The sequence below is a fragment of the Schistocerca americana genome, chromosome 5 (assembly GCF_021461395.2).
Source record: "Schistocerca americana isolate TAMUIC-IGC-003095 chromosome 5, iqSchAmer2.1, whole genome shotgun sequence".
In the NCBI taxonomy this organism is placed as follows: domain Eukaryota; kingdom Metazoa; phylum Arthropoda; class Insecta; order Orthoptera; family Acrididae; genus Schistocerca; species Schistocerca americana.
The window spans coordinates 585,663,435-585,872,156 of NC_060123.1; the positions used below are offsets into that span (position 1 = coordinate 585,663,435).

General features: G+C 41.7%; 2 protein-coding genes across 2 annotated transcripts; both read left to right on the top strand.

The window, feature by feature from the left end:
• Positions 1–10,497: 10,497 nt before the first annotated feature.
• LOC124616696 lies at positions 10,498–70,483 on the top strand. The gene is made up of 4 exons (XM_047145034.1): positions 10,498–10,931; positions 22,121–22,432; positions 30,628–30,819; positions 70,085–70,483. Exons 1-4 carry the CDS (start codon positions 10,538–10,540, stop codon positions 70,207–70,209), a joined length of 1,023 nt encoding a protein of 340 aa, XP_047000990.1. The 5' UTR covers positions 10,498–10,537; the 3' UTR covers positions 70,210–70,483.
• A 16,599-nt stretch (positions 70,484–87,082) lies between these two features.
• On the top strand, positions 87,083–166,176 carry LOC124616560 (monocarboxylate transporter 1-like). The gene is made up of 6 exons (XM_047144879.1): positions 87,083–87,236; positions 129,559–129,656; positions 131,609–131,735; positions 144,345–144,488; positions 151,932–152,399; positions 165,836–166,176. The coding sequence occupies exons 2-6, from the start codon at positions 129,567–129,569 to the stop codon at positions 166,174–166,176; spliced, it is 1,170 nt and encodes a 389-aa protein (XP_047000835.1). The 5' UTR covers positions 87,083–87,236; positions 129,559–129,566.
• The last annotated feature ends 42,546 nt before the right edge of the window (positions 166,177–208,722 follow it).

A 208,722-nucleotide genomic window follows, 5' to 3' on the forward strand; every position in this document is an offset into this window, starting at 1 on the left:
TAAGAGTTGTTTAGAACAAGTACTTGAAATGAATGTGTCTTGATAACTCTAAAGCCTTGCATTTCTGTTATTTTACATTTTCATTATTTTACGTGTAAAGTGCAGTAGTATCATGTTCGACGTGTCCTGGTGTCATAACACCACGAAAGCACAGAGTAGAACATGGATCACCATTAGCTCTATTACAACAGATAATCCGATTTTACATACAATTCATATGTTCTGAAAGCTTACAAGGACACTTGGACGCAAAAATATTCATTGTTTACATTAGGTATCAGATATGAGGTGAAAGATATCTGATTAACAAGGATATGTTTTCGCTAAGGTAAATAACCGCTATGCAGCAGAAAAATTTAACATAGTTGTCTTTTAGAACACATATGAAATAATCCTTTATAATGAAAATAGTTCCAACACTTACCTTTTATCACGTAGAAATCATGTTAGAAGTATGTGAGGTACATTTCTGTGTTACCAATTCGCGAAATTTATTTTTGTGTCCTATGAGAGAGTATTGTTTTGGAAGTATTTTATAAAAGGATTGTTAACCAGTTTAGTTTGTTCATTGAGGATGTTTGTGCTAACATGCTTTTATTTGGAAATATTTCTGTTTCTTCAAGATACTCATAATACTGTCCTTGTCTGCATAGTGAAGAATCTGTAGGTTGTTTTCAGTACTTTGCACAGAACATTCAGCAATGCGAACAGCCAAGGTGTTTTTACTTAAACTGTTTAGCCAAACTGCATTGACTTACTTCCTAAACCTTATGCTGAAGCTTCTGCCTATCCGATAAATGTAGTATTTTGGGCAGGATTCACATAGTAGTTTGCATATGCCTGCTTCCTTATGGGAATAAATGGAAGTACATTTCAGGAATAGCTTGGTGCTGCAGCTTATTGTTAATGAAAAAACGTATTCTGTTATTTATACTTTTGAAGAGATTGACTAACTTATAGAACAATCTTTCCGAGAAAGGACATAGAGCATGTTTTGTGGTGGATTTGGCATATTGTAGTGGCAACAATACTGCAATAGATGTGTTGTGTTTGGTTTTCATTATATCCAAAAATTTGTCCAAAAAGTGGAGGGCTGTAACCATTGTTCCTCGGTACTGGTTTAATAATATTAATTTCCTTTAGTTCCTCTTTTCTGTCATGCGGTATCTTAAGGATCTGCTTCAGCATTGTTCTATAATATGATGTTTCATGTTGATATGGCTGACAAGAACTATTGTTAATACTTACATCAGGGCTGTTGATTCCCTGAATATACCGAACTGGTATTTCTGATTTTTATTCATAATTGTAATGCTTTTATTATTTTCATTTTCTTTGGCGAAGGTGATGTTTTCATACACGTTGCTCAGTTGATTCGCAGGAAAGTCTATTTCACCACATATATCGTCATTCAACTGAACATTTTTTTATACCTGGTAATTTATGACTCAGACTTTTCTAAATGAAACTCTATAGTTTTTCCGTGGCACTTGAATGTTCTTCAAGAGGAATTGTGTGGAATATGATCAAATAATAATAGGATAACAACATTGCAAACCACTGTTCTGTCGTTGCGTTAGAAGGTACCTTGCCATCTGTCTCACTGTAGTAAATGTCAGCAAACATATAATTCAGGCAAGATCAAAGCTAAACTCAGAAGAGAATAAAACAAAACTAGTTTTAATAGCCCATGAAACAGCACCACTAATAAGACACAAAAAGCACTGAAGCGAAATGAACACTGTGAAGATGCAGCACCGCTTAGAAAACGGTCTGGCACTCCGCCAGAAACCAGTGTGGAATGTATTAGCTTCAGACAGCAAAGGTGTCAAAAATCAAACAAGATAAGGACACATAAAAGGAGGTTTGAAGGGAACCAGGTATCACTGACTGAGGAAGACTTCTAAAAGAACAATATCAGGAACTTCTACAAAACTTTTAAACAAACCCTCCAAATGACCATATACTTTCAGCTTCAAAAATAAAGATGGAAAATTAGCCCTAAGGACCCAAGAAAACTGCGAAATACTAACAAATTATTTCAACAAGTAGTTAAATAGTAAACAAAAAAATTCTCGAATAAAATCTGGACTGTATTTACAGAAAATAATAACCACCAAGCATGACTGAAACACAAAGTAACATTAAAGAAAAAAGGCACCAAGGAAGGGAAAGTAGAAAACTGCAGATTTTGGGACAATAAAGAAGCTACATGGTGTCTTTCAAAATATCTGGCAAGCAGAAGCTACACCAGAAGACTGGGAAAAGTCATTAAGTCATTCTATTGACCCTGGAAACTTATCAGTAACAAGCAAATTTCTTTCAAATGAATTACAAAAGGGACTGGAAAGCTAACAGAGTCAGCAATTGGGAGAGTACCAACTTTGATTTAGAAAAGGACAATCCTGCGCGGTACAAATTTTAAATCTGAAATTTACAGTCATTTACAGAAGAATTAGAATGAAAATCATTAATAAATTGTGTAGTACTCAAACGTTGTAGGAGTGGTAGGAGTGATAACAAGTCATCTGCAATAATAAAAGGCACACTTATAAATATAAAATGTTAACTTAAATTTTTAGGTGAAATCTTCAAACATTTTGAGCTCAAAAATGGTGTAAAATGGTTCGTGGCCCTACAAGTTCAGTTGTGTGCCAGAAAAGGTGGCCAGACGGTGAGTAAATGAACAGAAGAAGAAAGAATTCAAAAAATCATAACCGGGAGAGAGGGTGGTAATCTGAGGATTATTGATTGTTTGTATTCTGCAGACGATCATTCCATCTTAGCGGAATCTATAGAAGAAGCAACAATACACATAAATGTCCTACAAGCGACATTTTCTCAAGCGGGCTATGGATATCTTTGTGAGAACAAAGTATGTGACAGACGGGATGGAAGCACCGAAATATAAGGAAACGTAATATGAAAGAGTGAAAAAGGCTACATAAATTAAATATCTATATGGTCAATGCAGTCTAATACCCTGGAACAGAATTTAATACAGGCAATAAAAACTGAAGTTTCTTTCCAACCCTGGCTGAAGCACATTCGTTTAGTACTGCCTAACGGGTGACAGAAACAATGGAACATCAATGATGTGGATCAAAGAAGTTAAAGCAGACCCGATGAAAATGGAAATAACGGAGAAAAAAATTTAAAAAAGAGAAAAATTTACAATAAAACTAAAATCTTTAAAGCGTTCCTGGCGAAAACGGAGAAAAATGCAAGTGCAATATGGTCAGAAGAAACCAGATAACAAAATAGGGAAAGGGAAAAAACTGCTGGAAAGAAAATACGAAGATGTAAGTCATTTCGTGTGGTCCTCAGTAGGGTAAACTAATAAAAATAAATCAGCTTCATAATTCGGCAACTACAAAAGTGGAAACTTACGGGCGACACGTTTTCCTGAAAATTCGACGCATTGAGCAACCGCAGTTTCATATTGTTGCAGAAACAGTGGCATAGTGGTTATGATAGTAGACTGTTACATGGAAAGTCGTGAGTTCAACGCTCTCCTGAACTGAAAAATTTTTATTTTCTATATTCGGTTCGAATACATTCTAGAAGTATCCACAAATCTCAAGGATCATTGTATTGTAACGTTCTGTAACTGTATATATACCGTATGTGTTCTAGCCGGAGGCAGTTCGCTCCGCGCTCTTGTATGTACATGTGCTGGATGAACCTTCGTTAGGTGAAGTTAGTGTACGTCATTCATTTATTTACACCTTCTTCTACGTGGCATTATTCTGGTGGAGACGCTGGGTATTGGAACTTGTGATAGCTCACTATATCGACGACACAGTGGCTCCCATCAGGCCACGACAGAGCCGCCACTTACGTGGCGAGAATCCCGAGTTCGAGCCATATTCAATAAATCGCAATCTATCGGAGACAGAAGAAGAAGAGGACGTTACGATGACAGTAACTGTGTACCACCACATGGGACATCCTTCCAGGTTCTCTGGTGACGATGGCCAAGATCCAAACAAGTGGCTGAAGGTATATGAGCGTATAGCCAAATTTAACAAATGAGATGACACCGTGTGATTGGTTAAAGTATTTTTCTACATGGAGGGCACTGCCAAGCAATGCTAAGAGAACAGCGAGGAGAAGTTCACAGGCTGGGAAGTATTCGAGGCGGAACTGCGCAAGTATTTCAGCGACACACAACGACAGAAGTGCAAGGCTGAAGATAAATTAAAGTGCAGGGCACAGCGTCCAGGAAAAACTACAGCATCCTGCATTCAAGACATCTTGGAGCTGTGTAAAATAGTGGATCCTAGAATGAAAGAGGAAGATAAGGTTGCAAATCTCATGAAGGGTGCTGAGGACATGTATCACGCCCTACTTCTGAAGGAAGTTTCGACACAGACGACTTCATAAAATGGCGCCAGTATATCGAGACAGAGCATCAAAAAAAGAATTACACGCAAGAAGTTAGAGCGGCTTCCAAACGTCATATCGATGTCTTTGATGGAGGAAGGAAATGATTTGACAAGTGTTCTTCGTCAGATGGTGTGAGAGGAAGTTCAGAAGGCACTTGGATTGCACAGCGAGCAAAAAACCGAGACGCTTCAAGAAGGTCATAAGGGAGGAAGTGGGTCAGACATTGAATCCAATCTCTCGCCCTTCATTACCCTCTAAAACGGTGAAAAAGTCAAGACCCAGGGGACGTTACGTTCCTACAATGCCGCATGAGGAACCTATTTGACCTCCAAGGAAGACTGAAGTCTGGAGGACACAGGATGACCAACCAGTATGTTTCCACTGCGGACGACCGGGACATGTGATGCGCTGTTGTCGAGAAAGGCGGCGGATATTTGATGACGCCCGCGCCAGAAAACAGCATACCGATCTTTGCCGATCCCAACTGCGGGGCGACGGAGATGAACGAGAAGATGTGGGTGTAGGATGACGTAGGTCACCATCGCTGCAAGGTAGCCGCTGGAGAGGACGCTCCCCAATACGCCGATCAAGGTCTCCGTTGCCTTTTAGAAGCTCCAGCCGATCACTTAGCCGCCCCAACCTGGAAATCAAATGGTGTGACCTTCCTTAGAGGTGAAGCCGCCGAAGAGAAATATCCTCTGCCACCGATAACGACAAAAATGATAGGAAACTGCGTCGATATCCTCATGGATGGACATCGAACCCAAGCTCTTGTGGACTCGGGAGCATCATATTGAATCATTTCGGAGAAGTACCGTCGCCCGTTGCAGAAAACCGTATTCGTCGACAGCAAAATCTCGCTGCTGAAGGTGGTTAATGGGAAATATTTAAAAACTACTGGAAGATGTACCATTCGTGAGGGTATAAGTGGTCATACACAACCCTTAGAATTCATCGTCTTACAAGAGTGTAATCATTACGTCATTCTTGGATGAGACTTTTTCAAAGCTTCTCAAGCAATGATAGATTGTGATAGCTCAAAGATTATGCTAGACGAGATGAGATACTGTGGGCAGGAAGATGGGCATCAGAGTGTGTGAAGACTATGTGTGCTGGATGAAGTGGTCATTCCTGCTGTCAGCTCTAGAAAGGTAACTGTCATGTGTCATGCATCAACCATTGATCTTGTAGTAGAATGTAAGAGAAGCATACCACTGAAGAATAACTTGGTCATCCCAGCCTCTGTCATCCCTTTTAAGAACGGATTCGGTGAATTGTGTAGTTAACTGTCGCCGAGAACCGCAGACCCTTCCAAGACGTACGTGCGTAGCAAACGCTCAGCCGTTAATTGCAGAACAGCTGAGCGTCACAGAAACCTCCCATGCCAAGTCTGTGGGCGAAATTAGCGCTACCACTACGAGACAAGATCTTCTAGCTCGACTATCACCAAATCTCACAAAGAAAGAACTGAAGAAGCTACTTGCCATTCTTCAAGAGTCCTCTGAATGCTTCAATCCATAGGTGAAGAGCAAATTAGACAAATCGACGGTGAAACACCGGATTAGCACTGGAGACCATCAACCAATAGGCCAGAGACCATACTGTGTGTCAGCGACGGAACGTCGAATAATTCGCGACGAGGTAGAGAAAATGATGAAGAATGACATCATTCAGCCTTTGCAGAGCCCATGGTCGTCACCAGGGATCCTCGTCAGGAAGAAGGATGACAGTTGGTGCATTTGTGTTGATTACAGGAAGCTTACTAAGATAAATAAAAAGGACGTTTACCCTCTTCCACGAATTGACGATACACTAGATTGTCTGAAGGGGGCTAAGTTTTTCTCGACCATGGACATGTACTCGGGATACTGGCAAATCAAAGTAGATGAGGCTGATCGTGAGAAAACTGCATTCATCACCCCTGAAGGCCTGTATGAGTTTAAGGTAATGCCGATTGGTTTGTATAATGCACCAGCAACTTTTGAACGGATGATGGATAGTCTTCTAAGTCACAAGAAATGGAAGATGTGTCTTTGTTATTTGGATGACATTATAGTGTTCTCAGAAACATTTTATGAACACATAAAAAGACTGAGGGCCGTTATTAAGTGTCTCCAAAAAGGCGGACTGAAACTTAATCCGAGAAAGTGTCTCTTTGGAGCAAAAGAAATCAAAATGCTTTGACACCTTGTGGCAAACGGAGGCGTGCGGTCAGACCCAGAAAAGGTGCGATCTATAACGGAATTTCCTATTTCTAAACGCATTAGAGATGTGAGAAGCTTCCTCGGATTATATTCTTATAAACGTCGTTTTATCTAAGACTGATGTATCAAAGCCAGGCCACTCCAAGAGTTGTTAAAAGGCGATGCTAAATTTATCTGGGGTGGTACTCAACAAGATTCTTTCGAAGTGCTCCGAAAAGCTCTGACGACTGACCCTGTACTTGGTCTGTATGATGAGATAGCACCTACACAACTACACACAGATGCCAGTGGGTATGGGATCGGTGCTGTTCTGGGGCAAATTTCAGATGGAAAAGAGAAGCCTATGCTTCTAAGACACTTACAAAAGCCGAGAGAAACTACTCAACTACAGAAACAGAATGTCTTCGTGTGATCTGGGCCATGTGCAAATTTCGGCACTGTCTCTATGGAAGGTCATTCACAGTTGTTACAGACCATCATTCACTTTGTTGGTTGACAGGTCTTGAGGATCCAACAGGACGACTCGCCAGGTGGGCACTACGTCTTCAAGAGTATGACATTACAATAGTGTACAAAAGAACACATCAAGATGCGGTCTCTCTCTCAAGAAACCCTATGCAAGACCATCAAGACTTTGATGAAGTTAGTGACTGTCTCTGCTGAGCAGCAGAAGGACGCCAAGATATCTCAAATTATGCTTGCCTTAAATCAGTCAGAGGATGTGAAATGACAATTTAAGGTAGTTAGTGAATTCCCTACACCTTTTCCATTATATAATCCTACTTTTCTAAGTATGAACCAGTATTAAAAGTACAATTTCTCTTTTACCAGCATACATATTTTATAAAGTTTCACTAGTTTTAAACATTATTAAGTTTTTGCAATATATACTTCATAGACTTCCACTTTCCCTCAGACAATTCAAAAATCTTAACTAGTACAGAACAATCACTTCATACAGGGTGTTTCAAAAATGACCGGTATATTTGAAACAGCAATAAAAACTAAACGAGCAGCGATAGAAATACACCGTTTGTTGCAATATGCTTGGGACAACAGTACATTTTCAGGCAGACAAACTTTCGAAATTACAGTAGTTACAATTTTCAACAACAGATGGCGCTGCTGTGTGGGAAACTCTATAGTACGATATTTTCCACATATCCACCATGCGTAGCAATAATATGGCGTAGTCTCTGAATGAAATTACCCGAAACCTCTGACAACGTGTCTGGCGGAATGGCTTCACATGCAGATGAGATGTACTGCTTCAGCTGTTCAATTGTTTCTGGATTCTGGAGGTACACCTGGTCTTTCAAGTGTCCCCACAGAAAGAAGTCACAGGGGTTCATGTCTGGCGAATAGGGAGGCCAATCCACGCCGCCTCCTGTATGTTTCGGATAGCCCAAAGCAATCACACGATCATCGAAATATTCATTCAGGAAATTAAAGACGTCGGCCGTGCGATGTGGCCATCTTGCATAAACCACGAGGTGTTCGCAGTGTCGTCTAAGGCAGTTTGTACCGCCACAAATTCACGAAGAATGTCCAGATAGCGTGATGCAGTAATCGTTTCGGATCTGAAAAATGGGCCAATGATTCCTTTGGAAGAAATGGCGGCCCAGACCAGTACTTTTTGAGGATGCAGGGACGATGGGACTGCAACATGGGGTTTTCGGTTCCCCATATGCGCCAGTTCTGTTTATTGACGAAGCCGTCCAGGTAAAAATAAGCTTCGTCAGTAAACCAAATGCTGCCCACATGCATATCGCCGTCATCAATCCTGTGCACTATATCGTTAGCGAATGTCTCTCGTGCAGCAATGGTAGCGGCGCTGAGGGGTTGCTGCGTTTGAATTTTGTATGGATAGAGGTGTAAACTCTGGCGCATGAGACGATACGTGGACGTTGGCGTCATTTGGACCGCAGCTGCAACACGGCGAATGGAAACCCGAGGCCACTGTTGGATCACCTGCTGCACTAGCTGCGCGTTGCCCTCTGTGGTTGCCGTACGCGGTGGCCTACCTTTCCAGCACGTTCATCCGTCACGTTCCCAGTCCATTGAAATTTTTCAAACAGATCCTTTATTGTATCGCTTTTCGGTCCTTTGGTTACATTAAACCTCCGTTGAAAACTTCGTCTTGTTGCAACAACACTGTGTTCTAGGCTGTGGAATTCCAACACCAGAAACATCCTCTGTTCTAAGGAATAAACCACGTTGTCTACAGCACACTTGCACGTTGTGAACAGCACATGCTTACAGCAGAAAGACGACGTACAGAATGGCACACCCACAGACTGCGTTGTCTTCTATATCTTTCACATCACTTGCAGCGCCATCTGTTGTTGAAAATTGTAACTACTGTAATTTCGAAAGTTTGTCCGCCTGAAAATGTACTGTTGTCCCAAGCATATTGCAACAAATGGTGTATTTCTAACGCTGCTCGTTTAGTTTTTATTGCCGTTTCAAATATACCGGTCATTTTTGAAACACCCTGTAGTTACATACACATAATTACACTGTATAGACGTCTTACAATCGATAATGGAGTTACAAGCGTAGCGGCAAAGGAAGTTATAAGAAGATCGGAGTACGCAAGACCAATGACTTGTTCCCGGACTTGGAGGACGTAAAACGGAGACACTTTCCTATTAAGGAGGAAGCAACGTCGCAGTCACCGTGGTGTAGTGGTTGTGATACTAGACTATTGTATCGAAGGTTGCGAGTCCAACGTCCACCTCAACTGTAAAGTTTTAATTTCTATATTCGGTTCGAATACATTCTAGAAGTATCCACAAATCTCAAGAATCATTGTACTGGAATGTTCTGTAACTCTATATATACTGTATGTGTTCTGGCCATAGGCTGTTCGCTCCGCGCCCTTGTATGTCCAAGTGCTGAATAAATCTTCGTTAAGTGAAGTTAGTGTTCGTCATTCACCTAATCACACCTTCTTCTACGAGACAACATTTTTACTCTGCTCCTTGACTGATAACGCACTACACCCCGCTTTCATCTTCTTCTGGATGTATTTCGGATGGCCTTAGTTGCCCCAACCCGCAGAATACAGGAGTCCTGACCAACAAAGGCACTTCTGCTCACTGTAGGTCGAATTGCAGAGACACGGGCATGGGATGTTGGGAGCACATTGGAAAACGCCCTTGTACTGGTGAGTCACGGTACACGTTCGTTCACACCCGTAGCTACGGTTACCTCGAGAACCACACTGAACGATGCAGTCGACGTGCCAATAGGCCAACTTTCAGACAGATAGGGGAGTGTCCTCGTGTGGGGGTCGTTAACATGGGATGAAATGGAGCTCATGCTACATGTACCATCTGCTCTCACCAGCCCATGATACGTGAATCTACTGTCCAATAATGTATATCTATTGGTTCACCTATAGCACATCTAAGGTGTCCTGTACCTTCAACAAGACAATCTAGCCCGCTATCGCTCCAGAGGTGTTCTAGAGCATGCTATTGCTCCTGAGATGATTCATAGTGGTATGAGAAATACTCCACTGTCAGGAGTGTGATGATGTATCCTCACAGATCACATGAGCCCCGTCCCATTGAAGTATTTTTTACGTTACAGAGGAAGAAGTGCGTACCTTTGACCGAGATTCGGTCAATCTATGTGAGTTATTGGTACCATCCTTTTAGTGAGGAATGTCCTCTTTGTCTATGCTAGTATGTTTCTTATATCGTCCTTACTCCTTGCAAGCAGTTGAAAATGTATCTTGAATAATTAACCTAATTACTAGCTTTTAATCTTAAAAACAACGTAATTATCTTCATAGTTGTAGCCTCTCAACAGACGTTTTCAAGCGAATAAAATGCTACAGCTATCGTTGCACAGGTCTCGGCAGTGGGTTGGTGGCGCCCTCTAGCTTCATAGCAGTCAAATCGTACTTCTTGAAAGCACGAGGGCGTGCCGTCGGCATGTCTACGGCTGGCAGCAACGTGGGGCAGATGATGATGCCACACCTGGTGCGTTTCCTGCTGGAGAACTACGGCTTCAGCGGCGCCATGCTGGTGCTGGGAGGCGTGGCGATGCACCTTCCGGCATGCAGCCTCCTCTACCAGCCGCTGGAGTGGCACGCCGAGCGCCGACCAGTCGCCAGCGAGCTGAAGCCGCTGAAGGGCGAGCCAGACAGTTCCACAGATCGCACTGCAGTGGACAAGGAGTCGCCCAAGGTCCGACAACCGAGGCGTTTCGCGTCCGTGACGTCACTAGCCACATCCGAGCTGGGCGACATGAGCGAAGCCATACCTGTCGATAACAAGAAGTGCCTACCTCCCACTAGCGAAGAAGACCCAGGCCCTGTCCAGCAGAGTGAGTACCGACGAATATGTTTCAACATCTTGTCGCTCTACTAGCTGTGACCTTAGTGATTGTCAGTCCATTAGCGAATAGAGCAATACGTACATAATGCATCCACTGGGACAGCCCCACAAGGGCCAGCTGGTATGTTGAACTGAAACTTGCTGTCCTTATTAAGGGTGAATTCAAGTTACTGCTTTTGTTACGCTGTATCGCTGTTCATGTAATCGTCTAATGCAATTATTTGTCGATTTTTGGAAACATGATCCACGTCAACTGTTTTCTCGGAATAAGCTAGATACAGGTACCTCTCGTGTTCTATCCGATGTTGCTGTATAGCACGCTCTGTCTGCCTGAAATAATAGAAAGTGCTTAGACAAAGGATCCAACATGTGTTACACATTTTAGTCCTGTGCCATTATTAACTGGCCTCATCAGTTATCACTTTGACGGTGGCTTGTCAAGTATCCTTGTAAAAGTCAGTTAACCTTTCCTCACAAAAAAAAAAAAACAAAAAAAAACAGAGGCAAAAACGCAATCAATTAGAATAATTTGCAGTTTGGGTAACAGCTTTCATTAATTGCTACCAGAAACGTTATATCATTACAGGCAATGCCTGAGTACGATTTCCCAAATAAATTACCATGTAGTTGGTTATCATCTCTGTAAACGGCAGATTCATCTCACATACTATGCTGGAAACGAATTTTGTAATTATTAGTTTATAACCATGGAATCTTCCATGCAGCCACTTGTCACAATCAATGGCAACTTTACTGAAATAGGTATACAATAGGAACTATAACATATGTCGGAAGTTTCGGCATCTGATTTTGACATAACCGATATCTAATTATCTTTTGGATTTATATTGTATGTCTGTCGTTGTTACTCTTTACTTCTCATATTTTATTAATCGCAAAAGAACCAAAAACACTTTTTAGAGTTCGTATGAATTTGGTATGTATGTTAATCTACAAGTGGTATTATGGTAAGTGACTTCTCATATTTAATCCACCTTACCCAATAGTTGAAATCATGTTTCTACTGGGTCTTTGTTCCTTTCGTTACTCATATCACCTACATTACAAAGCCAATCTCTAATGACCTCATTGGTGATGGGATAATAAGTACCAATCTTCCTTCCTTGTTGGAAACGTTCCCCCCCAGTAACTAAATGATAAGGCAGCTGTGTATTATGAAGAATATTGTATGCGATTTATCAAACTGAAACCACCTTACAAAATTATAACTTATGGCCTTAACATCTGAAAATTTATACTAAAATAGTGTGCTACATAGACTTCTTCCATGCTCATTATAGATCTGATGATGGTTCCTGCACCGTGAACCTGCTAATATTCATCAGAATGTTGTTGCATTTGTAAATAATACAAATTATTGAACTAACTATTTATCAGTTGTTATTTGTCTCTGAAACAGTTTGTGTATCCTGATGATACAGATAATTTCTTGCAATGTCACATGTTAACGGATCTGAGTAATACGTCCATATGGCCTTCCTACGACTATGTAAGTCTCATAATATGTCATATAATAATGGTCTATTTATTGTGAGATATTACATTAAAAGTGGTACGATTATCACCTTACCAAGTAATGTTGTAATGATCTAAGCTTACATTCAATAAAAGAAACTGTTTGAACGAGGCACTCCAACTACATCTACATGATAATTCTGCAGATCACAACTAGATGGTTCATAGAACCACTTACACTTCATTTTTGTACCATTCCATTCTCGAACGGAGAGTGGGAGAAAGGAGCATGTAAATGTTTCTGTGCGAGTTCTGATTTCTATTATTTCTTCATGAAGATCATTTCTTTCTATGTAAGTGGACGCCAACAGAATATTTTCGAGTTGAAGCAGAAACTCTCATGTTTGAACCCAAGTTAAAACTGGAACTTAAAATTCAGAATACTGACTGCCTTTTAAGCTCTTCTCTAAAACCTACAGACACTTCATTCTGCGAAATTACTTACCTCTTCGCAGTCCAATGATATTTCAGTCACTGTGAAACGCATCAGTCAATTGATGGATCGCCATACCTCATATATAGTGGCAATTGATTCAATTAATTGTGATCCATGTCATATTTCGGCCAGTTGATGAATATTGGATGCTGATAACATTGGTGATGTCAGTGACACGCAAAGAGTGAACGACTAACAATTGTCTTTATTTTCTCCTATCTGTGTAGTTACTTATATGTTCGATATGCGTTGTGTAATAGGAATCTGATGGAGTCTGAGATAGGCTTCACGAAGGTGACCAGCCCCAAGAGCTCCCTTGGAGAGGTCAGCTTCCAAACATTAGGCTACTTGGAGCAGGGAACAGCGACCTGGTAACTTAGCGTCACATAGACGTTTACGGGTCCTGTACTGTCTGCCTCGGCGCTAGTATGACACAAGCGGACAACATTTCAAAACTTAGGCAGTGCGCTGGGTGGTCTCCTTTCTCGTGGGAAGCTTGGTAGCTGTTTATTGCTAAAAGTTTTTCTTCTCCCCTGTGGGAAGTACGGCAGACAGGCACAACTCTACACGCTGTCAGAATTTCTATGCCTCGCAAGGCGGGAAGGAAGCTCATTGGGTGATATAAAAAAAATCAGTAAGTGATAGTTTCTCTCGAAATTTCAAATGCAGGAAAACAATTCACTGGGGACACAAAAAGATATATATGAGGAGTTTGAAGCTTAGTTTTCTCACAGTTGTCTAATTCTGAGGACAGCTCATTGGTTACCTTATAAAACATTCGCTAGATTTTAAGACACATTATGATTAGTAATTCTTAGTGTACGCTTCTGATTTCGAAATATGTTTTGTGTGGGTTCAGTGCTGGGTAAAGAGGAAAGAGAAACTTTTTTCGACGTTCTGAGGGGAGAAATGGAAGCTGTTTTTTTGGATTTTGAGACATAGAGAAGCGGGCACTGTGATTACACTGACTTTGGAGACACAGCAAAATTCAGACTTACTTTCCTGGGGGGGCAGTCCATCACACTGCGGCTAATGAATAGCACTTATCAGCAGGCCCGACTGTATGCATGACTCGACTCTCCAGCTCGTCAGCTGTGGTGGGAACATCTGGCAATCCAGGCTACTCAGGAAGGAGAGCAGTTGGCTAGGTCCCTTTATTTAGCTCTCGGTTAGACATTCGAGGGTTCATCCATGACCAAGCAGGGTTTTCAATTTGTGTGTGGGTTTGATACAACTTTCTGACATGATCAGGGCAATCACTGCACATTCATCCATGATTATACTTTTTCGAGAATGTGTAGCTATAACGATAGTTACTCACATCACACTTGTTCTTTGTGGACATTGACAAATCAGCCTAGTTCTGGCTTAAACTTGGTTTAATGTGAACACTGGTTCCTGTCAGATCACCGATGTTAAGCGTTGTCGGGCTGGGCTAGCACTTGGATGGGTGACCATCCGGTCTACCGAGCGCTGTTGGCAAGTGGGGTACACACAGCCCTTGTGAGGCAGACTGAGGAGGTACTTGATTGAGAAGAAGCGGATCCGGCCTCGGAAAGTGACATACGGCTGGGAGAGCGGTGTGCTGACCACATGCCCATCCATATCCGCATCCAGTGACGCCTATAAGCTGAAGATGACACGGCAGCCGGTCATTACCGTAGGGTCTTCATGGCCTGTTCGGGAAGAGTTCAGTTTAGTTTACTTTTAGTCCTGAATTGGCCCCTTCTCTCACTCTGTCTTTTATTAATGACTTTATTGTGACATTTATTGTTTTCTTGATTATGCATGTGCTGGTGAGGAGTAATTGTAATAAACTGAGACCAATTTGAGCCAAGGCTTTTAATTCATTTGGTAGAGGAACCCTTTCTAGATAATTAAACTTGCAAAGAATTTTGTAAGAACCAAGACCCGGTACTAACGTATGAAGGCCTCTCTGTTAAATTATTCAGTCCACTGCTTGTCAGATTTATTTTCGTGTCTGGGTTCATGTGGAAGGATCTGTCTCTTGACCCAACCAGTGCAGGTCATTATAGCAGCCTAAACGCTTGTTAGCTCTATTGTCAGCTTACTTTTGCAGTTGTAATCAAAGGATCGATATCAAATACTTCGCAGTTGCCAAGGGAGGTGCATTTGTTTTTCTTGAAATAATCGAACTTTTTACAAATTCATACTGAACAGAATGTAATACCATAAGCTTCTATATTTCAAATAATGTTTCAAACTGACTGGTATGCATTAATTTTCAATACCATACAGAACTTCTCAAAAAAGGTATATTCGCTGTTCCTAAAAAAACTTAAACTGTGTGGAAGTTGCTGCTGGAAAGACAGTACGTAATACCAAAGCAATTCAATTAAATACCAAAGGTTAAACATTGTTGTACTATATGTACTTATTAGATTAGCTGTTGTTGTTGTTGCTGCTGTGGCTGTTGTTGTTCCTGCTATAGCACTCTTCAGTCTGAAGACTGGTTCGATGAAGCTCTGTAGGTCACACAGTAGAGCTGCTATCCCCAGGAAGTAAGAAGTCCCTAGTTTTCCCTTCCTTCAACTTTTTGCAGCACCAACATGGTAGGTGACTGAGCAGAGTGGTGCCTCTGCAACAACTGAAAGGACTGCTGCCACTCTTCAAAAACCATTTCCTTGTCTCTCCACACACATATCCCTCCTATGTGGTTGCAGCTGTGATCGATTATCAGTAACACAGAGGTATGCAAATCACCTATCCTTCACAAGATTCATGGTTTTTGTGGGTCACCTAAATCATTAAATTTTGTTATGTTTATTGTCAAACTTATTCAGCTACATACATTACGCTATAGATGAAGACTAGGAATGATCAACATCTTCACAGACTTGCCTATTAATGTATTCTTGAGAGACCCTAGAAACATACAACAATCACTGTAAAATACAAAAATTATCCATTACGAAATACATACATATGTATAATATTTTTCAATGGTGTAATATAAAATGGATTTCTTCACATAAATGAATAGAATATGGTGTAGTACTAAACATCTCAGTACACAATTTAAAAAATATTTGCTTCAAATTTTAGAATCACATGCCTTGACATCTGCCACATCTAAAGTTAAAAGCAATATGCGGTAGCACATAAAGTAATGTCTATAGCATCTCGATTTCTCCGGTTCAGCCTAAATCATACAAAAAGAGAGCACATTAAATTTTGATCTGGATCTGTGAAGCTGTGTTGCTGTGTGGCTGTTGAAGAGTTTGACTTTCAAAGCGTTACAAAAAGATGTTCTGTACTGGTTTACGATACCTTACAATTAAATTATACTCTATACGTGAAGAGCTTAATTTTACTGTAGTGCAGAATTACACTCAACAGTTCTAGAGAAAACCTTGTATTAAGGCGCATTGCCATGTGTAACACATTACACATCCCAAAGCAATTGCAAAATCTACAGGTTGTGTCCATCATGATGACACAATTATTTGGGGACTATCAAGAACGTGATGTGTATCAGTTTCAGTTAACAAATCCTATGACTAAAGGCGACTGAGCCAACAACTCTTAAAGAAACTACTTTTTGAGGTACTGGAGAACCTACAAATAGTTGTTTGTAAGAGGTAATGAGTTGATATGCTTTTGATGTAGTTTATATAAGGAAGACTAACTTGACGAACATCTATGTCATCACTATGTGGATTAAACACAGGAAACTCCATTAATTTGTTGAAAGTATAGTAATAGATACACCACCATTATCACTGATTTTGTAAAGGTCTTTAAAACTTCAGCCTATGTTTACAAGTTGAAGTGTACAGTAAATCTGTCTTGAAGAACTTGTGATTTACGGTAACTTGTGATTTACGGCGTTCAGTAGCAGTAAATATATCTTCAGTGTTCATTAATGCTAATAAGAACTATAGAGAAGCTGTCATATTAAATCGAACCGTGTAGGCGACATCCGATCTAAACCATATGTCCAAAACATATGTCTTTTGGTTAGTTGTACCATCGTAAAAACCTACAGCAGAGCGATATCAGGCATCGTTGTTCCGGTTGGATACATGATTTGGGGTGCAGATTTAACATGAGGCACTGGGAGGTATTGACAACTGCAATGTGGGACGACAGGAAGTGTTGCCAATTATAATGTGGGTCTGCATTAGCGTTGTGTAGACCACGATGCCGTACGCTCAGGTTCAGAAAAAAGAGAACACCTTGAACGACTAGAGACAGGACTTTCATATTCATAGAACATGTACATTACAATGTTCTTCAAAAATGATTAGCATTTCAGTCACCTTAGTTCGGCATATGTCTTCTAGTCTAGTAGGCACATGATAAGCCATGGGCACTGATAAATTCTTCCGTGCATGTTGGCACCGGTGCGTATAAGGCGCGAATGGCGTCCTGTTGTGCAGCCATTCATGCTGCATTCACCTGGTATTAAAGTTCATCATAGGTGCTTGGCATTGGGTCGCAGTGCTGCACCTGTTGTTTCATCGTATCCACCACAAATTCGATTGGCGACAAGCCTGGTGATCAGGCAGACCAGGACAGAAAGCTGATATCCTGGACACCAAGAAGGTACGTGTTTATGCAGCAAGATCTGGTCGTGCATTGTCTTGCTGAAAAATGGCGTCTGGGGTTTTGTGCAGAGAGGGTATGGCTGTGGGTTGCAAATGTCATTCACGTAGGTCACACTGGTCACAGTACCCACCCAATAGCACTCCACACTGCAGGGTCACGAGTTGCATTGCATGTCCTTTACGAATGTAATGACTGTGATGCCACTCCCCCTGTCTGTGGGGCACCAAAATGCGGCCATCATTTTTAAACAATAAGAACCCGGATTTGTGCAAAAACACTGTCAATGCCATTCCTGCCCCCAGTGAAATCGTCCCGCCTTTTATATTCGACCTTAATATTATCTTTTCACACATGGTTCACGATATTATTCCAATCTTCTGGCGTTGTGTTACACCTCATTCACCAGCCTCTTTGTGACTCGCAACATAAAGGTTTTATATCGCTCCCCGACATCTGCTTTTATTTGAGCTCAGATAACTTCGGTGGCACACCGTGGAAGACGTATAACTTTGTGGCTGTGGTTCTCTGCTATCGTATCACTTACATACTACATCTTCTGTGTCTTATATCGCTTCACTAATACTAGAAGTCCCGCTTTTCACATATTGTGTTCTAAGCATATTTTACTATCTTTCAACCAGCTGCCTATTCCGTCTCTCCTTGCAGCAGCATTCGTTGTACCGAATGGTAAGGTGCATTTACCATTACGAAACCCTACCATAATTGACTTTTAGAAGTAGACGAATGATGAAATGGTCTTTAAATGTATCTGCATTCATTTCGTCTTGGAAATAGACAGGTTTTTTTTTCACTGAAATGACACCATAGCACTGGGCACAGCAGTTAATACATTTGTCATTAATTTTATTACACTCTCCAGATGCACTGCTAGGAACTCAGGCAGAAAACGGTTAGTGTCCCCGCGTTCCATTAATACCGTTCTTCCAGAGAATTTTGTCGACCGGAAGCCAGTTTTTTTTCGTTTTTAACAATGGAGAGACTTGTCGTTCTGCCGATAAAGTAATCACCGTTCTACAGTGAAGCCATTAACTTTTTAGGTGTTGGGAACTTTTTCGTGCTGTAACACGTGTTTGTATGTTGTCTCATAGCACTTTCGTCCAACGTGCCTGTTTCAGCCACACGACGCGATCTCTTCCTTGACTTTGCAGGCGTGACGATAACAAGGCCACCAGCTGAACTGGCACCCTCTTTATCATTTATCACTCTCTTCACGTTGCTGTAGAGATGATGTTCAATACTTCCACTACCTAGTCAATCATTTTATTCATTGGCGTCAAGGGCCCTCCATTGCCCCTTTCCCTTTCACACTAAACAGACAGACTGTATATAAATTCGTGTGCATGAAAATTCAGCGTTGCATCTTTCCCAAAAGTCATCGTCTCTTCACAATAGGAAGCCATTTTCCACACACATGACCGAGAGAGGTGACGCAGTGGTTAGCACAATGGACTCGCATTCGGGAGGACGACGGTTCAGTCCCTCGTCAAGCCATCCTGATTTAGGTTTTCCTCTAAATCGCTCCAGGGAAATGCTACGGTGGTTCTTTCGAAAGGGCTCGGCCGACTTCCTTCCCCGTCCCTCGCTCATCCGATGAGACCGATGACCTCGCTGTTTGGCCTCTTCCCCCAAACAACACAACCCACACACATGTCAAGAAACCCACATAGTCAGTGGAATGCACACACAAACGTGAACGAAGCACGCAGCACCCTTGATTGAAAGCAGGGGTTCGTCTAGCAGTCTAGCACTACGGCAACACTGGGGCGTTGCCTCAGTAACGTAAGAAAAATCTCAGAATCTGACTGGCCATCGTAGACGCGCGAAGCACGTGCGCCAAGACCACTTCACCTGTCAGAGCTCTTCTCTCGGCCCAGGGAGTGTATGTAGTAGATGTGCGCCGTCTAAAACGTGCCAAGATTGCGTGGACCGCACTGTCTCAAACAGCTAAGCAGGCCGCGAATTGTGAAGTGCTGTGTAATTTTTAATTAATGGTACAGGACTTAGACGTAGCTCTCGGTGTGTACTGTTCAGCGTTTCCACAAAAAATGCAGTGCCAGTGGTAGCAAAGAGATCACTGGTTGGAACGACAAACTATAGACGCATGTCACTTGCTACCAATAAGACTGATTTCCAATCCTACAGGAATGTTAATGAATACAGATTTATTTCATGCAGTTTTGGTACAAACAGTATGACGGGAATTGCATACGATGGGCGTATGGAGACGGGTGTCTCATAAAAGGATTTTGCTCACACAGGCAGATAAAGCTGCACGTCTTCAGAAACTCGACCGCAGATGACTGGAAGCGTGTTGTGTGGTCGCAATTTACTGAGTTTCTAAATGAGAAAATTATGGTCGTGCTTCCTCACCTTGTTAATTTTAGCTGTTGAGTTGCAAGTTTTTTTCAGGTGACGTTACAGTGGGCGACTTGCGTGTTGGTGATGAGGAGGACAACACAACACCCAGTGCCGAAAATCTCCAAACCGGCAGGGAATCGGACTTAGGTGCATTGTGTGGCAATCAGACGAGCTGACCACTCAGTCAAGGACGCGGACTTTCTAAGTGATCCAAGTTGTCGACTACATTGTTGGCCTAATTAGACATTTAACTTGTGGAGTTTAGAGGATGTACTTCACGCCAGAGGTGGTTCTGTGGTGTTTTGATGGTGGGCTTCCTAGCATGACTTCACTCCACTCATTAAGGTTACCATGTTAATGACTGAGATGTTTATTTCAACACCTGCCGGGGCCAAGCAATGCACTTTTTCCTACATCTCCCAATGCAGGTGCTATGGATACTCCCGTCTTTCAAGTTGGAGTCACAAAGGGCTGTTCATATACGTTTCCTGTTTCACAGAAGCATTCTGTTGCGTCTCGACTGGCCAACTAAATCACCAAATCCCATGCCCCAAGCGAAAATATCTGTGATTTTCTGGAAAAGCAAGTAAAATGTAACAGCTAACATCTCCACAATTTAGTAATCCAATATGGCCTAATTAGCTATGTGTGGATTCAACTGGATATGACATATGTGAAGAAAGTTTTGAACTCTCTTCTTCACACTATTTAGGCCATTGTAATGCTAGAGGTGTTGCTAAGAGGTCTGATATCTTTTGGGGGAGTGACTAATACTTTGTGCAGTAAAATGAGCCGGCCGGAGTGGCCGTGCGGTTCTAGGCGCTACGATCTGGAACCGAGCGAATCCTGCCTCGGGCATGGATGGGTGTGATGTCCTTAGGTTCGTTAGGTTTAATTGGTTCTAAGTTCTAGGCGACTCAGAAGTTAAGTTGCATAGTTCTCAGAGCCATTTGAGCCAGTAAAATGAAATATTGTATGGCATTATTGGCTGGGATACCTGATCTGGAATTGTTCAGCAACCTGCTGCAAGTCTTTTTATATGATGCCACTTTGGCAGCTTCCACGTTGATGAAAACGAGATGTAATGATTACGACAACGCCAATACATAGTCTCTGAAGAAAATGTCTGATCCGACCGAGAAACAAACCTGTAACCATAAGGTCTAGAGGTGACAATATTGACCACTAGACCACAAGTTGCAGTACTTTTTTTTCAGTGTGCTTACTTTTATATTATCCATAACCTCCAACGAGCCTCTATCTCAAATAACATATCTCATATACTGTATTTTGTTTAATTTAAGCACCACGTCAGTATATTACTCAGTCATTACTTTTATCTTGTCATTCTTCTACTTGTGAACCTAGAGAACCACAATTATGAAGTTACTGAAATGCCCATTTGTTGAGATACGCTGTGCAACGTTCCTTGAGATATGTATGCATGGCCGAAGAATCAAGCACTCCTGCGACTACAGGCGTCATGCAATAAGTCAGTTGTGAATGCCGGCAACCATCAGCTGTGCAATGGATTACGTCAACGGAAATTTGTGCCAATCCAGTACTAGAACCCGGATTTCCAGCTTTACATGAGTGGTCGAATTAACTGCTTTGGAATTGGCGCACGACTCACTGCCAGACCCAAACATCCAAGTGCCATTGTTTATGCGTTAGAACCTTCATGTGTACCTCTTATGAAATTCCCGCATGGAGGGGTGGGGGGATTTTTGATTCTTAGTCGCTGCCTGGTATCGTCGAGTCAGTACGATATTGCAGTACCTGTGGCGTTACGAGGCACGAGACAGGAAGTGCATGCAATTCTGAAGAAACATCATACCTTACTTAAGAACACAGGTACTGCTATATCGAACTAATCCAGTGATACAAGGCAGAGACTTTCAATCAAAATGCCTCCCCCACCCCAACCTCCTGTACGAGAATTACATGATGTGAATGACAACATATGAACGTTTATGTCTGGTTGTAAGTCGTGCACGGATAGTTAAGGCGACCACTCGTGTAAATCGGGAAGTATCGGCTCAAGTCTCGGTCCGGTAAGTTTCCGTTGTCGTCATTCCATTACACAGCTGATGGTTGTGCGTATTCGCAGCTCCGAAAACATTTTATCAACAACAGTCATATTTTCAACTCTTGTGAAGACTGAACAGAACCTTTGTCCATTCCAAAAAATGAGTGTATTCTCTTTTCATAGAATAAACTGCAGCAAAATTTACGTTAATTGTTCGACTTCGCAGAGACTCAGCCAGTGTGGCGTCGAGTGATGGCTTTCATGGACCTGGACCTGCTGCGGAACTGGGTGTACCTCAACGTGATGTTCGGCTCGGCGTGCATGACCGTGGCGGCCATCAACTTCTCGCTGCTGCTGCCCTTGTACCTGCAGCGCCACCTCCACCTCTCGCTGTCGGAGACGGCGCTCTGCCTCACCGTGACGGCCGCCGGGGACTTCGTGTCCAGGATCACGGTGCCTTCTTTCACGGACCGCTTCAAGATCAGGCCGCGCCTTACGTTCTTGGTGGGCGCCATCTTCTGTACAATCACTCGCTCAGGTCAGGACCCTAGTCTCTGCAAAACCAAAACTAACATCAAATTCTCTTTTTTTCGTTGTTTCAGATAGGAAAGATTCATCAACAGACTGGTCTGGTTAAATGTAGCAATGTATCTGGTAAGATCGAACTATCTTTATAGACCCAACAGTTACTACTGAGGATGAAAGCAGCATCTTCCTTATTTCAAAAACCTGTATTTCAGCAAATCAACCATTTAACTATGGGGAACTGTATGACTGTACATACATGAAGGCTAAATCATATTTTATTTTGTGAATGAGTCAGTATATCCTAACCAGGTTTTGTACAAATGATGTTAACCGAAATACAAAATCAGGTACAACTGTTTTCATCGAGAAATGTAATTTCCTCAATAGCTTTGAACGGCTATGGAAACATCAGTAGAATGGTTTAACTGTTGTTAATGTTTGTCAAGTGGGGCTGTCAGGCCATGAGGAAGATTCCAAAGAGAGGACGAGTCAGATATCAATTTTGTGTCAAACTGTCCACAGCATTACTTACATAAACTAATGGAAAAAACTGCACGCCGTTAAATAATTATTGTGGTATAATGAAATTTTGGGAATGCGTTGTCTATTTAAGTTATGAATACTGTAAGATCAACGGTTAATGTCAGAGTGAAATAAGCCACTGCAAAAGTGGAATGCTGGTATACGAATAACAGGTGTAATCACCAAAATGTTGAATGCGAGCAAGCAAACGGCATTGCGTTGTGTTGTACAGGTGCTGGATCACAGTTTGTGGGACGAAGTTCCAGGTCTGTTTCACTTGGTCGGTCAGTACAGGGACGGTTAATGTTATTTGTTGATGACGCTGGCGATGTAGATCGATGACGTCTAATACGTACTCTACTGGGGCAAATCTGGAGGTAGGCGGCTAAAGGGAGAGGTTCGACACTCTACAGAGCATGTTTTACAACAGAGGTATGTGTAAGAGTGTTATCCTGTTGGAAGACACCGCTGGAATACTGTTCATGAATACAGTTCAGAAGGTCGAATCATCAGATCGACGTACACATTTGCACTCATCGTGAGTACGATAACGACGACAGTGCTCCTGATATCATACGAAATCGCACCCCATACCATAACTTCAGGTGCAGGTCCTGTGTGTCAAGCACGCAGACAGTCTGGTAGCAGGCCTCCTTCTAACCAATACACGGCTATCACTGGCACTAAGGCAGAACTAGCTTTGATTGTGAATCACAACAAACCTCCATCCTGCCCTGCAATGAGATCTTGCTAGGTACCTCTAAAGTCAGGTTGGTTGGCTGTTTTGGGGAAGGAGACCAGACAGCGAGGTCATCGGTCTCATCGGATTAGGGAAGGACGGGGAAGGAAGTCGGCCGTGCCCTTTGAAAGGAACCATCCCGGCATTTGCCTGGAGCGATTTAGGGAAATCACGGAAAACCTAAATCAGGATGGCCGGACGCGGGATTGAACCGTCGTCCTCCCGAATGCGAGTCCAGTGTCTAACCACTCGGTCCTAAAGTCAGGAATGACTGTGGTTTGGGGTCAGTGAAATACGCAGCAGCAGTACGTCTTGCTCTCAGCTGTCTCTGAAGTAACCGATTTGTATCAGTTTGTTGTGTCACAGGGGAGCCAACTGCTGTTTACATTGCTGCTGCAGATACTGTAAGATTCTCCAAGCTATATGCCGAACACGATGGTCTTTCTTCTTGCTACTGGCAAGTGGCGATCTAGTGCCTGGTCTTGTTTCGACTGTACATTCTCATGACCATCGCTCCCAGCAATTATGAACAGTGGCTACCTTCCTACCAGCTCTTTCTGAAATATCGCAGAAGGAGCATCCAACCCCTCATAGCCCTTTTATACGACCTGTTTCAAAGTCATTGACCTATTGATAATTGTTTTTATTTTACCTTAAAGTCAAGGAGTTGTGCAACATAAACGAAAGTTGGTAGGTGTCTTTCTACATCTGGAAGACGATGTCTTTTCAAATTTCGCACCACTATGAGGATATGAATCAGGTATGCAATAAACACCTACTGTAATAGTTGTGAGCGTTAGTTACCTTTGGGTACTAGACGTGGTGAGTTGGTGTTATCAAGAATGGCTTACAGACAACGAAAACGCCTTTGGCAACGCTTCAATAAGTTTGAACAAGGTCGTGAAATGCCGTAGGGCTACGAGAAGCAGGACGTTCCTTCTGCGACACTGCAGTGTAGTTCTTCATGTCAGAAATTTCCTGTCATTTTAATATACTACTTTAATTCCCTTAGACAGATAGGAAATTTGATGTCTAGTTACACCTTTTTCGTACTTCTTTCGTGTAACCATATATAGGGTGTTAGGGGTATAAGTGCTGATATTTTTCTAAAGACTGAGAGAAGTATACTGAACGACGTTACAACAGTGTTTATCTCAACTACAGAATAATAATGATAGCCATGAGTGTAGTGTGTTTTTATGTGGGTAGCTACTTCCAAGTATATGCGGCAAGAAGAAGCCATTAACGCATGTTTTCAGCTGAGCAGCAGGTCAGGTGTCGATGTATGGATGCATGGACGCAAAATGATTAGCCTACACCGTTTTCGTACAATTAGTGGTGCACTTACAAACACACAGAAAACATCAGACAGCGCATAATGTGATGTGTTTGCTAGAAAAATGTTAGATGCAGAGAAAAAAACAACTAACGCACTCATTAATGTACCAATGATAATAATGTACTGCACTTATACCCATAACACCCTGCATAACGGTGTATACAATAATATTTTATAATTTTCCTAATGTGCACAAAAAACTGCCGGTTGCTGTATACTGAATAGAGAATCGTAAGAATCAAGGAAGTTATTCATGTTCTCTTTCCTTAGATTTCTGGTGTTCACATCGCTTTCACTGTCAAACTGATTCAGTGACAACAGTGTTTTTCTTAGTTACACAACATACAGAACTGTGTTCTCTACTTAAGCTAACGATCTAATTTGCTGTCCTTTTATCGGGTTTTATTTTGTTTGTATCTCTAGCCAAGAGTCCTCACGTTCTGTCAATTATTACAAATATATTCTCCATTCTAACTATTTCTGAAGTGATTTATATAGTGTTCGAACTACACTTGTGCCAACACGAAATGTCAACGAACTAATGTGATTCGTCTGAAGCGTTAATTACCTATCATAGATATAAAAATGTTCCTGTGATGTTCTCACCTTCTTCAAGTGCATCGTCCCATTTCTATACTCTCTCATGTAACTTATGCAGTAATGGTGCCAATTTGAAAACTAAACTGTGTCATTTTTCTTTATTATTACTACATCTAGTGTCCACCCCTGGGAGCTGAGTGTTCAGCGCGACGGTATGTCATACCTAACGGCTTGGGTTCGATTCGCTGCTGGGTCGTAGATTTTCTCCTCTCAGGGACTGGGTCTTGTGTCGTCTTTATCATCATTATTTCATCCCCATCGACACGCAAGTCGCCGAAGTGGCGTCAACTCGAAAGACTTGCACCAGGCGAACGGTCTACCCGACGGGAGGCCCTATACACACGGCATTTACTACATGTAGTATAACTGAAATATTTCCTGGCAAGGGATAACAGCAGAGAAAACTGGCCTGTAGCTTTCTGCGTATTTTCGATTTTGCTTCTTTCTCTAGTCATAGAAGATCTCTGTCCGTGTTAGACATTCTGGATAGGTTCAAAATGGTTCAAATGGCTCTGAGCACTATGGGACTCAACTGCTGAGGTCATTAGTCCCCTAGAACTTAGAACTAGTTAAACCTAACTAACCTAAGGACATCACAAACATCCATGCCCGAGGCAGGATTCGAACCTGCGACCGTAGCGGTCTTGCGGTTCCAGACTGCAGCGCCTTTAACCGCACGGCCACTTCGGCCGGCGTCTGGATAGGTAGTTGATCACAATGACTCAGTCATTTTGTTTGCTAAAGGAACCTTGGGTAGGGGAGACACTGTATCAAGCACGACACAATTAGTGCTGAAAAGGTAGGACTATCTGCTTACTTGAAACTCTCTATGAGTCATATCGTTTAAATATCTGGGAGTAAAGTTGCCAAGCGATGTGAAACGGAACGTGCATGCCAGGATTGCGGTAGGGAAGCCGAATGGTGGACTTCGGTTTATTGGGGGAATTTTAAGAAGGTGTGATTCATTTGTAAAGAAGATCGCGTATAGGACGTTAGTGTGACTTATTCTTGAGTACTGGTCGAGTGTTTGGGATCCTCACCAGATCGTATTAACAGAGGACATCGAAGCAATTCAGAGGTAGACTGCTAGATTAGCTACTGGTACGTTCGATCAACACACAGTTTTTACTAGGATACTTTGAAAACTCAAATGGGAATCCCTGGAGGAAAGGCGACATTCTTTTTGAAGAACAGTATTGAGAAAATTGAGAGCACGATCCTACTGCCGCCAACATATACTGATCAGCCAGAACGAGTCATTGCATGGTAACAATGAGGCCTTGGTAGGTCGCTGGAAGGAGCTGGCACCACATATACACACACGAGTTACCTTATTCCCGTAAATTCTTGGAAGGGGGGTGATGAGGTCCGACATCACAATGAATCACATTCCGTATGTGCTCATTCGGGTACATATCTGGCGAGTTGTGCGGCCAGCACATCAACTGGAATTCGCCACTGTGTTCCTCGAACCACTCGTTACACTCTTGACCTTTTGACATGGCGCATTGTCTTGCTGAAAAATGCCACTGCCGTCGGTAAATATGATCGTCATGAAGGGGTGTGCGTGGTCTGAAACCCATGTGTGATACCCCTTGGCCGTCATGGTGCCTTGCACGAGCCCCACTGAACTCGTGGATTCCCATTTGAATGCTCCCCAGAGCATAATGGAGCCGCCGCCAGCTCGTCTCCGTTCCGCAGTATAGGTGTCAAGGAGCTCTTCCTCCGGAAGACGACAGATTCCGTCCCTTCCGTCTGCATTATGAAGAAGGTATCGGGATTCATCAGACCATGCAACGCTCTGCCACTTCGCCAACATCTGGTGCCGATGGACACGTGCCCACTTCACTCGTAGTTGCTGGTGTCGTGATGTTAACATTGGCACTTGCATGGGTCGTTGACTGCGAAAGCCTATCGTTAAGCGGTTCGGTGCAGTGTGTGGTCAGACACACTTGTACTCTGCGCAGCATTATAGTCTGATGTTTGTTCCGCCACAGTTCGCCTCTTGTCTTGTTTTACCAGTCTACACAGCCTACTACGTCTGACATCTGTAATGAAGGGTGGCTGCCAAACCTCACGGCGTGTGAATGTGGTTTCACCTTGCTTTCCCCACCTGTTGAAGACACTCACCACAGCACTCCTCGAACATCCGAGAAGTCTTGCAGTTTCCGAGATGCTCGTGCCGAGCCTCCAGCCTACCCTCGATCGAACTCAGATATATCACACGCCTCCCCCATTCTACTCACGGACAGCACGCTCATTGACACTACATGCCCCCTGTGTGTGTGTCTGCCTAGCACTCATTCCTCGCCAGGTAACGCTGCTATCGTCTGGATGGGTTTATATCGGTAGTAGGTCGTTGGTCGTAATGTTCTGGCTGATCAAGGTACATTTGTCATGTGGACAACGAAGCTAAGATTCGAGAAATTAGGGCTCGTACAGAGGCATATAGAGAGTCGTTTTTCCATCGCTCTGTCTACGAGTGGGAGAGAAAGGAAACGATTGTACTGCTACAGGGTACCCTCCACCACACGTAGTATGATGAATTTCCGAGTACGTATGTGGATTTAAGTGTACCTTTCTGCCCTGCAACGCTTCCAGCTGTGTGTCCGCGCGGGCGCCCCCTAGTTACACCTTGCTGGCTGTTTCCCCCTTCGCCCGCCGATGTAACTCACCTCTCTCCATCGCCACTGCTTCACCCTGATGGTAGCAGTGGTCTATACGGAACCGCGCTGGCTCCAGAAGGCGACAGCAGAAAAAGATAAATTAAAGCAGTAGAAAAACAGTAGAATTTTCAAAACCATAAGAAACGAAATTGGAACACAAATATTCCCCAAAGGTCGATAAGTGTCATATGGAAGAGTGCATGTACTCATTTTATCTTATGATGCAGCAATATGGACACTGAAGTTAACTTTCTTCACGGAATAGAAGCATAGGAAATTTAATTAGAGGGATGAAAGAGCGTTATTGACACAGGAGATGAATTTAAGGATACCAAAAATATGAAAAACATTAGGAGACCACGAGAAAGACCTCCAAAGGCTGAAGGAAATATACGAAAGTGTCCAAGGTTAGGGAAACAATTAGAATATGGTAGAGGAGGCAAAAGACGTCAGAAAATGTTGGAGAAGCTTCTCTTTAAATTAGACATATTCCATGTCTGCGCCTGTTCTATATATTGATAACGATAATAATTCCTTCAGCGCAAACTGACACTTCATGGATGTACTATTTTTTGTTTACAGTATTTCCTTTCTTACTTCATTCAATGTTATGGACAACAGTATAATTATACTTAGTGCACTATGTTTTGCATTTACTATGTTCTGACAGACATAAAAATACACTCCTGGAAATTGAAATGAGAACACCGTGAATTCATTGTCCCAGGAAGGGGAAACTTTATTGACACATTCCTGGGGTCAGATACATCACATGATCACACTGACAGAACCACAGGCACATAGACACAGGCAACAGAGCATGCACAATGTCGGCACTAGTACAGTGTATATCCACCTTTCGCAGCAATGCAGGCTGCTATTCTCCCATGGAGACGATCGTAGAGATGCTGGATGTAGTCCTGTGGAACGGCTTGCCATGCCATTTCCACCTGGCGCCTCAGTTGGACCAGCGTTCGTGCTGGACGTGCAGATCGCGTGAGACGACGCTTCATCCAGTCCCAAACATGCTCATTGGGGGACAGATCCGGAGATCTTGCTGGCCAGGGTAGTTGACTTACACCTTCTAGAGCACGTTGGGTGGCACGGGATACATGCGGACGTGCATTGTCCTGTTGGAACAGCAAGTTCCCTTGCCGGTCTAGGAACGGTAGAACGATGGGTTCGATGACGGTTTGGATGTACCGTGCACTATTCAGTGTCCCCTCGACGATCACCAGTGGTGTACGGCCAGTGTAGGAGATCGCTCCCCACACCATGATGCCGGGTGTTGGCCCTGTGTGCCTCGGTCGTATGCAGTCCTGATTGTGGCGCTCACCTGCACGGCGCCAAACACGCATACGACCATCATTGGCACCAAGGCAGAAGCGACTCTCATCGCTGAAGACGACACGTCTCCATTCGTCCCTCCATTTACGCCTGTCGCGACACCACTGGAGGCGGGCTGCACGATGTTGGGGCGTGAGCGGAAGACGGCCTAACGGTGTGCGGGACCGTAGCCCAGCTTCATGGAGACGGTTGCGAATGGTCCTCGCCGATACCCCAGGAGCAACAGTGTCCCTAATTTGCTGGGAAGTGGCGGTGCGGTCCCCTACGGCACTGCGTAGGATCCTACGGTCTTGGCGTGCATCCGTGCGTCGCTGCGGTCCGGTCCCAGGTCGACGGGCACGTGCACCTTCCGCCGACCACTGGCGACAACATCGATGTACTGTGGAGACCTCACGCCCCACGTGTTGAGCAATTCGGTGGTACGTCCACCCGGCCTCCCGCATGCCCACTATACGCCCTCGCTCAAAGTCCGTCAACTGCACATACGGTTCACGTCCACGCTGTCGCGGCATGCTACCAGTGTTAAAGACTGCGATGGAGCTCCGTATGCCACGGCAAACTGGCTGACACTGACGGCGGCGGTGCACAAATGCTGCGCAACTAGCGCCATTCGACGGCCAACACCGCGGTTCCTGGTGTGTCCGCTGTGCCGTGCGTGTGATCATTGCTTGTACAGCCCTCTCGCAGTGTCCGGAGCAAGTATGGTGGGTCTGACACACCGGTGTCAATGTGTTCTTTTTTCCATTTCCAGGTGTGTATGTTGCTGAACTGAATAACTTCCATCCGTGATCTAAGTGCTGGTTTGTTTGTATTTTCTTTTTTAAATGTTCAATACTGTATATCACGCTGCGAACGATTTGACATTTCTATTTTGTATTACATGTGGTTCAGTTGGTCGTTAGTTAAGTGATACTGTATCACTCAAAATGTAGCTTTGAATGCGCTACCGCCGTTTACTTCGCTTCGCTACTGGTCACTATACCTCTCTGCAGTGATAGCCACGTCCTCTAGCACGGTGGCGCTGTATGTGTGGAACACTCTGGCTGGATTCTCTCGAGGCGCCGCCATCATCAACATTAACCTGTGCGTTGCCGAAGTGTGCCCCGACCACAAGCTTCCAGCCGCCGTAGGCCTTAACATGGTGACAAGCGGCGTTTTCCTCTTCACCCTTGGACCCGCTATAGGTAAGGAAATCCGCGTCATATACTCACAAAATTACACATACTAAGTGTAGGACTAGTGCATAATTTTCTTTTTCATACGTCTGTAAACTCACACTGTTTACAGAAGTATTTATGGGAGTGTGCAATGGCCATTTTAGACAATTTTGACTTAATACTCAGTTCCATATGTTAGAAATTGCGAAATCGGCATAAGGTTTTGCTACTAAAGTTTGATTATTTATGTGATTTATCAGTATTTTTCTCCTGCATTATAAAACGAAACACTGACACGCTTCATACACACATTTGTTTATGACTATTATGATTGCCCTTATCTTCCAATTGCCTAAAAGGTCTGTCTAACAATAAGAAAGCAACCCCCGCCCCCCCTCCCCCCAAATGACCGTCACCTTCTGAAACAGTCACTCATAAGTTCATTTTTCTTAAATTATTTATTTGTACTCACTTTTAGACAGTAGAAATGCCAATTTTTGTCAGTAAATTTAATAACTGATGTTTAATATTTATTCCCAGAGCCATGTGATTTTCTATTGATAACTTATTATGAAAGAACACTTAATCTTTTTCATAAGGTTAATGTTATGCATTTGCTTAGAAATGTCATTAGATAATCTTATGATGTTATCTTTAGAATAGTTATTTTATTATTTCATAATTTTATTTTATAATGTCTTCATCTTTACGGTTTCATGTGCTTGGTTTACTTATTTCATAACCACATAAGATTTTATCTCTCAGGGAAGATTTTTCATTTGACATTTCGTGGTACTATCGAACTGGTGAGCTATAATTTTTTTTTCTAAAATTTAAGATCTCCAAAGTTTAGAACCAAGGGTATCAGTAGTATGTGTACAGCGACATTGACTCACTATGCACTTAAACACAGTACTGAACTATGTGATACAACTGTCATAATGCAAGATGGTGAGCACTTTGCTCTTTAAACCCATATTGCCCCATGCAATATCACTAAGGTCAAAAGCCATTACCTATGATCACCCCTTATCATTGATGTGACAATCATGATGTCAGAGAGGCGGGAAATTAAAAAAAAAAAAAAAAAATCAGCCATGGGCACAGAAACAGTATGTATACAGCTTGTTTAATCAATATCAGTAGAATTTTCTTTTTTTAATATCTTCGTTCCAAACTGCGTAAAGTGGTGCCATTTAAAAAATGTGTTGCTAATATTGCAGAATTTCCAAAAATTGGCTAGGGGCTTAACCTAAATTACGTCTCTCTCTATATCTCTCTGCCACACACACACACACACACACACACAGACATATATAGGGTGAGTCACCTAACATTACCGCTGGATATATTTCGTAAACCACATCAAATACTGACGAATCGATTCCACAGACCGAACGTGAGGAGAGGGGCTAGTGTAATTGGTTAATACAAACCATAAAAAATTTTCACAGAAGTATGTTTTTTAACACAAACCTACGTTTTTTTTAAATGGAGCCCCGTTAGTTTTGTTAGCACATCTGAACGTATAAACAAACACGTAATCAGTGCCGATTGTTGCATTGTAAAATATTAATTACATCCGGAGATATTGTAACCTAAAGTTGACGCTTGAGTACCACTCCTCCGCTGTTCGATCGTGTTTATCGGAGAGCACCGAATTACGTAGGGATCCAAAGGGAATGGTGATGGACCTTAGGTACAGAAGAGACTGGAACAGCACATTACGTCCACATGCTAACACCTTTTTATTGGTCTTTTTCACTGACGCACATGTACATTACCATGAGGGGTGAGGTACACGTACACACGTGGTTTCCGTTTTCAATTACGGAGTGGAATTGAGTGTGTTCCGACATGTCAGGCCAATAGATGTTCAATGTGGTGGCCATCATTTGCTGCACACAATTGCAATCTCTGGCGTAATGAATGTCGTACACGCTGCAGTACATCTGGTGTAATGTCGCCGCAGGCTGCCACAATACGTTGTTTTATATCCTCTGCGGTTGTAGGCACATCACGGTACACATTCTCCTTTAACGTACCCCACAGAAAGAAGTCCAGAGGTGTAAGATCAGGAGAACGGGCTGGCCAATTTATGCGTTCTCCACGTCCTATGAAACGCCCGTCGAACATCCTGTCAAGGGTCAGCCTAGTGTTAACTGCGGAATGTGCAGGTGCACCATCATGCTGATACCACATACGTCGACGCGTTTCCAGTGGGAAATTTTCGAGCAACGTTGGCAGATGATTCTGTAGAAACGCGATGTATGTTGCAGCTGTTTGGGCCCCTGCAATGAAGTGAGGACCAATGAGATGGTCGCCCATGATTCCGCACCATACATTTAGAGTCCACGGTCGCTGTCGCTCTACCTGTCTGAGCCAGCGAGGATTGTCCACGGACCAGTAAGGCATGTTCCGTAGATTCACTGCCCCGTGGTTTGTGAAACCCGCTTCATCGGTAAACAGGTAGAAATGCAACGCATCCTCCGTTAATGCCCATTGACAGAATTGCACTCGATGATTAAAGTCATCACCATGTATTTGCTGATGTAGCGACACATGAAACGGGTAAAACCGGTGACGATGCAGTATGCGCATGACACTACTTTGACTCAGTCCACCGGCTCTCGCAATGTCCCGTGTACTCATGTGTGAGTTCATGGCAACAGCAGCTAACACACCAACTGCACCCGCTTCTCCTTTGACGGGCCTGTTACGGACCCGTTTGCGTGCTACGACCATACCTGTTGCATACAGTTGGCGGTAGATGTTTTGCAATGTGCGGCACGTTGGATGCTCTCTGTCCGGGTACCGTTCTGCATACACCCTGCAAGCTTCAGCTGCATTTCGTCGACACTCGTCATAGATGAGTATCATCTCCGCCTTTTCAGAGTTCGAATACACCATGGTCACAGTTCCTACAACACTACACTATACAGACGTCTGGTAACACGGTGTACTACAGTTGGTCTGCGTGCGGAGACGAATGCAGAATAACAATAGCAGCAAGCGCTACATGCGGACACTGCGACAGCTAGACCAAACCACAACAGTGCACTACAGCCACACTCGTAAACACGGTCGTCATCGTAAACATGTCGCTGCAGATGCTGCTCGCCGACCGTGGCCCGTGTTTGTTACAACACGTAACTGAACGTCGGAGGTTTCAAGCGTCAACTTTAGGTTACAATATCTTCGGATGTAATTAACATTTTACAATGCAACAAAAGGCACTGATTACGTATTTGTTTATATGTTCAGATGTGCTAACAAAACTAACGTGGTTCCATATAAAAAAACGTAGATTTGTGTTAAAAAACATACTTCCGTGCATTTTTGTATGGTTTGTATTAAACAATTACACTAGCCCCTCTCCTCACGTTCGGTCTGTGGAATCGGTTCGTCAGTACTTCATGTGGTTTACGAAATATATCCAGCGGTAACGTTAGGTGACTCACCCTGTGTGTATATATATATATATATATATATATATATTGCAGTATCTTACGCACATATCTCTAGACTTCAGTGCATCTACTAGCTGGATGAATGAGAGAGCAGTCCATCGCTATCGGTAACTGACATCTCTGCTAAATACCTTGTCAATACAGCTATGGAGTGTGGTTTCATTGCTCAGCTGTAGGAGATGTAGACAAGACGCACCTCTCGTTAGACACGGCAGAGAGATGTTGAAAAATTACGTCTATGATGATCAATGATTTCTGTTACAGATCCTTCTCCAAGTTGCTAAAATACCTCTTAAAGTTAGTATTTTATCATGTTGCAAAAAATAGTTGGAAAGTTATTAATAATTCATCGTTCTTAAAATGAAATTGAGTTTCGATATTTGATTAAAGTTAGAGGCACCAAATTTCGCATGAGGTTTTAATTATACATTAGGCTGGTGGACATAGATGTATGTTGTGTAGTTTTTGAAGCTTTGTACTAGTGAAATTTCACTTTGAATTACACTGAGTGTACACTTAAAGTAACTTTCATAGGTGTCGATTGCTATAATTACGAGTAGAACACGTTAGTTTACATATTTCGAGAAAAGTATTAAAAATCTTAATAGGGATAACATGATAGCTATATAGATGTCTTAAATTACATTCGGCTTGTTTTTGAAAATAATGAAGTCGTAGATGAAAGCTTTCTATAACGCAATGACGACGCATGCCAGTACCGCAGAGGCAGTTCAACGTAGTGCCACTTTGCCACTCTCTGCGTTCAGTGCACCTGTGTAGAAGATGAATTTCGATTAACTCTTCAGTAGTAGACCTATCCCTGTTGCTGTGTGTCTCTGTTAATGTACAACTAACACTCCTGGGAAAGCTAGCCCGAGAGGTACTCAATGTAAGCTTGAAGGTGATGAGTAAAGTAAAGTATGTGCTATTCTTGTCAACAAGGCTTACAGAGCATATCCTCATCATTTTCAGGTATTATCAGTGTATGAAATCAAACGAAATGCTACGAGTTATCGGAAGCCATGGGTACCTTATACCGAAATATAAATAACTGTGAAAATAGGTCGATAGAGTTTGCGTTTATTATCTGTAGAGAAATTACAGTGACAACACGAAAAGTTGGAAATTTGCAATCGTATTTCTACTTGGAGGAAAGCTGCGAGGCTTTTAGAGAATGAATTATAAGTTTTACTATAAGAACGTCTTCATTTCCTTATTAAATATTTCCATGAAGTTTTAAATCTAAAAACGGCAAATAATGTATTCCACGACACCCACTGAGTACAGCTTGTAGAAATGTTAAGCACATCTGGATCTATAAATAAAATGAGAAATAAATCTTTATAAGCATAAAAATGATAAAAAATAGCTGTATTTGTTTTTAAGGGGACGTGGCATCCCTTGCAAAAATTGGATATTGACAAATTCTTGCTACACTCACTCGTGTTGTAATAAAGAACTTTGGATTTTTGTATTGCACTGCGAGAGATCTGCGACTGTTCTCTCATGAAAAAGGTCAAAATTGTGACAGCGAAAAAGATTTAGGTTTTACAGTACTTGGGGAACGAAAAGTCTACACTACTCATAACTTTATAACTATGTAATTTGAACAAGCTAACTCTATTGGATGTATAAAGTTATGTGCAGGAATCTGTTAACGTCCCGCCTCTGGCAACGACTCAGAACGATCTGCGGAACCGGATGACTGCTGTTGTGCACTCAGTAACAGCAGATACATTTCTCGTGTGTGTCGCAAGTTTGGCTACCGTGTCGACATTCACTGTGTAGCCAACCATAGCCACATTGATCAGTTATAACATCTAATTCTTAAATAATTATTAAAAACTAATTAATTACAAATTATTAAATTTATTAAAAATCTTTTTAACTTTCTCTTTTCATTGGTATGAAGCTTGTTCAATTCGAATTTGTACTTGAATAAGTATGAAGTTTTGAAAATGGGTCCATCATTTAGAATAATCCTATATTTTGATCTAGTTCCATCCCTCTCTCCCACATTGCAGGGACCATTACACAAACAGAGGGAGAGATGATGTTTAACATAAACATTTTTTAGTAAAGTACAAAATAAAGAGAGAGGGCGAGAAAGTTACAATTTATGGATGAGACAATACAGTGCTGATCATAGATATTTTGGAAATCAAACGCTCCACTGCTGACTTGACAAAGACTTTTACAGAAGCCTTCCAACTGCACTCAAGCCAAGAGGGCTAGGAGCAAATTATCTTTTTCAGATGTGTGTATATGTGTATGTGTGTGTGAGTGTGTGTGTGTGTGTGTGTGTGAGAGAGAGAGAGAGAGAGAGAGAGAGAGAGAGATGAATAGCATCAATTTAAACAATTCAGTTGAAGTTTCCATTTTTTTCTGAGAGTGCTGAGGTATTGGGAGTACTTCCTTTTTGAATATGACGGCAATTTACGAAATTCACATTATAGTTTAAGTATTTTTAAAGAAAATAATACCAGTCATTTGTACTGGCAATGTGATATCATAATTATGAGGTCGTAGATAAGGTGGCAAAGCTTGTGACTTTAGTGGTATTGCACTGTTCAGTAGTGTATTTAATTGCAAACTGGCTGCATGCTGGATTGTGATGCCAGTGTTATCACACAATTTAATGCTGTATTTAAGTGTGAAGTGAGCCAGTGTCACCATAGCCATACTACTGATACAGCGTTGGTTACTCAGAATGTGTCCAGGTTTTGAATACATGCATATAATCTTACTCGACAAGCTAATAAGCTGATAAACTATTCCAACTATTTAATGAATGGAATGATTCATAGATACAACTGACTAGAACCGTGGAAGGAAAAGATGCTTTTGTGTAAATGATATCTGATGTCTTAGGTGTAACTTACTGAGAAACATACCAATAGACAAAAAAAAAACGAGGATATGACTTAAATATAGTTTCACTGTCACAACTGATAACCAACTTCCATTGCTGATGTAGATCAAAAACTAAAACGGAAGGGAGAAAGATCAGTGAAGGCCATTCCTATGTCAACAGTACGACATCTCTGCTCTGTAAATACCATGGTTGGGTGGTTGGTTGTAACAAGCTATTGGTATGTGTGGGGACTGTAGTTGGAAACGTACAGTTTTTCTATAGAACTCGCCTCTCGTCTTCTAAATATATTCCTTTCGTTTTAGAAGGTAATGTTCGGAGGTGGCTTGGTGTATGAAGATATGCTGCAACTGTGATGATGTGGATCTACCTTTCCTCAAAAGAGTACAAAAATTTTCATCCAGACTTTTTTACTGAGTGCTGTACTTCCTAAAAGTTATACACCGAGTTCTAGACAATCTTATGTAAATCGGTACTGGGAATTCATGAATAATAATAAAGTTGAACACAGATTACAATCACATATTCATTATCAATGTTTAAGATAGCTTTGAACACAAAATCTCAGAAACATTAATGCAGTCATATTATGACTCAACATATGGGACTGCTCTTGGCTATGAATGCTGGCCAAGTGCAGTGAATCATATTCTCAACAATGGCTATTAATAATACATGTTTAGAGCAGTGAACAGATTGCTACCCAGACGATCGGCTTACATACCGCGCTCAGCTATGGACCTCAGTAGACTGTGCATAACAGTACAGGACAATTCTTGTCTTGAGTGCCTTACCCAATTACAACCCAATAAAATCGTGCCATCTCAAATGGCCATGGTTTGCTCATCTAAAAGGAAGCAAGGTCATTGTGTAGGTTGTGAAGCTATAACCCATCACCAAGCCGCCACCGCTGTTTTCTACCTATATAGTATATCTTGTGACATATAGAACTATAACACCAATTCCTGAATAAAATTTGATATCGGTGTAACAACTACCAAGAATAATGTGATCCAGTTTTCTCATACACAACTTTTGTGCATAACGAACATATAAAATCCAAGCTGTTAGTTACAACAGTAAAAAAGTCCTTTTGTCGCCATTCAATAAGATCGGTAGTTTATTTAAGGTACATTTACGACAAAATCCATGTGATGAAAATTCAAAAATGTTATTAAAATGAATAATGAAGAAAAATCTACATCTACAATAAATAATGAAGAACTTTTAATTGAAGAAACATCTAAATCTACAAAGATTTGCAAAAGTTGTCAAGAGATTAATGACTCTAATTGTTTTTATATAAATCCTTCACATAAAGATAAACATAATAATAAATATAAGAATTGTACTTTAGAATGCATTAGGAATAAGACAGCGTAAACTTTATGATTTATCATTTATTAAATAATATTTCTTTATGTTTAATTAAATAAATTATTAAAACTAATTGATTGTTAAACTAAATAATATACTAAATGTCTTAAAAGCTAATTCCTTAGAAACTAATTGATAGTTAAACTAAATAGTAAACTAATTTCTTTAAAAGACTAACTGTCTAAAAACTGATTGATTGTTAAACTAAACAATAAACTAATTATCTTTTTGATTAATTATGTATTAACTAATAATCCTTATCCATGTAATAAGTAATTATCATTTTGTTAAATTTTTGTTACAAATTTAAAGACTTCTCTTATAATTAAAAGATCAAAATGGCAACATACATTGCTTATACACTGCAACAACTTACTGTTGCTAGCCTTTGTTAATTTTGTAGAATAAATAATCGATGAGGATATTCAAATTTGTGTAAAACTGATTTAATAAGATTTATTAGTAGGAATAGTTCAGTTATTGCTAGAAATTATAGATGTTACCAAATTTTATTAGAAATTATACATCAGATGTATGTGAAATCATACAAATATTGTCACAAATTATACACCTGAATTAAATGATAATGTTTGGAAATAGATACCAAAACTGTTAGAAATTGTACACCTGATGTAAGTGAAAATCAAACAAATATTATTAAAAATTATGCACCTGAATGCAGTTCTAAGACCGCTGCAGCTGTTGTTGAAGAAAGTGAAACTTTTTGGAAAAAGTTACCATATTATAATATTGATGATGTTTTTATAACTAATGAAGATAAATCATTAAAAATATTTCCATTTCTTTTAAACATATTTGTAATACTGAAACCAAGAGATAGAAACATAATTAAAGATTACTTGAATAAACTATTGAAAACAGATGACAAGCTATAAATTATGAAAATAGTATGGATATGCTTGATCCTAACCATTTTTAATTGCAGTAAAAACAAATTTTTTTTAAATTAATGAAAATGTTCAAGAATTTGGAGAACAAACATGAAACTATACTATTTAACAGAAAAAGATTGTAGTAAAAAATTTTTACAAGGTAAAAGAGAAATTTTCGAAAAAAAAATTCAAACTCAAGGATCAGGATGGACATTAATTAGAATTATAGGTTTGCAACTAGATGTTAATAAATATATTCGACTAAAAGGATCTTGTATTGATTTACCTAAAATAATAAGAAAGAGAAAAGCTTGCATTAAAGTAAAAAAATAATGATGAAAAATGTTTTTATAGTCTATAAAAGCAGCTTTTTTCCTGTAGATAAAGATGCTGAAATAATAACAAAATATAAAAATGTTGTCCTTGATCTTGATAAAAAATTTGAAATTATTGAATTTCCAGTATTAGTTGATAACATTCCAAAAACAGAAAATAGATTTAATGTATCTATTAATGTTTATCCATTTGATGATGAAAAATATCAAGTGTATCCATTAAAAATTACTAAATCTAAAAAGGAATAACATATAAATAACTTTATTTCAAGTACCATAATAATTCACACAATGCTTGTATAAAAAAATTATCTTAACTTGTATCCAGTCAAATCAATAAACATGATATAGTGGGAATTAGTGAAGTTCAGTGCCGGGAGTTACAAGACTTCTGGTCAGGTGACTACAGGATTGTAAACACAAAATCAAATAGGGGTAACGCAGGAGTAGGTTTAATAATGAATAGGAAAATAGGAATGTGGGTAAGCTACTACAAAGAGCATAGTGAATGCATTATTGTGACAAAGATAGATATGAAGCCCACGCCTACTACAGTAGTACAAGTTTATATGCCAACTAGCTCTGCAGATGATGAAGAAATTGATGACATATATGATGAGATGAAAGAAATTATTCAGGTAGTGAAGGGAGACGAAAATTTAATAGTCATGGGTGACTGAAATTTGAGAGTAGGAAAAGGGAGAGAAGGAAACATAGTAGGTGAATATGGATTGGGGGTAAGGAATGTAAGAGGAAGCAGTCTGGTAGAATTTTGCACAGAGCATAACTTAATCATAGGTAACACTTGGTTCAAGAATCATAAAAGAAGGTTGTATACATGGAAGAACCCTGGAGATACTAGAAGGTATCAGATAGATTATATAATGCTAAGACAGAGATTTAGGAACCAGGTTTTAAATTATAAGACATTTCCAGGGGCCGATGTGGACTCTGACCACAATCTATTGGTTATGATCTGTAGATTAAAACTGAAGAAACTGCAAAAAGGTGGGAATTTAAGGAGATGGGACCTGGATAAACTGACTATAACAGAGGTTGTAAAGAGTTTCAGGGAGAGCATGATGGAACAATTGACAGGAATGGGGGAAAGAAACACAGTAGAAGAAGAATGGGTAGCTTTGAGGCATGAAGTAGTGAAGGCAGCAGAAAATCAAGTAGGTAAAAATACGAGGGCTAATAGAACTCCTTGGGTAACAGAAGATATATTGAGTTTAATCGATGAAAGGAGAAAATATAAAAATGCAGTAAATGAAGCAGGCAAAAAGGAATACAAACGTCTCAAAATGAGATCGACAGGAAGTGCAAAATGGCTAAGCAGGGATGGCTAGAGGACAAATGTAAGGGTGTAGAGGCTTATCTCACTAGGGGTAAGATAGATACTGAATACAGGAAAATTAAAGAGACCTTTGGAGATAAGAGAACCACTTGCATGAACATCAAGAGCTCACATGGAAACCCAGTTCTAAGCAAAGAAGGGATAGCAGAAAGGTGGAAGGAGTATATAGAGGGTCTATACAAGGGCGATGTACTTGAGGACAATATTATGGAAATGGAAGAGGATGTAGATGAAGATCAAATGGGAGATACGATACTGGGTGAAGAGTTTGACAGAGTACTGAAAGACCTGAGACGAAACAAGGCCCCCAGAGTAGACAACATTCCATTAGAACTACTGACGGCCTTGGGAGAGCCAGTCCTGACAAAACTCTACCATCTGGTGAGCAAGATGTACGAAACAGGCGAAATACCCTCAGAGTTCAAGAAGAATATAATAATTCCAATCCCAAAGAAAGAAGGTGTTGAGAGATGAGAAAATTACCGAACTATCAGTTTAATAAGTCACAGCTGGAAATACTAACGCAAACTCTTTACAGACGAAGGGAAAAACTAGTAGAAGCCGACCTAGGGGAAGATCAGTTTGGATTCCACAGAAATGTTGGAAGACGTTAGGCAATACTGACCCTACTACTTATCTTAGAAGCTAGATTAAGGAAGGGCAAACCTACGTTTCTAATATTTGTAGACATAGAGAAAGCTTTTGACAATGTTGACTGGAATACTCTCTTACAAATTCTAAAGGTGGTAGGGGTAAAATACAGGGAGCGAAGGCTATTTACAATTTGTACAGAAACCAGATGGCAGTTATAAGAGTCGAGGGGCATGAAAGGGAAGCAGTGGTTAAGAAGGGAGTGAGACAGGGTTGAAGTCTCTCCCCAATGTTATTCAATCTGTATATTGAGCAAGCAATGAAGCAAACCAAAGAAAAATTAGGAGCAGGTATTAAAATCCATGGAGAAGAAATAAAAACTTTGAGGTTCGCCATTGACATTGTAATTCTGTCAGAGACAGCAAAGGACTTGGAAGAGCAGTTGAACGGAATAGATAGTGTCTTGAAAGGAGGATATAAGATGAACATCAACAAAAGCAAAACGAGGATAATGGAATGTAGTCGAATTAAGTCGGGGGATGCTAAGGGAACTAGATTGGGAAATGAGACGCTTAAAATAGTAAAGGAGCTTCGCTATTTGGGGAGCAAAATAATTGATGATGGTCGAAGTAGAGAGGATATAAAATGTAGAATGGCAATGGCAAGGGAAGCGTTTCTGAAGAAAAGAAATTTGTTAACATCGAGTACAGATTTAAGCGTCAGGAAGTCATTTCTGAAAGTATTTGTATGGAGTGTAGCCATGTATGGAAGTGAAACATTGATGATACATAGTTTGGACAAGAAGAGAATAGAAGCTTTTGAAATGTGGTGCTACAGAAGAATGCTGAAGATGAGATGGGTAGATCACATAACTAATGAGGAAGTATAGAATAGAATTGGGGAGAAGAGAGGAGTGTGGTACAACTTGACTAGAAGAAGGGATCAGTTGGTAGGGCATGTTCTGAGGCATCAAGGGATCACCAATTTAGTATTGGAGGGCAGCGTGGTGGGTAAAAATCGTAGAGGGAGACCAAGAGATGAATACACTAAGCAGATTCAGAAGGATGTAGGTTGTGGTAGGTACTGGGAGATGAAGAAGCTTGCATGGGATAAAGTAGCATGGAGAGCTGCATCAAACCAGTCTTAGGACTGAAGACCACAACAACACCTTTGAAATATGCACAATTGTGAACCAAATCCAGAAAAATCATATACAATGGAATATCAAAATATGTACCAAATTGATCGTGTTTTTTTATAGAGGATCAAATTGTTATAAAAATGTATTGAATGTATAAAACAAGAAGTTGAAGTAATTGGAAAAAATTATTCTGAAATTGAAGAAATGAAACCACCTACATTCGACGAAAACGTAATACATAATAATTCTAAATTTTTCACATTGTATAAATTTATTTATAAAAAAATAATAAAAAAGTTCGTCATCGAGATCGTTTTGCTTCATTGGGCAATAATTGTAATTTAAACTGACAACAACCGGATTTTGTACTTATTTATTTACATTATTTTTTCTGGTTATGATTCTCATCTTTTTGTAAAAGAGCTGGTAATGATAGTAAAGAAATATAACTGTTACCGAACAATGAAAATAAACACATTAGTTTTAGTAAATGTACAAAAAAAAATCAAAAACGACATTTGTGGATACTTTTAGATTTGTGGCTTCTTTACTTGATATACTTTCAACAAATTTAAAGAAAAATCATTAAAAAATATAAAATATTTAATTTAGTATCAAGAAAAGATGTTTATCCAAATGATTATATGGAGTCTTTGAAAAAATTTGATGAAACATAATTACCAATAAAAGAAAATTTTACCACTAAATTAATGATTGTAATATAACTGATGAAAATTATGAACATATAAAATTAGTTTGTCAACCTGACCTGATATGGATCCCACACTGATGAGCAATACTCAAGTATAAGTCAAACACGTGTTTCGTGAGCCACCTCCTTTGTTGATGGACTACATTTTCCAAGGATATGTAGCAGCAAATAATAAATATTTAAAAGATTTTGATATTAAACAAATATCAAATTATATAACATATCTAGCTGCAATTAACTTATATGTTTATGCTATGAACCAATATTAACAATGGTGGATTAAATGGGATGAACCAAATAAATTGAATTGTACAATAATACATGAAATTTCAATCAATTGTGAAAATGGTTATATATTTAAAGTAGATTTAAAATATATAAAAAATTACATGATTTGCACAAATATTTACCCTTAGCTTATGAATCAAAAATTGTTCCAGGTACATTCATAACTACTTAAGATAAAAAATATAATTATGTAGTATATTATAGAAATCTTAAACAATACTCATCCCTATGAACGCAAATTACAAAAGTAAACAAAGTTTTAAAATTTAAGCAAACTAATTGGTTAAACAAGTATATAGATTTTAACACACAGTTAAGAACTAAAGTTATAAAGGATTTTGAAAAAGGTTTCTATAAATTAATGAATAATTTTGTATTAGGAAAAACAATGGAAAATGTAAGAAATAGATAAGGTGTAAACTTAGTTTAATGTAGTAAAATATATGATAATCTTGTAGCTAAACCAAACTTTAAATGTAGAACTATATTTAATGAAAATCTTATTGCAATTCATATGAATAAAACTAAAATCACATTTGATACACCTATTTATGTTGGATTAATTACTCTTCATTTATCTAAATAATTAATGTATGATTATTACTATAGACTTATGAATTCTAAGTATGGAGAATATATTGAATTATGTTATCAAGATACATATAATAATATTTATAATATAAAAACTGAAAATTTCTATGAAGATATGAAATCAAAGATGGATTAATTTGATACAAATGATTATCCAACAGATAATATATATAATATTGGACAAATAAAGAGAAAAGTTATTTGCAAAATGAAAGATGAATGTAGTGGAAAAGTAACTGAAGAATTTCGTGGGTTAAGAGCAAAAATGTATGCTTATAAGGTTGCTCATAATATAAAAAAGGTTAATTGAGAAATGTGTCGTAAAAAACAAAATAAGTTTACAAGATTATAAAGATTGTTTGTTTAACAATATAGCACAAATGGAAAAATTAATTTCATTAAAAGTGAGAAACATAAATTTTATACAATTCAAGTATGTAAAAAAAGCACTAAATCCTCACAATAATAAAAGATATGCATTGGAAAATTAAATATATACAATACCATATGCTCATTACATGTTATTAAAAATCTAATAAAATGTTTTATATATGACATTAATAAAATTGAATGTAAATAAAATTAATAAAATATTTTGAATGTATAAAATCTTTTCTTTATGAATGGAAACATATTACAAGTTAAAGTAATCATAAATATTTTTGTGTAAGAAACTACAAACCCTGAATAAAATATACAACAGAATAAAGGAAATAAAAGAAGGAATAATTAAAATAAACAATGAAATAAGTAAAATAAAAGATGAAATAATTAAAGTAAAAGATAAAATGAATTAAGTCTAAAATGTGCAAATTCAAAATTTGATGGAAATAGTTGATACTTATTTAAAAACAAATTGATTGTTAAACTAAAAAGTAAACTGATTCTTTTAAAATTCCAGTTGTTAAAAACTAATGGATTCCAGAATGAGATTTTAACTCTGCAGCAGAGTGTGCGCTGATATGAAACTTCCTGGCAGATTAAACTGTGTGCCCGACCGAGACTCGAACTCGGGACCTTTGTCTTTCGCGGACAAGCGCTCTAACATCTGAGCTACCCAAGTACGACTCACGCCCCGTCCCCACAGCTTTACTTCTGCCAGTACCTCGCCTCCTACATTCCAAACTTTACAGAAGCTCTCCTGCGACCTTGCAGAACTAGCAGTCCTGAAAGAAAGGATATTGCGGAGACATGGCTTAGCCACAGCCTGGGGGATGTTTCCAGAATGAGATTTTCACTCTGCAGCGGAGTGTGTGCTGAATTGAAACTTCCTGGCAGATTAAAACTGCAGAGTGAAAATCTCATTCTAGAATCTTTTATTTCTGACAAAGTTGAATAATGATAAATGTTATATTTCCCTTTAAACCCATAAACTCTTTGTTACAGAATTCTTTACCATTATCTGATTGTAAATTATTTGGATTTCTAAGTTTTTTGAAATGCATCAACTATAATATCAGCTATTTTATCTTTAATAGGAACACCAAATACAAATTCTGAGAAAACATAAATTATTGTAAATAAATATTTATAACCTTTGTTTATCTTTAAGATTCCTTTTAAACTACCAGAATCCATTTCAATTAGTGCAGCTTGCCATACATAATCTATATTAAAAGAATAATATTCTTCCTTTAAATTTTTTTCTAATTAGTTTATGTAGTTCATTAATTATATTTTCACGATTATTATTTTCATGAATATTATTTAAACCTTCACTGTCTACAAAATTTTGTTAATTAATTGCTCTTTTTAGATTTAAAAATTGTACTAATACCTTCAAGTCTTGCTCTTCCATTTGTAGTTATTACTCGATGTGGGTTATGTGGTTTCTGTAAATTTTTTACATTTGTGCACTGCTTGATAATGTCTTTTTTGTTCCTCTAATTCTTTATCATTTTTCCTTTTGCTTAATAATACATTTGCAATTGCTGCAGATCCTCCAGCTAATGAACCAATAATTGTTAAATATGGTAAAGCAGCTAATAATAATGGAAGAAATCCACCTTCATGTTGTGTCAAACTTTTACCACCTTTCTTTTTCGTTAAATATTCTATAATTTTTTAACAGAAGGAGTCCCTAATATGATAATTAATTTTCCATCAGTTTTGTTTATCTTTCTGACGTTTTCAGGTACAGTTCAAAATGGTTCAATTAAATTTAATTGTTCATTATTTGACTGTAATTAAATTGATTTTGGCAACTAATAACAAAGTGGGTTATAACTGACAAAATTCTCGCATTTCATAGTGATATGGCAGCAAGAAACATAGGTTGACTAAATAACACCTGTACAAAATCAGAAACCAATTATTTAACTGTAACCCATTGTCCCTCCCTTTCCATGGACACATGTCTAAGCTGCTTTGGCTTATTGATAGCAATATGTCAGGTACAGACTGGATGATTTCCGAAAGATTTAGAGAAATATGGATAAAATTTATCAAGAAGTCTGATGACTGGGTTCTATTATTAAGTAAAAATTTTTAAGATAACTATTTTTTATATCCTCTTTCTTTTATCTGTTACTTCGCTGTTGGCAGCTACTGACATAAATTGTGTACTCAAAAAGGCTAGTAAAGTTAAATATTGACACTATTGGTGATTACCTTTACTGACAAAGTAAATGATTGGGAATTTACCTCTGTAGTATCAATTTCTTGGAGAAGTTAATCATGTTATGACATCTGTTCAAACAATGCCTGGGGCCATCGTTATTATCCAAAGTGTTTAGTGGACATTATTGAGGCTGTTTATAAATAAACAATCACTTTTCATTTATACTTCACTTCTCACCCAATTTGTCTTTTAGATAGCTTTGCATTAGTCATTAAACACCAGTACTAAAGAAACCACAACAATCTTACCTGATGTATTTTCCCTCTGAAAGTTTATATTCATACAAGGAAAAATTCACACGAAATTCTAAGCAAACACACAGTTTTTAAACATAAATACTATCTCGAAAACCTTATTGACATAATAGCATAAAAAAGAAGTAGTCTTATGGTGAGCAAAATTTACACTGGCAATAGGTGAAATTTAAAGGAAAATAGGAACAACGAAATGTAACATCATCTCTGATGATCTGTGTAGACATGTCAGTACTAGGTATCAGATACCCACTTACAGTGAACTCCTGGGCCCAACCAACACGCAAGGCGCCAGCTGCAGGCATGAGTCTTCGGATTCACAACTCAGTCTTCATTTCCTCGTTATGAAAAGGGGTCCACAAACCTTCCATGGTTATTATTTTCGATATGTATAAGACTTGCTTGTATTTGTTACTTCTTGATAACACCATAGGCCACCACCCATAGAACTGTGTACATCTCCGCAACACAGAAACAGAGCTTGCTCACAGAAAATTTAATCTTCATGACAATAGCTTCTCAAAATAATAGATTCAGTTGAATGTTGCAGATCCTTTTACATTGTAACCTCCCCACAAAAATTTAAAAAAAAAAAGACAATATTATTTAGAAATGCAAATGGACATTGCGCTAAGTGTAACCTCCCCACAATGGAATCTACTGACAAAAATTAGCAATCTGACTCAAATATAAGTTCTTCACAAAAAAATTAAAGTCTATTCAGTGATAAGAAAATTCAATTAAACCGAAATATCGGTCTTTGGCCCTGTATAAAACAATCAGAATTAAATTCTTACCTCAGTATAACTGGATGTCAAATTTCTGCTCTTATTCGTGCGCACGGCTTGGAGGAACTGCATTGCAAATAATAATATTCCTTTTTTTCTGTGATTTTACTGAAATTTTTCTTTAACGGAAGTGGAATGAAAAGGGAAGTGCAATTAAATAAATTTTGTTTTGTAAAAACTGCTTTGGAATAAAAATTATTATTGGGAGACTTGTTGGAGATTAATTACAATAAATAAACTTTACATTATCTGTTGATCACCTTAATTTACAATATACCTCATTTATCCTCTTAACCAGAATGCCATGTCGACGCTCCCCGACTGCTCACACACACACAACTCCGCTCGACTGCTATTGCCGACATACTCCACGCAACTGAACAGAGCTACTGCTCGCAACGACTACTGACAGAGTACTGCACTGCACGACTACTACTAGCGAACTGCTCGCAACACTCGCGCGGTCAAGCGCAGACTAACTACGATAAAATGGCTCTCTGGTCAGAGACACTGCAATGCCTCGCCATCGCTGCTGCGTTACATACGTGTTTCATAACCCTCCACTGGGGGGGCAAAAATTTGCCAGCGATGGTGAGTCATTTGGACTTGCCAATCGCGGCAAAATTTTTTTTTTAATTAATTAACTTCTACAATTTACAAAATATTTAGATGTAGTACATAAATTAAATGTTGTGCACACGCACTAAGTACAAAATATATACGACAAAGACAAAATGTGAGTACAAAACATAGTAGCTAATCAGAAAAATGTATATACAAATTATTTGACAGATAACAAAGTGCACACGCACTGAAAAAATTCTTTGGCATATTCAGAACAAATAAACAGACTGGCAAAAAATATTATGTTGACAAGTGACATGAGTGCAGATGCACTGCAGTTGAGAACATATCAGTAAATGATGAAACGTATATACAATGAGTAACAAATGACATAAGTGCATATGCATTGAAGTATTGAATATACAGAATGAGTACAAATCATATTGAAAAATGAGAAAAGTGCACAGGCACTGAAGTTCAGTGGAAAACATATTAACACCTAACATAAGTGCACATGCACTGTAATTCAGAACATATCATTAAAATAAAAATGTATATACAATATGAAAGACAAGAGTGTACATATACTGTACTTCATAACAAATCGAAAAATGTCTTTAGCATTTTCGCAATAAATAAACATAATGGCAAAAAATCATGTCCAAAGTGCACACGCACTGAAAAAATGTCTTTAGCATTTTCACAACAAATAAACATAATGGCAAAACATCATGTCGACCAGTGACATAAGTGTACTCGCACTGGAGTTCAGCGAATCGAAAAAAAAATGTATAACCCACGAACATAAATGATGTTACCAAAAAATGATTTTCCTTATGTGACAAGAATTTGGATAGGAAAGGGAAGGATCGCATCATGGTTGTAGCACTTTAGATTGCACACAGCTGTTCTGAAAGTCCATATCTTTCCACAGAAGTACAACACCAAGTGACACAACTTGAAGTTCTTTTCCCATCAGAATTTATCAGCGTAGCCAAGACACTGAATTGTCGTAGTAATATTCCATGTTTTCATTTTGGCAGTACATTAGGCACACCAAACAGTGGGACCATAATAACGTCTTCACCCTCACGGTGGTGGACAGCATGTCGTGTCAACACCACGCTCTTACAAGGCACACCAACGTAGCATTAGTGCAAAACCAAATATAGTGCTCCATGATCACTAGGATAAACAGGACAAATGGACATTGCAGTAATTCAGGGTAGTTAGCTTATGAGGAGAAGGACATTATGTCACATAATATTGACAATTACAGTCTTCATTAGTAGTTTGTGGCATTCATAGCCCAGTTATTGAACATTTCTGTACCAAGTATGTAGTATTACAGAAAAATGTTCATGAATTGTTTTACATACAATCAGTAGCCTTCTTTTCCTAGATACAAAGCATTATGAAATAATCGCATTCTTTTCCAGTTACAAAGCATAATTAAGAATCATTAACCTTCTCCTAATTACAAAGCATTATTAAACAGTCACATTCCTTTCCAGTTATAAAGCGTAATTAATCATTTGTCATTCCAATATGGAAAGAATCATTAGCCTTCTCCTAATTACAAAGCATTATGAAACAATCGCATTCTTTTCCAATTATAAAGAATAGCATGATTAATTAATCATTTGTCTTCCAATAGTAATAATCATTAGCTTTTTCCTAATTACAAAGCATTATGAAACAATAGCATAGTTAATTAATTATGTGTCATTCCAATCTAGTAAGAATCATTAGCCTTCTTCTAATTACAAAGCATTATTAAACAGTCACATTCATTTCCAATTACAAAGTATGAACATTGAAAACAAGAGCTAATTAATGGCATAATTAATAACAATTCATCGAGTGACATTAATTATTGGCACTCAGTGGCCAGCAAGTATTGAATGGAATAAAACATAGTTCATCATTCAGTATTACTCAGATCATTATGAAGTCATTATTAAAAAACAGCTAATTACAATCAAAGCATTAATAATCACGAGCATTATAAGTAGTCTCATTACAATAAACAGTGGCAGTTATTAGCTAGTGACAAAGCATTATTTTATATATATACTTTTTTTTTGTCTCATTAAGAAGTCATTACTGAAGTGACATACTATTCAGAGCTAATCAGTATTACTCAGAACTTTCTCAAACTGGTATCACTACTTGGGACTGGTAATACATTTTTTTTTGTTAGCAATGCATTGCGTTGGGATCGATAATTAATTGCTGAGGTATAACACTATTTGCTTTTGACCTATTGCTGCAAATGAGGATAGGTAACGTCATTCGTCATGAGTCAGCTGTAGCAAGGTTATGTGACAAAGCAGTATATGTGATCACGTTTATAAATGATAAACACAAATGGGTAAAAAATAAAAATGCAAGTACTAGAACAGGTATAATAAGTAACAGGTTTAGTAAGTATCATGAAAAGCTTCTCCTGAAAAAAAAATACAAAATGGATTATTGACCTGAAAGAAGAAACGCACACTATGCTGAAAAGTAGTGAACTTCGAATTAACAGGTAGTGAAATGTGTATAAAAATGTGTTCCATAGCTGTCCTTTCCAAAACTTTCCGTCATCCTACTATGCAATATAACATCTGCTGTCAAAACAAACTGCAACAAATACTTAAATAACTACATAGCCTAAATATAACTTCACCATTATCCTCATCTGTAAAGAAAAAACTTCATTATTCATTATCCATATTATCATAACTTCATTATTATCATCACCTGTAAAGAAAAACTTCATTATTCATAATACCATATCCTTCATCATTATTCATCCGCATTCATTATCATCTGCAAAAAAATCACTTCATTACTCATTACACAACTATTCCTTATCTCTAGCATATTTCATCACTAAAACTAAGATGTGTAGTTTTGTCTGACAGCCTGCATCAATCACCTTGTATTCTGAAAGAAAAAATTAGTTAAGACTGCTATTCTACGATGAGTATAGTATATGCGTGTTAATGCTTGTTAATCCAGATCCATTTACTCTTCCCCATAAAGTTATTGCATCTCCTTTCGTTTATTCCGTAGGTGAAATTCCCATTTCTGTTGAATTTATTTCTTACACGCATCATTTCTTTCTGAAATTGATGAACAAAGATTAATGTCTTGCATTTAAATCATATACCCACTAAATAATGACTGGTTTATGGTGACATAATTAACCATACAGCATAACATGGCAGAAAACGTAATATGTCAAAGACATTGACAGTGTTCAAAGCCAAAATGTACAGAGAATATCACAATGCAGCAGCAAAAAATGTAAAACAGTCACGATCTTGAGATGTCATAGGGCAAAAAAAAAAAAATGTCAAAGTCGACTGGTGTGTGTTATATCTTAACTATTTCACAGTGCATATAAACAAAACTGGAATACAATCATACATAAAAAAGACAAAATGTGACGTTCGTTGTGTTCAGCTTGCATGTAGTGTAGTTAATAGAGGCGAGAATTAAAGACTTTAATGAAAAAAAATGTAATGAAATTAACATGTCATTAGCTAACATTGCATAATTAGTCATAAAATACGTAAGTGTGAAAAAATATGCACGGTCTGATGTGTAACGACAAGAAAAGCGACCTGCTAACCTTACCTTGCCGGGCACTTGCCAAGAAAAAATACGATAATCATCAGTAATTAGTCAGGTGAAATAATTGCATTAGTAAATGGCATCATAGTGTGTTGAATCATACAATGGTTTCACTCAATAAACGGTTTAATGTTTGAGATATGGTGATTGCCTTTCGATTTTCTGGTTCTCAAAGTTTCGACGTGTACAACATTGGGGTGAGGGATGTTGCGAATCCGATATGGACCTGCGTATAGAAGTTCAAATTTACTGCACTTACCTTTTAATTTGCTGGATAAATAGTGTGTACGTACTAATATTTTCTGTCCAACGTGAAAGTCTCGGCGTCTACAAACCTGTTTTTCCTGTCTTCTCCGGCGCTCTGCGGCACGTTTGATGTTGTTCAGCGCAATGTCAATTATTTCGTGGTGTCTTAGTCGACGACATTTGGGGAAGTTTACTAATTCTTTAATTTTGTTTGGTGGTTCAACGTTTTTCAGTATAACAGACGGAGATAGCATAGTGGATTCATTTGGAATGGAATTAATTACGTCTTGGAATGAGAGTATGTGTGTATCCCAATCAATATGTCTTTTGTGGCAGTATATTCGGCACAGCTTACCAATTTCTTTCATTAACCGTTCACAAGGGTTCGAAGAAGCATGGTACTTGGATATATAAATCGGAGAAATGTTTCTGGCTCGTAACATGCGTGTCCATACGCTACTACGAAATTGAGATCCATTGTCAGAAATTACTTTCATCACATGCCCTACATGAAATAGAAAATGTTTTACAAATGCTTTCGAAACAGTTTTAGCAGTAGCTTTGCGTAATGGAGTGAAAGTAACAAATTTTGAAGTGAGCTCAACAGCGACAAAGATGTAGCAAAAACCTCTGTTAGTTCTCGGAATTGGACCAAAAATATCTACAGCGGCCATATGTCTTAATTTAACAGGTATAATGGGATATAATGGAGGAATATGTGAAGTGGTGTCTGATTTAGCTTTCTGGCAAATTTTACAAGACGCTAAAACTCGTCGTATACGTTTCTCCATGTTAGTAAAATAACAGTTCTGTCTCAGTATAAGAAAACATTTTCGTGCTCCGTAATGTGCATAACTTAAATGAGTGTACCAGATTAATTTGTTAACCAGTTCGTCAGGAATGCATAATAACCAATTGTTGCTGTCAGGATGAGAGCGGCGAAACAGAATGTCATTGCGTACAGTGTAATGGTTTCTAATCGTAACATTATTCTTATCTTTCCAAAGGTGTTTAATTTCTTTCCACACATTGTCTTTATTTTGCTCTTGTGCTACGTCCTGTAATGACGATGAAATAAAGTTTTCAAATGCAACTTGCTGAATGTACATGACACTGAAATTTGTTTTGCAGAAGTTGGTTGCTACGTCTTGCTGATTGTTGCTCAGAGAACGCGATAGTGCGTCTGCTATAACATTTTGTGTGCCGGGAATGTGGACAATCGTAAAATTAAATTCTTGTAAATAAAGTTTCCATCTACTTAATCTGTCGTGAGTAAATTTAGCTGAAAGCAAAAGTTGTATAGCTCTGTGGTCTGTGTAAACTGTGGTATGTCTGCCATAAAGAAAGTGCCTAAATCTCGTAAAAGCCCATACAACACATAATGTTTCCAGTTCTGTAACGGAATAATTTCGCTCAGCAGGTGACAGAATGCGGCTTGCAAATGCGATGTTTTTAATTACTGTAGAACCATCTTCTTCAATTTCCTGGAAAATACGTACGCCTAAAGCGGTGTTGGAACTGTCGGTGGCAATAGAAAAATTTCTGGTAAGATCTGGGTGCGATAAAAGTGGAGCATTCAACAAAGCATGTTTCAGGTTCATAAATTCAGAGTGTGCTTGCTTATCCCAAGACCAAATAGTGTTTTTACCTGTTAATTGGCATAGTCTAGGCGTGTCTAAAGCAGAATGGTGAATAAATTTACGAAAAAAGTTAATTAAGCCCAAAAAACTGCGTAATTGCTTCTTCGTCGTAGGAACAGTAATGTCACGTAGAGCTTGAAGTTTTTCCGGATCTGGTGCAATGCCTTCTGCTGAAATTACGTGTCCCAGAAATTTTATGGAAGTTTTGCCAAAGTGCGATTTACTAAGGTTACCTGTAAGTCCTTGTGCATGAAAAGTTTGTAACAGTTGTTCAAGAATCAGATTGTGTTCAGACCAGTTAGCTTCTGCGATAAGAATGTCGTCTACATACGTCGTAATTCTGTCCTTAAGTTCTGTCGGAAGTATTGTGTTCAAACCGCGAATAAAAGCTGCAGAAGAAATAGTTAAGCCGAACGGTGATTTGCAAAATTGATAACAGTCGCCGAAACAGAGAAAAGCTGTATATTTTCTACAATTCGGATGAAGTTGAATTTGCCAAAATCCCGATTTCAAATCTAGTGTAGAATAAATAGCTGTACCGTGAAATTTCTGTAGAAGTTCCTCTAATGTCTGTGGTCGATCTGTTTCATTAATAATAATGTCATTAATGTGACGTGAATCAAGTACGAGGCGAAGTGAGCCATCTTTTTTCTTAACAATATGTAGCGGGTTTGTGTACGGACTAACTGCCGGTTCAATAATTCCTTGATCAAGCATATCCTGCAATTCTTTTTTAACCTGTTCTCTGTGGATATATGGAATAGGATAATGCCTTGTTTTAAATGTATCGTGCTGTTTGACTTGAAATTCATACATAAAACCGGACATAGTACCAGGAATGTTGTCAAAAACTGTAGCTTGCTGTGAAAGAATTTTGTGTAATTGCGTTCGTTCGCCGTCTGTAGTTGCACTGCTCTCTTTAACCTTATCAGAAATCAATTGCATTACGTCGTAGTCAGCTTCGTCTGGAGTATTATAGTTGTGTACGTACGTATCCGTGAACAATGTGGGATTACAGTCTATGCTATGTGACGCGGAAATGACCTCTGTGCGATTAATTGTTTGCTCTTCCGCAAAATAGCGAGTGCTGAAATTCTATAGCAAATTGTATATTTTCATCCTTTAACATTAAATAAGAATTCTGAAAATCGATAACTGCGTCGTGTTGTACCAGAAAATTCGTACCTAAAATAACGTCTGTTGTCAATAAAGGAACAATCCAAAAATTTGAGTGGAAAGTATGACCTCCAATACAAAATGATAAATGCGTCTGTAATTTAACATCTACTCCTTTACTCGATACTGCTCCTTTTACTTTTGTTTTGCCTAAAGGTAATGTCGGATAGGTATTCTCTTTGTTGCACTCGTTGAAAGTCTCCTCATTTATTACTGATATTGGTGATCCGGAATCAATTACTGCTGAGAATTTCGATGAACCAATTTTAATTTCGATGACAGGATGTGAAATAGTTTTCTGAACAAATGGTCTTTCCTGCAAGAGTGTGTCTCTGATATCGTCAAAAGTAATTACATTTTCGTGAACAACATTTTGCGTGTCAAAGGTAGTGCTTGTGTTATTGGAAGATGCATCCTGTGCAGTATCTAGTCAGATTCTATCTGACGTGTTATTATTACTAGGAGGATTCTGTGGCATTTCTACTATTTGAACTGTTCTATTACTTCTTCCAGACGTGTTACGCTCTGGATGATACCTACTGTCGGGTTCATTCATGAGAATATGTTCTTGCGTATAATTTTGCTGTCGGTGAGACCGACTGTTATTATATGTACGCTGATAATTGTGCTCATCGTTTTTACGTCTGTCGTAATAGTCATTCTTATACGGTGTATTGCGATGGGAATTGAAATACTGTCTTCTTTGTACATAGTTGTTTCTCTGCTCCCGTGCGTTACTATTTGTTGGATCTCGAACTATACGTGCACGCGGCGGAACATTAAAGCCTGGTTGACCTTGTGCATTCCATTGTTGGTTAGGTATGCTAACCGGCTGCTTTTGATGTAGTTGTTGTGAAACACCTCTATTGTTACTAAAGTGTGGTTCCTGTTGCTGAAAATTTTGACGATATTGAGAATTAGAATTTTGGCTATTATTAGAATTTTGGTAGTTGTCGTTTCTAAAGCGTCTGTTATCTTTTCTATTGAAATTACGTGTCTGATCATAATTGCAGTACTGTTGTTGACCTTGGTTGTTACACGAAAAGTTTTTGTTTACAAAAGAATAATCAGATTGCTGTACTTCCAAGAGCTGTAAAAGATCTCTGAATGCTGAAATGTTTTCTTTTTGCTGCCCCGTTAGAAGTGACACTCGTAATGACCGTGGTAATTTGGAAATGCATAATTGTACAAGTGCGGATTCACTGTACGGTTCACTTAGGTACTGGTTTTGTTGCACCATGTGCTCAAAAAATTGCGTGACACTGGGAAAATTTGTGTTCTCATAATTTGGTAAGCTGATTAATTGGTCTTTAATTCCGCGCTGTGTCGTCTTCGACCAGTACGCTGACAGAAAAGCATTCTGAAATTCCTCTACCGAGTAACACTGTCTCGCGATCGGTCTCATACGAGTTGCCGGTTCGCCTTCCAAAAAACTGCAAATAAATTCAAGTTTATGTGTTACAGGCCAAGTCGGTGGAAGAGCAAAGCTAAATTGTTGAATCCAATCCAGTGGGTGAATCTGCGTTCTATCGTTTTTAAAAACTTTAAACTTTCTCACTGACAGAAAATGTTTGTAATCAAAATTATCATCTCTGTGTGATGGAACAGGTTCAGGATCGTAAGAGTATCTATTGAACTGTGGTTGTTCGGAATCTAAGTCCCTTACTCTCTGTAGATTACTCAAATTATACGCGTTGCGCGAGTCTGACAAATGTTCATAAAGTGGCGTCTGTTGTATGTTATTATTAACTGAAATGCTTTTCATCTCTGTTACTTCTTGTTGTAAACTCGACAATTTTCTACGCAACGTGTTATTAGACGAATCGATCTCATTAATTGTCTGCTGTAAATTTTGAAATTCAGGTGTTTGGTTAAATGAAATCGGTGCAGTATCGTCTGATTTATTATCATTATTACTTTCGATAGCATCTATACGACTAGCCAATTCATCATATTTTTCAGTCAGTATTTTTGCCTGATCATCGGTTTTAGAATCGGAAGCATTAATCTGTTTTTGCAACTTACGCGTAGTTTCGCTCAGTTTTTTAACATCAGCTTTGATGACATCGCAATCCTGTGTTAGTTCTAATTGTTCGAATCTGTCTGTCACTGTTTGAATATTTACTGTGTGTGTATCTGTTTTTGATTTAAGATCAGAAATTTCATCGCGTAACTCCGCGTTCAACTGTTCTATGGCATTAATTTTGTCGGACACTGTAGTAATATTATTGTCTACATACGTCTTCGCTTTCGCGAACATTTTACGTTTGTCTTCTTATCTTTGTGGAGTGATTGTTTCGATGACTTGTCGTTTTACTTTGTTTTGATCCTGAATAAATTTACGGAAACGCGTATCACTGTTTTGTATGTGAACACTAAGACGTTCGTTAATTTGAGAGTTCTGTTGCTCGAATTTCGCGTCTATCTTTTCATCCACTGTGCGCGAAAGTTCCGCTGTCATTGTTTTAAACTCGTCGCGTAATTGTGTAGCCTTTTCAGAGCATTGTTTAGCGACTGTACTAATTTCCGCTCTAAGTGTTTCTGTTGCGGCTGTTTGCATTTCCCTTAATTCCTGAGCAACAGACTTAATTTCTTCGCTACTTTTTTTTGAACAAGCCTCAATTTCCACTCGCAACTGTTCCTTAGTGTCATGACACTGCGCGGCAACGGCTCTTATTTGTTCACTAAGCTGTCTGGAATTGTCGTCTAATTTTTCATTTAACTGTCTGGAATTGTCGTCTAATTTTTCATTTAAGTGTTGTTTGAGTTTTTCATTATCTTGTTTGACCTGTTCACTAAGTTTGTCTTGTTTTTCGTTCTGTTGTTTGAAATTTTCATCAATTTTATTAAATTTTTCATTAAACTGTTTGAAATTTTGCCGCAAAAATCCCATAATTGGATCCGATTCAAAATTAGCATTTCTATTCTCTGTGCTATTCAATGGTCGATCTGGAATTGTCTCGTTTTGCGTGACCATTTGGTCATTCTGTAATTTACATACACTGTCAGTCCCTATTTCAGAATTAAATAAGTCCGTCGTACTTTCACTACACTGACCATTTTCATTCGAAAAATTTGTTTGTATGTTACTTGAATTTTCCAAATCGAGTGTGTTAAGCTCGGCAGCGCTCATTACAATAGAGCGTTCTGCGTCATCAATTGTCGTCAAATTAACAGACGAAACAATTGAGTTCGTTTGTTCATTATCAAGGTAAAAGTCATCACTAGTGGTTGGGATGCACTGATTGTTAGTGAACGCAGGATTGTCATCATTACACTGCGTGTCACAATTACTATCAGTCACGCTGTTTAAGTCGGTAATTTCATTCAAAATACCTCGCGATACACTATTCATAGTCTTTCGCGGCATTTTCACAATAGTCACAATTATTCACAAAAGAAATAAGCACAAATACAGAAAGGCAACAAACAAATACAACAGAGCAACGAATTGCCGTTGACCTGTAGAAAGAAAGTCACAAGATTAGTAAAAGCGTAGAGCCAAATCCTAATTATATATACCTCATTTATCCTCTTAACCAGAATGCCATGTCGACGCTCCCCGACTGCTCACACACACAACTCCGCTCGACTGCTATTGCCGACATACTCCACGCAACTGAACAGAGCTACTGCTCGCAACGACTACTGACAGAGTACTGCACTGCACGACTACTACTAGCGAACTGCTCGCAACACTCGCGCGGTCAAGCGCAGACTAACTACGATAAAATGGCTCTCTGGTCAGAGACGCTGCAATGCCTCGCCATCGCTGCTGCGTTACATACGTGTTTCAACATCAAACAAAGAAAACCAGAAGATCTTCCTATTGCTGGTCACGTAAAATCAGTATAGTATCAAAAGTTGCAAGTTTCACAAAACAGAATGCCATCGCTACTACATTGATCTCTAAATGTTCTCTCTCTGGTATCAATAAATGTTCAGTTTACGTGTCACACAACTCTGGATTATCATAACTGGATAATTTATCTTCAGAATTTAACTGCGTTTAACATGAGCTGCCCGGTAATACGATTCAGTTTATCTGCAGTCAGAACTTTACTTAATATCATATTGTATTCATAGATACTAACACATGTAAAAACTCAGTATCGACAAGTAGTATTATTGCCTTTCTAAATTGATTGAAACGACAATTTAACTTCACACAAGTGTATAACGATACAGAAAAGCCTTTCAAGATTACATAACTATCAATGGTCTCAGTTACATGTAATTCTCAATTAACACTTAACCTAAGTACTGACTACTAATATAATCATAGTAAAACACATTATGAATTGTCTCTTGAATGTTCAATGTCACGAGTTATTACGATCTTCTCGATTGTTCTGTCTTAGAATACACAGTTTCGGTACAGCGAAAGAGTCCACATTATGATCAAAAACATATTATACTCATTTTTTGAAACTCTAATTACCTTTCTATGTTTAATTAATTTTCAATCAATTTGAAGGATTATAAAACCTAGTCAAATTTACAAAGAACTTCACAGTGTGAGCCCACTGTCAATATGACATAGCACACTCTTTGGCCTGTATGCAAGCAGTGATCCAGTTAGGAAAGGATTAATCTCTTGAATATGCAGGCTCAAATTATTGAACTCTGTAGTTTGAATCCTGATAAGTCCAGAATATTCTTCAGAAATATTCTGAAGTGCTTTATCTTTATTGACATTATAAAACAACACTGAGTGAATGAATCACACACGTTTAATGTTTACAGTCTGAGAATCTCTACATAATTGGTTACAACATTACGTTTCATCATTTATTTCGATATTTTAACAATGCTATAAGAGTGTCAGCAAAGTCCCCAAGGCATCTTCCCGTCGGCTGGCTGTCGGCTGCACTGTAATAATGACTGCATTCGGACACGGCCGAAACGGCAACACACTTCTGTTGTAACTTGTCGCTGTCATGGTTGTCATGCGAAACAAATCAAATACAGTTATTTTTGTAGGTATAATAGCATGGAAAACAACTGACACTATGACAAACGTTATAATTAACCTGATATCATATAGCACAAATAAACACTTCGGGTTTCACTTGCTTTTGAAGTACTACAATGCACTTGTGGCGTGAGCAATCAACACGCAAAGTTTGCTTGGAAACATGCATCTGAGGCAGTTATTTGAATGAGACGACTTGTTACTTTGAAAGTATCTAAACGATGCTCCCATTCTACATTTTGCGCCACTTTAGTGAACAATAAGTAATATTTTGTTGTGCATATTATTCATTTCTGACATTGCCTAAAAGTGACTGATTGCTAGTAAAGAATAGGGCTCCAAGACAAGATGGTGTACACTCTCTTTGTTCGTGGCTGAAGATCACGCTCAAAACTTTCTAATAAAACAACTTTATTAGGAAGCCAAAAATCGTTTCCAAATTGTAATAAAGAAAATTTTTCAATGTGTAACCAACTACAAATAACTGCCAACATGTTACATACATTTTAACAGTTCATCTGTGGTATGCAGCTGAGATACACCGATAATAAATCATGACACTTGTACAGCTGTTTTATCACAAAATATCAGATGGCAATGAAGAACCAGATGACGCCCTTTCCACCATTTAGATTTCTTGATCACCATCTTTCGATGAAGAAACAATGATGTGGCACCAGAAAATCTGATGAGTCACTGTCAGTATTCCGAAGAACAGAATTTGAGTTCCGAATCCAGGAGCTGTGCGTCGTGCTACGAGACTGCCAAAGGTAGATTCCGATTTCAAGATATACCTCCTCAAATATAAGCTTCAATTGCCTCACTGGGAGAAGAGGTCTTTAGGAAGAGTAAAAATTTTTCTTGTCTGAACGAACGAATCAGACTGTCTTGCCTCATAATATGAAATTGATACATCTTATCATAATTTATACTTCATGAGTCAACTGATAAATTATCGATGATATGGGCATATGTAAGGCTGCTATGAAAAAAAAATTCCAGTCGTCTGGTACTTTCCTTAATGTGAATACATTATGATGATTTTCCAACATCGGATTAGACAAGTATATGGCAAGTCAAAAGGCAAATAGACGAAGGGGCAGACGAAAAAAAAAGTCCATTCTGCATCAAACTGAGTTTTCTCCCTTCACAAATATGCAATTATCGTCTTTTGTAACTTCTGGACAAGAATTTTCTTCAGGAGAGATCCTATCAGCTGCGACTTTTCATCACCAAAGAGAATTGTTATTTCCAGAAAGAGAAGATGACGAGGGCATTCTCACAAAAGACGAAGGTGAGAAACAATTTTTTTCTTAGGTCGTGGTTGGAGGAGCCAAATGCAACCAAATCTTCTATCTGTTATAGAAGCTGTAAGCATTATTAACTAAATAATATTTTATTTACAATTTTCACGTTTTTCAGAAGACTTAAAAAATATGTTTGGAAAATAAATAAATAAATTTGTTTTGTTTGTGATCGCATTGTCAGTATGTAAAACTTCTGAAGTTTCGGTCACTTTTGAAAGTGACATTTTTTAGGATGTTCAAGAAGTATTAGGGGTCCCATATAAAAAACACCTTGAAGAGGTCACTTGCAACAGTGACCGAAACGTCGGTGGTTTTACATTTTACGTATTGACAATATGGACACAAACTCAGAGAAATTTTACTGAATGTGACAATGTCCGCGGAAGTGTACGTTTATATGTTTTTCGGAAAGTTTATAGACTGAAGATCCAAGAAACCTGTACACCTGCCTAATATCGTCTAGGAACACCGCGAACATGCAGAAGTACCGCAACACGAGGTGGCATGGACTCAACTAATGTCTGAAGTAATGCTGGAGGGAACTGAAACCACGAATCCTGCAGGGTTGTCCATGAAGACTACAAGGGATTGGAGATCTCTTCTGAACAGCACGTTGCAAGGCATCTCACATATGGTCAATGATTTTCATATCTGGGGAGTCTGGTGCCCAGCGGAAGTGTTTAAACTCAGAAGAGGGTTCCTAGAGCCACTCTGTAGCAATTATGGACGTGTGGGGTGTTGCATTGTCCTGCTGCAATTACCCAAGTCCGTCGGAATGCACAATGGATATGAATGGATGTTGGTGATCAGACAGGATGGTTACGTACGTGTCATTTGTCAGAGTCGTACCTAGCCGTAAGAGGGGTCCCATATCTCTACAACTGCACACGCCCCACACCAATAAAGAGCCTCCACCAGCTTGAACAATCCCTTGCTTACATGCGGGGTCCACCGAATGATTCATGAGGATGTCTCCATTCCCATACACGTCCATCCGCTCGATACAATTTGAAAGGAGACTCGCCCAACCAGGCAACATGTTTCCAGTCATCAACAGTCCCATAGCTCGCGTGTCAACAAAAACACAATGTTCAAACTCATTTCAATCTTGATAATCTGGCATCGTAGCAGCAGTAAGCGATCTAAGAACTGCGCCATATGTTTGTTGTGTTATAGGCGTTGCCGATCGCAGCACCGTATTCTGCCTGTTTACATATCTCTGTATTTGAATACGTATGACTGTACTAGTTTCTTTGGCGCATCAGCGTATCAAAAAATTTTATCAAGCGCTGCGTTGGCCATGATGTTTTCCATCTACATCTACATCTACAACCACATGGATACTCTGCAAATCGCATTTAAGTGCCTGGCAGAGGGTTCATCGAAGCACCTTCTCAATTCTCTATTATTACAATCTCGTATAGCGAGCGGAAAGAATGAACACCTATATCTTTCCGTACGAGCTCTGATTTCCCTTATTTTATCTTGGTGATCGTTGCTCCCTATGTAAGTCGGTGTCAACAATATATTTTCGCATTCGGAGGAGAAAGTTGGTGATTGGAATTTCCTGAGAAGATTCCGTCGCAACGAAAACGCCTTTCTTTTAATGACGTCCATCCCAAATCCTATATCATTTCTGTGACGCTCTCTCCCATATTTCGCGATAATACAAATCGTGCTGCCTTTCTTTGAACTTTTTCGATGCACTCCGTGAGTCCTATCTGGTAAGGATCTTACACCGCACAGCAGTATTCTAAAAGAGGACAGACAAGCGTACTGTAGGCATTCTCCTTAGTAGGTCTGTTACATTTTCTAAGTGTCCTGTCAATAAAACGCAGTCTTTGGTTAGCCTTCCCCACAACATTTTCTATGCGTTCCTTCCAATTTACGATGTTCGTAATTGTAATATCTAGGTATTTAGTTGAATTTACGACTTTTAGATTAGACTGATTTATCGTATAACCGAAGTTTAACGAGTTCCTTTTAGCACTCATGTGGATGACCTCACGCTTTTCGCTATTTAAGGTCAACTGCCACTTTTCGCACCATTCCGATATATCTTCAAAACCGTTTTGCAGTTTGTTTTGATCTTCTGATGAGTTTATTTGTCGATAAACGACAGCATCATCTACAAACAACCTAAGACGTAAGCTCAGATTGTCTCCAAAATCGTTTATATAGATAATGAACAGCAAAGGGCCTATAACGCTACCTTGGCGAACGCCAGAAATCACTTCTATTTTACTCGATGACTTTTCGTCAATTACAACAAACTGTGACCTCTCTGACAAATAACAGATCCAGTCACATAATTGAGACGATATTCCATAAGCACGCAATTTCGCTGCGATCCGCTTGTGTGGTACAGTGTCAAAAGTCTTCCGGAAATCCATAAATACGGAATCGATCTGAAATCCGATATCAATGGCACTCAGCACTTCATGTGAATAAAGAGCTAGTTGAGTTTCACAAGAACGATGTTTTCTAAACCCATGTTGAGTGTGTGTCAATAGACCGTTTTCTTCGAGGTAATTCATTATGTTCGAACACAACATATGTTCTAAAATCTTGCTACATATCGACGTTAATGATATGGGCCTGTAATTTAGACGATTACTCCTACTACCTTTCTTGAATGTTGGTGTGACTTGTGCCACTTTCCAGTCTCTGGGTACAGATCTTTCGTCGAGCGAACGGTTGTATATGATTGTTAAGTATGGAGCTAATGCATCAGCATACTCCGGAAGGAACCTAATTGGTATACAGTCTGGACCAGAAGACATGCTTTTATTAAGTGATTTGAGTTGCTTCACTACTCCGAGGATATTTACTTCTACGTTACTCATGTTGGCAGCTGTTCTTGATTCGAATTCTTTAATATTTTTGTGAAGGCATTTCGGACGGCTGTGTTTAGTAACTCTGCTTTGGTAACACTCTCATCGATAGTATCTCAATCGCTATCGTGCAGAGAAGGCATTGATTGTTTCTCTCCGCTAACATACTTCACATATCTCTTTGGATTTTCTTCCAGGTTTCGAGACACAGTTTCGTTGTGGAAACTGTTATAGGCATCTCGCATTGAAGTCCCCGCTAAATTTCGAGCTTCTGTAAAAGATCGCCAATCTTGGGGATTTTGCGTCTGTTTAAATTTGGCATGTTTGTTTCGTTGTTTCTGCAACAGTGTTCTAACCCGTTTTGTGTACCAAGGAGGATCAGCTCCGTCGTTTGTTAATTTATTTGGCATAAGTCTCTCAATTGCTGCCGATACTGTTTCTTTGAATTTAAGCCGTATCTGGTATACACTTATATTATTAATTTGGAATGAGTGGAGATTGTCTCTCAGGAAGGCGTCAAGTGAATTTTTATCTGCCATTTTGAATAGGTATATTTTTCGAGGATTTGGGGATTACAATATTCAGTCTTGTTACGACAGCTCTGTGTTCACTAATCCCTGAATCGGTTTTGATGCTCGTTATTTGATGTTCGTTATTAACTCAGTAAGTTCTCTTAGTATAAAAAAAGGAACGGCAGAGATTATGAAGTGTAGAGCACTTCGAAATGAACTTAATCGATGTGTATTTAAATTCTCAACTTCAAGCTGCTTTGAGGTCGTCTAGAAGTTGGCAGTTTAATTAGAAATTTCCTTCAGACTTTTCTTATCTTTGACTGGAACAAAGGTCCACCTTTCGGGAGTAACCTATAGTTAAAGGCAACCTAATTCTCCATTGGGAACAGTAGCAAAACAAGCAAGTGTACGTTACTACTAATGAATGCAACAACGTATTCTACCCATTTTATCAGGGTCCTGAGAAGAGTAGAGTAAGATTTAATATTGCCTGATGACTATCTTTGAGTCATGATTGTAAGCTGTAGCTGAAAAATAGCCGCTGGAAACAGTTTGTGGGTGTCGACGACGTCTTTGCCGCTAGTTATCCCACACCCTAGAACGTATCTGTAACATTGGTGTATGAGCGTCTGTACAGAATGGTTTCGCGAATTGTATTGTGCCGTATCACACTCGACATGCTGTCCTGCGGTAGAAAGCTCTAAGAGGTGTTATGTTGTTGTTTCTTATAGATGATGGCTGAAAAAATGAAAGCAGCGGATATGCTAGACCTCTGTACTTGCATGTGGTCTGAGTGTGTCGATTAGCACCAGATACCCTCGAGTTTAACGGATAGTCCCACTGAACGTTGTTTTGGCCAGCATTTTAATATTGATCCATCGAAGTCGACAAATGTGACGTGTTATGCTATAATAGACCACAGCTGAACTAAAGGAGATTTCTCTCTCTCACACACTTTTTCCTGTCTTGCACTCTCTCCCGTAGACCTTCCAGGTTGGAACACACTGCTTCTGTAATGCCATCGATCCATCTCATCCTCTGACGTCCTCTTCTTCTAGTTCCTTCAATCTTCTCCAGCATTAATGTTTTTTCCAGCGAGGCATGCCTTCGCATTGTGTGTCCAAAGTAGGTCAGCTTTTGTTTTAACATTAGACCTTCCAGGGAGAAATCTGGTTTTATTTGCTCCAATATTGATCTGTTGGTTCTCTTTGCAGTCCGTGGAACTCTAAGAAGTTTCCTCCAACACCACAATTCGAAGGAGTCAATTCTTCGCCGTTCAGCCTTTCTAATGGTCCAGGTCTCACATCCATACATCACAACTGGAAAGACCATAGCCCTCACAATACGGATCTTTGTTGCTAGTGTTATATCTCTGGAACTTATAACCTTGTCAAGGTTTGACATCGCCTGTCTACCGAGCAACAGGCGTCTCTTGATTTCATGGCTGCAGTCGCAATCAGCAGAGATCTGGGAACCGAGATAACTGAATGTGGTCACTACCTCCATGGTTTCTCCTGCTATATCCCACGAATTGGTAGGTGTAGTTGCCATAATTTTCGTTTTCTTCACATTCAGCATAAGACCGGCATTTTCGCTTTCGTCTTTCACCTTCAGTAAGAGTGTTCTCAATTCTTCTTCACTTTCTGCCAACAGGAGCGTATCATCCGCGTACCTGAGGTTGTTTACATTTATTCCAGCTATTTTAACTCCTGTTTCTCCTTCATCTAGCCTTGCATTCCTCATAACATGTTCTGCATACAGATTGAATAAGTACGGTGACAGTATGCAGCCTTGCCGGACCCCTTTCTGAATCTTTATCCATTTCGTTGTTCCATACATAGTTCTCACCGTGGCTTCTTGGTCAAGGTATAAACTCTGTATCAGATGAATGAGGTGATCTGGTACACCCATGTTTTTCAGTACGTTCCATAATTTGTTGTGATCGACGCAGTCAAAGGCTTTAGCGTAGTCAATAAAGCAGAGGTACACATCTTTCTGGAATTCTCTCGCTTTTTCCATAATTCAGCGAATGTTAGCAATTTGATCTCTAGTTCCTCTTCCTTCCCTAAATCCAGCTTGTTCTTCTGGTAGCTCTCGATCTAGATATTGGCGAAGTCTATTTTGTAAGATTTTCAACATAACTTTGCTAGCATGTGAAATAAGTGCGATTGTTCGGTAATCTGAGCATTCTTTAGAACTTCTCTTCTTTGGAATGGGGATGAATATTGATTTTTTCCAGTCTTCTGGCCACTGCTGCGTGATCCATATTTTTTGACATATTGAGTGCAGCACTTTCACTGCATCCGTTCCAGTGACTTTAAACAATTCTGCTGGTATTTCATCATGTCCACTAGTTTTGTTATCAGCCATATTTTCAAGGGCCCACTGGATTTCGCTCCCCAAAATATCTGGCTCTAGTTCTAAATTAACATTAACATCAGCAGTAGGAGCCCTATCATTATGCAGTTCTTTCTTGTATAGGTCTTCTACATATTCTGCCCATCTTTCCTTAACATCCTACGCTTCACTCAGATCTTTCCCATTTCTGTCTTTTATCATTCCAATTTTTGCCTGGAATTTTCCTTTAATTTCTCTAATTTTCTTTTAAAGATCTCTTGTCTTCCCCATTCGGTTACTATCTTCAGCTTCCTTGCACTGTTCATTAAGGAATATATTTTTATCTCTTCTAGCTAATTTCTGAAAATCTTTATTTAATTCAAACATAGCCGATCTATCTCCCTTGATTTTTGCTTTCCTTCGTTCTTCTCCAACTTGCAGTGCCTCAACTGATAGCCATCTAGCCTTCTTACTGTTCCTTTTCTTGGGAATGTGTTTCTCTGCGGCCTCCTTGACAGTATTAGCTACTTCTGTCCACATCTCTTGCGAGCTTTTGTCCTCCAGCTGTAATACATTAAATCTGTTTTGTACCTTTACAGCGTAGTCGGAGGGTATAGAATTAAGGTCGTATCTGCAGGTTGGGACACTTTTTGCTACATTATGAAGTTTCAGTCGAAATTTTGCAATCAGGAGCTCATGATCTGATTCGCAGTCAGCACCAGGTCTTGTTGTAGCTGACTGAACCGCGCTCTTCCACCTCTGATTACAAAGTATGTAATCAATTTGGTTCCGGTGTTATCCATCTGGCGAAGTCTAGGTATATAGGCGTCATTTTGGTAGTTGAAACAGTGTATTAGTAATTATCAATGAATTTTCTTGGCAGAATTCTAGGAGTCTCTGTCCAGCTTCATTTGTTGTACCAAGACCATATTTCCCTGTTATACCTTCTACAGCTTGATTTCCCACTTTTGCATTCCAATCTCCAACTATGAAGACGATATCCTTTTTTGGTGTTGACAGTAGTAATTCTTGTAAATCTCCATAGAACTGGTCAATAATTTCCTTTTCAGCATCGGTTGTTGGTGCATAAACTTCAATTACTGTGATGTTGAGGGGCTGACCTTGAAGTCTGATGGACATCATTCTATCATTTTTATATTTGCATCCCATTACAGCTTTTTTCACTTTATCACTAACTATGAAGGCTACTCCATTACTTCTGTTGTTATCGTGCCCAGAATAATACACCATATGGCCATCTGAAGCAAATTCTCCCATGCCAGTCCACCTTATTTCACTTATTCCCAATATGTCGATGTTAATTTTCTCCATTTGTCTTTTCACTATGTCTAGTTTTCCTTGATACATGGATCTTACACTCCATGTTCCTATGCAGTGCTTCTCTTTGCACCATCTTACTCTTCATGAAGCTCCTCTCAACCTGGTTCCCCCCGGAGATCCGATCGGGGAACTTGAAACTCTGGAACATTTTGAGCTGAGTGAAGCCATGGGGTTTTCTTGGGATAGTTCAGTGGTGGTTTCCCATTGCCATCCACTGTCCTCCAACTCCTACCTGCTCACCGACTCAGTTTCCCACTGGGGTTGGTTACCCAACCTTCCGCTGAGTTGCTCGGCTTAACAGGGGCACCACGTGTAGGTAGGAAGTTGGAGAACTGAGGTGACAGAGACTGTGAGAACTAAAGGAGATTTATAACATCCAAAATCGCCAACTACATAATGAGTTTTAGCTCAATGATAGTAGCCGCATCTGTCTAAAATAGAATATTGTCGTTATGAAGTTATAGTACTTGTGAACATAGTTTAGCTTGGTGACATTGTTTTAGTATCAATTTTGTAGTGAACATTAAGTATTTAGAACCACAAAACTATTACTAGTAAATATTAACTGCTTGGCAGTGCAAGTTTGTTAACACGGAGCAGATGCTGAGGCTAAATGGCGTTGCCGAATTAGGAAATTAAGTCAGTTATCTGTGACACTTCTATGCTGTTTTGTGACAACAACATTTGCCATTGTTAAGTGCAGATAAAGATTTATAAACTCAGTCACTGTTAGAGCAGCATTTTTGATTGTTTGTTCGTTAGCTATAAATTTAGGGCTGTGGCAGAATATTTAACTTATGTTACGAATACATCTTTATGACTCACTGTGTTACAGTTCGCCAATATTTATTAACCATGAGACTGAAAATGTCATTGAAAAACCTTCGGCAGTTACCCTTGCATCAGAACCGCATGAAGAAATCTAGATTATATCGACATCAAGACCACTAAATAATTTGAGAAAAGCATATGATATGCTGCAGTTGTATTGGGAGACAAAACCATAATACTGATGATGTCCAGGGCACTCTGGAAAGTTGAGACTGAAAGTCTTATAAACAGGGTAACTTGAAGAAGATGGTATCTTCGTATGTGGAGAGTTCGAGTCAGTCCTTCAATAAAAGAAAAACGAAGTGTTGGTAAACAATCCCAGCTTTACAATTCCAAGATAATGGATTTGTCCAGATCTCTTTTACTTTTATTTTAAGTACTTTAAGTAACTAATTCAATCTTTCAACTTCCTGACATTTTTCTGTGTAAAGCAGGTAGATTCTGATTCAGATCAAGCACAATACTTTTGCAGAGAATTGTATAATTTTGCTGCACTGTAGAATTAGCACATAAATTATATAACTGGGCTCTGTCGCTAGTTTTCATTCATTTATGTGAATGGTTTAATCAAATGGAATCGTTATCACATTCTTCACCTGTCTTCCATTTTCAGGTTACGTCCGTGACGCGACAGGAGACTACCCACTGTGTATTCACCTGCTGACTGTGTTGTTGCTCGTCGCCATGGCGGCTTGGCTCATAGAGGGCGCCATGCATTGGTGCCACCGAAAGAGATGATTCCAAACTTCAGTTAACGATGAAGAGTAACCAGACGGAGAACAATGATGTCTCTCTCTACATCTGAACAGGAATCTTATATTTAAAGCATTATTGCACATCTGTAAGCTTCTTCATGAAATCTCATAGGGAAATTAAGTTATAAATTGTGTGTTTATTTGACGTGTGTTAATTTCATCTTTACTCATGTTACCCTTCTGGCAGAAATCAACAATGCTAACTTCTCAATATTTATAGTGGGACGTCACATGGAACATATTGTAAGTTAACCACATACATAACTACGTCTTGCAGAGTTTAGCAAGTCCTGTGAAATTGTAAAATGTACAAATGGTGCTTTCAACCAAAACAGTGTTGAAACGATGTAAAACAGAAATAAAGGTAATTTCAGGAGTAAAAAGAACAGAAATATTTTTTTTCCTGATTAACAAATATCTTACTATACGACACTGTAATGCATGTATCTGGATGCCTCATAAACAAAAATATCTCTTGAATGATAGCGTTGCCATACTATCATGTGTCTATACCAAAAATGTGCCAAATGCAACAGAAATTTCTCTGTGAATGGAACAAAATAGATAATGATGTTGGAGGATCAGTTTAAACTTGAGCGCCGAAACTTCTGATTCTCTTTCTGCCTTATACAGATTCATTGTTACAAGTCGCTCATTGATTTCAGTGACGTTTAATACGATTTAGCAGTTTTGTATCGACCTATTTTGTCCACTTCTCCATGACTGGATTATTCATTTGTCTAAGTAACGTTATCCCCTTCCTCTTCCTTTCAAAATATCATGCAGTTCACTTTACTCCTTCATTGCTGTGATACAAACAGACATACTTAAAATGTTTTTCTCTAATTCCAACAAAAGATTGGAATAAATAAATCTCTACTCTTCGTGAAGGATGTGTAAATATATTTAAGTATATTGTACTACTGTACCTCTGTAATTCATCTTTACTCACTATGTAATGTCGAACATGTTATCCTAAATGGCTAATTTAAAAGATTTCTCCGTGTCTAAAACTACCTTGGTGGATTATTGGTTCTTCTTATGTCTCCCTTCAGTTGCTGACTCGAAGTTGAGGCTCGACTGCATTTATATGAAGGCCTGAGAGCAATAAACAATGTGTAAAAAAAGAGAATCACCCGATTTCGCACGTCTATAGTTCTGAAACTAATAAACATATGCAATGAATTTTGGTTTTTGATGAACAGGAAACTCAAAAACTTTTTTTTCATACCTTTTCATAGGTTTTCAATATGCCCTACTTGAGATGTACGGTATATGTGAATGTGATATTCAAATTGTTCTCACACTGTAGCGAGCATATCTTCAACTACAGATTCCACAGCTGCTGTTGTGCAATGTCTCAGTTCATTCATTGTTGTTGGTAACGGAACCACATAGAGTCTTTTATAAACCCCACAAGAAATAATCACACACAGTCAGGTCTGGTGACGTTGGAGGCCAGTAACGTAAGGTTGAATCATTTGGTCCAGTGCCGCCGACCCATCGTTCAGTAATCCTTTGAATTAAAAATTCCCGCACTTCCAGATGTAAGTGTGGCGGTGCCCCATCCTGTTGGTAAACGAAGTCGTTCGAATGTCTCCAACTGTGTGAAAAGAAAGTTAACCATATCGAGATACATGCCTCCTATAAAGTGTTCTCGCCAAAGAAAAATGGTCCATTCCTGTTTTTCCGTGAAACTGCACAAAACACATTAAATTTTGGAGAATCCTTCTTATGTTATACAACTTCCTGTGGTTGTTCAGTACCCCACATTCTCACATTATGACGGATCACACGTCTATTTAAATGGAATGTTGCCTCATCACTAAACACTAAGCGTGGATTCAAACTGTCATCCTCCATGTTGCCAAGAACGAAATTACAGAACTCCACATGTTGCTGTTTGTCATCTTCACAGCATCCTTTCATGTAAAACACATCTTTAAAATACCTCTGCCAAGATAAATATTCGTCAGTATATTATTCAAAAAATGTGTGAAATGACATGAGGAGCTTCAGAAGATATCTTGCGCACGTCATTCGTTCCGCTGGTCTTCTCAAAGGCCGAGTGTTATGCCTCGCTGTGGCTAAACATTTGCCACACTAACTTGATCGACTTCCAGTTGAAACACACTATGCAGTTAATAACTGGGGCAATACTAGCAAAACCCATTTATTGGCTTCCTATGCTGAGCAACATTTGTCCTCTCGCAATCTGTAGAAGCGAGACCTTGCTTCAGGAATACAACAAGCTACAGGAGAACCTGGAATTACCGGTAGAGGGAGACATACCAAGTTGCCACGAAATACACTCCGTTCAAGAAACACACTTTTACGGCAAGCAGAACAGTTAAATGCTAGTAAAATTGAGGTGACAGTCCTGTGGGTTCGGAACTGTCGACTTACTGAAAATCCTGAAGAGCGTGAATGACTCCGAAAATATAACTGTGATCTACTGAAACAGAAATCGACAGGAAAGTATGGGTCAAATGGAACAGAGCCCGCAGAGGGCATGATCGATGCACATAATAATTTTACAAATGGGGTGCTACAGAATCTCCAGTTTGTAAGAGTGGGGCTCCGAACAGACAATCAAGCACATTAGAGATGAATGACCCTTGCTTCCTATCAGGGGAGTCGGAGCGACTGCATGAAAGCTGACGATACAGGTCTTATATTTATTACGAACTGAGATATTGACATTTTATTAGTTTTATAAGTAGTTTTGTCTTTCTGTATTCTTATCGTTTGCATATATTAGTGTTATATAACTGTATTTTTACACTCCATGTGATCTACAAGAATAAATCAATTAAATCTACATGTTATTTTAGTCATTAATTTGAAAGCACTAGGTGACAACTGATAGAGTATAGCTTTCATAATTACCTGGTTGTGGGTATTATTCTTTACAGTAGTACGATAAAGCTATCCTCGGAATCTGACACTAAATTTTGTGAATTTCTGGTTTCAGAAAACGCGTTTTGTTTCTTATTTATGTGTCCACAAATCTGAACCGGAGTGACACTTTTTCGTCGCTAACCTAGCATCATTCTGCTAACATCAATTACGACACTAAACTGTAACATATAGAAACTAATAAGAGAAACTACATGTTACAAACTTAGACAGCATTGTATTCTGCACATGAAAATTATGACATTTCTGATGTCATAGCGAAATCGGATGTACATTCTCAGAATAGTCCTGGTAATGACATTATCAGAAGGAGTTTCACATCACCTGAACATCTGGGAATGTTTCGAGTGGGGACGAATAAGTGACCCTATTTAAACTAAAAGATAACTACAGTGTGAAGTAAAAACATAATAATAATCAAATTATAAACAGTCTTTGGACGTACACATGTTTGGCGGGCTATTCAGTAACACTTAATCCATATCCATACTAAAATTATAAATGCGAAAGTAACTCTGTCTTTTACGCTTTCACGGCTAACCTGCTGCATCAGTTTTGATAAAATTTTCTATGGAGGTAGCTTAAACGCTGCGGAAGAGCATAGGCTACTGTAGAAGGGGGTAGTAGAAGATATTTATTGATTTGAAGAATATAACGTGAAAAATGGAAGCATGATTACTCTTTCAGAAAGCTATTTATTCTTTGTCTTTTGAACTTTATCACATTTCTGAAAGTGTTCTCTTTGTTTGATATGTTCTACATAATGCGATTCCACGTAATGAATACGTACTTATACAATCCTTAACGTGCTTTTTCTATGCAATCCATACTTCCATACTGGTATTACAAATACGAAAGTGAGTTTATGTTACGTTTTTGCGACTAAACCACTGAAACGATATCCATGATATTTGACGTGAAATAGCCTGAACCCTAGTGAAGAAGATATGCAACTTTAGGAAGTGTGTAGTACAACATATTTATCAATTTGAGTATTTACTCTTTCATTTTTGAATTATGGGATATTTGTGAAAATGGTTTTAGTCGTTGATATATTCGTAACCAATACAATGTTTATTTAGTTCTCAACTCGTTTGATCAATCCTCAGCCAGTGTTATTAACTGTGAAAGTAACTAACTTGTTACGTTTTCACGACTCTCTCGCTGAACCAATTCCTGTGGCATTTAGTATGGAGATAGCTTGAACCCTCAGGAAGACCACAGGCTACTTTACTTTTTGACTGTTATTAACATTTTTAAGTATGGTATATGTGAGTGGCAAGCAGACGAGGCTGGTAGGCCATTTTTAGTGTCTATAGATTATTCCGCGACAGTGCAAATCCAATATTACTGTGCCCGTTTTCAGTTCCTGCAGCACCTTGCATAGCTAGAGAGTTTTGGTGGATAAACAACAATAAAATCGGACGATAAGCCTGAGAACCATATTTAAAACTATTACTATAAGCCTCGCAAACGTAAGTCTGATTGAGCGCTTAGTCCTAAGAGAGCTCACGCTGCCCAAGTTAATCGAATTCAACAAATCTCAGAGCAATCTCATGTCCCCAAGAGCTTGGATGCAGAACGTAGGGGTGTACAGACGTTAGAACAGCCGTAAGCCCGTCTAATTTTAGACGCTGAGTGCCACTCGTCTCTTAGCAACTACCGAGAAGCTTGATGACTCACAACAATGTCGTCATTTAAAGGCTGTACAGCAAACAGAGAGTAATGCCTTTACCTGTGGATAGTGGGAGGCGTTTGGTGGGGCTGCATTTGATTATGATAAATTAACTATGTTAATCACCAATTAATTATCGTAGGGAGATGGATCAAAACTATAGATACCATAGTGCATCAAAATGGACGGAAGAAACGATTGGTATGTGTTTCTCTGGTAGCAAAATCTCACATCCAGTACTAGGTGAGCCAGAGAAACTCCTAAAATCTCCTCTTCTGCATGAATGTAATGAATGGAGACAACCTGAAAATAATTAGTAAATATAGTTCAGGCTTTCAGATTCGACACACAGCAAAATAATAGATATACATTCATTATGTACCTACATACCGCCACTGCATGCATTTTTCATACACACGTCTCTGCACCCTCCGTAAACCATGGACCTTGCCGTTGGTGGGGAGGTTTGCGTGCCTCAGCGATACAGATAGTCGTACAGTAGGGGTAACCACAACGGAGGGGTATCTGTTGAGAGGCCAGACAAACGTGGGGTTCCTGAAGAGGGGCAGCAGCCTTTTCAGTAGTTGCAGGGGCAACAGTCTGGACGATTAACACATCTGGCCTTGTAACACTAACCAAAACGGCCTTGTTGTGCTGGAACTGCGAACGGCTAAAGCAAGGGTAAAGTACAGCCGTAATTTTTCCCGAGGGCATGTAGCTTTAGTGCATGGTTAAATGATGATGCCGTCCTCTTCGGCAAAATATTCCGGAGGTAAAATAGTCCCCCATTCGGAGACTGCTCAGGAGGATGTCTTTATCAGGAGAAACAAAACTGGCGTTCTACGGATCCGAGCGTGGAATGTCAGGTCCCTTAATCGGGCATGTAGGTTAGAAAATTTAAAAAGGGAAATGGATAGGTTAAAGTTAGATATAGTGGGAATTAGTGAAGTTCACTGGCTGGACGAACAAGACTTCTTGTCAGGTGAATATAGGCTTATAAACACAAAATCAAATAGAGGTAATGCAGGAGTAGGTTTAATAATGAATAAAAAATAGGAGTGCGGGTAAACTGCTAAGAACAGCACAGTGAACGCATTATTGTAGCCTAGATATACACGAAGCCCACGCCTACCACAGTAGTACAAGTTTAATTCCCAACTAGCTCCGCAGACGAAGCAGAGAGTGAAGGAATGTATGATGGGAAGAAATTATTCTGACAGTGAAGGGAGACGAAAATTTAATAGTGTTGGGGGACTGGAATTGGATAGTAGAAAAAGGAAGAGAAGGAAAAGTAGTAGGTGAATAAGGAATGCAGGTAAGGAATGAAAGAGGGAGCCACCTGGTATAATTTTGCAGAGAGAATAACTTAATCATTGCTAACACTTGGTTTAAAAATCATAATAGAAGACTGTACACATGGAAGAGGCCTGGAGACACTGGAGGGTTTCAGATAGATTATGTAATGGTAAGACAGAGATTTAGGAACCAGGTTTTAAGCAGTAAGGCATTTGCATGGGGCGGATGTGAATTCTGACCACAATCTATTGTTTATGAACTGTACATTAAAAATGAAGAAACGGCAAAAAAGGTGGGAATTTAACGAGATGGGACCTGTTCAACTGAAAGAACCAGAGGTTGTAGAGAGTTTAGAAGAGAGCTTTAGGGAACGATTAATGAGAACAGAGGCAAGAAATATGGTAGAAGAAGATCGGGTAGCTTTGAGAGATGAAATAGTGAAGGCAGCAGAGGATCAAGTAAGTAAAAAGACGAGGGCTAGTAGAAATCCCTTGGTAACAGAAGAGATATTGAATTGATGAAAGGAGAAAATATAAAAATGCAGTAAATGACGCAGGCAAAAAGGAATACAAATGTCTCAAAATGAGATCGACAGGAAGTGCAAAATGGCTAAGCATGGATGGCTATAGGACAAATGTAAGGATGTAGAGGCATACATCACTAGGGGTAAGATAGATGCTGCCCAGAGGAAAATTAAAGAAATCTTTAGAGAAAAGAGAACCAATTGTATGAATATCAAGACCCCACATGGAAAACCAGTCCTAAACGAAGAAGGGAGAGCAGAAAGGTGGAAGGAGTATATAAAGGGTCTATATAAGGCCGAAGGGCAATATTATGGAAATGGAAGAGGACGTAGGTGAAGATGAAATGGGAGAAATGATACTGCGTGAACAATTTGACAGTGCGCTAGAAGGCATAAGTCAAAACAAGGCCCCAGGAGTAGACAAAATTCCATTAGAACTACTGATAGCTTTGGGAGAGCCAGCCCTGAAAAAACTCTACCATCTGGAGGGCAAGTTGTATGAGACAGCTGAAATACCCCAGACTGCAAGAAGAATGTAATAATTCCAATCTCAAAGAAAGCCGTTGTTGACAGAAGTGAAAATTAGCGAACTATCAGTTCAATAAGTCATTGTTGCAAAATACTGACGCGAATTCTTTACAGAGGAATGGAAAACCTGGTAGAAGCCGATCATGGGGAAGATCAGTTTGGTCTCCGTAGAAATGTAGGAACACATGAGGCAATACTGACCCTACGACATATCTTAGAAGATAGTTTAAGGAAAGGCAAACGTACGTTTCTAGCTTTTGTAGACTTAGAGCGATCATTTGGCAATTTTGACTGGAATACTCTCTTTCCACTTCTGAAGGTGACAGGGGTCAAATACAGGGAGCGATAGGCTATTTACAATTTCTACAGAAAACAGATAGTTACAAGAGTCGAGGGGCACGAAAGGGAAGCAGTGGTTGGGATGGGTACGAGACAGGTTGTAGCCTATCACCATTGTTATTCAGTCTATACATTGAGCAAGCAGTAAAGAATACAAAAGAAAAATTTGTAGTACGAAATGAGATCCGTGGAGAAGAAATAAAAGCTTTCAGGTTCGCTGATAACATTGTAATTCTGTCAGAGACAGCAAAGGACCTGGAAGAGTAGTTGAATGGAACGGCCAGTGTTTTGAAAGGAGGCTATAAGATGAACATCAACAAAAGCAAAACTAGGATAATGGAATATATATTCTGGTTAAATCAGGTGATGCTGAGGGAATTAGATTAGGAAATGAGACACTTAAAGTAGTAGATGAGTTTTGCTATTTGGGGAGCAAAATAACTGATGATGGTGGAAGTAGGAAGGATATAAAATGTAGACTGGCAATGGTAAGGAAAGCGTTTCCGAAGAAGACAAATTTGTTAACATCGTGTATAGATTTAAATGTCAGGAAGTCGTTTCTGAAAGTATTTGTGTGGAGTGTTGCCATGTATGGAAGCGAAACGTGGACGATAAATACACTCCTGGAAATTGAAATAAGATCACCGTGAATTCATTGTCCCAGGAAGGGGAAACTTTATTGACACATTCCTGGGGTCAGATACATCACATGATCACACTGACAGAACCACAGGCACATAGACACAGGCAACAGAGCATGCACAATGTCGGCACTAGTACAGTGTATATCCACCTTTCGCAGCAATGCAGACTGCTATTCTCCCACGGAGACGATCGTAGAGATGCTGGATGTAGTCCTGTGGAACGGCTTGCCATGCAATTTCCACCTGGCGCCTCAGTTGGACCAGCGTTCGTGCTGGACGTGCAGACCGCGTGAGACGACGCTTCATCCAGTCCCAAACATGCTCAATGGGGGACAGATCCGGAGATCTTGCTGGCCAGGGTAGTTGACTTACACCTTCTAGAGCACGTTGGGTGGCACGGGATACATGCGGACGTGCATTGTCCTGTTGGAACAGCAACTTCCCTTGCCGGTCTAGGAATGGTAGAACGATGGGTTCGATGACGGTTTGGATGTACCGTGCACTATTCAGTGTCCCCTCGACGATCACCAGTGGTGTACGGCCAGTGTAGGAGATCGCTCCCCACACCATGATGCCGGGTGTTGGCCCTGTGTGCCTCGGTCGTATGCAGTCCTGATTGTGGCGCTCACCTGCACGGCGCCAAACACGCATACGACCATCATTGGCACCAAGGCAGAAGCGACTCTCATCGCTGAAGACGACACGTCTCCATTCGTCCCTCCATTCACGCCTGTCGCGACACCACTGGAGGCGGGTTGCACGATGTTGGGGCGTGGGCGGAGGACGGCCTAACGGTGTGCGGGACCGTAGCCCAGCTTCATGGAGATGGTTGCGAATGGTCCTCGCCGATACCCCAGGAGCAACAGTGTCCCTAATTTGCTGGGAAGTGGCGGTGCGGTCCCTACGGCACTGCGTAGGATCCTACGGTCTTGGCGTGCATCCGTGCGTCGCTGCGGTCCGGTCCCAGGTCGACGGGCACGTGCACCTTCCGCCGACCACTGGCGACAACATCGATGTACTGTGGAGACCTCACGCCCCACGTGTTGAGCAATTCGGCGGTACGTCCACCCGGCCTCCCGCATGCCCACTATACGCCCTCGCTCAAAGTCCATCAACTGCACATACGGTTCACGTCCACGCTGTCGTGGCATGCTACCAGTGTTAAAGACTGCGATGGAGCTCCGTATGCCACGGCAAACTGGCTGACACTGACGGCGGCGGTGCACAAATGCTGCGCAGCTAGCGCCGTTCGACAGCCAACACCGCGGTTCCTGGTGTGTCCGCTGTGCCGTGCGTGTGATCATTGCTTGTACAGCCCTCTCGCAGTGTCCGGAGCAAGTATGGTGGGTCTGACACACCGGTGTCAATGTGTTCTTTTTTCCATTGCCAGGAGTGTGTTTTGGACTAAAATAGAGTAGAAGCTTTCGAAATGAGGTGCTACAGAAGAACACTGAAGATTAAATGGGTAGATCATGCAACTAATGAGGAGGTAATAAACAGAATTGGGGAGAAGAGGTGTTTGTGGCACAACCTGACTAAAAGAAGGGATCGGTTGGTAGGACATGTTCTGAGGCATCAAGGGATCACCAGTTTAGAATTGGAGAGCTGCTGGAGGGTGTCGCAATTAAGAAAGGATTTAGTGACGATGATGTGTTTATGTTTATACCGACAGACGTCTTCTTTAGTCAGCCATATGTCATATCTCCCATTTATTTACATGTTGTTTACCGACGCGCACTTTTGCTTTTGTATCTGTAAGACTGATCGATTTCAGCATTTTCTCTTGATACCCTTATCTCTTTTTCTGTGATTTTGAGGGCTAGTTTTCGAAAGGAAGAAGTAGCAGTTGGAGTAAAAATGGTTCAAATGGCTCTGAGCACTGTGAGACTTAACTTCTGAGGTCATCAGTCCCCTAGAACTTAGAACTACTTAAACCTAACTAACCTAAAGACATCACACACATCCATGCCCGAGGCAGGATTCGAACCTGCGACTGTAGCAGCAGAGCGGTTCCAGACTGTAGCGCCTAGAACCGCTCGGTCACTCCGGCCGGCAGCAATTAGAGTACTGCAGTCAGTTGAAGTGTGTTTGCTGTCGTGGTTCCAAGCAGCCTGATAATGCAAGTGGTCGCTAGAATTTGTACGTGATTGTCAGACAGTTGTCTGATGTATTGTTTTTCGGAACTTCTACGGATAGCAGGTGTGACATTGGTATAAAGTGGTAATGGGCACCGCTACAACAAGATGCACAGAAAGGGAGACAGAGAGAGAAAGAGAGAAAGAGAGAGAGAGAGAGAGAGAGAGAGAGAGAGAGAGAGAGAGAGCTGAGTGCAATAAGGAGTTCGTATTGAGAACTTTAGAAAGGACGTTAGAACAAAAGGCACATACCGCTCCGCTCTATTGGTCAGCTCAGCTGCACGAAATAACGTGTACTTTTACTTTACAGCTTGACATGTTACATTGGAGCAGTGTGGTTGCTTACGTCCTCTTGGCGAAAGTGCAGCAGACAGGCGCTAACGCCTACGATCAATGAGTGGCGGATATTGCTCTGTCAATCACCTTAATTTGACCTATAATGGAATGTAGTAAGTCGGTACTTCATTCGTCAAATAGGTCTTGCATCTCTCATACCATTTTGAAACGTGTATTAAGGAATCGATCTTTGTCTAACGACGCCGAGAGCAGCAGACGTTTCTACAGCAACAAGTTGAAATGTGTAAGACTTTTGTAAATTTTGAAGTACAATAGTAATTGTAGAGTGAGCGCGAATCTCATTTCTTTCAGATTCGCACCTTTTGTAAATTTAATGATCTGAAGCATACATTTTATCAGACTGTGGAAGAGAGCAAGCGTGAGGTGTAACCCAGCGCCTACGTGGACGTAATTAAACTAAATAGCCTCGTACCTAATCCAAGTGGTTCTTTTGCATCGAAAAAACGATTTCTGCTCAAGTAGGCGCTCACAAAGAACAAATTTTTATGTTAGTAAACTATTTTATGGTGCATTTTGAGAGACTCGATTAAGCGGCTACTCTATATTTTATCCACTTGTTTTGTGGTGTTGTGGAGTTTCAAGGTCATTTCGGCGAAATGTAACAACATTATACACGAAATTAGAAATCTTGGTTTGTGTCTTGCAAATCTAGGAGATATTAGAGGAAACAGAATGGGAAGTGGACATACGTCCTAGTCTCTTCCTCCCCCCTCTTTCTCTATCCCCTCATCCTCCCCCTAACACTGTCCACCTACTTCTCCAGCTCCCTGTACAACTATTATTCCATACTCTCTCCATTCATCTCCTCCTCCCTCATCTCTCTGTCAGAACCCTTCTTCCCCTTCTTTATATCCAGTCTCCCTCCCCCCCACCCCCACCACCCCCCCGTTCTCTGTCCATCTCATTCTCCTCCCTCTCTCTGTTCTTATTTGTTGCTATTGCAAACGGAATCTTGATTGGGAATAGAAGTCAAAATGAATGGGTAAATCAGGTGGAATCATTAGTACACGGGCTATAAGAGAGACGTTTCCAGCTGCTGGACCTGTGAGAACAATACCGTTAATGGCAGTATTTGGCATGGTTTTAATCTACGAACAGGCAGGGTTATAAAGTTAGGCACAAACATAACACTCCTGTTTTCTGTTAAAAATGACTGAGAAAAGAAAAACAAAACCGCACGTTATCACAGCACAACTTAGCATGTTCTTTCTCGCAGCCGCTTTAACAGAAACTGTTTATGACATAGGCTGTGGTGCCAATTGTAGCAAAACAATTTGATTTTGATCATTAACATTTGACGGTAGTGCCTCCGTATCATAAATGCGTTCATGGAGACGGAATATATTGTTTTGACAATAACAGGGCTGCCAAGTTAGCGGAATTTCCGCTAAATTTGACGGATTCTACCCACTGTCAGCGGGTGAAATTTTTCATTTAGTGGTCAACGGATTATATAACGGATTTGTGGATGGATAACTACAACAATATTTTTCCGTTTAATTCAGTCTTTATTGTTTTGACCATAACAATGCTGCCAAGTTATCGCAATTTCCGCTAAATTTGACGGATTTTACATATTGTCAGCGGGTGAAATTTTGCATTTAGCGGTCAACGGATTTTCTAACGGATTTGTGGATTGATGTCTGCAACAATATTTTTACGTTTAATTCAGTCTTTATTGTTTTGACGATAACAAGGCTGCCAAGTTATCGCAATTTCCGCTAAATTTGACGGATTTTACATACTGTCAGCGGGGGAAATTTTGCATTTAGCGGTCAACGGATTTTCTAACGGATTTGTGGATTGATGTCTGCAACAATATTTTTATGTTTAATTCAGTCTTTCCAATATACAATTTGAAATTGCATTTGGCGTGAAAAATCATAAACCGGTAACAATATGGCTCCAGCTAACTCTATTAAATCAGATTTCGATATAGTGTTTCCCCTGCCTCAACAGAACAGAACAATCCTTTCCATCTCAGTTCTTTGCTCTTAGCATTGTAGTGACAAGTTACCGTGTACCAAAGTCGGTTCAGTGCACAGTGTTGGACTGTTAATGTTTATGGTGCAGTTAATCTTGTTGTAATCAATGATTTTCTTAACTTTTTATTAGTTGTTTCATCAAAACATCGAAGCAAAAGTACAAAAAATACACCCAAAAGTTTAGAAAACAGTGGCTTAGCAACAAACAATTGAAAGACATGGCTTGTTGAGATCCTTCTAGAGTGTGATGTCGATTTTACCAGTGCAATTTAAATTCGCATCTGTCGGATTGGTGGAATCATTCAAAAAGCATGTAAAAGCTGCAGCACTTTTTTCTTCACAGGGGCGGCAGTTGAAACTCGATGCACATGTAGTTAGGCAGTCCAATGAAGTTTCTGTTGAAGAAGCTGCATTATGTTTATTTATGGCTAACCATTCCGCAAGAAAATCTGTGGATCATCTCCACAGCCTTTCAAAGAGGTGTTTTTTAGGTGCTGACCATGTCTCTCACATGCGTTTGCATAGAATCAAGTGTAGAGGTGTGATAAAAAATACTCTTTACCCATATTTCAAGGACAGTCTGAAAAAGGACGTAGGAGACGTACATTTCAGTGTACTTCTGGATGAATCCTCAGACACTAGTGCCAGTAAATTGTCAGCTGCATGTGTGATATACCTTTCTGAGGCCCGAGATCGCAATGTTTCCACATTCTTTGGAATGGCAGAGTTAGATGAAGGCATCGCAGTGGCAGTAACCAATGGTTTGAATTCTTTGCTTAATGGGTACGCCTTGAACATTCATTTAATTTGCGGTTTTGGTACTGACAATGCAGCAGTTATGGTAGGAATCAATAATGGTGTGTATTAGAATCTGAATCTGAATCTAGTGTTAATTACTTGTGTCTGTCATTCCGTGTAGCTGTCGGTATGTCCTGCTACATCTGAAAATTTGCCCCGGAATTCGGAATTTTTTCTGTCAGAAACATATTCTTGGTTTTCCAAATCTTCATCTCGTCAAATTACTAATAGAGGTTATTCAGTGCACTAAATGACGGAGCTAATCCATTGAAAATAGTTCAGAAGTGCAATACACGTTGGATGTCTATTTCTGAGGCTGTTTCTCGTGCTTTGTCTCAGCCGCTTGAACTAAAAACCAACTCTGAGATAGCAGCGCTTCATGAGAAGTGCTATACTGCCCAAGTCCTTCATAATATATACAGTGACGATGTGAACAAAATTTATCTTACTTTTCCGAAACCCTATTTGGAAGAATGTCGGCTGGTAAATAAGACATTTCAGTCAAATTCTGCAGACCAATCACGCCTTCTAAACGATGTTGTTTTACTAATCAGTGGGCACGTAAGGAGAATTGTATATGCTAGGGTATAGAGGCGATCTTTTAGCATCACATGTTTGCAACTATAGATCTTCAAGAATATACTTAAGTCATGTAGTCGAAGTCTTACTGCAGGATATGAATACTTCCTACCAAATTTCAGGTTTTTTTACCGTGAGGTATGGTAACTTCAAATCTACAGAACCGATTGACATGAGTCTTCGTTTCCGCTAACTAAATTTTCTAGGAGTTGTACCACTTTTATTCCGATCCATCAATTGTAAATATTTTTACTGGGACGATGAAGTCGAATATCTATTAAAGAAACCCTATATTTTCGAAATGGCCGCCATTTCGTTTCCAATTGTCCAAATTACTTAAGCGAGGTACAACTTCTAAAGAATCTTATATGCTTCGCTAGCGTCAACTCAATTTTAATTTCAGATGAGCCGGCTGACCTTTGACATACCTAGATCGCCCGACATGAATTCCACCGAACATTTATGGGACCTAATAGAGAGATCAAATCGTGCACAAAATCCTGCACTGGCAGCACTTTCGCAGTTATGGATGGCTATAGAGGCAGCAGTGGACTTCCAACGACTTGTTGAGTTCGTACTACACCGAATTCCTTCTGCACGAAACCAAGCAAAAAAAAAAAAAAAAAACACAAAGTCAGGTGAAAGATTCACTAGTGAGTTCCAAATTGCTATCGGCAGTCCATCTAGCACAATAGCTGTGCGTATGGAGTTAAAGGAATGGAATATGGAGTTCGAGCAACTCCTCATAAGCCACACATTTCTGCAGCCAGTTCTAAGCGACGCTGTAGATGGCGTGAAGAGCAACGCCACTGGACAGTGGAAACGGCTGGTTTGGAGTGGTGGATCACGCTGTACTCTGGGGCAAACCGATGTAAAGGCTTGGGTTTGGCGAACGCCCGGATAACGTAATCTACCATCCTGTGTAGTGCCAACAGTGAAGTATGGAAGAGGTGATGCTACGGTAAGGAGGTGTTTTTGTCGTTATCTGTAATCCCTTTTATGCGCTCAAGAAAACGCTAAATGCGGAAAGAATATGAACACGTTTACCACATTGTGAAGTGCGTACATTACAAGAACAGTCCGGTGTGTGATTGTATCAGTATGGCGGTGTACCGCGTCATGAAACAGTATATGTTGGTTTGTGGAAAATAACATTCCGGCAATGAAATGGGCAGCCAGAGTCCCAACCTGAACCCAATGGAACTTTGGAATGAGTTACAGCGTCCAACACCTCAACATTTCAGGTTTAAAAAAAACGGCTCTGAGCGCTATGGGACTTAACTGCTGAGGTCATCAGTCCCCTAGACCGTAGAACTACTTAAACCCAACTAACCTAAGGACGTCACACACATCCATGCCTGAGGCAGGATTCGAAACTGCGACTGTAGCGGTCGCGCGGTTCCAGTATGTAGCGCCTAGAACCGCTAGGCCACTCCGGCCGGCTGAGGTTTCTGCTTTTGTAAAATAACGAACTGACATTTATCCACAGACATTCAGACACCTCAGTGAAAGTGTTCCTAACAGAGCTGCTGTCGCCATAACGGTGAATGGTGGGTACAACCCACATCAGTGTCCACTAATGGGCGTGCTGACACTTTTAATCCGTGTACTTGCTTAGCTTATATGTCGTCCACTAGCCTCGTAATCATATATTTCCGGAGTCTTTTTTTTAGCTTAATAGTTTTTTATGGATACTGTCTTCCATTTATCGGCTTTTATAGGCGGCTGTCATCTAGTATTGCCTCAGACAGTTCAAATATAACGTCAGTAAGAAGTAAGTAGTTCTGCCTAACTCGTTCTGCATTTCGTCACAGTCACCAAACAATAATCGTTTCATGCAGACAACAGCATCACATGTGAATAATCTCACTGCACTACTGAGCCTTTCTCGTCAATGAATTATACGTTTCTGTTGAAAATCCGTAATACACAGGATTGTGTCAGTGAAGACAACATCGAGGTTATCACATGTTTGTGAGGGTACTTCATATGATCATACACCGAAGCGCCAAAGAAACATATAGGAACGCATATTCAAATATAGAGATACGCAAACAGGCAGAATACGGCGCTGCGGTCGGCAACGCCTATATAAGACAACAAGGATCTGGCGCAGTTGTCAGATCCGTTACTGCTGCTACGATGGCAGGCTAGCAAGATTTGAGTGAGTGGTGTTATTGTCGGCGCACAAGCGATGGGACACAGCATCTTCGAGGTAGCGATGAAGTGGGGATTTTCTCGTACGACCATTTCATGAGTGTACCGTGAGCATCAGGAATCCGGTAAAACATATAAACTTAAACATCGGGGCGGTCGGAAAAAGATCCAGCAAGAATGAGACCAACGACGACTGAAAAGAATTGTTCAACGCGACAGAAGTGCAACCCTTCCACAAATTGTTGCAGATTTCAATGATGGACCATCAACAAGTGTCAGCGTGCGAACCATTCAACGAAACATCATCGACACGGGATTTCAGAGCCGAAGGCCCACTCGCCTGGGCCCGTAAACTTCCTTACGATTAGAAAGGGAAGAAAGTTCCGAATATACCTAGGAACTTTCTTCCATAATGACATTTACCGTGGCTTGTAGACCATAAAACTTCTCGTAGCTTTAACAAAACACTCCCTACTGCGAGGCCAGTAAGTGGATGACAACGTTGTTTTGAAATCCCGAATGATTTATCTAATTATTATTTGAGTTAATTACTATATTACTTGAATATTCAACAACTATCCGAGATAAGATTACATTTTTGTGGAAGACGGACTCAAGTGTATAGCTGGGCAGAACAAACCAGTCGAAGGCCAACGATTGCAAAACGATAGCTGTACACCGTTATCCATATCAGTGCTTCTGTGTGTTTCGCTAAATGATCTCTGACTGTGTTACTGCGTGATATCGTCAAGATCGTCTTATGATAGTTTAGAATGCATGGTTTTTTCCCCCAACAAGAGACACTCTCATAACGGCAGGGATGGCCAGCTTACATCTTATCCAAAGATTGTGATCTAGCGCTGGAATATCAGTAGCCACTGTGACCTCCACGCGAATGGAAGACGAGTAATAAGGAGTCGTTCTATGAGCAGTGACAGTATCTGACAGTGAACCATTTATTCGTTGAACGCCACTGAGATCTTGATGTTATTGTGGTGTATCGGTTCGCCGAGGCGTCTACATGTACTACTGAAAGAACACATTGTGCCAGTTTATACGTAACAGTTACCTGTAGGTAAGAATCAACAGAATGTGTTACTAGAATTAGATCAGAGGAGAAGCCGTTCTCTGTGTAGATATAAGATACATTTATTTTGTCATAGCGTTCAATTGTCATTTTTCGTCCACAAATACTGGTTGTCGCGCTTCATACATGGCACAATGTCTATGGCCAGAGGTCAGATAGGGTAAGAGAAATATCTGCGTTATCAAGTACCTTATCCATACCTAACCCTCCTTCCACAAGTTTGCAATTTGCATCGACGAGTATCTACATTTTATAAGCTACTGTAGCCTGTCTGGTGCGCCGAAACTGTCACGGTAGACTATCACCTGGCCTCAGTTTTCGTCTCCTGAAGTTGGACCTCATAGTTACCTTTCCCTAGGCTAATTTCCTAGAGACCGATCGCGAGCATTATTTAAATAAATTACATTCTTAAATGTGCCGTATGTTGCAACTCGTTCTCGCATTTACTGAATCGCATTTTGTGAAACTTCTGCAGAACATTCCTGCAACTTTGACAAGTCAAACTGCAGCATGTTATTAGTTGCTGTCACAAAATGCATAGTTCGTTTATCAAACGTACGTTAAATCCCTTTATATTAAATCATGTTAACGTCCTACACTTCTTAGTCAAATAAGCGTTGAATTGTATGTTGTTGTTGTTTTTGTTGTGGTCTTCAGTCCTGAGACTGGTTTGATGCAGCTCTCCATGCTACCCTATCCTGTACAAGTTTCTTCATCTCCCAGTACTTACTGCAACATATATCCTTCAGAATCTGCTCAGTGTATTCATCTCTTGGTCTCCCTCTACGATTTTTACTCTCAACGCTGCCCTCCAATGCTAAATTTGTGATCTCTTGATGCCTCTGAACATGTCCTACCAACCGGTCCCTTCTTCTTGTCAAGTTGTGCCACAAACTCCTCTTCTCCCAATTCTGTTCAATACATCTACATTAGTTATGTGATCTACCCACCTAATCTTCAGCATTCTTCTGTAGCACCACATTTCGAAAGCTTCTATTCTCTTCTTCTCTAAACTATTTATCGTCCATATTTCACTTCCATACATGGCTACACTCCATCATACAAATACTTTCAGAAACGACTTCCTGTCACTTACATCTATCCTCGATGTTAACAAATTTCTATTCTTCAGAAACGCTTTCCTTGCCATTACCAGTCTACATTTTATATCTTCTCTACTTCGACCATCATCAGTTATTTTGCTCCCCAAATAGTAAAACTCCTTTACTACTTTAAGTGTCTCATTTCCTAATCTAATTCCCTCAGCATCACCCGACTTAATTCGACTGCATTCCATTATCCTCGTTTTGCTTTCGTTGATGTTCATCGTATATCCTCCTTTCAAGACATCGTCCATTCCGTTCAACTGCTCTTCCAAGTCCTTTGCTGTCTCTGACAGAATTACAATGTCATCGGCGAACCCCAAAGTTTTTATTTCTTCTCCATGGATTTTAATACCTACTCCGAATTTTTCTTTTGTTTCCTTTACTGCTTGCTCAATATACGGATTGAATAACATCAGGGAGAGGCTACAACCCTGTCTCACTCCCTATCCAACCACTGCTTCCCTTTCATGCCCCTCGAGTCTTATAACTGCCATCTGGTTTCTGTACAAATTGTAAATAGCCTTTCGCTCCCTATATTTTACCCCTGCCACCTTTCGAATTTGAAAGAGAGTATTCCAGTCAACATTGTCAAAAGCTTTCTCTAAGTCTACAAATGCTAGAAACGTAGGTTTGCCTTTCCTTAATCTTTGACGTAAGGTCAGCTTCTACCAGTTTTTCCATTCGTCTGTAAAGAATTCGTGTTAGTATTTTGCAGCTGTGACTTATTAAACTGATAGTTCGGTAATTATCACATCTGTCAACACCTGCTTTCTTTGAGATTGGAATTATTATATTCTTCTTGAAGTCTGAGGGTATTTCGCCTGTCTCATACATTTTGCTCACCAAATGGTAGAGTTTTGTCAGGACTGGCTCTCCCAAGGCCGTCAGTAGTTCTAATGGAAGGATGTCTACTCCCAGGGCCTTGTTTCGGCTCAGGTCTTTCAGTGCTCTGTCAAACTCTTCACCCAGTATCGTATCTCCCATTTCATCTTCATCTACATTCTCTTCCATTTCCATAATATTGTCCTCAAGTACATCGCCCTTGTATAGACCCTCTATATACTCCTTCCACCTTTCTGCTTTCCCTTCTTTGCTTAGAACTGGGTTTCCATCTGAGCTCTTGATATTCATACAAGTGGTTCTCTTTTCTCCAAAGGTCTCTTTAATGTTCCTGTAGGCAGTATCTATCTTACCCCTAGTGATGTATGCCTCTACATCCTTAGATTTGTCCTCTAGCCATCCCTGCATAGGCATTTTGCACTTCCTGTCGATCTCATTTTTGAGACGTTTGTATTCCTTTTTGCCTGCTTCATTTACTGCATTTTTATTTTTTTCCTTTTATTAATTAAATTAAATATTTCTTCTGTTACTCAAGGATTTCTACTAGCCCTTGTCTTTTTACCTACTTGATCCTCTGCTGCCTTCACTACTTCATCCCTCAGAGCTACCCATTCTTCTTCTAGTGTATTTCTTTCCCCCATTCCTTTCAATTATTCCCTTATGTTCTGCCGGCCGGTGTGGCCGAGTGGTTTTAGGCGCTTCAGTCTGGAACCGCGCGAGCTCTACGGTCACAGGTTCGAATCCTGCCTCGGACATGGATGTGGATGATGTCCTTAGGTTAGTTAGGTTTTAGTAGTTCTAACTTCTAGGGGACTGATGAACTCAGATGTTGAGTCCCTTAGTGCTTAAAGCCATTTGAACCTTATGCTCTCCCTGAAACTCTGTACAACCTCTGGTTTAGTCAGTTTATCCAGGTCCCATCTCCTTAAATTCCCACCTTTTTGCAGTTTCTTCAGTTTTTATCTACATTTCATAACCAATAGATTGTGGCCAGAGTCCACATCTGCCCCTGGAAATGTCTTACAATTTAAAACCTGGTTCCTAAATCTCTGTCTTACCATTATATAACCTATCTGATACCTTCTAGTATCTCCAGGATTCTTCCATGTATACAAACTTCTTTTATGATTCTTGAACCAAGTGTTAGCTATGATTAGGTTATGGTCTGTGCAAAATTCTACCAGACGGCTTCCTCTTTCATTTCTTATCCCCAATCCATATTCACCTATTATGTTTCCTTCTCTCCCTTTTCCTACTATCGAATTCCAGTCACCCATGACTATCAAATTTTCGTCTCCCTTCACTACCTGAACAATTTCTTTTATCTCATCATACATTTCATCAATTTCTTCATCATCTGCAGAGCTAGTTGGCATATAAACTTGTACTACTGTAGTAGGCATGGGCATCGTGTCTATCTTGGCCTCTTGAGTAGTTCCCGCCCGGAGATCCGAATGGGGGACTATTTTACCTCCGGAATATTTTACCCAAGAGGACGCCATCATCATTTAACCATACAGTAAAGCTGCATGCCCTCGGGAAAAATTACGGCTGTAGTTTCCCCTTGCTTTCTGCCGTTCGCAGTACCAGGACAGCAAGGTCGTTTCGGTTATTGTTAGAAGGCCAGATTATATTTAATATCATCTTGAGATTAGTCTAGAAGATAAAAAATAATGCTTGGGAAGTATTAGCAATAACATCTACGTACATTTTGTAGAGACCGACATAGGAGCTAGGATAATGTCTCCGTTAGGAAACATACCTGTGTCAGTTCAGTTGCATGAAAACATCACAAAAATTGTGCGAAGATTGGCGGCTTCAGAGAATGAAAAAAGGAGATAGAATTGAAGAATAATGTTTACCAATAACTACATGTTCCTTAATTTTGTGTCTTTTAGAGCTATCTGAAGGTGATTATTAACAGTTAGAGCTATTTTTCAAATAGAACAGAAAACCACACGTGCCATCAAAGATTGGAGTAAACACAAGAGTTTCAAACGGCGATTTGTTACTCTAATATAGAGGATCTATACAGAGGCTGTAGAAGGTGAGTGTGGGATCAAGCTATTTGGAGAACAGGGTGTGGTATTGTTGGAGATGCTAAGTTTACCAATTACAACGAGTACTGCCCCACTAAAAGAAGAAGTAAACCTTTAAACCATTGTTTGGTTGCTAGACTCAAAGCAGACGTGTTACTTTAAAACAAGAAAAAATTTCAACAAAGAATAATTCGCATTCTCGAGAAATAGACAGTAAATGAACGAGATACTGTAGTACAGCAATCAAACTGAATGTCAATAGGCACTGCCCAGCCACAATTTTACGACCACACACCTTTCGTGTTCACTCTTAGGTTACAAGAGAGGTCCTTTTCACAAGGAATAGGTTTGTGGCAAGTGGTAACGAGACAGAGAAACCATTCTACCAATATTGTGCGCAAACTGTTAGGAAAATACTGTAGAGGCCAGTGATGGCCGAAATTATGTTTGCTACAGAAAGTACCATGAAAATTGTGTATTTCGTGAATATCACAGGTGAAGATTTGAGGCCTGTTAAGCACTAAGTTTTCTCTATGGGACATTAGAGTCTCCAACGTACACTCCATTTTGATATAACGGTAAACAATGATAATTTTTTATGTTTTTACAGACGATCAACAGATGATGCTATTAGGATGTGACTTTACTACTGTTTTCAAATTCATCTTTTCTAATTGTTAGAACAGTGACAGCTCAATAACTGAGTAGCTTGTTCACAGAGAGCACTTGAAGAAACTCTATTTTAAAATACTCGAAATTTCTCATGAAGGTTTACACTGAATCACTTCTCGCTATTCTGTTAGCGGTTCAACAACTGAACAACAATGGCTCGTATCTCTTTGTTCAACTTGTGCTGCTCAATTCCCTCCAGAAACAACAGGTTACAATTACTTAGCCACAATTTTTTACCCACAGTCTAGCGATGGAATCTGGAGAAACAACTTAAAACCCAGCACCATCCTGCACTATGATAATCCCAGCTGTCACACAAGACGTAAAAAAAATTGATTACCTGACATATAAAGTTTTCGAATAATTTCTCATTGCCCGTATCCAAATACGAAATGTATTCACGGAGATTGTCATTATTTCATGAATCTGTTGGATTGTTTGAAAAAGACGTTCAGAGTGGAAAAAAAGCATCCAGAGTTGATTTGAATGCATATGGGTAGAAATAACTAATGCAGCTAGTGTAGATGATACGCGTCATATTACCGGCTCCGCGATATACAGAAAAGCCCGTGCACACGGAACTATTGTTCAGAGAGAACTGACTCAGCTGAAGATAGTCTCGCCGCAGGCGCCCTCACCACTGACCTTGGAGTTTCATTTTCCTTGCTACGGTTATCGATAGTGTAGCCGCCACAGAGCATCCCCTCCCTCACTAGCCGTCACAGAGCATCCCCTTCTTCCCTCCTCCCGAGGGGCTCTATTGACTGTTGGAGCGGGGGGGGGGGCAAATTAGGTTATCTTCGCACAGCTGCGTCTGACCCGCAATATCGTGTCTGGATGCCTCGCAGTGTACGGCTGTATCGTTTTTCAGAGAGAGGGAGAAAGAGACTGTGTGTTGTTATTTTCATCCCCCTTTCAAAACAGGTGGTATCGTGTAAGGCGGGAAGGAGTCGGTGCGTTCAACCATAGCGTGACTGTCGGTCTATGTTGGAATGGGGTGAGTGAAGTGGGAGACACAGTTGCGAGGACGGTGCAGCTAAAGTGGCGTTTGCCTCAACCTCTGTTTGTATGCGTGGGAGTGTGTGCTGTTTCTTAGTGGTTCTGATGGTAATAACTCCTTCAGCTCACAGTCGTGACGTGATTGTGGTCGGTTCGACATCATGATGGAGTCTCTAGTTGCGAGTGAACAGTCCCATCGTCGACCTGATTTCCCCGTGCCGTCCTTCGACGAGGATAAAAACGCCGACCGGTTTCATTGTCACGTCTTCTGACTGAAATTTCTGCACATCACGTATCAGCAGGAAGGTGTTGATTTCATAACACGTGTCAGATGCACGGGTCTGCCTTAGAGGGGCGTGAGAATTGCCGTTTGTGTGTCTCGTACCTTTGTCAGTTGTGCTACAGGCATGGCATAGAATCCACGCAGGCTGTGACAGTGATCACTGTCCTGTGGAAGAGAATGTAGAAGGCGTTCGCTCCGCACTTTTATCACTCTCTGGGAGCCTCAATATGGTGGCTGCAAAGCAGGGTAGATCGTATCTTCTCACAACATGACATAGTAACAGTTTTTTAGAGCTGGATGTCAGTAATTCTGGATGATCCGTGTACCTGAGGAACTGGTATTCTCAGACGTGAGACGTGCTGTTTAGGTGCGGACGACAGTAGGGAGTTCCTTGTCCACTGGCAATCAGTGAGGCGAAATCACCTGGTAGGGTGAGTAGCTCACTATACAGGGTTAGGCAGCTAAGTCGTAACACCCCTTATGTCTCCCCATCCGTGACAGATATAAAGATGCCGATTGGACTGTGAATTGCAGGGACAGGGGCTACTTGAATACATCACGTTTAATGTTTGTGCAATTTTTATTACAGAGATATGAGGCCATCTTTGGTTTTTTAAAATGGAACCCTATGTTAAATTTTAGCGTAACGTGATGGGCTTAAAAAGTTGGTTTGAAATAAGTGTATATCATAATGTTTAGGCGAATAGTTTTTGAGGCACATATATGTTCTCGTATAGTGTTCGTCCTTCGAAGCGCCGTTGTCCAATGCGACCTTTCCTGTTGTGTAGAGTACATGGTAAACGTCGTGAGTCCGTCCTTACACAAACACGCCCATTTACCCGCCAATAGTAATACATACTGAGATATTTTTTCGCAAAAATTAACTGATGATGTCGCGCAAATATTATTTAGTTATTTGACAACTGTGATACTAAAATAGCAGACAACGTACGGTATTAAAATACCACAAGATATTAATACATGTTAAGTAACAGAAATAAAATTGTAAATGAGGAGACCCTTATTGGTCACAAGTATTTCGTATGTATTTGCTTTTTATTTGAAAATATTTACTGTTCAAAATGTTCAAATGTGTGTGAAATCTTATGGACTTAACTGCTAAGGTCCTCAGTCCCTAACGCTACGGTCGCAGGTTCGAATCCTGCCTCGGGCATGGATGTGTGTGATGTCCTTCGGTTAGTTAGGTTTAAGTAGTTCTAAGTTCTATGGGACTGATGACCATAGCAGTTAAGCCCCATAGTGCGCAGAGCCATTTGAACCTCAGTCCCTAAGCTTACACACTTTTTTTTTTTTTGGTCATCAGTCCACTGACTGGTTTGATGCGGCCCGCCACGAATTCCTTTCCTGTGCTAACCTCTTTATCTCAGAGTAACACTTGCAACCTACGTCCTCAATTATTTTCTTGGCGTATTCCAATCTCTGTCTTCCTCTACAGTTTTTGCCCTCTACAGCTCCCTCTAGTACCATGGAAGTCATTCCCTCATGTCTTAGCAGATGTCCTATCATCCTGTCCCTTCTCCTTATCAGTGTTTTCCACATATTCCTTTCCTCTCCTATTCTGCGTAGAACCTCCTCATTCCTTACCTTATCAGTCCAGTTCAACATTCGTCTATAGCACCACATCTCAAATGCTTACACACTACTTAACCTAAATTATCCTAAGGACAGACATACACACCCATGCGCGAGGGAGGACTCGAACATCCACCGGGACTATTTACTATTGATCACAATACGAAGCAAATACGCACAAAGATGCAAAATACATGCTGCACATGATACAAGAGTCTACTGAAGCTTGTGCTCAGAAAGCTTCCCTCTGCTGCAATGCACATTTGTAGTCGCCGTTCGAAAGATTTGAGAACGGCTGCGAGGGTGTCACGTGAGATATCAGCGCACGCTTCATACCGTCTGGCGTAGTTGGTATTTGAGCACACACTGTATGTTTGATTGCTCCCCACAGAAAAAAATCGATAGGGGTCAAATCAGGAGACCGGGCTGAGCATTTCACTTCAGTACGTCGTCCTATCCAACACTCCGGGATTTTTTCATTTAACACACGGGAAGAGTGAGCAGGACAGCCGTCATGCGCTGACGCCTAGTTAGTGGTACCTCTTCCATCAAAATGGGCAGAACGTTTGGTAGGAACTGTGCATAGTTATTGCCGTTTGGTATACCCGGAATGACTTACGGCCCAACAATGACATTTCCGACGATGCCGCACCACAAGTTAACACTCCACGGTTGCTGATACTGTACCTGTCGGAGCCAGTGCGGGTTCTCTATTGACCAGTAATGCATATTATGCAAATTCACATTACCGTGGCTGGTGAAAGTCGCTTCATCAGTAAAAATCACCCGTTGAAAAAACGGTGGATCATCTTGTAGGTGCTGCAGAGCAAACCGGCAAAATTCCTGACGCCGTTCGAAATCCACACCGGAGAGTGCTTGATGTAATGAGAGGTGAAACGGGTGAAGTTTATGCCGGTGGAATATGCGTAGGATACTTCTCTGACTTATACCACATTTCGAGGCGATACGTCACGACGAAACAGTAGGGTCGTTATGCGCCAACACTAGAACGCCCTCTTCATGTACCTCGCCAGTTGCAGTTTTCTGCCTTGTCCTATGTATGGCGTTCAAATGGCTCTGAGCACTATGGGACTCAACAGCTGAGGTCATTAGTCCCCCCCAGAACTTAGAACTACTTAAACCTAACTAACCTAAGGACATCACAAACATCCATGCCCGAGGCAGGATTCGAACCTGCGACCGTAGCGGTCTTGCGGTTCCAGACTGCAGCGCCTTTAACCGCACGGCCACTTCGGCCGGCTGTATGGCGTTCCATGATTCCGATTCAAGTAGTTTCTAGCAAATAAGTGCAAGAAGCTGGCGCGTAGGACGATCACGGTCAGGATACAGCTCTCCATATCGCTTTGTTGCTCTAACAGCATTTCTTCTGCTTTCACCATACACTAGAAGCATATCTAACTTTTCTTAGTTGGTGTGCATGTCTGCTCCAAGAAACTGTGACGGAAACATTTATACCCTTCTCTGCAGCTACCTCGTGCGTCACCTCGCGACGTTATCGAGAAGCAGGAAAACAACGCCTTCCCTGTTAAGCTGCTCAGTGGTCAACAGGAAAGGTCGCAATGGACAACTCCGCTTTGAAGTACGAATGCGATCCGGGAACATATCTGTGTCTCAAAAACTATTCGCCTATATATTATGATATACACATATTTGAAACCATCTTTTTAAACCCTTCATGATACGCTAAAATTTAACTTAGGGTTCCATTTTAAAAAAATCATATCTCTGTAATAAAAAATAGCAGAAACATGAAATGTGATGTATTGAAGTAGCCCCTGTCTCTGCAATTCACTGTCCAAACGGAATCTTTGTATGTATTACGATTGGGGAGATACAAGGGGTGTTATGACTTAGCTGCCTCACCCTGTATAGGGTTTCTGGTTACGAAGCACAAAGGTCTTCCACATACGCAGAACAACGCCTAATAGCAGCCGTTGTAAGGATTCTGTCCTATAACCATTGTGACACATGAATGCTGTTTTTAGTGTGCAGTGCCAGTGCTCCGCCAAACCATAGCTTTTAAGATGATACTCTGTGACGTGATAGCGCTAAACACCGCTATAAACAACCTTGGTTTGTCAGAAGTACGACAATCGAAACGTGAGATTCCTTACTGTATGCTTCCTACATTTATCTAGTCCATAAGAGATTTATTTTCCTGTCTGCATGTTTTCCTGCCAGTGCATTCGCCAAAGGAGCCTGAACTATACCCACATGGGGTAAGAGCCGTCAGTAAAGATTCACCATGTCAAGAAGTCGGCTTAATTGGTGGTAGTTCGGGGTCACACCAGCTGGCAGACTAGTTACGTACGTTGCGTAATCGGTCGGATGGGCAAGGTCACGGAAGATCACTACAGATTTTCGCATTTGGCGTTTCTTGTCGCCGAAACATTTCTGTGGTTCGGAAATGAGATGTTCCTCATGTTGGTGTGAGGAAGGGTAATTACTAAAATATCGTCCAGATATGTCTATCTGGAAGGGAACTCAATTCATTACCGTTTTTGGTATGTCTCGTTGGCTACAGAGATTTGCAAGTAAGCTTGCCTACAATCTGAAACAATGAACATAGAAATTCATGCCAAGTTATGTGTAACGTCTTGAATGTTTGGCACGGGGTTGCTATCGAGGACTGTAAGAGCATTGAGCATCTGATACATGCTACATAATCGATTTGTGCTGCTCTCTTTTTGGGACGAGATCGATGGACGAGATCCAAGGGTTGTCAGACTGTCCTGCTATTCCGGGTTGCTGTAATTCATCTATAACTGACTTGGCTGCACGAAGCTTGTAAACTTTCTATGAAACATTGTATGCCTAAGAGTAAACTGAATACACTGGTTTCGAAAACTTTCTTCTCGTGTAACATGTACTTTAGATAACGAATTCAATTACTGAGCATAGTTGAATGTCGGTTAACGCTGTGATACGCATATGAACAGTGTCATGAAACCAAATTTTAAACTTTTTAAATGCAAGTTTTAAAAGGAGAAAATGAATGTAATTAGATGCCAAAAGAAACTAATTGTGTGCTTAATGATAACTGTATAACTAAACCTCAGTACCGGAGTGCATTACGAACGTCGCATGATATGGAGTGCAATGTTAGACTTGGAGTATCCACAAAAATAAGTTATTGCTCTACTCGTAAGGACATAACTCTTTGAAATTACCAACACTGTTGACTGAACCTTTATGTACTAGCTATCACGACACCTGACAATCCCGAGTGCACAGAGTTTGCATAAGAATACAAGGTGAGATCTACTCTGAAATAAAAGTGACTTACCTCTTGCTCGGCTTGCTGCTTTTGTGTTTAGAGTACTGACGTTCTAGAAAGCAACTAAAGACAAAGACAGCTAAAGACTAATAATCAACTGTAATTTTTTTTGTCTGAAACAATTTGTTGCTCCGTGTGGCGTAAGGCGCAGTGTACACACGATAAAAATTCAAAACTTCACTGTGAATCATGAAAGTGGATTACACATTCAAGAAAATCATTTTAGAGAAATCAAATTCTGATTATTGACAATAAGATTCCACAACGTAAGAAGAATCCCACAATTACAAAATTCTCTCATTACAAAGAAACTACAAACATACCTTTAAAATTCCTCCAAAATCTAGTCTATCAACAACATGAACAAGACACCATCATATGTGAGTTCTGACCACCATAATAAAGTATGCTACATAGTATCTCCCAGATACACAGAAAAGAGATCTCATTCTTTGAAACACTCAGCTCCACGCTACTATGCTTCAAATAAGAACGTCTCAGCACTGCACAACTGACTGAATAAGAAATCTGTTGTGACGTAACAGGACTGTTACGCCACACTGAAGTAGCCGAAAGAAAGGCACACGTACACACACGCCGACTGGCGTCAAGTCTGGAACAAGATACGTTATGACTGCTATCAAGAAAATACGTAGCTTTGGAATATACTTAACTTTATTTACTCCTTGTGATACATCTCTCTGGACTATACAAATGAGACTCGTAAGATACATGCACTGTTACAATTGGCGCCTTGCTAGGTCGTAGCCATGGACTTAGCAGAAGGCTATTCTAACTGTCTCTCGGCAAATGAGAGGAAGGCTTCGTCCGTATTGTCGCTAGCAATGTCGTCCGTACAACTGGGGCGAGTCCTCTTCCGTATCTCGAGACCTGCCTTGTGGTGGCGCTAGGTCTGCGATCACACAGTGGCGACACGCAGGTCCGACATGTACTAAATGGACCGCGGCCGATTTAAGCTACCACCTAGCAAGAGTGGTGTCTGGCGGTGACACCACATTACTCCCCCGCAAATCGGCGAACGGTCGTGAGATAAGGCTTCCGCCCGCCGTGGGGAGGACCCCATGTTGACGTATGCGATGAGGTGGGGAGCCTAACAACAGGCGAGGCTGTGCCACCCGCACCCGGCCATTCGGTCCGAGGGGAGCTAGGAAACGCCTGAAAACCTAGTCCAGGGTGCACGTCAACATGCGGTGTATGCGCCCGTAAAGAGACAGGAGGGGCCGAAGGGTCGACCTCCATTGCGTCGGGGTAGCCGACGTGCGAAGACGTCATGTGGTCCGGAGCGGGCAAGAGGTCCATTGCGGAGGACGGCTGGTCACGGGAAGCGATCGGCGGCGCGTGACCCAGGGAGGCGCTTGGCGGCTGCAGCGAAGCGTCGAATGCGGGCGGGAGAACAAGCGGCGGCGGCGGCGGCGGCGGCTGCTGCGGCGGCGGCGGCGGCTGCTGCGGCGGCGCGTCGCCATGGGGCAAAATGGAAGGCATCGTCGGTAACACCTGGGGATGAGGCGAGCCAGTAGATGGGTCCCCAGGGCGCTGACCGGACGGCACCGTCGCTGAAAGCAGACGAGGAGCGGCAGAACCCGTGCGACGACGGAGGCGCAGCTGATTGAGATGCCGACGCACCTCACCAGAGGCCCCCAAAACCAAGTACATCGCGCGGCCGAGGCAGCGAAGAATGAGCCCTGCGAGCCAACGCCGTGAACCTCGATAGTTGCGATAAAATACAACGTCACCTGGAGCAAAAGCAGGAGTCTGCCGCTGCACAGGAACCTGATGCGGCGGATGCAGCAAAGACATCAAGGTGCGATGAGGACGACCGTGGAGCAACTCAGCTGGCGAGCGACCATCTCGGGGCTGAGAGCGATACGAAGACAAAAAGAGCAACAACGCGTCCTCCCGAGAATGCGACTCTTTCAACTTCAACATCTGGGACTTGAAAGTCCGGACCAATCGTTCAGCGGCATCGTTTGACTGAGGTGAATACGGCGCGGATGTCAGATGTTGAATACCATTGGCCTGGCAGAATGACCGAAATTCTGCGGACATGAATTGTGGGCCATTGTCGGAAACAATAGTCTGCGGTAGACCTTCAATGCAAAAGATAGCAGACAACGCTTGGATGGTGGCGGAGGACGTCGTGGAAGACATCCGGACAACAAAAGGAAAATTACTGAAGGCATCGACCAGAACCAACCATCGAGCATTCCAGAATGGACCAGCAAAATCAATGTGCAAGCGTTGCCAAGGGGAAGTGGCTTTTGGCCATGCAAAGACTTTCCGCGGCGGTGCGGATTGTTGTTCGGCACACGCCATGCAAGAAGAACACATATTCGTAATCGCAGCATCGATTCCGAACCAAGTACAGTGCTGACGAGCAAGTTGTTTCGTTCGCACCATACCCCAATGTCCTTGGTGAAGAAGCCGTAAAACAAAGGACTGTAACGAACGTGGGACCACGACTCTGGACTGATCATTATCAGAACGCAACAACAAAACAGCACGTCGAACAAAAAGTCTCTCCTTGTGAGCAAAAAATCTGCGAACCAACGGATCCTCGATCCGAGACTTTGACAAAGGCCATTGCGTAGCAACAAAACGCAAAACGGTAGCAAGGACAGGGTCAGCAGCTGTGGCTGTAGCTACACGACGAAAATCAATCGGAAACGATTCGACCACTTCATCGGTTTCCGAATCATTGAACAGGCAAGCAAGTTCGGAAGAATCGAATGCTTTATCCTCAGCAACAAGCAAACGGGACAACGCATCAGCGTTGCCGTGCTTAGCAGTGGACCGATACAAGATATCGTAGCGGTACTGCGAGAGGAAAATAGACCAGCGAATGAATTTCTGCGCTGTACGCGGAGGTACAGGCTTGTTGGGATGAAAAAGCGATGTCAAAGGTTTGTGGTTGGTGATGATGGTAAAGTGACGACCATACAAGAAATCATGGAACTTAGTAACACCAAACACGAGAGCCAAAGCTTCTTTCTCTATCTGGGAATAATTTCTTTGCGCAGACGAGAGCAATTTGGACGCAAAGGCAATAGGGCAATCATGCGAGCCAACTTTGTGCGCAAGCACAGCACCGATCCCGAAATCCGATGCATCTACCATCAACAAAAGGGGTTTCCGGGGGTCGAAAGGCGTAAGGCAAGTATTAGAAAGCAACGCCGATTTCAACCGGCGAAAGGCGCGTACGCATTCCGTCGTCCAGAGAAACGGAACACCTGTACGGCGTAAGCGATGAAGCGGAGCTGAAAGGGAAGAGGCATTGCGCACATTCACTCACACCTTGTGATGCTAAAACGGGTAATGTTCTTGCGACCGCAACACGCAATGCGTGAGGAACATTGCGCGCTCTGAAAAATTTCGGTTGCGCATTTACGTTCAGTTCCAAATGTGCTGCATAGTTTTTAGCGCAACCCAGGCCCGGTGCAAAAATGTCTGCAAATTCTTCACATAGCCTAGAAACACTGTCTGTAGGCACAGTCTGATTCACTGATAGGACCTGATTTACAATAGACATGTTAAACAATTGAAATAAATCTAAACCAAACAAGTTCACTGCAGTAGAAGAACGAAGAACGTAAAATGACACAAGTTTTGTATGTCCCTTGTATGTTGCAAGAAGGCTGCACTGTCCTAACACAGGTATATTCTGTCCTGAATAACTATGTAAATTAACATTTGCGGCCCGCAACGGAGGTGCGCCCAGTTGTTTGTACGTGTCGTGATTGAGCAATGATACAGCAGCTCCGGTATCGAGCTGGAATGGTATGACCTTGCCATGAAAGTCCAAATCTACAAAAAGTTTATTGTCCTGCTGACGACAAGAGCGACTGGTTTGTGCAATTTGAACAGACACTGGTACAGAATCACTTGCTAATTGACGTGATTTCCGGCGACGTCGACGCACAGTTTTTGTGGGACGAACACAGTCATTGTTAGAGAAAGTGGCACTGGACGGGGTGGAAGTAACGACATGAATGTCCATGGGCGAAGGTCCACGAGCCTGAGTGTCCTTGGGTCGATTCCGGCGCGAAGCAAAGGGCCTGGAATGGTTGTGATTGTCTGATCGGAGCTTTTTCTGGCAAACACTTTGAACATGTCCTTTCCTATTGCAGAAAAAGCAAATAGCTTGGCGTGACGGACAACGTTCACGCGAATGTCTAGTAGCACACCGCGGGCATGATTTCACTGCATTTGTGCGCTGGCGCGGCACACCTGGTTTAAAGCGCGGCGGCAGCTGCTTCGACGTGCGCGAGGGTAATTTACCGGGCCGTGCAGCTCGCCCGGCGGGCCGGTTAATGTTACACACGGCTGGTGAAGTTTCAAAAGATTCCTGAGCACAGTCAAGTGTGTCTTGTCTATCCAATATGTCTATCACTTGTTGAAGGGAGGGATTAACTAGTTTCAAAATTTGCTCCCGTATGCGAACATCAGAAACGTTCTGTGCAATTGCATCACGTACCATTGTATCTGAATAAGAAAGGCCACAGTCACAGTCAAAAGAACACTCCCTAGTAAGTCCTTGCAATGTTGCTACCCACTCCCTATTAGTTTGACCAGCCGTACGTTTTGTACAAAAGAACGTATACCTTTTTGCAACCACATTAATTGTTTCTTTGAAATAGGCATCTAAAGCAGACAAAATTTCCTCGTAGGACAGAGTTGCTACGTCGCGTCGGAGAAACAATTTCACTATCACACGGTAGGTGGACACACCAACACAAGAAAGCAAAAACGGCTGCCGCTCATTACCTTGAATTCTGTAGGCGGCTAGGTGAAAGCCGAACTGTCGGGACCATTCTGGCCACGATTCGTGCGCCGCGTTAAAACTGCGAAACGGCGGTGCAACGGCATGGTGTGGCTGCGGTAGCGGTGAAGCGGCGGCTGCCGCATCGGTTTGAATGGCACGTTGACCCTGGACGAGCTGTCCAAGGGCATCCAATAACGCCTGCGTCTGCTGATTCTGCAAGCAATAAAATTCGGACAGTACATCTGGCGAAGCCATGACACAAGTAAATGTAAGCAATTAGAAAGAACTCTTTACTCGTCGCCAATCTGTTGTGACGTAACAAGACTGTTACGCCACACTGAAGTAGCGGAAAGAAAGGCACGCGTACACACACGCCGACTGGCGTCAAGTCTGGAACAAGATACGTTATGACTGCTATCAAGAAAATACGTAGCTTTGGAATATACTTAACTTTATTTACTCCTTGTGATACATCTCTCTGGACTATACAAATGAGACTCGTAAGATACATGCACTGTTACAATTGGCGCCTTGCTAGGTCGTAGCCATGGACTTAGCAGAAGGCTATTCTAACTGTCTCTCGGCAAATGAGAGGAAGGCTTCGTCCGTATTGTCGCTAGCAATGTCGTCCGTACAACTGGGGCGAGTCCTCTTCCGTATCTCGAGACCTGCCTTGTGGTGGCGCTAGGTCTGCGATCACACAGTGGCGACACGCGGGTCCGACATGTACTAAATGGACCGCGGCCGATTTAAGCTACCACCTAGCAAGTGTGGTGTCTGGCGGTGACACCACAAAATCAACCACAGATAAAACAAAAAAATAGAGTCAAGAACCTTATTAAGTACTCTGAGACAGTACCCAACTGTTATGCCTGTATACTTGCTCTTCCTAACTGCAGTTCATACGAGCAAACGTGCTGCGTCATTACCTGCGGTTACTTGTACTTTAGGTAATGGCACCATGCACGGTTCTGTTTAAAAAGGATACCTAGCTGTAGTCATAGGGTCGAACCGTGCACGTCTGCTTCCATGCTCGCAGTCAGTTCACTGCAAATAATAACCAGCAGCTGCGATCCTGCATTCAAATACGAGTAGTCTATGCATTGGCTAGAATTGCGAGTTAACATAATACACAGAAACATAAAATAGAAGATAAAATAATAACTTAATAAATGGGATCTATTATAATGTCTGTAATTGATAAAGACGACAGAGAATTATGCTGATAATGTTTATTCAAGAAACGGCATCTCAAATAAATGGGAACTGGTCCTAAGATATTCAATTAAAATACAGACAGGAAATCCTTTTGTCAAATGCAGTAAAATTGTGTTGATAGCGTTATGACAATGGCAGCGATAACCCCAAACTAAATAGTCATCAAAGAGTCGCTAAAACTAAGTCAATGTCGCGATCACAATACACAAAGGTTCACCAGCTCAAAATAATTCATCGTTCAACATGATGACTCTGAATTTAGCACACACAATATGAAAAATAGTAACTATTCTCTGTCGTTCCCCAGTTCTATAAAATAAGTGGAATATGTTAGAGTTCTACTTTGGAGCACATTCAGATGACTCGAAGTATAACGTCCCTAGAGAAATTAAAGTATGGCATCTGCTGTTCACTGCCCAGAATGAGTCATTTACATGACCGAAAAACACATGGGAGGTCAGCCTTTTTCAAGTGTGTAAGATCGCTCCCTTGAGTTGGTCACTAGAAAATTCCCAGTCTTCACTTGACTCCCATGGTGTTCCGTTACTGTATGCTTCTCCATTGGCTGCAGGCCGTCCCCACCAAAAATACATCGTCTTCAAGTTTGGCAGGTTGGTTTGTGGTGTAAAGCGAACAAACTACAGGGTCATCAGTCCCGTCATTAAGCTCTACAGATATGATCTGTTCATCTTGACTACTTTCCCCTATCTAAAGAAACATATTACAGCAATATTTAAGAGAAGAGACGTCATAAATGTTCAGTTACAGTGCGATTACTAGTATTTACAATAAATATAAGTAATAGTTGATTTCATAAGTAAATAAGGCAGTATTCTTGCGCAAGTGCACTCATGTTAAACGACTACAGACCTTGGCTAATTGTTATTTACACAGTTATTTATGCCCTCTTAACATAAGCGTCTTTTGTATCTCTTTTTAATTGTGGTGTCTGCTAACACATGTGGTTGACCATTTTTAAAGCAGCACAGTTTTGTAAAACTACTTGTACTCAACATCTGAATAAAGTTACGGGAAAAATATGAGTTAATTCAAGAAATACTCCGTTGTGACAAAATAAGAGGTATTCTTGCTCTGTTCATTTGCATAATGAAAAAGGTATAAAGGACATAGTAAATCAGTAAATCAAATAGATATAGATATGTAGCTTTTAGAGATGATAGCTATAGTGCAATGCTAACATCTGAGATACCGTTTGCTGAAACCGCATGAAGCGATTAAAACTTGGTAATTTGTATGTTCATTGTATAAATATTTATTCATGGTGATATATCAAGTTCTGTAGTTTCAGGGGTACTGAAATGCTGTTGTGTTATTGGATGTACATAATTTAGCTCATAATGTTTTTTAAAAATATGTGTAACGTCCTTTAAAAATGTGTAGGTGTTTGTTTGTTAATGAATATGAAATGCATAATGCTCGTGTTATTCAAATTTACCGTGTGATGTGTTGTTGAGCAACAATTGCTATAAATGCAAGAACTGCTATAAATGTTCGGTTACACTGTGATTATTTACAATAAATATAAGCAACAGTTGCTTCATAAATAAATAAGCCAGTATTCTTGAGCAAGTACGCTAATGTTAGATGACTACAGATTGTGACCAATTATTATTTATAGATTATTTATGCCTTCTTAACAGAAGCGTCTTTTGCTTCTCTTTTCAACTGCTGTGTCCGCTAACACACACTATTGACCACTTTTAAGTTAACACACCTTTTTTAACAGCAGTTGCATTCAACATCTGAATAAAGTTACTGGGAAAATAGTAAATTGTTCATTCAGTAAATACTCAAATATGATAAAATATGAGGTTTTCCATGTTTTTCTGTGTCATTATAGAGAATATGATGTCCTGACAAACATTTGCATAATGAAAAGATATAGAAGTCATTGTAAATCAATAATTAAAACAGATACCGATACACATCTTTCAGCGATGATAGCTACCGTGCAGTGCTATCATCTGAGATACCGTTTGTTGAAATCGCATGAAGCGATTGAAAGATGGTAATTCAAAGGTCATCATTTAAATGTTTATTCTCTGTGAAATATTAAGTTCTGTAGTTTTAAAGGTATTGAAATATTGTTCTGTCATTGGATGCACCTCATATATCTGAGATCGCCGATGTATTCAGCTTTGAGTTAATCAGAAACTGTGATTTACTGTCGCAGTACAGAGAGCTGTATCTTACACTTATTTATAATTGTCTGACACTCTGCAGTTTCCTGTAGCATTGTCTGTCCTCCTAAACGACTGTCCATCGCCAAAATTTCCAGTACTGGCATTAACCCACATCCCATCCTTCTCTGATGCCCTTGGTCCTGGTTCCAGGAGAGCCAGGAGCCTCTGCTGCAGACCACCCTGAGCCTGAGGCCCGGTAGTGTTCAGCCGTACATCAAATACACCTTACCTCATAGCGACTCTAGACAGTGGATTAGCTCGCCTACATATGCATAACATTACAACTCCTGTACTCCTCTTCATCTTTGTCCTTGCTCTATGAGAAAAATTCGTTGTATTCACCTGTTCCTGTTTCGGTGTTGGAACAGATGCTGCAGTCTATCCGTATCACATGTGTGTGTCTGTTGTCGAATTCCGACTCTCACTCTCTCGTTCGCGACTGACTGCGAAGCTGAAATTGTGTGTCTGCTCACGTGGCAGGTGTTGTAGATACGAACGTGCACCATTGGCCGAAAGAGTTTTAGCATGAAGTTTGCGATTCTCCTCACATACGTAAATTGCCACTTTCTGAATTCTTCATAGCACTGAGTGATCTATCATAACTCTGATTTCAAAATGGTTCAAATGGCTCTAAGCACTACGGGACTTAACATCTGAGGTCATCAGTCCCCTAGACTTAGAACTACTTAATCCTAACTAACCCAAGGACTTCACACACATACATGCCCGAGGCAGGATTCGAACCTCCAACCGTAGCAGCAGCGCGGTTCTGGACTGAAGCGCCTAGAACCACTAGGCCACAGCGGCCGGCATTCTGATTTCATCGTCTGGCAATCGCAGAGGAGTCGTAGATGGTTATCGTAGGCATCAGCTTGGTTTTATACTTGCGATCAGTATCTGACCTACTGTGGTCCACATGTCGTGATTGTTGACGACTGTACAAGTGCTGCAGTTGGAGGTGCCTATTGCGGAAGATGGGGCTGGGGCGGTTGGCCATATTTTTCGTCAATAGCTGTGAGTTCAGTGCAGCAGAATGCGTCTCTTTCAGAGATAGCCGGAGCTATATGTCTGGCGTTGACGGCACAGTGGAAGATGCTGAGAAGCCAAGTGCCTTCTCTCCACTCTGTCAGTAAGTGTCCCCTTTGGCGTCTTATTTCCCGTCTCGACGGCCAGTGTCCTCTGTTCTGCTCCGAGGACGAGTGCCTTGTTTCTCATCTCGACGACAAGTGCCACCGAGTCCGAGTCATTCTCTAGAGTTATTTCGATGGGCCTGGCTATACACCCAAATGACCAGCTTAAGTCTGTCTTCAGGCCAGTCAACGTCATTTTGAAATATTTTTCACTGCTCATAGCCGGCCACTGTGGCCGAGTGGCTCTAGCCGCTTCAGTCTGGAACCGAGCGACCGCTATGGACGCAGGTTCGAATCCTGCCTCGGGCATGCATGTGTGTGATGTCCTTAGGTTAGTTAGGTTCAAGAAGTTCTAAGTTCTAGCGGACTGATGACCTCATATGTTAAGTCCCATAGTGCTCAGAGTCATTTGAACCATTTTTTTTTACTGCTCATAATTCTCACACTAAAACAGGAAGAACATACACAGAATTTATTTTAGCCGTCATTCCTCTCCCCTATCAAACAGCATGTTGTCATTTAAAAATTTATGTCCTGTATCCTGTACACTCATCCGAAATCACTGTAACTAAACTTACTAATGTCCAATTTCACTGCAGCAAAATAATGCGTTGGGTCTGCTATCGTTGCCACAATTGTCAGCAGGAGGCCACGCACAGAGATAAATTTGCTTCAAGAAGAAGTATTCCTTCACCTAGTAAACCGTAAGCCATCCATGCAAAACTGCCGTCCATTAAATACCTCCTTTCCTCTAGCTTGACATTGTGAGTTCACACCACTTTATCCTTTTGAATAGCAGAGACACTTCTCGCCAGGAGCTGAAAGTCTACTCTCTTGGCATATAGGAGGGGCTGCTTGGTTCTCACGGGAGGTTCCTACCCCGTTGGAAGAAAGGTATAGTGTGGCCGGGCCCGTGAGGTACATGGAGTACGTGTCCTGACGTCCGTTGTGAACCGGCGACGTGTGAATACATCACAGTCGTTATGAATAGTATGAATCCAATGATGAAATTGTCCGTTACACGGTATTACTTCTTCAGTTAACCTTCCAAGAACGGTTGAAAACAATTGCAGAGTTTTGCTTTTAAATTGCGGTGATGGGTGGTATAGAAGGCAAATCTTCGCATTTTAAAATAATTTTCACTGAGTTTTAGGCGTTCGAGCACAATTCTTCCATTCTAAGTGTTGAGGCAAACACGTCAGCGTACGTTCCAGTTCTCTGATTTTCTTTCAACACTGTAAAGGAAACTGTATTGTTCATTACGGCCGTGTGCATAACGCCGTCCTCACTACGCTTTGTCTAGGAATTTGTTGATGACAGAACCGGTACTTCATCTGTGGGCCGATGAAACGGAGGGCTTTCGGAGGAGAGACATGAAGGCCAAAAATGTATTTTACTGTAGATGCCAGGTGCTCTTAGATACTCCACTGCTCCAGTGTGATTACCTAGGTTATTTTGCAAATTGTAAGTGACGAGACGCATGTCGCTCATATCTGCAGTGGTTTCTCTGTAGGCTGTCATATCCAGGACGACCCTGATGGTAAACAACACGAAGCTGCACCAGCATGCAACGCTCGCGCCACTTTTCAACCTACGCGTTCGTTGCACACGCGTGACTACCCGTGACAACACAGTCATGAAGCACACCAGTTGCCAACCAGCCATCACCACATCACTTGCCAAACAGCCACAGTAATCCAGCCATACTTTTCTGCCGCTACTCAGTAGCCAGCGTACACTCATGAGTGAGCTATTAGGGCTGTACAGTTTTCCGGATAACCTAAGACAAGAGAAAGAGGAGCATAAAGGAAATCAGAGCTGCATCTGCAAGACGCGAAGCTCACTCAATAGTTTCCATTTCTGATCAGTATCAGCAACTGGCGCCGTGAGACGCTCGTGTAGTTGACTGGTGGCGTTCATGTGACGGTGTTTGATTACAATTTTATCTACGTGCAGATAAGGCACCCTGTCTGCCGTCTGGCATATCGATGTAAGTTCTCGCTATCGACACACAGATAAGTGAGAAATATTTTTATTTCTGAATGACGACAATTTTCCACACTGGGTCGCCCTATTTGAATTAAAAAATCCTTTCATTTTGCACTCTTTGCTACTGTAATATTTCACCGTGCAGAGATGGTCAGCTTACAACTGAAGTATTGGAAGCTTGCAATAGTTTCTACTAGGAAATTTGACCATATGTTTGAGACTTTCCAACTGTAATTTTCGATGTTCCAGAACGCAAGAAATCCGATATCAAGAAACTTGATATTACTTTTGTGCTTCAGTCGGCGTCGGATTCTTCGACTTTCGGAAATCTGATATAAAAGTAGGAGCGCTCACATATCTACATACCAGACCACATATGACAGCCTTGCGTTACCAATTTCGCCGGCCGGAGTGGCCGTGCGGTTCTAGGCGCGTCGGTCTGGAACCGCGTGACCGCTACGGTCGCAGGTTCGAATCCTGCCTCGGGCATGGATGTGTGTGATGTCCTTAGGTTAGTTAGGTTTAAGTAGTTCTAAGTTCCAGGGGACTGATGGCCACAGATGTTAAGTCCCATAGTGCTCAGAGCCATTTGAACCATTTTTTTTTTGTTACCAATTTCACGTGGAACGAACAGTTATGATAGTTCGAAACATTTTATACCTCATTGTTGTCACAGTGCCGACACGTATTGGTATTCAGAGAAATGTACGAGGGCAGTTCAGTAAGTAATGCAACACATTTTTTTTCTCGGCCAATTTTGGTTGAAAAAACCGAAAATTTCTTGTGGAATATTTTCAAACATTCCCGCTTCGTCTCGTATAGTTTCATTGACTTTCGACAGGTGGCAGCACTGTACGGAGCTGTTAAAATGGCGTCTGTAACGGATGTGCGTTGCAAAATACGGGCAGTGATCGAGTTTCTTTTGGCGGAAAACCAGGGCATCTCAGATATTCATAGGCGCTTGCAGAATGTCTACGGTGATCTGGCAGTGGACAAAAGCACGGTGAGTCGTTGGGCAAAGCGTGTGTCATCATCGCCGCAAGGTCAAGCAAGACTGTCTGATCTCCCGCGTGCGGGCCGGCCGTGCACAGCTGTGACTCCTGCAATGGCGGAGCGTGCGAACACACTCGTTCGAGATGATCGACGGATCACCATCAAACAACTCAGTGCTCAACTTGACATCTCTGTTGGTAGTGCTGTCACAATTGTTCACCATTTGGGATATTCAAAGGTTTGTTCCCGCTGGGTCCCTCGTTGTCTAACCGAACACCATAAAGAGCAAAGGAGAACCATCTGTGCGGAATTGCTTGCTCGTCATGTGGCTGAGGGTGACAATTTCTTGTCAAAGATTGTTACAGGCGATGAAACATGGGTTCATCACTTCGAACCTGAAACAAAACGGCAATCAATGGAGTGGCGCCACACCCACTCCCCTACCAAGAAAAAGTTTAAAGCCATACCCTCAGCCGGTAAAGTCATGGTTACAGTCTTCTGGGACGCTGAAGGGGTTATTCTGTTCGATGTCCTTCCCCATGGTCAAACGATCAACTCTGAAGTGTATTGTGCTACTCTTCAGAAATTGAAGAAACGACTTCAGCGTGTTCGTAGGCACAAAAATCTGAACGAACTTCTCCTTCTTCATGACAACGCAAGACCTCACACAAGTCTTCGCACCCGAGAGGAGCTCACAAAACTTCAGTGGACTGCTCTTCCTCATGCACCCTACAGCCCCGATCTCGCACCGTCGGATTTCCATATGTTTGGCCCAATGAAGGACGCAATCCGTGGGAGGCACTACGCGGATGATGAAGAAGTGGAATGGTACCGTGCAGGCATACAGGCCCTCATTTCAAGGTGGCGTAAGGCCGTAGCATTGAATGGAGATTGCGTTGAAAAATAGTGTTGTGTAGCTAAGAGATTGGGGAATAACCTGGTGTATTTCAATGCTGAATAAAACAACCCCTGTTTCAGAAAAAAAATGTGTTGCATTACTTATTGAACTGCTCTCGTATCTCAATGTTCCGTCCACGAAGTGCCTCATACTTAAAATCCCAAACACTGCATTAATAATACCATCAAACATATTATGTATGTTAAGAATCAATGATTTTTTTGTTTTGTGTCATCTTGCACCTTTAAAGCCACGTATTTCAAAGCCTGAGAGTTCTGTGTTTCCTTTTATGTGTCACCATCTCATATTATATTTTCTGACTGATCAACGTCATTTATTAAAAGCACTGTTGTGTCATCATCGTAAGAATGGCAAACAATTTTGCATTAACGTTCTGCATTACCTAATTTTTTAAAGTCAACCAAAGTCTACAAACTTCCAGCTGAAAGACTATAATTTCATTGTAGCTACAGATGTAGTACAATTTTCATGTTTTAATGCAATAATATCTTATGAGTTCATTATTTTCTTTGCAGAGTTGTCTCTATAAAATGTTTTCGTGCACGATACTCATGTGGTTTAGTTATCAAAGAGCGTGGAAGGAAATTATTATGATATGCTGTAGAAATCTAGATACAGTGGCTGCCATTGAAACTGCAATAACATGAAATTTAAATTGTCATGAGATTTACTACAGTCTAGGATTTTCATTTTAGTAGGATTTCAGCACAACTGATAACGTGGCTAGGAGTAATGCCGTCTAAATTCTATACATAATGAAAGAATGCACATCGGGTTTCTCATTCGGAAATAGCATTTGAGTTTCGTTTGGGGAAACCTAAAGCTATGCCTCATACAGGACGGAGAGACGTATACCATCACGTGTCGGCAGCAGCAGGATCGTTGTCTATGAAGAATGCGTTTCGTCATTTCGTGGTATTTCTGCTCTCGCTGTATTTTGGTTTCCGCCACTGTCTTGCAAATATAGAATCTATTGGTGCAAGAGGTCTTCCCATGGCTACAGGCGTATAGATGGAGCGTAGATTTGGGGAAGCAATTGGTGTCAACATAATTCCGTTTGATAATTTTTTTGCCCAGCACGTTAGACATTATCGTCTTGGAGATACAGGGAACCCTCACCTATAGAGAATGATTCGAACAAAATTTCAGAATGAATTGTTTTATTTTGTGCTGGTCCGGTCTGGAGCCCCAAGTACATTATCAAGTATGGCTGTCTCACACGCTGTGAATTTCTTCAGGAGCAAGGCGGACAAATACTTGTTGAGAAAGGGGCCATTCCACTTGTGTCGAGAGCGATCAGCACTGTCTTCCTGTCACGCTCATTGCTAGTTTTCTATCCGTTGTGATTGTCTTTGTTCTTTGTTCTCTGATGTCATGCTTCTGTCAGATAAAGAACTTGTAACTTTGTACGTTATCCAACGCAAACAGCGAAATATTCTGTTGTTGAACACGATAATTGGCCAGAATTGGTATTCTGTTATGTCTTGGTCAGCGGCGTTAATCTGCGGGTAACTGTGATGTAAGCCGAACAATATCCTCAAAGCCGCACTTCATCTGAACAGATGTTCAGCGGGCTATTCCAGCAACATGCAGACACGACATCATTCGTCACGAGGGAAAGCAACCTCGGTAGATAAAGCTCAGTATGCACGCCGGATACGTAGGATAGCGTGTAGCGACTAGTGGACTAAGTCTAAACCATAATACTATAGTCACTTCTTTGGTCTTTTATTTCCTTTTGGATGCTGTTGCAGTTTCATTAGCCACTTCCAAATGATTCATTATTACCCTATACTAATTAGCCTCATTGCATGCCGCTGCTGCTATCAAGAACATTTTCAGTATTTGACAATACAGCGATCCTATTGTCAACCCCACTAGTATGGATTGTCAAAGCTAAAAAATTCAACACCGGTCAGACTTGTAAATTTCTGTTACAGTACAGTCTATCTTCAGTTGTAATTGTCATTTCATAACCAATAAGTTACGGTCAGAACCGACATCTGCACTGAGAATGTTTTGCAGTTTAAAATCTTGATTTGGGATCTCTGCCTTATCACTATATAATCTACAATAAATCATCCGGTGTCCCCAGGTCTCTTCGGCGTATACGAATCGCTCCATAATTCTTGAAAAAAGTGTTTGATATGATTAAATTGTGGTCTGTGCAAAAGTCTGCTAGGCGGTTTCCTCTTTCATTCAGTTCCCCCAGTCCCTGTTCGCCTACCCTTTTCCATTTATCCCATTTGCTATTATCGAATTCCAATCCTCCATTATAATTAACTTCTCATAGCCCTTAACAATCCAAATATTTTCTGTTACGTTATTACATATTGTTTCAATCTCCTCATCATTTACGTACGTTGTAGGCATATTAACTTGTACTACTGTGGTGGGGGAGAATGGCTATGCTAATGCATTCACTACGCTGTTCATAGTAGTTCACTCGCATTCCTATTTCTTATTCATTATTAGACCTCCTCCTGTTTGGTTTTCTGTTAATAACCGTATACACCTCTGATCGCAAGACCAGTTTTTCCTATCACCGCACTTCACTAATTTCGCAGTATTTAACTACAACCTATTCATGTGTCTTTTTTTTAATACTATAACCTATCTAACCAATCAAGCGAACTAACGTTTCACACTCTGATGAGAACATTCTTCTGAGTAGAACCCGCTTGGAAATTCGAATGGAATGTTTTACCCTAGAGGATGCTATCATTATTAAAACATGCAGTAGAGCTGCATGTCCCTAGGAAATATAACGCCTGTGGTTTTTCCTTGCTTTCAGCTGTTTTCAGTTTCAACGTAGCAGGACCACATTGCTTAATCTTACAAGGCCGCATCAATCACCCAGGCTGCTGGCCCTGCAACTGCTGACAATGCTGCTGTTTTTCCTGAGGAAACATATATTAATCTAGCCTCTCCACGGGTAGCCCTCCGATATTATTGTTGCAACGGTACGGCGATCAGTATCGTTGAGATACGCGAGGGCGGCAAGGTTCACAGTTCGTGTGGTGCAGAGAATGTAGGCAATTAGTATCTTATAATAAATGATATCTCACCGAATTAACAGGCCTGATGTTATCGACAATGGAACTGATTTAAAATTCAGGCAATACATGCGTCACTTACGGCTTCCTTGGACAAAGTGACAGGATGATTACAGTCCAACGTTCACGTTTACGTCATGTCATAAAATGCTTCAGCGTGATTAGATTATAAAAGTGTAACGAATAATATTTCGCAAACAATATGTTTTGCGTCCAAACTTGGTCAAAGCGCGCACTCCTCTCTGCGGAATGATTATCATGAATCAGTCCTCTCTGGGGAATGATTATCACGAATTAGTTAAATAAAAGGGAGATGAAAACCTAAATGAATCTCACCAGATATCAGTAGCTTAACCCACGTACAGACCATCGGTGTTAATGTGTGGGTTTTGCTATTTGGCTTTGTTTATCTTAGCAATGAAGTCCGAATTACTGCGAAAAATGTTTAAAAATCAGTTGGAACTCAATATTGTGGGTTTTGCTATTTGGCTTTGTTTATCTTAGCAATGAACTGCGAATTACTGCGAAAACTGTTTAAAAATCAGTTGGACATCAATATTTGTTCATATAAATAAACATAATGTTTTCTCTTTAACTGTAACATCAGATAATGTGACCCTATAGCCGTACATATCGAATATCTATAAGAACTTGTCGAATCAGCTTCAACATAAAATTACCTATTTACACAAAGGCCATTTGGAAACAAAGACACTTTTACTAACAAGAGACTTGTTTAAATACTGAACCTAATAATGTTATTAATTTCTTCCTTTTCTTCATTAGTGTGACTAATTTGGTGTGGACCAACCCGCTCTCCAGTTCTGAGACAATCTTTTGATGACAGAGTAGCGCGTACATCCAACTTCCCGAGTTATTTGTTGTGTATATTCCAAATTCTGTCGTTTCCTACAGCTTCCTGCCTCTTGCCATTGAATCCGAAAACTGACCTTAAAGGCGAAAAAGATCTGCAATAATCAAAGGAATGAAAATGCAGAAGGCAATGACGACTTGTGCATTAAATATGCATAATGTGTATCAGCAGGAATTATAGCTTGTAACTGATATGTGTCATGACCATCTCTCCATTGGCAAAAGACTACATTTGTATTTCATCACATGACCAGGAGGAGGCTATCAAGAGGGAGATGACCATGCAAATATAGAGCTGTACTGGACATCGAGCCGCTGCTTGACCACAATACCAATACATGAGTATATCTTGATTCAGTCAGCTTTTGGGAGAATAGTTCTGGTAGTTGGACTAACCAGGTAGATTCAGTTTACTAGGGAAAAGTAAAAACTTCTCAAACAAACACGAAGATGGCGTTTATGTCAACCAAATTTCGTATTATTCATGTTGCCACAAGTGATATGTCAATTTGAACTGTAAAGTAGTATGCGTATTAACATAGACTTTTTGTGAATGATCCATTAAAACCGATAAACTAGAAAACCTGGTGTCAGAAAATTATCTATCAAGTGTGTTAAACACATAAAAATGAATAGGTCGAAGGGGATGAAGTATACGAAGATAGACCTTAAATAGACTAGTGATCTTGTGATACGAAATACAGTCTGTTTACATAAACTGAACCTGCATTGAAGAGAATACGTAGTGACACTGGAGTTCCACATGCCCCATGGGATCAGAGATTTCAAGACTTCCAAACAATTTTCTCGCTAACGTGTTTCAAGTCAGAGCAGAAGACGATCAAGTATGTTTACAAACAGCCCGTCCATCTTGCCATGTGGTCTAACGCGCTGCTTCCCGAGTGGGAAAGTGTCCCGTTCCCTGGCATAAATCCGACCGACGGATTGGTGTCGAGGCCCGGTTTTCCATCTACCTCGGCGAATGCGGGCTGGTTCCCTCATTCCGCCTCAGTTACACAATGTCGGCGATAGCTGTGCAAACACTGTCTCCACATACGCGTGAACCATAACTCCTCTACCATGCAAACATTTGGGTCTACACCCATGTGGTATGAGACGTTCCTGGGGGGGTCCACTGGGGGCCGAACTGCGCAAATACCTTGGGTTCGGTGTGGGGTGGCGGTGGGGTAGGTGGACTGCTGTGGCCTGTTGTGGGGTTGTGAACCACTGAGGGCTATGGCGGGACGAAGTCTCTCCATCGTTTCTAGGTCCCCGGACACCCAAATGGAGAGGCCAGTAAAGTGATGATCGAAAATCTCTGTGTTGGTTCATGTTCGCTTATAAAAGGTGCCACTTAAAGTTCTTCAGGAACGAATTAGCTAGCACTTGGCTTGGTATGAAAGGTAAAAGCAAAGAATCAGCAAAATAACATATACAAGGCCTATTCGGAAAGTAAGGTCTGGTCGACTGCGAAATGGAAACCGCTATGAAAATCTGATGAAGTTTTCCATGGATGTGTTGGGTAGTATCTGTAGTACAGCCATAGATCGCGTCACATCAGTCTTACCAGTTCTGAGTGCACAGTGAGCATGTGAAAATGCCTAGAAGGTAATATCTTCCGCCAAATATGAGTGCCTGTGACCGACTTCGCCTGATTTCAGGCAGCCCACAAAACGTGTCTTTCGCGCATTTCCTTCTTCATGAAGGCCACACACTGCAGGGGCAATGAGAACGCTCGTGCAGCGTTTTCGGTGGTAAGTATTTTATCATGCACCTTAGAGCCACGACTTGATACCCTCGATTTTCACCTCTGCTCACATGAACTGTGGGCTATGAAGGCAACATTTCGGCATCTTTTTTTTTTTAATCAGACAACAAGCTGCAGATCAGCGTAGAGAACTGGCAGAAAGCACAGGCTGCTGCCTTCTATCATGATGATATTGGATAGTTGGTACAACGCAACGTCAGATGTCTTACTCAGAACGGCGACTATGTAGAGAAGTAGCTCGAAGGTGTAGCTAACTGTTGGTAACAAACAATTTTTGAATTTCACTGTGGTTTCTCTTTCGCTACCGAGCGGATCTTACTTTACGAGTAGCCCTCGTACTGTAATGCCGCAAAAGGCGTCCAGACAGATTTACAGACGGACGCTGCATCTTACGTTATGAAACATGGATTTAAATTTTCGATTGTATATGAAGTTAGCGGAGCACTTGCGCCGTATATTTTGCCGCAGATGAAATTCTCACCACGAGGAAAAGGTACCCGCAGTAATGTACCGTGTTAAACTTTGAAATCTGTATCGCTGCGACTGCTGATATGATGAACACACGTATACTCAAATTAGAGACAAACACGACACAAGCAGAAACCATCTCTTGCGTTACCAAATGAACAATACTGGAGATACGGAGCCCAAAATGCGAACACAGGGTAAAACTTACGAATAAGTGATAGAGAGCAAACGAGACCTCAGATTGTAACGCGAAGTTGCGTGTAACTGCAGTCGAAGTTAGCAAACTCATTCAGCGACGACGGAAAATACACACTCAGAACATGCAGGACCGGAAAGCAAGAAAGAAAAAAATTCCAAGAACAAAGAAACGGGTCCGAAAAACTAGTAATGAGCAAACGGAGAAAGTTGATGTCTCCGTGGATGATGCTTACGTCGTGGAGACCATATATTGTTTCCGACAGCGATGGAGACAGCCAAAAATGCCAACTCCGCTAGGAGTTTAATATTGTCGGAAAATAAGGACTTTTTACGATCGGCGCCAACAAAACCAAAACCTTTAACACAGTCACGTTACATTTTAACCTCATAATTTCTGAAACAAGCCTTAAATCTTACCATACTTGCGCACGGGCGAAATTGATATTGTGATGCTACACAGGGTGAGATTTTACGATTTACAGAAATCTCAAGCACTGATTAAGTACTCAGTATTGAAAATAAACCAGGAACAGCTACGTTACTCAAAGCAGTTGTGAACAACACCTGATTTTACAAGCATCAAAAGCCATTACATTTCAGCGATAGCATTTGTTGTTTATCAGTGCATAACTACCTTAACCATCCAGTGGACTTACGACGAAAGGAGATTTCGTAAGAGGCGCAATGGTGAAGTTGCTTAATAATTTACGTTACCATACCATCTTAGGAGGGGGACTGTTTAACTGCATAGTGCGCAGCGCGGAACTATAAATATATGCAGCACAGAATCTGAACCTATTTGATGCATGGTAGCATCTACACCAGAATATGATCTCTTACTGTTACAGATCTGCGATGACATCGAGTACAGTGAAAGGTATTTTCTGCACAAACAAAGGTAATCCAGACACATCTCAACCGCAGATTCTAGGTACTAAACGCTTTCGATCATTCTGCAAATCATTTACTAATAAAACGTATACCTCAACCAGTTTACCAGGGGCCCGGGATCTGGCAACACAGCCGAGTACGTCTATTGTAGCCTAGTCTCTAACAACACATTGTCGATAGCTAGAGGAAACCACTGCTATCTAGGGAGGGATAGGACAAAACGATCAGCTAAACCCGATATCAATATTTTAGTTCTGAGTAACGGGTATTTTCCGGTATTTGTTTAGTCTCGGTTATAACAAGTGTTTTTATTTGTTACAAATAACAAGGTAAAAAACGTAAATATCACTTACTCATAGCAGCACTGCTAAATTTTTTCGTTTTCAAACAAACTCTAAAGAACGAGTTATTTCTATCTGTAAAATTTGTATTGCTTTGAAGTATTGCATTATTATAGAAAATGGGAAAATTGGTTACTGGTATTTTAATAACAATGCTGCCAGAAACAAGCAACAAATACATGTATTAATAATTGGTACAGCATTGCTGACATAGTAATGTACCTCTTATCCGTTGCTTGGCCAATTAGACAGCACACATGCACATGCAATGTGTGAGAGTTGCCCCATATGGTCTAGACGACAATTTTGCACTGTTGTCGGACATCAATTGTATCACAGAATGAGACTATCCCTAGCCTGGAAGTATTTAATGATGTGCAGTATCAGTAAAGCACAACGTTCAGTTCGCGTGAAAAGATCAGAAACCGGAGAAGACAAAAACTTGTGGTATAATACAAGGAGAAAACTTAGTAGTTAACAGTTCAGTCATAGTCACAGTAAAAATATAAAGCTGCTGATCTTCTGCCTGATCTACATAATATGTCTTTCTCTCCAGAACGAGATTTCCACTCTGCAGCGGAGTGTGCGCTGATATGAAACTTCCTGGCAGATTAAAACTGAGTGTCGGACCGAAACTCGAACTCGGAACCTTTGCCTTAAGGAGGCAAGTGCTCTACCGTCTTTTTTCATTTGTACTTTATTTTTCGTGGTATTTGGTCGTAGCGGAGATTGCTTGAGAGCCGTTGAAGTTCTTTGTTACTCGCTTGACTCAGTTTTTTTATTACAGAGACCAGCCAGTTCTCTGGCCGAACAAGCTGAGCTACCATGCTGGCGTCCCTCTGAGCTACCCAAGCACGACTCACGCCCCGTCCTCACAGCTTTAATTCCACCAGTACCCAGTCTCCTACCTTCCAAACTTCACTGAAGCTCTCCTACAGATGTTGCAGAAGTACCACTCCTAGAAGAAAGGATATTGCGGAGACACCTGCTGTAGAGTGGAAATTTCATTCTGGAATCATCCCCTAGGCTGTGGCCAAGCGATGGGTCAGCAATATCTTTTCTTCCAGGAGTGCTAGTTCTGAAAGGTCTGCAGGAGAGCTTCTGTGAAGTTTGGAAGGTAGGAGACAGCGTACTGGCGGAATTAAAGCTACGAGGACGGGTCGTGAGTCATGCTTGAGTAGCTCAGATGGTAGAGCACTTGCCACCGAAAAGCAAAGGTCCCGAGTTCGAGTAACGGTCCGGTACATAGTTGTAATCTGTCAGTAAGTTTCATGCCTTTATCCGCTTGTACCTCTTGACAACGGAAAAACTGACACGAAACATAAGAGTTCTTCAGCCTCAGTTTTCACCCTTGTGCACCGACTATTCGTAATGTCCAAATAATTGTATGATTCCCCCTTACAAGGTGACTTTTTGCCAGAGTTTGAAAACATTAGAATCAGCAGGAGAATACTGGTGATTTCTTGCAGTATTGAACCACTTACCACATTTCGAGTAAAGCGGCCAACGATGGACAGTCTAAGTTTTCTTTTATTTGCTTATTTAATTTAATACTTTGATTCGATGTATCTAGAAACAGAGTCAGCCAAACTATTTCAATCTTCGTTCGATTACTACATTTACTAGATGAAATAACAGGAACAAAACACCGATAAGCGGTTACTTCAGAAAAGTGTCATTCCGAGTGGTTGTAACAGTCCGTTTAAACTTGCGTGGAAAAACCGGTTGTCTCAGCAATAACCGCCATCCCAACTGTTATTTCAGTCGATACACACTCTACAAATAATAGAAAGTAAGAAAAAACGACGCACGACGAAAGAATAATTCGAATGAGATGGAACTCGGTGGATGTGATATACAAGTACTGACAAACAAATGGTTGCAACATCAGAAAAATTGGATGATTTATTCAAGATAACGAGCTGCACAAACTGAGCTAGTCAATAACTGGCCCTTATGTAAGCAGCTATTCAGTTTGGCACTGATTAATATATCCATTGGCTGTCCTCCTGAGGGATAAGTTGGCAAATTCTGTCCAATTGGCCTTGTGCATAATGCTCGAAACATTCTCAATTGGGGAGAGATCCGGCGACCTTCCTAGGCAAGGTGGGGTTTTGCAAGCGCGTAGACAAGCAGCAGAAACTCTCGCCGTGTGCAGACGGACATTATCTTGTTGAAATGTAAGCGCAGAGTAGCTTGCCATGAATGGCAACAATACGACTCGTAGTATATCGTCCCAATTCCACTCTGTTCTAAGGACGTTGCAGATGACAAGCAAAGCTTATCAGTTCAGTAAAGTGAAACTATAGTGTTCCCTTTTCTTAACATAAAGCGGAATGAAATACGAAAGAAATTACAACTGGCCTTAACGTACTCGTCCACTTTATTGGTATGTACACTTTAAGAAGAAGAAGAAGAGAAAAAAAGAAATAAAAGTCTCACTACGAAGGAATCATCGGAATTTGACAGAAAACGGCAAGTGTGTTGCGCATGTATAGACAAACATACGATTAAAACTTTAGAAAAACTGGATGACTTCTTCAAGAGAATACAACTTCACAAATTGAGGAGATGAGTAAAGCGTTGGACCACCCGTGGTCCTTATGTAAACAGTCATTAAGCTTAACGTTGATTGATAAAGTTCTTGGATGTCTTCCTGAGGTCGGGTTGGCATCTCACTGCCGTCCCAGGCGTTCTCAGGTACGTCTTCGGCCTGTAATCTCATTGAATCGAGTAGAAATTTCTACAGTGCCAAATTCTGTCCAATTTCCGCATTAGGTAGTCACAGTCCCGAACTGGCTGGAGACCCCTGTCCATAATGTTCCATGCGCTCTCAGTTGGTCAGAGATCCGGCGACCCTGATAGGCAAGCACAGATACAAACAGCAGAAACGCTCACCGTGTGCGGGGGGCATTGTTTTATTGAAATGTAAGCCCAGGAAGGGTTTGCCATGAAGGCAACAAAACGGAGCGTAGAATATCGTCGACGTACCGTTGTTACTATCAGAATCTACAACAAACCAACACCGACAATGTTAGTTCGGGTACACATGCCGACGTTGCAAGCTTCAGATGAAGAAATAGAGAAAATATATGAGGATATCTGAAAGGGTAATATAGCACGTAAAGTGAGACGAAAATCTGATAGTCATGGGGGACTGGAATACAGGAGAGGATGGAGTAGAAGGAAAGGTTACAGGTGAATGTGGGCTTGGGACATGGAATGAGAGAGGAGAAAGGCTAATTCAGTTCGTAATAAATTTCATCCAGTAATAGCGAATGTTCTGTTCAAGAATCACAAGAGGAGAGGGTATACTTCGAAAAGGCCGGATGATACGGGAATATTTCAATTAGATCAGGAAGAGATTCCGAAATTAGGTACAGGATTGCAAAGCGTAAGCAGGAGCAGATATAGACTCAGATCCCAATGTAGTAGAGATGAAGAGTAGGCTGAAGTTTAAGAGATTAGTTATGAAGAATCAATACCGAAATAAATGGGATACGAAAGAACTAAGTAATGATGAGATACGCTTGATGTTCTCTAAGACTAGGGATACAGCAACAAGGAATAACTCGGTAGGCAGTACAGGTAAAGAGGAATGGACTTCTCTAAAAAGGTGTCACTGAAGTTCGAAAGAAAAACATAGGTACAGAGAAGGTAACTGCGAAGAAATCACGGGTAACAGCAGAAATACTTCAGTTGATCGATGAAAGGAGGAACTACAAAAATGTTCCAGGAAACTCAGGAATACAGAAAGACAAGTCGCCGAGAAATGAAATAAATAGGAAATGCAGGGAAGCTAAGACGAAATGGCTGCACGAAAAATGTGAAGACATCGAAAAAGAAATGATAGTCGGAAGGACAGACTCAGCATACAGGAAAGTCAAAACAACCTTAGGTGACATTAAAATCAAGGATGGTAACATTAAGAGTGCAACGCGAATTCCACTGGTAAATACAGAGGAGAGAACGGATAGGTGGAAAGAATACATTGGAAGCCTCTATGAGAGGGAGGATTTGTCTGATGTTATAGAAGAGGAGTCCATTTAGAAGAGAGAGGGGATCCAGTATTAGAATCAGAATTTAAGAGTGCTTTGGAGGCCTTAAGATGAAATAAGGCAGAAGTGATAGATAGCAATCCAGCATAATCATTGAGGGAAGTGGCAACGAATCGACTATTCACATTACTGGGTTGAATGTATGAGTATGGTGACGTACCATCTGACTTTCGTAAAAATATCATCCATATAATTCCGAAGACAGCAAGAGCTGACAAGTGCGAGAATTATCACACAATCAGCTTAATATCTCGTGCATCCAAGTTGCTGACAAGGATAATATACAAAAGAATGGAAAAGAAAATTGAGGATGTGTTAGATGACGATCAGTTAGGCTTTAGGAAAGATAAAGGCACCAGAGAGGCAATTCTGTGGTTGCGGTTGATAATGGAAGCAAGACTAAAGAAAAATCTGGACACGTTCATAGGATTTATACACCCGAAAAAAGCCTTCGACAATGTAAAATGGTGCAAGAGGTTCGAAATTCTGCGAGAAACAGGGGTAAGCTATAGGGAGAGACGTGTAATGTACAATATGTACAAGAGCCAAGACGGAATAATAAGAGTGGACAACCAAGAACGAAGTGCTCGAATTAAGAGGGTGTAAGGTAATGTTCGATCTAGACATTGGAGAAGCAATGATGGAAACAAAAGAAAGTTTCAGGAATGGAATTAAAAATCAAGGAGAGCGGATATCAATGCTACGATTATTATCCTTACTGGAATGAACACTTTAATGTGTACAGAAAATGGATGTAAATAGAAGAAAGACGAAAGTAATGAGAAGCAGCGGATCTGAGAACACCTAGAAACTTAACATCAGGATTGATGGTCACGAAGTAGATGATGTTAAGGAATTTTGCTACCCTAAGCAGGAAAATAACAAATGACAGACGGACCAAGGAGGACATTAAAAGCATACTAGCACTGGTAAGAAGCGCATTCCTAGCCAAGAGAAGTCTACTAGTATGAAACACTGGCCTTAATTTGAGGAAGAAATTTCTGAGAATGTACTTGTGGAGCATAGCATTGTATGACTGTGGGAAAAGCGTAACAGAAGAGAATCGAAGCATTTGAGACGTGGTGCTACAGACGAATATTGAAAATCAGGTGGACTGATAAAGTTAGGAATGAGGAGGTTCTGCGCAGAATCGAAGAGGGAAGGAATATATGGAAAACACTAACAATGGGAAGTGACAGGATTGTAAGACACTGTTGAGACATCTGGGAGCTACTTCCATTGTACTAGAAGAAGCTATAGAGAGCTAAAACGGTAGAGGAGGACAGGGTTTGGAATACATCCTGAAAATAATTGAGTAGGTAGCTTGCAAGTGCTAGTCTGAGATGAGGATGTTCGCACAGGAGAAGAGTTCGTGGCGGGCCGCGTCTAACCAGTTACATGATCATGACTCTAAAAAAGAAAAGGAGACCGCTATGTCTTGAATGACAACCAAAGGGGTCCTGGTACGAAGAGAAACGGCACTCCAGACCATCACTCTCGGTTATCGGGCTGTGTGGCGGCCTCACACAGGTTGGTATGCCACTACACTCCGCAGTTCGGGGCGTCTTCAGATATGTCCGGGTTGGTCATTGGGGCTTAATTCGAAGCGGGACAACTCACTGAAGACAATTCCACTCCAGTCAATCAGGTTCCAAGCCGAAGATTTATCTGGAGACACTCCAGGCAGTGGTGGTATGCCAACCTGACTGTCGCTCGCCATACGGCTCGACAACCAGAAGTGATTGTCTAGGGTGCCGTTTGTTTTCATAGCAGGACCTCTTTGGCTGTAATCCACAATACCCTCACAGCACATCGGTACGTCGACGATATTCTACGCCTCTTTTTGGTTCCCTGGAGGGAATTTAAGGAGATGGGACCTGGATAAACTGATTAAACCAGAGGTTGTACAGAGTTTCAGGGAGAGCATTAGAGAACAATTGACAGGAATGGGGGAATGAAATACAGTAGAAGAACAATGGGTAGCTTTGAGGGACGAAGTAGAGAAAGCAGCAGAGGGTGAAGTAGGTAAAAAGACGAGGGCTAGTAGAAACCCTTGGGTAACAGAAGAAATATTGAATTTAATTGCTGAAAGGAGAAAATATAAAATGCAGTAAATGAAGCAGGCAAAAAGGAATGCAACCGTCTCAAAAATGAGATCGACAGGAAGTGTAAAATAGCTAATCAGGGATGGCTAGAGGACAAATGCAAGGATGTAGTGGCTTATCTTACTAGGGGTAAGATAGATACTGCCTACAGGAAAATTTAAGAGACCTTTGGAGAAAAGAGAACCACTGGTATGAATATGAAGAGCTCACATGGAAACCCGTTCTAAGCAAAGAAGGGAAAGCAGAAAGGCGGACGGCGATGTACTTGAGGACAATATTATGGAAATGGAAGAGGATGTAGATGTAGACGAAATGGGAGATATGATACTGCGTGAAGAGTTTGACAGAGCACTGAAAGACCTAAATCGAAACAAGGCCCCGGGAGTAGACAACATTCCATTAGAGCTACTGACAGCCTTGGGAGAGCCAGTCCAGACAAAACTCTACCATCTGATGAGCAAAATGTATGAGACAGGCGAAATACCCTCAGACGTCGAGAAGAATATAATAATTCCAATCCCAAAGATAGCAGGTGTTAACAGATGTTAATATTACCGAGCTATTAGTTTAATAAGTCACGGCTGCAAAATACTAACGCGAATTCTTTACAGACGAATGGAAAAACTAATAGAAGCCAACCTCGGGGAAGATCAGTTTGGATTCCGTAGAAATATCGGAACACGTGAGGCAATACTGACCCTACGACATGTCTTAGAAGCTAGATTAAGGAAAGGCAAACCTACGTTTCTAGCATTTGTAGACTTAGAGAAAGCTTTTGACAATGTTGACTGGAATACTCTCTTTCAAATTCTGAAGGTGGCAAAGGTGAAATACAGGGAGCTAAAGGCCATTTACAATTTGTGCAGAAACCAGATGGCAGTTATATGGCTCGAAGGACATGAAAGGGAATCAGTGGTTTGGAAGGGAGTGTGACAGGATTGTAGCCTCTCCCAGATGTTATTCAATCTGTATATTGAGCAAGCAGTGAAGGAAACAAAAGAAAAATTCGGAGGAGTTATTAAAATCCATGGAGAAGAAATAAAAATTTTGTGGTTCGCTGATGACATTGTAATTCTGTCAGAGACAGCAAAGGACTTGGAAGACCATCTGAACGGAATGGATAGTGTCTTGAAAGGAGGATATAAGATGAACATCAACAAAAGCAAAACGAGGATCATGGAATGTAGTCGAATTAAGTTGGGTGATGCTGAGGGAATTAGATTAGGAAATGAGACACTATTTGGGGAGCAAAATAATTGATTATGGTCGAAGTAGAGAGGATATAAAATGTAGACTGACAATGGCAAGGAAAGCGTTTCTGAAGAAGAGAAATTTGTTAACATCGAGTATAGATTTAAGTGTCAGGAAGTCGTTTCTGAAAGTATTTGTATGGAGTGTAGGTATGTATGGAAGTCAAACATGGACGATAAATAGTTTGGACAAGAAGAGAATAGAAGCTTTCCAAATGTGGTGCTACAGATGAATGCTGATGATTAGGTGGGTAGGTCACATAACTAATGAGGGGGTATTGAATGGGACTGGGGAGAAGAGACGTTTGTGGGTTAACTTGACTAGAAGAAGGCATCGGTTGCTAGGACATGTTCTGAGGCATCATGAGATCACCAATTTAGTATTTGAGGGCAGCGTGGAGGGGAAAAATTGTAGAGGGAGACGAAGAAATGAATATACTAAGCACATTCAGAAGGATGTATCTTGCAGTAGGTACTGGGAGATGAAGAAACTTGCACAGGATAGAGTAACATGGAGAGCTTCATCAAACCAGTATCAGGACTGAAGACCACAACAACAACAACATGTTGTAAGTCATCCTGGGATCATATCTTAGTACGATAACGCACGTCCTCACACGGCGAGAGTTTCCACTGCTTGTCTTCGTGATTGTCAAGCTCTAGCTTGGCTAGCAAGGTCGCAGGATCTCTCCCCAATTCAGAACTTTTGGAACATTATGAACAGGGCCCTCCAACCAACCCTGAACTTTGAAGATCTACAGCGCCAATTGGACATAATTTGCAGTGAAGACAATTCTACGTAACTCAGTGAGGTTCCACAGCAAAAACTTGTCTGCAGACGCCATGGACAGCAATGAGATACCAACCTGATCACAGGAAGACATAAAACAACGGTATCAATCAATGCCAAGCTGAATAACTGCTAACGTAAGTGCCAGGAGCGCACCAACATGTTATTGACTTGCTCAATTTATGAAGCTGTTTCTCTTGAATGAATAATCCAATTTCTCTGTAATTGTAATGACTTGTTGGTCTGTACATGTAAATCACATCTACCGATTGGTTTTCCATTTGGATAAATCTCATTCTTATCTCATTCTCCATGCCAAGAAAAGGATACACTATAATTTCATTTTACTGAATTGAGAAGTTACCCGAACTTTGAATTCCATCTCTCAGAGCGTAAATCAAGAGGATTATGCGTATAAAATGCGCGTGTGTTGTAATGAACATCCTATCAGGCGCTATATTAGGGAGCCTTATTGCGATTGTGAAGGGGTTGGCAGAAACTAATAGCAAACATTCAGTACGAAAAAGTAACCTATACGCATGTCAAAGCTCCATACGAAATTACGTTGTCGGACACTATACATGCTTACGTAATTAAACCGACACACACTGGAAAGCGGAGTGGGCTTGGTGGAACATAGACTCGAAGAATGGGCAGTACGGAAAGAATAGGAAACTCATTGCAGGTATTACATGCGAAGGCCTAAAAGAGATAATCCTAGCGGTACCAAGAAACAAATGGGCAGGACTGGACGGACTTCTCATTGAATTCCACCAACGTTTTCGGTATTCGAAGAGAGGAAAATACGTGCCTGCTTACCAGTGACACTTTCCTCACTGCCTTCACAGATGTAGGGACATTAACTCAGTTGACTCCCAACTGGCCGGCCGGGGTGGCCGTGCGGTTCTAGGCGCTTCAGTCTGGAACCGCGTGACCGCTACGGTCGCAGGTTCGAATTCTGCCTCGGGCATGGATGTGTGTGATGTCCTTAGGTTAGTTAGGTTTAAGTAGTTTTAAGTTCTAGGGGACTGATGACCACAGATGTAAAGTCCCATAGTGCTCAGAGCCATTTGAACCATTTGAACTGCCAACTGCAGACGTGTAGAAACATCTATATCCCGTAAGTTTACTGAAGCTGACAAAACTTTATTAAATTACTGGTCAATGAATGCATACACAACACCATCCCTATAGATAGCCAACAGCAAGATAGATAAGACAGGAGCTAATGTTTATACTAAAGCAATTTGTTAGAAAAATTTATCTGTATCCAAATCCAAAGATTACTCCAATTATTTACTTTACAGCAAGATAGATAAGACAGGAGCTAATGTTTATACTAAAGCAATTTGTTAGAAAAATTTATCTGTATCCAAATCCAAAGATTACTCCAATTATTTACTTTACTAACCCTTCTCTGCTCCGTAAGATGTTTAGCTGCAGAAGACTGCATAAGATGCCTAGAGAAGCAACCCACAACAGTAGAGATATGCCTACATTTTCCGTTACTTCAAGTCCAAGATGGTAAATTGTAGGTGGTAATGAAAAGACTGTAGCTGTAATAGCTGTCGGATTTCAGCTTTACTTTGATTAAATTGAACTCTCTTTCAAAGATTACGATCCATTGAAATTTTGTTTGCCGTTCAGCTTCACCAGTTTCCGCCTCTATATGGCTCTGAGCACTCGACTTAACTTCTGAGGTCATCAGTTGCCTAGAACTTAGAACTAATTAAACCTAACTAACCTAAGGACATCACACACATCCATGCCCGACGTAGGATTCGAACCTGCGACCGTAGCGGTCACTCGGCTCCAGACTGTAGCGCCTAGAACCGCACGGCCACTCTGGCCGGCTCCGCCTCTGTAGCCTGTCTAAGTTTATGTCAGTGATCACAGAATATGATATTTCTGGTGTATCCACAGCTCTTTCTATTGTTAAAACCCAATAACAGTAAATACTACAGAATGAGCTTGTTAAGCATCTCAAGAAATTGCATAACCTCACACTATTCATCCTTTATTATCACAACAGTAGACCCGACAGCGAACGCTTGTAACACGTGTATAATTGGAACTTTACCCCTGTGCACATTGATAACTTCATATTTCTGTCCATCTTTTATAAGGATATTATTAGTTTTCCTTGTGCTTAATGCAAAAGCGAAAATTTTGCTGCCTGTGTCTTTTGAATAAAGTATTTCAATGTACTGAACCCAAGAAATATTTTAAAAAAGCGTCATTGTCCCTTAAGACCCCATTAACATTGAGTTACCGAAAACTCATTGAATTTAATAACACAAGTTACGTAAGTACCAAAAATTGAACCTGTATGTACATGAAAAACGATTGTACCTTGTGAGGTCTTGCTCTGCAACTTCAGACCATATCTTGGTGGTCTTGTTACCAACTGACATTTTTAAACCACATAAATATCGTTTTTTGTTTTCAGGCGCACACATGAAACAGCCGAGTGCAGCTGATTATGAGCTCATCCCACCCGACGGAGGATGGGGCTGGATGGTCGTCTTGGGTGTCGCCCTCAACACTGTAAGTTGAAAGACCCGGTGGGAAGAAAGTAAGCCAAACACTAATAACATCGATAAAGAATGTCCTAATCCAGAACAACAAGCCAGTACCCAAATCCCGTGTTATTAGGACTAGTACGAATTCATGCAAGGTCCAGCCACATTAAAGCTACTACTGCCTACGTTCGACATCCATGTACAATAACCACTCACACACGGCAGGTGGCAGCACTAACACTGAAGGGTGTGGAAGACAGATCGGGGGGACACAGACAACAGTTTATCTGACATCCAGTAGGGCACGATCATTTGCTTTCGGGCCAAGTATGGAAGTATTTACGAAACGGCTAAGTTTGTGAACTGTTCGCTAGCCGCCGTGGTAAAAGTGTACCGTGCATGGCAAAATGTCGCTATCCAAAACTAGCTCCCAAGCAACTGTGGTGCATCACAGTCCACAGATGACAGTGGTGAGCGTCGGCTGTGGAGAAGTGTTCTGTCGAATAGACGTGCAACAGTTGAGCAACCGACAGTCCAGATGAAGCAGCGCCTCCTGAATGACCGGTCAGCGAATGTTGCTGGTATGGACCTTCGAAGCAGGCACCTGGTTAATGGTCGACGAAGGCTAAAATTTGCGCGCCACTTCCGCAACCTGGCGTCCACTGAGTGGCGACAGGTGGCCTTTTCAGATGAATCACGTTTTATGCTCCATCGGACAGAAAGCAAAAACCCTGCAACAATCGTCCGTACGTGCGCTGTTCAAAGAGCACTAGCATGAGGTTACTGTATTCCCCTGGCCACCGAACTCCATGAAGGTAAATCCAGTCAAGAATCTGTGGGACCACCTATATCAGTCTGCTCGCACCATGGATTATGAGCCGAGAATTCCCGCGCATCTGGCAACGGCAGTGGAGTCGGCATGTCTCCAGATCCCTGTCGTTGCCTTCCATAACTTCAATGACTCTCTTGCTGGACGTGTCGCAGCGATCCGTGCTGCAAAAGGTACTTGGTCAGACTTTTGACAAGTGATCGCATTAACGTGACTGGACAGCGTAATTATGTGTAAATGATAGCAAACTATTAATTTATTCATGAAATTCAAAGGGAAGCACATATTTATGTGCAAATGTTCGAGTGGAACGAAACTGAGACCACTTTATAAGTTACACAATGGAATTTTATCCGAATTGTCCTAACGAAACTAAGAGTGAGAAATAGACAAATTGGGTAACAAATCGACCAGCGTGATCTCTAGTTTTGCAAGGAAAGATTTACTTGCTCGAAATGAATCAGGTTAATTACGAAAAACTTAATTATTCATTAGAGGAGATTCTTTTCCAAATTTTCATAGCCAAACGAAGAGTGGAAAATGTACAAGTGATGTGTGAAGTTGACCAGTAAAGGATCCAGCTTCATGCAAAAGATTTAATTGCTTGAAAGTAATCAGCATAAGTAAGAAAAACTTAATTAGTGAATTGAGAGAAAATTGCAATATTTCATGAACAGTTGCTGTTAGCTATGTACACGAAATGTCAAAAAGGTCATTTGTATTCTGTATAAAACATTACACCGATTCGATATTAAAGTGTCAATAAAACATCCGAAAGAAATGTTGAAAAGGAAACGGTCAAATGTATGTGAAATTACTGGTCTAAAAGTAGGAAATAAAACTGGTTAGAGAATCATTTGACCAACTTGCTGAAGCTGCTCTAAATCGTCTACAGCAAATGAGGAGGAGAATAAAAAATCAGAGTTCAGAATTTTACCTAGAATTTTAAATAGTACTAGTTGACAAACGTATAGTGGATTATGTCGACCGCGCAATCTTATTTGCTTACGTGATTTCGAGTATCATTTAGAGGCGCACCAAATGTTTCTCTAATGTGCTTCATTTCCTACTTTTAGCAAAAATATTTTCTTTTCAGACACCTTTTCTCTGACAGAATGCTTACTGCCTGCTGTTTTGTACGCCTGCAGATGACCAGCATGTCCCTGGGTTCAGTTTTCAGCGTCCTCTTCGGAGACAAGCTGACAGAGATGGGACACAAAACAACCAGCGCTGCTGTTATCATGAGCATCAGAATGGCTGTCATGCAGTTCTCAGGTAAGTCAAGCATCGTATTGCCTCTGTTCTCAAGCTTCAGTAATCTTAATATATCAAGAGAAGAATTGTTGTTTGAAAATAAAATTCGAAGGCGCTGTACACCTTGAGATCTTGACAGATAAGTGATATCCGATCTCGTAACCCTCTTTAGGTAAGTCATCTGAGAGTACAGTGTTAGTAGCATCACGGTAACCTAAAGGGAGAGAAATAAAATTCAGATTTAAAAGTTGGTCGACATTAACATTATTAGTGTCACAGTACTGGTAGCTTTTACTCTTGGGGAAGAAAATCACCAGTAAGTTTCTTCAAAAGTCCAACGTGGCCTTCACTGTAAATTATTTAACTAAGCAATGGAAAAAGCTCGAGGGCAGAACAGGGTTTGATTCTCATTTCTACGAAACGCAAGTATCGTGTTGAATCAACTCGTGCACCCCGTTCAGAAGCAATAAGTACGCGCGTAATCGTCGTAATTTACTGTTGAACGCTGCATTTCGGCCAACTGTAGCACAGGAATATCACTCGCCAGTTCAAAGCTCGGAGGGTCAGTACTAACTCATTCCATGAAGCATGCACACAAATGAGCTACCAGAGCTTACTACTGTTTAATGTACTCAAACACATGGATGGGAAATTGCATATGAAATGGGCAAAAGGTACGAAATAACTTCAGGTCAAACATTTATTCTATAGGTATACAATACAAAACTACTATTAGAAATAGCTCTGTTGGATCAAAGGAAGACCTCATGATATCCCACACATCACACCATATGTTCCTCAACATGAGTAAATTTCGCGCATTGTGTTTCACTTAACGATGGGGAGAAAATCATGCTGATCTGAGGATATGAGGACAAAGCAACCTGAACGAACGAACAAGTGGGTTACAACTTTATTTCGCAAAGACAGGAATCGAAAATTTACTGACTGAGAGAACAGTGTAGAACAGCCATACCACGAACAGTCGAGGAAGGATCTTTGTTCCTACGACCAACCAAACAACGATGAAGAGTATCGCAATGCAGCCTGCATACCTCATCCTGCAGGTGGTGCACCTCCAAGACGTCCCGTCGGATCGGTAAACAGCGAAACAGTATCCTCAGTGTCCCCACATCCTACACAACATCCCCATCCACTCCCCCCCCCCTCCTCCCATCCCACACTCACAGCAATGCTGAGCCAGACCGTCAATGCTAACAGAATCTTCAGGGCAACAGTTATCTATTCATCCTACCCACTCCTAAACAATAGTTCTGTAATATACAGAGACTAGCTCGTGATGATTAGGAAATGTACATTCATGTTCCGATCCATCTTCTGTTTGCTGTGGCCTTAAAATCTTTAACGAAAAATGTAAGTTCGTTGTTACACAATATTGTGCAACTCATGTACGGTTAGCAGCATAGGCGATTTTCCTATTCAAAACACTACACACTTACTGTTCTTCTTGCACTAAGAGCCTTCCATACCTTTCAACTATTTTCTACCTTTCTCCATCTGTAGTCAATGTGCATAATTCACATAATTATGAACACTGCGAGTCGCTCTCTAATCTTTCGAACGCCTCACATGCTCCTGCAAGAAGTCGCCGATGCTTCTACCATGAACAGCAGTCTAAGAGACGTCTTGCACCTGATAATAATGGTGCAACTGTCGAAACGCGTTGCAGCTGCAGTATAGACTTTGTTTTCTTCCCATTTTTTTTTCAAATGTATCACACTTTAACAAACAACGATGCCGTTTATTCATACTATTTTGCAGGGTCAATACGTACAGACACAAAAACTAGCGCAGTTATATCTTTAGTCGAATGGGTGAATCTGCGTGTTGCTTAAATAGGATGTAAAATCATGCGTTTCCTGCAAAACATAGCTGTTAAAGTAAACCTCGGTAAAATCGTCATTGAGATGAAATATTTTAACATGTTACTGATTTTTGAGAAATATTTCGGCATCATTCGCTTGAAAAAGCAGGTCGAAAAGAACTTTCAAGAGATGTATTCTGATTAAAGATAAATACACTGGATGAGGCCTGAGATAGCGAGACACAGTTTTCCCGGTAGACTTACACAGTGGTCACTGAACCTGACCAAAGGGGAACGACGTACCAATTCACACTGATAAGCGACGCCAGCGCTACACATTTGGATAACCCCCTTTACCCGTCTATCTCCTACCTGCCCCTCTTCCTTCCCGTAATCATTATTTCGTGTCCATTGCATCTACAGCCACAGCCCACTCATAAATCGTATCGTTGTGGGGTCAACGTACGACTTCCAGTGGGTCTGACCTACACAGCTTTATTCTCCTTTTTGTTTGTTGAAACGTTTGGTTTCGCTGTTAGACTGTTTCTCGATTGAGGGGATACTTTCCACATTTTCAACGTACATTAGCAAATAACTGAAAGAGATCTTGATTTGACATTGAAATTACGTTGACCGATGGCCTTCTGCTACTTACGTACTTGTTTACTGATACTTGTTAGCGAGATCAACACTTCTGATAAGAAACGTAAGAGCTCCAAATCAGGTAATATTTCGATAGCTCAGTTCGATAGCTTCAATATAATTGTGGAGATAACAAAATAAAACTCGTTTTGTACAACACTTCAACCCGTATGGGAAATCGGAAAAGTACTCGAAAGAAGTAGAGTTTAATCAGAAGCATTTCAGTGATAACCTCACATGTTGTTCGATTGATAACACTCTCATGTAATATATCCCCATCGAAAAAATATTCTGACAAATTTAGTTCTCCTCATTGCACCACTGGTCAGATTTCTTATACTCCATCCCACGAAAGGATAATCTGAATAACTGTTACGTCCTTAGCTGAAATTAAAAACGTATTAGGACGTCATTCTTTGAAAGAGAGGCTCCGAAAAGCTAGCTGCAGTGCGGCAAAATTCGCTAGTCCGAATGTGATACACCTGACCAATTTTGTTATGTAAAAATGTGAAATATGAATGACGTATGACATTGTTGGCTGTAATATCGCATGGTGTGGCATCAGCAACGAGTCGAATAACGTATTCTTTCTCCGAGCAAATTGTCCACTTTCCTTGTGGATATACGAGTGTTGTGTCGCATTTTTAGCGTGCAGGTGAGTATGTTTATGGTGCATGGTGATGCAGAGAGAAGAGAGGTGTAACCTGGTGCCGGTACATAGCCTTGTCTTCTAAAATACCACCAAGCTGACCACCGAACTTAATGTGCCCCTCTGATGGACGGACCACTTGCCAACAGTGTGACATCCCCTCAGATCATGAGACTCTACGGAGAGGTTGGAATTTAATCCAGCCCATTGATGCAGAGACTGGTGATCAAAAACTTAACTCTTCCACCTCTTTCCCTTGCCGGCCGAATATTGTCTATGAAAATTTCATTCACGGCCAGTATTCGAAGCGGTTTACATCCGAGTCGAGCCCCCCCGCATAGCTTGGCTACCACGGCTGTGGAGGCGGTTCTCTTGTATGCTTTGTGTTATCCATTCGAGTCTCATTTTGGACCACGGTTAAACGCTGTGTGGTTGACATTGCATCGTGCCGAATACCTAGTCTCTGGGCCTTCGATATACGACAAGCAACATATTTAAGGAAGATGACTGTACTTGTTGATATCATTGTCCTGGAAGAAATTCTCAGTGATTGACGGACTTATATAACCTGTTGACATGAAATGTCGGGTCTCTATGTGAAAAATGCCATTATATTGATTTTATCTTTCTGGTGAGCAGTCGCCACTAATCGGAAAAGTGGGAAAACCTGACAAAGCACAAACTCTCAAATTTGTTTATTAAAATAGTTTTGGCGTCAAAATGAAAAGGAATCCTTTGCCGTTCAATAAATTTACATGTGCTAGTTAACTTACTCTCGTTTACAAGGCTTGGTTCTACCGTAAGATGACTTTCGTCAACGTACCGTGTCGGGTACGTTTTACAGTCGGCCAGGGAACGTTGCCAACAATCCAAATCAAACAGACGTCATCCCATGATGCTCCACACAGGCATAATGATAGGCTAGTGGCGTTCATGTAGTACAGCGTAGTCAACAAAGAATCTGGATAACAAAAGGCGCGTGTGCACTGGAAGTGTCCGTTTGGGAGAGCAAATCGCCCCGGTACTTTAGGGATAATAAAGCAATCAGATAAAGGTATCCTACACTCTTCAGTCTTCCGGCAACAGTTACAGATGTACCTCATTGTTGGCTTTAGTTCCCCATAACTTGACGCCTGGTATTTGTACTGTATGTTGATTTTCTGGCACATTTAGGAGTTACTGCTCTTCTGGTTGAAGGCGTACTCGTAAACGACCGTCACTGGAGCCAAAACAGAATCTTTTCTCCTCACTAATACCATTGCACACCATTCATTCAAGTAACTGGGGTTTTCTTTGCACCAAAGATGTGCCTCTTAGATACAATATGAGAGTGGAAATATGACGAGTGGCGCATTTCTAGAAGTCTAACTTGTAACGAACGCTGTTAAAGTCCACGAAAAGTCCCCTTTTGCTGTTTTAGTGCGCCACAAAGCGCAGATCTTGGCTTTGCGTCTTGACGATAGGCTGGAGGCAGCCAGTGACGAAATGTACTTCATCTTCATCAGTCTTCTGACTGACGAATTTCTCTCCAGTGCCAATCTTTTCATTTCAGTGTAGCACTTACAGTCTACGCCCTCAATTACACTGGTGTCCAAAATTAAAACAACAAACGGAAATTGTGCAAGGTTGCGTTTGTTTTACAACAAAACAATATAGACAGGTGACAGTAAGGTAGATACAATGTAAAGAATACAGAATGTAAACATCTGCAAGATACATAACGGTAGACAAAAATGTTGTCCGTTTTTTCTGACTTAACGGATTTGCACACACAGTCCGACAACTGGTTAATGTGCTCAGTTTGGGGTGTGACCACCTTTGGCAGCAGTATAGGCCTGGCAACGACGGGGGCATGCTGTGAATGAGGTCATCACTCTTATGTCGAGGCAATAACGCCCATTCTGCCTGCAGAGCTGCTCCCAAGTCTTGGCGGATGGTTGGCAGATGCTGACGTGATGCAGCCCGTCTCCATAGTGCATCCCAGACATGCTCTATGTGATTCAAATCGGGAGAGCAAGCAGACTACGCCATGCGTGCAATACCTTCCGTTTCCAAGAAAACATCAACAACCCGTGGTCTACGAGGTCCAGCGTTATCGTTCGTCAGTACTGAATCTTGGCCCACAGCACTTCGCAACAACTACACACCAGGTCCCAAGATCTCGCCACAATACCTCACAACAGTTAAACCTTGCCGATTCACCGGTACAACTTCATAAAGAGGTGTTCGAGTGGTCGACATAATCCCTGCTCACACCATTAGGGCCGGCCGAAGTGGCCGTGCGGTTAAAGGTGCTGCAGTCTGGAACCGCAAGACCGCTACGGTCGCAGGTTCGAATCCTGCCTCGGGCATGGATGTTTGTGAGGTCCTTAGGTTAGTTAGCTTTAACTAGTTCTAAGTTCTAGGGAACTAATGACCTCAGCAGTTGAGTCCCATAGTGCTCAGAGCCATTTGAACCATTTGAACCACACCATTAGGGATGTTCCTCAGTATCGATCTCTTTCGACAATGTCTGGGTCCCTAAATCGTGTTCCACGCTCCCTCCAGATGCGAATCCGTCGAGGAACACTCTCTGGACCAAATCAATACTCATCTGTGAAAAGAACGTTGGCCTACTGTTTCACTGTCCACGTAGCATTTTGACTACTTCACTCTGGACGTTCCCTTTTGTGAAGACGCGTCAAAAGTACACATTCAGCAGGTCTCTGACAGTAAAGGGCACTCAGTCAAAGATTTCTGTACACCATTTGGCTCGATACAACTCGTCCAGTGGATGCTGCGAGGTCGAATGCCCGTCGTGGTGCAGTACTAAGGCGGTTCCATCATGCCCTTACAGCCAAATAACGGTCCTCTCCTTCTGGTGTCACAAGTGATCGGCCCTGTCCTTGTTTTCGGAATACACTTTCGGTTTCCACAAACCGTCACCACATCCGAGAAACAACAGAACGAGTCATCCTAAGTCATCGGCCCATATTAATTTGCGACTGTCCTGCTTCCTTTCTTTCTCTGGCCCTCCACCACAGAGAGTCTGGTAGGCGTCTTCTCTGTGCCATACTGCACCGTCTGTGACTGTGTACACAGCGATTGTGGATGTGAGACTACCCGGCAAACACTACCCTGTTTGACAGGTGTCTTGACGTCAGCGTTGGCGTGGTTGTCCGTTGACGGGAATGCCATCTTCTGTGCAGAACACGATCGTACAGACATCTGTTGACAGTTCGTATTATTTTATCGTGAATTAGACGCATGGCGGGAAAACAGTGGTTTGTTGCTTTAATTTTTGACAGCAGTATATTTAATCAATGTATTCCAATATCTATTTCCCTCTGTAGTTTTTACCCTCTACAGCTGCATCTAGTGGCCTAAGTAATTCCCTGATGTCTTAACAGATGTCATCTTGTTCCTGCTGTCTGTGTTTACCATATGTTACTTTCCCCACCAATTCTGAAGAGAAAATCTTTGTTCCTTGTTTTATCAGGCCACCTGATTTCCAACATTCTTTTGTCGCACCATACCTCAAATTCTTCGCTTCTCTTTCGTTCCGGTTTTCCTACTGTCCATGTTTCACTACCATACATTGTTGCGCTCCAAATGTACATTCTCAGAAATTTCTTTCTCAAATTCAGGCGTATGACACTAGTAGACTTGTCTTCTCCTTGCTACATCCATCATGGATTATTTTGCTGAATTGCAGAATCGCTTAACTTCGTCTGCATCGTGATCCCCACTGTGATGTTAAGTTCCTCGCTGTTCTCATTTCTGTTACTTCTCATTACTATCCTCTTTCTTCGATTTATTTTCTGTCCATATTACGTACTCGTTAGACTGTTCATTCCAGTCAACAGATCCTATAATTCTTTTCCACTGTCACTGAGGATAGCAATGTCATCAGCGAGTCATATCGTTGATATCCTTTCGCCTTACATTTTAATCCACTCTTGAAACTTTCTTTCATTGGCGTCGTTTTTTCTTCGGTGTGAAGACTGAACAGTAGGGGCGAAAGACTACAGCTCTGTCTTACTATTGCTTCATCCGAGCACTTCGTTTCCGGTGTTCCAGTCTTATTTTCCTGTCTTCGTTCTTGTACAAATTATATGTTAGCTGTCTTTCCGTATAACTTACACCTATTTTTTCCGAATATCGAACGTGTTCTAAAATCCGACATTGTCGAACGCCTTTTCCAAATCAAATGATCGTTTTACGTTGTCTTGGTTTTTCTTCAGCCTTACTTTCATGATCAACCGCAACTCCAGAACTGCCTCTCTCGTGCCTTTATCTTTCCTAAAGCCAAACTGATCATCATCTACCAGATCCTCAGTTTTATTTTCTATTTTTGTGTAGTTATACCAGAAAATACCAACTAATAATTTTCTGCTATTCCTTTTAGAGACACCAGTATACAATGAAATACAAATGTCTCGAATTCAGTTTTAGAATTTATCTGATATTCAAGTTTTCATTATACAAGATGAATGCGGAATCCACCTACCAACTTGGTTCTGTATATTTCAATATACTGGCTCTGGCTCCACGTTTGATTTCCTACCCTCATTCGTCTTTGTATCGGTATTGTAATGATAATATTCGTACAACAGTATACATGACGACGGTATTCACTGTGTGTGTTGTTTGGATTCCAACTTGTTCAATGTACTCACGGTATTTGTTGTCGACAACACTAACGCCCACTTTACTCTTCGCTCTCAGCCTTGCGTTCGGTACTGGGCGTTGCTGACTCGGATTAGTTTATCCTACAAATTTAGCTCAATATGGATAGCAATGTGGATAAGTTTACTGAAGAAGAGTAAGGGTTAGCCGAATTCAATTGAAAAACGGACAACGATTCTACGCCGTGCTATTGTAGCAATGACAGCAACCGCGTAGCAATATTTTCGAATCTGTAATAGGCGCCTGCGAGTAGCCGGTCCCATTTATTGTTGGAATGTAAGAAATATATACGAGGTGTGCTGCAATATCCTATCCGGAAAGGAATGTGCGACTAGAGGCTATCGTGGCACTAATAGTTGCACGAGGTCTGAACAAAAGCAGGATAACTGATCTGAGAGTCTTTCTCATATTATCCACCGAAAGTCCAGCCATTTTGAGTGGAGTTTGAAAATTGGTCTCTATAGAAATCCCTGATTTCATAGTGTTTCCTGAAGAGGCCTTGTTTATAGTATACTGGGTGTCTAATAATACAAACATCCGTGAATAGAAACGTAAACTTACATGCATTGGAGTGTTGATCCCATCAATACAAAGTTCGCTGTGAAATGGAATGTGCCATGCTTCTAGCTCAACTAGTGTTCCGTGTTCAAAGTGTAATTCCCGTCGTGCAGCCATAATCATGTAGGAAACCTTTTCACACTTATCACCTGAATACAAATGACAGTTTCGCCAACCAACACATTGTGTACGCGGTACTACCGCCATCTGTATGTGTGCATATCGCTAGGCCATGACTTTTGTGACCTCACAAGGGGACAGTAAGTACTTTCTCTCACCGATCTAATTCATGTAAACATGGTGCATACAGCATGACTATGACGTCAGATTAAGTAAAGATCAAGGGGCAAATCTCGACCGGTTACGAGAAAATCGAGTCTGAAAGTTTTAGGGATGCATATATGTGCTACTGCGTTGGCGATTATCCGCACGGGGCCAGTAACCAAGTGATTAAGTACTTAGTCACGTAAGCGGAAGGTCTCTGGATAGAATCTCGCTGCTGGTATTTCTTTTTTATTCCCACATAGCTATAACGACAGATTTATTATGGCTGTAAAATTATCAGCATATAATGATTCATTTATTATTTGCTTAATATTTATGAGGAAAAATAGGGTAACAAAAAACTTAAGGACATATCCAATATAAGAAAGGACACACGACCATTTTGAAACTAATCAGTATAGTTTTTTTACTGACATTATTGTATCCACATGTGTGATAGTTACGGAGCACTGCACAAGTCAGGATGATACTGATCGTAGAAACATGTAAAACAATAATTATTGCGGCATACAGCAAACGCAATGAGCGCCGAGTTTCTGCATTAGCATGGTTTCTTCTGTGTTCCTACTACAAAACAAACTTGGTTTACTTTCATAAACTGTTCTCGGCCATCACGTATACATGATCATATTACCAGATATTAGTGCAGATAACTGATGGCTATGAAATCTTCCCTTGAAGCTATCTCTCTAATGTGTTCGATGATGTAAGAGCAACTTTATATTCACATAATAAGGTTTTTCAACTGCATGTAAAAATAAACGTCGCAGGTCTGCACCAACGGAGTTTATTTTGGATGAATTACTTTAATATCTGCTCGCTGGCAGATCCGCTCCGTCTTGACAAATTTCGTCGTACAAAATCGGGTTCGTTTGCTCTTCCCATGAATCGAGGAGGAAAAGAAATTGTTCTTCTCTCACGTATGGCTTCAAGACGTCAATTAAAAATCCCCTGTATAGTACTGTTGTGAGTGTTTCGGACTTCGAAGTTGTTACCACAACGTTTTTGTATTTGTGTGCGTACTCATCACTTGCTTTTTGCTCCCTTAGCCCAAATGAGCCAGTGGTCTCTTGCAAGCAAACGAAGACCGTTCGTAGTAATTTCCAGACAAGGTGACAGTATATTGAGCAGTGCACGAGTGTGTCACTTCTTACATATTCTTTCGGTACACAAGAGCCACCCTTGTTTCGCGTTCGGTGAGAGTTCCGTCATAAGTTGATTGATATTGGCACCCTAGAACAAACATTTAAAAATTAGCATCGTATGATCTATAAAAATAGTACTGCAGTTGATGTAAATGAATCAGGTACTTTTACGTGTAATACTTGTTTGACTAGTGTTCATAACAGAATCCTTGTCGTATTTTGGTATGAGGGCTCACGTCTACATTCGGAAATTTGCTGCTGCATCAAGGACTTGCTTCAATGAAGAACTTTCGTTCTCGGATACAAATCTGATGACTTTCTCTGACGAATCAGAAGTCTTCGTTTGAAGAACACTACCCACGAATCGGAAGTTTCAAAGTATACATAAGGAAATTGGCTGACAGCGGCAAGGGTCCAATGCTGCAGGTTTCTCGCCGTCACTCGCTGATTACATTCTCGAACTTGTAGGAAAATTGTCATAGGTCCAAGAATCAATATTTTTGAGTTGTTCTTGCCTTGTTCCAGCTTGCTTTATATGGTCTTCCCATCACTGTAAACCTTTCACGCTTTTTAGGCGTGAAGCTCCCCTTCTATGAAGCTTGGCCAAACTCCCTCCTGGGTGCTCTCTTGGTTAACAGACGATCCTAATCTTCTAATACTGCGGAACGTAATTGCTGTCCATTTTTGACTGGTTATCTTCTGCCTCGTAATCGTCTGATGAAGATGAAGCCACCTTCGGTTTCTTCAAACACACCCTCTTCAACAATATCTTGGTGCGCAATTAGTTCGTCTTGTACCTCGAGTTTTTTCTCCGCTTGCATTTCGAATATTCCTCGATATATTTCTTCTCTAATTCCCATGTATTCTTTGTTATTACTGCAGAAGATTTCTAAGCGATGAAATCATTTTACACAAGGAACTCTTCACTGTACACAAGTCCAGTTTTTAATCATACTTTTAAAACTTTTCTATAAAGCGATTCGGTTTTATAGCCAGGTTCAGGTTCTCTTGCTTTCGAAGTATCAGGCACATGAGTACATTCACTCGTAAAACCAGACATCTTGGAGTGTTAACATGGAACTACCCCGGGAGTTAACATACGAATGATCTGCACGTTTGTAAACGGTTTTCCCTTTCTCCCACCACCAACGGAAAGCTGTTTGTGCAATGCAGCTGTTTCTGGTGCGTCAGAACTAGCTGGAAGATCACCAGAAAAATGGGTTCATACGGTGAATCGTACCTTACCTTTCCCTATACGAGGAAAATGGGCTCATGATGGCTCGAAACGTATCTTTTGAAGTACGGTTATAGTTGTTAACTACTTCTTAAATGTTAGAGAAAAACCCGAATTTTCTAGATGAAGATTATGTTAACAGCAAATGATTCCTTAGATACCGATACTTTACACGATTATAATAAACCTGTTGTTATAGCTACGTGGGAAGGGGGAAAAGCAGTAGCAGGACCGAAATTCGATCAGGAGTCCTCCAGCTTGTGAAACCAGGCGCCCACTCTGTCGGCTACGGACTTCTTTGCTGTTAACAGTGGCACTTCAGTATATATATATGTAAATTCAGATTTGATTTTCTCGAAGAAAGTTGAGAGTTGCGTCTTCATGTTTACGTATGTTGAAGTCCTATCCATGATCTACATATCCTATGAATATGAATCAAATCGGTGGGGGCAATTACGTACGGTCCACGTGTTAGGGAGTATCGTTGACGATCCGTAGGGCATTAGTTTCCATATATTGGCTCCTGTCCTCAGTCTGTTTCTCAAGACACCTACTACAACCCTTCGAAGCATGTAGGTATCGTATCGACAGGTCCCGTACATACTGCTTCGTACTTGCTTTTGATGATTAATTAATTCATCTATTGTGCCAGATTCTAGTTGTTCCGACAGGATAATTTGTACCATAATCTGAGGTCCTAGGTTGGAAAGTAACAATTTTATTTACCACTAGGTAAATAAGTAGCTTGAAAAAGATGAAAATAACAGTTTTTTTGCACGTGCAAAAACAAGTCGTCTCACCATTAGGTCACTAGTTGCCGATTTCCTGGTTCTCCAAACTCTGTAGTAACTGGCATTTAATAAATTGCGCTTGTCGGTGACGTCCTGTCATATCAACAATGTTGACTATCTCAATGCGAGCTCAGAGCAGGCGACACATTCAGTACGTAAAGTACGGTTGTTATAAGCTCACAATTTTTTTTGTCATGGCATAACAATTGTATCACCTATAGCAAGAAACTTAGAATCACTGCCTTGACTGGACTGCATCATAGCCTTAAGTAAATATGGCCTTCTCATATCGTCATAGGTGTGATTTTTCCATCACATCTTCTATTCGGGAATGGCAATAAATATTATTGCAAATACACCATCAAACTAGAATTTCAAATACTACGAGACAGTTTCACGTTTGTGCCGAATATAAAATACCAACAGACGTTCGTCATGCAGTGATCGTCACTGGTCAGAGCGGTTTTCAAACCAGCACCAGACAAGTAGGTATTCTCTAGTTTCTGCAAATTTATATCCGAAAATTACCGGAATATTTCCTTCAAGAGCGTCTAGATTCTTTAGTCCATCGCGAATGAACTGCATTGCTAGTGGCCTACACTTAGATGTAATTTTCACTTCCCTCTCTCCTCCAAGTTCCTCTTTCGATGAAATGTTTTGTGTTAATAACCTATATGGCTTTTTGACTCAACGATGGATTAATCAGACATTTGATGATTTTGCTTTTAGTGCTAAGTGCTATCTGTAGAGTACGTATTCTTTATTTAGTATTTTTTTATAGGAACAGTATGTCAAATCACAGCCATATTTTTACCGAAGGCATTTCTTTGCAGGCCTTCTCGTGGCTCCGTTGCTGAAGAAATACTCCATACGTCAAGTCTCTGTGTTCGGTGGCTGCTTGGTGGTGGTCGGAGTTACGTTGACCAGCTTCGCCAACTCTGTAATCCACATCATCGTCACGTACAGCATCTGTGTAGGTCAGTGAGAGCATACCGTTATGTCAGTGTGAATGATAAATCACCAAACGTGTGGTGTACTTCATCGGCACACAACTTAATGAACTCAAGGACGGCCAACAGAGACCTGTTCAAGGAACTATCAATTAAAGTTTTCCAATTCGTTTATATGTTGACGAAATTAATCATAAACAACGTCCCTCGTTTTCAAACAAACAGCTCTGTTCATGCGATCAGCATCAGAAATAAGGATATTCGAAGTAGAGAGTTCAGTTCGTTTACTTGGTCCACGAAGATGTTCACTATTCAGGAAATTAATTTTAATAACGTGCCAGCAACTATAAAAATTCTGCTTTTAACGAGGTTCAGTTTTAGTGTAGACTAAACATTTATAGGCGGTCAACTACTTCTACTACATTGATGAATTTCTTACGGTAAATATTTCTTGTATGTATTATTAATAACATCGAATAGCTTGGATGTCACGTAAAATCTGACATATGCGAATCTTCAGCAACGTCTTCAACGTAAAATCGTGTTTTACACGTTATTCTGTTTGAAGATACGAGATTGCATTAGCCTAATAATTATGTTTTGTACCTCTGAATATATACCCATGCATTTATATTTTTGTTACACGTTAAATGAAAATACGTTTCGCAGTTTCTGACTTAGTCGCCATCCATGAAGATATTGTTACTTAGAATCAGTGGAAGGAACAACGGCATATCTCTTGTATATATTAAAAAACCACGTTTTACTGCATCCTTGCGGATCTTCTTGCTGCGCATCTATGAGAGAAGTAATACATCTAATGTAATCAATCGGCTGCTCTCTGTCATTCTCCATCGCTCTCCTCTGATGACCCCCACTCACTCAAAGACAAACCGAAGTAGCTATGTATCCTATACAAATTTGAGTTTTTTATGTACTAGCCTTATCCCATTGACTTTGCCCACATATGCAATTGTCACATATATTGAACACACGTCCTCCTTCTACCCATCGCTGTGTCCAGCTCTTTTTCCCTCTACCTGAGCACCTCATCTTCCCCCCCTCTATCTGTTATCTCCTCATTCTCTATGTCCCATTACATCCTCTTCCCCTCTTTTTGTCCATTTTCCCCATCCCCTCCCTCACCATATTTTCCTTCCCAGATGTACGGATTTTCATGCAAAATAGATCCATAAGGCATGTTGATGCTACTCCAATGTACCTTCCATGCAGGGCAGCCTGCATATCGAGGTCCAGAAAACTGATTGTTGCCAATAACGTCTAGGCTGCCCTGCAACACAGATCGAATTGGTAAGCTGATACTGTTCCCACAAAACATACCTCCCATGCAGGGCAACCTATATGCTAGGGGCATGTTTTGCCCATATCCCCACTGCCATTAAAATTAGCCGGCTATAAGTACCACGGTGCTGATACTCAGAAGGTCTGCAGTTTCTGTGCAAAATTTGGATCAATCGATGCAGTGGTTTTGACAGTGGTCCCAAATATACATGCATAAATGCAAGAGGCACCCAGAAGAACCAAACTTATGTTTTTAACTTATTTGTTCACATTTTAAACACAAACGTTCGATCCTCCTCAAAGTGTTCTTCTTTACACGGGTACACTTGTCTAATTTTTTAATTTGTTTTTCAAAACATTGTTTAAATTCATCTTTTGTGACGCTTGACAGAACCTCTGCCATTGATTTCTTCACCCCAGCAACATCAACAAAATGTTTTCCTTCCATGTTCTTTTTCATTCTAAGATACAAAAAGATGCCGCATGGGGCAAGTTCAGGCTACAAGGATGAGGAACAGGGGTCATACCATTTTTGGGCAAGATCTCTCATACAGACAAGGCTGTGTGAGCAGGGGCACTGCTATGACGGAGAAAACCAGTCACCCAACTACCACAAATCAGATCGCATCAGCTGCACGCTGTTCTGTAATTATTTTCAAAACTTCCAAGCAAAAAGCCTGGTTAACTGTATGACCCTGCAGAGCAAACTCTGAATGGACAACTCATCTCACTTTGAAAAACAAATTAGGATTGCTTTAATGTTTTATTTCACCTGATGAGCTTTCTCGTGGAGAGGCGAACTTCCTTTCACTGGCTTGATTATTACTTTGATTCACGATTGCCGTGATTCAGGATTGTCATCTGCAACAATTTTTGAAACAAAGTTTTGAATCATTTCAGGACTCTTCTTTCAAAGGACAGCACGCTTCCATGCAACCTTGTTTTTGTTCAGCAGTCGTGGCATGAATTTCGCAGCCACCCTATTCATTACCAAATCTCCTGTCTCAATTCGCTGCACAAAACTCCATGTCACTCCCAATACCTCCACCGTTTCTTCAACGGTCCATCATCTATCTTCGTTGATGACGACACGAATGTTTTCAACATATTCATGTGTTCAGACCTTAATATTAAATTTACAATGTTGGTGTTGTTAGATGATTTAACACATTTTAAAGTAAATCTTCACAGCAGTTTTATTTCTCTTCGGGATTCGTGATCTTAAAATATCAATTAAAAGCAGAAATTGTTGTACACCGTCACTAAGGTAGTTTATTTTCAGATATTAAAACAGTCTTTATTTATTTTTATCTCTCTGGCTTAAGTTGCTTTACATCAGCAACAAAATACAAGAATTTTCATTTCACATCTTACTGCAGAATGCCAATTGTACTCGAAGATTTACTAACATGTTTTTGTAATGAGACCTACCAACACATGCAAAGTAAATTAAATAATTTTTTGGTATCATTAGAAGTACTCCTCCGAATTTCTGACTGCTGACTCATTTAAACATTCTTAATCAATAGCAACATAAATACAGAACCTAATTATTTAAAAAAGGAGCCAGCATCATATTTTTTCGCTTGTATTATTTCTTTCACTTACATATAACTTGATCAGACAATAGACGTTATTCATAATTAACATTGTTCATGATCATCTTTGAGACAGTTGATGTGCTGTTTTATACAGCAGTATTTTTTACCGGAAAGGATATTGTAATGCTGTAAGGCGCAATATCGCTAATGTTTCCAGAGTGGAATTTTCACTCTGTAGCGGAGTGTGCGCTGATTTGAAACTTCCTGGCAAATTAAAATGTGTGCCAGACCGAGACTCGAACTCGGGACCCGAGTTCGAGTGTCGGTCCGGCACACAGTTTTAATCTGCCAGGAAGTTTCAAATCAGCGCACATTGCGCTTCAGAATGAAAATTTCGTTCTGGGAACATCCCCAAGGCTGCGGCTAAACCATGTCTCTGCATTATGCTTTCTTCTAGCAGTGTTAGTCCTGCAAGTTTCGTAGGAGAACTTTGAAGTTTGGAAGGTAGGAGACGAGGTACTGGCGCAAGTAAAATTCAGAGGACGGGTCATGAGTTGTGCTTGGGTAGCTCAGATGGTGGAGCACTTGGCCATGAAAGCAAAGGTCTCGAGTTAGAGACTCGGTCCGGCACACAGTTTTAATCTGCCAGGTAGTTTCAATATCTCTAATGTTTTGGCATATGTTTTTAATAACTAAAAGATATTTTTTTTCGATTAAACCAGAGACTTTTTATGAAACTATCTACATCTACATGATTACTCTGCAACTCATAATTAAGTGCCTTGCAGAGGGTTTATAGAACCACCATTAAGCTTCTTCTCCACAGTTCCACTCTGGAACAGCGCGTAGAACACGTAAAATTTTTTAGTGTGAGGTCTGATTTCCCGTGTTGTATTATGATGATCATTTGTCTCTATCTAGGTGGGTGTCAATAAAATATTTTCACACACGGAGGACAAAGTTGGTCACTGAAATTTCATTAGAAGGTCCTGCCGCAACGAGAAACGCCTTTGTTTTAATGACTGCCTCCCCCATTTTGCTATAGGAAAAAATGAGCTGCCCTTTTTCGATGTCTTCCATCAATTCTATCCGATGCGGATCCCACAAAGCACAGCTGTACTCCAAAAGCGGGTGGACAAGTGTAGTGTAAGCAGTCTCTTTAGTATACATGTTACATTTTCTAAGTGTTTTGCCAATAAATCATAGTCTTTGGTTTTCTTTCCCCATAACATTATCTATGAGATCTTTCCAAGTTAAGTTATTCGTAATTGTAATCTGTAAGTATCTAGTTGAGTTGACAGCCTTTAGGTTTGTGCGATTTATCGTGTAACTGAAATTTAGCGGATTATTTTTACTTTTTATGTGGATGACTTCACACTTTTAATTATTTAGGAACAACTGCCATTTTTTGCCCCATACAAATATCTTGTCTAAAACATTTGGCAATTAGTTTTGATCATCTGACCACTTTACAGGACGGTAAATGAGAGCATGGTCTGCAAACAACTTAAGGGGGATGCTCAGGCTATGTCCTAAATCGTTTACGTAGATCAGGAACAACATAGGGCCTATAGGCGTGTAACTCTTCTTTGGGGAAAAGGGAAAAGCAGATATTCCTTCTGTTTCACTCTATGGTTTTTCACCAAATGTTACGAACTGTGAACTTCACAACAGGAAATCACCAGTCTAGTCACGCACTCTATCTTCCGACAGGAAATCACGGTCTAGTCACGCAACTGAGACGATACTCAATAGGCATGCAATTTGATTAGAAGTCGCTTGTGAGGAACGGAGTAAAAACAATATGGAATCAGTTTAATCTGATGTTAGAAAGTACCACAGAAAATTACACTGATGGAAATAATCTTCATCGGTGAATAATACTGACCTATAAAAATAATATTATGACGTAATCTATCATTTATGAACAACTCAACACAGGCGTACATAGTAAGGTCTAAGGTATAATCGGGTCTTAGAATTATCTAATATTTTATTCAAATGGTTCAAGTGGCTCTAAGCACTATGGGACTTAACATCTGAGGCCATCAGTCCCCTAGACTAAGCGCGTAGAATCGCTCGGCCACAGCGCCCGGCTAATATTTTATTATGAGTAATATTCCTACGACTGATACGTACATGTGATGCCATAATCTTTTTCTATGTAACGCCTTACTGTCCTAAATTTATCTTTAGTATCCTGGAATAAGTCTGATAGAATACTGAAGGCCGTCTTCTTGGCTCAAATGGCTCTGAGCACTATGGGACTTAACAGCTGTGGTCATCAGTCCCCTAGAACTTAGAACTACTTAAACCTAACTAACCTAAGGACATCACACACATCCATGCCCGAGGCAGGATTCGAACCTGCGACCGTAGCAGTCGCGCGGTTCCGGACTACGCGCCTAGAACCGCGAGACCACCGCGGCCGGCCCGTCTTCTTGAAGTGAAAACAATTAATATGGGAATAATGGCTGTGCTGATGGCACAAGATTGTAATTACTTATCTTTACTGCTCAATGTAAGTCCATCTAGTCTCATTTATTTGGGAGACAAATTTTATAAGAAAATGTACATATGTACTTAATTTGACTAAGGAACGACGTGTAAATAAATGTAAGAGATATTGTAATATCTCAGCCGACAGCCAAATTCATTCCAAACTGAGCGTAAGGTGTCTTCTGTCAGTGAAGCTACAGCAGCTGATATTCTGGTTTTTAGTTCATCAATCGCTTCCCACGCCCGGGTTCCCGGGTTCGATTTCCGGCGGGGTCGGGGATTTTCTCTGCCTCGTGATGACTGGGTGTTGTGTGCTGTCCTTAGGTTAGTTAGGTTTAAGTAGTTGTAAGTTCTAGGGGACTGATGACCATAGATGTTAAATCCCATAGTGCTCAGAGCCATTTGAACCATTTTTTTAGTTCATCAATGTCACGAGGTAAGGAAGGAACGTAAAGACGTTGTTTGACATATCCCCACAGGAAAAATAAAATCACATGGTGTTAAGACAGGGGACCTAGGATGCCAAGAGTGTGAAGCCTGGTCTCACGGTCCTGTACGCTCTATCCAACATTGAGGCACGTTGGCATTGAGGAAACTGTGCACGTTTCTGTGCCGGTGCGGTGTTGCCCCAACTTGCTGATAGATGAAGTTGTCCGTGTCAAGTTGTGGGAATAATCAGTTCCGTAGCATTGCAAGATGTGATTGTCCTGTTATGGTTTCTTCCGCAAAAAAGTAGGGTCCATAAACCTTGCTTTGAGAAACAACACAAAAAAATTCACTTTTGCTGAATCACGATCATGTTTAATTGTTTCATGAGGATTTTCGAGCCCCACATACGCACATTATGACGGTGAAACTTACCACTAATATGAAAAGTTGCCTCATCGCTGAATGTCAACCGTGACATAAAAGTGTAATCTTCCATGTCCTCTAGAATAGCATTGTTAAAGTCCACTCGCTTCACTTTGTCAGTATCTCGAAGAGTTTGTACCGGTTGTAATCGGTATGGTTTGAGGGCTAAACGACGCCGTAACACACGCCACACTGTCATGTGTGGTAACGCAAGTTCTTGGCTAGACTTGCGGGGACTGCGCTCAAATGCTCGTAGCATTGCTTCCACTGTTTGTTCAGGAACGCGTGGCCGGCCAGGACATTTGCCTTTACAGAGGCCCCCTGTTTCTTCAAACTGTTTATACCACCATCAAATGTTCTTTAGTGATGGCGGTTTAGCACGAAATCGAATATGAAACGCCCACTGAATTGCGATCACTGATTGAGTACGACTAAATTCAATAACGCAATACACCTTCTGTTGCGCGGACGCCATATTGTGCGAGACTGGCTGCGTGCTCCAGATCAGCGCTCTTAGCGTTATCTAGCGGATTATTTTTCTGAAACTCTAGACCATGCCGATTGAATCTAGCGCTGTTTCAGTTACCTTGTGACATTTGTCTCAATATTATTAAAAGTCAAAATCGGGTCATTCTTTTTGGGACACCCTGTTCAACACCCTCTAATGTAGCAGCTCCAAGTGTTTGAAGATAGTCTCTTAGTGCAATATATCATTGATACCTTTGTTCTCCGACGGGGAGCACCAGCAGCGCAGTCTTGGGAGCAGCAACTGTGGCGGACAGGCATGCGCTATGTACAGTCTGGAGGCCTATGTAGGCCGACGATATGCAGCCTTGGCACAACATTTCAGATGGACTCAGCAGCAATCTCCTGAAGATAGCAGACAGCTGGTCCGTCGGAATATCAAATCATGTAGAGTTTAGGATACCGCAGACTACCATAACACTTGATAGCTAGCCAATTCTAACAGACATCTTTTAACCCCCAGTGCTAGAATAAAGTTTGTGACCTCCTGAACCGGCCGGTGTGGCCGTGCGGTTCTAAGCGCTTCAGTCTGGATCCGCGTGATCGCTACGGTCGCAGGTTCGAATCCTGCCTCGGCACGGATGTGTGTGAAGTCCTTAGGTTAGTTAGGTTTAAGTAGTTCTAAGTTCTAGGGGACTGATGATCACAGATGTTAAGTCCCATTGTGCTCCGAGCCATTTGATCTATTTTTTTTTTTTTTTTTTGACCTCCTGAGATATCAAGAACTGATATTCTCCTGGCATCTGCGCAGGTCTCGGCAGTGGCCTAGTGTCGCCTTCCAGCTTCCTGGTAGTCAAGACGTACTTCCTGAAGGCACGAGGGCGCGCCGTCGGCATGTCCATGGCGGGCGGGAACGTGGGCCAGATGGCGATGCCGCACCTGGTGAGCTTCCTGCTGGAGACGTACGGCTTCAGCGGCGCGCTGCTGGTGTTGGGAGGGGTGACGATGCACGGCCCGATGGGCAGCCTCTTCTTCCACCCCCTGGAGTGGCACGCCGAGCGCCGACCACTGGCCGGGGAGCTGAAGCCGCTCAAGGCGGAGGTCGAGGGCGACGCTCCGGCGGACGCGGAGGCCTCGCTGATGCGGCGCTCCAAGCGGTACGCCTCGTCGCTGTCCCTGGCCAACTCTGAGATGGGCGAAGTCACGGACGTCGTGTTCGAAACTCACGGCAAGAAGGCGACGCCAGCCAACGAGGACATCGGAGGTACCGCAGAACAAAGTGAGTGACCCTGCTGGCATGTCTTTTGTTGCAAGATATAGCTACTGCTTTGGTAAGCAAGAAAAACTCGTATTTTATTGCGGGCTGGGTTGGTTTTGACGTCTAACTGGAAAGGAATTTCTGAGCCTTTGTACATATGACAGCTATGCTTGAAATCTAGGCGACTGCTGATGTCGACCGTTATGGGCCATCTTCACACTTCTCCAACTTCGTTACAGCGTGACATGCGAACTTCGTTAGTACATACGTGTTCAACATGAAAATATCTCAGTATTAATGAATGGGTGAAACATCAGGAACCATGTAAGGCTGGAGTTTTGTGAAAGGTGAGCGAGAGAACTGCAGAATTGGCGGAAGATATGATCTAGAAGGTGTGAGCAGAATGTATTGACGAGTTTTTAATTTCTGATGTAAGATACGAACTACAGAAAGCAATTTCTTTGAATCCGTTTCGGAAACATTCTTTTAATTTCTCTTGTGAGTAGCACTACAGTAGACAATGACTTGGGAATTGGATATACACCCAAGATGAACACCATCACAATGAAAACAAGGGGAATGGATTGCACTAGAAAAATCAGAAGATTCTGCGGAAATTTGATCAAAAATAAACAACTGAAAGTAGTAAAGCAATTTTCTAATTGGTAAGCAAAATAATTAATGAAGTTATAAATAAAGACGTTATAAAATGCAGATTTTTCTGAAAAGATCAAACGTTAACATATACTATAAATTTTAGTGTTGGGAACTACTTTCTTAAGATGTATGTATCGAGCGAAGCGCCAACGACAAATTTTACTGAAAAATAGGAACTTTTTAAATGTGTTGTTATAGAAGTTTGCTGATGATTACCAGGCCATATCAAATAACAAAAGAAGATGGACAGAAATGAGAAGGACAAAAAACACATTTATTATACAACTGGACTAAAAAAAATGTAGTTTGATAGGAAGTGTACGGAGGCCTCAAGGAGGAGTTAATTTGCCACCTTAGGGAACTGTGTGGGGGCTAAGACTGTAGTGGGAGATCAAAGTTAAACACAGTAAAGAGATTAAAGTGGCTGTAGTACTAGTTATGCAGGGGTGAAGAGAACGTTGAGAACTACATTACTCCATCCTTCAGACTGAAGACCACAACAGAGTATTATCTCTCAGGAATATTCAGATGACATTGACTGTTTCGTCTTCTTCAGCCTTCTGGACATAAACGTCTTCCAAAGATATCCATACCGCTCTTTGTTGGTCGGTCTCGACCAAGTGTTTCCCTACATGTCTCGTTCTCCTCTCGACAACGTCACAGACCCACATTCTTCTCCTTATGCCTTCGTTCTTGCTCCTGTCTCTCAGACTCCCTCTCAGCATTGCTCTCCCTATTGCCCTTTGACAGACCGGGAGTAGATTTGAGCTATTAATTGTGCCATTGTTTACGATGTATGTGTCATAAATCTTTCCTTTTAAATTTATAGGAATAGTCCAGTTGTGGATATTTTGCCAGAACGTTGTCCACCTGAAGCCAGTTCGATAGGTAATCTCTGCTGTCTGATTATATTTTTCAATTTTGTTTTTATGTCCCTGATAAATGAATTTATTTATTTCCAGAGTGTGTTCTTCGATGGAGACGGTAATAATCAAAAGTCTCATGATTGTTGGCAATTCGTGTATGACATTGCGACAGAGAATGATACTATCGGCAAAACGAAGATGGGTGAGATGTTTTCTATACATATTGATAACTATCTGTCCCCTGGATAGACACTTGAACATGTTCCACAGAGCCAAGGTGACTCGTCGTCTGGAGCCTCTTTTTCCTGGAACCTTTCTACTGATCCAGTCTTTCTTTACATTCACCTGTAGAGTGGCGTTCTCGTAATTGTAGATGGTTAGGTTGATACATCTGTAGTCAATGCGGCCTTGTTCATCGCCCTGAATACCGCCCGGGTTAGAGTGTCTTGAACGCCCTCTGGTAGTTCAACAAGGCAATATGAAAAGGGATATTATACTTCGCTATTTCTCTATCACTGTGCGTACTACATGAATATGGTCATATGTACTGAAACGTTTGCTGAATGCGCGGCTGTTCAGCTGGCTGGTAAAAGTCAAATTTCTAACTCAAACGGTTCTTAATGGTTTTTATTAGCAGCTCGGAATAGATAAGTAAAATATTAACGGAACAGTCATTCCCCATGTTCGTGTAGCCACATTTATCGAAGAGGAGGACGACGTCTGTAGTTTTCCATGACTCTGGAATCAACCCTTCCTCGATACCTTTATTTATCATAATTAGGAGTGCAGATTTTAAGGATCACACTTCTGATAAGATTTTCTCCTAGTGCCTTACAGTTCTTGAGTTGTTTCAGGAGATTCCATTTTTTTATCGATAGGTTCCAGTTCTTTCGATCCTATATTAACGACAGAGTGTCTTGTTTAATCATGCACTGACTGACTACAGAGCTTCCGAAAAAGTCCGCGATATTTTTAATAATTATGTCTGTTTTAGTAACAACTTCTCCTCAGCCATTCCGAATTTTGTGGATGATCATGTTACGTTTTGGTTGACTTGACCAAAAGGCTCTCGTGTTCACATTTCTTCCAACGATCCTCCATAAGTCTTGTGTTTTGCCTCCTCCGACCTCTTCTAAACTTTATTTTTACGTTTCTGTTGCGGAGTCTGTATTTAAGTGAGTCCCTCTCAGTGTTTCTTCTTTCTTCTATAAGATGCCCTGTTTCGATGCTGAGTGATTTTTCTGTTTTCGAAGTGCTATAACTTTCTTTACTGCCATTCGAATACTGTTGATAACTCCTGTTGAAAATTCATTGAGTTCCATTCCTCTCACCGTTTCTGTTAGTAGTTCCTTGTCAATTCAGTGACTGAATTCCTTTCATTTTTCTTTCTGCAGATTTATTGTGGATCGGATCCACCTTCCCATCAGACATTTTGTCTAACGTCCAGCGTTAATATCCATCCTGTCTCTAATAGCCTATGATCGCTGCCTATATTGAACCAATGTATGACTGACACGTCTATCACATTTGGTTGTTCGATGTGAGGATGTGGTCTGTTTCATTCTTAACCGTGTCAACAGTGCTTCTCCAGGTCCAGTTTCATTCCGGACTTTTATTGTAAAATACGTTTATGTAGTGTAAACGTTCTTTGTTTATCCATCATCATTTGTCCTCGTTGGTTTCCTGTTCCAAAAATTTGCAATGAAGGGAGGGTCTTCTGCGGTCTTCCCTCCTATCACAGCATTAAAATCGGCCGGTACTAAGGAAAAAGTGGTATTTTGTAAATTTTTTACGCTGTCAAAGTTTCATAGAACTGTTCTACCTCGTCATCAGTGCAGGTGGAAGTAGGTGCAGAGGCACAAATGGCTGAGAAATCTGGGAAATCAATGTTGGCTTTCAACTCAAGGACCACGTAGACCACACAGTCTGATATGAAAGTGATCTTGGTGATAGGGTATTGCGAATTAGCAGATACAAGTCGTCAATATGCGAATTTACATCAGAATTATTCTGGAATTGGAGGTGCCTGGACATTAAGATAGTAGCTGTGCCACCTTTCAACCTCATCTCACTGATTGCAACAACGCCCCATTTAATGTTCCTCATTTCGTATTCCACACGGGCGAGATGTTCTTCAAGTCCCATGGTGCGAACATTACGTGCTGCAGTATTTTGTTGTTCAGTAGGATTTGTCGAATTCCTACCAGCCTCTCACCTCTCCCTTCCCAAAAATCCACTGACATTTTAGTGCCAGATTCTGAGCCTCCAGCTCTATTTGCCTGGGGGTGCTTGTTTCAAAGTTCGTCATTTTCATTTAAGGAAGGGTTGGACCATATATTCTAACGCTGATCTAATGCAGGTTCGGAAGAGGTGCAGCATTGCATAGTAATTAGTAGAGATTAGGAGCGGTAAGTGTTTGAGGGCTGCGGTATCGGCCGTTATCTGGTTGGGTGCACATTCAAATACGCGCGCCGCCTGTTACGCCGCCGCGTTTCCTGCAGCCGCCACTGCAGCAAGAGGACGCTGCTACGAATGATTACGCCGCTGCCAATGAGATGCAAACGACCACACTCGGGGTCGCCAGCGGCGGGTGTATTTAAGTTGGAGCATCCAAGCACTGTGCCCATTTTATGTGTTTGCTTGCTTAATAACATTTTCAGACTTTCGTAGTGGCCAGGGCTCCACATCTTCTGAATAGACATTGTATTGGAGAGTGACAGATTTATAAACCTTCTGTTTCTGTGTATGTTTCAACATTCAATGCAGCTGTTAGCAACTGACGTCCCAGCAAAGCAACAAAAGTATGTTCTCTTTTTTGCTATTTGATATTAGTTGTAGAATAAATTAATGTCAGGATTCTCTGTTCATGAGCAACATCTGTTATGTAGCCACTAAAGAGCCACACGGCGTGTAAAGGTGGCATAATAAGGACATGTTTCCCTCAGGATATCGAGTGCTCGTATAGCGCAGCGTCGCCACTCCCTGACATGATCCTGCTCCTATTGGATTCATGAGAGGAAACCACCTTTTACCCACATGAAACAGACAGTGAGTCGAAATGAATGGGGAAAAGAACTGAAAGCACACGGCAAAATATAACAATGATAATTGTAAATTAATAGGACAAAATCCTTAAGACTCCGAAGTAGCGAGTATTAAGGCACAACGAATAGTTCAGTGAGGTGTGAGAAATAATAAATTAGGAAAACTGAAGCTTGGGTTACCTGAATGGTTGTAACTAACAACTTACTCCTTGCACAGTTGACGAAATATTACCAAAGTTTATCTTATGGAAAGCTGTACTGGCCACAGGCGATGATATAGGAAACCAAAGTGTTTATAGTTTAGGAACGAACTGAAGACACTACATAAAGAAGTAAAATAGTAAAGATTATGAACTATCGGGAAATTTCAAAACAATCACCTGCAGGAAAATTTCATACAGTCTGCAGATATATGAACTTAGGTATGAATCTGCAAACTGCTCACTGAGCATTTAAGTTAAATGTATAATCGTAGGCAGGAAACATGAGTACATGACAGGCCCATTCCAGAAAGAAAATCTTTCCAATAGTATCACAGAAGGTAAGAAGATCATTTGAAAATGAGAGGAGGTATCATAAAATGAGTGCCCTAGTGAACTGCTGCTCTCAAGAATTACTTTTTAGGCTTACGTTGTACAGTTATTTATCTTATGATGCGTACTATAGCATCTCGAGAAGTGTTCTGAGGCGTCAGTACTTCAGTACGGCCTAACTTTTGCATCATTATGACAAGATCTAGAGATTATGGGGTATTTTCACTTGTTAAAACAATGGTACAAGATAAACTAATTTCCTAATAGAGACAGGGTGGCATTAAACAGGCCCGAAATAAAAAAATCAGTGCCGCCTACCTGAGTGTGCAATTTCAGATGCGCATAGAGGACTTTAGGTCGAAGCTACCAATGATACGGGAGTGCATAAACGAAAGACTGAAACTGGATAAATACTCAGCCTGGATCAGTTTGGATTTGTAAGCAGCAGAGATATTCTGAACGTGCGCTCTTTAGTAGCTTAAGAACTGGTGTAAATCAAGAAAATTTTTAGGCAGTCGTAGATTCTAAGAAAGCCTTGGCCCATTATTGCAGAATAAGACATTCGAGAGGAAACTGAAGGTACAAAGAAAGTAACTGCGAAGAAACCATGGGCAAGAGAAGAAATACTTCAGTTGATCGATGGAAGATGTACGTATAAAAATTTTCGGGGAAATTCAGGAATACAGAAAAACAACTCCTTTAGGAATGAAATAAATAGGAAAAGCATGGAAGCTAAGGCAAAATGTGGCAAGAAGATTGGGCGAAATGTGAAGAACTCGAAAAAGAAATGATTGTCGGAAGGACTGACGCAGCAGATAGAAAAGTCAAAACAGCCTCTGGTGAAATTAAACGCAAGAGTGCTAACATTAAAAGTTAAATGGGAATTCCACTACTAAATGCAGAGGAGAAAGGGGACAGATGGAAAGAGTAGGGTGAAAGCCTCTCTGAGGAGGATGATTTGTCTGACGACGTGATACAAGAAGAAACAGGAATTTATATTGCAGAGATAAGGGATCCGGTATTATAGTAAGAATTTAACAGAGCTCTGGAATATCTAAGAAGGAATACGGCAGAAGGGATAGATAACATTCCATCGGAATTTCTAGAATCATTGGGGGAAGCGACAACAAAACGACTGTCATTGTGTCATTGTGCAACAAAACGACTATTCACGTTGGTATGTACACTGTATGAGTCTGGCAATGTACCATCTGACTTTCGGAAAAAACGTCCATCTACACAATTCCGAAGAGCCGCCAAATGCAAGAATTATCACAGAGTCATTTTAACAGTTCATACATTCAAGCTGCTGACTAGGATTATATACAGGAGAATGGAAAAGAAAATTGATAGTGTGTTAGATGACTATCAGTTTGGCTTTAGGAAAAGTAAAATCACGGAGAGGCAGTTCTGACGTTGCAAGTTTAAAGAAAAATCATAGGATTTGTAGACTTGGAGACGCCTTCAACAATCTAAAATAGTCAAAAATCTCTAAATTCTGAGAAAATTAGGGGAAACCCATAGATGAAGACGGATGATATATATCATTTACAAGAGTCAAAAAGGAACAATATCAGCGGAACATCAAGAACGAAGTGCACAAAGGGTGTAAGACAGGGATGTACCCTTTCGCCTCTAGTGTTCAGTCTGTACATCGAAGAAGCAATGATCGAAACAAAAGAAAAATTCAAGAGTAAGATTAAAACTCAAGGAGAAATAATATGAATGATAAAATTCTCTGACGAAATTGCTATCCTCAGCGAAAGAGAAGAAAAATTACGAGATCTGCTGAAACGAATGACTAGTCTAATGACGGCTGAACATGGACTGAGAGTAAATAGACGAAAGGCGAAAGCAATGAGAAGTAGCAGAAATGAGGATAACGAGAGACTTAACATCGCGATTGCTGATCACGAAGTAGATGAAGTTAAGAAATTCTGCAACCTAGGTAGCAAAATAGCACATGACCTACAGAGCAAGGAAGACATAAAACGCACACTAGCACTGGTAAAAAGGGTACTCCTCGCTAAGAAATGTCTATTAGTATCAAACACAGGCCTTAATTTGAGGAAGAAGTTTCAAACAATATTTAGTAGTAAAGCACAGCAATATATGGTAATGAAACATGGACTCTGGGAAAGCCGGGAAAGAAGAGGATTGAAATATTTGAGATGTGGTGCTACAGAAGAGTGTTCAAAATTATGTGGAGTGATGAGGTAAAAGAAAATTAATTTGAAGGCATTTTGACTAGATGACTGCTCGCGAGACGTCCACGAAGCCCTCATCACCTTCAAACACTACCAGAGGTTCGGGTGGTCGGTTCGGCAGTATTAACAGCTGAAATCCGTATTGTGCTTCGTCAGGAACACAGGCCATGATCAACATTTTCAACATGCTACCGCGCTGATTTCAGGCAAAAGTATATAAATTAGTTATTTTGTAAGGCTATAATTTCTATCTGTGCAGAACTGCGTTAGCAGATGCTACTGTTACGCCAGTGCGACGCTTTCTTTATTTATTTATTGCCACTGCAGCTTCCAAGACATCTAGTTCACCTGAAACTTATACACAGCCTGCTATAGTCTGACCTATAAATCGGAGCATGTGAGATTGCGTCCCTGGTGTTGGTTCCTGTGCAACGTTGGACACAGTTCTTGTATCGTACGTGAAATACACTCCTGGAAATGGAAAAAAGAACACATTGACACCGGTGTGTCAGACCCACCATACTTGCTCCGGACACTGCGAGAGGGCTGTACAAGCAATGATCACACGCACGGCACAGCGGACACACCAGGAACCGCGGTGTTGGCCGTCGAATGGCGCTAGCTGCGCAGCATTTGTGCACCGCCGCCGTCAGTGTCAGCCAGTTTGCCGTGGCATACGGAGCTCCATCACAGTCTTTAACACTGGTAGCATGCCGCGACAGCGTGGACGTGAACCGTATGTGCAGTTGACGGACTTTGAGCGAGGGCGTATAGTGGGCATGCGGGAGGCCGGGTGGACGTACCGCCGAATTGCTCAACACGTGGGGCGTGTGGTCTCCACAGTACATCGATGTTGTCGCCAGTGGTCGGCGGAAGGTGCACGTGCCCGTCGACCTGGGACCGGACCGCAGCGACGCACGGATGCACGCCAAGACCGTAGGATCCTACGCAGTGCCGTAGGGGACCGCACCGCCACTTCCCAGCAAATTAGGGACACTGTTTCTCCTGGGGTATCGGCGAGGACCATTCGCAACCGTCTCCATGAAGCTGGGCTACGGTCCCGCACACCGTTAGGCCGTCTTCCGCTCACGCCCCAACATCGTGCAGCCCGCCTCCAGTGGTGTCGCGACAGGCGTGAATGGAGGGACGAATGGAGACGTGTCGTCTTCAGCGATGAGAGTCGCTTCTGCCTTGGTGCCAATGATGGTCGTATGCGTGTTTGGCGCCGTGCAGGTGAGCGCCACAATCAGGACTGCATACGACCGAGGCACACAGGGCCAACACCCGGCATCATGGTGTGGGGAGCGATCTCCTACACTGGCCGTACACCACTGGTGATCGCCGATGGGACACTGAATAGTGCACGGTACATCCAAACCGTCATCGAACCCATCGTTCTACCATTCCTAGACCGGCAAGGGAACTTGCTGTTCAAACAGGACAATGCACGTCCGCATGTATCCCGTGCCACCCAACGTGCTCTAGAAGGTGTAAGTCAACTACCCTGGCCAGCAAGATCTCCGGATCTGTCCCCCATTGAGCATGTTTGGGACTGGATGAAGCGTCGTCTCACGCGGTCTGCACGTCCAGCACGAACGCTGGTCCAACTGAGGCGCCAGGTGGAAATGGCATGGCAAGCCGTTCCACAGGACTACATCCAGCATCTCTACGATCGTCTCCATGGGAGAATAGCAGCCTGCATTGCTGCGAAAGGTGGATATACACTGTACTAGTGCCGACATTGTGCATGCTCTGTTGCCTGTGTCTATGTGCCTGTGGTCCTGTCAGTGTGATCATGTGACGTATCTGACCCCAGGAATGTGTCAATAAAGTTTCCCCTTCCTGGGACAATGAATTCACGGTGTTCTTATTTCAATTTCCAGGAGTGTAGTTACGCATGTACAGTACTAGCGATCTTTCCCAGCTATGTGTAGATTGCTCTAAGTATCTACCATCAGACAACATTTTCCTAATATGTAGCAATATACACAAAGCTCTTCCGCGAATGAATCTCTCTATTAGCCAATCCCGTGTTGCAGTACTTACTGAGATCAGACTTTATGACAGACAGAAAGTAGTGGCGGGAGAATCGGCTGCCCTCTTGAGTTGCAGCGGTTGTTTACTGCTTTTCCCACTAGATACCGCCTCCTCTGTAGCTGACCAGCTCGTAGCTCGTATCATAGCCATCAGATGTCACTCCAAACGCCAATGAAATGTGGAAAAGATACCAATACATATATTAAACAGTCATCATTAATGTAACAATGAATTATGTGCACAAATATTCCTCGAGAATGACTCTTTCTGCTAGCGAAAACTGTAGCGACATGCCTACAGTAGATCCTGAGATTAGCCTTCACGGTCAGACGGAAATGGCGTCAGGGGACTTTGATTTGTAATACATATGAAACATGATTTATACACCCAATGTGGCTTTCGACCTTCCTTCTCTGCCGATGACCAACTCCTACGCCTCACTTATCTCCTATCCCTCCAGCTTAACTACCGTCCCTTCGCCCTCCCTAGACCTCGAAAAGGCCTATGACTGTGTATGGCATCCCAGTCTCCTGTTTAATCTCCAGACCTATGCCCTTCCTATCAACTATGTCTGTCTGATTACCTCCTTACTCTCCCACCGCCCCTCCTATGTTACCATCGATAACGCCGATTCCCGCACCTTCTACCCCTCCACAGGTGTGCCTAGGGCTCTGTCCTCTCCCCTCTCCTCTACCTCCTGTACACAGAAGGTATGCCCCAACACCACACCCCCCAGTCCACCTCCTGCAGTGTGCCAATGACACCGCCTTCCTTGCCATTCAGTGGTCTACAGACTCACCTTGACCTTTCTGGCACATAGTGTAATCAGGAGCTCCTCAAAATCAATCCTTCCAAGACACAGGCAAACATCATACGTTGTACCACTCGCTCCTTCTGGCTCCTTGATTTTTCCCTTACCATCTGCGCCTGCCCTGTCTGCCTTTCCCCAACCCTCACCTACCTTCGACTCACCATTGACCATCACCTCACCTGGATCCCTCATCTCTGCTCTATCCAATCCAAAGCCCACAACTGCCTCCATATCCTTCAAGTCCTCTTTAGCTTGACATGAGGGTTGAACCCCTCTACCATTGTCCATACCTACAAATCCTTAATCTGTCCCATCCCCTGTTATGCTAGTCCTAGCTGGATATCCACCCCCCCCCCCCCCCCCCAAATTATATAAGTCTCTCCAGATTCTCGAGAGCCATGCACTCTGCCCCACCTTCAAAAAATGGCTCTGAGCACTATGGGACTTAACATCTGAGGTCATCAGTCCCTAGAACTTAGAACTACTTAAACCTAACTAAGGACATCACACACATCCATGCCCAAGGCAGGATTCGAACCTGTGACTGTAGCGGTCGCACGGTTCCAGACTGTAACGCCTAGAACCACTCGGCCACCCCGGCCGGCCTCACCTTCCATATAGGCCTCCAGTCCCAAATGCAAATCCTCTATGAACTGATTCCTTTCCCTAGAACACATGCGCGTCCTCTACATCTCCTACCGACTTGATCCCCCACATACCCTGGTTGCTCCTCTCCTCTCCAACACCCACCTGCTACCGCGCCTTCACCGTTCTGTCCCCCATACCCTCCACCTTTTCACCCTTCATCTCCTTTCCCGAGGTGGCCTCCACCAGCTCCCCTCCCGGACGATGCCCTCTCTCCCCCCATTTATCCCTCCTATCAACTTCGATCCTCACCTTCCCCTCCCTCCATCTTTTTCCTGGGGTCCCTCTCCCCCCCTTCCATCTTGTTTTTTCTCAACCCACCCATTCCTTAACTACATTCTCTCCCCCCGAGTCCTTTTTCTTTCCCCTCCATTGTCTTCCCACTCCTTTTCTCGCATCTGCCCTATTGCTGTGTCCTCTCCATCCATCGGCTCCCGGCCCCCCTTTTGCTTTCCCCACCCTTTTTTCCCCTCATCTGTTCGGGTTCCCCCTCCCATCTGCTTTAGACAGTGGTGTGTTATCTTCGTCTCTAATCTCTAGTGCAGTGTTTGAGTGTTGGAGTGTTGTGTGCCCCTTCTTAAAGTGTTGCGAACTGAAAACATACTGTCACCGTGTTTTTCAGTTGTGCCTGTGCACTTACTGTGTGCCTTCATTAGCATCGTAAACCTCATGTTTTTTCTACTTTAATTTCTGTAACTTTCCGCCTTTTTACTGTTTTCAAGAGTCACCGTTTTATCGCCTTTACATATTTTGGGCATCTTCCCTTTATGTTTTTTAACTCTACTATCGGCTGTAGAACGGCGTATCAAGCTGTGGAAGGTGGGGGGGGGGGGGGGGGGGGGATCGAAAACCAATAAAGGAGAAAAAAACATGATTTATAAATGGCGGTAGGGGACTTTGATTTATAATATCTCGTAATACAGAACACACATAACAAAAGTATATCGACAAACGCCGTAGGCTGTAGTTTATGTCTTCAGGGCCCAGTTCAGGATGGGAATCCATGTCTGCAAGCGTCAGGCAACGACTACACCGAGAGCAGAAATTATACGATTGAACAACTACTGTCAGGCCACTCCTTCCACAGATAACGCTAGTTTTTTCGTAGACGAGCTGTGGACGGAAAGTACGCAGTGAGCATGACAGCATCCAGGACGTTGGGCGGTGTCGAACGCTTTCACGCCTGTCACAACAACAGAGTCTGCGGTCCGTCATACGCCATGCTCCAAACTTAAGTTTCCTATGCAAGGGGTAGCTTAGCGGTGGCCGTTAGCAACTTCGATGGTGTGTAGTGTCCTTCGATGACTTTTTCCGTAAGTTATTCCGAAAATTAACCGACAGGAAGAAGATGCTGTGATATGCAAATGATTAGCTTTTCAGAGCGTTCACACAAGGTTGGCGCCGGTGGCGACGCCTACAACGTGCTGACATGAAAGTTTCCAACCGATTTCTCATACACAAACTGCAGTTGACCGGCGTTGCCTGGTGAAACGTTGTTGTGATGCCTCGTGTAAGGAGGAGAAATGCATACCATCACTTTTCCGACTTTTATGAAGATTGGATTGTAGCCTATCGCGATTGCGATTTATAGTACCGCGACATTGCTGCTCGCGTTGGTCGATATCCAATGACTGTTACCAGAATATGGAATCGGTGGGTTCAGGAGGGTAATACGGAACGCCGTGCTGGATCCCAACGGCCTTGCATCACTAGCAGTCGAGATGACAGGCATCTTATCCGCATGGCTGTAAAGTATCGTGCAGCCACGTCTCGATCCCTGAGTCGACAGATGGGGACGTTTGCAAGACAACAACCATCTGCACAAACAGTTCGACGACGTTTGCAGCAGCATGGACTATCAGCTCGGAGACCATGGCTGCGGTTACCCTTGACGCTGCATCACAGACAGGAGCGGTTGCGATGGTGTACTCAACGACGAACCTGGGTGCACGAATGGCAATACGTCATTTTTTCGGATGAATCCAGGTTCTGTTTACAGCATCATGATGGTCGCATCCGTGTTTGGCGACATCGGTGAACGCACATTGGAAGCGTGTATTCGTCATCGCCATACTGGCGTATCACCAGGTGCAACTTAGTAAACATATGCTTTACTGCCAGGCAAGAACGCTGTGTGGCATAACAATCGCCTACCTCTCGTAGTTCACGAAATATAAAGTCATAAACAATGTAACTCGTGAAAAATAGCATGAATGTTTCAATACATTTATTATTTACTGCTAGGAAACTTCTACAGTCGAGTCGACCTTAGGAAATACTTCACACCTGGCAGAACTTTGACAGCTTCCAACTGCGAAGCAGAAACGGTTGTAGGCTAAAACAATAACCGCCTACAGAGCCATGAAGATGTTTTGTCATACAGACGTTTGTAATGTCGCGTTGAAGACACGCGAAACAGCTTTGCCCAGCCCTCCGGTATCTTCGAACGAGTGTTTCATAATTTCAAATTTTTTCGTATTACACTGAAAACACACTTCATGTTTTGTTTCCGTTTACAACAGAAAACTGGCAAAATGAATACCTAGGTAATGCCTGCCTTATCAGCTAGTACCTTTAATATAGTACTACCTTCCTGGATCGTTGCATACCCGACGACGCATGAGTCGGCTGCTTGACTGAAGTACTCCCGCTTGCAGAGCCGCAGCCGGTGTGGCGCCGCGTGGCCTCGTTCATGGACCTGGACCTGCTGCGCAGCGGCGTCTTCCTGAACACGATGCTCGGCACGGGCAGCATGGTGACGTCCAGCGTCAACTTCACGCTGCTGCTGCCGTTCTACCTGCAGCGCGTGGTCGGCCTGCCGCTGAGCGACACGGCGCTCTGCCTCACCATGCTGGCCGTCGGCGACTTCCTGTCCAGGCTCACCGTGCCGCCCGTCACCGACCGCCTCGGCGCCAGGCCGCGCCACATCTTCTTCGTCGGAGCCGTTCTCACCGCACTCACCCGATCAGGTGACGGTCTCTCTCACATTAGAAACTGAAGCGGGACCCAAAAAAACTTATAAATGTGCTCACTCTCTATCTCCTTCTTTCCAAGAATTAATCCCGACTTGCGAGGTCTTCTTTTTTGCTACATCTCCTCCATTTCTCCCTGTCGTTGACATCTTCTGGTCTTAAGCCAACAACGCGCATGTCTCCCTTGACATTGTCAGTCCATCTCTTTTCCGGTCTTCCCGGGGGTCTTGTTCGTCTTGGGTTGATGTGGAGCGCAGTTTTTGCGACCGTCTTGCTTTCTCATGACGTGGCCGTAACAGCGAAGACAGGCTTCTCTCACTATGTCCGTGATCGGCGCGACACGAGACCTTTGCCGGACGTCTGTATTCTTTACGTGGTCACATCGTGTCAGCCCTCCGGACCATCGGAGCAACTTCATCTCCATGGTGTGTAACATTTCCTCCTGTTGTTTCGTCATAGAGCGACACTCAGACCCATACTTTGCTGCGGGGCGTACCATGGTCTTATATACCGGGTGATCAAAAAGTCAGTATAAATTTGAAAACTGAATAAACTACGGAATAATGTAGATAGAGAGGTAAAAGTTGACACATGCTTGGAATGACATGGGGTTTTATTATAACAAGAACAAAAAAGTTCACAAAATCTCCGACAGATGGCGCTGGACAGCAAAACTGCTACCGTGACGGGTGAGAGGTACGCCGATATGTTACAAAATCGACTCATCCCCCGCCTGGCTGATAAACACCTGCTGGAACGTACGACGGTTATGCAGGATGGCGCTCCACCCCATATTGCTAGACGCGTGAAAAGATCTATTGCGTGCTTCGTTTGGGATGATCGTGTGCTCAGCCGCCACTTTCATCATGCTTGGCCTCCCAGGTCCCCAGACCTCAGTCCGTGCGATTATTGGCTTTGGGGTTACCTGAAGTCGCAAGTGTATCGTGATCGACCGACATATTTAGGGATGCTGAAAGACAACATCCGACGCCAATGCCTCACAATAACTCCGGACATGCTTTACAGTGCTGCTCACAACATTATTCCTCGACTACAGCTATTTTAGAGGAATGATGGTGGGAATATTGAGCATTTCCTGTGAAGAACATCATCTTTGCTTTGTCTTACTTTGTTATGCTAATTATTGCTATTCTGATCAGATGAAGCGCCATCTGTCGGACATTTTTTGAACTTTTGTTTTTTTGGTTCTAATAAAACCCCATGTCATTCCAAGCATCTGTGTCAATTTTTACCTCTCTATCTACATTATTCCGTGATTTATTCAGTTTTCAAATTTATACTGACTTTTTGATCACCTGGTACTTTTTCCTTTAGATACTGTGGCACCTCTTTGTCGCAGAGGACCAGTGACCTGTCTCCACTTGAACCAAGCTGCATGCAGCCTCATCCGAGTATCAAGAGTTTTGTCGCAGTCTGAGGTGACGACAGACCTTCCTGTAAAGAACATCATCTTTACTTTGTCTTACTTTGTTATGTTAATTATTGCTATTCTGATCAGATGATGACTTAAAATGTATGGTCTTCTGCAAGTCCTCTTACGGTACCTCTGGTTTGGGAGCCGCATTCTAGGTACTCTGTCTTCTGGCCATTGAGGTGCAGTCCATTTACAGCCAGTCTGCCCTTCCACGTTTGAACCTGGTGCTGGAGTTCAGGGCGGGCTTGGTCGGCAAGTACCACATCATCTGCATAAAGAAGGGTCCAAGGGATGTGAAGTCTGTATGGCAGCTGTTGCCGTATCCATGCAAACGATGAATAGCAATGGTGAAAGGGCTGACTCTGATATTTCTTTATTAAATTTTTTAGACAAAATTTATGGCCGCCGTCCAGCTATTACGATGAACTGTACATTCCATTAATGAGCATCTTCCATTCATGGCTACAGTAGTAAAATATACACCACCTGACATAAAATGAAACATCCACAAGTGTTGGAGGAAACGAAATGAAACTTCACAGTTTGGGACACTGTGTGGTGATATTGCAATAATCACGATGTCGACTCAAATTAGCAAAGAACTTGGCAGGATGAACTGCTCATCACTATGACGTTGTTCTCCCACTGGCCTGGACGTACGGGCGCTAAAGACATTCCTGTCGCGCGTCCACAGAAGCTCATCATCATCATCATCATCGCTGCTGTGGATGCACCTACTGATTAAGTTTGGATGAGTGTCATAAAGTCATTATACCCGCTCCTGACGCAACCTGGCTCACAACCGCTGTATCCTGGGTACTGACACTCGGACTTACACTGGTGTACGAAATTTAAGGGCGAAAATAAATTTCACATGAGTCACTCTAAGGTAATTTAGTTCGATGAAATTTGCACCATGCGTAGAATGAACTCCATATACAGCATGAACAGTAATAAAACCGACAAACACCGGGGACGGCTTCCTAACTGGAAATGGAGGATGAGTCATGATGAATACGGATCAGGAAATCAGTCACTGCGGCGGTAGACGTCACTGACGAATGAGAAGTTCCTCTGACCACGTTCCGTGTGTTCTTGTGTGTTGCAGACTGTGTGACTGACGTAGCGTACTGTAAGCAGCGGAATGTTCCGGTATTCATGTCAGGCACAACCCGAGATTCTGTCTGTGTACGGGAACGCAGATGGAAACGGCCGAGAGGCAGCACGGCTATACCAAAACAAGGGCGTTTGTCTCATCATGGGTCCTTTCAGACAGGGGGCGGTGGATGTGTGTTCACCAGATCTGGAGGACCAGGTTCTACCTCTCGATCTCTTCCATCTGCTTAGCTGTACAGAAACACAACCTCGGCTTGTTCCCGACTTGAATACCACACCATTCTGCTGTTTACAGTACGCTGCGGCAGTTATACATCCTGCAAAACATGAGGAACACACGGTACGTTGACAGCGGTCGAATTCCAGAGTTCCATACCGGTTACACTTGGTCGGTTAATACAGGGACGCTTAGTGCAGTTTGTGGGTGACGTGGGATTTGTCGTCCAATGATTTCCCGTATGTGCTCTACTGGAGGAAGATCTGGTGATCGAGCAGACCAAGGGAACATGTCACCATTCCGTAGAGCGTGTTGGGTGGCAGAAGTAGTATGAGGGCCAGCCTTATCTTGTCGAAAACGACCCCTGGAATGCTGTTCATGAATGGCAGCACAACAGGTCAAATCACCAGATTGACGAAAAAATTTGCATTCGTTATGTGGGATAACCACGACAGTGCTTCTGCTGTCATTCGAAATGTCACCCCAGGCCATAATTCAAGGTGTATCTCAAGTGTGTCTAGCATGCAGACACGTTGGTTACAGACCGTCAACTGGTCTTCTTCTGAACAACGCACAGCCATTACTGGCACTGAGAGAGAACCAGCTGTCATTAGAAAACACAACCGACCTCCACTCTGCCCTCACTTGACACAACTGAGGTCGCAAATGGCGGTACTTTGCGGTCAGTTATGCGCACGCTAGAGGGCGTCTGGGTCGGAGCTGTCCTTGAAGTAACCGATTCGTAACGATTCGTTATGTCACTGAGGTGCCAACTACTGCTCACATGGCTGCTGGAGGCAAAGTACGATGCGCTAGTACCATGAACCTAACAAAATTGTCTCCACTCCCGGCAGTGCCAAGTGGGCGCGCGGAGCTTGGTTTTCTTGCGACCATACATCCCAGTGAACACTGCTGCCAGAAATCACGTACGGTGGCTACATTCATGCCAAGTCTTTACGCAGAACGACCTCGTTGAAACGCAATGAGATATTGATAATGGCGTCTTTGTCACCTTAAAGGCATTCCTGACTAACATCAGCTCTCCACGTCCAATCTCAAAGGCAGCTAACGCTCACGACCGTCACTGCTTGTATTTAAAGCAAACATGATTTTCTTCCTCGTAACGGCGCTATTAGCGCCGCTCTTATTCGACCGGGGTGAACTCTGAACAGACATTATCTCTCAGATGTAGGAACACACCTACCAAGTTTCATTTACGTCACACAACTCCTTCTTGTAGCTGCTTTTTTCCCGGCAGTGTGGCGAATGGGAATGGCACCTTTGTTTTAAGACAGTAATTATTCTGAAGTTTACGCGATTTATGATGGTCCCCTTGGACATTATAAAAGGCGGGAAGTCGTTCTCAACGGGTTGAGTCATCACCACGGACGGAATGCACGTTCTGCGACGTCCTCCCATGCTGGCCACAAAACTGGTTAGTGGTTCTAGTACTACGGCGTTGCAGTCCTCTACCAGTGCGGTTGACACTCGTTGGTACCTGTGGATGTGCTGCAGTATGTCCCTACCGAGGCAGGTGGCGTTGTGGTTAACACACTGCACTGTGATTCGGGAGGACAACATTTCAAATCCGCTAACAGCCTTCCATATTTAAGTTCCGTCGTTATCCTACATCGCACTGGGCAAATGCCACGATAATTATTCTTTTGAATGGGCATTGCCAATTTCCTTCTCCATTCTTGAATGAAACAATCCGAGCTTGTGTTCGTCCCTAATGACGTCGACAGCGATGGGACGCGAAAAATTTTTCTTTTTGCAGTACGTCTCCCAAACGCATACCAAGCGTGCTCGACACGATTTATGTTAGGGCAACAGAAAGGTCAGTGCGTTCGACAAAAATATCTTCCCGTTCCAAAAACTCCTCTACCTGCGCTGTTTGATACGGCCGTTTATTGTTATCCACAAAAATGAAGTCAGGGCTGAATGCTCTTCTCACAGGACGCATATGGGGAAATACTACAATGTCACAATAACGGCGACCAGTGACTGAATCAAGTTCAAAGATCTGGAAGTCACTACTCCCGTGCAACATTATACCTCCCCAAACACGTGGCCCGCCAAAACGACCGTATTCGATAGTGCTGGACATACCCTCACATGGCGAGAGGTGGGAGCCCGTAATCGAGACAGGAACATTGTCGAAAATGATTGTTTTTGTGGTCCAGATGTTGTGTTGTGCGGGGAGGCAAAATATTGCATAGGCATACTTATCTCCAAATCTTTGAGAACGTTTCACTCGCTGATCAACATAGTGGTGAAACTATACTCATTCTCTATGTGCGTCTTTTTAGGAGGGTATTCACCCAGGACTTTACGACTGTGATGATCACACACCCTTTTGAGGACCATGTCCCATCTTTCATAATGACAAAGCGACCATCATATATCGTGATGACTTCAGTGTAATTAATGGCTTTCAATAAAAGTGTCGTTCCTCTTTGTCATACTGCATATTTCTTTCAGTTACCTTGTGTACTATATTCCAGCAGTTATTTCTGCGTATTATCCAAGTTTCATCGATCTATGCTGGCAGTGACACATGATGCAAAAGTTTGTCTTATAATTGCATTTCGCACGCCAGTATTATTCATGGCCGTCTGGAGTGGCCGAGCGTTTCTAGGCGCTTCAGTCTGGAACCGCGCGACCGCTACGGTCGCAGGTTCGAATCCTGCCTCGGGCATGGATGTGTGTGATGTCCTTAGGTTAGTTAGGTTTAAGTAGTTCTAAGTTCTAGGGGACTGATGACCTCAGATGTTAAGTCCCATAGTGCTCAGAGCCATTTGAACCATTTTTTGTTATTCATGTCGTAGGTATTCTACAGAGGCAGATCTGACGAACTAGCTTGTCACTGGAGAATCTCAATATCACGCGCAGACAGTTCATAGAGATTGTCCTGTTGAAAAGTGGCGGCATGATACTGTCACATGAAACACATAAGGAAGCAGACTGTCCGTTACTAGTTGTTTATCTGGTGCCGCAGGGGCCGGTGCTCGGACCGTTTTTGAACTCCATGGTCAGACCTTTGCGTCGTGAGTGGCTCGCGTAGAGACAGCATGTTTACCATCAGCATGTTCACCCGCAGCATGAGTTCCAGACGATGAGACGGCGCCTCCAGCTTAGGTGCGACTCACTGGGTGCATAGTCAAGAAAGTTGCGCCCCAGATTGAATGCCGGCAGGGGGAAGGCAGTAATCTTCACCCGAAAGATGCTGCCGCCTGATCTGCCACCTTTCTACATCCTGGGAAACTCTAGCTCTCGGAAAAAGTTCGCAAAATACGTCGGAGTGCCCTCAATTAGCGGCTCCTGGGCGCCGTGCACACGAGTAGGGAGCAGTCGGGCGCCTCCAGGCCTTGTGTTCTCTGCTTAAACCTAAGTCATCGCTGTCTCCACAACACTACATTAAGCTCTACCCATCCCTTGTCAGACCTTTGTTGAGCATTCCTTGCTCGGCGTGCATGCAGGTCAAACACGAAAATCTTATCCCTGCTGAACGTCTTCATTCGGTGTTACGGTAACCTGACCAGCTGGGCTAGCCTCAGTTGATGTGGGGATGCCTTGTCCTCAAGCTGCTATGGAGAATATTGTTCTCAGGACTGGCCTCAGGTGATGTGGAGGTGATCTGTTCTCAGGTTGCTGAGAAAATAATTGTCGCAGCAGATTTAGCCAATGTGTTGACCGCCTGCATTGTTCTTCATGGCCCAGTTCCAGGAGGAGCTGACTGCAGGATTGACCTGCTCTTTAGTAGAAAGCACGACTGGTCCGCTGGAAGCTGACTCACTGCAGTGGGATGCCTGTCTCATCACGCAGCAGACGAATATGGCCTTGCAAGAGACATGAGCTTGGAGCCTGATTTGCGGGTCTGCCACTTTTCCCCACACACTGCCGCGTACTCCAACAATGGTCTGACAAGGCATGGGTAGGGCTTAGTGCTGTGTGGCGAAGGCAGCGATGACTGAGGGTTAAGCAGAGAAGGTACGGAGGCGCCCCACTGCTCCGCTTCTCGTGAACACGGCGCCCAGATTAGCCCCTATTTGAGGGCACACCAGGGAATTTTGCGGCCTTTGTCCCAGGATGTTGACAGTGGCGGCAGCATCTATTGGGCGAAGGTAACAGCCTGACTCTTGGCGGCATTGAATCTGGGGCGCCACTTTGAAGACCAGGCACCTAGAAAGTCACAACAGAGCTGGAGGTGGTGACTCATCGTCTGGACATTCATACTGGAGGTGAACATCTGTGGGTGAGTGCCATCTCTACGCGAGCCAGCCTCGACGTGAAGGTCTGTGCAGGAAGCACACGGGGCCGAGCACCAATTCCTGAGGCACCGTTTGACGTAACTGCCTCTCTGTGGATGACCCATCGTCTGTCCTCATGTGGAAGGTCCTAGCAGGTACTTCCTTCTTTACAGCGCCCTCTTTGCCACCTCCACCAGACGCAGCAGCTGGTGAGAGCAGTTAATCTGATATATATATATATATATATATATATATATATATATATATATATATATATATAGTTAAGGCTCCCCGGCCATTTGACCATCTTCTTCTGTGCGGATGCACAAACAGTGCCAGAACTCTTACGGGAATCGGCAAAAAGCTGCAATTAATGAGTATAATGGGCAATGGTACTATGAATATAGTGCGGGACATTAAGTTTGTGGGTCTCACGGGAGGCGTGGCAGAGATAAGTCCCTGCTGTCGCACTATCCTCTGAGTCCTCGGTGGCTCAGATAGACGCCGGCACGGTAGCTCAGCGTGTTCGGTCAGACGGTTAGCTGTCCTCTGTAATAAAAAAACTGAGATAAATTGATCAACAACGAACTGAAACGGGTGTCTTGCGACGTCCGCCCTGAGCAGATGCAACGAACTAAAACGAAAAAAAAGGATAGAGTGTCTGCCCTGTAAGCAGGAAATCCTGGGTTCGAGTCCCGGTCCGGGCTCACATTTTTAACTGTCCCCGCTGACTTATGTCAACGCCTGCATGCACCTAGGGGTATTCATTTCATTATAATTTCATTAATGCCGTTGTTAACTATCATTCTTACTAAGTGTTTTACAAAGTTTCAAAACAACTGGTTTATTAGAACTGTTTTAATAATTCATAGCAGTGCATGCAGACGTTTCGAAGAGCCATCTGATCCATGTGTAAACAGCTGTGGAGCAGTGGACTTCTTGCTCATATTACAAATAAATTTCAAGTCACCTTTATCGTCTGTGACATTTGTAAGTAAATGTCTGAATGACTACGAAAGAAAGAAAACGAGTTGCTGAAGTTGTCACGTTGCCTGACCTTAAATAGTAAGAACAGCAACATTGGTTCAGTGTACATATAAAAATGTTACGAAACAGTCTCGTAAAGACATCGGGATTGTGTACTACACAGTATCACAGTACGAGGGTTACACACTGCCTTCCAATGCGTAGCCCCTTCTCATGGCCTCTAAAGAGCTGGAAGTTGTGCCGGTGCTGGTACGGTGCTATTTACCTTCGCTTCACATGCAGATTTCCTAATACAACATACGCGCTCACTTCTTCCATAGCACAAGTTACATGCACTAATAGGTCATCATCCGCATTCACAAAATTATGATGATGATAATTATGTAACTGTACCCTGGCACATTAGTCCTTTGGCTTGTTTCAGTCTGTTCCCTAACACCGTTGTAGTTGTTACGGTTAAAAGTTATAACAATTCAAAATACATTTTCAGTAGCTGATTTTTAGTTTAAAAAAGTTGACAGTCAGTTCTGGACATTCTGAAACAAATTTCCAAAACAGACAAAATCCCCTTCAACACACATCTATAGCGTGAAGACAATCTGTTGCGTTGCTTATCCTAGAGCGTCTCTGCATTCCATCACAGCGACAGAAGTGATTATAAGGGCACCTACAAGTCCAAACCGCACGTAAGCCGATCTGCTACAGATGTGTTTGTGCATCCACCTCCATAAACAGAACTGCAATAGTTTTAGGTATGGAGATTCTATTGGCCTGAAAATGACACCACTGCGAGCAATCGACTTATAAGGGGACACGTCGCTGAGATGATGCCTCGAATGTGAAGTATGCTGTGTTACTCAGTTATAATGTATGTACATTCCATTATGTGTTGATGACGCAAAGTAGATTGTTTAGCAGTTAGTTCAAATGCAAGTTACAGTGTCCCATTATTCATTTCACTAATTTGGCAGCGTTTACAATTACGTTACCAATAATGCCAACCAACTAACTTATAGAGAAACAAACGTGGAAATTGGTTTCCAAAGTGCATGTCCAATTTTTACGCAAGCATCGGTCATTACGTGTGTATGAATGATATGCCCCTTGTTTCGGCCGTTTGAAATACGGGGTGTAAGTGATACAAGTGCAGATATTTCTATTGATTAGTGAGAAAGGTGTACTGAACAACATTACATCAAAAGTTACTTCATTTGCAGACTAATAATTATAGTTATTACAAGTCGTATGTTTTTGGGTTGGGTGTTACCTCCAAGTGCATGTGGTCAGGTGTGGAAATTTGGCTGCATGGACGCAAGACAGGTAGTTTATACTTACCAGCGTAGTCCACCTGTTGGTACAGTTACGACTGCGCACAAAACATCAGGTTGTGAAGTTACTGAAGTGTTTGTGGGAAGAGTGACGCAGAAAAATCATCCAACTCTCTGATTTGTGTGTATATTAAATTATCACATATAAAAATATCTGCTCTTGTATTCGTCACACCCTGTATGTTAGCGTTCTCTCGTAATATGTAGAGAATCGTACAAATATCCTATCATGTCCACATACCTTTCCTTTGAGGAGAGATTTTTGTGAGTTTCTATTCAGCGATCACTTATTTCGGCATAGTATTCAGTTCCAAGACCGTGAAGTGAAAATGCTGTGTTACAGCGGTGGCCATGAGCTCTGGGCTGGTGACGCTGTGCGTCTGGAGCGCCCTGTCTGGTTTCGCCAGAGGCGTCGCCGTCGTCAACTCCAACATGTGCGTCGCAGACACCTGCCCCGACCACAAGCTGCCGGCCGCCGTCGGGCTCAACATGATGTTCGCCGGCGTCCTCATGTTCGGCGTTGGGCCCATTGTGGGTAAGGCGCTGACCTTCCAACTTCTGCTTCACGTTATTAACGCACATTGGATGGATTTAAAAGGTTACGATATCTACCGGCAGCCACATTCTTTCTAAGGCGGATATTCGTTGGTTATTGTCGTGTTGACAATGGAGATTTTACGATTTGAGCGGGCTTTTGTTTTCATTAGGGAAGGTACGTCGAAAGATAAATATCGTAATTCAGTATAGTGGAATATCGCCTTGCTAAGTACCGATATCGACGGTTCATCGAATCAGAAGTATCGATACTTCGATATATCGGCGCTAAAAATTCAGTATTAAAATTCAGGTTAATTACGATTGCTTGTGTTATTTGAAACTGTGAGGAGTGGGTTTTATGAAATGCCAAAACATTACGGAAAACCAATTTTAATCATACATTATTTTTCACATAAATAGAGAAATAAAGAAGCTACACTAGACCATAGGACAAAATAGAAAAAATTGGTGAAAATACAGATAATACAAAGGAAAAGTTGTCAGTACTGTACTTTGAAAAACAAATTAAAATAATAAATTTGGTAGTGCGTTACGCTTTTAATCTACTCCTTTGTGCATTAATCACTTGACCAACTTTGGAAAATGTCTTTTTGCGGTAACCAAGGTGTCTACAATAGACGAATAGTTCCTAGCTATCTAGTACAGCCTGAAACTAGGCTGAGATACGATACTTTCCTTCAGATTGTGAATTAGGCACACACCAACAACTGTCCTTCGGGTGATAATTCTGGGAGAAGTTTCCAAATTTCTGTAGCAACTTCAAAGTAAGAAACAGTTGGCATCGATCCTAGGTTGTAAGTACTTCAATATTAAAAGAAATCAAACTTCAGTTTTCTATGTTATTGATTACATGGTGGTAATAAATAATATTATCCGTTTTCATCGTCACAAAATATCAATATCACCGGTATATCAGCTGGACAAGTATCGATTAAAAGTGTCGCCTTATGTGATTCCGACATATCAATTATTCGAAATATCGCTTTCCTATATCCTAACGATAGTTTCTTATGTCGCTTGGGAGTCGTGTGTGTTACAGTGAGTCAGTAGCTCGCTTCACGTGAGAAGGTAGACAGAACGTTGAATCAAGCTAAATGATGCTGGAGATTACTAAATGCGAGACAAATTCCTGCGATCTAAGACGAGGAAAGGTGATAAGAGGGAGAACATCAATAGAACACTTCAACGGGAAAAGTGGTTTTAGCAGCTCAAGTGAGCATTATGAGCAAGCTCAATAACTGTCTAATACGAGGTTCATCTCAACGTTAGTAATATGCAGGGGGAAATTTTCACAGTGTCACTAACCTGAGTAAATTAGTGCTGCAAAAATGAAGACGAGCGCGACTGCGAAATGACGTATAGTAGGGTTGAAATTGTTGTGTAATAAGTGGCAACTATAATTACAAGTGCCGTTCATCAGAATTATTAAAATTATTAGTGGAATTTAATGTGGGATGGGTCAAATTGTCACCTTTATGATGTCTAAAGCTCTGCTGGTAACGCTTGCAATGAGCTGTCTGAATATCTGTGGAGAAATGGCAGCACATTCTTACTCAACAGCTGATATCAGAGAATGTACTGATATTGGACGCTGGGCTACAAATGTTTACATTAACTTTTGTTGTAGCTACAACAGAATTATTTTTTCCCAGTGGAAAAGTGTTCAACCTCTTCATCATGCGAACGTATTGCCAACAAGAGCTTGCGCTGCTTTCCAACGAAAACAGTCTACAAGTCTCTGTGAAATTAATCTTCTTGCTCGACTTCTACTTTAGTTCCCACTCCCAAGAGTACAGACTCCTTTCTGTAGTAATATGGCTTCATCACAATAATCTACATGTTAACATCGTAGTTTAGGCTCAAATATTCGTTTCTTTTACCGGCAGCTATGGGGTGATTAATGAAAATTTGTGCCGCACCAGGACTGGTTCTGGAATTACGTGCTTAAAGAAACTGGTTGAGGTATCACTGATATTTCCTAACGTTACTTCCGAACACAGGAGCCAAATTTTCTCCACGCGACACTTTTGAATAGCACTACTGGGACCTGGGGCAACAGATTCACTGGGGGTTCCTGGCTTCCCTTGCCAGATCCACTAAAATGAAACAAATTGCATCAGTGGGGATAAAACCAAAACTTCGATCCGCAATGTACAATTCCCACATACTGTTTGCTCTGATATTTGGAAGTAGTGGAGAAAACATTAGTGACAATGAAACTTATAATCAGCTTTTGAGGTGTGCTCACACAGTCTAATCGTTTATCACAGTAAGCATGCCAAGAGAAGAAGGACATGCTTTTTCGTTTCAAGGTTAATTACTCACAATTCTTTAGTCTCAAGAAAAAGCCTTGCTTTGGATACATGAAGACGGCATCAACCGCCAAAGGTTAAATGACTGCGAAGGCGTTCACTGGTAAAAACCAGCAGGGGCTGAAAGGGGTGGTTGAAGACCCGATAAAAACAGTAAAAATAAAAGAAAAAAATAAACAGTTTGAAAAGAAAATTTAAAAAGGGGTTCAGGCACAGTCACGCCTTATTCATTACACTGAACTTCAGCATTTTCTGTGTATACTTCGCTGACATCATTTGATGTCACTGAATTTCGTTCAGTTCATCCTCATCGATTCCACCCATGAATTTAAATTTTTGGGCAAGTTAGTGATCAAAAGTGAACCTTGCAGCCAGTTGAGTAAACAACCTAACGTGTTTCTGTTGTACACATACATGATACCTAACTATATGTGATACAATATGTCGCTTAGCTTCCGCTTCATTCAGCCTCGCCGAAATAATCAATAACTGAACGGACAAAGCACTCTTTGGTCTAGTTTGCCTTAAGGATACCCACCTGCGTCATGTATCACCTTCAGACTGGGGGGGGGGGGGGGGGGCATCATTCTGCCGCAATAACTTCTAGTAACCGAGGGTCTTATTACCACCAATCGTTGTAGCGCTTCGTAAATATCCACGACATCATCTACTTGTAAAAGCTCTACCAGATATCATCCGTAATATGTGCTTCTTATCTTAATATTTGTACCGATCGCAGAGATACAGTTGTTGCTGGAATAGTATTCAGAGGCGCTACGCTTCAAATGCCCGTCGGGCCATCGAATATTAGGCTTTTCATGCTTTCATTAAAGCCCCTAAAGAAAATTCTAAAATGGTTCCTTTGGAAACGATACAATCCTTCCTCGTCTTACCTTAATTCCAACTGGTGCTGCACCGATAACAACACCGTCGTCGACGAAACGTTAAATTATAATTTTCCTTCAGTCAATCTTCCATTCTGCTGGCCAGGTGCCTTTGCAAATATCCGAATAAAAGGTCTCATATTCACAGACATCGTATCTTCTCGTCTTCTTACCAAAAACAATTTTCTGAAGTACTTCTTCAGTTGATTAAATGAAGCTTGTATAACAGTATCTTTGGGTGGGGAGTGGAAGCTGACGCCATCGAACCGAAGTGGGTTATTGTTGTCCAAGGTGTCGCATATTATAATTAAATGTAAGGGATGTACGACAGGAATGACACATTGTCCATGATATGACAAATTATACAAGGCAAGCGTTATTTATTAATTCTGCGTTAATGCCGTTGCAGTTACAACGAGAGAAAACATTAGCACAATTAAAATTAACCTATTTTGGTGGTCTGTTTGTGCTTTCACACGTCGTCTCCACCATGTCGAAGCTTCGTATATCCTATAGACAGCCGGCCTGTGTGGCCGTGTGGTTCTAGGCGCTTCAGTCTGGAACCACGTGACCGCTACGGTCACAGGTTCGAATCCTGCCTCGGGAATGGATGTGTGTGATGTCCTTAGGTTAGTTAGATTTAATTAGTTCTAAGTTCTAGGGGACTGATGACCACAGATGTTACGTCCCAAAGTGCTCAGAGCCATTTGAACCATTTTGAACCTATAGACACTTCAAAATGATTTTCCTGTCAATACTTACTGCATTTGTGTGCTGGACTAGTTTGTACGATATTATTATCGTCCTCTTTGTGTATCTAAGAAAGCCCATAAATTCGTCCACCACTTCCTCGGTCATTTTTGAGGCTCATGATACTTTCTATCCATACATATATCTTTCACATCCAGAATTATGCATTAATCCCACAGTAAGATCAATTTTTCCTCTCTCTCTCTGTGTTGTAAAATTCCTAGACGAGCTGTCGTTGAATTACGTGCCCATGTCTTTACCCATAAACAGAATGTATTTTGCAGCAGTTGTGGTTGTGGGGTACATTATATTAAATATTTTCCTATTTTTCAGGTTTTGTCCGTGACAAGACAGAAGACTACCCGCTGTGTATGCACCTCCTGTCTGGAATGCTGCTCACGGCCATGTTTTCTTGGTTTATTGAAGGCGTCGTTCATTGGTACCGCCAGAAGAGATGAATCCTCTGTCTATAGTCATTTCCGATCATCAGTCGTTTTATGCCTTAGTTTTTTTAGAGAGATTTTATAGATCATAAGAACGAGTTATTTATTCAGGTCTAGCAAAGTAGATTCTTTCGAAGTAGTCACGAACGGGAAAATGTTTGTAAATGTACTTATGCAGAAATGCACTTTCAAATTTGAATGTATTGTTGAATCTCAGAAAAGCATGGATAAAATTTGTATTGCCCAAGAAAACCGTTATATCCTTAGAGATTACTGTTATATATAGCCTTCACCATTAACATCCTTTCAATATCTGGCTGTCTTCGACCACACTTTGCAGACAGGTAAATATCACAGATATCGCTGTAACATAATGGAGAGCTGGTGAAAATTAATAGCGTACAGTTCTGTCATATGCAGCAGGACTTTGGTAACCCAGCAAGTCGGAGAACGAGATAGGTAACAAAAACTGTTACCGAGAGTTTTGGTGCAGTTTAATAGGCATCAGTATCTTTAGGAATAGAACAGGTATCTCTCATTGTCGAGGACATGCAATATGTTGGACATGTATCTAGCACTGATGGTTCTGCTGAAATTTTCTTCCGAGTCCTATGAAACATTGCAGAAATACTTTACTAACTTGTTTCTTGGGCTGAGCTCAATTTTGACAAAAAATGTTTTGTTAAGCGAATTTCACTAAAGCTTTCAAGGGGTCTGGAGCCACAGCCTAAGAGACATGAATTGCAAGAGTTTCTTCTTCGTCGCTCTAAGTTTCTTGTGCCTCCTTTGGGTAGAAAGCACTTTCTAACATAACATCGTCAGTTGGCTCTTCTTCGATAGCTGAATTACTGTTAATGTTGATCTATTCATCAACTGCTACCGATGAAAACGGACGCACTTCACTAGTGGATGCCAAATTTACCAATCGTCCATTTTCATAGCGAAAGGTCGTCGACTCATTGTCAATTACATTACTTTCCGCCTAGGCTTCTTCAAGTGGTTTAGGCCAAAGTTTTCTCCAGGCACTGCGCAGTGTTGTATTCTAAACAATTGCAGGGGTCAAAATAGCGTTTTTAATTTAAAAATTCCGTTGGAAATCTTTGACACTGCATTCTGAGCTTCTCAGTTTTTCCCAAGCATTCCTCTGTATTAGCATTTGAAACGAAATGAAATGATCGTGTGGCATTGATGGCCGGGAGGTCCCATCCTCGGGAGTTCGGCCGCCGCGCTGCAAGTCTTATTTCAATCGACGACACATTGGGCGACTTTCATGCCCGGGATGATGGTATGATGATGAAGACAACACATCATCCAGTCCACGAGCAGAGAAAAATCACCTACCCGGGCCCGCTGCGTGATAGACAAGAACGTTACAATCAGCTAAGCAGCCACTTGAAATGTTGTATGACACCTTCGTTCATTTGTTGAAGTAGTGACGCAATTTTAGGAGGAGGATATGTGTAAAAATATATTACCTGACACAAGGTCCCGTAATGGAGGGTGAGACCACAACTGGTAATGATGGGAACCCCTTTAGAGGTTCTTTCATTGCTGGAACGAAATGACGAAAGAATAGATTTTTTTCTGAACTCTGCTCTCATCCAGGCATTGGTCTGTGGACCGTAAACAACCGGCAAATTTCTCACATTTTTTAGGGATGTATGCTTTTGATATCTCAAAATCACGATCAAAAGCAGTTTAAGATTGCCTGAAGCATTTCCACCCACTATGACAATTATCCTGCATTTGTTCTTATTAAAACTCTTTGCGTTGGAGTCCTTAGCTGCCACTAAGATTGAATATGGCGAAGGCCGGCATAGCAGACCAACCTCATGGGCTTTGTAAATTTTGTGTGGAAACAATTTATGCTCATAAATAAGATAACGAAATTTTGCTTTGTACTCATTTGCAGCACTCTCATCAGCGGATTTTATTTCCCAGAAACAACTAGTTTACGGATGCAATGACGAATTTTGAAATTACGAAGCCACATTTTCGAAAATGAAAGAATTTCGTCTGTTAGCAGATCTAATTCCTTGCGAAAAAATGTGGCCAGTCATTACAATCTACGTCAGCACTCAGATAATACTGCATGGCGAAATTCGATAGAGATACAGATGAAGTGAATTTTATCCATAGTGGATGCTGTTGAACTCCGTTACTGTTCCTTTATAGGGTGTAGAAAAATGTCCGCTACCAGTCACAATAAAATGTTATTTATTTCTAACACGATCGGTTTCGGGCTTGCACCCATCTTCAGGTGTTTATACATTCATGTACATGTTTATATGCTGGAGATCACTGTATAAATACAGAAACATTATTTGCTGGTGACTAAACAGATACAAGTGGGACAATTGTAAGTGGCAGGGTAGCATTTGTCGAAAATATATCTGTACTTACGAGAAGCTGAAGAATCGTTATTATAGTTACGCTGTGGCGACCGTTTATCCACTTAGTTACACATCATTTTCACGTCGATATTTCAGTTTTATGAAGTGTAGCTGCACTGTTCACTATTACGATGTGCACTCGTGAAATTCACTGTGTTTACAAACAAACATGTGGGTTGTGGTCAAAGAACGTGGATGTAGCAGGTGTAAAGATATTGCTCATACTGAAACATGTAGGTTATGGTCAAAAAACTTAGGCACACTAAGTGCAAAGGTGTTTCACATATAGAAACTTGAAAAGCTAATATGGACTGCGAAGTTCTTTGATACACATTATGAAATTTTTTGATCCACATTTTTATTGGAGAACTTAGAGCCAGGAAGTACAATGATATTATATGTATGAAATCACTAAAAGCTATTACAAATTAAAAAATGGCAGCTAGAACTGTTTTCAACCACACTGTTGTCAGAGAACTTAGATCTAGTAAGTACAATGATGTTACAAACATGAAAATTTAATAGCTACTACAAATCATACAATGACAGTTTCAGCTTGTGTTTACAATGTGACTATTACAAATACGGTAATGAGACTTGAACTGTTGTATGACTGCTACATAGAATTTCCACAGAATATTACTTTGTTATTATATCAGAGGATAATTAGTTTTTGTTTTTGAATATGTAATTAAATATATGTAGACAAGACTTGTTTGCAGGTTCCACCTGTTCGTTGAGAATAAGGTCTGGTAAGTTAGAGCTGTGGATATAAATTTCTAGCTCTTCGAGCAGGTTCATTTTCTTACAAACAAGTCTTATTAAGATTAAGGAAGATAGTTAAATCTTAAGTATACAGCTATTTCGTGGTTATAGTAATTTACAAATTTCAGTATTTTATAAGCTACAGATTTGTAGTTACTTCCTGCAGGTGTTGTTAAACCATTAATTTCTAGATTTTATGACTGATTAGAGTTTCAATATTTGGTGCCAAGAAAATCTGCATTTTTGCAAAGTGTCACATAGTTGGTACTGATACGGAGAATATTTAGAACATCTCAGTAAGACATTGTTATACTTTGCAGTCCTTAAGTAAATTTGCCGGCCGTTGTGGCCGAGCGGTTCTATGCGCCACAGTCTGGAACCGCGCGACCGCTACGGTCGCAGGTTCGAATCCTGGTTCGGGCATGGATGTGTGTGATGTCTTTAGGTTAGTTAGGTTTAAGTCGTTCTAAGTTCTAGGGGACTGATGACCTCAGAAGTTAAGTCCCATAGTGCTCAGAGCCATTTGAACCACTTGAACCTTAAGTAAATTTATGCTACATCTAACATTTGCGGTATCCTAAGACAGGGAGCTTGAAAAATATTATATTTTGTGTCCTAACCTACACTGTACTGACACACTGTTACACATTTTCTGGTCCACTGCATTTTCATGCTAAACCATCTGTGCAGTTAAATGGCGGAACTGTCTGTTAAAAAGTGTTACATTACTACGGTCCAATCCATGGTAAAATTATGTCGTTGTTTTGTTGTGATGAGAGAAAATTTCTTGAGATTGTGGTACTTACATTTTGGGCATGATCAGACTTCTATAAACGAAATCATCGTCTAAGTATATCAAACTAGGTTGTATAATGCAGATGTCTAGCATAAAAATGAGAGTATATTCACAAAGTGTGTGACAGAAATAAACCAAACTTGCCAAGGGAACATGTCTACACTTTTAGAACATGTTGAGTTACAACAGCGCTATGTGGGTGAGCATTGTCCTATTTGAAAACACACCCTGGAATGGTGTTCATGAATGAGAGCACAACAGGTCAACAGAGTGGCGCACAAATTGGCAGTCAGTTTGCGTCAGATTTCCACGAGAGTGTTCCTGCTCTCATACGAAGTGGCACCCCGGACCGTAATTCCAAGTGTGTCTAGCTCTCAGACAGGTTGGATGCAGGCCCTGAACTGACCTCCTTCTAACGAACACACGGACATCAACGGCACCGATGCAGAACCAGCTTTCATCAGATAGCACAACAGGCCTCCATCCTGCCCTCCAATGGAATCTCGCCTGATTCGACTGGTCACAAATGGTGGCAGTTTCCGGTCTGTGGACTGCACGTTGGAGGGCATCTGGCTAGGAGCTGTCCTTGAATTAACCGACTTGTAACAGTTGGTTGTGTCACTGCAGTGCCAACTACTGCTCAAGTTGTTGCTGCGCCAGGGCCATACGCCAGAAACGAGAGGCCTTGCCTCTCGGTAGTGCCGCGTAGCCGTTCGAAGCACTGTCTTCTTGCTACCATACATTCTCGTGACCATCGCTGCCAGTAATCAGGTAAAGTGGCTTCATTCATGCCAAGTCTTTGCGAAATATAGCTTTTCGTGGCCCTATTACACGATCTCGTTCAAACTCAATGAAATGTCGATAATGGCGTCTTTGCCGCCTTAAAGGCATTCATGACTAACATCAACTCATCACGTCCAGTCTCAAAAGGCCACGACCATTACAGCGTTTATTTAAAGCAAACGACATTTGACTCTGGCACGAAATTTGAATATACTACGTCTTTTAGATGTAGAAACATACATACCAACTTTCGTTTTTGTCGAACAACTCCTTCTTGGTTAGTGATTTTGTTTTTCCGTCAGAGTATTTGTCACAACTGTTACTACGCCTGGCGTACCTATTTATTTGAACCATGGACAAAATCTGAAAAGGGAAACTGTGTAAGTAGCGGATTCACTTTTTTACGCAGTCTTTTGCAAGGCTGTCTAGTTTTTCGTCATGCATTATGGCAAGATGTATTCATGACTCGTTCTTCGTAAATTCGGTCGTTGTTTACTGCGATCGGCATGTGAGCCATATCAATATCTAGCACAGACGAGGCAGCAGTCGATACGTTGCGTTCAGAGCCTGATTTAGTACTCGGGGTGCCAGTTAGCCCAGGCAAATTCACGCGGACTGCCTCACCTGAGCGCTCTAAGCGCCAGTTATACATGGGGCATGCTGCTGGCGCTGTCTGCTATGGATGCACTCGCCGCAGGCTATCGGAAGTCATCTCTTTGCATGTCCACGTTGCTTCATCTTTACTTTGGATTCCTCTCAAATGCCACTTTAGACTGCTACTGGGATTCCAGCTGCTGCGTAAGATAACTTAGCTTTCATTATGGACATATTCTTCTTTACTCCAACAGGACATTCTGAAACCCGTTTTACTCGAGCGACAGAAGCTCACAGAGTATAAATTAGTCACCAGCTTAGAAGAGCACACTGATCGCTTTAGAGCACAGTATATGCTGTGCAACTGGTACACATGCCATCATGTGACCTACCACCGTAAGACATGGGAGTGAAGCTGTGTATGTACCTATCGGATATATTGGTGATCGCATTAAAATGGGTTTACTTATAGATGTGACAATATGGAAAGAAGGTGCTGTCATGTCCCGATGTGCGGTGAGCACACCGTGAATGTGGTTCCCCGATCTGGTGATGTATCAGTGCATACTGTATGAACTTACAAGGAATGGTGTACCACTTGCAACCATATATTATGCCATAATAACAGCGGTCGTAAGAAGCTGAAGCGGAGCCGTGGTCCGCTTTGTGACAATCGGTCTCAAAGACATAAGGAATTTCTGCTCTCGGTGAATGTAGATCCGCTTCAAATTATTCCTGAGTGAACAATGTCAAGCGAACTACATGCAACAGAGATTAGGAGCCGGTTACCTCGCAAAAGGCCACAGTTTATAATGGCACATAAAGCAGAACGTCTTCAGTAGGGCAGTTACTGAAAGCAGTCACGTAATGTCGTCCAAGGAATCGGCGTTTTGCCTTTTTCCCAATGACTCTATTGCACCAATGGCACCATCAGGCGTCCGACTGCAGTGTGTGGACATTGTAGTTTAGGCTGGAGGGGGCTCTGTTATGTTTTCAGTGTGTTCCTCGTACCATGGTTTAGATTAGACTCATTCGTTCAGGTTAAAATTAACGTGAACCAAAATGATTAATTTAGCATTCTCGTAGACCAAATTTCGATTTTTCTTCTATGCCTTTAAGGATAACAGCAGTGTTCACAGAGCAGCCCGTATAGCTTCCTTGTTTGACGAACACTAGCCCGCTAAATCCTTTGATTTTAAACAGACTGGAAAAATTTAGGACTATTTGGAGCCTTTGATGGCAGTAGCCATCAACATCGCATTTACTGTGTGGGATCTGATCACCAGTGAGATGACTCAGCTGAATGCTGCAAACCTGGAGTTTACTCTCTTTGTGGTGTCACCGCCAGACACCACACTTGCTAGGTGGTAGCCTTTAAATCGGCCGCGGTCCATTAGTATACGCCGGACCCGCGTGTCGCCACTGTCAGTGATAGCAGACCGAGCGCCACCACACGGCAGGTCTAGAGAGACTTACTAGCACTCGCCTCAGTTGTACCGCCGACTTTGCTAGCGATGCTACACTGACGAAGACTCTCTCATTTGCCGAGAAGATAGTTAGCATAGCCTTCAGCTAAGTCAATTGCTACGACCTAGCAATGCGCCGTATTCAATTGATATTTATTATATGAAGCATGTATCATCAAGAGCGATGTTCTACAATTATATATTAAAGTTAAGTATTCCAGAAGCTAAGTACTTTTCTTTATAGCATTCATTACGTATCCTGTTTCAGACCTCACGCCAGCCTGCGTGAGATTAAGCGCGTGCCTTTCGGCTTCCTCTCATTGTGTCTAGGCTGTCTTGTCTAGACACAACACTCTTTGTCAAGGTTAGAGATGATAGCATGTCGTATCTTCGTGATGTGTCCTGTGGGTGACACATATCTTGTCGAATGTATTTATCTGCTTCAGCCAACTACTCGTGGCAATTGAGTCTACCGCAGCGTCCCTTGTCACGAATGTCCTTAAGACGCCAGCACCAAATCGGAGTATGTTCTGAGTGCTGTCGGTTCTAAAAGTGAGGGAATGAGAGACTGTCTTTCTCATTAAAAATTGAATACTTGTAGAAACTTCATTAAGCAACTAGCAACGAAAGTAGATTTTATTAACAACCAAATTCTTAGTGAAAGAACTTGATAAAGTTATACGAAATATCCTCCATATTGCTGAAAGCTGTATGAACAAACAAAGTCTCGTACAAACATTACATATCAAAACCCTTTACTTACTTGGTATAGTAATAAGAGTGGATATGAATACATAAAAAAATTTATTTATACACTATTTCGTCACTTTTTGGTAGAAGAATTCCATGTTTAAGGTACAAAAACAGGTAACCTGTTTTTAGTCTTCTGATTTTTTCACATATATATATACACACACACACACACACACACACACACACACACACACACATATATATATATATATATATATATATATATATATATATATATATATATCCAACTAGTTTTCGGTTTATTGGGCCAAGTTCATCAAACAACTGCCTAGTGTCCACAAGCAACACTAGTTCTTGGGTAACCAAACATAATAAACAAAGATAAAATCTACTAGCACAGAATATTGTGTTTAATATTGTCCATTTCATAAACTGTAATATACAATGTAAAACGTACTTGGTGCACAACATATGTGTCTAGTGCCCAGTTAGACAGTTCTCAGCCAATGTGACGACCTCAGAAACTACGGCAGTGTATCTCTGTATATAACATGTACTACTGTAATATTCTTTATTTTAAATATTTATTGCGTTTAATATTATCTAGTGCGTAAAGTGGAGTTTACGAAGCTGAAAAACAAATTTGGTTCGCACCGTTGTGTAGGAGTGCATTGTATTTTTGTTTATAACGTCAAGTTACCTAAGGACTAGTGTTCCTTGTGGAAGCTGGTCACTTGGTTCCTGAATATGCCCTAATAAGCCTAAAACTAGTGAGAGAGGAACAAATATCAGTATAACAAAAACAGTACTTGTTATTCAACATCAAACATGAAACAGTATTCAGAAGTCACTACATAACGTCTTTTTACGTTATACTGTGAATCATTTTCTTTCCAAGTGCCATAAATAATCCTAAACTTGGTTTTCCATTTAACGGAATTAATTGATTGAAAGATTTTATCTAATTAAGTTCTTATATAAGCGCAGTGTAGGCTTTTTCTTTTTCGCAGTGTACTACAACACAATTACTTTCTTGCTCTCAGATATTTGTTCATTGTTGTGGGAGAAAACTCATAGGAAAAATGTAAAATACTCACGGAACTTTTGCAATTTGTCATGGAAACGAAGAAAACAATGAAATAAAAGTAAAGAAGCGCTAAATCCATTATTATAACAAGAGTGGTTGCCCGAGAACTGCATAACCTTTCGTGTTGGCAGACAATGCCGCCGTCCCATGTTTCTGCGCTGCTACACCACACTCAGGATTTCAGTAACCTACACGCAGCACAATGGAGTGATCGTTGACATAACTCGATTAAAGATAATGTGTATTAAACAAATTACGTGATGGGAATAAACGACAGAGTTCAAAGTAGCATTAGAATATCGTATTTTGAAAATGTAGTAATTTAGTTTGTAAGGTAATTCTAAATGAAACCTCTGCTGTTGTATACTAGGCACCATATGGTGTAGTCACCATTTCAGCACGTCCCGTGCACGTGCCCATGCCAAGATAAAACGAAAATGTTTTCTGTAGTTAATCGCACGCTGCATCTGCGAGGGTTACAGCTGTTTGTAAAGACGAACTGAAACGTCAATTGCTTATGAGATAGTGGGCATCATCTGTGACCTCTGTGCTCAAAATATGACATCAGACTTGCTGTGTGCTAGCTAATGACATACATACGCAGGAAGGAAGCTATGACTATACAGGGTGTAACAAAAAGGTACGGCCAAACTTTCAGGAAACATTCCTCACACACAAATAAAGAAAAGATGTTATGTGGACATATGTCCGGAAACGCTTAATATCCATGTTGTAGCTCATTTTAGTTTCGTCAGATGTACTGTACTTCCTCGATTCACCGCCAGTTGGCGCAATTGAAGGAAAGTAATGTTGACTTCGGTGCCTTTACAAGTACGACACAACATGTGGTTCATGCACGATGGAGCTCCTGCACATTTCACTCGAAGTGTTCGTACGCTTCTCAACAACAGTTTCGGTGACCGATGGATTGGTAGAGGAGGACCAATTCCATGGCCTCCACGCTCTCCTGACCTCAACCCTCTTGACTTTCATTTATGGGGGCATTTGAAAGCTCTTGTCTACGCAACCCCGGTACCAAATGTAGAGACTCTTCGTGCTCGTATTGTGGACGGCTGTGATACAATACACCATTCTCCAGGGCTGCATCAGCACATCAGGGATTCCATGCGACGGGGGGTGGATGCATGTATCCTCGATAACGGAGGACATTTTGAACATTTCCTGTAACAAAGTGTTTGAAGTCACGCTGGTACGTTCTGTTGCTGTGTGTTTCCATTCCATGATTAATGTGATTTGAAGATAAGTAATAAAATGAGCTCTAACATGGAAAGTAAGCGTTTCCGGACACATGTCCACATAACATATGTTTTTTCTTTGTGTGTGAGGAATGTTTCCTGAAAGTTTGGCCTCCCTTTTTTGTAACACCCTGTATAGTTAAGTATTGACACCTATAATTGGTGGTAGGAAACAGCCTGATAAGGTTGTAAATGTGTTGCGGGGTAGGTTACGCTGAGAAATACATGTAAAGAAAAAAATTCGATACGTTGTGCCGTTTCCGAGCTAGCCAGCATTGATGTTAGCCAATCAAGCAGTTGCACGCACGAATTCAAGTGGGCTGCTAGAAACGGTGTCGTCAAACGTGTTCTTCATTTGGTTTGCTAAAACCAAACAAGAGAGCGACACAAAAGTGAGACTGTGGAGCGGTAGTAAGAATCGAACCAGAACCCAAGTCTGAGCAGTCCTCTGCCCTATAATCTACGCTGTGATAACAACTAATTCTATTTGGCGTGTTGCCTGAATTTGCGCGCGCAACTGCCTGGTTGGCTATCCTGAATGCTTTTAATTTGGAAATGACGCAATGCATTGAAGTTTTTTTGTTAACAACTATTTCTTAGCATAACCTACCCTGCAGCACCCTTACATGCTTCTGAGTCTGTTTCTGATCACCCTGTATAATGAATGTAATGTTTGCAAGATCTTCTCCACCATTGTGACTACACATTCAAAGTCACTGAACAAAGCCCTCCACTGCTTTCTCCAACATTTGAACCCACCTTCCTCGAAGGTAGCCGTTTTGAAAGTCGGTGGTAGAAAAATTTACACATGCGTAATTAGGTCAGCAACAGACGACAATTTGTGGTCTAATGTTCCTGCTAACTAGACTTTGTGCCAATGTCGTGAATTAAATTTCAAATCTATAAGCAGTGTCCCACGGAGTGAAGGCTTTGTTGTGTCCCATTCTAAAGTTATTTGAAACACGATGTGTTATAAAAGACAATAAACAGCGACCCTGTCCAGTTGCGTATTTCTGCTACACCCAACGAGGTATAATTTACATTATTTATTGGGTACAACAGAACTCAGCATAGTTATTTAAATCTGTCATACTTCTACTGGCAGAGTCTAACTGCGTAAATAATAGAAAATACTTTTTTACTTGCCCCTCAGATATTGGTATGCAAAGACGCAAACTTCTATCGCGAGCTAACGAACCGCCATTTTTTTTTTTTTGGTATTGAAATTAAGGAGAATCAGTCTCGCTGTACTCTGGTGAGAATTACAACAAATAGCGGCACTGATATTGATTTTATATTTCGTGACATTGCCTTTAATTTAAATGTGTGTTGCTGAGCGCTAGAAAGAATCCCAGCCTAATTTTCTATGGTTTCCTAAACACCTCGAAACTGCTGCTAAGAGAAGTTTTCCAGTTATTGTCTCTGTCGACGTAGCAGTTTATTTGTTTTCTTCGACTTCACCAAACACAGAATTTCATTGTTGAATTGATCATGTCTTCTTCGGATAGGACCTAATAGAAAATGAGGTAGCAATATTAGCGCATATGACACTGTTCATGTTGATTCGTATGTCCAATAGGGACTTTGAGCTTGGCGGCCTGCTTGATACGACGGGCTTTTGTGTTCCGTTGCCCCCGTCTCTCATCATCACACAACACAAACATGACACCACACCACATCAAATGAAATTATCGTATGGCACTGCTGCCCGGGAGCCCCCATCCGCGGAAGTTCGGCCGCCAAGTGCGAGTCTTATTTCAGTCGACGCCACTTTGCGTGACTCGCGTGCCGGCGACGAGGATGAAATGATGATGCCGACAACACAATGGAGAGAATCTCCAACCCGGCCGGGAATCGGACCCGGGCCTGCTGCATGGGAGGCAAGCACGTTATCACTCACCTAAGCTGGCGGACACACACTACATACAAATTCATTACGGTAACTTGCACTCAACAGATACAGTATAGACATTACTATCACATATCCATAGAAAGAGATCACTGGATGTAGAGGAACAAAAGTCCTTCCGATTAAGCGACTAACCCTACCATTTGGCGTCTCTTCTTTTGTAACACCTGCGCCGGCACAGGTGCGTTATCACAAAGAATCTCAATTTTTCACATTCCTTTCTTCGTTTGGTCCCTCATGTCTGGCCTATTGAAACGGGCTCGTCTACCAAAATGACACTTTACACTCAGTGCCATGACAAGAGAAGTTGCGAAGTTTCTATTGCTGACGGGCGGAAGAATTACTGATGCTTAGCAACAACCTATTCGTTTGAAAATAATAATTTCCTCTGTCTTACTCTATTTTAATGTAGTCATCATATATTTTCTTTAATTGCAGCAAAACTTACTCATAAGTCAACACCACAAAGTGTAAGGCTGCTCATGCGCTGCTAATTCAGAGCCAACACCCTAGGAACTGTCCTTAGGAGATCTGCCAGTCCTTGAAGATTCGCCGCCAGCCGAGAACGTAGCTTTAGGTCCGTTTTATGCGAGCGACTTTCTGGTCAAAAATGACTGATCGTTGTGACCTTATGCCAAGTGTTTGCATGTAAATCTGCCCCCTCTTCACGCTAATGACACTTTCTTTGGAATAGACTCGAAAAGTTGGGGTTGAAGATATCTAACAACATTTAAAATTCATTTGCACTTAGCGACTCTAACTTCGTATTTACATCCTTTTAAGAAGCGTTTTCGTACTATGACCTGTCATGGACAATAAAGCACCTCTAACACGTATTATGGTGAATGACGTACTCTTATCAATGTAACCAAGGCAATATGTACGGTACGTTATGTTTTCAAATGGTACTGCTGAACTGCTACGATCACTTATGAAACTGGTAACATTTAGTTACATCATCTTTCGGGCGTGCACTCGGGACAGCGACAATTCTTCTTGCTATATTTCGGCTAGAAAGCTCCCAGCCATCTTCAAGGCGAGCCGCAGACTCAGTTCATAGCGTTTGCGCGTGCCTGTTAAGGAAGCTGTAGAAATACAACTAGCCGACAACCTGCTAAACCGTGACGAAGGATTTCATCTTGACAATGCTTGGAAACCGCTTATTTCACACCTTCGTTCGGAAAGAATTTCTGCACCTTCACTTCCGACAGATGTTACCACTTTTAAAGATTAATTATTAGTTTACAAGCACGGTGGATTTGCAAAATGGTTCAAATGGCTCTGAGCACTATGGGACTTAAGAGCTGAGGTCATCAGTCCCCTAGAACTTAGAACTACTTAAACCTAACTAACCTAAGCACATCACACACATCCATGCCCGAGGCAGGATTCGAACCTGCGACCGTGGCGGTCGCGCGGTTCCAGACTGACGCGCCTAGAACCGCTCTGCCACTCCGGCCGGTGTGGATTTGCAGCAGCATTATTTTGTTTGCACTCTGCGCTTATATGTTTATCTTTGCTGCATACATCTTATCTATGACTAGCGCAGTAGTGGCGACTTTGATATCTTGACGCATGCGCTTTCAATCCTCAGCAGCTTTGTATCACGTGACTCTCCGTATAAATAGGCACGCGCAAACGCTATGAACTCGCCTTGAAGGTGGCTGGGAGGTTTCTAGCCGAAATATCGCAAGATGAATTGTCGCAGTCCCGAGTGCACACCCGAAAGATGGTGGAACATTATGTCCGCCGGGAAAACTTCAAGAATCACATGGTAACATTTAGTTTACTGGATGGATTCACAGTCATGTTTTCAAACGAATTCTGCAATCCATCACGGAATCCCAACTTCTTGGTCACCATGCAGGTAGTTTACGTTTCTAAACACTGATGCAGAGACAGATCCACCATACGACCAACGAAACTGTTGTAGGGATTGAATAACATATACAACAGAAGCAAGAAAAATTAGTTGTCCGCAATGAGAAGAGAAAATTTAATAGAGGTAACCAAATTCCTAGTTGGCAGCAACAACTCACAGCTTCCATAATTTTGTAATGAGATAATCGTTTCTTTGGAAGACTATGCTTAAAAACACTGGTGTCCAAAATTAAAGCAACAAACCTCTGTTACCCTATCCTGTGTCTAATTCAAGATTCAGTCACGATATAATCTCCGCGGTGAAGGGCCATAGGGAGAACGGATGTGGCCCGATGGCTTGAGGTGAATAATTCTGCTGTTTCTCCGGTAAAGTGACAGTTTGTAGAGACTGAAACTGTATCCCAAAGGCTAGGAAAGGGCCGACCACGTGTAACAGTAGCAAGGGATGCCCGTTATTTGGCTGCAAGGGTACAGCGGCACCGCCATAGTACTGCATGGCAATTGGCACCTGACCTCGCGACATCCACTGGTCGTGTTGTATCGAGGCAAACAGTGTACAGAAGGTTTCGACAGAGTGGCCTTTATTGTCGGAGACCTGCCTCTGCCTCTGACATGTCTTCAGAGAGTCTAGAGTGGAATCGTCACTACGCCACCTGCACGGTCGAATAGTGAGCCAATGTTCTTTTTCCATATGAATCCCGATGTGTTCTATAGAGTGGTTCTCGACGGATTCGCACCTGGCAAGAACGTAGAACACGATTTCTGGACCCAAAAATTGTGGTAATAGACCGGTATCGAGGTGTGGGCAGGGATTTTGCTGACCACACGAACAGCTCTTCATGAAATTGTGCGGGTGAAACGGTAAGCTTTAACAACTGTCAGGTATCGTGACGAGATCTTGGTACCTCGTGTATCGCTAGGTGCTGTGGGCCCAGACTTTGTATTGATGAACAATAATGCTGGACCTCATAGAGTGCGGGAGGAAGATATTGCACGCATGGAGTGCCCTGCTCGCTGCTGCGAATTGAATCCAATAGAGCATATATGGGATGCACTGCCGAGATGGGTTGCATCATGTCGGCGTCCATCAATCACTCTCCAAGACTTGCAAGCAACTCTGCAGGCAGAATGGGCGTTATTGCTTCAACATGAGATTGTTGGTATCTTTCACTGCTTGTCCTATTGTTGTCAGGTCTGTGTTGCTCTCAGAGGTGGTCATTCCCAATGCTGAGCACTTTAACCAGTTGTCGGAATGTGTGTACAAATCCGTTAAGTTGGAAAAAACAAAGAACATTTTTGTCTACCATTATGCATGTTGCAGTTGTTTGCGTTCTGTATTTTCTACATTCTTTCTATTTTACTATCACCTGTTTATACTGTTTGTGGCAAAATATTTCCGTTTGGTGCTTTAGTTTTGGACACCAGTGTAGTTTGAATAATAAGCCACTTTTCTTAGATTTCCTTGTACAATTCATACATTTTTGAAATAATGAAACTAACGCATTAGTTAGATATTCACAAAGAAATATTATAATACTAAAGCAATAAAAGTTACTGCTACTTTAGTACATCTGCACTGAATTGAAATATCATGAGTCAGTGTAAGTATTTATTTACGCTGACTTGTTATTTTACGATTGTTCATGTTATGTAACTCATGTGTCGTTCTTATCATCTCCAGAGCCACGCTGTTTAATTTATTGTAAACAAATCGTCAATCTAAACAAACCTGAAGCCATCTACTTTAGAGTTTCAAGTGTAACATCGTTTTACCAGATGTGACTATAGGGAGAAATAGGTGCCTATGCATGTCTATTTATGTATTTATTTATTGGTCAGGTAGATCATATATTTTGTACACCAAAGCGCATCATGATATAGGCGAAGTCAATTTGAAAATTATGTTGAGACGGTGCATGATGAGAGATGGTGGTAGTGGTACGCAACTTACATAGCAGAATACATATAGGACATATAGACAAAATATAAATGTGGTGTCACTGCCAGACACCACACTTGCTAGGTGGTAGCTTTAAATCGGCCGCAGTCCCTTAGTACATGTCGGACCCGCGTGTCGCCACTGTGTGATCGCAGACCGAGCGCCACCACAAGGCAGGTCTCGAGATACGGAATAGCACTCGCCCAGTTGTACGACGACTTTGCTAGCGACTACACTGACGAAGCCTTTCTCTCATTTGCCTAGAGACAGTTAGAATAGCCTTCAGCTAAGTCAATGGCTACGACCTAGCAAGGCGCCATTAACCATTTTAAGATAGAGTCTCACTTGTATCATCAAGGAATGCTGTATACAAAGGATGGATTAAAAGTTAAGTATTGTAGCAGCTATGTACTTTTCTTGCTACCATTCATTAAGTATCCTGTTTCAGACCTCTCTCTAGCCTACGTGAGATTAACGCGTGCCTTTCGGCTACTTCCGTGTGGCGTAGCTGTCTTGTTACGCCACAACAGTTGGCGACGAGTCAACAGAAAGGGTCTTGTTCTTTCTAATTGCTTACATTTACTTGTGTCATGGCTTCGCCAGATGTACTGTCCGAATTTTATCGCTTGCAGAATCAGCAGACGCAGGCGTTATTGGATGCCCTTGGACAGCTCGTCCAGGGTCAATGTGCACTGCACCACGATGCTGCCCCCGCCGCTTCATCGCTACCGCCGCCACAACATGCAGTTGCACCACCATTCCGTAATTTTCAAGCAGACGTGGAATCCTGGACGGAATGGTCACGCCAGTTTGGATTTCATCTCGCCGCCTACAGAATTCAAGGTAACGAGCGGCAGCCTCATTTATTGGCGTGTGTAGGGGTGCAAACGTACCGTGTGATAGTGAAATTGTTTCCCCGACGCGACGTAGCAACTCTGTCCTACGACGAAATTTTGTCGGCATTGGACGCCTATTTCAAAGAAACAGTCAATGTCGTTGCAAAAAGGTATACGTTCTTTCGTACAAAACGTACGGCCAGTCAGACTAATAGGGTGTGGGTTGCAACATTGCAAGGCCTTACAAGGGATTGTGCTTTTGAGTGTGAATGTGGACTCCCTTATTCAGATACAATGGTACGTGATGCAATTGCACAGAACGTATCTGATGTTCGTATACGGGAGCAGATTTTGAAACTAGTTAATTCCTCCCTTCAGCAAGTGATAGACATATTGGGTAGACAGGACACGCTTGACTTTGCTCAGGAATCATTTGCAACTTCGCCAGCCGTGTGTAACATTAACCAGCCTGCCGGGCGCGCTGCGTGGCCCAGTAAACTGCCCTCGCACACGTCCGCGCAGCGGCCGCCACGCTCTAACCCAGGTGTGCCGTGCCAGCACACAAATGCAGTGAAATCATGCCCGCGGTGTGCTACTAGACATTCGCGTGAAAATTGCCAGTCACGCCAAGCTATATGCTTTTTCTGTAATAAGAACGGACATGTTCAAAGTGTTTGCCAGAAAAAGCTCAGATCAGACAATCAGAACCATTCCAGGCCCTTTGCTTCGCGCTGGAATCGAACCAAGAATACTCAGGCTCGTGAACCTTCGCCCATGGACATTAATGTAGATAATTCCACTTCGTCCAGTGCCACTGTCTCTAACAGTGACTGTGTTCGTCCCACAAATTCTGTGCGTCGACATCACCGGAAATCATGTCAATTAGCAAGTGATGCTGTACCTGTATCAGTTCAAATTGCACGAGACAGTCGCTCTTGTCGTCAGCAGGACAATAAACTTTTTGTAGATTTGGACTTTAATGGCAAGGTCATACCATTCCAGCTCGATACCGGAGCTGCAGTTTCATTGCTCACTCACGACACGTACAAACAACTGGGCAAACCTCTGTTGTGTGCCGCAACTGTTAAGCTCACTACATATTCAGGACAGCAGATCCCTGTGTTAGGACAGTGCACTCTTCTTGCAACATACAAGGGACAAACAAAACTTGTGTCATTTTACGTTCTTCGTTCTGCTACTGCAGTGAACTTGTTTGGTTTAGATTTATTTCAGTTGTTTAACTTGTCTATAGTAGATCAGGTCCTATCAGTGAATCAGACTATGCCTTCAGACAGTGTTTCTCGTCTGTGTGAAGAATTTGCAAACATTTTTGCACCGGGCCTTGGTTGCGCTAAGAATTATGAAGCACATTTGGAACTGAAAGCAAACGCGCAACCGAAATTTTTCCAAGCGCGCGATGTTCCACACGCATTGCGTGATGAGGTCGCAAGAACATTACACGATTTAGAATCACAAGGTGTAATTGAACGTGTGCAAGCTTCTCTCTGGGCCTCACCCTTAGTTATTTTGCCAAAACCTTCTGGAAAACTGAGACTTTGTGTGGACTTCAAGGCAACAGTGAATCCACAACTCGTGATTGCAACTTTTCCCTTACCCCGCCCGGAAGATCTTTTTGATAAACTGTGCCCGGGTAAATACTTTTCGAAGTTGGACCTAGCAGATGCGTACTTGCAAATCCCAGTGGACGCCGAATCCCAGCGCGTCTTGGTGGTTAACACGCATCTTGGTTTGTACCGATTCAAAAGACTGCCATTCGGGTGTGCATCTGCCCCTGCATTGTTTCAGCAATATTTACAAACTGTTTGTGCGTCGGTCCCTACTGCTGCGAACTATCTGGACGATATTGTGATCTCCGGAAAGACAGCCGACGAGCATTTAGCACACCTACGAACATTATTTCAGGTATTGCGACAAAATGGTCTTCGCTTGCGGAAGGACAAATGTGTGTTTTTTGCTCGTGACTTACCATACCTGGGACATGTCATCAATGCCCAAGGCATACATCCGAGTCCAGAGCACCTCCGTGCCATACAGGATTTGCCTTCGCCACAGAATGTGAAGCAGCTACAGAGTGTGTTAGGTAAAATTAACTATTATCATCGCTTTCTGCGCAATGCCTCTTCCATTTCAGCTCCGCTTCATCGCTTACGCCGTAAGGGTGTTCCGTTCGTCTGGACGACGGAATGCGAACGCGCCTTTCGCCAGTTGAAATCGGCGTTGCTTTCTAATACTTGCCTTACGCCATTCGATCCCCAGAAACCCCTTTTGTTGATGGTAGATGCATCGGATTTCGGGATCGGTGCTGTGCTTGTGCACAAAGTTGGCTCGCATGATCGCCCTATTGCCTTTGCGTCAAAATTGCTCTCGTCTGCGCAAAGAAATTACTCACAGATAGAGAAAGAAGCTTTGGCTCTCGAGTTTGGTGTTACTAAGTTCCATGATTTCTTGTATTGTCGTCACTTTGCCATCATCACAGACCACAAACCTTTGACGTCGCTTTTTCATCCGAACAAGCCTGTACCTCCGCGAACAGGGCAGAAATTCATTCGCTGGTCTATATTCCTCTCGCAGTACCGCTACGATATCTTGTATCGCTCCACGGCTAAGCACGGAAACGCCGATGCGTTGTCCCGTTTGCCTGTTGCTGAGGATAGAGCATTCGATTCTTCCGAACTTGCTTGCATGTTCATTGATGCGGAAACCGATGAAGTGGTCGAATCGTTTCCGATTGATTTTCGTCGTGTAGCTACAGCCACAGCTGCTGACCCTGTCCTTGCTAACGTTTTGCGTTTTGTTGCTACGCAATGGCCTTTGTCAAAGTCTCGGATCGAGGATCCGTTGGTTCGCCGATTTTTTGCTCACAAGGAGAGACTTCTTGTACGATGTGGTGTTTTGTTGCTGCGTTCTGATAATGATCAGTCCAGAGTCGTGGTCCCACGTTCGTTACAGTCCTCTATCTTACGGCTTCTTCACGAAGAACATTGGGGTATAGTGGGAACGAAACAACTTGCTCGTCAGCACTGTACTTGGTTCGGAATCGATGCTGCGATTACGAATATGTGTTCTTCTTGCATGGCGTGTGCCGAACAACAATCCGCGCCGCCGCGGAAAGTCTTTGCATGACCAAAAGCCACTTCCCCTTGGCAACGCTTGCACATCGATTTTGCTGGTCCCTTCTGGAATGCTCGATGGTTGGTTCTGGTAGTTGCCTTCAGTAATTTTCCTTTTGTTGTCCGGATGTCTTCCACGACGTCCTCTGCCACCGTCCAAGCGTTGTCTGCTATCTTTTGCATTGAAGGTCTTCCGCAGACTGTTGTTTCCGACAATGGCCCACAATTCATGTCCGCAGAATTTCAGTCATTCTGCCAGGCCAATGGTATTCAACATCTGACATCCGCGCCGTTTTCGCCTCAGTCAAACGGTGCCGCTGAACGATTGGTCCGGACTTTCAAGTCACAGATGTTGAAGTTGAAAGAATCGCATTCTCGGGAGGACGCGTTGTTGCTCTTTTTGTCATCGTATCGCTCTCAGCCCCGATATGGTCGCTCGCCAGCTGAGTTGCTCCACGGTCGTCCTCATCGAACCTTGATGTCTTTGCTGCACCCGCCGCATCAGGTTCCTGTGCAGCGGCAGACTCCTGCTTTTGCTCCAGGCGACGTTGTATTCTATCGCAACTATCGAGGTTCACGGCGTTGGCTCACAGGGCGCATTCTTCGCTGCCTCGGCCGCGCGATGTATTTGGTTTTGGGGGCCTCTGGTGAGGTGCGTCGGCATCTCCATCAGCTGCGCCTCTGTCGTCGCACGGGTTCTGCCGCTCCCCGTCTGCTTTCAGCGACGGTGCCGTCCGGTCACCGCCCTGGGGACCCACCTACTGGCTCGCCTCATCCCCAGGTGTTACCGACGATGCCTTCCATTTTGCCCCATGGCGACGCGCCGCCGCAGCCGCCGCCGCCGCCGCCTGTTCTCCCGCCGGCGCCGCCCGCATTCGACGCTTCGCTGCAGCCGCCAAGCGCCTCCCTGGGTCACGCGCCGCCGATCGCTTCCCGTGACCAGCTGTCCTCCGCCATGGAACTCTTGCCCGCTCCGGACCACATGGCGTCTTCGCGCTTCGGGTACCCCGACGCAATGGCGGTCGACCCTTCGGCCCCTCCTGTCTCTTTACGGGCGCATACACCGCATGTTGACGTGCACCCTGGACTGGGTTTTCAGGCGTTTCCTAGTTCCCCTCGGGCCGAATGGCCGGGTGCGGGTGGCACAGCCTCACCTGTTGTTAGGCTCCCCACCTCATCGCATACGTCAACATGGGGTCCTCCCCACGGCGGGCGGAAGCCTTATAACACGACCGTTCGCCGATTTGCGGGGGAGGAATGTGGTGTCACCGCCAGACACCACACTTGCTAGGTGGTAGCTTTAAATCGGCCGCGGTCCCTTAGTACATGTCGGACCCGCGTGTCGCCACTGTGTGATCGCAGACCGAGCGCCATCACAAGGCAGGTCTCGAGATACGGAATAGCACTGGCCCAGTTGTACGACGACTTTGCTAGCGACTACACTGACGAAGCCTTTCTCTCATTTGCCGAGAGACAGTTAGAATAGCCTTCAGCTAAGTCAATGGCTACGACCTAGCAAGGCGCCATTAACCATTTTAAGGTAGAGTCTCACTTGTATCATCAAGGAATGCTGAATACAAAGGATGGATTAAAAGTTAAGTATTATAGCAGCTACGTACTTTTCTTGCTACCATTCATTAAGTATCCTGTTTCAGACCTCTCTCTAGCCTACGTGAGATTAACGCGTGCCTTTCGGCTACTTCCGTGTGGCGTAGCTGTCTTGTTACGCCACAACAATAAAAAAAGGTGGTGTGTGATGAGAGATGACAGTGATGGTACATACTACACATAGCAGAATACAGATAATAGATACAGACAGAATATAAGTAACATGCAATAATTAAATTATCTTACTATGTAGAAATACCTACAACTGAATAAACAGCTTATTACAAGTAATTCAAATTTTGTGGTACATACTTCACATAGCAGAATACATATGTGAGATACAGACTGAATATAAATGAGATACAGTAATTAAATTATCTTACTAACAAGGGAACCTCCCCATCGCACCCCCCTCAGATTTAGTTATAAGTTGGCACAGTTGATAGGCCTTGAAAAACTGAACACAGATCAATTGAGAAAACAGGAAGAAGTTGTGTGGAACTATGAAAAAAATAAGTAAAATATGCAAACTGAGTAGTCCATGTCAAAGATATTCAAGATATTCAACATCAAGGAGAGTGTGAGTTCAGGAGCGCCATGGCCTCGTGGCTAGCGTGAGCAGCTGTGGAACGAGAGGTCCGTGGTTGAAGTCTTCCCTCCAGTGAAAATTTTAATTTTTTATTTTCGCAAAGTTATGATCTGTCCGTTCGTTCATTGACGTCTCTGTTCACTGTAATAAGTTTAGTGTCTATGTTTTGCGACCGCACCGCAAAACCGTGCGATTAGTAGATGAAAGGACGTGCCTCTCCAATGGGAACCGAAAACATTTGATCGCAAGGTCATAGGTCAACCGATTCCTCCACAGGAAAACACGTCTGATATATTCTATACCACACATGACAGGAATATGTTGTCGACCCACCTAACTTGTAAACTTGGCGAATGGGTAAAAAGATTCTTCTACCTTGCCCGATTTAGGTTTTCTTGTGAATGTAATAATCACTCCCAAAAAATTGATGAAATCACAAGAGTTTGTCTCATAAACTGCAACAAATGAATGCAACAGTTTCACAGTCGCACAGTTTTCCCTGTGCTCTGTCAAAACATGTGTTTTTAACGTTTTCAAATTTTTCCGTGTGTACACCGTCAAATCCTGCATATGTCCAAGCAAATCTGAACATGTCCTGGAACTTTGGAGAGCGAAGTTGATTGTGTGTGTGTGCCTGAACTTTGATAATTGTCTGAAAATAAAAAACTAAAATTTTCGCTCGAGGGAAGTCTTGAACCAAGGACCTCTCGTTCCATAGCTGCTCACTCTAACCACAGGACCACAGCGCTACTCAGATGGCGGTGTCCTTAATGTTGCCTATCTTAAGCATGGACTACTCAGTTTGTAAATTTTGCTTTTTTTTTATTGTTCCACACAACTTCTTCCTTTTTGCTCGATTGATCTGTGTTCAGTTTCTCAAGGCCTATCCATTGTGCCAACTTATAACTAAATCTGAGGGGGGTGCGATGGGGAGGTTCCCTTGTAAGTAGAAATATCTACAAATGTATAAACAGCTTATTATAAGTAATTAAAATTTTGTTTCAAGAAATTCATGTACAGAATAGAAACAGTGATTTAGCGGTAACTCCTTTAATTTAATTCTCATTATTTTTGGGTTTTTCTTTTTTTTTATTTCTATTGGGAATTGGTTGTATATTTTAATGCCCATACACTTAACCCCATCAGCATATAATTTTGTATTTTGAGCTACAATTTTAATTGGGTATTGCTTATGGTGTCATGTGTGCGGTGGTCTGCATTTCTGTGGAGGGGTTCCAAGTACTGTACTGTAAAACTAGGTAGTTCCATTATATAGAGGCATGGCAGTGACAGGAGTTATAACTGTTGAAACAGTGGTTTACAGTGTTCAGATCTTTTTTTACATTTCATGATTCTTACCACTTGTTTTTGTAACTTGAAAACTATGAGAGATTCAGAGCTATTTCCCCAGAAGATTACGCCATAGCTCAAGAGAGACTGAAACAGGGCATGGTACACCAGCTTCAAGGTATCTACACTGGCTGTGTCTTTCAAAGATCATAATAAATAACAGATTCTATTAAGCTTCTGTAACAGTGCGTCAATATATGGTTTCCAATTTAGAGTCTTACTGATGGTAAGTCCAAGAAATTTGGTATCCTGCCTGTTTGTAATGCCACCTTTGCCCATAAATATAACTGCATTGTAGGGGGTAAGATTTTGTCTAGTGAGGAAGTTCATATTTATAGTTTTTGAGTGTTTATGAGTAGTCTATTTTCTTCAAACCAAGACTGTAATTGACAAAGTAGTTTCATTGACTACATCTCGCAATGTGCCACCGCTACTGGTTATCGGAATATTTGTGTTGTCAGCATACAGGAAGGAGCTGGCATTTGGTATTTGTTCTGGGAGATCATTTATGAACAATATGAAAAGAACAGGCCGAAGAACAGATCCCTGAGGGACGCCATTAGTTGTATGTAGTATATCTGACCTGCAGTTCCTGGATGTCTTTGATTTTCTTGTTTCTACATATTGATTTCTTTCACTAAGGTAGCTATGAAACCAATTGTTGAGTACGCCTCTAAACCCATATTTCTGGAGTTTTGTAAGAAGCAGCTTCTGGTCGACCATGTCAAATGCCTTGGACTGATCAAGAAATATACCAACAGCAGGTTGTTTATGATCAACAAAACTTGAGAACTTTTCTAGAAATGGATACAAAGCATTTGTGGTGGACTTGTTTTTCCGAAATCCGTATTGGGAACATGTGATTTGTTGACAGAATTTAAAAACGTTTTTAATCTAATTGTCATACAGTATTCAAATATTTATGAGAAGGCGCATGGTATAGCTTTCGGCCTATAGTTTGCTATGTATATTTTCTCTCCCTTCTTGTACAGAGGTACAATGTTATCAATTTTTAGCTGGTTTGGAAATGTTGCCTCTAGAAATGAAGTATGCACGATATTTGACAGGGGTCCACTGACGTAATTTAAACACTTATGAAGTAAGAAACAGGGTATCACATCATGAAGTCCAGAATAAATCTTTTTAACTCTTTGTTTAATGATATCTTCAATTTCATATGGTGTTGTAGGAGATAGGAAAATGGAGGTCAGAGGAGTATTGTTTTTGAGAAGAGAGTGTACAGTGTTTGGAGAGTTAGTCAGGAGATTTGTGGGAAGAGAGTGTACTGCATTTGAAGAGTTGGTTAGGAGATTTGTGGAAATTTTTGAAAAATAACTGTTGAATCTATTGGCAATTTTATGTTCATTTTCAGTCTTTGGTCCTTCTACATTTAGTGTGATTTTATCCTCTATCCATAACTTTCTACCAGTCTGTTATTTTACTATACCCAGATGATCTTACTTTTGTTGGAAGAGAACCTAATTGTTTTATCATTATGAGTTTTTTTAGCCCGTTTGATAAGTCTCCTGTATGTGGTTTTGTAATTTTTATAGTACACCTTGAACTCTTTGGATTTGCCACTGTCCAGTTTGCTAAGCCTGTACAGCAGCCTCATCTTTTCTGATGATGTTTTAATACCTTTTGCGACTCAAGCAATTTGTTTGTTGTTAATGATAGTCTTTGTTTTCTCTGGGAAATGGCAATTAAAGTGATATTCAAATATCTGCAGAAAATTGTCATATTTTTCATTTGTAGCTGAAGAAGTAAATACATTTTTCCATACTTCTTTCTTTTAGCTAATTACAAAGTTATTTATATTACTGTCACTATAACTTATACACTTAATAATTGATTTTCCTGTTGGGAGTACATTGAGTTGTGGATTAAAATGTGTTGGTGCACTATGATTTGATAAACCAACATCTATAATTTATATTGTGCAATCAGTGTTACTAGAAACATGATCAAGACAGCTGTTTAATCTCATTGGACATACAACTTTCATATTTAAGTTGAATGACACCATTAAATATACTAATTGCGACTTTCGAGCAGATTCTTCAGGAAAATCAGTGTTGAGATCACCACGTATTATTATATTCTTTGAGTTATTGTGAAATGATTTTCCTAGCAATAGTGCAAAGTTCTGAGGAAGACAGAGAAGTTACCACTAGGTGATCTATATAAACACATTACATATATATTTAGGTCGGCAAGTACTACCCCAGCTATGTCAGTGTCTTTCTCTAAGGAATACATTTCACAGGGATGGAAAGGTTTACAGATATTCCACAAGATTTCGGGATTGCAGCCGGATCTCATCGACTTCTTTCCACGATATTTCGGCTTACAACCTTACAGCCATCTGCAGGCGAGTGTTTGACACTGGAGATTGCTAGTGCAAGTCGCTCTATTTATACGTAAAAGTGCCGCAGGCGCGCATGCGCAAGTTACCGTAGCATGCGCGCCACCTGTCGATGCCAAGGCCCTCTACAATATTCCTGCATGTATGGAGCGCAATCGAATGCGTGAAAAAAGTAAAACATGCACGCAGACGTGTCCAAAACAATAAAATGCAAAATTTCAATATTAAAATTACTTGTCGCTCGACGTCTCAGAAGCCATAAAAAGTTTTCTTTTGGTTGAAATTAATAAAAAGCCGCCATCACGATTAATGAGATTTTCCGCTAAACGTATTTCCACGGATTCCTTCACAACTGAAGGTCAAACCACACGCACAGTACACGACCGCTGCGTTGAACATGAGCGCCACACTCGCCTTTTACAGCCCAGTAAGTCGGCCATAGCCGAACATTGTATTTCCACAGGACATACTATGGATTATTCGGCCACGAAAATCTTGGCCCCATCGAGATCCTTCTGGGATTCAGTTGTGAAGGAATCCGTGGAAATACGTTTAGCGGAAAATCTCATTAATCGTGATGGCGGCTTTTTATTGAATAAAGCCGGCCGAAGTGGCTGTGCGGTTAAAGGCGCTGCAGTCTGGAACCGCAAGACCGCTACGGTCGCAGGTTCGAATCCTGCCTCGGGCATGGATGTTTGTGATGTCCTTAGGTTAGTTAGGTTTAACTAGTTCTAAGTTCTAGGGGACTAATGACCTCAGCAGTTGAGTCCCATAGTGCTCAGAGCCATTTGAACCATTTTATTGAATAAGGCCTGGGACCCGTTGATATCTTTAATTTCAACCAAAAGAAAACTTTTTATGGCTTCTGACACGTCGAGCGACAAGTAATTTTAATATTGAAATTTTGCATTTTATTGTTTTGGACGCAGACGCGTGCATGTTTTACTTATTTCACGCATTCGATTGCGCTCCATAGATGCAGTAATATTGTAGAGGGCCTTGGAATCGACAGGTGGCGCGCATGCTACGGTAATTTGCGCATGCGCGCCTGCGGCACTTTTGCGTATAAATAGAGCGACTTGCACTAGCAATCTCCAGTGTCAAACACTCGCCTGAAGATGGCTGTAAGGTTTTCATCCGAAATATCGTGGAAAGAAATCGATGAGATCCGGCTGCAATCCCGAAATCTTGTGGAATATTCGATACGCCGGGAAAATTTCAAGAGTCACAGGTTTACAGGTAATGCTATATCTTATGTAGATACAAGTTATACCACCTCTGTAATTTTTACTAGAATAGTGGTGAACTAATCTGAAGTTTTGAGTACACGGATAAGGTAATTCTGACTCTTTTAGCCAGTGTTCACTAATACACGGTAAGTGCATGTCTGACGAAACAATAGTATCACTCACAAGAATTTCAAGTTCACTTACTTTATTACTCAACCCTTGTACATTGTGACAGTATATGTTAAGGTTGTCACATTCTTCTATATGAGGAGGATCTATCTCTGCTGTTTCCTCTTGCGAAAGAGGTGACTTGACCATAAAAAATCTTCGTTATTAGCTGACAGTTTTTTTTTATTTTTCTTGATGATCTTTTCGGAGATATTAAGACCTGCCACACTTCCCTCCAGTACTAAATAGATGATACCTTGATGTCTCAGAATGTGTCCTATCTACCGATCCCTTCTTCTAATCAGGTTGTGTCATAAATTTATTTTCCCCCCATACGTGCTCATTAGTTGTGTGATCTACAAATCTAATCTTCGGTATTCATCTACTACATTTCAAAATCTTCTTGTCTAAACTGCTTACTGTCCATGTGTCACTTCCATACATGTCTACACTCCATACAAATAGTTTCAGAAAAGACTTTCTGACACTTACATCAACATTCCATGTTAACAAATTTCTCTTTTTTCAGTAATGCTTTTATTGCCTTTACCAGTATACTTTTTATATTCTCTGTGCTTCAGCCGTGATCAATTACTTTGCTGCTCGGATAGAAAGCGCATCTACTACTTTAAGTCTCTCGTTTCCTAATCTAATTCCCTCAAAAGCACCATATTTTGTTAGCACTGTTACTGCTGCTACAATGGCAGGCTACCAAGATTTGAGTGATGTCGAACATGGTGTTATAGTCGGCGTACGAGCGCTAGGACACGGCACCTCAGAGGTAGCGATGAAGTGAGCATTTTCCCGTACGACCACATCACAAGTGTACCGTGAATAACAGAAATCCGATGAAACGTCACATCTGCGACATCGCTCCGGCCGGAAAAAGATCCTGTAGAGCGGGAGCAACGGCGACGGAAGAGAATCGTTCAATGTGACAGAAGTGCAACCCTTCTGCAAATTGCTGCAGATTTCAATACTGGGCCATCAACGTGCCAGCGTGCGAACCATTCAACGAAACATCATCGATATGGCTTTCGGAGCCGAAGGCTCACTCGTGTGCTCTTGATGACTGCACGACACAAAGCGTTACACTTCACCTGCACCCGTTAACACCGACACGGGACTGTTGATGACTGGAAACGTGTTGCCCGGTCGGACGAGTCTCGTTTCAAATTGTATCGAGCGGATGGACGTGAACGGGTATGGACACAGCGTCTTGGATCCGTGGACCCTGAAAGTCAGCAGGGGACTGTTCAAGCTGGTGGAGGCTCTGTAAAGGTGTGGGGTGCCGGCCATTTGATATGGGACACCTCATACGTCTAGATAAGATTCTGACAGGTGACACGTACGTAAACACCTGCCTGATCTCCTTCTTCCATTCATGTCCATTGTGCATTCCGATGAACTTGGGCAATTCCAGCAGGACAATG

What these genes read in the sequence shown, in the direction of transcription:
- LOC124616696 (XM_047145034.1), top strand. Translation starts at nt 10,538, where the DNA reads ATGTCTACGGCTGGCAGCAACGTGGGGCAGATGATGATGCCACACCTG. An exon ending in CTGTACAATCACTCGCTCAG is followed by an intron (nt 22,433 to 30,627) that starts GTCAGGACCCTA and finishes ACCTCTCTGCAG; the next exon opens with TGATAGCCACGTCCTCTAGC. An exon ending in CACCCTTGGACCCGCTATAG is followed by an intron (nt 30,820 to 70,084) that starts GTAAGGAAATCC and finishes TTCCATTTTCAG; the next exon opens with GTTACGTCCGTGACGCGACA.
- LOC124616560 (XM_047144879.1), top strand. Translation starts at nt 129,567, where the DNA reads ATGAAACAGCCGAGTGCAGCTGATTATGAGCTCATCCCACCCGACGGA. An exon ending in TGGGTGTCGCCCTCAACACT is followed by an intron (nt 129,657 to 131,608) that starts GTAAGTTGAAAG and finishes GTACGCCTGCAG; the next exon opens with ATGACCAGCATGTCCCTGGG. An exon ending in CACGTACAGCATCTGTGTAG is followed by an intron (nt 144,489 to 151,931) that starts GTCAGTGAGAGC and finishes GCATCTGCGCAG; the next exon opens with GTCTCGGCAGTGGCCTAGTG.